This window comes from Pleuronectes platessa, chromosome 10 (genome assembly GCF_947347685.1).
Source record: "Pleuronectes platessa chromosome 10, fPlePla1.1, whole genome shotgun sequence".
NCBI classification, from domain to species: domain Eukaryota; kingdom Metazoa; phylum Chordata; class Actinopteri; order Pleuronectiformes; family Pleuronectidae; genus Pleuronectes; species Pleuronectes platessa.
Window position 1 is genome coordinate 16,284,109 of NC_070635.1, and position 288,358 is coordinate 16,572,466.

The following is a 288,358-nucleotide window of genomic DNA, read 5'->3' on the forward strand; positions in this document are numbered from 1 at the left end:
GTTCAATGCTCGTCAAAGGATAATAAGCATCTTTGCCAAAGATGGAGAAAAGTTTACGCGTGATTTTTCTGTAAATAACAGAATTACACTTTATGATGAGGCTGGCTTATAAAGTGCATTTAAAACATTCAACACACTCAATTCACATCTAGAAGATTTTATACCATGTGTAAACTAAACCAATTGGGCATCGGTGCTGCAATGTAGATGTAAATGTTGAATAATTTAAAAAAGTCAAGTTTATATCCGTTTTCAACCTACTGAATAACACGGGTCAATATTGTGTTTTTGTGGTTATATTTTCATCAACAGCTCATCGCTTCTCCACACCACACGCACACTAAAGTGAGGACTCCTGGTTCAATCCTGTCAGGACCTAACAAGTGGGGCCGTGTTCGGACAAAACCTTAGATATATTCAAGTTTGTGTCGGGTTCGGTCTCATTGGCTCGGCTTTCTACTTGTATGATACAATGCAATGAGGGAAAATATCAAGCTCGGTTGGGTTCGGAGACAAAATCATAGAATGCCTCTTAGGTTTGGATGGAGCTTGGCTAATATTCTATTTGACAGAAAATTGCCTCCGGAGTTACACTGTAATAAATACACAAAGATACACAGCTATGTCATTTCCCATTGGCTGAATAGGGTTACCAAATGTCCTCCTTAAACAGACTCTTGTGTACATCTATAGCTGTATTTCTGTTTATGAATTTCGTTGCATGTAAAACTATTTTTCAACATCAGTAAATACACAAAAATGTTCATGTACCATGGTCAAATTACCAGTCCCTCTTTTGAAATTCAGTTTCTCTCGAGTTGTTTCCTGTATTTATTGGAGGCCCTAACTCACAGCATGACACGTTTGATAAATAACTACGATCCTAACAGGACTTGGTAATGTAGTGGGTAGAAATTTCTATTTTAGATAACCTTCTGGACATCTACAAACCCAAACCCATACACACATGCACACACACACACACACACACACACACAAACACATACCCATGCACACACCCACACCCATACACACACAAACACACACACACTCAATCCGCAAGCCAATTAGATTCATATAATATTAACTGGAGTGGGTGATAATGTTTATTGTTGTAAGTATAAATGCTTGTGTATCATTAAGGGGAAATGCTGTGGGTTAATGTATGGTGCCCTGTGTGAGAGTTAATCCTTCATATCAGTAAGTGCTATTTAACTTGCTGTTCACATGCAACACATTTACAGCTTTAGAAGCATCTGGGATGATTTTGAAGAATTAAACATATTGTGCATTCTTATTTCATAATGAGGTGTGATAAAATGATAGAGAGAAACGTTTATCTTACAGATATACAGTCATTTGTCGACCAAATAAATACAGAATTGTTACAAACTCTATACATGAATCTAAACAAGCCTCCTCTTTACTTGTTATTGTGGCAGCAAAACCGCGACCTTGCATTTCTTTTTGTATTTCCGAGGTTGCATAACAAATTGTTTCAACAGCTATGCAGCCATTACAGAATCCTCTGTCCTGCCCCCGGGCTTCACAGTCAGAGAAAATTGGGTGTAAAATGTGCTTTCGGACCCTCTAACCACATTACTGAATTGTATCATAAGCAAGAGACTGTCTGTGTTACACATTGAAGAACATTTGACAATATTGTTACAGGCCTTGTAATTCAGCCGAGTGAATAATAGAGCTGCTTTTGGCTACGCTGTCCTTTGAAAGCTGATGCAGCTCGGTCTTTGGCACAGGAAGGTATTTAATAGTGCACCACACTGGCTGCCAGTCACACCTGGGACATGCATGCTTCCTTTTGATTCCATGCTACACACATTTCATTACTTGTCAAAAGAGATGCAGCTGAAGCACAATATTGCCTAGGAACCAATGTGGACAGTCACAGGGCTCAGGGTCGGTAAATATTACACAGAATAACACATAATTAAGTGAATTGCAGCAGAGGCTATTGTTACATGTCCTGATATGTTCAGGTGTAAAACCATGAAGTCACCACAACAGATTATTTGGACCATGTTGAAGAGCAGTTTGAGATAAAGGTAAATTTGACATGAATAAATGTTATAATTTTAGGCTCTGTATCATCAGAAGATCAGTCTGTTGCCTGTGTTGAAATGAGGAATATGGAGCATCTTGTTAAGTTATACTTTAGTTTTTACATTTCACAAATAACTGAACACGTCAGCACCACATTATCATAAGTGCAGGACTTGATTGTAATTGATTTTTTAAGAAGCTGAGTCTACTCCGAGTAAAGAATCACACAGAGCTAAAGGAAATAGTCACTTATGTGGATGACGATATGTTTGGTCATAGCTTACTGTGAGGTGGTCGTTGGTTACATCTGTGTGATATGAAAAGGTGTTTCATAGTTTCAAAACCAGATTGGTTTAGGATTTTGGATTCAGAAGGAGTCAAATTAAGATATTTTAAACTACAACATTGTTATTGTAATATTACGGCTTTTTCTTCTCATAATATTCAACTTCATAACGTCACAACCTAATAACTAAACTCTTGTTATTCCTTCACATGGCCCTCATACTCCGTCAGAGCTTTGAGCCATTTTAAATGGTTGTGAGTTTATTTCTGCTTTGGCTGACACGATGGAGAAGATGCTCCAGAGGCAAATCGATGACGTGGCTGAGAACGGATTCCATAAACAAACTCTGCTGCACCTGTTTCTCCTTTTAAAGAAGCAGTTTGAGTTTGGAAGTATTGACAACACACAAACCTGCCAATTTTCTTTCTATTGTTTATCCGGTATAATGTGCATCAGATGACTCTTAATCCAATAGCAAATGCTGGGCGGGCAGATGTTTGGTTGGGGAGACAGTGTGACGTTGATCAGAGTGTTTACTCACTCAAACCTCAGAACCGCATCTAATGGAACCATTCAAATTAGAAAACATCCAGGGAGTGGAAGTAATAGATAAGCCTCTTCATATTTGAGGATCCACTTGTTTATTTGACAACGGCTGCACGGTAGATTGCACTCTACACGCAGTTTGCATGATTGACTCATATTTGGCAAACAACATCGCCCGGTCCTGTAATTCTTTGCATTTAAGAAGCGACTGAGAGACTTCTGTTTTCAGGAGGGTTTTTCCTACATAGATTCCAAATACTTTTTATATAAAAATCATATTTTTCTATTATTTCACATTTCCCAGCTCTTGGTGTGTTTTTAATGTAACTCCCTTTATAAACAGATAAGGCTGCATAGTTGTGTGTGTGTCCCTTAGCCGTCTCCTCTGGGCATTTAAAAGATCACTATCGAGTTAACATATTTGAAAAAATGTCAAATCTTATCTGTTAGGTGCATCAAATATGGCACCTCTACCTTAACCATAACAACCTCTCTGCCGATATAGAAACACCTTGATGTGAACTTAAATGTCAAGTGCTGAAATTATTTGGCTTCCAGCAATCAATAGGTTATGTTTGTCTAAATGTATAACTTTGAATGACAGGAGCAGGGTGCACTCTGTGTGCTCCACTTTAGGCCCTCACTGTAGAAAATGGGATATGGGGGAGGTGCTGGAGATTTTTGCAGAGAGTGATTTCATGTGTATTTTATCTTTGTCTTCATCTCCTCTATGGCTTCACACCTCTCTTCAATTTCTCACCTGCAAAAATCAAAATTCACACAAATTGTATTGATGATTTCCCCCCCCTCATAGAGCGAGGGAGATCTTTTATTTCCCCTTGTTGCTTTAATGTATTATTTTTGCATTTCTTAAAATTCGACTGAACATTGTGGACTTCATTAACCTTTTTTTTTTTGCTAGAAGAACCAGGGCTATTATATGTCCTAAATGACATTCACACACACACACACACACACACTCACACACACACACACACACACACACACACACACACACACACACACACACACACACACACACATACACACACACACACACACGAAAAGACGGGCTCTAAAAACATAGTTGCACTTGATCAGAGCAATAATAACCCAAGGGACCGAGCACAGCAATTAGAAAAGGACGACCAGCAGGGAACACTGCTCCATTTTTTTTTACCAGGAGGATATATATATGAGGAATTTGGGACCTTCCTTAATCTTGCTTTGTTGCTGAATTAATTTACATTCTCTGACCATTCACTGTCACAACCTCAAAAGGGTGTTTTGCTTGATTAAAGCAAGTAAACGAGGACTTTTTTATTTTTTTTACTTCAAAGTGTTTCTGGTTGCAAATTTGTTGAGGACTTGAAGGCTGCGCATATGAAATATATTGTGTCCTGGTAATGCCAAGTATACGCTCGTATATTTACATGAGGGTAGGTGATCAAATTTGATCCCCCTGTCGGAGAAACCTCAAAGCAGTTGTTTTGGAAAATGATATTCATTAAAAGCAGTGGAGAAAAAAAACAGAGTTGCACTTGATCAGAGTAATAATGACCCTGCAGGCAGAGCAGAGCAATTAAAGGAGAGTCCAGGGGAGAGATGAGAACTATTAACAGCCACAGAGGACCTCCTCTCTCTCTCTCTCTCTCTCTCTCTCTCTCTCTCTCTCTCTCTCTCTCTCTCTCTCTCTCTCTCCTCGTCTCACTCTTTTCTCTCCCTCGGCTGCGGCTGGAAAAGCTTTGCACTGATGAAAACATTGCTAGAAATACTGGAAAAGCACTAATTACAGAGAGAGGGGGGCTGGTGGAAGGAGAAAGAGATGAAGATCCCCTGAGCTTCAGAGACATTTCCTGTCCAATTTAATATGTTGCATCAGTTAGTTTTGATCTGCTGTTTCTTGCATAAAATTGTACATTTTTACATCAAGCCACGATTCCACAGGGTCTGAAGACTGAACCCAGGCCAAGTCGCGTAAACTGCAGTGGAGCAGGAAACTTGGCGGCGGACAACCAACAGTGTGGGATGGTCTCTGATTGTCCCTCAGATAGTGACCTTGTGCCTCATGTCTCTGTGAGCTAATGTCTAATTAACAATAATCATCGGGTTTCTTGCTGCTGAGAAGATACTAATTGATTATTTCATCTGGCACGAGTTGATCTTTTCTTATTTTTATGGGAAAAGAGGGACCAAGTTGGGAAACTAAGAAACACAAAACGCGTTTTATAATGGGAAACCTCTTTCTGGTGCAGTTAAAGTAGTCACTGGTGTGACATCATGTTTCGACTGGTTTATTTTAGCTGCTGAAACCAAAGATAAATGTACTGAGACGGCCTGTGAAGTTTCTGTAAAGTCTCTGTAGCATGTTTATGACAGATATGTGACTTTTGTCTTAAAGATAGGGTTGGTGATCCTAGAAGAGTTAGCAGGAGCAGGCTGCACTTTGATGAACTGCAACCGATACATCATTTATTTTAGTCTTGATTAAGACTTATAGCTACAAGTAAAGCAAGAGCGCAGTGTAACTCCAAAAATGTCAACCATGTAAAAATTCAACAACGTGGGACCCCTGAACTCCTCCCAACCAAAGTGTCTCATCACAGCTTATCATATCATATTCCTCCACCGATGTTAAACATCGTTCATATTATATTTAAAGTATGGCACATTATATAGTTCCAGTTCTTAATCAAGGAGAAAAATACAACATGTAAACTGTATCCAGTATATAATTCAAAATCATTAAAAAAATTATGTAAATGTATAAATGTGAACATTTAAGAACATGTTTTTGAAGGTTTTTGGTTTATATTTTTTACCAAGATGAACTGTTTGTGATTTCTTAGACTGAGAAATGTTACTCATAATAATCAAATAATTTATTAACATCCAATTAATGCCAATAAATTGTAGAATTTGTGCCTTTAAATTGGACTTTATTACATGTTAGTTAGATTTTTCAAATTTTAATGAGTGGTGGATATGCTAAGGCTCAGGTCACAATAACATTGATAACCATTATTGCCTACATAAAATAAATCATGTTTTAGAATTTATAAGGAGAGATGACAATGCAAATATAATTAAAAAGTAATGTTGTAATTGCTTTATTATAAATATTAGGGAAACAGCGATGTTTCAAGTTTCTTATAGCTCATAAGTCAGATTCACAGTTCAGATGTTGAAGGGCTAAACCGATCTCCTCGCGTCGGCTCAGCTTGAAGTGAAAGCTGTGACCAGGACGTCTTACAAGTGAAAAACGATTATAACCTCTAACAGACAAAAGTGAGACTTTGGTTCCACAGGTCAGAGCAGTTAGTTCAGAAAGCCACAGAGACTTATTCTAAATTGCCTGTGTGGGAAAGGTTACCTCAACAGGGTCAAGCATCAGCATTATTTAAAATGTCACTGATACAACGTGGACACATTCCCAGTGTGTGTGTGAGCGTTGCTTTATGAGCAACCATGGCAGTGGTGGCGCTATCATGACCTGGCCTTAAAGTCACATTTAATCGCTGTATTCCCTCAAGTAAATAAAAAAAGGTGACATTTTCTCTTTGGTGCCTGGACTGGAATGTTAAAAACCAGTGGGCCGAGGTCCCTGAAATGTCAAGGAGGAATAATTTCCGCCACGCACTCTGCCAGCTTTTGTCCCCTGCCCCTGCTCTGCTCGGGGAGACTCAGAAAGGTCACCTGCGCGTTTGACTTATTTTATGTCAACATTTGGCTGAGAATCGATGGCTGCCTTTTCCGTGATCAAAGATAAGTAGGTCACCGCTCTGTACTTCTGATACCGCCAAACGATGAGAGGCACAGATGTGGACTCGCTGCCTGCTTTTTGCATCATCCACGGTGTTTCTCTCACAAACAGACACACACATACACACATACAGAGAGTGAAAGCCCCCTGGCACAGTAAACAACTTTAAGCACCCTGGAAAACAAACAGATAAAAGCACGCCTTTAACATGAAAACATGACAATTTCCCTCTAAGAGCCTCTCAGAAAAATAAAATCCTGAGAGAGAGAGAGAAAGAAAGGCATTACAGACATGAACAGACATCATCGACAAAAATCCAGGTTATTTATCATCTGGCGTAGCTCTGTGGCCGGCTTTAGGCCAAATACGTTGCGAATTACCTGCTGCAACATCAAAACACTCATGTTACCATTCAGCCATTGTAGACCTCAAAGCATCTCAACAGAAGCAGCATATTTGCCCATTGGCTCGTAATGAAATGATCTCGGGAAAAAAAACAAGACTGGAGCTGTTTCCCACTTCCTCTCTGTATTTCTTTTCTGTCTGTGTGTTTAATGGCACATCAGACAATGCTAATCAAATCCAGACCGATCGTATATGATGCATTCATCGACAAGGATTTGTCAGCGCTGTTTCCTCTGTGAAAGGGACTTAAAATACATAATAGACTAGAAACACCTCTCCTCTTAAACCGCTCCTTGTATTGGGATTTATGACTTATACAATTTTGTAGGCTGAGGCACAAAGTCTTTCTCAACCTTTGATGTTGGCGTTGTGGAGGTTGATAATCTATAGAGGTTGCATTGGTAATAGTGCAGATATGCAGAATGTGCTCGATCCTCAATCCAAATACAAGGGGTGTTCTTTTTATGTGATAAACTCATCAACACAATTTGGACTTCATGTTTAATGCTAAGAGTCGGATTAGAATGTAACTGTCGATGGGAAAATGAGAGGAATAAACCCGAGAAGAAGCTGAAATCCAACACTGGAATAGCAAATGTTCATTTTCAACTCCGAGCTCTGTAATATCATTTGGAGGAGACTTTTAGGAAACAGGCAAAACAAACAACAACCGAAAAAGAAAAAAAAAGATTTGAAAACACAACCAACTCCTGACTGAGTCAAACTCTATCAGTGCTACAGGGCATCGCAAACAAACCAATTAGAGAAGACTCTGCACCAGAGCCTGAAATTTAAAAGCAATAAACAATCAGGCAGATAGACAGCCTGCAAAATTAGACACACACACTAGAGGTCTATTATCTCATCTCCCAGTTAACAAGCAAGTGCTTGATTAACAAACAAGGGGCTTAACAAGCTCTGATTGTTTAACGATGGGTTGCATTAGGGAGATGATTTTTTATACTGATGATTCATTCCAAACTGAAGGAGACGATCTGAATGCCATCAATGGATCACCACTACATTGGCAGTAATGACACTTCTAACAGGTGCATTTGATGCCGCTGCTGTTTTTTTCCTCCAAATTATCAGCAGCAAATATTCAAATATTCTTGATTGAGGTTTTATTCCACAAACATTTTTGACAAGGTTGCATTCATCAGGGTGGAAAAAGTGTGGTCACAGAAATACAAACACAAATGTGTTGTTAGGGTCACTATGTGTGATCAAAATTGTAAAGGTATTTACCCTCCAATTAAAAAATCTAAGGTTATTGTCTTATTGGAGCTTGAGATATGCAGGAGCGTTTAAAGGGGCTTTGGGGGCACCGGGCAAAACGGACCCCACCAAAGAAACACATGATAATAAACCACAACATAACAATATTCAAATGATTATTTTAGCAACAAAATAATAAAAAATGTAAGACATTAGTGTATTGTTGGGGAAAACCAACATTCTTAAGATTGTGAGTTTTATTATGAGAATAAAGTTGTGATATCATAAGAATAAAAAAATAATTTACAAGGGAGTCATAACATATGGGAATGAAATAGTAATTTAAACAGAAAAAAGTAATTATATTGCTAAATAAAGCTGTAATTTGATAAGGAAAATCATTTTTTTGTGTGGAAACAACTAGCAAAGAGAAGTAGTGATGATGTGGTGCAAATTAACCAACAAATTAAGTTTGATGTTATTTATAAAAACAACATAATCATAAATAAGTATAACTCAAAAAGTTGCTCTATATTCCTCATTTTAATGCAGGTTACAGACTGACTGATCTGCTGATATTTGACATGTAGCCTTAAATGATGTCTTAATGATATATTACGACTTTATTCTCATTAAGTTATGACTTTATTATCCATATCTCAGAATTTGTTTACCCTTTAAGTGGCCCTATTTCTTCCTTATAAGGTGCACACTGTGCATAGCAAGCCCCAACACCATTCCAAGCTCAGATTAAATGGGGTCTTGTTAGGGGGGTTTCAACCTTGTTGTCGTTGCAGTCTCTTGTATCTAATAATAGAATCTAAGGAGGTTGACACAAAGTAGTTGTTGCTTTGAACTAATGCATCACCCTTTCTTTGGGTCCCCTCTCAGCTTGGTGCTCCAGGAAATAACCTGCTTTGTCTGACTTGTTGCAACACCCCTGTGGATATGTAGTAAATGGGACAGGTATGTGGTATAATGTTGTGTAGTGCAAGTTAACCGACAAGGAGTTTAGCAGTCATACACACATACACCTCCAGTCTCTGATCATCACAAAGTGTGTTCTCTCCACGAGTGTAAAGGTGTCGGTCAGCGGAGGAGCTTGTGATGAAGTCCAGCTTCTGAAGCTCCTCTTTGCTTTCTTCTTTTGTTCGGCTCTTAACCATCAAACAGGCCAGTCACCAAACAGAAGATCCCTGCAACGGGAGAGCTACAGAGATTGATGCCCTCAGGCACTTCAGCCACTCTCATCTCCTCCATCAATGTCAGCCATGTTGAAAAACACTGCATGTGATGGTTTCAGAGGCCACGAGAACCTGGAAACTCTGCTTGGTTATTTATCCGCTTTATAAAGACAATTAACTGGAAGGTTCTTAATATAGGAGCGCATCTTAAAGGGTGTTTAGGGAGCTCTTAATTAAAATATCCCTTGAAGCACCTATCTATCTATCTATCTATCTATCTATCTATCTATCCATCTATCAATCTGAAGACTTTCATGTAGAAAAGGTGACAACTGGTCGCTTCAAAGGGTTCTGTCCTCCTGAACCGGCTCATTTGCACATGCAGCTGTCACTGAATGAGTTTTATGTGCCTGTGAATCTGACAGAACACGGAATAAAGAATCTGTATTTCCTTTCCACTAGCAAGAGACAGCATGTTATACAACTGTCTAAACAGAGTATCTCTATAATCCAATCATTAATTACTGTTTGCGCGATCACAACTTTGTCTTCCTCTCTGTCAACAACTTGGTCAAAACAACCTGGTGGAGGTGAAGGAAAAAATCAGCAGATTTAGTAATTTCTGAGATGTTATCATGCCAAAGCATCAGATGAGGAGGAAGGGAGAACAAAATGTGACATATTGTGGGATGTAGGAGTTCTGCCTTACTGCTCTGCTGGTACAAATTCATCATGTTTGTGACAAGTGGAGGATGATGTTTTTAATTGCTACAACCTTCAGTGGCACTGAAGCCTGGCCTTGAGGGACCAGGCAGAGAGCACGTGTGTATGTGAGGAACATGTACTGTACGTGTATCAGAACGCATGTATGTGTTTGAACGTGGCCGCAGCTCCAATGCAATCAGCATAATTGCAGAAGAGATGTTTGTGTGTGATGCGAGCATCCGTGCTTCTTATTGGACCAGGATAAAGGAATATTACCACGTTTAATTAGTCGCAATAGATGGGATCGCACGTCTCAAGTCTGACATACAGCGTGCTGCCCCGACCTTTGAGCCCCAAAATGTCAGACGATCAATCCATGACCTCGTGTTAGACAGAAGGACATAACTGAATTTGAAATCGAGTTATTAAAATACAATGCAGATAAAACAGAAATAAACCCACAGAAAGAATGTGCACCTGCACCTACTGGTCTGTCATTTACTGCACAGCTTTCCTCTCCATACACATTAGGGCCCCTCACTAATGAAACTCACCTCTCTCTCTCTCTCTCTCTCTCTCTCTCTCTCACACACATGCACACACACACACACACACACACACACACATATGTGCACACACGCACCGGCCCCCCTTTACTAATGAACCCAACCTCAAACACATTTGCATCTTTCTAAATTAGCTTGATTATTTCGAAGTAATTAGCATAAGCGTATGGAAATTAAATTGGCTATAGTGGTGTGGTGACTTCAAGGTGTTTTTCCATGTGATGTGTGGGTAATGGGCTGCATTTGATGATTACTTGCAAGATATGTATTCCTCTCATGCAGTGTAAAGCCGAGGTGTTTTATTTTATTTTATTTTAGATCCCAAAAGACTAAAAGTGTTTAAAATCTGATCTGAAACTCTGTTGAATTACATTTAAATTCAATTAAAAAGGAAGTTACAATAATAACAGATTGATTAACAGGCAGGTCAAAGGAGAAAAAGTTTGACCGTACCCTCACTGAATGTGAAACAATTAATTTAGTTATAAGAGTGAGGAAGCAGTGTGACATTGCTCTTCATTCTTACCCATGATGCCCTCTGGTTCTACTCATCTGCAGTAATAGGGCCTGAAATCCCACATACACTAATAACCCCGGCCATGGATTATTAATTCATATGTTCAAAGTATTCTCTCTGATTCTAACCCCCACGACCATCGCCACGGCTAATGCGAACCCCGTGAACTTCCATTCTCTAACGTTCACAAAGCCAGCAGCTGATGAAAAGGAAATTACACTGTTTTTGAAATCTCTTTTTCTAAAACGAAGAATTTAGGGTGCTCACTGGCCATGCTAAATGCCGTTGTAATTAGAGGTATGTTTCTGAGATGGTATTTTTATGAGATACATGTTTTAACAGGATGATGCAAATTTAATTACTTTAATGGCGCCATCCCAGAGGTGGGGCACCCAGTGTCTTGCTCAAGGACAAATCAACAAGAATCAGGGTTCAAGATTCCTTTTCTTCCTGTTAAGTGAACTAACGATCGAAAAACACTGCACGAAAAACAAGTTGACTACTATATAAGTAGAAGGAGTTACCGATGGGACCTTTGGACAAAATATAATGGAAAACATGCAGTAAACCAGTAATGGATTAAATGAAATATATTAATAAACCAGACAATTTTTTTTCCCTTACCCTAACTAAAGTGCTTTTATTGCCTTAACCTTACACGGACTGTGGATGTCAACTCTCAGCTGGGACAGTCGTGTGATTTGTAAGCCGCCGTCCACGCCTCTAAATGTAATCAAGTTATGAATTATGTTACCAACACAAGGCCATCGGCCAAAGTTACAAACCTTTTCTACATCCAACCATCACCCTGATCGTTTGTGATGGCAAAACATTGCACGTTTGATACATTCTGTAACTTGTCTGGTTTTAGTAAAAAACTGCAGGGGCTGTTCTAAGACCTGCCTGTTTCGGAATGGTCTGTTTGCTCAGCCTGTGATAACACCAGTTCAAGCTTTACTCTTCAAACTGTAAAAGTGACTATTTATTCAAAGTTTGATGAAGCTTGACTCAGTACAGTACAGAGCTTTGGTCACCTGTTTATACAAACTGTATTAATATTGAATGTTTCACGTGTGTAAATCGCACCAAATTTGACACTGCACTTCCCTGGGCCCTTAATTTTACACATGCAGAGTTTGAAGTTGACAAGATGAACAGTTCTTGAGTATATGAGCCACAGACAGACAGACAGAAAGATTTCTGGAATTAGTCGATAGAGGTTCGCTGTCCTGAACCTGAATGCAACACAAAAACGGCTGAACTGTCACGTGACACAACCATCGTTAAGGGCCTAACCAAACCTGCAGCTAATATTCTTTTGGTCCAAATTTCAATCAGATTTAATGAGCAAGCCATCACACTGATATCATGTTATAATACATGTGTCATCAAGAGAGGGGACCGTGAGCAACTGTGAATTTCGCACTTATTAACACAGAAATCTATATAATTACCAGAATCTCTCTCTCTCTCTCTCTCTCTCTCTCTCTCTCTCTCTCTCTCTCTCTCTCTCTCTCTCTCTCTCTCTCTCTCTCTCTAACACACACAAACACACACAGACACACACACACACACACACACACACACAAACCACAAACACGTATGCCTGCACACAGATATCACTGATATACGATACCGTCTAGTCCTATACATTGGGGGGTAATGATAACATTTATGAGTGTGATACTTTTTCACAGAGGAGCGCTGTAGGTTATTGATGAGTCTCACTGTGTACCATTACTTATGAATGAAAAGAAGGCGAAAGAGAAGAAAGAGGGAGAGATAGAGATGGGAAGAAGGTATGGATGTTATAGCCTCATCTCTTGAACTATATTTCATCAAAGCTCGCCGCAGGAGACTCTGGTTGTCATACACAGGGCTCAAAGGGCTTCCTTAACGCAATGTATACTTCTTTTTTTTTCTTTCAAACCCAAGGTTACTGTCATGAACTCTTTGATTGATTTGAGAGTCTGTAGCTGTGAAAGTCTGGGAAACTTCTGAGCCGGAAGACAATTATATACATAAAAAACATATCTGTTTATGGAATATAATGGAAAAACCTGCAAAGCGCTTACATTCCTTTGGCCACAAATATTTTGTATAACCTCTTGGGATTTCCCAAGGGGTGGCACTCTTGCGCTTGTTAACAAGATGCACGCATGTAAAATCGTAATAAAACCATGTATTAACAGAAAAAATAAAAAAAAGCTTAACAGTCCTGCTGTTTCATCTCAAGGCTTCATAAATCACTGCTGGATAGATAAGTGGAATATATATCTGCACTCAGAAGTCCTGCTCTATCTCGCTTTTGAACCAAGAGAAATGTAATTAACCACAGCAAAGTCAGAGCTAATTGGAAAAAAAAGTGGGAATTATTTTTATGTATTTCATGTCAGTGTGGCTGAATGTTACATATGAAGTTAATCGGACTGCTACTGTTTAATTCACTTTGATGAAAGGACGAGAAGGGGTGGGAAGATAGTCGGGGGAAAATACAGTATATGTGGACAAGATAACCCCGGAACGCGGAGAAAAGAAACAGATCCAGGAACAGGGGGAAGAGAAAAAGAGGGACAAGCAAAATGAAAAAAAAAAAACTAAAAACACTGTAGTAGTCAATGTTGAATTAATTCAATGTAACAAGAAAGAAAGCTGATGTAAATTCTATTTTAACCTGTGATGTCATGTCTGATCACTAAACAATATAGAGCGTAACAGTGACCTCCCACTTTTGGAATGAAAGGGTACATTTCTCATTCATTTCCTGAACATCTATGAGATGAATCGTGACCATAAAACACTTGATTGGGGGCAGACCAATTATTGTACAAACAAAAAGGTACAAGGTACACTTACATTAAGAGTGAAGGAACTACGCATCCCATAAAGCATTGCGAGTGATGACTTTACGACGACTTTCAGCGCACTTCTTGAATGTAACCTTGTTGTTAATATTAGTGTTGCAGTATAATATAGTTTGTATCTTGTATGTACATATACAGAGTTTCATATGGTATATAGTGTAGTAAAATATTGTAGTAACACTGAACAATCTGATAGCCAATTGTAGCCAAACGTAGCTTTTTCTTCACGGTTGTAGGAAACATTTACATGGTAACAGCAAGCTCCCCCAACAAGAGACATCCCTATCACACCAGAGGATTGTGGGTAGTTAAGTATTTCTCCTTAACGTTGCCAATGTATTTCTCTTATTTATTAAAACACAAGACTTGTGGCGTCTGCAGGACCATATAACATTGTTTCACAATCGCGTAACTTGTGGTAAGTCAACCATGGATGGCTAAAATATTAGGGCTGAAATCAAAATCTTTATTTAAGGAACTACACTGTTGAGCTCCATTAATGAACTGTTGAAGAAAATCAACCTTCAAAGTTTTGTGTTTCCTGTTGCAATAAGTGACAGATCTCAGCAGGTCTGTAGACGAGGTTGTCGTACAGCAAGACTGTTCAGAATCTGCTTTTAGTCATAGAAAGTGAAGAGAAACATTGAAAATGCAAATGAACTGTTCATTATGCACCGGGGGGGAGAAAACAACGAAAAACAACACAAACTGTTTTCATTTAACTTGTTGCTGTTGATTGGGATTTTATTTGAACCCAGTTTTGATCAAAACAAGTTAGAAATTGAACATTTCTGGGTCCTAATTACGTCTGATGCTAACCATCTCTAAAGTGGAGGATGACAACATGAGATAGGCCACACTCAAGTGAGAACAGGTGAAAAATAACCTTCGGCCCATAGAAATAACGAGTCGGTACTAAACAGTGAAGTGAGAAAAATACATTTTTACACAAGAACATGTCAAACAAGAAGTAAGACACAAAACAAATCAGACAGACATGAGTGACCTTAGGTTCCCGAAGTTAAAAGAAAAGTAAAGAAATAAATCTAGTGTTGTCACATATTAACTGAGCCTCCTTCTGTCAAATATGAAAGAATAATAAAGTCTGTATTTATATTTATAAAGGATAATTATAAAATAAAAATAACATAACATAACATAACGCAAATTTAATTATTTCCTAAGGTCTAACTTGCTGTGTTGGTTGTATGAATTTATTCAAGTTATCAGTGACATCTGTTGGCAGTAACTTCATGTGTCAGTAATGTGGTACATAATTTTTGAGCAGTGGTATAGAAATAACTTATTGCTACTTTCCTTTCACTGCATTTTTTTATCCAACACGAGAGTTTTATTCCTTTTGACACTCGAACAATGTTGATTTCATTTGTTGTTGACTGTACTCGCTCACTGCGCCCGACTGAAGAGACCTTGCCAATCTCAGCCGTGCTATTGCATCTCATGAAGAACATCAATAAACACTCGTCTCTGAATAGCCAAGGTATTTCATCACTTTTCTTTATCAATGTGGACACATCCCAGGGTTTCTTTAAGCCAGAGGCATTTGGTTTAAAAAAACAAACTCTTCTTACTTCTGACATATACTGTATAGACTGATGGCAATAATAACACTCAGGTTGATTCATTGTAAGAAGATGATTAATTGCATTCTGTTTTTGTTCACTGTGTGAAAATAGAATGATTTAACAAACTATAAAACATAAATTATCAAAAAATAACAATTCCCCTTCCAAACCAATTAACTCTATTAACTCATCTTGCAATTAAAACCAGTTTAAAGCTTCTTTGAGAAATTAAAACAGTCGGGTACTTTTTTGGAAGACGACTAATTCTTAATATCAAAAAGCTTGTAATTGGTCTATATCGTCCCATTGCTAAATCTTCTGCTTGCAACTCGGCTCTCCAGCTAATGGAGGCCGCCAAACATGGACTTCAAACTATACGCCCGGTTTCAAAAGTTCAACAATATGAAAGAGTAAAAAAACATAAGCCCCATCTTAGCCTAATTGCTCTCAGTGGGAAGTAAACAGCTATTAACGTATGGCAAGCAGCAAGCGGGGATTTCAAACTGGGAGGAAGATGGGAGGAGGAAGTTGCAGGAACATGTCAGGAGAGAATGAGATGAGATGAAGGGTGAGAGAAAGGAGGGACTGGAACGGGAGACAAACAGAGAGACAGAGGTGGAGTGTGCGAGGGAAGGCGGGCGTCGCTCCTGAGTGACAAAGCAGCTCGCATTTTAGGATTCTCGGCTCTAAAACAATTCTTTCATGTTCTCCCTCTCCCCCCTGCATTCTTATTTATCTGCCTCTCCTATCCCATGCACCTCCTCCCCTCAGAGAAGTCCCCCCCCCCTCTCCCATCTCAATTCTCTCTCTTTTTCTCTTTCCTTTAATTTTTTTTTCTTCTTTGAATAATTTACTGCAGCAGGGGAGAGTGGAAGTGCGTTTATTTTGAGTGTGTTTGCGCTTTAAACAGAATGCTTAATGATTGCCGATGGGAGAGAGACTGCATTAATCCCATTTATGTAGAGACCTTTTAGATGTACTGACACCCTTGGCAGACATGCAGGGCCCAGGCACTGTGTATCTGTGTGTGTGTGTGTGTGTGTGTGTGTGCGTGAGCGGGGCATGGGGGCTCAATCACCACATGCACACAAATGATCCCCCATCACATTTGCGGGAAGAACCCCCATATCACTCTGTCTGACTGTGTGTGTGTGTGCGTGTGTGTGTGTGTGGAGGATCAAAATGCCAGCTCTGTGCATATACCTCCGCCCTCGATCAAGGCGAGGCCTTTGGGGCATCTCCCACCCCCCCCCCCCCCCCCTTCTCACTACAGTTGATTTGAAAAACCTCCTTATGAAATTCACATTTTTTTTAAGTATATGTATTTCATGTTATTTCTGCTTTTCCAGAAATGTGGAAACAGCTTTGAAAACTGACGCATTTATATTTGTCCAAAGGAGGCACATATCATTGAATATAACAGCGTATTTTTAAAGTGTTTTTCTCGGCGAAGTGTTTTCGCTGCCGGCTCGGGCGAAAGAGAGTCAAAGATGGCTCAAAGGCATTAGCATTTGAAAAAAAATATATACATATATTGCTGCCTTCAAATGTAACTCATGAGTTTATGCTTGCCACGTGGGAAGTTGTGGAGAAAGTATGCTGAGTGTTTAGGTGGTTTAGTCATGAGAACACCGCTCCTAAGCAGTGGCAGGGCATGAGAAGCTAAACACGTCATGTAATGGAGAAAACGCAAATGCATTAATGATTTTTTCAAAAATAACCATTGACAGACAATAACAATGTTGACCAATAAATACTTTCAGTTTAAAAGTGACTAGTGCAGTGCTTGTTCTAAACCTGCTCTGGTGGTCTGGTTAATGCTCCAGAGTTACCTCAGAATTATTCCTAGTCAGAAATGAGTCTTCCTCAAACAGTTCTACAAATTCTGTCACTTTGTATTGCTGGTTTATCTGAAAGGAAGCTTTTATAGTCAATATTTTTTATGAACTGAAATGCCTGTTAAGCAAGTAACACAATCTTAAGTCCCAAGTTCACAGCATTTCAAAATAAAAGCTCTGCAATTCACCTTGATATAAAGCATTGCAGCAACAAAGCAAACATGCATTTAATTTAAAGACAAATAAGCAAACATGGGAGGATTCTATGAATGCTTTTTTTGCCATGATGGAGATCAGCACCCGCTGCACCCATGACTGTGACCTGTGTTTGTCACAGACCGATTTGTGGTGAAACAAAAAAAAACAAGACATAACTATTTATCAAAGGGATCGAGTGGAGATTTTGACCTGTGATTTGACCCAGTTGCCAACCACTGCTGTAGTTTATCAAAAGACGTAGAATAAGAGTCAACTGGGCCAGCAGGCTGACCATTAAGGTTGATGCCACTCCCCTGCTCACACACACACTACTAAAACTGCTAGTGAGCTCTTCTTTATTTAATTTTGTATCAGTATTGCGTGTCCAAAGTGCACCAAACTCAGCAATGCACTTTCCATGACCAGTAAGAATACGCACGTCAGGTGTGAAGTCGATTTCATGAACAGTTCACAATAGACAGAAAAACAGACGGACGTTTGTGGAGCTGGTTTGTGGATGTTGGAACCAGCTCAGCAGGAATTGTCCGCTGTAGGTCTCACAGAGTGCTAACCCCACAGCATGGAGACGAGTTGTAATTTCTGAATAACAAACAGTCAGGAAGCTGCTATAGTCTGAAAAATGCATTAAAAGGTTTTCATTATGAAACTGTAGCGGGTCAGGGGACGTCAGCAGACGGTCCTTAAACATGGGCCCGGACACATTTGCGTTCACACAGGTAAGAGAATGTGGCCGCATGCGTCCCAGTCCACCTCCCAGTGAGCGATCGGATCTCAAATGCATCGCCAATGTGTCTTGAGTGCATTCACATCTGTTAGTACAGAGGCATAAAAAACTCCCAGGAATTATAGGGCATCTTGTTTTGAGACTGAGGGTAAAAAATATTGGTGTTGGTCCCAAAAGTAATCTTAAAGGCCTTGTTATTTTTTATAATTCTTATATATACCTTGACAGTTATATATAAGGCCATACTCATAGTTTATTCTCAGCCATTAATCCTCCCCTGTCCTCCGCAGCACTTTAGGAAAACTTTTTTTTTTTTTACCGCTCCGCAGCTGTGCTCACCAGTAACACTGCCGGTGCAGCGCTGAGGTCTCTGGCAGCGCTCCTTGTATTTACTCAATATGAAGTCTTCATTCAGCGGTTGCCTCTGGTGTTGCTTGGCGAATTTAAAAGCATATGGCACATTCCTATGCAGGTCAGCATATGGCAGCGCAGAATTTAGATTTAGTCTGGATTCAAAAACGAAAGAGAGACACAGAGGAAGAGAGGGAGAAAAAAAACACCCTCGGCTCTCTTCTCCACCAGCACCCCCCCCCCCCCCCCCACCCCCCAACACTCTGCTGCTCTCCCCTCCTCTCCATCCATCTGTCATTTCCCGTAGATGCTCTGAAAGTGAAAACAGAGGGAGAGAAAAAAAAAAAGTGAAACATCTGATGAAGCCCACGATGCTGTGTTGGAGCTGATAGCCCCGCAGTGTGGCCACTTTGTGTGTGCGTGCGTGTGAACATGCGCTTGTGTGCACACTTCTCTTAATGTGAGTCTTTGTGTTTATTGTGAACAGACTTGTGATTCTGCAACAGAGAGCGGCAATGTCTTCATTTCTTTTAACAAAATATGTGGAGCATTATTCTTCACCACAGACTCTTGTGTTGAGGTTTAATGAAACCGGTGTGGCAGTTATTTTCAATAATGTAGGAAAGTTAATGCAAAACTGCTTTTCCCACTAAAATTTGACTTTCATTCAATACACATGCAGATGTATTGCCCTTAGCTGAAAGCTAAACCGTTTTACAGTTTATAACACAATATTAATTTATAATTACATTTTTAGTGTTATCAAGTGTATTATTAACTCCAATGAAAATATTCATCTGCAGCATGTTTTCTGATTAGTGTCATACATTTTATTATATCTCATTGGAATGAATTAAAGAGAGAGGAATGAATATAAACGTATATTGTTAAGATACCACATTTATTGTTAAACCTGAACCAATTCTATAATTCAGTGCAGTATCAAAGTAATAATTAGTGTAGTTGGTGGTTTTTTGAAAAGATCTAATACATAATTCAACTTTAAATTAAAGTGAACACAGACTAAAAGTAGTAGTTGTGAAATAAATAAAACATTTCTGTTTAAAAACTTAAATGTTATCTACATATCAAACTCAAATATAATTCACATTCCTATGTTTATTGTTTATTGTGATATGGTTGGATGTAGGTTTCCACTCCATCAACACTACATGTGTCTAAGTATATAAATGATAGGAGAAAACATTTTAGACTAAATATGATTTTTCTTTCAGCCGTCAGAAGAATTTCTGTGATTGACTTAAGCATCAAATATAATTTATACAGTATTTAGGTTCTTCTGGGAGTTTGTGTGTTTTCTGTTTTAATCCAGTGTGAACACGTCTGGCCTCAGATTCCTGTTTTGGGGACATTTGAAATGACTTTAAGAAAGCTGTTATGCAGATTAACGGAGGCTCATAATGTCATGATTGCAGACAGTACTTTCACATACACTTCATATACTGTATGTTCTTTCTTTTATGGCCTAACACCCTACTCTGATTACTCATAGAGTCTGAACAGTGATTATTTTAAATAGCCCAGATATCTGTGTCTGTGTGTGTGTGTGGGGTGTGTGTGTGTGTGTGTGTGTGTGTGTGTGTGTGTGTGTGTGTGTGTGTGTGTGTACATGCTTTGAAATCAACTTTATGCTAATCCTGTTCCACGCCTTGACAGTCTTAGTGAGGAGAGACATTTGCATAACTAGCTAGTGCCATGAACAACAGGGGGTCTGTGTGCCTCACATACAGTAGGTAGGTGTGTGAGCGCGTGTATGTGTGTGTGTGGGTCGTCGTGTTTAAAGTGTGTACGTGAGAGAAAAGAGCTTTAAAGAGACAGACTGTCAGTCTTCTCCCTCGTTTGCTATTAGTTAGAAGAAAAAGCTCTGTCTCCTGGCTGAGTCTCATTTACACCTACGGAGGTGTGGAACCAGGGAGATTGTCACGCACACACATGCGCACACACACACACACACACAAACATTTCCACAACCACAAAGCATATGGGCTTGGAGAAGGTGCTTGACTTGTGACTCGATCTGACATCAAGTCACAGCAAAAGGTTCCTTCAATCCCCTGTGATTATCTCTTCTCTCCTCCTCCTGTTTTACCTGCACTCGCTCACGTCACAGAGAGGGAAACTAAGCAGATAACATATAGATGGATGTATCGATAGCATAGAAGCAGAAAATATGTATTTCTTATTTTCTTTGTTTTTTTCTCTACCTCTCTCCATTTCTCTCATCTTATATTTGCTTTTGCCTGTTTGTTTATAACATGGAGCCAAACTCCCAGCAGGACACTTGAGGCGGCCAGTGCTAAAACAAACACACACACACAAACAGACACACACGCACACACGCGCACAGACCCCGTAGCTGCTGCTGGCACCATGCCATCCTGTCTGGGTCTGTCTATGTGTAGGGGGCGAGCTGTCTGCCCTCATCAGTGCCAACATGTCGCCTATATGTACACTGCTCCAGGGGGACCTGTGTGTGTCTGTGTGTCTGTGTGTGTGTGTCTGTGTGTGTGTGTGTGTGTGTGTGTGTGTGTGTGTGTGTGTGTGTGTGTGTGTGTGTGTGTGTGTGTGTGTGTGTGTGCGTGTGTGTGTATGTGTGTATGTTCCCGTCTGTTCAGACCTCTACTGATAGTATACCCAGTGACCATGTGGGGACAACAAAACTCATTAAACTGGTGACCCCAATCCTATTGATATGTGTATCCACATTTTATGGCCATCCACAGCAACATACACATACACACACACACACATACTAAAAGCATAGGCACAGAAGCAGGTGGATGATACACATGCTCAGATCCGGATAAACCAAGATGAATAAACATACATATTATGTGCATTGTGCATTCAGAGAAACAGTCGACCTCATTTAAATTGCTCCAGAGACTATGCATATGTTTTGTGGATAATGTTCAGAAGAAAACAATAGTGGACAAAACTTACAAATGAAATCCTAAAAGCGCATCATGTGTTATTAATCGGAGATATTTCAAACAGCATGATATATATTCCTGCTTGAGGCCCGGAGCAATGCACATGTTCATGAATAAACTATTCAAACAGTGCGATTCAAAGGTAAACATCAACTTTAAACTTTGTAAATAAGCTGTAGAAGTCCACATATGGGTTTTTGCAGATTAATCTTATTGTTGCATAAAACCGAACTGGTGCACCACTGACCGCTTTTATCTGTTTCCTAACGTTCCTGTGACCAACTAAGCACAAACAGCTCTGCAGCATTGACCATCGATGGATGTTTGGGTTTTTCTTTTATACTGAGATCAAACCTGACAGAACACTGAAAACTGATTTGTATTGGATGTCCCTGTGGTAAGATACAAATTAAAGGGCCACTCATGTTTCCCTCTGGGGAAATTTAGATCTTAAATATTTGCAGATGAAAGTAAATCTCTCACGAAGTTGGATTCAGATTGGAAGCACATTGGAGACTTTCAGACCTAAATATAGATTTAGTGTGGATGTTGCACTCACATTTACAATCACAGCTGAGAAAGCTCTGTTTCCTGTTCTCCCTATGTGAACCAGCGGCTGTTTGCATTGGTCAGATCAATTCTATTTGTAGTTGGAACTCCAGGAGAATGACAATAATGGTGAAATATCTTATTTTCAATGAAAAGAAACTGAGCAGTAGTGGTGTCTGTTTAACTGAGGATTATGTATCAGTGGTCACATTAGTTTTGATTGTTTTATTTATTTCAATATTTTTCTTTTTCTGGGATTAATAAAAAACATAAATGCTTCTTTTAATATGTTCTCCGAGTCAACGGAAAAGCCAATGAGCTGTCTAACTCCACAGCCCCATAGTGCTAATTGCCCTTCTCCCTTATCTTGACTGGCATTTGCACATAGTACTGACACATTGGTCCTTGCTGGCATTTGCCGACGAGGCAGAAGGGCAGTGTCATACACTCTCATGCACCCGAGCAAAGACGGACACACACACATACACACACATGTTCACAAGCTTGAGTTTGAAGGTGTGCACATTCCCGTGCCCAGGTGCATACAGAGGGGTAGATTGCAGCACACATACATACAGGCTTTATTTGTCATGCTCTCTGTGGCTCCTGTGTCCGGGCGAGTGTGAGAGAGCAGGAGAGGCGGGGTCTTCTTGTCCCTGAGGCAGAAGCATCGGGAAGTATCGGAGTCGACAGTGAGCGCGCTCAGCAGGCCGCATGGGCCATGGAACACTGATCTTTATGTCAGCTCCGAGAAATTGAATCACCCTTTTCTCTGTCAGCCATTGTGTGTGTGTGTGTGCGCGCATGACAAAAGCATTGAGAAGACAAGAAGACCCGGCCTTGCTTTGAACTCTGTCACTTTGTTATAAGTCACTGCTTTATGCTGTCTGTATTCTGCACTCTGTTTGAGCTCTTGCTCCGGCTTCTCACTGTCGTTTTCCCCTTTATCTGTTTCCCTGCTTCCCTCGCTCCGACTGTCTTCCTTCTCTATAAATACATCCCAGGGTTCTTGAAGACAACTGAATAAAACAATACATCCAAAAGGTGCATTTAATATTCTTTAATTACAGCAGCAGACGGCAGGTGCTGGAACAGGCTCAGATACATCTCCCTGAAGGACGACGCGTGTGGTCTTGTTACAACCTGAAGCTCTAATCACCATTAAAAGGGGTTTGATCTCAAAACACATGGGAAGGATCCAAGCCTCGGAGCTCCACTCGTCAGGCGACTCGTCATGAGGCTGAGACTCTGGTGAGGTTGAAACAAAGCCAACATCAATCCATCCTTCTATCCATCCATCCATCCATACATACATCTATGTATCTATTAATCTGTATCATCCATCCATCTATCTGTACCATCCATCCATCCATCGTCTGTCAATCTGTACCATCCATCCTTCTATCCATCCATCCATCCATCCATCCATCTATATTAATCTGTATCATCCATTAATCTACCTCTACCATCCATCCATCATCTATTAATTGGTACCATCCATCCATCTATTTATCTATCAATCTGTACCATCCATCCATCCATCCATCCCTTCATCTTTCTGTACCACACATTCATCCATCTATTCACCCATCCATCCATCCATCCATCCATATATCTATCATTGTGTACCATCCATCCATCTATCTGTACCCTCCATTCATCCATCTGAACCATCCATCCCTTCATCTGTCTGTACCATACATTCATCCATCTATTCAGCCATCCTTCCATTCATCCATCCATTCATCCATCCACCAATCCATCCATCAGCCATCCCCCAATTGATCCCACCCTACCTTACATCCATCCCTTCCTCCCATAAATTCCATCCCACCCATCCCGCCCATCCATCTGATCTACTTACTCTCCAAATAATGAGACTATTTGGCCGGCTACAGCCCATTACCCTTTGGGCATTTGGTGAGAACAGTTTAGTTCTCCTCCAGTGTTTATACTGACAGTTCTCTTTCATTATTCAGCAAAGCGTGCTCTCTTGTCACTAAGGTGAGAACTCTGACTCCATGGACCTGACCTTAAACCCAGCAGCTGCAACACGTGGCCGACATACACAGGCTGTCAATATCCTGCCTCCACAAAGACAGCCGATAATCAACATCCATCCGTTAACAGAACCATTTAAACACAGACTGGGTTGGAATGAGAAGAGCTGGTGTAAAGTTTGATTCAGATTAATGATTTCTTTCTTCTAAATGCTTCTTGTATGACCGACCCTGCTCATTTCCCATATTCTTCAGCTATAGAGTCATTAAGTTCAAGTATATCATAAGGCCATACAATACATACAATAAAATACAGACAATAACTTTTTTCCATTATGTTTCATTATATCCCATTTTATGCTATTGCTGTTTTACTGCTTCTGTTATGTATGTTTTTATTCCTTTTTATCTATTTACCCCCTGTTGTGTCATTTACTGCAGCATTGACCTGATTGGCTCGCCGCAATCAGCGTCGTCTCATCTCATCTCATGTTGCATTTTAACGTGTTAAAGATGTGTTAATAGGAGCACATGTTGGCTCAGCATAAGGTATGTTCCCAGAGTGCCTGTGTGGTGCGGAAAGGGGCAGTAAAATCCATCAGGAGCTTCCGTTCGCCCACAATAAAGTAGAAAATGAAATGCTCCTTTAAAACTGAGCATATAAAGAGATCTTCATTTAGCTGTAAAATAATTTGATGATGCAGGGATAAGATTCATGACTACACAAGGTCTGCAGTTGATTCCATCAAGGATTAAAAGTGGGAATTTTGATTACACTTTTTTGTTATCCCCTGTACTAAAACGTTCATCACAGCCAACATTGTTCACCATCCATAAAAACGGCTTTCTGTCCTTTCCAACACATCCAGAAATGTCAATTAACAGCACTGTCCTTCATTTGAATATTTCTGATTATTATGCAGCTCCTGCTCTTACATATTCAAAACGAGGTTCTCAATCCAATTAAATGGGCAATGTGCTGTAAAGGCGTGGGCAAACATGATTGAAGGCAGAGCTTAGGATGACAAACAAGAGCAATCTGAGGGAGATGGAAAACCGCTCGCTGCGAAGTTAATGGAAGACTGTGTGATGATCACTATGGAGCAATGGGTGGAGGTGTGCGTGGTGACTGTGTGTGTGTGTGTTTGTGTGTGTGTGTGTGTGTGTGTGTGTGTGTGTGTGTCTGTGTGCGTTAGTCTTCGTGTGTGAGGGATACAGGAAAATAAAGAGACTAAATGGGAAGTGTGAGACAAGGAGAAGAGAGCAGTATATAACTCAAGATATAAGTTAAGACGAGAAAATATGTTTGAGATCATGTTCGTGCATTTGCATGCAGAGACACGTCCATGCACCTCTATGTGTGTGCGCTTGTTTGTGTGTCAATCTGCCCTTTGCCTTGTTCAGCTTCCAATGCCGCTGCTCCATGTGTGGGTGAAAGAGACTCATGTGGACCATATTTAATTTGAAATTCAGATACGGAAGCTGCAGAGAGAGGCGGGCAGTAATTAAAGTATAACATTTTATTTAGGACACACTTAACAAACAATTTAAAGTCCGGGACAAAAAAGCAATTATGCTAACAGCGGAGGTACGGCATGTTATGTTATCCAGAACGAATGTTATTTGGAGAGGATGTTTAATTGGCTTGTTTAAAAAGAGCCAAGAGTCAGAGGTGCCCTTTACTCCTCCGGTCAATGCATCATGGCAAGTAGAAGCATATGTTTGCTATGGAAATATATTCAAAATACAAGTATATGCAATGATCTCTGTTGCGTCGACAATCCTGCCCTTCATCCGCCCTTGGTTTGCAAAACTAAATCAGTTTCTTTAAAATCTCTGCTCAGGAGTGGCCCGATGCTCTTCTGTCAAGACTATCTGTCTGATGAACGCCCTGGCGTCCCACCGGTTCGCTAAATATGCGCAGTGAAATGAGCTGAAACACGGGCCTTAATTAAAAAGTGGAGACTCACGAAGATGTGATTAAAGCAACGCTCAGCGGATTATAGTGACTAAAGCGTCTCCGAAGGCGCAGAGAAAGAGAAAGAGAAAGAGAGAAGGGGGGATGAGAGAGAGAGAGAGAGAAGGATGAGTGAGTGATTAAAGTGCCACTCTCTGTTTTTTTTCCTTTCATATTTTCAATGTGTTTATACCACAATGCCTTATACAGAAGAGAGTGCCTCTCACTGACATGCCCAGTTATGGCTTCAGGCTTCATGTGAAGCAACTTTCTGTAATTCTATAAATGAGCTGTTGAAGCTCCATCTCCATCTCACAAAACTCTTCATCTTAATCCTATACACCACATTGATTTTTTTAGCAGCACACGCACTCTGGTGTGAATTCAACTTCTCCGGGTTCACTTTTATGGATTCCTGGCGACAATAAAGAATGGACTCTGTTGCAGGGTGGACACACGGTACACGATCTGCCCGCGGCTGCATGTGAGAGCAGTTCTGTGGTGGTGTGAGCTGTACTGTCGGGTAATTAACAACGTACTCTGTCCTTTTCATTGGAGCCAGCACTCAGACAGTAATGACTCGGGCCCTTTTTATGAACGCTGCATTGTTAAGCAGCCATAATGATGCTGTTATTAATAATGCAAGGTTTATTATGGACAAATTCCTCTCTTCTCTTCCCCTTCTCTTCTCTTCTTTTTGTTCTGTCAAAGTGCAGTGGGTTATTCCACATCGAGAGCCACATAATAGAGACAGAACTGGCTATGGTTCAATCTGTTTTATCTCATTCGCTCAGTATCAAAATACTGTCCTCTTTATGTTACCATGGAAAACCTTTACCAAACAAAAAGGGAATGATGATCCGATAAAAATGCACTTTTTGAGCATCTACATACTAATTCTACAAACTTATGTTTGGAGGTGGAATGCATATCTGTAGATCGTTCATCTTAAGGGCTTCACATGTGTATTGTTAATGGAGTTTATCCGACGTCTGATAATATTACACATTAAGCCAAAAACTAGATGCTCACAGGTTAAAACTGGCCCGCCAGATCATTTTTGCAATTAAATATTTGTTATTTCACCATATATCGGACATAGACAGATATGCATAGTTTTCATCCATTCATCAATCTATCTCTCTCCATCTATCTGTCTAAACCATCCATCCACATATCTATCAATCTGTACCATCCATCCATCCATCCATCCTTCCATCCATCTCTCTGTACCATCCATCCATTCATCCATCCATTCATCAATCTGTACCATCCATTAATCCTTTCCTTCCTTCCTTCCTTCCTTCCTTCCTTCCTTCCATCTATCTATCCATCCATCCATCCAGCCAGCCCCCATTAATTTGTCTATAAAGTAAAAGCACTCACTTTTCCCTTGTTCCTGTGATGCTTCATACTGAGCTTAATTACAGAGTTTATACCTTGAAAAGTTGTTAAGTTAGATCTTAAATAGACAAACAATGTATGATAAAACAGAACAGAAGTTAGGCCAATCATTCCAATCTATAAATAAACCACACATCTGAAGAGTGATAAAGTTTCATTTTCGAAAAAAACTTTGACTGTAAAAATCTAATTGATCATAACTCACTTTCACAGCTTCAGAGAAAAAGCTGCAACCAGCATTACCACAGGCCAAACACAAAAGGTCCACTGCGCTAGTATAAGAAAATGAGTCACAATAGTTCAGTTTCAGACGAAAAAGCTACATATACCCATCTATAACATTCATGTCTCAAAAATAGTCTCTCCTTTGCTTACTCTCTCCATCTGTCTGCTGCTCTTCTTCCTCCTCATCTTCTTGTCTTTCTTCACCCCCCGTTCCCCAGGATGACCTACCATATGTATATGCAAATACCCTCTATATGTTCCTGCATCAGGTTTCTCTGTGCACGGATGTCAGTTCCCATATTAATCAAATCCTTTTGTGCATTATCAGCATCCTAAGTGGGGTATAGAGTTAGATAACACGGCGATAGACAGACACTTCTCTCTGTAGATAATCTCTTTAACATCAGTGCGATTAAAGGCTGCATCTCATATCCATACGATCTGTGATCCAGCAGCTTCTTTATCAAATCCCTCCCGTGTAGGATGAAAAGTAGGAGGAAAGGGTTGTGGGAGACTTACAAGGAGGGAAAGAAGGATTGAATAAATTGTGGATTATTAATAATTCTTTTCTTTCTCTCTTTTTTGAAAAGGGGAAAGAGGAGGAAGATACAGGGGGTCAGAGAGGGGTGTTTGGAGGAATCAAGGAAGGAAGGAAGGAAGGAGTGACAGAGAGAGTGAGCTACGTGGAAAACAAATGAGAAAAGGGTGAATTAAATTGATACTGGCAGCAAGGCAAGAGGAAGAGGAGTTACGCAAACAGGGAAAAAACTGGAAAAGGAACCATGAAGGGATGAGCGAGTGTCTGAAGTAAAGGCTCAAAGCTCATCTTATATTTCTTATTGAGTGAAAGCCATTTAAAACTTTCTTCTCTTAGGAAGCGACACGTCTGCAGGTCTGAACCGAGGCAGGAGAGGCTGTTACATGTTACGGTATGATGATGCAGCGCAGGCTCATCACACACTCCCATCGCATGCACATAAAAAGACGCAGTGTACTTATGTGCTGTCTCTCTGCATCAGCCTTTCTCCTCATCCACTCTCACAGCATTAAGGTTGCCCCCCTCGCCAGCGCTCATTATACCTGCTTCCCAACCCCCACACCTCCCGCCGACACTGGCTGATTAACAGCCTCCGCAGGCCTCCCTCACCCCTTCGCACCACCTCCGCCGCACCCACTCCATCACACTACACCCTGTCCACCTCTTTTTTAATATTTACACATTCAGTTCAGTTGCTCATCTGTGGACGTGTCACCTTTAAACGTACAGGACGGTGACGTTGAGAACTCCAGAGAAAGACACAGGATGACGTGTGACAAAGTCCTGTCACGAGTGCATGCGTTGTTTGCTTGGCATGACACCTTAATACTGGGGATAAGCTGCACGACTGTCATCGTGATAGTGGCTGTAGGTCTGATTGTTTGCACTGAGTGGCTAGAACAGATTATCTTGTACTTGTGTGAGGGTTAAGGACTTAAAACCCAACAAGTGTACAGGTTATGAAAAATGGCCTTTGACGAAATAACTGAATGAAAATCAGCAATCATCGAATTGAGCTCTGCGAGAGACAAAGAAACCTGGAAACTGTATGAAATTGTTTTCCATAAGGTACATGATATGGACCCTTAGCTCTCCAATAATTATCTATGTCATATACTGATAATAATCAGGTTTTACAGTAGAAAGTATAATATTCGCAGCCCTGTTTGTATGTAATTGGTTTTAGTTTTAAAAACTAAAACAATCTTTGTCCACATGAGCACTTTAGCTCTGTATCAGTGATGATCCCCGTCCACACTAACACACCTAAAAATGCATATCACATGACCCTACATGTGCACTGGGCATGTGTGTGCCAGTGTAAACAGGAAGCAGGATTGCTTAGTTGCTGGAAACAAGCGAACAAGGAATAACAAGACTAGGGATTTATTTTCCAAGACTGATGACAAGGTGCAACCGTAACTTGAGTCCTGACTGATTAGAACCAAACAGGAAGCAAATGCAGGTGACTGCCTCATCACTGCAAAACATGTCTGTTTTAACCTTTTAAGACACAGCCCAGAAGTTTCCAAACTAAAATGGGGGCAGCAGTGTTTCCAAACTTCTTAGTCCCGAACAGATTTGTCTGGACGTCAGGCGGAAACATAACAACAACGAAGAATGTAACTTTAGATTACACAAACATAACAACAATTCATGATGCATACCAATGGTTGAGGGTTTGACTCACTTGAAATTGGACAATCCTTCCTTCTGGTAAAACCTGATTTGGGATTACATCCAAAAATCTGCACAATTGCATGGATGTGGAACAGTTGCAGATGAAAAAACACCTTCATAAGTTTTTATACTAACACATTTAAAGGAATTTTGCAGACGCTGCTGTGATTGTTATTTATTATGTTGTTATTTCTCTGAGGAAACGGAAGGGGAGAATGTCCTAAAAAGCCTCCAGGGGTTTGAAAAGGGTTTCCTTCATGCTTATTAGATAATTTGTGTTTTTTATGCATATACATCAATCTTTTGAGCCCCTTTTTCTAACTCACCCTTCATACTACTCCACCACACTAACAGGACGGCAGCATTAATCCACCATACACTCCATAACTGCATTTATCGGTTAATACTGCGCTGTAGTTCACCAACAAAGTGAAACTAATTCATTCGAAATAGTGCTGTACCTTTTTTCTCAGCATGTGATCTTTTGTCTGTCTTCTCCCTCCCTCACTCTCAGAGCTGTAATACTGTAGCCTGCCTTAATAAAGCATCCATTAATTCCCTCATTAGACGGCGTGCTGCTTTGCCTGACGTGTAGCCTGTCTCGTGTTGTCACCTGCATCGCCGCGAGAACATCCAGCGTTGAAAAGGTCAAGGTGCCATAGCTTAAGTGAGACTTTGCAGCTGTAATGCTCAGACGTGAGTGTCGCGGCCTGTCGTGGTCGCTGTCAGCGCGGCACGCACCCTCTACACTCGTGCTCTCGCTGTGGCTGCGGCTGGAAGAGCGCTGTCTTCGCCGCAGATGATCTGATAGAGACAGTGGTTCATCACACTAGCTGTAAAATGATTACGCCATGCACCTTGGCAGATACCAGACAATTAGCTCTCATAAAGTGTGACTGCGTGGTTAACTCTGCCTGACAGACGTGACATATGCAAGCCAGCCTTTTCCTGGCCAAAAATATATTTCCTGTTCACATTTGTCGAATAAAAATAACGAATATAGGTGGTGGTTTTTTCCTGTTCTTCTCTGCCCTCAGACCCCTGATGTTTATTAAGTGTTTTTCTCCCATCGGGAGTTGGCATTTTCCCCAAAGAGATAACAGTAACATAAGTGTCTTGATTCCAATGTAAACACACCACTGCTCGATTAAAGCTGCACGTCTTGAAGACAACTCTTCGTCACGGCGTTTCAGGATTCGCAAAAACATCTGCATTTCACATACGCAGCAGTCCCACAGTCCCAGTTTAATAAACCTTTCCCTGCACATAAAGAACAACTATAACATTTGAAATGCACAACTCAACAATCTGGAGTTTGACTCAGAGCAAAGACGTGTTACCCTATCTCTTTCTTCTCACTTACAGCACATAAACTTCCACTGAGCACGATTCCCTCCTGAAGTCCTGCAGGAGGTAGAAGAATTATGATCATAAAAATGTCAGCACGCGCGAGAGACAGAAAGAGAGAGTGCAGGGCTTTTTGTTCGTCAATTAGCTATTTGTGTACAACACAGTGGAAACGAGAAACAATTAGTATCCATGTAATAAAGTGGCTCGGAGAGGTACAAAAAAGTGTAGTTTTTTTTAAGTGTGCGAGTCACACAAGTCTGAGATGTGTGTGTGTATGTGATTGAGACAGTAGAGGTGGAGCAGCTAAAAATACTTATAGGCAGGAAGTTAGCAGGAGCGTCTGCAGAGAGCGCATTGAGAACACCACAGCGACGTGAATTCACCTGATGAGGTGTCTCACTCCTACACACACACGCACACACACACGCACACACACACAGAGACACACACACACACACACACACACACACACACAAACCCACTGAAACTCTCTAAGTGACTTCTTTCTCTCACAATGGGAGCCTGTTTTCTCTCTTACTGACACTGTGACCTTGTTAAAACACGAGGGAGCAGAGAGGATGATATTATTCTTTTTCAGATGTTGCAAAAATCTGACGTATGAAGAGAAGAAAGAAATTAAACAAAAAAGCTTGCATGGATGCCTGCTTTCTAGTGACGGAAGAGGCTGACATTTATAGATGTCGCTAACAGGATAACACTGCAGAGATGTAGAGAACACTGACTGTTCCCCTGGAGTATAAGATGATTGTGTTCTTATAAACCAGAAAAGATGTTTGTTGAAAAGCTGCCTCCTCTTGATTTGACTCAGGGTTGTTGTTGCTGTAATTTACATTTACAAAGAAATTATAGCGTGAAACTTGATAAAGACACAATAAGCCCCCGAAAAAAGGTTCCTTTACGTACCAAAAGATATTCATCTGCTTCATTCGATGTTAACGTCAATGCCCACATACTTCAATGTGTCCTTTTACGTGGGCGAGGTTGTTAGGCAATACATCAACTAGAGGGCAACGCAGAGTTAAGAGTTTTTGACAAAAACAAACATGGCGACGGTGGAGGAGGTTGGGATCATCTACCTCTGAGGAAAAAGTAAATAGCAGCGGAGTCCTGTGCCTGGTCACATCATACAGATGCTTCTAATTTTTGTTTTAATCAACTCTTAAGTCTCTTTTCAAAATGTTCCGCCATTGTTGAAATTTCTTTCTTGTGTATTTTTATCATTTGGCGTACGAAAGGCTACACTGTTCATCTGGTACTTCTCTTTTTCATCTGTATGTATAGAAATTCAGAATAAGTGAACAAGTACAGATGAAACAAACGCAGAGTGTAGACAGAGGGCTCTGTCCTTTTACATATGTATCTCACATTGAGCATAAATGAGCCTTAATTCACAGTGTTATATAAAGTAATGAATGCTTCTTAACAGTTATGGGGCTGCGAACTCCATCCAACCATCTATACCAGGGGTGTCCAAACTTTTTATCCCGAGGGCCACATATAGAAAAAAATACGAAGGTCTGGGCCACTCACGCCGCCACGCCCCCCTGCCCTGGAGCGGACTGTTGACAGTGGGGGGGCATGGCGGCGTTCTGAGGGACAGCTGCAATACAGTGGGCCATAGTCCATCACATTACATTTCATTTAGCTGACGCTTTTATCCAAAGCGATTTACAATAAGTGCATTCAAGGGTACAAGCCCAGAACAACAAGATTCAAGAAAGTACCATATCCAAAAAATAGAGCAAAAGTGCTATAATTAAGTGTCATTGAAGTGCTACTCAAATTTTTGTTTAAAAAAAAATTCTTTATAAATTTCTTTTAATATTTTTTTTTTAATATAATTTTGTTTGAGGCGGGCCAATTTAAAATGGATGGCGGGCCGCAGATGGCCCGCGGGCCGTTGTTTGGACACCCCTGATCTATACAGTCTTCCTCTCGTATATATAAAAGGCCCTCTACTAGAAGAGGGATGCCAGATATTTTTAACAGCGTGATCAACCTGCAATATTCATAACTGGCTTATGAATTTACACAAAAAGCGGAAAAAATCTGCTGTGCCAAAATTGTACTTTAACACGCATGGAAATGTTTTTTACCTGTGGTGTTGGCATGTGAATTTAACGCTTTAGATACAAACTCTAAGATAAAAACATTAAATAATCATCTGTTGCTTGTTGCTGTGGCCGCAGTCTCTGTGTGCACACTGCTCTGCTGGGACTTGAGATGAAGAAGCGGGGTGAGAGTGTGAAATGACCGGGAGGAGAGCTTCGATTAGAAAGAAGAGGAGGAGAGTTTAGATCCTTCATGAGCACAGTCATACTCCTCTTGCCTTCAAACATCTCCTTCTCCATCTCTCTTATTTCACTCCAGCTGTCCCTCCTACCCTCCTTCATCCTCGCTTATTGCCTGCCTGGCTGGCGGTACTAAAAATAAACTGAGCTAGATGTATGATCAGAAATGAATTTATCTGCCTGATGCGCTCCCTGCGACAATTTCCAGGGCAATATGTAGCTGTTTGAAGTCTGAAGCGGCGCGTGGTGATGGCTAACACAATCTTATCAACCCGGAGAGGGCCGGCCTCCCCAGTCTGCTGGATAATATTCACTCTCATGGCTTCAAGAGGTTTACCAGTGTGACAGACATACTGAGTAACTGAGTAAAGCCCTTTTTCTGCATCTGTCTCTGCCTTTGCACACATTCTCACACCAAAACATAAATACACATGTTTGTATGTCTTGCCCTGTTTAATATATATATGTACATACATATATATGCATTTTTTACGCTTACGTTTATATTAAGCCTCCCACTAGGAGTAGATGGAATAGGACCTGCACAATCAGAGACCTCCTAAAGCCACAGTCACTCACGCACGCACGCACACACGCACACTCTCTCTCTCTCTCTCACACACACATACAAAGACACACACACACACACACACACACACACACGCACACACACACACACACACACACTCTCATTGGATTGGTCCCAGCGTCTGCCATCTGCGTGTGTTTGTATGTTGGCCTATTGTACCAGGGAATGTGTTATATTAATGTGTGAAAGAGAATGAATGGGTGTTGAGATGAGTCTTTTGATATTTGGAAAGTACAGAAGGTCAGGCTGTTACAGGCTGTCAGGCCCAACGCTGTTGCTTTGAAGAAAGTTTAGACCAAAGTTTTTTTACTCAAAGTTCAACTTGGACTCGAATCACTGAAAGTTTCGGAAGCCAAGATGTTTTTATAAGTTTATTTTTGATGTGAGGAATTGCACGTGGTTTGGATCAAAGAGGAGAGGAAGAAAATGCCCCCATACCTGTAGCTTCAGATCATTTCTGTTGTCACACGCTTGAAAAAAGTTGGATCAAAAGTATTGGCAAAGTGAGGCTGAGAAGTCCAGACTTGTTACTTAAACTTTGATTTTCTTCATGGAAGTCCCCCATTGATTGCTAAATGTTCTCATATAAAAACTGAAATTCAATCAACGCTGGAGGCTTTTGGAGTCTCTACAGTAAAAATCAAACCTAAAGGTTTACAGGTTTTAAAGCACTCAGATAAGTGTAACCTCATTTGAATCAAACCTTAAAACCTTTAGCTTTAATTATAAGTGAAAGTATGATGATGTGGTCTGGTGATGACATTTAAAGGTTTAGTGCCATAGTTTGCAAAACCCTCGTTACAATAAAACTGGTGTCTCACTGAAATGAGATAGAACATTTCCTATGATTTCAAGGTGATGAAATACTGTAGAGGTCACGTGGACAAAGCTCTTTAAGTATTACAATGTTATTTTTAGTCAAATATGTTCTCCCTTGAGGAGAGTTTGTGTTTCATATTAAAATACTGCAAACTCATGCTCATGTTGGACAGTCTTAAGTCTGCACCACTGTATTTCCTGTATTTTCTAAGAGCTCATGCAACACTATCCACAATCTGTGCCTTTACAGTATCACCAGTTTAAACTGATTACTTCTTGGTTTATACTTCTACAGGAAGAGTACTTCTTAATTTTCTTTCTTTTAAACCGGAGTACTTTGTTTCAGGGAACATATGTTACAAAGTAGTTTCTGATAGTAAAAGTTACACATTTGTACCTATCAATGGACTTATTTTCACTTCCAGTCAGCAGTGTCATGTTATCATGTGTTGGAAATTTGATGCAAAAAGATTTAAGGGTTCTTTTGTCCAGTTAAAAGTCGTTACTGGGGTCTTGCTAGGGTCTGTGATCTGAAAAATTTCAATTGAAACATTTGTACAAGTTGTTGGGGTTGTTACATTGGTGACTGGCCAATCCATCCGTCCATCAGCTACACAGCCTATTCTTTGAGGGTCACAAGGGGGAAGCCAATCTCCACTGATATTAGGCGAGAGGCGGGGTACACCCTGGACAGGTTGCCAATCCATCACAAGGTTGTCATATTGAGACAAACAACCATTCATATTGACCCCCAAGGAGTAATTCACAGTCTCCAATTAACCTAACCTGCTTTGCTGTATGTAAGGCAGCTGGAAGGCACTCAGGCAACATGCACACTCCACACTGAAAGCTCCGGCTGGCCTTCAGCTTCAAAACCAGAACATTCTTGCTGTGGGGCAACAACACTGAGCACTGTGCCCAAATGGTTGGCCCAGTTTCACATTTCTGCAAACTCAAAATGTCTATCTTAACGGCATAAGAATAGTTGGAAGCGTCACACGAGATTGAAAGTGATAGTGGTTTGGTGAAGGGGAACAGTTATCTGTGACACTGTTTATATTCTCTTTACATGGTAAATATTATTTCTATTATATTCATATTTGTTGTAGTTTCTTGTGTTCATAGTGCTTGTTTACTTATTTATTACCTTTGTTGCTGTCTATTTATTAGTCTGTTGTCTTTGCCGCAGTGAATTTCCCTGTTGTGGGACTAATAAAGGATTATTTTATCTTGTCTTATTTTATCTAATCTAATCTCATCTCATTCTGTCGTGACTTGTCACATCTCATCTCATTTACTCACCGCGTCTCGTCTTATCTTTTTTTTTTTTTTAAACTCTTTATTTATAGGTCATTTTCATCGTTTAGTACAGGGAGGTAAAACAAAAGACAAATACAAAACATTGAACAATTACCCAAATTCAAGGTCCAGGGGTGATCAATAAATCCAAAAGACAAAGTATCAAACCCAGTACGTGCATACAGTCTCACTCATTGGCCAAGTAGGCTTGCCATTTCTGCCATCGTTTTTCACCTAAATCTTTTTGGAGTCTTACTGAATAAGTCATTTGCTCCAGTATATGTAGTTGTTTTACAATATTAACAAAAGAGTCTGTAGTGGGGGCGTTTTTCTGGAGCCAACATTTTGTGATGGCCTTTTTACTTGCAGCCAGCAAGACCCTAAGTAGGTATATATCTTCTTTACTCAAACCATCTGGCATATTCCCAAGATAGAGTATTGTGAATAATACATTAACATTAAAGCAAAGAACCTTTGAAACAATTTTTGCCACCTCTCTCCAGAAAGACTGGATGGAGGGGCAAGACCAAAAAATATAGGCATGATCTCGTCTTATCTTTTAACTCGCAATGTTGCAGAATGAAACGTGTATCACCTGCTTTGGGTGAATTTGGTCACTTGAGACACATGACTTTTGCAGGTGCTATTGGAAATAAAAAAAAAAAAAGAAGCATAATGTTAGTTATGTATTTTGCACTGATGTAGGGACAGTATCAAAGGTGATTTAAATTAGACATAGGTCGTTTAACATCTGATACAAACCACATTTAATACTGTCCCTACAGAATGGATATGAACAACAACCTTTGTTAAAGATAAGGTTGTGGAACATCATTGTTATAAGAATCCTTCACTGACCTCCAGCTTCCTGCCACATACATTTTCACTGAACAATATGCAACCTAACTTCCTCCTTTACTCCCGACCTGTTTACTACAGCTACCAGAGGTCACCTCACAATAAAACTTAAGTATGGGTCATAATAAGCTACTTGCATAGATGAGCCGACTGTCTACATGTACAGAATGTAAAAAGAAAAAATGCTTTCAGCTCTTAAAGGCCGCTTGTGAGACAAAGAAGGAAAAAATGACAAGGTTGAGGCCAAAACCCTTAAATGGTAGTTATATCTTATTTTTCTGTTCTTTCTATGAGAGTGACCTCAGACTACATTTTCATGTTTCAATCATATTGCAAATGAAGCAGAGCCTCGAAAGGCATCTTCCTCTATTCGAAAATGTTTTGTGCAACATTTCTGAACTCGGCTTCTGTAAAAAGACAAATATAGGACCTGGACAAATATACCATTCAGTCATCTGACATATGCTTAATAAAAGAATGGTTTTCCTCTAAAACCCTGATTTCACTTTGACCAAATCTTATTGTGCATTTATTTCCTGCAGGTAAGATAGAAACGGTTTTAGGCCTTTCTGTCAAGGCCTTGTGTTAAAATGTGATTTCAAACATAGAAATCCATACATTTGGTCAAGACAGGACATAACATGTGGAGCAAGAGAAACACACTTTATGGTGTCAACGCTTTTCATCCAGAGAAAAATGATGTGTTTCATCACATCCAATCTTTTAAGACTTTGAACTGATATGTACAAAGGGTTGTTACAATGAATAATTACATCCACATTTGTGGTTTTTATTGACAAAACCCTTCAGAAGGTACATTTCTTAGTTAAGTAAGTATTATTATTATTATTTACATTTAGAGACATTTGAGATTTTTATTTCCAACCTGCTCCCGGCAATACTTGAATAAGGACAGTCAGATCTCTTCTCAAGGGCGCTGAAGTATTGGCTTTTTAAGGGAAAGGTGACGTTGTTTCATTTCATGTTTACATTTTCTAATATCTCACCGGAATTTGAAATAACCTTCATCCCTAAGTCCATTTCAGCGCAGGGATGGCCCTGAAGCACCCGCCATCATCCTGCAAATGACACACATGCAACAACTTGTCACAGCACTCAACACTTTGTGATAAATCTCAGCGAGGTTGCGAGGCTGCGGATACTGATGGTCCGCCCACACGCGGCATCAGGATGTCTTCATTGCTCAGCCACGTATTAGCATCACCCAGATCTGTTGACACAAAAGTCAAATTGTTAGTGTTGTTGTTGATTTGCGTAGTCGTTCTCTGTCTGTCCTGCGTTGCTCTTTTCATTACAGCAAGACAGCAGGCCGCAAACATACAACTAGACATAAACAAGGTTGTTATTCACTTCAACCGATAAACAATATCAGTAAGATTTGTTTGTGCCAAGCTTTATTGCAGCATTTTTGCGTCACAAAACCCCAGATAACTCCTCCCACTAACAATGACCTGTCTTCTGAGTACATTAAACATTGATATATACATTAAAATGCTCATGTTATTGCTTTGATAATGACAAATTCATAAATCCACTTGAAATGTACCTTGATAAACCAGTATATATATATTTATATATATACACACACAGTAATTGCTGCAACATTGGTTCCTATTTTCCTGTATGTATCCCTAGTGATTGCATTTGGAAAGACTGCCTCTCGCTAATCCACTCTGTCCCGGCCAAAACAAGACAGACACACAGACACACACACAAACACACACACACTCACACACACACACACACACACACACACACACACACACACACACACACACACACACACACACACACACACACACAGACACACACAGACAGCTATGTCCACAGACATGCATAATGCACAAGTGCACACAAATATGCAGGCACACATGGACAGCACAAACACACACACACACAAACGCACAAGAGAAGAGGGCTTATTTCAGGTTATTATGGGATATTAGTTTGGCTAGGGAAATGACAGGGCTTTGAGCAGATGTTGCTGTTGCATAGCAACCAAGGTAATTTTCAGCTAGCTAGCACTGCTTCATTTTAGGTGATAGATTTTTTTTATTTTTTTTTCAATAAAATAGAAGAAGTGTAGATATTTTTGTCTGCCAGCCGTGGAGACAAAAAATGGGGAAGTGAAAAGAAAGAAGATATGTATCGATTAGCTTTTACTGAACTATTAACTTGCATATTACCAAATTACTTTATTAAGATATAATACAATTTGATTAATGTTGTAAAAAATATTTCCTGTTATGGGTCCATGTCAGTGTTCATTTTGGCAGCTATTTTTGATTTAGTCTTAGTCTTAGTCTTTTGACGAAAATGCATATTAGTTTTAGTCACATTTAGTCATTTTTATCCTTCTTAGTTTTAGTCTAGTTTTAGTCGACGCAAACTAATTGCATTTTAGTCTAGTTTTAGTCACATTTTGTAGCCACATTAAACTCCTTTTCTTCCCTTATCAGGCCCAGGGACCCTGTGTTGTGTCTAAAACTGCATAATAGTATAGCTTGCTATAGATTAGATATCCCTACCAGCATAAGTCTATAGCAGGGGTCGGCAACCTTTACTTACTTATTTTGCCCCCTCTTCCCCCAAATAAAATGTGTCTGGAGCCGTAAAACATATTTGATATCAAAGCTAATAAAGTTTAATATAAAGTTATACTATACTAAACTATAGTTTGTTGCATTTACGAAATTATAGAACGACAATAAAGAAAACTCTTGACATTTTATTGCTATTTGTACCTGTTACAATAAAGGAAAACACCGAACAGTTATGAAGAGAAGAAAATACACAGGCAAGTGTAGGCCTACTTTGAAATAAATTAAACACAGAACTTTGTAGGGTTATGTGAGTCCTCCCAATATTTGTGGGAAATGTATGAAATAAGAGGAACCCTATTTTGAAATGAATAAAATCATATAGCTGCAGCCTAATAACTTAAAAAAATATATTTATTTTTAAATGTAAAAACAAAAAGTGAAAGCAGGTCAGACTGGAGGCGAACACAGAAACTGAAGCTCTTTAGAAACCAACTGCAGCTTCTGCTCTGATCAAGAAGCTGCTGCGCTGATCTCTGAGAAGCTGAGACCAGAGAAACTCGGTGTTTTCACTGTTTCAATAGTTAAGAAGCAGCCGGTTCACGTGAACGAGCTCTGATCTTGTGTCTCTGAGCGAGTGAGCGGGGCGGGGGGCGGAGCCTCGGGACCGGTGCGCTATCTGGGGCGCACACACACACACAGACACAGACACACACAGACACACTCACTCGCCCGCTCCTGATACTTCATGACGGCCTGACACGATGATGTTTAAAAAACCTATTGTAACTTAGTCAACCACCAATATTTTCGTCTCGTCTCGTTTCGTCAACGAAAGTTAAAATAGATTTAGTCATAGTTTTTATTTTTAAAGATCCGTTTTCGTTACGTCTTCGTCTCGTCTTCGTAATGGAATAAAAGATCGTAAACGAATATTTTTCGTCATAGTTTTCGTCAACGAAATTAACACTGGTCCATGTGGTTGTAGAGCTATACACTTGTGTTGTTTGTGTTGATTGATTGTATCATTGAATAACACAATCACTTCACATTGAATAAACCCAACTTATTTATCATTTTAATTACTTTAACTAAAACCCTGCTAAGTCTCCATTATCTATGCAAAACAAGATTAATTTACCAGAAAACTATATTCAACTATATTTACTTTACAACTATAAAGACTCCTGAATATTGGGGAAATTAGACACAACTATAAGTAATGACATCTTGAGAGCATGATGATAAAAACAAGAGTGGGACTTAGCATTAGCAGAGTTAGCATCCCAAATGTGTTATTTGATATTTACCAGCTATGGATGGAGAGTAAAAAAAAATTCATTAGGAATGATTAAAGAAGTGAGAGGGAAAGAATGAGAGGGAAAGAATGAAAGAGAGAGAGAGAGAGAGAGAGAGAGAGAGAGAGGGAGAGAGAGAGAGAGAGAGAGAGAGAGAGAGAGAGAGAGAGAGACTGTACAACATGGTGCTGTAGTGGCAGATAAGTGTTTTTCTGGTGGGGCAGATTAAAAGACGACAATTTCCCGATGAATATATTAACATTTTATGAGGCGAATCGGGGACTGGCAATCTCTCCCCTTGCATAAATAATGAGCTGGTTTAATATGACTGCCTGGTTGGGAGTCTCCCCTGACATGTGTGAAATTGAATGGGACGTTATGTGTACGTGTATGCATGTGTCTTTGCAGGATGTGTGTAAATTGGAGTAACAATGTGTGTGTTCAGCGGATGGGGTATGAGGGGTGTGGGTTGGGGTGTTGGCTGGTGGTGCATGTGTGTGCATGTGTACGTGTGTTTGTTATCGGCTGTTTGGTGTTTCGGTGTGTGTGTGAGCGTAGGCAGGATGGTAATAACTGAGTCACTGGCAATACACTAGGACATTACACAGATGTACACACTCTTGTACACAGGGGCACACAGGCACCTTGCTGATATGCGCAATTAAAAGCTTTTCAGCTGCAAATTAGACAGTAGAAAGCTTTCCAGATTGAATTTGCATGAATGTTTAAAGGAGTGCAGCACAGCTAACATTCACACTTTCTCATCTCCAGTGGTGCAATACATAGTTATATCCAATCTTTAGGGAAAATGCATTGAAACCAATGATTTGTGACCCAGTTGGTTATATATTCAGGGTGTGTACCTAATCCTTTCTTCCTCAGGCCAAGTAATATCAATAATATTTCAGAAATAATATAACACAAGTGTACAACAGCCTAAAATGGAGAGTCACTGTAGCATCACACATCACTAATTTAAGAAACATTCATTTGGCCAGATTGATTGAAAGTAGTGACATGAAAAACACCAGAAGTATCAAACCAAACTCAAGTTAGATATTATAAATACACTGAATCAACACAGTACTTTGTCTTAAGCTGCAAAAATAAAATGTTGTGCTCAGTTGAATGTCTTACAAAATTATAATTAATAGCATAGAATTTTTGAGAGAAAGTATTATTGGCGAATTTTCATATTGTGATGCGTATTGTATTGTGTTTCTCTTATAGTTTTAGTTCTCTTTTTCCCTTTCTTTTATCTTCTTCTTATATTTCCAGCATCACAAATTGTCACCACCACCCTTAGACCAGACCTGGTACCCTGGCGTGTCGTCTACTATGTATGAAGCGAATGAAAGGCAGGGCTAAGTGGATATGGCATCTGAGGCCGAACAACGTGGCTGGAAAATAATATTCCGCCCTGGTGAGGTTAGCTGCAGAGGTTTTATTGCAACGTCCACCATTATGTTGCTCAAAAAACTATAGAAATCAACAGACAAGCCGTGTGCCAGATCATAACAGAAATATCACGGACTGCAGAATACTGGCTCTGGAACAGGAGGAAAGACCCCAACATGGGCCCCAATGTGTTAGAGACACACACCCATGTCTGATCAGCCTATGATGGGCCGGCCTTAGAACAGAGTTTATTGTGATTAAACAGCAAAAACACCCATTGACACTAAGTTGCAAGACTGATGATATGTCACTAATATCCTCTAAAAATATAGATACAGTATATCTAATATGAGAATACATAGTGTATATTGTTTAGAAAATAACTAGTTCTAGAAAATATAAACTGACAGTAAATGATGAATGGGGATTTCTTAATAACAAATGCAAAATGCACTTATCCTTTATAATCATGGTTTCTGTATGTGTCTTGCTGTGATAAGAGAGAGTTTACTCTATTTCATCGCTCCATCCTTGACATTTTGCTGCTGAGCTAGTTGTTGTATCTACAATACAAGTTTAGTATTTCATGACACTAAAGCACCAATGGATGATCATATACACTGAGTGAAAAGGCAAAAAGGCGGCAACAAAACCAAGACTTAAAACCGACAACATGTGTGAGAAGGATGTTTTTAACTGGAGCCATTGAAAGGAAACTTTCAGTTCAAGGAAAAGCAACAATACGGTGCTCAGGAGGTTACGTACAAGTAGCGCAAAACCAAATAATGTGATGAAGTGGTGAAAAATGTAATCAAAAATAAAAAACTGTCTAAAAGAGCTGAAAAGGAAGAAGAGGTTCCGTGAGTTTTTTTTTCGTGGATACAAATGAGTCGACCACTCAGAAAGACATGCGTGTGTTTGCTTCAGATAAATATGGTGTAGGTCAAAAGGTGAAACCGTGCTGAATCAGATAAAAAATGTCCTTGTGGGGAAGAAAAGATAATGTCTTGACACCGGCCATGAAGAGGAAACCTTATTCATTTGTTCCACTCTTTGTCTATTGACTGACTTCACTTTTCTTGTTACATTTTGTTAAATCAAATTTGAACTTAATAGACGGCAACTTTTCAGTCATTATAAAAGGTGTAAGTGCAGTTCCAGTATTATTAATTTGTTTTATGATGAACATCATTGAAATGTCCAAGGTAGCATTCTAAAAGACGTGATAGAAAGGCTTAGACAAATCTCACTTAACTTCAACTGAAAAAAATTTGTTTCAGTAAAGTAAAATGCCTTTACAGGCCGCCATCATTCCCACTATACTTTTTTGTCTTCCCTCCCCCTTGCTCACCCATATCAGCCGTCCCTCCACATCAATTTATTTAGCTGCTTTCAGACATGCACTGAACTCTAGACTATCCCCTGAAATTATCCGAGTCAGTTGCTGCGGATATTATCTGGAGTTTCACCTGCCTGCCAACTGATAAAAACTCGGAATAATGTCCAAATGAGCCAACGTGAGAATACAAGAGGAGAAATAGGAGACTCAGATGGGATTCCATGCGAGTGAGTGATGATGTTTCTAACACACAACGGATGGAAAAACAGAAAAAACTGACGTCCTGCTTCATTGTTCATAAGTAAAAGGAAACTCCAGTGAAAGTCATGTCTGAAAACGGCTTTAGTTGGATTTATTGCATGAATCAGTTCTGGAGGAAGGGGTTGGAAAAAGGTTCATAGATGATGAAATGAAACGAGTAACCCTCGGAAACACGTTTGTAGCAGAATTTGAGTGGAACCCAGCTGATTTTTTAGAACTGCCGCGGCAAAACCTGGGAAATGTTCTGGTTTAGGTGTGAAAGTACCAAGTTTAAACTCATTTCGATGCGTGAAAGTACAAATATTGGTGTGAACTGCGTCGCTTGTGGTTTGCTGGCTCTGTTGAGGAGGGACTTTCCTGGCACAGGTGCAACCCAGAGAGCCATATAACAAGCTGACCAACAATTCTCAGTGAGAGTACGAACGAATTGGCAACTGCGTTAAATTGTTCAGTTTTTGCCTTTTACAGTGTTCTGTCTGGCTTGTCATATGAATACAAAAAGATCTTGAACTGAGAAGCTCCTGCCCGGCTTGTCAAATGCTACCACACTGCATTAGAGAGAAATTAGATAAAAAAAGAGATATAAGGATAAGAAACGATTCAAGTAGTCAAATCAAAGCAGTAATGCACAAGCAAAATTGATTTATGTATGCTCATGATAAAAACAACGAGGTCTCTTTCACATCGAGACAAGTTGATGAAAAATGGCAGAAGTCTTCCGAAGCGTTTGGCAGCAGTGTGCCATTAGACATGCTACGAGCAGCCATCTCTTATTCCCTTTACGCTCTGTGTTACTTTAGCCCTTAGCTCCCAGACTCTATTAAAGCTTTGCAATTTGACGCTGGGCTTCTCCAGAGGATGAAAGATTAGTGGGATGGGGTCAAGCAAAGTTCACATATAAAGGCCAGTTTGGTGGGGGGGTAGAGGGGGAGGCGGGGGGAGACAGGGGGGAGACATAGAGAGAGCAAAAGCGGGAGAAAAGTCGGAAACACGCGAGCGAGATCTCTCACCTTGCTTCAACATGATGAAATATCCCAAGACATAAGTAACTGATCCAGCATAAAGGTTAGTCTATTATTAGGTTGAGTGTGTGAGTGTGTGTGTGTGTCTGTGTATGTGTGTGCACTCACATCGGCTTGCCTATGTGAATGGGTAAAGTTTTTACCTTGACAGGGAGAGGAAGCTATAACAATACAGAGGGGAGCAGTGTGACTGTGACCTGCTGTGATGAAGTATGACGTCCTCCAGAGAAGTGCGGAGACACTGGGAAGCAGCTCAAAGTAGAACGGGACCTTGGCAGGTCATTAAAAACATGTAACCGTGCAATCATGCTGTGAGCAACTTTGTTGAAGGGTCACTCCATTATGCCGATCGGTGTGAAGAGCCAGGGAGTACGTAGAGTATTTGGAGGTTTGATGAATAATACTGCACTTTACCACTGCCATATATTATAATGTAGATAACAAGTGATTATCAGATACCACCAATAAACCAAATCTCGCAGATGGATGCACCAGTTTCTGGGGTGAAGACCTGTGGTTGCTCAAATAAATCTCTTTCACACCCGATTTTCTCCTTCAACATCCATAAATTATTGTTTGAGAAATCAATAAAAATGTTGATTATGCAACGTTAAAGAGAAAAGAGAAACTGGATCCACTCCCTGACCCAGATCCGCACCAAACTTAATAGATTCTTCCTTGGGTCATGCCCCCCCCCCCTCCACAAAACTTCATGGAAACCAGTTGAGTATTTTTTGTGTAATCCTGCTGACTAGCAAACAAACAAATACACGCAGAAGAAAACAGTCTTGGCAAAGGTAACCAGTCAAGCCTTATAGAATGTTGTCTTTTAATCAGATAAGGTATCACTTTGGGTGATTAGTTGACATTTATAAATACATCAGCAATACTTAATACTAATTTCAGCTTTTTTTTAAATCGCGTTATTGTATTACAATATAAACAGTAGAGTATTTCACATTCAACAAAAGAATATATATGTACAAAGGCCTTACTTGAATTGTTAGCAGTCAGTTAACAGTCAGCTGGAGGTAAGACAGATCTTATACACCACAACAGACAAAGACTACTGAGATATGCAAAGCACAAAATGCACAAGACAAGATGTGCCTTGTCAAGTATGGTAATAAAGTACAACAGAGGGAGCCGGGGTGACAGAGAGAGAGAGAAATCAATCGACACAGCAGGTACAGTGGTGTGTCGCCGGCAATTGCAAAGCAGCAGTGACAGGACGAGTTGTAAAGAACATCTCATTGTCTTCATTGAACACATGTACCTGTTGCATTGAAACAATTATCCACGTCCTCTGCTTTATTATTTGTGAAAGCAATTGCAGCCTCTGTAATTGGCATCTGTGTAAATCACGCTACAGTATCTTGATTGTTTTCCTGAGCAAGTGATGCTGTGTGTTGATACAGCTTTGTTTCAATATTATGAGACACTTGAAGTTCAGATGTGTGTGCGTGTGTATGTGTGTGAGTGGGGGGGCATTTGAAGTTTATTTTCACAGACCGTATCAGTGGAAGATGCTTTCAGACATTGCAATCTAGTGCACAAGTACACAAATATCTCAGGATGTCCAAATGTTAATTGACATTACTGTAAATGCACTTCCTTTATTCAAGGAAGTGTATCAAATAACAAAAAAAGTAAATATTTCTAGCCATGACAGTGTCCTGCTACATTCTTCATATGTGAAAGGTATTAAAATACTTATTAATCTGTACATTTTCCAGGAATCATGTCTGAAAAAAATATTACTTTGGCGGATGGATCTTATGTGTACCAATACAACTGTTGGCTGAAATACTTATTTAAGAAGCTTTTTTCACTGCTGCCTTTTCACTTTTGACATGATAACAATCAGTAAACAAGTGTTTGTAAATACAGTCATTAAGGCTCTGTAAGTAAATAGAGCAGAAACCTTGATGAAGTCATTCACCTGTGTTTACCTGCTGTTTCAGGTCACAATTGCTGTAACAATTGCCGCATCCTTCGGAGGACCCGGTCCACGTAGACTGACATTTAAAAATGGGACTGGCAGGAACACTCATCAACTGACTTGGACTTTTGCATTTTTAGAATATTTCAGGAAAATGCCCAGAATTCAAAAAGGACCCGACATCACTCGTGTGATATGCCGAAACCTGTCTAAGGTTTATTCTCTCTCTTGCCAAATGTCAAATGAAATTGGTTCAAGCCCCCTGTGATGCTCCAATGACAAGTGATATAGAATATGGATGGATTTTTAATAAAATTTAAACAAAGTCCTAGACCCACAGTCACACAGACACACACACTCATCCATCTTGCTGCTCGTCTCCTTTATCGTCTCTTTGCTTTTGTTCTACACTCTTCTCTTTCTTGTCTTCTTCTTTCATATCTTTATCTTCCCCAACTGTCATCTCTCTTGTGTTCTTACTTACATGAGTTGCTGCGCTACCAGGCAGAGATAGACAGGTTTTTAATTATATGTACTTTTGTTTAATTTGTAATTTGCATTTACAAAAGGCATATAACCATATTTATTATTACATATAACCAAATTAACAAGATTAGTTCTTATCAGCTTCCAACTGAGGGCAAGCTAAACTTATCTTAGGGAAAAAACTAATTGATTTAGCATTTGATTATGTTGTATTAGGCACATTTTTAAAGGGTTTCAAGAGGAACAACTGAAATTCTATATATTAAACCGAATTAATGGTGAAAACCTCAACATTTAGCTCATCAAATATAAAACTTTGCATGATCACACTAACAGCTCAGGTGCTTTCTATGTCTGCTCTTTAATGCTTTATTGCTTCAATGCTTTCAGTCATAATCAACTAGCCCACAGTTTCCTGTACATGTTAAAGTAGACCTTTCATACATCATTTAGTTGTACTACTTATCCTTTGAGGGTCGGGCCTGACATCGGATGAGAGGCGGGGTCCACAAATTGTCAGTTTATCAAAGTGCTGACGTGTACAGACAAGCAACCGTCAACTGTCTAAATAATAGGTAATGCAGGTTCTGGATTTAGTTTGTGCTTTTCTCTAAGGAGCATTTGCATCATCTGTTCTGGTTAACCTGGGTTTCCTCCGATGATCCCACAGGCTTAAAATGCCCAAAGGACATAAGAGTACCCCGACCACCTCGGGTGGTTGCAGAACAGTATGTAAAGCATGCTTTTCACTGGTCAAAACCCCCACTAACATCTGGCTTTTGTCTGCAATGGAAATCAGCAAATTTATCGGCAGTAGACCCGGGTTTTAAGCGGCTCCGATTGGCAATGATGGAAACATGACAACTGGTTGAACGCACTAATTTGGCAGACAGTGTGGTGAGAGAGTGACTCCGTTTTCAGTGCAATTGTGTGGTCGAACATAATGCATCAGTGGAAAAAAGTCTCCTCTAATGGCAAATAAGAGGAAAGGAGGTAATCGCCTTTTTAGCGGGTTTACCCACATTTCAAAACTGAAAAGTGACTGTGATGCAGGCCAAGATGTTATTTCAATGAGAAGGTTATTTATTACAATAGATGTAGTTAAAATGGGTATAGCAAAATGTATATTTCTTTGTTAATTAGGATATGAATATAATATATGAACAACTTTCAGTTTCTAAAAAGAACACAAGTAAGCCTAACTCACTCTATTGTTAATCCAGCCTGGAGCATAGTGTCCATGCCCGCCTCCAAGAATGGGTGTGTATCTTGTGGCTGTGTACACATTTTGGTGTGTACATGATAACCTGCACCTGTGTGTGTGTGTGTGTGTGTGTGTGTGTGTGTGTGTGTGTGTGTGTATTCCCAGCTCAGCTCCTGTCCATTGTCAGTGTCAGAGTTGGTCCGTTGGGCCTTTCAGTGCACAGGTGGCGATAGACTGGCCCCTAATGAGTCCATATGGGACTGTCTGGGAGGGGTATGTGCTTGTGTGTGTGTGTATAATCATTAAATTCACTGTGTACTGTATATATTGATGTGCTAATTGTGTGCATGTGTGTTTAAGAGGTAAGCCCTGCTATATGTGAGAGAGAATAACTTGTGTGTGCAGTTAGGATCAAACTTGCCACAGGGGGTGAACTCGACGAACCTGCCAACCACTTGTGTCAATGATTATGTTGTTTTCCAGGCTGTTAGTCTGGTTTTATTTCGTTTGCACTCAACATACAGTGAGTCTCCTCACAGGAATATCCTTTGGGCATGTCTACCTGAGTGTATGCCCACCCTCTGTGTGAATGTGTGTCTATAAGTCCATGCTTTACTGAATGTGTTCTTGCTGTTTTTATGCCGCCTCTCTACCAGCAGCCCAAGGACACTACATGATAGTGTGCAACTACATTCTCACTCATTCTGTTAATAGGAAGACTTCAAACACAGAATTGACATATTTACAGGCAAGCACCCATGCGCACAAACACACGTGTTTGTACATCTGTTTCAGTGAGGACACTCTTTGGCATGATGTATTCCCTAGCCCCTTATTCCAAAACTAGATGCCTAGCCCTTACCTAATTCTAATTCTAACCCTAAAGCCAAGTTTTTACCCTGAAACCACCAATTAAAAGTGGGTCAAAAAGTTAGGGACCCTCACAATGTCCTCACGTTCCCAAAATGTCCTCACTCATTATCACAAAGTCTTTTTTCCATGACTTCTGAGGACTTAATATTTCTTGATTTTATGGAGACTTACTCCAACTTTAAACTAATCTTAACCTTGAACTGATTATATCCCTCCACTCACCCTCCCCTTCCAAACATGAGAGAGAACCTGCGGTAGACTTCAGTTGTCATAAAAACTTAAAAAGTGTTTGGTTTGTCCAGTTTGGGCTACTGTAAAAAAAACATGGCAGCCTCCGTAGAGAGGACCCGCTCCTGGAGTAAATATATGTATTTTTAATATAAAGAGCTCATTTTATGGTAGACAAATTTGAATGAAACCTCATTAGGATTATTTTATATTCAATTTTTGCCAATAGATCCCTTTCACCTAAATCTTAATAAATGGACCTTTAAACTTAATCGAACCTTAGCTAAACATAACCTGAAACTAAAACTAAACCCAAATCTAAACCTAACCCTTACCTTAACCTCAACCTAACCTAAGCATGCCTTCATCTTAAAATGTTATGATTCATGTTATGGGGACTTGCTTCTTACTACATGCTCACATACTGATGTACACACATATTCACTCCTACCCAAACAAACAAGCTTAATTTGCAGTTACTCTGTATAGCACTGTGTATTTAAAAGGATCCACACATAGATTATGTGACCTGAACAGTTCAATTACAGCTGCAATTTGGATGCACTATAAAACACAATACCTGTGTTGCATTGTGTTTGGGTGCAAAACAGTTCAAAAACAATAGCTGATAAGACATAGCTGTGCTTTGGCTTGTAAATGGTGCTTAGAAAAAGGTGGTTCGGAAATTACATTTCCTTTTTTTTCAGATCAGAAACATGAACAACCACCATTTGGTAGTTATTATATAACTAGGCAGATTTCAGTTTAGACATTGCTCTGCAGACGTATGCAGCAGTTACGTCTGTTAAACTGAACTTCAGTGAACAAACAGATCTGTTATGTGTCACACGCAGTTGTTATTTTGCACACCGCACCAAAAACGTGAGGTGTGTGTGTGAGTTTGTGTGAGTGTGTGTGAGTGTGTGTGTGCATGCATATCTTCTTTTCCATCTGAGTTCAACTGCTTTGTCTTTTTATGTATTGACACAACATAATATGTGTGAGTCAGATGGTTGAGTCAGTGGTTTGAAGCTGGTTGGACCTGTCTGATACATGAGACTTGCCTCTTACCTTCTGGAGGAGATAACAAATACAAAGAGCACTTCATGTCTGTGGAATATCAAAACTTTCAAGTGACAGTTTGTATTACTTAAGTCTCAGAGGAGCTTCAGTAAACACTCTTATGTGTCTGTACAATATCAAAACACTATTTCATACAAATCTGCTTCTGTATGCGTAGCACACCCCTTTAACATGTGTTGGATGTTGTATTCGGAATATTGACCACGACAAAAAGGAATGGATATATGTACGAACAACCAAACACCTTAGTCAAGGAACTGTGAAGCTTTCTGCAGTTTTATAAACTGAGTTTTTTGTGAGTACATACTGTTTCGATTCTTGCCTTCGTGTACAGCATAACAACGACAAAAACATCACTGACATCAGCATGTTGTCAAAACACTTTAATCTACTGCATTTTTCACACATCTGGAGACAGATATCTGGTACAGATGTTCTTATTTATTCATCAAAAATGTTACAAATTGATTGAAATCAAATGATAAACAAGATTGCAAATGAATGTGCTTAACTTACAACTTACCTGGTAGATCCTGATCGACTGTTTTCCTCATTGGGTATATTAGTCGTTAAGTGAAGGCACAATGTAATTAAACTTGTCTATTATACCATGCCCTTTGAAGCCATTGAACAAAGAAGATTAAGTGACAGGTGAGTAGTATTATACTAAAATGTGTTTGTTAAATCTTATTGTTGTTGCTGTAACACATTCTCATCTGTTGCACATGTAGTAATGGCTGCTACATCCTGGTAATACTCCATCACAACAATATAAAACAACAGTCCTGCCTTTCACACAGCAGATGTAGATCTTTCACAAATATAACTGTGATCAATTGATTAGGAGATTCCTCCCTTTCTTTCTTTCTCAATAGTTTTAAGAATAAGTCCTCTTGTTTAGTGTGATGAGCCTTACCACTGTTTAACATTTCCCATGATGAAACAATCTCCTGTCACACAGCTGAGTAGAAAGAATGAATTAAGAGGAAAATTTGGTCTATTACAAGCAGATGAGGGAGATGGAAACGACCATGATGAGGATTTAATACAGCACTTGACCACCTACTGAGAATAGAGCCGAATCAAACGCAGGGAGGAAACGCGGCTTAATGTGAAGACGTAACTTATAAAGGGGAAGAAAATTGTTGCTTTATTAGTGTAATGCTCAGCAGTCAGTTCACCATAGACGTGATTCATGGACATTATGATGTCAAAGTTAACTCCCTGGGGTACCACTTATTCCTCTAAACTCAGGCAAAGTGTGACATTATGAATAAGAGACTCATGCCACCATGGAGAATGTTGCGATTAATTTAGCAACTCACCAGACTTTTAAGAGGATGCTTATCCGACCTTTTGTATCCAAGAGTGAAAAAAGTTTTTTAAATAAAATGCAAATTTGACACAGTGCCTCTCAAAGGTCTACTGAAACAGAAATGTGACAGGTTGACCTAACACATGTAGAATACACATTGTTTAAATAAAGTTAATGACATTGAATGACAAAACATTGATGCATTCAGGATTTAATAAGTGCATATACGATTTAATAAGTGCATATACGGTATCTACTAATATACATACCATAGAATAGAACCATTTAAACTAATGGTTTTCGATGCCTGATTGATCCAATAGGCAGCAGGCAGTTTGATATTCCATTTCTGAATACCTCATCTGCTTTTATTTGTTAATAAATACATTTGTTATTGCTAAAAATACACCTTGTAGGTCAGACAACAACAAATAATAGTAAAACATTAAATGCTGTATGTTTGAAGCAAAAAGCCCTTCTTTGATATGAGCATCTGCAAATGTCAGCTTTTCAGAGTAGGACATTTTTTTTAAATTACAGTGTAGAATTTGAAAAGACTGGAAAGAAATGGTAAAAACAACATCCACTTTTCCCTGAGAAAATGTCAAATAGAAAATTGTTTGGTCAGGACGTATGTAGAGCTTTAAGGTGAGCGTAAAGTGTCATTCGACAAAGAAATGCTATTTACTCTAAGTAGCATAAAACAGAGTGCATTCCACATTATCTACAAAGTCGTGCAGAGATACTCCAATTTTGGACAGTAGTTGACAATTTGCATTATTTGCCATGACGTAAACACAATGGCGACAATACCAACCACTGACACTGCCATGTGTAATGTTGGATTAAGTGCAGTTATGACGGTTTCCTTCATATTTGCCAAGATTTCAAATACATTTAAAACCAAGGTCAGGACACACAAGCAGAGTGAGAAGAACAGAGGAAGAATTGTAATCAGGCACAGTAGCTTGGGAATTCGGCCTCACACAGACGGACAGCAAATACCATACACAAATGAATGTGATTCACCATAAGTGGCTCAAAGCATGGGAGCCACTGGGTAGTTGCCATTTACAAATAATAGGCCTGTCATATGATGTGGGAGGACGGCGTGCACGAGAAGCTACTGGTTCATTGGATGCATGTTTATGTAAAGGTCAACCTTATTACGTTGATATAGGAAGAGCACAGTGGCCTAAACAAGCTTGTCAACCGAGACAAGCAAGTATCTGTCAGGGTTACGGCGAGTGGGGGCAGAGTCAGTGATAGTTTAGGCTACCTCGCTGCTACAAAAAGGGGGAGAGAAAAAACAGTCCGTTTATAAACTCACATCATTTCTCGTACGAAGACGTGAGAGCAGAGATGTGGAGGCAGGGCAAAGTGCCGGCTGTACAGGCCACGGAGAGAGGAGAATAAATGCTAGAGTGAAATGGTAAAGGACGTGCGGATGAATATGAAAGTCCCCTTTAAAAAAATCAATTACAACATCAAGAGACCGGGAAATTTCACGAGGAGCTTATACGCATTGTTATTGCTCATAATTAATAGATTCGTGTCTGCCTCTGCTGATTCGCGGATAAATTAAAAGTGAGGCCTCTGTAAAACACTTGATTGTCTATGCACGTATACAGCTGCTTTCAGACATGCACTGAACTACGGATAAAGTCCTGACATTCTCCGACTTAGAGGCTCTCCTACCAGCCCCCAAGTAACAACTCCAGATATTGTCCGAAAGAGCCCATTCGAGAACCCAGCAGGCGAGAGGGCACATTGATGATGTCTCTAACACGCGACAGATGTAAAAATGAAGATCTCAAGACACATTGGTGACAAGAGCCGAAGCCAGTGTTGCAGTTAAAGAGCATGTGATCTCCGCAGCAGTACATGCACTTTACCTCCTTCCTCCTGTTCCATCCCTGACCTGAACGCTCCAGAGGTTTCTGTGTTGTGAACGAGTCTGAGCGGAGAATCTCCTGCTGCATTGATCATCAGAAAGTCTGGACCCAATTCTGTGGAAATTCTCCAGATTTCATGTCCGAAAGCATGTTAGGGTGTTGGTTTTACAGTACTGCAGTGATCGTCTGACACTGGTTTACGTGTTTTCTGGCACTTACAGTAAGTGTACAGGTGTGTGGACAAATTGTGTAGTTAATATATCATTCATTATATTCACTTTAATGCCCCTCAGGTCATGTTTTTAAAAATATGAAAAATGTGAAACGCCCTCACACGATTCATTTCTGTGGGGGGAGCCCAGAACTAGCAAAAAAATTGAAAAAGCAATAATATCCGAGTGATATGGAATCAGCGTCTCTTCGTGAAAGCCCTTCCCCTGAATGCTGCTGAGAGTAGGAAATAAGAGTGCATCACAAACACTTTCCATTTCCCCCTTCTTTTAAGAGTTTAAAGAACTGTAGGATTCTGATGGAGCTTATTCAAGAAGGTGAAAGCACTGTAATTCTGCCTCATGAATAATTCATCCCCATCCCCCCCCTGCACCCTTGATTTTCCCTGACAGGTGCCTGTGTGTCCTCTTCCATTACCCATGTCATTTCCTCTCCTTCAACTGCAATCGCCTCTCATGTCCTTAACACTGATCCCCGAGGACTGACATGCAAGTGGAGGGAAGGAATGGAGTGGGAGGAGGCAGGGGGGGTAGAGGGAGAAATTGTGAGGTGAAAACTATAAAAAGACAAGGTGGAGGAGAAGGGGACGGTTACAGTCGACAATAATATCCTCAATGCTAAGGCTTGTCTGCATGGACTCATGGAGTAGGCTTACAGAAAAGGCAGGCAGGAGGATATAATAAGCCATACCTGAGTCAAAAAGCAAGAATGGTACCTTGAGGTTGGACACAGAATCAACCCAATTCAGCCAGGCAGACAATCACACTTGAATTGACCGCCTTACCGACAGAAAGCTGAGGGAACCAGCTCGTAAGCCGCCATCGTCCAGACAGCTTTCCATCCACGAGGAAGTGTGATGGATTCGAGGCGTGCAGCTCACCAGACAAATAGATAGATGGATAGAGACGCCGCTGCTTTTGGTACCATCCTTCCCCTCCGGTGACGCTCGATTACAGCATGCAGCTAGACAAAGTAATCCACCATAAAAATACTGTAAGAGCCACCCGGAGATAGATAAATGCTGACAGGGGAGGAAGAGGAGGGGAGAGATAAATGTGCGTGCGGACGGGGATGGAGGGGTGGCTGGCCGTCGAGGGACAAGGGGTTAAAGAGTGCGGCGCAGAGAGAGAAAGGCAAGGAGAGGACGAAGAGAGGAGAGGAAGCAGTGGAGGAGATGAGGAGACATATATATTCTACGTGATAGTTTTTGAGACGCAGTCTGGGTTTTACAGCACAGGCAGCTGCATTCCCCCAGACAGCCAAGACAATGGCTGATTAATGGTAGGATGAGAATAAAAGCATGCAAAAGGAGAAAAGGGGGATGCGTGAAAAAGGCAGGATGTACAGATTAAGAAATGAGTGAAATCAGCTTCCTCATTCTCATCTTTCTTTTCCTGCAATCTCATCCTCTTGCTTTCTGCTGCTGCCTCTCTCATCCCCTTCTCTCTCTCTCCCTCCCTCTCCCCTCCTCTCACTCTGTCTTTGACTCCAGACAGTGTAGAATGTAGGTCAGACTGTCTGGAAGCTCCTCTCCCTCTCTCTTTCTCTCTCTCACTCTCTTTCTCGCCATCCATTCCCTCTACACTTCTCTGCCTCTCCTCCTTCCACCGGGGCTGCGATTTCTCCGGGCTTGGTGCCGGTTTGCTGGACATCTCGCCGAGCTGGATACCACAGACCTCGACGGGATTTATATTGCACATGGAGGGTGCCGAATCTGCACAAATCGCAAGGCCCGGCCGCATCTATATCCTGGATTGAGAGTGGGGAGAGATTTGCAACCGCTTTTATCAGCAGCAGCACGAAGGTTGAGTCCGAGAATAGCCAGAGGACAAGGGGTCAGCTGCTGCAAAAAATGTTTTCAAAGCACATCAAGGAGATCCCTTTGACATCGCTCCTACCTTCTCGCTCATCCAAAAAACAACCCGTGGAACACTGCAAAATCCACCACATATACGTCCAGACTTCCTCTCCTTTCTTCCCACTTTTTGCTCGACTCATTTTTTGGGGTGGCAAGTCGAGCTATGCATATTCCTCCTGCAATCATGATCTTCGGGAATCTCTTCGAGACAACTTTCAGCGTGAGGCAAGAAAACAGCAATCCCTGAAACATTTTCTTCTTTTTGCAGCAGCTCTCCATTCAAAAATATGAAAAATGCCAAGCTGTCGAGGTTTCACTCGCTCCTCGTCTCTTGCCTTCCAAAAAATATGGGAGCGGAGCAGAGTGTGTGTGTGAGTGTGTGTCTGCATCCCCTGCCTGCCGCAGTGCAAAGCGACTGGCTTGGAGAAGTGAGGGAGGCAAAACGCAGACTGTTGCTAACTCTGTGGTGGCAGACTGGCAGAAAGTGTTTGTGTGTATGTGCGTGTGTGTAGCTGGCTGGCTGCAGCGTTGCAGCACAGCAATCAGCTGAGGCCATCAATCAACTATCAATCACTGTCAACCGGTCTTTTGTCATAACAAATCGCTGTGTCTATATGTGGGTGTGTAAGTGGGTGTTCACATGACTGTCATCACCTTATAGACCATGTGGACATGCAACACACACACACACACACACACACACACACACACACACACACACACACACACGCACACACACACACACACACACACACACATAAAGAGTAATGTCTGACATGACTAACCTTTATCCTAATCTAACCTTAACATTAACTTACCTATGTCTTCAACTTAAAATGCACTCACTCACAAGCACAGAGACATCTACACACTCTCACACACACACTCACACACATACACACACACACACACACACACATACTTGTCTGCAAAACTGACCTTAATTTACCTGAACAAAATGTTCAGTTTAGAATTCCCACGAACACACACACACACACACACACACACACACACACACACACACAAACACAGACAGACAGACAGACACACACACACACACAATAATGTCTCCACGATTAAACTTAATCCTACTACTTATTATCTACTGTCTCGAAAGTCTGCGTTCATGACTAAAATGAATAATGGATTGTTGCTCTATAGAATCGACCAGGTGTTCCCAGTCTACTTTAGCCATGATCAACAATATCTTAGAAGCAGATGTTACGTTATTGCAACAGATGCTTCTTCACTTGTTTCCACTGGCTGCCGCACTAATTATTCTATGGATGAATGTATTAACATGTGGAGTGAGCGATGGATGTGTCTGAACCTGTCCAGCTGAGAGCAAAGGTACATGTGTGGAACTCTCCACCACCACCTAAACATTGCAGCATTGTGGTTAAGAAACAGATCCCAGACAGATACCGATTGAACATGGAGGACAAGTTTGAATTAGGAGACAACCAAGACAAACATTCAATGCATTGAATTGGTACCAATTATGAATGTGTGGTATTTGTGACCTAAAAAACAGGTGATGATGCTCAGCGGCCTCGGATGAACACTAACATTGCTTCTTTCCTTTTTGTGTGAGATAAAGGAAATTGCTGTGCCCTTGCTTCTACAGTGTCCAGCATGGAAAGATGAACAGAAAGGAAGAGGGTGAAGCAACGCAACTGCCATGGAGTGTATTATTCTCCTCTCACCTCCTTCCTATTCATTTGCCCTCCTCTAACATTCTGTAGGTCTAGAGAACAGAGTGTTCCCCTTGTGTTTAAGCTCAGCTCTGACGGTGGTGGTGTTAGTACAGGCTGTTACATAGCATTGCTTGAGCCCAGTGGGATAGGGATCATTTCTGTACAATGTCAGTGATACCATCTGAAGTATAAAATAGTTATTATCCCATTCAGTCAAATGTACACAATATTTAGTTACCAGAGCGGCTCCAAGACCAGCGACAGCCAGTGGCCGGAGGTATTAGGTTTGTAGCCCCATTCTAGTGAACACGATATCTAAAGAACGCCTTGAGAGGATTTCTTCAAATTTGGTACAACTGACCGTTGGACTCAACGATGACCTCATTGGATTTTGGTGGTAATTAGTCAAAGGTCGCTGTGACCTCACAAAACTAAAATAGTTTTCCTTGTGAATGTGATATCTCAGGAACACCTCAATGGAATCCTTTAAAATTTGGTGCAAATGTTAAGGTGAACTCATAGATGAATGGACTATAATTTGGTGGTCAAAGGTCAAGGTCAAAGTGGTCTCATGAAATGTGTTTTTGGCCTCTTGAACATGATTTCTCAAATCTTCCTTCAGGAAATTTCTTCAGAATTGACCAGTTGTCCATTTGACTCCAAGACTAATTGATTAGATTTCAGTTGTCAAAGATCAAAGGTCACAGTGACCTCATATGAATATGGAAAAAGAAGTACGTAGACAGAAACTGGTTGGCAGAGGGATACAAACATAGCGGCAGTAATTCTAGTTTATTCAACTTCAAAGTCTAGTTGATAAGTAATCTCAAACAAGCTGTACGAATCCAACAAGTCATTTTTCCAAAAATGCAAAACCAGATAATATGACACACCTGAAGTTGGTTTTGCTACATGAAAGGATGCTGACCTTCTTTATCCTTTCCTTCTGTTTCATGAGCCTCCTCTTTTCTTTCTTTTTTTACCTCCTGGGCTTTCCTCCTCCCGGTCTGCTTCACCACCATCTCCTTTCTGAAGCTCTCATCCAGACCATACCATTTGGTTTTTTTGCTGCCTGTCGTTTGGATTAAGCTCTTCTTCCTTTTACGCTCAGTAGGGCCAAGGTCTACAAATGTGCCTTTGTCGAAGCGTCCAGGTTTCAAATGACCTGGATGATCTCTATCTCCTGTTCTCTCACTATCTCACCTCATTTTGCCACCTGTCATGCACTTATTTATCTCAGTGGCCGACTCAACCTTGACCTCTTTTAAGGTCTTTTTCAAAGGCCGCTGTCATCCTGTCACTGTGCTCTTTCCAGGCAGCACTGATCTTGTCATTTTCTTCCATCAGAATGCGGGTGACTGTCCAGAAGGGCCATGATCTGCTTTTCTCTTGTTCCCGTCTTCTTAATCTCTCTGGGAAAATCATTCAAACTAGCTTTTAGACTGACAATCTTTACTTCCTGCAGCGTGTTTGACTTTGTTTGTGTACTGGTTTATTCTTTAAATCCCTTGTCAAACTTGTTCATATCCTGTTTCTCCTTAAACTCTTGTTTTCATTAACCAGTGTTCCTTTCCTCCTCCTTGCTTAGATCCTATCTGGTGAGGTTGTTGTTCTGTCCCTTCAGGCTTGCTTTTACTGAGCCCAGTCTCAGGTTGTCTTCTTTGATCAATCGGAGGCCTTGAGTAAATATGCACATCTGTGGTGGGAGGCACCTCTGAAACTTGGTTCTAATGGCTTCGGCTGCTTTGTACATGACTAAATGTAATGCATTGATTAGCAAATAAGGTTTATTCAGTCCTCTGATATAGAAGGTCATACATAGGAGTGCCTGTTTACACATGGGTTATTCTGTAATGGTTAATGAGCAGGCTACTTAATGCATGTCCACTGCAGGAACATATCAGTCAACGTTCCTGTGTGTTACTATACATGTGTCTGGGCAGAGGATAAGAGGACAGATGGATTTTGCTAAACTGGACTAAACAGACAGTAGTTATTTAATGCATGGCAACTGGAAGTGCATGATTCAGGATTTTAGATGTAAAGCACGTAAAGGTTACATAGGAAAAATTCATTGGCACTGGGTGACCCGATAGTACCACTGTTTTGACTTAAACAATTTTTTGTGGCCCCTTCCTTCCTTTTACAGATTCACAAATGATTAAAGTCGTGCACAGGCGCGCGCTGACGCTTGCATCTTCAAACGCAGCACACATTCACAGGCCCTGCATGGTGGCTAGCAGCTCGTCAGCTCGTTGTTCGCAAGGCCACATGTTGTGCTGTGTGTAGCCACTAGACAATTAGCTGCTTTATTTCTGGTTTAACAGCAGCGGGGTGGACAGGTGACAGGTGTGTTTACAGCATTTGTGCTCTGAAAGACGTCACAGTGTGGATTGGGGCCAAAAATTAAGCGTATTAATCCAGGTGTCATGTTTAAATTGCTGCCAATTGGACTCACATGCACTGACACATGCACTTACATGAGTGTCTGGGTTGGCTACCAAAACACAAAGAACAGAGAAGCTTCACGTTCAGAGCGAGTGTGAAGACGTCCTCTGCTCAGGACACCTATACCCAACTATACATTTACACAGAAAGTAGTCGTTAACTGCTACTTTCACAATAACATCTTGTATATAACCTATAATGAGTTATACACACATTTTATCAATTTGTAAATAGACATTTTGTGATCATGTTTGCATCTTTATGACCATATATTATTTGTGCAGATACAGATTTGATTTTGTCTAATTGTTTGTCTAAGTAGTTTTGTGTTGTTGTTGCAACATCTTGAATATTGAATGTGAACCAGTTACTGGCAGAATGTTTTTGAATTATATTTACCAAAGGTCACCTGCTCACCAGTGAGGGCAAATACTGTCCTTTCCTTTTCTATTTCCTGAGTTTCTGGATATCGTGGTCAATGACCACTGTCACTGCTCATGTTAACTATCGTGCTCCAGCTAATTTCAGTGTTTTATCCAACAGAGTGTATATCTAATCCATCTAATACACTGGAGTGATATATGGGACCGCACTGAATTTATCACGTGTCAACTTCATCTATTGTTTTTTGCAGATACATTATATTATTTATGAACTGACAGGTCGAATTAATTTGAAATATAGTAATGAAAAGCAATGCTGCTTCTATCTGGGAACGAAACGGACAAGATTTCCAGGTAATTACAACAGTACCATGGGTTAGCTGCAGCGGTGTGATATCACCGAGCTGAAGACATGTCATTCACCTGATGAAGACTGAGGGAACGTAAACATGTGTGACAACCACCTATAAAACTTTTCTCCATCACTTAATCTGTCTGGCTCCCATTTTTCTCTCCCTCTCTCCCTCCCTCTTTCTGTGACACACACACACACACACACACTGAAGCGCACTTGTTGTCAGCCACATCCACCGCCTGCCAGGTGTGAAGAGGGAGATGGCAGGCAGTAATTGGTGAGAAAGCACTTTGTCACATTGCTGGATGGAGGATAGATTACATCCAATATGTTTCTAATGTGGAGACGACAGAAAATAGAAATCATATTTGTGTCTCTTACCGAAACCATAGGCAAAAGCCAAAAGTGAAAAACAAAATGTAATAACAATGTTGGACTGATATTTCTAATTTAATGCACTCGAATTTCACAAAAACGCTCATTTTTAAATAATCGCAAATAAGCAAACATATAAGTTGGCATGTCAAACAACCATTATAACAAAATATGAAGAATACTAGATCTAATTCTGAGATCCGCATGACAAATAAATACATTGCCTTTGATACAGTGCATAATATTTACAACATATGCAGGTGCAGATAGGGATAATTATTAAAAACACAACCAAAGGAAACACTGTCACACTATTTACACCCTCTACATCTGGGCCACAATCACCATGTATCACACCATTAGGAATCCTGCACCAAAGGTTCCCAACAAAGTTTCCTGTTCAGAGCGATTCACAGATCTGCTAAGAGCGACATCAACGTTAGTGGTTCAGTGAGAAGTTAAGAGGAACAGAGAGGTCGACAAAGTCAAATTAATTTACTCACAGTGTCAGATTAGATTATGCTGTATTACTTTATTAAATAAAAGGGTTAGGGTTATGAAAATAAATCGTAGTTGATATTTAATAAATGTTAAATTGCAACAAATTAAAACAAATATTTTAAATTATTTAAAGATATTTAAATTAAATAAAGATGAAGTAAATGTCAAATAAAAAATGTATTTAGAATGTAAGAGAATTTAAATCATTGATCAAACAAAAAAAATGGTCAAATGTAATATAATTCAACATAGATTTTTATAGAGCAAGATAAAAAAAAATTGTACCTCCTGAAATTACGACAATGCTGTGGAACTCTAATTTTAAGAATGCACATATGCTTTTCTTGTTCTGTATGTCAGAACCTCAGCCATTAAACTCAACACTCATTAGATAAAAGTAAAGATGCTATTCTTTCTTGCTTTAGCTCCCTTTCTCACTCTTCATTTGACCCTGACCTCAAGACCCTGAAAGAGCAGAGCTCCACTTCCGTTATGTCAAATCCATCTCTGTGTGTGTGTGTGTGTGCATGTGCGGTGTGTGTTTGTCATCCATGCTCTGTCGGAGACAGTGAATCTCTGGAGATGTGAACCACATACACATGCTGCCGCCTCATCACCTGAGGTTCACTCCTGGGATCCTTCCATGTGTGTCATCCATGCAGTCAGCTCGAGGGTTAGGAGAGGTCTCGGGAGAGGTGTGACACACCCACACAGCCACCCACCCATCCACCCACGCACACATGCATGCACACACACACACACATACAGAAACACACGTGGCCTCCCAGGAGTAAAGGTTGGAAGTGACAAGGTGACACCATGTCTCTCTGATACCTGGTTTCTGTCAGAGCTCAACGACAACTGGTCACCTCTGACTGGACACACGCACGCACACACACACAAACACACACCCATATGTATATACACACAGATGCAAAAAACATGCAGACACATTCACATTCAAACATCAAATATAGAGATGAACTCATGTATATGCACATAAATACATGAATGCTGGACGTTCTGATAAAGCGACTCTCCATCACTGCACTGCAGACTGAAGTGGTCTCTGCTGTGACCAAATGTCCACTGCACTGACAGAAAGCACAGTGTCTCGCACCGTGTCACTGTGAAGGTCAGATGGCAAACGTCTGAAGTCCTTTAATACGCCTGTGCTACGTGAGTCTGTTCCCTCTCTGAATGACAGCGAGATTATTATTCCTTTGTCAGGAGTCAGAGCCTTTGAAGCCCAGCTACAGGCTGTTCATTACAGTCCAGTCTCACTCAGTTATTGGATCAAAATGTGTCACTTATGCATGCATTAGATAACATTATATTTCAGTCAGATAAAGTTAAATGCTATTAAAGTTTGATACGTTATCACTACACTCAACTGCAAGACAATGTGAAAAATGTGAAATAAATTGCAAACCTCTTTAAGGCTTTTTCAGTAAAACTACGTCTGAGGATGTCAAAGTACATTTAGGTAATTTCATGTACCATTTTTTGGAGCAGACTATTTATAATGACTGAATATACAAAGGTGTTGACTTAATCCATTGCTTTTCCATCCACGTTCTTTATGTAAAAGCAAAAATGTAGATTGGAGCCAAGTTACACATGCTCCTGGAGCTAACTGTGTTGCTATAGCAACAAATACATATTTTGGGCAAAGACAGGAGGCTGTAAGAAATGAAAACTAATGGACAACTTGTGTGTAATGTACTGACACTCTGATGCTACAACTGTTAAAATAATATGATTAATGAGTTTTCAATTTCTCAGATCAATGAATCAATACCAATTACATCATGAGAGCTCTTAGCCTTTTTTAAATGTTGTGATCTTACACAGGGGTTTGTCACCATTCACCTGCTGATTGTGTGTGTGTGTGTGTTCACCTAATCATGACCATGATAGTTGAGACCTGCCTGTGTTTGCTCTCCCCTACATACACAACCTCAAAATGCAACAGATGTTCAAATTCACCTCTCTGAACTTCACAAATCAAAGCTGCACCACTTATAATGAGCTCTTGTCAGTTGAGAAAGAGGAGGAATTGTGAGGGTAAAATACACGCACACACACACATACACATGCACACACACACACTTACCAAACACACAACACCAATCATTAACACAACTAAGCTAGGGTCATACTTTGCAGCTGCTCTTTTTGGATAAGATAAGACTTTGACTGCTGGGTGTGTGCGTGTATTTACATCTGCATCTTTGTCTGTATCTGTACCTGAAAACACCTGTTCAAACAAAGCATTAGAAATACGACTGAATAAATACATTTCATATATACAGTAACCAGCCATCTGTCAGTTGTAGGGTTGTAAAACACTGTCTGTAGTGAACATAGACTTTGATGACAGTAAAATATAATAAATGAAAGAGCTTAATCGTATGTACTGAAGTTTGGCGATACACGCCGCAGGCGTCATTGTCAAGTGCGTGCTCCGTGTTTTCATGAGGTAGTGTGTTTATTTTTCCTTGCCTGCGCAGCGGCAGGAAAGGAGCAGTACGGGTTATCCAATGGTCCATTGCAATTTTGTTGTCAGTGTTTTCCACCGTCTGCCGCCAGAGTCAGCAGAGTCGTATGCACAGTGCACCTGAGGGTTTTTTCCCTGTTTTTATGTCCACACCTCTGATCGCATACAAGCCATTTTTAAAATAGACTGAAGCTATTTCTCACCAGAATCTTTTATCTACCACAGCCTCCATATATGAAGGCCTTCTGTTCCTGCTGATGATTTTTTCCTTTACAGCCACTGGAGGAGGCAGGCATGTGGTCCATCTGAAGTCTCTATTATGGCAATACACACCACATCCACTGGTGATCTTGACACAAAGGTGATAAAATAACGATGCAGATTTCTGTGTACAATGTTTTGCACATAAATCTTGATAATTTTCACATCCTGCCAGGCGAGTGAATCAGTAGTTTGAGAGTTCATTTAGCTCCATGAAACAGAATGAAACGATTAAAACATTTCTCGCCTCTTTAAATTACCCACGCCCCCTCAGGACGCGGAATCCCATCTCTGTATCCACAACACCAAAACATCTGTTCAGACCTGGTATTTAACATCTGTCCGGAGAGAGCTGATTATAAGTGGTCACATCTGACATTAAAATGCTTCCTGAAGGTATCTCCCTTGACCACCTGTGCTCAGATCTCTTTTCTATATGTATGTCATTCTGTTCCCAAAGAACAAATGATGCAGTTTTTACCAAGTCTTACAATACAAATGTGTTTGTTGTCCACGTTTTTATGTGAGTTTGTGGCGTTGTGTGTGTGTGTGTGTGTTTGTGTTGGCACGAGCAAGTAAGCGGGAGAAAGAGCGGTTGATAGAGAGAGAGAGAGAGGTGACAGGAGGTGCTGAGGGAATCAATGAGCTGTGTATAGCTCAGCTATGAAGAAATGTTTGCCCAATGAAAAATACCAATCATTATGTGTTGGTCAGCGTTGATGTTGCGATAGTGGCAGCAAACAAATCAACATACGGCCATTTGTGAATCTGGAGCGAGTCAGAGGATGTCAGCTGAGTGGCGAATAGTGCAAATAGTGTGTGAGTGATCGGATCTCAGGATGCATTAGTGTTCAGATCTGAACTTAGTGCTGACCACTTGTGATCGGATCCCTCAGACGGATCTTAGGTCTGACCGGGGTCAAGGGGCAACAGCTGTATTTCGCAGTTCTTTACAGGTTCTGCCCGAGGGATCATCCATCACACTTTTAATTGCAAACGAGATAACGGCTGGAGAGCAGAATCCGATTTTTTACTGGATGCTATACTGTGTTGATTTTCTTTAGTTGTCAATTACAATGGCAGAGATTGCCCATTTAAAAACTAAATCATTTCAAGTTTTAACATCTTAAACAGCAGCTGTTAAACTGTATTTCAAACTTAACCTTTCCTGCATCTTTATTTCTAATATATTATTAATGTCTGGAGAGCCAGTTGTCTTCATGTATCATCTTTTAAATGTTGACTTTTCTAGGTCAACATCTTTTGTAATGATTCAAGTAATCAAGATTCAAAGTTCTAGCAGGCTAAACTCTAAGCAGGGTTTGTGACAGCCGGTCAATATACAGCTCCATAAATATTTAATATGGGAAGAATTTAAGTTTTCATGAAACCGACGGGATGTACTCTGAGTGGGTGGCTGGCCATATGGTGTCAGTGTTCTGAATAACAGATGACCTCAGATCAGATTTATCTTGAGAGCGAGATGGGGAGAGGAAAAGAAACAGAGATGGGGGGGATGCTTTGGCAACACTGTTCATCTCACTTTCATGCCAATAAAATAAACTGACCTAAACTGAGCAGAGCAGAGAGAGAGCGAGAGAGAGAGAGAGAGGGGAGAGAGAGAGAGAGAGAGAGAGAGAGAGAGAGTTGAGAGACAGAAAGTTGAGACGGAGGAGTGAGAGACAAATGAGAGGAGAGGTACGATGCTAAGAGAGAACAGAGAAGGAGCAAGACTTCCTGCTACACCGCATATATAAAGATGGGATCAAGTTCTTTACCAAAATACTTTTCAATGCTTTTAGACCAAAACTGAATAAAAATCAATATTTTCTTCAAGTAAAACCCACATTCGAAAAAATTTTTGATTGATTTGTTATAGCTCTCGCCATTAGACCACATTTGATCCTTTTCTGTGTAATTTTTTTTTATTTGTTTAAACCAATTATTTCATCAAGATATCTGGTATAATAATTCAGTTGTACTGTGAATCTACTTGGGTAAGGCACTGAACATTCTTTGACAAATTTTCTTACATTTCGACACTTTCATGGTAAACCTTGTCCAGCACGCTTCAGTAAAAGTGAACTTACTCGTCATTCTCTGTCATTCTAGTAAAGCTAAACTGAATGTGGGTGAGAGAGAGAGTGCAAGAGAAGAAGTTTGTAAAGTTAAGTACATGGGGGAGGAGAATGAGCAGTGCAAGTGAGAGAGAGAGAGAGGGGGAGAGAGAGAGGACAAAGAGAGGGAGGGGGTGGGATAGGGTTGGGTAGAGGGGTGGGTGGTGTGGGGGGGCACCCAAAAGAACACCTGTTGAGATTAGGGCTGGCACGCGACCCACTCCAACTCGCGTGGCAGCTGCACCTCACTGGAACAATGGCAGTAAAAAAAAAGAAGAGAGAGACAGAGAAAGCGAGAGGAAAGTTTGAATGCACTACTTATCCTTTCAGGTCATGTGTGCGTGTGTGTGCGTGTGTGTGTGGCATACTAATGTGTACACAGACAGAAGGAGAGGGAGGGGGAGATGGAGAGAAAGAAAGAGACAGAGAAGTGTGGGCAGCCAAGAAAAAGATGTGTATTCAAGTGAACTAGCAGGCCAAAACTAGGTGAAAGGTCTTATTTATCTTTTGGTCGTAGGATAGAATAGAATAGAACAGAATAGAACAGAACAGAATAGAACAGAATAGCAGACACCTGCTCGTGGTACTGAATAAGGTGTTTGCTTAAAAGGCTGACCAGCTGTCACTTTAGGTGCGCTGAGATTCCGAGAGTTTATCGGAGGAGAAAAAAGTCTGAGGAGAAAGATGAACACTTTCCCACTATTCGGATGCTTTGCTTTACCTTGGTTCAGTATCGCTTATAACCTTAGAATATTATTCAATGAACTTTATTTCGTGAATTCCTCTTTCAAGGTGTCAACACTTCTAGAGCAGAGATATACACACTTTAAGACTTTCCTGCGGTCTCTTATTAAAATGGCATCGAGGAGCTCTGTGAGTTTATGAGTTAACGTTCTTATTTCCATTGCAGTTCTGCTCCATGAACACACAAATTGGAGCCCAATTACCCACTGCTTTACTTGGATGCACTGCAGATATGAGGCCATATTGAATATAATTGTACCCAGTGAATTGCATCCAGTAATGTTGGTGACTCTACTTTCATACTAATTTCCCAGTGGTGATCCAAGTCACCTCTGACTCTCCTTTCATTTAGATACAGAGCATCTGACCATCTCTCTCTCTCTCTCTCTCTCACACTCTCTCACACACACACATACACATACATACACACACATACACACTTATTCTGTCACACACACACACACACACTTTAATTTTCATCTCCGATTCGTTTCATATTTTGATGACATTCTCATGTGCAGAAACGTGTTCTCTTAGAAGCTGGAATTATTACAGAGGTGACTGATTTCAGACTGAACGGATTCTTCCCCACTTTGACATTTATTTATTCTCCATTTATTTCCCTGCCTGATCTACCTTACCTCAGTAAAATATGGCATTCATATTTAACTCTCTCTCTCTCACACACGTATCGCTTGAATGCCTCCCCATCTTACAGAGACATTATGTAATTCACCCCTGGTAAAAATTCTGGATGCTCGGTCTGATCTATGTTACCCTCCCTAAATTATCTGCAACACAGACGAGCAGAGTCCTCACTGGCTCAGCGACGCCATCTAGCGGCCTTCCCACACCCCACTGCAGCCTTCACTTGCAGAGTCTGCTTGTATCCTCATCCCCACCTTACAATTGTTGTACCTCGTGGCTGATTTACGAGCGAAATAAACGATGTAATATCTTATAGAGGAAGTCTGAAGTTATTTTTGAAAGATATTTAAAGATGTTTTAAAGTAAGAAATACAACATAAGAATGTGTATTGGTAATTATTATAACTTTAGCTGAAGATGTTGCGCTTCTACACGCGTCAAAATAAGTGAGGAAAAAATGAAAAGAAAACTCATAGCTAATAGAGATAATGGTTGTGTTATTAATTCCACTCGTCATCTGGTTTTTACACAACTTGCATCTTGTCTTATGGGAAATTTTGCACAGTTTGGTCCGTGCGTAAAAGCAATACCTTGTGCGTAAAAACGCTGTGCCGTGCGTTTTTTCGCTGTCTTGTTTGTGTCTCTCTAGAAGGAAAACTGCACCTGATGTCTATTCGGAGGTGTGCGGTTGTGTACGTGCGAGTGTGTGTGCTCGTACAGGAGGGTGTTCGCACACCCACAACCAACTGATTCTCTGCAGCCTCCCTTCTCTCACCTCTGTCTGGTGTGCCGGAGAAGGGGATGGTTCGATGTGTGTTATGTGACAAAAGACCGCCCAACCCCGCCTCACAGAGAGAGAGAGAGGGGGGAGAGAGGGAGGGAGAGACAGAGAGAGGGGTGAAAGCGCGGAGCGAGTGCAGCTTGGCTCGGAGCCTTATCTCACACCAGCCTAACGATCGTGATGTGTCCAGGAGACGTTCCCCTGTTTGTGACGCGCTCAGTAAGAGAGCATCAACTGTTGAACGCGGTCTAATTTTTGCAGCGTGTCAATGATACATGACCTCGGTCAGCCAGTGACCACCTGCTATCCAAAACAAGCGCCAGTTAAAACAGTTATCAACTTTTGCTATTCAACAAAAGACAAAACCCTAATAACAACCACATAACATATTTCCCTCGGATGTAAAGTGAATTTACTCCAGACTGTGGCTTTGATTCATTGTAAATATTGGGTATTATATAACGACTACTTGTGGCTGTATATATCAGAACTGCATGAGCGCACCATTCATAATGCCAACAATAGGGTAAATATCACAGTGTATATTTCTTTTAATCAGTAAAACACAGAAGTACAAACTCAGTGTTCAAGTTTCCATACGGTACAGTATACTTAAGTTTCCATATAGCTGCATGTTAATGGTCTACACATGGGCTGCTGGTACCAGAGTAGAAAAGGGGGGGGGGGTCCATAACATAAGCCAGTGTCTCTTTAAAAAAATTGAAGTTTCTTGTTGTATTCTGGAATGAGGTCAGACACGAGGCTCCTCATTGCACGCGCTGATTATTATTAGATTCCATTTTTGGCCAATCGCAGCCGAAAGGGGCGTGGGCTTGGGGCAGAGGCAGGGTAGCGACAGCGCGCCATTGGTCGATTTTTATCGCCGTTGTATCTCGGGAAGGGATAAATGCAAGCAAGGGGGGCCGGGTCTGGAGGGCTGCTTGAAACGCACGGTCTGCAGATGGAAGGCGGACAGTGTGGCTCGCTCTAGGTTTTCTATTTTTTTGCTTCCCCAGCATGCATGGCTTTTGTTTCTAGCAGAGGGGACAGAGTTGATGCAGAGAAAAGCACTTACTTTACACACTGCGCGAGGGAGACATTAGGAAGTGCCCGGGCGCGCACTGTGCCACTCAGTCTGCGCTCTGCTGCTCCACAGACTGTGTTCAGCCAGCACACGGCTGAACTGATTTTAGAACCCAGAAGGAAGAGACTGATAACAGGGTGACACACAGAGGAGAGAGGGCTACACTCTCCGAGCTGTTCCACACCTACAGACCCTGGAAATTAAACTTTTTTTTTTTTTTTTAAAGGCAACTTTGGACTGAACTGCCACCGAGTTTACTGCACACCTCAGGAGTGAGTGCTTCTTTTTGCGCTTTTCCCCCCACAACTGCTCCAACTCTGAAGAGGGGGCAAATCAGCTGAGTTTGCGTTAAAGTGCATCGCAGGACCGAGTGGAGAGGGAGAGAAGGAACAAGTACACCGCTCTCCCTCCTTCTAACCGGGCAGCATGGTGCAGAAGATGAGCCACACAGAGAGCACCGCCGAGGCGCTCTCCTTCTTCGCCGGGGACTCGAGCTCCGACTCCGGGGCGTGCATGGATCTGGACCCGGTCGCCTCACCTCTCTCCCCGGGCTCCACGGCGTCTTCCACCGCCGGGGACAAGCTTGGGGAAAACCCGGCGTGGTGCAAAACTCCGAGCGGCCACATCAAGAGACCCATGAACGCGTTCATGGTGTGGTCTCAGATCGAGAGGAGAAAGATCATGGAGCAGTCGCCGGACATGCACAACGCTGAGATCTCCAAGAGGCTGGGGAAGCGCTGGAAGCTGCTCAGAGACTGCGACAAGATCCCGTTCATCAGGGAGGCGGAACGGCTCCGGCTGAAGCACATGGCGGACTACCCCGACTACAAGTACCGGCCGAGGAAGAAGGTAAAGTCGAGCACCTCCAAGCCCGGCAGCAACGGAGACAAGGCGGAGAAAGTCAGCAGTAGCTCACACAACACCAGCACTAAGTCATCCTCATCTTCAAGGAAGAGCGGATCCAAATCGCCCAGCAGCAGCAGACCCCATAAATCACTTTTCGGGAGCAGCAGCGGCAGTAGCACCAAAGCATCACCGTTTGCCTCCGAGCACCCGTCAGAGCACCACCACAACTCCCTCTACAAGTCCAAGTCGGTCTCCGCGGCCAAGCAGATACCGGATGCCAAGAAGCCCAAGCGGGTGTACGTGTTCGGCAGCGGCGCGGCCAACCTGAGCGTGAGCCCCACGTCCTCCGTGGCGGTCCCGGCCAGTCCCACACTGAGCAGCTCGGCGGACTGCAGCGACCCGCTCAGCCTGTACGATGACGCGGCCAGCGGCCGGGAGGACGGAGCGGACTCCCCCGGCAGCAGCAGCCCGGGCGGCACATCGGAGCGCCACGGCGGGCACACATACAGCAGCCGGCGGGCTTCCTCGCCGACCCCCTCCGGTTCCCACTCCTCAGCCTCGTCCCACTCCTCCTCCTCTTCCTCCTCCTCGGAGGATGAGGAGTTAGAGGACGACCTGCGCGACATCAACCCGAGCCCCAGCTTCGACAGCATGTCGCTGGGGAGCTTCGGCTCCTCGGTGCTGGACAGGGACTTGGATTTGAACTTTGAGTCCGGCTCCGGGGGCTCCCACTTCGAGTTCCCCGACTACTGCACGCCCGAAGTCAGCGAGATGATCTCCGGGGACTGGCTGGAGTCCACCATCTCAAACCTGGTGTTCACGTACTGAGCGAGTGAGCCGAGAAACACAAACCCGACACAGGTAGGCTTATGTCCTGCGAGCAAAAAAAAATCCCACCACACTCAAACTGGGGAGCAGTGGGTGCACTTATGGTTCCAGTGTTGCCAGACAAGTCCCACTGAGAGCAGCCCCCTGTCCCTCCTCGTCCCTGGAAGGCTCAACTTTTAGAAAAGGCGAACAACGTGCTTTTAGTCTGGAGGGGACTTTTCCCTCTGGATGCGTTGGGCTGCTTGGGACTTTAAACAGTGGAGGAAGTGCGGGGAAGCACGAGGAGACAGTTTCCTGGTTGTGAGCCGCTTCGTCCTGGGCTGTTTCTGAACTTTAACTGTGATTGATTTGCACGTCAAAACGCGCTCCGCCGTTCACCTAATCAATGTTGTTTCTCAATTTGAAAGGAGAGGGGGAAAAAAGGGACATTTCAAAAAAGACATTCTTGCACCCACCACGAATCGCCAAGTGAACTTCACCACTAAAAAGGTACAGAAACAGGACTGAGTTTTTTTTTTTAATGTGGTGTCAAGGAATTTGTTTTCTTCCTATGAAACCAGGTGGGTTGTTTTTCTTCTGGAAAAGTTGGATAGTTTCTCAAAAAGCAAAAAACATGTAAAGCATGACCGCCTACTTTGTACCTATCTTGTGCTGAGATTTTCTGTAAGACTGTCGAGCAGTTAAAAAAAAAAAAAAAAACTAGTATTAGGATTATTTAAGTGGATAGGTGGCGCTCGCTTCGGTTCTTCTCTTTTTAAGGACGGGGGGGGGGGGGGGGAAATGGACATTGAAATAATCACCAGCTGTTGTAACGTTTCAAACTTCAGGACTCAAACGCAACTTCAAATCTGTGCTGAACTTTATATACCACGATTCAGGACCAAAATTCTGTCATGTTTTTGATTTCAGATGCTTAGTTCTAGAGAAATCCTCACCCATTTTTATTTTGTCTTTCATCCTCTGAGCTTTGTTTTGTACATGTATCCAGATGCCATTTTATATGGGATGTTGTATTTATATACTGGGCCAAGCGTTTTTGACTTGATCATATGTTTTTATTTTATTTCTTGTATACATGATCTGATCTTGTGTTGTTGTTTTTGTTTTCTTACAGTCGTCTGTATGTCTGTCACATTTCCTTCTCGGGCGAAGGGCTAAAGTTTTAAAAACACAACTTTTTTCATTTCTTTTTTTATATTTAAATGTACACACACTTTTTGGACACTTAAAAGAGAGGGAAACAGTTTGATTATTTTCTCAGTGTATTTTTGTACAAATCTATATAGACAAATGGGGGAGTCAACAATCGGTGTGTGTAGCCTACTAATACAGCTGTATTGGATTTCCTCATTTTTAAGACTCCGACAGGCTGGTTTTCATGCTGCCTTCAAGTTCTCATGGCACACAATCTCACGCATGACTTTTGTTGCCTGTTCAAATGCTCTTTTTCGTTTTTTTAAGGAAAGCCAGCAAAACACCTTAAATCACTATGTTGCCTATTGTTTGATTTATAAAAAGGAAAGGCACCATGCTACTTTTTAACTTAAGTGACCGAGGAGATGATGCAAATCAGGTATGCAATTGGTGTTTTAACTCACTAATTCGGCAAAGTTTTCACAATTTTTTACCAGCAAGTGCTGACAGGACCTCTGTGATGTCCAGTCCCTGAGCAACACACTGTCAGCACGGGGCATTAGACCCACTTCTAAGAATGCAGTTGCAACATTTCCGACAGCACTTGAAGGCAGCACCAGTCTTTGTATCAGCCTACCTTCTACGTTTACAGTGCTAGTCTGCAGGCTCCTTAAAGACACAGGAACGCATTATTTCTCGAGGCTATTCCTGTGGACCCTGTGGGTTTGAACAGCTTCACTATCTCGAGCAGCCACTCGTTTTGCTTTTTTCCCCTTCATTTCCTGTCAGATATCTTGCCTACGACAACAAACGAGGAGATTGTAGCTTTAAATTTGACTTGTTTCTTGATGTTTTCATTTACTGATGTCAAATTTGCCAATCAACCACTGGATTGAACCGGCTATCAATATATAGCAAGAAAACAAGGATGACAACATCAAGCATATTCAAATTTCTGACTTGAGTTCCGCAACACCTACTTGTACTGCGTTTCTCATTGTATTTGAATATATAATCTTTTCTACTTGTCGGCTAACATTAGCTAATAATTGTTTTAGTATCTTTATGGCATGGTGAATAGCATTTGTATTTCAGATTCAGGTTATTAGCTGTTGTGTTTTTTCAGAAAAAAAAATGGAGAAAAAATGAGGAAAAAACGATGAAACGTGAAACTCGATCTTTGTATATTTGACTGTATCATAAAGCAAAAAGATTGTGTGTTTATGTATGTTGTTGCTATTGAGGACAGGCACTGTCTCGAACTGCTATCTTTTACACATCCTTACTTACATTGAAGGTGGTCAGTTCAAGACTCTTTTTTTATATATATATAAAAGCATTTTTAAATATATTAACTTTATTTTTCATCCATCCTGTGCAATATGCTGTGTAGAATTATCATTTATTGTCTCTAATCATGCCATAAACAAAGGTCCCTCCCTTTCTTTTCAGAGAAAGTGGGGGGCGACTCATGCCAGCTAAATTGTGTCCATTCACTGCCTGTCAGATTGTTGATATAAACTTGTGTACAGAACTTTTTCAAGGAAGGATAATAAATATCAGCTGGAACTGAAACGCTACAACTCTCTCTTCATTTTCTATGTGATTCTCTGTGACTGCCAGGAGCAAAAAGTGACATTTATGTGTTAATATCAGATAATTAAGTAGGGGAATGACTCAGATTGACTCATCATTATCATTACCAGCTTCTTACCAGCTCATTGTTCTTTTGCTATTGCTCTGATGAAAGATACACAGTGAGAGTAAGGATTAAGATCACACAGGCCTAACAAAAACTACTGATTCTGCTCACCACTGCACCAGCTCAGTCAATATTGGCTTCTTATGACCGATGGGTCATAACAATGTCAACTAATAGCAAACCTCTCCATATGGATTGGCTCATTAAAGTGGGTAACATGGAATAAGCAACAAATATGGACTTTTTTTACAAAACCAATAATCACCTCCATCCGTAAAGGACATAAGATGGTTGTATGTTCGGTAGTGTTAAATGAGCAGAAAATATAATTGACATTGTTTAGTTACAAACAAGTTATTAAAAGGCCTATTAGCAAAAAGTTTTGTCCATGTCTGAGTGCAAATGACCCAACAGGCCTCTGGGAAGCTCATCATCAAGCAATGAAAAATCTAACTGGTTTCCCCCAGTTATAGTACAATTGGCAGAGCTGACTGGGAGAGAGTTTTATAGCAGACTCCCCGTCCTCTAAACACTTGGGAGGGTCCTGAAACGTTAATCCTTTGGGAAGAAGCTCACAACACCGGTGTGGAGTCGGGAAATATATGCATTCATATACAGTGCACTCGATAGGAGTGAATCAATACGATTATTTTAACCCTATAGTGACACATAATTGATGGGTTTTTATGGTAAGCCCCCCCCCCCCTATAAGGATTAAGTCTCATGAATTTAAAATGCACCTTAGTGGGAGAGTGTTGATATGAGCCCTGGTGATTAAATGGCCATATGACATGACCCAGCTCAGAAATAACTGGCTCTATACAGAGCAACAGGGGAGAGATCATTTCAACTGTGTTGCACAAATTTATTCACCTGAAAGCAACGGCATGTACAACTTTATTTAGCCTGTATAAACAGCTATATTCTAATGGATTATGCATACTGCAGAAACATTTAGATACTTTGTGAATACAGCAAATAGTTTAGTGTGACGTGCAGTAAACAGAATACACAGGTTTTAATCCCACTAAAACAGAAGCACTGTAAGTAACCTGTCTCTCAGAATATCTCTACAAATGATGAATCCTTAGATAGCACACGAATCATCATATGTATGAAACAATAATCAACAATGCAGGGAGATGAACAAATGGCTCCACCTCATAATGTACACCATGCATCCCCTGTAAACCCCTGGATGGTCAGTCCTCATCATATTCACGGACTCCTCACAGCCTCATCGGAATCCAAGGGTTCAGCATGAAAAGCTGACCAATGCTAACAATAAGAAAGTTCACAGCAGTAGTCGACTGTTAACGCATATACCCTGGTAACATATTAATTCTATTTCATTCTAAGTATAGAAGCCGTATTAAACGGCCTCTGAAGCATAGGTGAGTAGTGGTACCACCATCACATGACTAATCCCATGTTTGACACACTCGTTACTTATCTTTATGCTGTATATTGATCATTTTGGGGGAAATTAATAAACTTTACAGCAATGTTTCATTACTAATGAGTTGCTATTTTTTCTCAAATGCCTAAAATTCATCCCTGCTGCAGAATCAAACAATTCCCCTTTTACATCATTAGCACAAGCTGTGCATATACATGGACGACTGATGCTATATTCAAAGTGATGCTTTATTCTATTTCTATTCTATTCTAGACCGTTGTGCCGCGTGCCGGCTGTCTGGTGTTCAGACAGTCATGATTTCCCCTCCCCCACTCCCAGACAGACCCTTATTGTGGGGGAAGGGCTGGTTTAGCAGCAGTCAGCCAAGGGCCCTCCAGCATAGCTGACAAGCATGTCTGTCTGTCTATAATGCGTGCATCTCTCTCTGTGTGTGTGTGTGTGTGTGTGTGTGTGTGTGTGTGTGTGTGTGTGTGTGTGTGTGTGTGTGTTGGTCTATGTATGTGGTTGAAATTCTATGCATAAAATTAAACCACATGACATGGGCATGCCCGCAGTAAGATCAGACACTGTTTGTATCTCATACATGAACAAATGTATTTATTTTCATTAATCTTGTTATTCCTTGTCTTCTGTCAGGCTCAATATTATAAAAGGACAAACAATGTCACTGTGTAAAATCTTAAAACCAGTGTCAAATCCTCTAGTTTTAATACTTTAAAGGAATCACCAGTAAAGAGTGCATATTGGTGGGTTCTAAATTCCTTGAAACAGCAGCTTTACACAAATTTATTCTACAGCTTTTTTTAATTGTGTGAAATTACAACAAAGGTGCCGCGACTGTTAATGTAATCAACTATATGGAGCCATTATGTACGATACAAGCACCAGTTAGTCAGTTCAGTTCATAGATCTATGCATCTTTAATGTAGTAATTGGATGCAAAAGTACTTTAAGATAGCAAGACTCAAGTATGTGCTTTTATACAATTGTAATTGTTTCCATTGTGTTATGCAATGCACAGAATGAAGCAAGCATTTCATTATGCGTATCTATCACACACAGTATGGAGCCAAATGCCTCTTTGGTGTTATGTTAATGAGCACTCCTGCTTATGCCAAATTAGTTTCATTGTTTGTCTGTAATGAGTAGGTAAGTAGCAAGGCATTTTGTTTTCTGTAAAAACGTCACGGCGAAGTCAGGTGCACTTTATTCACCACATACAATGTTGTGCACATAAATAAGTCCTGGAGTTATGAGTTCTTTTGCACAGTAAAGGAGATAAAACCAAGGAAAAGACACACAAAGGACGACACACTTGTAATAATCTGTATGTTCTGTGGTACAGTAAATGCTCAAACGTTGTATTTTCTGGTGTAAATGACAAACACCTTGCTTATATGCCAGTACCTTGATTGTAAATTAGTGCAAGTATCCAGAATTGATTTTATGAAGCTGTTATACAGTACCATGTGCTTGCAGTATCACACATAATATGCAGATTTACACGTTTTCTCACAGCTCAATTGTCCGTGTGTAGCTCCTGACATTTAACGTCAGCACAGTCAGCATGTGCGTTCCTTGTAATAGCAGGTCTATATAACCAGATTTCTCATACCATCACAATGATAAATATGTAGCATAATATGCGAGGAGATAATAACTTGTGGTATAATCTTGCAAATTTCCCAACAGTTCTAGCACTTCTGCGTGTGTGTTAAGCTCCACTAAGCTGTATGCAGCCTGTTCAGTGTGCAGTCTCATGCGTGGCTCAGCTGACTCCTCAGCGGGAGACGTGCAGGCAGTGGCCAGGGTGGGGCGGAGCAGAATGACTGCTGGAGTCAGTGGCCCAGTAAAACCACAGCAGGGGGGCAGCTCTTCTGGTGGGGGGCGAGAGAGGTATGAATGTCTCTCTCTATTCTCTCTCTCTCTCTCTCTCTCTCTCTCTCTCTCTCTCTCTCTGTCTTATGCATTTTATTTATTTCTTCTTCTTTTTCTGCATAAACATCATGTGCTTCTGTTGTTTTCACTTCACTCACATTCTCCAATGTGCAGTAGCAAAATTCATTTTCATTACTTATCTCTATCTGCCTGGCAATGCATGGAGGACACATTGGTGGTGGTGGTACCCGTTATCTTATCTATAGTCTATATGTCTCTGAGAAGTGTTTCTGAAAGACAGGTAACTTTGGCTGACAGGTGTATTTCCTCTCCTGGAGGGCTGGAAGATCTATGTGTTAGTCCAGTGGAAGCACACAGCCTAGGTTTTTGTGCTTAAAACTGTGGTTGCACGTGTTTGCATGAGCATCTGTATTGTGTGTGTGGTAGTTTGCTTTCTCTGCTGGGCCTGGGATCATTGCAGAGGTGGACTTACACCTGTTAAGGAGGAGACACAGTTACAGTAGGAGTTCCTCTGTCTCTGCTTGTGTTTCTTAGACTCTACTATCCCCTCCCCCACGTCCCTTCCCAACGCACATGCACGCACAGATGAAATTCCATCAGCGCTGCCACCGCTTGCTTCCACACCGAAATCATTTTGTGTTACTTTCCCTTTTTCGTGTTAGTTTCACATCTTGCCTTTGCTACATAAGTAGAGCGCGTAGATGGCGGTAATGCACCTTGACATGGTTGCCACTCACGAATAAACCGAGCGATTTAGAAGAAGAAGAAGAAGAAGAAGAAGAAGAAGAAGAAGAAGAAGAAGAAGAAAGGTCACGTGCAGTGTTTAAAAAAAACTGTTGGATATGATGAACATTCAGAACGGACAGGTTTTATTTTACTTGTAGAAAAACTCTTCTCTATTTCCCTCAATTGGACCAGTTTCAGGATGTAATATGTTGGCAATTATCAGCATGAGTCATTAATACACTGGAGTGATCATGAAAATATGAATAATGTTCAGTGATGCATTTGGATTTATTCAATGTTGTCATATAATCAAACAGAAATAGATAAAAAGCTGATGGTGTTTATTAGTAAATACTTCACTCCCATGTGAATACATTAAAACGATACAAGCTATGAATCAGTAAGATAAATGAGTTTTTCTCATAATCAAAGGCCTTTATGACTCCAAATGATGTTTTTCATTTAACAAGGTTCCACCTTGCAGCAGCACCAGCTCTCATCTTAGTCATTATCGACATTGACGCGCTTCTCTGTGCATTACGAAACAATGAGACCTTCCTCTTTTGTCTCCTCCTTTGTTCCCCTGCTGCTGCTGCTGTCCAGACACAAAGGTGGTCTCCAGGCACCGGTGCAGCCAGGAAAGTTTCTGTCGGATATGTGCAATTAAATAAAATAAAATCTGAAAAATATTAGAAATGATAAATCAAGGAGTGTTTTTATGTGACAAGTGTTACTTCTGGAGTCCACAGGTTTAGGCAAAGAATCGACAGAGATTGAGATGGATGGATGGATATACAAGATACTGGCAGGTGGCAAACAAAGACACGACTCTGTAAACAAAAAGATGTTAAAATGTTGTAAAATGTTAAAGTAATTAAACAAAAGTACTATATTCAGATGGATATTCTTTTTCATGACAGTTTGGCATAGAGTTCATTTAACGGTTGGAGAAAGCAAATTGCTTGACTGAGTGAATTTGGCGAGTTTAAATATATAAATGCATACACTTGTACTACACAGTGAATCACAATGAGTATTCAGACACACACTCGGCCCGTCTATATTGTTGTGTGCATAGTTGTTTGACTTTGAGAGGGCGGGACTCTTTGGAGAGCGAAATGAACTAGGCGCGGCCAAAAGGAGCCCCATCCATCTATCACACGTGTAGACAAAGGGGGACTCCACAACACAAAGCTGGATGTGCCCTCTCAAAACTTTTTTTTCTCCTCCGCGACGCACGGCGACGCGCGCAGAGCACGCCGCCCCCCAGGTGAGTTGCCTCCGAGCGGGATACTGCCGTTCGCTTCGCGCCCCATGGAGCCGAATCTTGTGGACTCTTATTTTTCCAGTTAAAAGTTGCTGCTGCAGTTGGTGCGTCAGCGCTCAAACTTGAGCACAAAGCAGGAGAGAGAGGGAGAGAGACCTAGAGGAGCACGGGCGGCGGGGCGAGAGAGAGAGAGGAGCGGTCCCCTTTTCCTTTGTCTGACGCGGGGCGCTTTGAGGAGAGAACTTGAGGGGATGCTCAGACACGCATCTTCCATAACGCGCACTAATACGCAACATTTGATACGAGAGAATTTACCTGACACTGACCTCTAATGTAAGTGAGATGGAGTTTGTGTTGCTGCCGTGTTTTTGTCTCTTGGGGATGTTGCGACGCGCAAGACAAAGCAGCCGCCTGTCAGAAGTTTGCGAAGAAAAGGAGCTTTTACGCACGCTGCAGAACAAGACAAAGTGAGCAGGAATAGTTCATCAATAGTTGTAAAATAGTTTATTTGTGTGAGTAGTTTTGTTTCAGGGGATTTCGTGGTCTTAACGAAGTTGCCAGCGCACTGTGGGAATTCAGAACAATGCAATCAGGTGTAAACTCTCCAAGAAACAAAACAGTGGCACAGAATTCAACTTGTTGCACGAATACGCATGAAAGTGTGGGGGTGAAAAGATGCCACGAGGGGAATACAAATTAGATAAGTTATGAAAATCACTAAGAAACTTGTCATAGTTCATTGGAAAGAGAGCAACAGGTATAAGTCGCTGCAGCTTCTTTGTTACAGTAAAAGCTCCTTTGTTCTCTGTCCATACAAAGAAAAGCAGAAGGAGCGCAAATCCACAAGGAAACAACTTTTTCTTAACACTTAAAATGATTTTGACGGAATAGAAAATGTTTAGAATATATTCATTAAATCTGCAAAGTGCTGGATGAGCTTTTAATTCCTTTTTTCCTCTTTTAAATATTTAAAAAATGCCGGATCGTCTCCAGAACAAAAGCTGCTGACTGAAGTTTTCTAAGAGTTTTTTGTATTTTTATTTTAATGTCTAAAATATGACAAATTTAGTTTCATTTTTCATAATTTTAAAACTTTCTTTGTGATGTGAAGGTGTGGCCAAACAACTTGTTTGAATTTGCTGCATTCCATTGTACAGTGGCCCTACCCGTAACTTTAGATTTACTTTGCAGGATGGATTTATTGTATAAAAGAAAATTAGTTGTGAATCCTTTAAATCATTTGGTTGTGGACACATTTGTTTTCCCTCATTTTTTCCAACTCAATCATGCTGTTCATACAAACTTTTATGTATAGGTTTTTACTTATATTTCTACCTAAATACTTAGTTAACATATAATATACTATTTAATTGTCTTTTAAAAAAATGTCATCAGTTCTAGGCCGATTTGTTGCATGAAGTTTTAACTACACTGCTTTTAATCAGATTTTTCTCTGGCATCTGTCTGTAGGTGGATTCAAACTCCAGATTAACCAGCAGAGCGCTTTCTGCCATGGGAGGTACAGGAAATACAAATGTGTGGAAATCAAATGGAAGACGTACGGAGTCACCTATCAAGCAGCCTTTAAAACGAGGAGGAGGAGGAGGATTAAGAGGCTGAACTGTTTTCTTCTGGAGAAGGTGAAGATTCAGGGATTTAAACTCGAGCAGCATCAGTGCCAGGCGGGATGTCTCCTCGGCACACTCGGAAATCGAAAAGTCATGGAGACACTTTGAGGATTATAAAAAAAAGTGCAGTGTGTCTTTCCACAAGACACGTCGCGGGCCGGAATCACTGGAACAGGAGGATATATCATGTCTGATCCCATCGACGGCCCTCAGCCGGGGTAGGTAAGATTACTTTGTGCTGGGATGTGCCACTTGTTCATCCACTTGTTTGTAAGGACTGCCCAAACCCCAACTAACACAACACACACACAAATGATTGCAGGGGCTGTTTGGTTTCTAAGGTCAAACATTTAAACATGGATACAAATTGCAGCTTGTCGTAACTTATGCAGAAGTTGGATTCAGTACAAGCAGGACTCAAGAAAAACTTTATGAAAGTTTCTTTTAGGAAAAATCGAACTAAATGTTTTCTCCTCAATCCTGTGCTTGCTTAACAGACACCACAACATGCAGGGTTTACTCGTCACACTTGTACTTGATTTCACAGTTTACTCGATCACACATGTCCAATTAAAGTACCTGAAGCTCCTCGTGAACATGCATGACTTGTATGTATAATAATAATTAAATAAATTGGACGATTACAGATCATACACATATTTGTTCATAAGTCACACTGGTATATGCTTTTATTTTAATTAATGGCCAAGACCAATTCAAATTCATTGGTGTTGCATGCAATGTTTGTGTTTCTGCAGATTTACACTTTCGTTAGCAGTTTGGCCAAATTCATTTGTCCATCCTCAGTTCTTTTCTCACGTTTGCTTTGGGATGTTCTGTGAAGTCAGTTCTCCGTGAGCGACTGTACTGCAGTGAATTGCCATCGGATCTGTGGTGCAGTTTCTGTTTTCTTTGTGAGCAGCCGTGACATAAAAATATTCCCTGGAACCCTTCTGTTCACTGAGGAGACGGAGTGGGAGGGGGGGGCGCCTCACAATTAAGATGGAGATTTGGTATTCTGCCTTTTTCTGCGGCAGTTCAATTAGACAAACCGGATAGAGCCTGGAAAAAGCCAGCCGCCTTCTTAACCTGCACTTCATAATGTCTGTGTGTGAGGGAGAGGAGGAAAGGTAGACTCACCCCTTTCCCTCTCTTTGCAGCCCCCTCTTTCAGTGATGTCATTGAGAGCCAATGAGAGCGTCAAGTGGTACTTGTCAGCATCCAGGCTCCACCTCCAGCCTCTTTGTGCATGGCAGCCCACATGGTCCTGCAGCATCACATTTTCACCATGCGGTACTCTGCTGCAGAGGAGAGGCAGGGATACAGGGATGTTGCTTGTGGCTGTGTGCTGTGATGTTGAGCCATCGTGTCTGCTCGAAAAAAATAAGCAAATAAAATAAAACTAAAACAACAACGCTTGTTTATCATTGTGAGCAGACGCTTGGAGCAATTTGAAGCGTGAGTAGTAGGTGGTTTGTTGACATAAATGATTCAAATTATAGAAAATAAATGATTGAGATTACCTCGATTCATTCAGTTTAACATCAAGAAAGAACAAAGTGAGCATCGATGTTGATTTAACAACAATTTGCAATCATATGTAAACACCAGCGCTTAAAAGACTGTGAGAAGAAAAAGCATTGACCTGCCTCTTCCTGTTGTTGTGGCACATGCTCAGGTCACAGCCTGGAAATCACTGGATCAGTGGGAATGTGGGTCAGTCAGCACTGTGACACACAGGTGGGGCAGATATAGGTCAGTGGGGGAGCGTGGGTGCTGATGAGTCATGCATCTCCGATAAGCTGGCACAGAGGCTGCGAGAGAGGAGGGAAAAACACAGCGGGTCAGTTACAGAGGGAGAGTGTGTGCAGCGCAGCTCAACCATGCACCAGACTCACATGGATCGTAACCTTAAAGTCACCTGTCGTTCTCGCAATTGTATATGTAGAACCTACCGCTCTGTTAAACACAACATTTATCTTTCTTCATCTGCAAGCATGGTAGCTTTATATAATGATCATTTTCAACGTAGCCTCGATTTTTAAAGGTAGGGTTGGTAATCCTGGAAAAGCCAACAAAAGCAGGCTCCACTTGGAAAAAATGCAACTGATACAGCCCAGCCGCTCCCACCAGCCGTCTTGTCATAGCTATGCTCACTGCCTGACAATTGTTGCAACTGTTAACGGATTTTTCTTTGACTCGTTCTCTAACTTCTATCGTCTCTACTTCAGCTGTGTTTATCTCTCTGGCTTGTAAAGACTCAATCATGCTCAGTGAGAGCACAGGCAGGCTCCAAACAGGCAGGCAGCTCTGTTAGTGACAGCGAGGTACACATTTGGTTGTGTTTGTTAGAGTCCTGTAAGGGCCACAGACTCAGGCTTTCCTTCTTTTTTCCCAAGGACAACATTATGTTCACTTGTTTATAAAAGGTGTTTCAGAAACAAATGTCCCACTCTACCTTAAACCAGTATGTATGCTTTTGCCCATTCAAAATCTGCCTGCTGTGTGTATGGCATTGTTACGGGGGGAAAAAGAAACATACTTCGATTTCATCATTGAGGTTATTAAATGATTGTGTCTTAAAGGGATAGTTCCCAGAAAAATGAAAATTCACTCATTATTTACTCAACACTATGCCAATTGAGGGCTGGGTGAAGTGTTTGTAGTTTTCAGTTGAAGAAACTGGGGGCAGAGTCTTAAAAAAAAATCAAGCCTAAATATCCGCTACCGGAAGTAGCAATGCTACCGCACAACCACGTACCCTTTGGAAAAAGCTTGTGTGCAGTGTGTGCGTGCGAACGTGAACACGCCTCCAGAGGAGGAGATCACAGGACTTAAGTTTTTTTTTCTGTTGTATTTTTAAGAAGGGGTCACCAGATACTTCAATTGTATTGGATTTGGCTGCAACGCTGTTTACCCCTGAAACTCCAAAAGTGTTTTGTGGAATCAAACACTTCACCCACCCTTCCATTGGCATAGTGCTGAGTTGATAATGAGTGACTTAACATTTATCTGTGAACTATCCCTGTAAGCATAGTTACAATGGTAGTATTCAGTGAAATTTTTAATAAATGGAGTGTTAGAGTATCGACAACCGCTCATCTTCAAAAGTTCACAATAGAAAGCTGCCCTTCGTTGGGTTGTCGGAGATATACTGACCATTTGAAGTTGATTGGCTGAGAAGTTGTTGAGAAAATTGACTTATGGACAGACGGACGGATGAAGATCCCTTATTTTGTAGCTAGGATTTGTGAGAAGATCTCTATTGCTCTGCAGAACTAATTCTCGTTATAAGATTTGGAGCGCCCCACCTGTATGCGTCCCTTCTTCCATCTGTGAAACTGTGGGTGACAAGTGTGTAAACTCAATCCCAGAACCCGTTAAGTGAACTTGTGAGTAAAACAGAAACATCAGGTTTAGCAAAACTAATCATTGTGACATGCCCAGCACTGAGCCCTTAATAGGCATGGCCCAGGCATGCTCTCCTCTACAATGCATTCCGCCCCACTGTGTGCCGCCTAATTACATTGCTTATCTGTAATGCTATTATCAAGAACAGTGCAGTTTTCACCACATTGGCCATTTGGTGGACGCCTTATGCGAGCACACTTTTTTTTGTGTTTATAAATGTCCCAGTGGGAGTGGAGCTTCTAAAGCTAATCCACGAGTTACAGGGGACAACATTAGCACGGCAATCTGTGGCATCTTCCAGCTCTCAAGTCTCAATATCCCTCTAAGCTGGCGTGCTCATTAAAATGGGCAATGGCTTCACACCATCTCTTTCTCTGCAGCATATGTGCAACTAAATCTGTGTCACTGTAATCTTCCATCCATCTGTATTTGCTATAACAGTAATATGAAGTACTTTATTCTGTTTCTGATGAAGACAGATGAGGAGGCATTTGGCTCTTCTGGAACATGGCGGCGTGCACCTTAGGCTCAGTGACACCCACTCTGCCGACTGAACCAGGTTTAAATCTGCATCATTCTCATCCATTTTTAATACTGTTATGCACAACACGTCTGTGAGCCGGACTGATGTTATGCAAACTGCGTTAGACCAGAATACAACATTAGTCCTAGAATAACTAATCACTGGCATAAGCCTAATTCTCGTGGACATGCTGTGGTGAGCCTCAGGGATGCTATCAGGTTTAGTTGTACCAATCCTTGCATGTGGCTTGTGGGCACTGCAGCTTGTGGTCCCTCATAGAAATCACTATAATACATACATGTGTTGACTTGTACTAGTTAATGTTAAATTTATGTTTTTATAGCTTTTATTATTTATTTGATACACTAGTGCTGAGATAGCTCTGAACATGACTGGTTGGAATGGGCTGTTTGCATTGATCCTACCTGGTTTATCTGCAATGAAGCGGTTGTCACTCCATTATCAATTGTATTCTGTATTGTTTATTAAATTAATCTGAATTTGCTTTACTGTTCACATGTGTAACTTATACATACGTTCGAACGTTGGCTATATTAGAGGTCTGTTAAGCCATTGCCACAAAGCTCTCTCCTTTTCACATAAAAGCTGTGAGCGTTTACTATAAACCTTTCTAAAGAGGAAGTGATTCTATGCATGTTGCTGCAATGACCGAGATCAGCATCCGTGACACCCAAGAATGCTAGTGTCAGTGCAAAAGTAATGGAATGATGAAAATGACATGGTGAGCCCGATATTATTGCTATCGTTTGTTCAGATTTTGTTTTATTGAAGTTCCAAATCGCACCAAATTCGACACAGCACTTCTTTGGGCTCTTAACAACACACATCCCAAGTGTGAAGCTGATAAAATGAACGCTTCTCGAGATATGTGTTCCACATACAGACAGACAGACAGACATATTTGTGGCATAAGTAGATAGATGAAAGACCCTTGCTCATCTGCTGTGTCTGCGCACACTATGCTTTTAATGAATTCAGACAATTTTTTTCACTCTGAAGTGTAATTTCTGATGCACTGATACAAATGCTGACAGATGGACTAATACATTTTGAGCTGGATCTTAAAAGAGGAACAGCCGCTCAGACAGATTTTTCACATGTCATGTACTGTGTGCCTAAAAAAAAGGGAGAGACTAAATTGGTGAAAATGAGGAAGCACAGTTTTACTAATAAAATGTTTTATTTTCTCTACCAGCTGAATTACTGTGAGTCAGGAGGGTAGAGTACAGTACAATACAGTGCAGTAAAACATTAGGCCCACCATCACTAATCGTGACGACAGTCCTAATTTTCCGAGCTACAGGCATTCTGTGGTCATCCTGTTGCACACTATCAGAGCTTAGCGTTACCATTCGGTGCCTGTAGCCGCAAGATAAGTTAACGTGCTCTGCTGGCATGCTAATACGATACCGGCTCTGCAGGGACAGAATTAATTATTTCTTTATGACTGCGCATGAGGTAAAGTGTTTGAAGGAGGGGAGGGGGGAGACCGAGAGAGGGAACACAGGGAGAGGAGTGATGGGCAGGGACGAAAGGAGGGAGAGAGAGAAACAGATTGAGATGGAAGTTAAAAAGAAAGAGCAAGAAAAAGAGATGAAAAGGAGTGGGAATAAGACAGACAGAGCTGTTATAGGGTTCTTTATATCCACCTGTCTTAAGTGTGTAGTAAATCTCTCACCCTGACAGCGTGGAGTGGAGTTTTATTTCTGGCTGAGGCTGAGTTGATGAAAAAACATGGACTTCCAGAGCTTCATTATTCTTTACAGCAAGTAATATGGTTACCTGAGAGGCTTTTACATTTGTTCACACAAGCTTGGCAACAACACAAGTTTGACTTTTCCTGCTTTGACCTGAAAACGAGTCCTTATCCTAATCCACCATCGTGACCTTTTGCGGGATTGTGGTATAATAAGACATATCCAAATCCTCCAGTGAGAACTTGCAGGTTAAAAAATGATGCAATGAGTGAAATCAATCTAGAGCACATTCACTCTATGATTTCTAGTGTGAAAATGCCCTCATACAGAGGCCATTTTTAAGAGCCGCTGTCCTACGAGGGAGAACCAAGACAGGACTTTGTGATGCAGATTACTATTTAGTTATTTTATGCTTGGGTTTAAATGTCAATTCCTTGTTTTGTGCTACATTGTGTTTTTGTATATATATATTTTTCTGCCTCCTGCACATTTGCCCTCTGGGATTTTAGTGAAGTCGGAACCAAACCGCAGATAATAGCATGACAAATCAATCGGAAAACACATAATAACTGTAAGCGTCAAATCAAAATTCAATGGATGAGAGCTCGCGTGGCGCAGCAGGTCTAAACTGCCCCCGTAGATATAGCTTTTTCCTGCTCCTCCTCCGTCCCGGCCCAGGTATACAGATATAGGGATGCAATTTCCAATAACAGCTTTAGCCAGTTGTCTATCTATTACAGGTCAAACTTATTACCTCCATAAATGCACAGCATGTTGCTGTCTGGGGATGGACTGATAATCCCTCTAAAGACTGGGGTTTTATCAAAGCTAAATCTGCTCCTCTCTCACACTCACACACACTCACAGACACACACACACACACACACACACACACACACACACACACACACACACACACACACAGGGAAAAGCATACATCAGGAATACCCACATGGGAACACACACACACACACACACACACACAGTCACACAGACTATATGCGTAGACACACACGAAGCTGCTAGACAGACAGACCCGGGTGTAAAGACTGGGATTTTATCACAGACAAATCTGTTATTGTCTGGTAGTTAGGAGATTATGAAGCAGTGATTTTACACACACAAACACACACACCCATGTATCATTAGAGGATGATGCTCACTGGCTGAAGGCACAGTGCAGTGAAGTGATATCAGGACCGGGAGCTTTAATACTGTGACTGACTGTGGTTTTAATACGATGATAAAGACTCAGCAAATCACTTTGATGACAGCTTTTATTGTATGGACTTATTTCTTTTTTTTCATTACACTGATATAATACGTGTCCTTTTCACTCAAAGTAGCAGTAGTGCAGACTTCATGGCGTTTATTGCGGCTCAAAATTTGCCTACATAAAAAACTAAAACAAATTGTTGGAGTTGGAGAAACTTCCATAATGAGCACAAGTAAATTAAGCACTTAACAACACATGACACATGAGGTTTTTTTGTGATCATATGATCCACTGAGTTTACGATGTGCTACAGAAAAATTTAAGGGAAGGGCTTTACAAGATCAGCAAAGGTAGTTATCTAATTCTATCATATGTTGTTACTGTGGTGTAACCCAAATGCTCCAGCTTGTTATGCAAGAACGTAACTTATTTTTCCCCCACACCCCCACACCCCCATCACTTTCCATCAGTGATTTCTGAATCTCTGTCAAAGATTTACATAAATGATTCTGCCAAAATAGCAATTTGGTTTGTGTGTGGCAAATGGTCCATAACAGCAATTTAGAAAATTATCATGCAACCCCCCCAGGAGCGTTTTGCTGACCTTGTAAAGCCACGCAAGCTCGGCTTTCATGAGATTTACAACAAAAATGTGTACGAGTATCATCGGAGAATCGATTGACCCGCCTCAGATGAGTGTTGCAGCTGCACAGTCTGTCTCTGTTTCTTTCTGCTATCGATAGTCCTGGGCCAATATGCAGCGGTTTTACCTGAGCGTCTGCCATATTTATCAGTTTGATAATCAAAAGCGAGGGATACTAACCCAGTGAGAGGAGCACCGATCCAGTCGGATGGATGCTGGGCCTGAGTGAAGAAGAGAACTCACAGTCATGCATTGTATTATGCAGCCAATTGCGATGACATCTGTCACGAGCTAATTGAGCCGTAGCGCTGCCAGACCATGGCGAGAGAGGAAAAGCCAGCGCTCCGCACGGGGTTTACAGACAGCACGGTTGCTGATGATGGATACCTTGGAGGAGACTAAGGCCCACATATAAGTGAACGGGCAGACTGTCCTCTCTGCTCGGTGCTCAGTCTTATATGGCTGAACACAACGCTATGTCACTGCTCCTCTCCATACACATTTATCCCGTTGTTACCGAGAGAAAACATGAGGACACAAAGTATTGACGTTTAATTTTCCAGAAGCCAGCTCCTCTTTCATCAAGTAGAAAAGAAAACATAGTAATTTTTTCACATTTTGCTCTGTACAATCGCTCTGACAGCCAGAAAGTAACGTGTCACTGCATTACACCGAATCCTAGTGTGTATACTCAAAGGAGAATTCCACCCTGCAGTTTGTTTGAAACTGCCATCGCCTGATTTCCAGAGAACCTGTAACATTTTGACAGTAATTATTTCAGCATATTTACTTTGCAAAACAAAACAAAAGATCACAGCAAAGTAGCAAATATTTCATGAAGTGATGAAAGCACAACAGAATATCTGATGCCATGAGGGAATGCAATGAATGAGCAAAAACTCCCGTCCTCCTGCCCTGGAAGCGTCACTTTTCTTTCCCTCTTTCTTTAAAAGATACGATACAATCTCTTGTTTTTTCTCTTGACTTATTTAATCATATCATACAAACAGGGTTGCGTTGGATTTTTTTTAATGTAGTCACTCACTGAACACATATTACAAAGCAATTTTTGCAAAGTTTCATATTCCTTTTCATTCCATGTAATCTGAATATTTTTGGATTACAGAAAATGCTGCATGCTGAAATACAAAAAACGAATGCAGCCATGAGTTCCACCCATATTGTGTTTATCCCTTGAAACTTCTCCAAACATTGGCAATGCAATTAATTCCAATAGGTCAAGCCAGGTCAGGCTAAAGCAAACAAAGGGAAATCCCAGGTTAGACCCAGGCCACATTGCCCCCTTCACTTAGCGAGATAAGTGCGTCTTGCATGAGCCGCTCAGAAGTTTATGGATCAGATTTGTGAGAACAGATGTGAATTCACACGGGATACACAGGACGCATTGAGAGCTGACTAACCAGACCACATCTGCTGCGGGCTGGGCCACATATGACCCCATGGTTAATGGAGACGTGTTCTGTGCCAGGTGTGAGCAGAGCGTTTGATCTAGAGTGTTTCTAGATCTGAAGTTGAAGGTTTGCATGTGACAGCAACTTTATATTTTACTTGCAGTGACTTAAAGGTCATATTTATAAAATACATATTAAAGAGCACTGATCACATAATGAATGCCTTTACCTTTTAACAGCTTGTGCTCTATTTAGAGGATTAAAATGCTAAATTAAATAGAAAACAGGTGCTGAAATGTGATATTGTATTGTCCTTGTACTATGCTGCTAATCCACAGTCATCATGCTTTTTCAGAGTTTAGTGCTATTTCCATGGTGATACTGGGAAGAGTTGTAATCTTGTTCAGATACAGGAGCTGTCAGATTAGAGTTGGGTGACATATTAAACAGGAAGTATTTGCACCTGAATATGTGTGTGTGTGTGTGTGTGAGAGAGTTTATGTAAGGCAGTGTATGCAGTTCCTACAGTTGGGCCAGTGATAGTTGAGCAGGCTAATCCAAAATATTATCTCATGTTGTATCTCTTTGCTGCGTCACACTTTGTCAGGACTGTGTACCACTGCTGGATCAGATCTGTTTGGATGGAGATATCTCTGATCCTGGCCGGATATATAAATGCATAAATCTGATTATATCCTGCAACACTGGCTGAGATACAGTAGAGTTTAAACTGCCCCTGTCTCTGCCTTTTGTGGATGTAACACACCAGTTCTTCCCCCTGTAAATGCATGCAAACAACTTTTGTATTCTCAGATTACTGATCTCTGGCTCCTGCAGCTCTGTGCTGTATCAGGCTCATGGAGAGATAACAGATCACATGTAGACAGCTAGTGATAAAAGCCTTACACAACAACATGGCCTCTGGACCAGGATTTATTTGGATATTCATTGTAGTTTAGTTTCTATTTTTCTTCTGGTCCAGTAAAAGCTTTGTTTAGTGAACATACTAGTGTATGCACAGTAGACCTTTGATTTTGTCATGGAAGGTTTATCATTGGCAGCTTCAAAATTATTGAAGTAATATTCAAAAGCTGTGAAAAAAACAACTAAATCACACTGTCTATTTGTGTCAGAATATGTTTTTATACATGCCCATAAGTATCCATCCATCTTCCCTTTATCCTTCCATCCAAATTCATATTACAGACGTAAACATTTCAGACACCTTGTTAAATATAAATCTGTGGGATGACTCAGATTCCGTCAGTGATTGCTTTAACTTTTTTCATGATCTGCATGAGAGATCACTCATGTCCGGGAATCTTTATGTGTGCGTGTTTGTTTATATGTGGAGGGCCATTTGGATCCATGTGATGGTTGATGTAAAAAGTCGGGTTTCCTGGAGGCAGATTATGCCTCCGAGCATGAAAGCCTTCCTGTAACAGTATCTGCACTGACACGATTTTCCAGTCCAGTGCAAGGCATAATCTGAGTGCCTGGAAATGGGATGAATAAGCCCAAGTAAATGCCCCGCTCTAAATAATGTAGCAGCTCCAATGCAAAAAAAAAACAGCGTCTGCCCGGGATACATTTGGATTCTAGCCCAATTTTTTTAAAACATGGAATTGCACACAGCAGTTAAGAAGGAAATTACATTTAATATGAAAGCCTTTTAAAATAATGGGCACACAAATAAATGTGCATATTTAAGCATGGAGCGAGCTACATGAATCTGTTCTTTCACCTGCTGTAATCCCCTCTAATGTGAAAAAAAAAAAAGAATCCCAGATTGCAATCTAAAGCCGAGTCTTTAATGGACAATATAAAAGATCCGGCGAAGAATAAAGGCTGACATATTTCTTTTCAGGTCTTTTCACAAGAGGTCAATGTGTAATCTCTGGTGGAAATGGGGCTGAATAAGGCCAAGTCATGCCCTGCTCTTATTATTATGCATCTAATTATTATGCGTCAGCCGTTAGCTGTTCTGTGCTGTGCTGTGCAGCCAGCGCCAGTTCACAAGGTCAAATTCATGGTACTTGTAAATGTCCTTGCTGAATAAAATTAGACTGTGACTCAAACTGTGTGTACTGTATGTGTGTGTGTGTGTGTGTGAACTGCTGACAGTCATGGGCACAGGAAATATCACACATTTACACACACACACACACACACACACACACACACACACCGATACACGCATACCCTGCTCACACATGGTGTTTGTTGTACAGCCTGTAGCAATGTTCAAAACACCTCGTCATTAAGCATCGTCTCTCAGTAAGACTAACAAAGCAGCACTGAATCACGTTGGACGCAAATTTGCTGCCAGACAAGGTCAAGGCTTCATCTCTGGCCGAGAAACGAGCTGAGTAAGAATGAGTCACGCTTTCAATTATGCATCAGCCTGACGGACAGGCAGGGTTTGCTTTCAGAGAGCTGTCAGGAGAGGCTAGACTTACAGGTGACCCTGTAATCTGCTGCCAATGCTGTCTTTATTTGGAAAAAACAGAAGATGTCGAGAAAACCATCGCAAAACTCAACACTCTCGAATAAACAAACAGTTAGAACTAATCTGAATGAATTAAAACTAATCAATCTGACTTTCCACTACTACTACTTTCCACATCAGTGAAATGTATGTACTTGTTACGGTCATACGTATATACCCACGGTTCCATTCGTACTAAAATGACGGTCTGCGTTGGTCTGGTAATGCCTGATGCGTACCTGATCCCACATTCCATTCCATTCCAGTAGGTGAGGTAATGCACAATAATGTTGTTTGTCAACCTCTGTTTAAATGAGAACTTCTATCAGGAAGTACTCACCCCGACCAAGCGTATAGCTGTGACCTCTCTCCAGGAGTTCACCCCGTGTGCGTGTTCTCTTACTCCTTCATAGACTGGTTGTTCAATCATGGGTATCGGAGGATCTCCTCATGCAGCTTCTTTTTAAAACCAGTGTCCATGTTGTTCATCGTCTTCTATAATTGGCCAACAAACAAACATATGTTGCACTTGGAGCATGCACAGTCAATGCATATGTCAGCGTGGTTAAAAATGTTGGGCTGCACACCGATGTGCGTACCATAGTGGACATGCATGGATGATAACATTTATGTAACGAGGACCATAGCGGACCCTAGTGGACTGACGGATGCGGAAATCACACTGAAAAAAGATTTGTTTACCAACTTGAAATAGGATTTTAATTGATGACACAGAAATTAATACATTTTATTCATATCAAAGTTATAAAGTGTAAAATAACTTGTTAGCATTCATTTGAACCAATTAATTAATTTGTGTGTTACCGATTAAATACATTTTCTAAGTTGGTAAACAATTTTCTTTTTCCAAGATATGAATTTGCCTTTCATGTTCCCATCTCTATCCCTCTGGTGTGACTGCTGTTACCAGAATATGTTACTTTCAGGCTAATATCTTGCTAGCAGGACTAATTTGCTCTCTTTCCAAATTAAAGTGGCCCCATGTAAACACCTTCATTGGCCTTGAGGGATTTAAAGATGTTCACATGCAACCTAATTGTCCATTAATATGACTCATACATACTTTTATTCCAAATTACCTGCCTTCGCAGCACCTCCTCAGGCAGCCTCGAGGAACCTGACTGGCCCAATTCTGGCTTAAATTAAATTCAGATTCATTTGAATATTCCTGCACACACAACGTTAATCCCTGCGTACCGATCAGGCTACATTTCAGTCGGGCCGGGGCGGATAATCCACTTCCATCCTGGACAGAATAGATATGTGTGAGTGTGCGAGTGTTTAACGTGATTCTCTGTTCAATTGTGAGCCTCTTTCTTGCCCTGCTGTTTGTGTTTGTGCCGCTGATGTTTGCACGCAGACAGACAGAGGCGGCTTCACCAGCTACTTAGTAAGCTCTCTGATGTCCTCAGCTGTGTGCGGTAATGAGAGCTACTGACACAGTGAACTGTGGCCGCTCAGACATGCAGATATCCAGAGTGTGTGCGCGCCCCCCCCCTCCGCTCTCTCTCCCCATCTCGCTCTCATTATCTTTTTTGCTCCTCCCTCTAATTTATTCCATTTCTCCTCGCCCCCCTGCCTTCCCTTCCTCCCTGCCTCTTTATCTCTCCCTCCGACTTAAATTTTCTGTCTGATTTTTCTCTCTCTCTCTCTCTATCTCACAGACGCACAGTGAGATGCTGCTGGGCCTCAGTAGACAGTGAGAGCACGGAGCCAGCCCCCTCTTCAGTTCACCGCCAGTTCACGCCGCTCCACGCTGACAGAAATGATGCTGACAGAAATGCAAATTTTTTTTACAGTGACAGCAGCGGTGACAGCCACAAATGTTAACATTACGGCTCAAAACTTCAGGTACCAATTTGGATTCACTTGAAAGTGTGGTTCCAGACTTTTAGACAAGGGACTGTGTTATTCTTGTCTCGGAGGAGTTCGGCGTGTGAGGCTGTTAATGCGCCGCCGCTTTCTGCTGATTCATCTGCTTCTGGAGTTTACCGAACGATCTCAAAGTATCCTGTCAGACCGTGCGAGAGCGCGAAACGCCACATTCGATTTTGATGACAATACCACACTAAGTAGCATCATTACTTTTGTTACAGAAGAAAGTGCATTCTGGGACAAACGTCCTCAGCAGTAGATATGGGCTGTGTCCAAAGTCACACTTATCACTGTGTAGTCAACTATATAATGAGTTCGCCATTTTGTAGTTGGGCGGCAGGAACAGACGGACCTGTCGTACAAATGTTAATAAAAGCAAAGAAGTGTATCACAGCACAAACTGCAGCAAACCCATGTATTTCTAAATTTAAAGGTGGTAAGTCAATGTGCTTTTAACCTAAAAGTATGAATATGAAATGGTAAAATAAATATTTAGAATAATGATGTTGTTGTACGTCGTAATCCTGTGAAAAATACGAAATTACCGGCACAGAAGAAAATGTGCATAGTAGCCTCCGAAAGCGTGTTTCTCTTTTGCAAATCAGCTCATTATATATTCCTCTTAATTGAAGTTAGTGGATAAGTGGGCGATTTTGTACACAGCCACAGAGATAATATAATAATAATGTCCTTGTACAAAAATAAACTTTATTAATCCAACAATGTTGCTGCACTCATCTTTTACAGCGTGCATGGCTGGTAGACTGGTTGGCTGACAGGCCGGTTTACAGCCTGATTCACAGGCTTTAGAGAGGGTGGTGGAAAAGACGAGCTGTCCTTGTCATGTGTGGAATTTGTTTTTTATTTTTTGGACTGTGCCCCTTAGGACGCGCATGTTCGATTCCCTGCCGAGTTCCTCACTCCATCAGTCTTTGTGTTTGTCCATCTCATCATCTCCGGCTCTCACTCGAACACCCCACTGGTGCTACCTTCTCTGTCACTTCTCCCTCTCCCCTCCAGTTACACTTTGACTTTTTTTCCCCCCTTCCTTCCCTCTCGCCTCTCTCTCTCTCTCTCTCTCTCTGTTTCATGCTGATATGCATCGCTGTCTTTCAGTATTTGCACTTTAAGTTTCCTTTCGCCAATGCGGTTCGCCTGTCACAGTCGGGAAGCCTGTCTGTCTTTTCCTCTCTTCCTCACTACTTCTCTCGATCTCAGGCTGCCTCTCTGGCTGCCTGCCTGTCTGTTTTTATTTCTCTCCCTTTGCATGTTTCTGCCAGTATCTCTTTGTCTGCCCCTTCCACCCACTCTCCACCTCTGCATTAGAGCCTCTGAGCGTTAATGGGCTCAAATATCTCCTTACCAAGAGATGTATTTTTCTCAAGAGCCTCTAACACTCCCTAATTTCCACTTCCTCCTGTGATCCGCTGCAGTTTTCAACATCTATAATAGTTTGTTGATCAGGCCTTCTTAGTCCTTTGGCTGCTCTGTGCTGCCTCTGTCTCTCTCACTGACTAAGTCACTGTCTTTCTGAGTGACGCGATCATCTGATCTCTGTGAGAGTTTCCTGCTTCGGAAGGTTTCACTCCTCCGATTACCTCTGCCTTGCATTGGGTGGATGATGAATTATAACTTTTTCTGCGGGGTTTGGATTACTTCGCTCGGTCCTCAGGTTGCCGTGCTTGTTTAACTTCAACACTTATGCCCGAGGACGATTAAGCCGAGATTCCAGAGTTGGGAAGGGTACTTTAATTGTCATGTAGTCAGTTGCACGTTGTAATTTTAAACACATAACTTGCAACGGTGCAGTTTGCTGACTTTGACCTTCAGCGGCACAAGAAATAGTCCTGCTGTAATTTAAACACTGTTGGGAACAAAATCTGCTTATTGTGTTTAACATGTAGAGATCTTTTCTGGTCGTTTCAGTTTCTCAGACAGACCACACCTGATCAGTTCATGTTAGGGCTGACGGGACCTGATGTTTTGTTAGTAGTAAATGTTGAGGAAAGATCAATGATGTTCAGGTTCAGACCTGGCTGTGCTGCATGATGTTATCACAAGAGGTCAGAGCTATGTTCAGGTCTGAACGCACCCAAATGTGGGATGGTCTGGGGCCATGATGCCACATTCTTTTCACTGTTACCGCAAATGCATATTGGGCCAGATATACAGAACTGCACACTCAGCTGACATCGTCTGACCCCCGACGGTTTAAACACATTTTTACACTTCTCAGGCTCCATATGTTGATTTATTTGTCGCCACCGCCACAATAACAACACTTATCCGCCGCATAAAGAATGATGCTTTTCTTATATGAGAACAATTTCAATGCATAGGGGCACACATTCATTCTTTCGGTCCCTTCCAGACTCTCTTTCTCTTTCTCTCGCGCCGACACACATACACACAATGTCACCAGACACATCCGTAAACTCAGACTGGATAAACACACAATGTGGTCTTTTAGAACAGAAATGATTTACGCGATTATGTGCACATAGAGCGGGGAAGTGGGATCACAAGTGGTCACAGGAGACACATAAAGGATGCATTTTAATACCAGGTGTGAACACATGTAGCTAACACTGACCACTTGTGAACGGATCTCAGAGGACAGAGGTTAACATCAGGTCTGAACATGAACATAGTGTGATTTTACTTTATCTTTACCAGCTTGTGTCCCTGGGTGTTCACTGTATCTGCTTGTGTACGTCTGCTTATGTACATGTCTGTGTTTTTCTGGATTCATCCGTGTGTGTGTGTGTGTGTGTGTGTGTGTGTACGTACAAATGATGTACTGTGTTTACACAGCGTGCACAATTTCACCCATATACTGGCCTTCTGAGTGCGTCTGTTAATATTAGACAAACCATCGACCCAGTCAACCCGCACAAGACTACGTCTCCTGTCGTTGACATGGGATTTCTTTTTCTACGATCCTCATGGAGCCATTGTCTCAAACTAAGGACCCGTAAAACTCAATTTCCTATGTAGGAGAAAGACGAGGAAGAGGAGGAGAATGAGGAGAAGGAGGAGAAGGAGGAGGAGGAGAAGGGTGGGGGTAGGAGGGGGATGGTGGCATATGGAAGTCCAAATGTTCTTATCTCATGCACTATTAAGTGAAGCAGTGAGTTGTGTGGCTAACATAGTTTAGAGTCCGTCTGTCACAGCCTCGGGGTATGTTGCTCCGAGTGCCCACACACAAACACACACACACACACATCAACAATGCGCACATGCAAACACACAGATGTGCAGATGTACGAAAGTATTCATATGCATAAACAGACTCTAAAAACAGACGTGGCTACACACACACACACACACACACACACACACACCTCTGCCGCCTCAGGGCTCCATATCTCCAGTCCTATACGGCCTTGGTGCAGGTCAGAGGGGTCGACTGAGACTCTCGCTTCATTAATCACAGCTGGGAATCCAGCAGCTTTTTATGTACATTTTTCCATATGTATTTACCCTTTCGTCAACTTTGACATGAAGGTAGCGTATTGAGCCAAAGCTGTCTTTTATTTTTTTATTTTCTAAGTTATTGACATGCATCTAAACATTTGGTATCTAATATGTGACTGTAGTTAGTGTTGCATTTATAGTTCACTCAGAATCTGTGTACCGTTTGGGATGTTTATTTGTTCTGTCTACCTTGTGCACAATTCAGCCTCCTCATCCAGTCTCTACCATCCCCTTACGATGGCAGTTCACTGTCAATATATGGTTGTCACAGAGATTAATCACATGTAGCAACATAAAAAAACAAGCATGCACTAGAAGTTTAAGCACACACAGGCATAAGCACTAACACATAAACTCACATGACACGAGGAATGGCGGTAGCTCCCCCACCAGAGTAGTTAAAAGTGAGGGATTGCAAACATTGCACCCGGTTGTTGATGTGATAATCACGACAAAGAGCAACTGGATCTTTTTGTCGCACTATATGTGGCTGTGTTGGAGGCAGAGAGTGACACGAGTCAGTCAGTTCATCTTTGTGTACGTGTCTGTGTGTGTGTGTGTGTTTGTCGTGCTCATTGGTTATTAAAAAGATACACAAAAAAAACAAGTCAGCAGATGCTTAATTCTTACAGCGACTCATTTTGGGGAAATATTTTTGACTTTTCAATGTGCAAATTTCCATGAAAGCCCGTAAGCACTTAATCTCGGGTCTAAGCTGCCCACATGGGGATTTGTGTTTTCAGCCATTTTTCACTGTGTATATTAAATATACATAAACAACAACAATTGACAGCTTAAAATTGACTTATTTTGTTTTGTTTTCACAAATAATGACCCTGATTTAAAAAAAATGTCACGGTTCAATCATCATCTTTCAAATTATACCATCATGTTTATAGTAAAAGGCCTAAATAAGTGAAAAAAGAAAAAAATAATTCTCCATCACAACTTAGATGATGCTTATCTGGTCTTCACAACTATAATTTATAGAGATGCAATCACAGATCAAATCGGATTAGCCTCTGGGGGGCAACAGGCTATATTTTGGGGCATTCAGTGTAGAAAGCGGACATCTGGGCCAAGACTCCATCTTCTACCAACGTGAGAAGCCAGAATAGAGTTGGAGTTAAGTGATGATATCTACGATCAGATTTTTTCATAACTAGCATCATTGTGGCTTTGGCCTATTCCCGTCTTTTTGTAAGTTAATGGAGATAAACGATAAAAGGCGATAGCTGATTGCTCTCCACACAAACTGGTCTCCTGCACGCCACTAAAGCCTGCTCAAATGGAAACCAGAAAGCTTTGGGCCTCAAAATCTTGTCAGGAGCCTCCAGACTCTGCAAATTCACATATACAATCTGTTTATAGATATGAATACACATGTAACACAGTGGGTTAGCTATTTATTTTGCCTCAAATCAGAGAACATTCATTCACTAGCAGGAATCTCGCTTATTGTGATCAGATTATAGGAATGAATGTTGTAAAAGTATTAGCAGTGTGTCAATAGTGACTGCACTAACAAACACACACCCATTGTCATCACCCACATGAAGCCTGAGAGAGAGAGGGGCAGTACCGAGCAGTGTGAGGTGTTATCACTGGTGTCACACTGAGTATTGTGTCAGTATGTTTGTGTGTGTGTGTTTTGCCCTTGACTGCTCGCAGTCCTGCAAGCTCAATGAAACGATAGAGTGTGAGAGAGAGAGAATGGATCATCGGTTAGGCATTTTGCCCAATTATACACTCACTCGTTCTCACGCTTTCTCTGGCTTTCACGCACGCACGCACAGACACGCACACACCCAAACACAAACACACGTTTGTACTTCTATTTTAGTGAGGACACCGATTGACACAATACATTCCCTAGCCCTTTACCCTAACCTTATCCATCCAAACTAAATGCCTGACCCTGAACCTAATTCTAACCCTAACCTTAAAACGAAACAGCCCATTGAAAATCTGAGGACCGGTCAAAATGTCATTACTTTCCAAAAATGCCCTGACCCTGTCGGGACTATGCTTGAAATGGTCCTTACAAAGACAGAAGTACAGGAACACACCCACACACACACACACCCACACACACACACACACACACACACACACACACACACACACACACACACACACAACACACTGCATGATGTACTGCAGGCACCACAAACTAACACCTCTCAGTAGTCGTCTGTAGATGGCCAACATCAGGTGTTTCTCTCATATGGAAAGTGTGTGTGTATGGGTGGGGGGTGCACAGGTGACAGAGAGGGAGGTAGTGTTTGTGTCTCTTTGTGTGCATGCCAGAAGAAGTGATGTTTGATCTATGTGTGCATATGTGAGGGTGACAGTGGGTGAGGGGTGTGTTTGTGTCAACACAATCAACATGGAGGAAGAGGAGAGAGGAAGTAAAGGATGTCTGAGCATATGTGAGCGTGTTGTCTTTGTGTGTGTGTGTGCCTCAGCGTTTCTCTTTTTCCACATGGACAGTTTTTTGTTTAAAAGAAAGGGGGAAAATCCAGACACTACCTGTTAGCTGCAGATAAGGCGATAAAAAGGTGTTCACATTGTATTAGCGGCCCCCTTGTGGCTAACTCTACACAACACTTTATCCACTTATGGAGTGAATATGCGCAGCTGAAGTGTTGTGTTACCTGCGGGGTTTATTTATCAGTTATCAAGCGGCCTCTTAATGTGATTCTCTCTCCCGGTGGCTTCAGGCTGAGCTCATTCAAAAACGCTGCGCTCCCACCAACTAATCCTCAAAACTTCAGAATCGGTTTTTCCGCATTTTTTTGGACTCACACCCACTTCATGCTTTTGCTGAGTGAGTAACACCGAGCACGACAGACTGTGTGTGAAGTGCTAAGTGAGCAGGAGACTCAGCGACAGCCTCTCTCTGCCCCATCGCAGCGCTCGCCAAACAGCATGCTGCCTTGGCACAAGAACTGTCCTTTTTTTTGCACAGCTAGTGGTACCACTGATCAAACGTGTTTTTGTGCGACTGAGTCTGAGATCTGATATCAGCGTGTCATTCAAAATCGCACTCAAACTAATTCGTACGCACCAACAACGTGAATATGCTTTGCTCAAATAGAACGACGGGGTAAGCCAGAACTTTTGATGACCCGGTTAACCCGAATGTGGGTTTATCAACGACTTACTTTTGCAGCAAAGAGGAGGAAGAGGAAGAAGGGGAGGAAGAGGAGAGCAGAGAGACAAAGAGTTGAAAGTGGCAATGTGGTGTTCTCGTGTTGAAAGTTTACCTGAGATAAATCTTCAGATCACCTCCCAGCCAGCTGGCACTCAGTTGACCTAAAAACTAAAGGAAAACGTAAACACACGGATATCAGACGTGGGGGTTCAGAGAGAGGTTGGAGCTCTGAAGTGATGAGTCGGAGCAACTTTATCTCTGACTTAATGTTTGTACCCCTCGTCTCCTGTGTATTTCTGTCAACCTTTGTCATACTGTAAACTTTGCAGAAAAGCAGCACTGACAAAACAGTGACCGCAAATGAAAAAAATCCCTTTCAATTCAGAATTTTAGTCATCACCTTTTGTTTTGTCAAACTTTTCCATCATGCAAACTGAGAGAATAAGCACATTTGTGTTTCATCCAATACTTCACTTCACTGACTAAATCTAAGAGACACAAATGCTTTGAATATCGACCTTGTTCAGAATAATACATTCTTTTCATTATAGTGTTTATTTGAGTTGCTAGTAGAATTTTCATCATACTCCCTTTTGCATGATACAGACCATAACCAGATTTCGACTCACAGCATTACCTCCAATGTTATTCCCGCCAATTTCAATACCCCTACCCTTCCTCCAAATTTTGCAGAAGCTACAATTTTGTAATGTTTTGTCTAGTTAACAACCAGGACACGAGTCATCAGCAAATGGTAACTGCCATACGTCGATGTCGCAAAATGCTTTGAAACTCCAATAAGATGTTGTAACGCGTTTATGACGTGTCCATGTATGGATATTGCGACTTAGGTTGAAATGCTCCTCATCTTTATTTGATTACTGCTTATTCCTGGTGAACCCTTATTTTGGTGAAGGTGATCAGAAAGGCTTTTTACATGACAGATTTATGGCTTAATTATTGGAATATTTGTGTCACCAAACATAGTCATTGTCAGAAAGGTGGGACAAGAAACCGAGATTGCTGCCTGTATCTGAATATGCATCATGCGAGTTATGCTCAGCTCTTTCAGAGGCTTTAATTAACCACATCTCAGCCACATCATAATTTTTCTAACTTTATCTGTCCTACGCTATTTTGGTATGACCCAACAAGCCTGACTGTTCAATTAATTAATCCTGAAAGTTGCCATCACAGCCAAAATTTCCAGTGAAGGGACGTCCCGAGGCTGCTTATATCATGGAAATGTTTCACCACAGCCTTCTAAATCTGGACGGGCAGCCCTAATTAGAAGTTGCATTTGGTTGCAAAGCCTTTTTGGCTGCACCACTGAGTTTGTATCCAACCTTAAAGCACACCAGAGGGCTGTCTCTGTGTCTCAGCAGAATTAAATGCATTCCATCATAAGTGTTGATGCTGATTACAGCCTTGAATGTTTTTTTTTTATCCTGCTGCTCTTTATTTCATGCTACCAGAATATTTTTAATGCGTTTGAAAAGAGCAGGGCAAAGTGGAAATAAAAGGTACAGATGTTACACAACAATGTTGTACATAGTTTGAGTAAAATGTGCTTTAATGACTTTATAAGTGCTTAATTTGGGGTTAGAAAGAGCCAAGGTACAAGGCTGTACATCAATTTAAGAGTAAAGGATCAATGCATCCCAGAAACCATTGCCAATGAACCCAGTGTGCCTCTTCTTGAATTGAACCTTGTTGTTAATATAGTGTTGGTATATGTCGTAGTTTGAGTCTTGCATATATATACGTATATAACATTTCATAAAGCCTATCATATTTAGATTCTTCTACAGGAGCACAACGTGGCTTCACAGCCTTGTAGCGTGTGGTAAGTCTACCGTGGATGGTTAAAATATTATGGCTGATGATCAAATTCTCTTTTAAGGAAATTTTTACTTTCAGGAACCATCCTACAGAGCTTTATAGGTTAACAATGACGATAGATCTTTAGACAGAGAAGATGCTAAATAACTAAATCCATCCGTGACAAAACAGACCAATAAAACACCATAACTATCCTTTCTATGCGTCTTTTAACCTTCAACATGTGAATTATTGGTCTCATGCGATATTGCTTTGCGCTTACAACGTATCTACATTGCCAAAAGCAAAGTTCAAAGTGAAGTTCAGCCCATTAAATGGATCCAAGTTATCCTCAGGCCGCCTCTCAGGGTTTTATGAGGGTATATTTCACTGACTCACTGGCACAGCTGAGCAGGGAAATCCTTCTCTTCACGGTCTAGTTGGGATGACTGATGCAAATATGCTGCTGCTGAGTCCAGACACTGACACCATCATCACACTGACCCACTTAGAGAGTGAGAGAGAGAGAGCGAGAGAGAGAGAGTCAGTCATTTAGTGTCATTGAGAGTAGCATGAGATGTAGCATGAGAGAGAGAGAGAGAGAGAGACAGAGAGAGAGAGAGAGAGAGAGAGAGAGAGAGAGAGAGAGAGAGTCAGTCATTGAGTGCCATTGAGAGTAGCATGAGATGTAGCATGAGACAGAGAGAGAGAGAGAGAGAGAGAGAGAGAGAGAGAGAGAGAGACATAAGTCACTTGCGACTTACATTTATTTTTGTGACTTTGCACTTTTTACGGTAGTTTCCAAGACCATTAAGCTTTTAAGGAGGCAACTCCTTGATGTGGGAAGTAGGATGTGGTATATATTTCAGGTCATTTAGGATATATGACGTCAATGATTAGACATTTTTCTGGATATGCAAGGAACAAAGAAAGAAGCTATAGATCGTTGATGTATATTTTATATTCTATGTGCAACCACATAGCTTTCCCCTTCGCTGTACTTTCCTATGACACAAGATCTTTGCTTTGCATGGAAGCTCTGTGCCGGCCTTCTTCTAAAGCAACTGTTGGGATTGGGATCTTATTTTATTTTCCCTGTCAGGATAACCAGGCTGTCATTGCCTTCTAAAACAACCCATGTAACTGGTCCGCCACCAGGTTTGTTTAAGTTTTAGCAGCTAAAGCTGCTTCGTCCAGATTAGGGAAAGAAATCACAGCTGACTGTTTGTAGAAAACAGAATTAGCATTTAGTCTTTCGTGCCAAAGTTAGGACAGTCTTTTATGCCAAGCTATCCACCCTGACGGCTTTTGTGGTATTTCAAAGAAAAAGTTAATATCCCCCGAAAATCCTGTTTTTGCTGACCTCCAGTTGTACTCCGGGATCCCCGGGACGTCACTGTTGGGTGCGGTTACAGGAGCAACAAAGCACAAGTCCGACCACGTCCGACCTCAGCCACCAGAGATGCAGGGTGTGGTATGTGGAGAAACTGGCTCAAGACTTTAAACAACAAAATAAGGGTTTTTAAAACCTCTTAAATTACGTCACATGTCACTAGGTTTTGCCTCAGGGCGTCATTATTCACATGGCCACAACGGGGGACATTAAAGACAAGAAATTGATAGTCCAGAGAGAGAGACAGGAAGCAAGGGCTTCTCTTAACCATTAACTCCTCCTGTTGTCACTTAATAATATCATGTGTATTTTGTGGTTATTGTAATTACCTGAACACCTTTAAAAGGTATCAGAGTCATGTGACCATCTCCCTCACCTGTGTAGGCGTAGGCCTCTACTGCTCCTGTTTGCATTCCATGTGAGCGATGAAGGCCTTCCTGCTCGTTAACCTTTCCTAATACGACCTGCATGTATTAATAATGCTCAGCGGGAAAGGTCAATCGATGTATGTGTGTGTGCATGTGTGTGTGTGTGTGTGTGTGTTCGTGTAATTGTTTGCCACGGGAATGCTTGTGCAGCCTATAAGTGGTTCTGTATAGGAGGTATATGGGCTTGTCAGTGAACTGGTGAGGGCAAATTGAATTTGCTCTTAATAATTAACCAGGACTAATGGTTTGATGTTACAGTGCATTTGTTTGTCCTGGGCTGCAGGCTAATGATAATATGCAATCAAATGCATTGCGTGTCATGATGTGTGTCCGTTGCTGTGGAGTCGCTGCTGGATTAGCGTAACCCCCTGCACTGCTAGTTGAATTTATGTGGAGCTAGTGGCCACATACAATATAGATTTTTACTCTTAAATTAAGTTATGATAAAAAAAAAAACACCTTTGCACAGAATCAGCTTGGTCATGGCTTTAATTGCTGTACAGAGATAAATTATGTAATTCAATTCAGTTTGACCTTTAAGGGTTATTATAATGATTGTAAATGTATATGCCTGACCCGAGTGACCAGGTTCGGGGGGTTTGAATCGATTGTCTCAATGAGATGTTGCATGCTGAGTCCACACTGACCTTTTTAGTGCTCAGAAATGTGGCTCTGAAAGAACAGAAAAAAACTGATGGCACCTTTGTTTCTTTTGTGCATGTGGAATACATCCTGCAGAGAGACACCAGATAAAAGCACATAATGAGATGATGGCCACAAAGTGGACTCAAACTCAAAAATTTGATTATGGCCCCACTAAATATGTTGTTTGTAAATATTGTTTTTCCATTTTTTACACTGGGTGCAGCATTGTTGCTCCATAATGGTCCTTATTTATTATAGGGCCCATTCACCATCTTAAAATGGTGGTTTCATGGGGGAGTTACATGCATGTGGCCATTCGCACTGTGACCTCCTGCCCTTCGGTTGTTACTGTTAGTTTTCCAGGCCCAACATGTGAAGAAGTTTCAAGAATCAAACATAAAACAGTTTCAGCACATAAACCCACCGACACCCCCGAATTATCCATTTTACATTTTTGTTTGCGTAAAAAACTAAACACCACAGTGATTTTTAGAGGTTTCAACAATAAAACTTAACTATGGGTTGTAATAAGAGGACGACCCACTGGCTCGATGTACCGGAGACGGTCTCGACATGATGGTGGTATTTATCTTCTCATCTACGTCTTGGCAGGAAAGTAAACAAGTATTTCACACACAAGCAAAATATTTTATGAGGACATTGGGATACAGTTTAAAAAATGAGCCCATCCCTTAGAACAACAACACAATTTCTCAAAACTCTTTGTGTAAAGAACTAATATCCGGACTTATAAACATGACAAGAACTCACAAGTGGCTTGTTTTTTGGTAACCTGTCATCTCTGGTGAGAGACTGGCAGCGCAGAGAGACGTAACACACCTGATGGCAGTCCTTGTAAAACCAGTGAAGGGTGAACTGTCTGACGTGAAAAACCCCAGAGGGCGAACGACAAAAGAGCACAGTTGGTTACGCGATAACAAATAGCATCATGTCGGTGTCAGGTAGAGCCGCAGCTTGTAGTTTGAAATATTCACACTCGCCCCCGGTGCACCGAAATAAGTAAACAAGCGAAAGGTCAAAAGTGGAGTGAACACCTTTTTGTGTTTGTGTAAGAATGGTGCGCTGGTTAAAGACAGTCAACAGAGCCGGTGTTGAAGACGGGGCACAGACAGTGTATTTGTGTCAGCATGTACGTGGTCGTCTGCCAGGTGAACGTGAATGATTCACTCATCTGCTGCCTCACCCTCCAGGCAGCAGTTCCACCCAGAAACTCCCTCCGTCTCTCTCTCTCTCTCTCTCTCTCAGGTTCAGATTTACCTTCTGTGAACCAGCCTGTGTGTGTTGTGCAGATCGCTGTCTCCTGGCGTGTCAGAGCCGAGCAACGCTCATGCAAAGTTCAGCCTTCCTTTAATTGCGTGCCACCAGAGAACCCAATTTCAGCTCCCGACCCATGTTTTAGCAAAACAGCCGACGCAACCCAACGCAGATGAACATTTCACGTTTTGTCGGTGTGTGATTTCCAATCTGACTGGGGCCCGATAAAGCCGACGTCGCGGCTGCTCATTCCCTCAGATCCCCTGCCTCCGTCTCTCCTAATCAGATTTCTCTGGTTGGGTTATTTATCATCGCCGGCTCTGACTGTGAGTGATGCTTGGCTAATGGGTTTAGCATTCAAATCTGCTGGCTTGATGCGACAGAATCCCAACAAGGGTTGTCAGTCCTGTGGCGGCGGTGGCGGCTTTGCAGTGGTGTAAATAAGACGGAAATGACATTGTTGAAATATGCATTCGCCGCACGCTTGTTTTTACATATTCGTTCGATTTGTATTGATTTTAAAGGTGTTGGAATGGAGAGAGGAAGGAGAGGGAGACAGTGAGGGTAGGAAGGAGGGGTGATTAGGAAAAAAGAAAAAAGAAACATGAAATGTGATAAAATAGACAATCTGTGCGTTCATCGATTCATGCATCCAAAAAGAACTATTCATTCTCTTTCTTTTCAGGGGTGGCAGGACGGGGGGAGGAGCATGACTCACCACACGTGAAATAAACAAAGAAAAGCAACAAAACAAAGTGCAGCACGGAGACGCTGTGTGACGGTGCGGTGAGCACACGCACACCAAGGAGACTGTGCGGTTATGAATGACAGTTATGGTTATGACAATAATTATAAGTCATAAAGCGACAGCTGTGAGAAGCTCTGTCCTCCGTCTTTCCTTTTTTTTTTTCACGGTCGCGCCGCGTGGTGACATCCCGCTGCATGTGGCCGTCACACCGGTTTCCATGTGTTTTTTTTTGTTTTGTATAATCTGCAGCGATGACAGAACTGTAAATTACAAGACAGCTGTTCGTCAGTCCTCATCCATCTCTGTTCTTTAGTTCTGTGATATGTGGAGTGCGGGGTGTATCATTTTGTAATGTTTGATCTGAGACCATGAATTAACTGAGGCAGAGATAATGAGACAGTGTGTGTGTATGTGTGTGTGTGTGTGTGTGTGTGGGGGTGTTTGTCAGACTCTTCAGTCTTCACTGACCTGCCACCTGTTCTGTGTAAATAGAGCCATATGTGTGGATGAAAAGCTTTATGTGGCTCAGGGGTAACATTCTGGACACCCAATGTCCCCTCATCCTCCAATGCTGACATCACCTCTAACAATCTGAGGAAGGAAAGAGGGAAGGAAGGAGAAAAGGGCATTTGGTTTTGTATGCATCTCTCCTTTTATGTTAGACACTGAGTTTTGGTCATGAATGTTGTAAACACTGTTTCTGTCCTGCCTGGGAGAGGGGTCCCTCACTTAGGACTCTCTCTGAAAAGTGTTCTTTCTCTGTTCTCACTCTAATCGAGGATTTAGGTAGATAGGATCGAAGGAAGGTTTAAAATACAATTTGATGCGGCTGAAATTTAGACTTTTTCGCTTTAACCATCAAGTTAGGACATGTAAACCTAATCTGATGTGGTGCAGGTGTGTTTTTTTTTTGTCTGTTTGATTTTGTATCACCAGTGACGTCAAAGAATCACAGCTCATCTGTATGATCTGATATGACGGCAAAGTTGCGCAAGATTTTGACAAGGTGTGAAGCACTTCCAGAGCAGCGATAGCCTCACTGTACATGTGGATAGGTTTGGGTGTGTGTGTTGTGTCTGATCTGGGCATGTCTCAGCTGATGTTATACTCTGTACTGACAAACCAACAGGATGTGCGTGCCTCTTACTGGTTAGGAGGTAAAAAATCACCTAACTGCGTTTCACAATCCATTTAATGTTCCAGTTACACAACATCTTTAATCACAGATTAAATCGCAGATTATAAGAGACACGCATATTCTTTTACGAACTCTCTTACCTTTGCAATCTCTGACTCTTTGAATTTCTTTGTTAGTCCTTTCACTCGTGTGTCTGTCATCTTACTTTCTCTAGATCTGATTATTTTCCGTCTCTTTAATCTTTGAATACATCCCCAGCCTTATTTAATATCGGTGAATTCTAATTACAATAAATTATTAATAGTAATCCTTCCTCTTTCTTTTAATCATGATGTTCCTTGTATCCCTCTGACTACTCAACAATATCTTTCAATATAGAAACAGTTTGCATCATTCAATAAAAGCTTATATGACGTTTAATTGTCACAGCGGGTCCATATTTTGAGCTGTCATGTGGGTTGATGGGTCGACAAAGCCTCCGCGTTCACGTATCACTTTGAGTTAGTGGCAGAGCGTGCGTCTCAGCATGACTTCAAGTCCCCCATTTAGCTTTGTAATTACCTTTTTCCAGCTATGACTATTACTTGGGAGTGCGGGGAAATCACTGCAGTACGCTAACTCACTCACTTACACACGCAGACCCACAAACTACACAGGCACAATCGAACTGTCGCGGCTCTGTCGCCTTTTAAATTAAATTAAAGCTCCACAGTGAGATTTATCTGTATTTATCTGTTATGATTTGTCATTTATTAATCGCTGGAACTCATCCATCTCGCACGTTGTAAACTATAGAGGAAAAGGAGGTGCCGCCTTGACAGCATGTCTGGTCTGTTGTTGCAGGGATGTGCAAATGCATTAAGAAATCTCATCGTTCATCCAGCTGCACGGGGGGGGATGCTAAATGACTGTGAGGAAATATTTAATTGAATGCAGAGAATTGTTGTCTTGTTACATTTCTAAGTGGAAATGAGTTTTAAGGAGACAAACATTTGATGTGATGTAATAACTTTTTATGGCTTGAAAAATGACTCATCGCTCTCAGTCTCACTAGAGCATGATAATGTCCATGAGAGCTTTTAAACAGCAATTAAGTATTTTAATTTAGTAAAATTCTAGAAATATTATCCATTATATAATTGACGCAACTTAGAGTCTGAGTCATTGAGGTTAATGTGTGTACCTTTAGTCACGTATAAAGATAATCAGCGTACATAAATGCACACCTGGAAACACATGACCAGTCACTGGCACTGGTCATGTGCATGCTGTAGTATTATTAAAATGCAGCTAAAAAAAAAACTGCGAGAGAGAGAGAGAGAGATGGAGAGAGAGGGAGAGAGAGAGAGAGAGAGAGAGAGAGAGAGAGAGAGAGAGAGATGGCAGAAAAGCCTCAGTTTCTGTCCATCCAGATTTAAATGCAACCCCAGAGTTTTAAAACTGGAAGGCGTGGGCCTGTAGCGTTTCCAGAAGTCTCTGTAGTAGGGGCTTGACAACTCAGTTGTGTGGATTCCAGTTGTAAACAAGGGATGAGTTTTAAAACTAAAATGTAATAGTGTGGATGCAGCCTTTATTTCTGATTCTTTTACAAGCCAGAGTGTAAAACATACTTTGTTTACTTTATATAAGGGCTTTCAGGACACACACACACACACACACACACACACACAAAAACACACAAAGACAGACACAGACACGCACACACACACACACACAGACACACATACACACACACACACACACACACACACACACACACACACACACACACACACACACAGAACTTGTACAATCCCAGCCGAGTGTTTGTTTCACGGGTTAGTTATACATCCAAGTGTAAATGAAACAGGAGAAGCAGACAGTTCGGCAAATAGAGGTGAATTGAATAAAAGCGTCTTTCTCTTTGTAATGCATCCGCAAATCCAAGTGTCTGCCCCGAGTCACCTCTGCAGCTCACTCTGGGGCTTCCTCTCCTCCCTCGGTCTGTCGAGCTTTCTTCTTCTCGGACTTCACTTCTCCCTCTGCGACTGTTCTCCTCTCTCGACACGTCCGCCACAGTTTACAGCTTTTAATCTTGAAACACATTCAAGAAGTGAATATTGCACACGTGTGGAGTGATCATTCCTGTGATCCATCAGCAGCACAATGTCTCTAAGCTGAGATTTATTTATATCAAAATGTCACAAGCTCTTACTTTAATATAGATTTTTTGACAGACTCAAAGACGAATGCTCATCCACTCATTTCACACAAGAGACAGAGTGACGGGAGGAGAGGGAGGGAGAAGAGTGGGGAGACAGAACGAGGAACTGACAAAAGTCATGAAACTCAATTTTGTTCCATTAAGAGTGTCAGAGAATCTCATTTTGTGCATTTTCCGACAGAACAAATCTCATATGCATGACGGAGAAAAAACAAAGCAAAGACAGTCTATCAAAACAGACATTCATTTATAGGAATCGCCACTGATTATTACTCCCAGCATGTGTTTTGGTTTGGTCAACCAGTTCCTCTGGTGAACCCATGTTCTTTCATTTACATCTGTCTCTCTTTGCCTCTCTGTCTGCTGGTCTCTGTGCGACGTCAGGGATGTGTGTGTGTGTGGGAGAGAGAGAGAGAGAGAGACAGAGAGAGAGAGAGAGAGAGGGGGGAAATACACAAAGACAGAATGTGCACTTGTGTCCATGGTTGAGTCCATTCCTTGTGTGTGTGTGTGTGTGTGTGTGTGTGTGTGTGTGTGTGTGTGTGTGTGTCTGTGTCTGTGTGTGTAATTTTGTGACAAGAAAGCCACAGATTATTGCACATGAAATGTTATTCATACAAAGCAGCTCTAGCGTGACTATCCCCCTGCTACAGCACTCAACAGCCTATTGGAGAAACACAAGAGAACAAATCTCGGTGAAAATAACTGCAAATCTCAAGCGGGATATTGTCTCTCACCTCTCTTCATTTCTGCTTTTACTTATTTTGTCTGTCCTCTAAGGGGGGGGGGGGGGGGGGGGGGCTAGATTGTAGGTGACAATGGAAGTGTTTCTTTTAATTAACAGGAAGGTTCTACGTGTGTTTATGTGTGATGGCCTACTGTAGCGTAAGATAGAGGTTGATGTGTTACTAGAAATCCTTACATGGAAAGAAGACATGTGATGAAACGAGTGTCAAAAGTACGAGGTTTGGTTCAGTTCCGTCTTACAGTGGAGTGATGAAAGACCGAATAATGAAGAGCTGAGAATGAATACAGTCCTATAATTAGCTCGAAAGTAAAAGACATATAATCAGTGGTAGTGTTATTCTGCAGATCATGAAGGCTTCTCTCACTTCTTAGTGAACTTTTGTACCTACTTTGTTTTGACCCAACCAAAGTAGCAGGTGTGAAAGGCGTCTAGAACCAAGGTCTGGACAAGAAGACCCAAATTTGGTCCAACAGAAAGAGGTGATCTTGGTCCTGGTGGAACTGAACCAGGGTTCGGTTTGTTTGCCGTCTGACAACCTTGTGTCTTTTGATAGTTTTGACTTTCGGACCAATTGCAAGAAGAGGAGAGAATAGAAGAAGAAAAAGAAGCTGAGGCCTTAAAGGTCTCTGGAGAAACAGCGGTGCCCAGGCTCGCAAGATTACTTAAAGTGTGTGCCTTTGTCGAATATAATGTTTGAACAATGAGGGTGTACATTTAGGGCATTGACTACGACTGAACTTGTTGATGCTGGTTGTAAGACCATCATTATATCACAGTAACAACAGTAACTGACTAGTTCATTTTCTACCTTTAAACAGAAACATTTGTACCAACTCAATTGGTTTTCTGGAGTTTCAAGGGTAAACTTTGTTGCAGCAGAATCCAATATAATTCAAGTCATTGGTCATTCTACAGATGAAATAAAACAACACAAAAACACAACATGCCTCCATAATGCTAGTGTGGTGTCATGCAAATGACCGCAAGCCCCGACATTCATATTAGAATTGAAAACAGGTCAATTACACCATGTTTAAAGCCTCAATATCCACAGGAAGTGGTTAAGCTATCGGCCATAGCCACACAATGGTGTGTCAGAGGGTCTGTGAAGGCACCTCATAGGAAGAAATCAGAGGACATTTAGTCTTAAAGGGGACATATTATGCCCATTTTTACCACAGTTGATATGGTTCCTTGGGGTCTTAATGAAATGTCTGTAACATATTTTGGTCAAAATACCACAAGGATCATTTAAAACAGCACCCTTTTTACCATGTCTAAAACAGACCTCCTCAGATTGACCTGTTTTGAGTGCCCCGACCCCCTCACCCCCAGTGTGCCTGGCTGCGAGATCCCCAGCTCCCCAGCGCAGCCCCGCAGTGGGAGCAGTGGGAGCCGTGGGAGCCGTGGGAGCCGTGGGAGCCGTGGGAGCTTGAGCTGGCACAGCAGCAGCATCCTTCCACACTGTTGAGACAACGTTTAGAGGTGTCCCGGGGGCCCCTTGTTTATGCGGCCACTTAAATGTCTGACGGGTAGCACCATGGGTAGCAGCAGCGAGCTAACGCTAGCCGGGCTCCACCGGCGAGCTAACCGGGCCGGTGGAGCCCTGTTAGAGTTAGCTCGCTCGTCCAAGGCCATGTAGCGAGACTCCCTACATGGGCATGGTGTGACTATGACATTTATTTTCGGTCGTAATCCCATTCGACGCACTTTAGCTTATCGTTTCTGAAATAGAGGAACCACAACAAATCGCAGGAGTTGTTTTTCTCCAGAGTTTTTGTAACGGTAGACATGCCAGATGCCCAAATTAACGTGTAGAAGCACTACATAAGTGGAATTTTCATAATACGTTCCCTTTAAAACACAGAGTGGAAGGTGCCGTTTCGAATTTGAATGTCGGGGCTTGGGGACACTTGGATGGCGCCACAGGAGCAGAATGGAGTCATGGAATGTTTATTCTGTTCTTTTATTACGTCTGAAGAAGGACTCACCGTTGACTTCAATTGTATTGGACTCTGCTGCAGCAAAGTATACCCCTTAAACTCCAAAAGTATCTGGTGGACTCAAACACTTCACCCACCCCTCCATCGGCATAGTGGTGGGTAGATAATGAGCGAATATTCAGTGAACTATCCCTTTAAGCGAGATGATCATAAGTAAGCAGGAAATCCCAACAACTGCGGAACTTTGTAAGCTGAGACTTTGTCAGAGGAGCCTATGTAATGTTAGTTCACCCACGCACAGGGACAAACAGCAGATCTTGCCTCTTTCTTATGAGGCACATCATCGCAACCCCCGTCGACATGTTTGTTATTGTCACCAACTTTTGACTCTGCTCTGCCCTCTAGTGGATCTACTGCTTAACCACCATTCCAACATGAGGGACGTATGTGGCTGCTGATACATGGTTGGAAATGGAAGTATTTTTATTTGTAGATAAAGGCAGCATAAATGAACCTTTAGTGAAGTCAAACTGTATCGACAAACAGATGAACACACACGGACACTGAGTTTACAGACCCATCTCCCCACTGAATCACACAGCCGTTGACAGGACAATTATCTTCCTACTCCCTTTACATCTCTCACATGTCTTCAACTTAACTCCAGAGTGGGACCACATGCAAGTCACAATCTGCCCTGTGCTGCTTTCAAACAAGGACGCAGCTGATATTTGATGTCTGTCTCTGCTGCACAGGCGATCCCGTTCTCCGGCAAATGTCTTTCAAGTGCCACACAGACATCAAACAACATTTGGAGCTGACTTGGCTCATTGCACGCGGCACACTTGTCATGAATCACTAAAGCGGTCTCCTACAAACGCCTTCCGAAGTGGATATTTTCAAAACCTCCAGGTTCTGTGGACATATTAAGGTTTGGGGAAACAATGACAGCACAGCTTACCTTGCAGATGCCCACTTTTGCTTTGTGTGATGAGCATGAGGCAGAAACGACAATGGCGGCTATATAGTGGTTTCTCTAGGGTTGGTTAGCATGACTAGGACGAATTACGTTTGCATCTAAATTTGGCATTACTGAATTAATTAGCATTAGCATTCTTCTCTGGTACTTGACTAATCGCTGATGAAAACTTTATCTCCACTTGCTGGGCTCAATATGCTGATGTGGCGCCACAGCAATCAAATTCTGCTCAATACAATTATTAGCCTGATTAACAAAAGCTTCAATATAATCAAGTTAAAAAACCATAATAAACAGGACTTGATTATTTTAAACCAGTGTTTCTTGTCTGTTGGTACATATTCTCAAAGTGCAGGGACGATTGGAGAGATGAACGGCTGTAATTTCATTGCAGTGAGGAAGCGCACATAAACAAGCAGTCCTCATTCTTACTTCATCACACTCCACTTCTGTTTCCCCCCCCGCTCGTGAATTGTTTCCCTTATTTATCTGGGCTCTCCCCCTCTCAGCGTGTCGCTTGCATCTCCTTCTCCCCGTGTCAGTTACATCCTCTCATCACAGCTCCTGTTTATTTTCTCCTTCGATCCTCTCGTCTATTTCTAAGCTGGATCTTGTTATTTTTTTTCCCCCCTCACTTTGTTTTTTCCCAGCTTCTCATCTTTTCTTATTTTCTTCCTGGTCGCTCACTGTGATTTCTTTCCCTCAGCTGTTCTGGGTTTGCCTGTGAAATCTCTGTGATCTCTGTGCGAGTTGTTTATAACTCCTAAATGTGCCACTTCCCTATCATGACTCATTTTCCCCGAGTAACAGCGCAGAGAGGAGCGCACTCGTTTTCATGGTTCTCTGGCACACCTTTTTATTTCACCCTAGATTATTTTTATGGCAGTTCAGTTTTGTCAGATGTTATATAGCGAGAAGTGATAGGTAAGAGGGGAAAAGCTTTTCTCTGTATTTTTCCCGTGGTAATGGTTTTAAGCTGTGGTTACATATCTTTTACTTCTTTTTCTCACCCTTTGATTTGTGCTGCCATTGTGAAAATGTTCCTGGATATCACATTCAAGGAAAGGAAACCTCTTTTTTTGTGATTAAGTAAATTTAATACGTATATTATTGGGTGTTAGCTCCTTGTGTCATAACAACAGCTCTCATGCTCCAAAAAAAAAAGCACAACCACAGCTCATTGCTTGGATAAAACTGTGGTAATATATTGATGCAATAACAAAAGGAAAAACTGTTTTGTGGTAACGTTCGGGTTGGTGTGTTGATGCTAATGTTGTTATATCTGTGTATCGGTACATTTTAACCTGCATCACTCAGTCAGAACTTCAGGCAACAAGCTGATTCATAGCAGTGATTATTTCCATACACATTTTCTTGAGGTAGTAGCTTAGTTTTGTTAAAATGAACAAAGGGGTAAAGCATTACAACACATTGGAACAATGAAGGCCCATCTTTGCAAGGGTGAATATTAAAAGGATTTTTCAAATTTGGTTTTCCTTCAGAAGTACTGCTTGGTGGCTGTCGCCCATCGCTCAGCTCGTACAAGAGAAACATCTTCACTGTGTAGAAAGGAACCATACGTCAGTCTAACACTATAGCCTTGTATCTGAAAAGAGAGGACAGAACAGACAGCTGAAAGAATGGCCTCTGTATTCTGCCTTTGACGCTTATGATGCCTGCGACTTTTTAACCCCAGATTTCATTGGACGAGGGGGTTCCCCCTCTGCGTCCGTCTCCTCTTCCTCATTCGCTCACTCCTACGTCTATCACACACTTACGGCGGGCCCCCCCCTTCCCACTTCTCGTTCTCTGTCTCATTACCTTTCCCTACCTCTCGCACAATATCGTTCCCTTTCTTCCTCAGTTACCTGCGGTCATTTGCAGTTGGTGAATGTGCTGGCTCTGTAGCGTGTGTGCGTGTGTGTGCTTACGTTGTGTGTGTGTGTTTGGAGCAGGGATGGCAAAGAAAGCCAAGATCCTGTACGGAGGACGAAGCAATAGAGAGAAACAGGAGTAGAGTTGAAAAGGAGAAAGCAGAGATGGGGAAATGTACAGCTAGATGTTGATTCTGCCCCACTGACCTCCTACCCTCCTGGTTCTTACTTATATTCCTTCCTGTCTCTTTTCTTTTGAACTCTGTATTAGCCTCTTTACAGTGTCATGCTCCATTTAGCCCTGTTGCCTAACGACCCCTTAAGTCCACATAATTTGCAGCAAAAGAATGCACGCTGAGTTTGGCAAATATATAACTTTTTTGGATCCTCTCTCTTTGTTTCTGTGGGTCTCTGTAAACATTCCATCTCTCTGTACCTCAGCTGTCTAGAATGACCGCCTCCCTCTCCTCCAGCATGTAATTCAAGAGGGAACAGTGAAAAAAAAATCCCCCGGTAGTGTGACCCACCGTTGAACTTTTGCTAGCTTTGACAGATCGCTGCAACACAGGCCTTTCATTTCATCTGCGAAAAAAGGGTCTCCCTCTCCCTACCCCCGCTTTTAAATTTTTTTTTTTATGTGTCGTGTCTTTCACCGCAAATGGACGCCAGTAAAAAGATCAAGTCCAGCGCCATTAACGTGTTTGATATGTGAGCTTTGTGCGTGTTTGTCCACCTCGGTCCCCCATTGATGTATATGATGATTGTGTGTGTCTGCATGAGGTCCATTTATGAGATAAGAGCAGCTACGGCGGAGATAAGGGGGTGCGCAGAGAGGCTTTGTTTTGGTCAGACGTGGCGAGAGGTGTCACAGACTGTTATAATGATTCATTTGGTCACACTTTAAACACCTCTTACTGTGAAAGTGCACCCTGAAACAGCCCATGAGATCCCTGCGAGTCTATGTATTCCTACACTTGCAAGTGAAACAATCCTTAGCATTGAAAAAAGAGAACCAAGGGGAATATGATCATATAAGAAAGATGCCTCAAGCAACTTAATCTTCATTGAATTACTAATGTACACGTTGTTTTTTTCTTAAATCGAAAGTAAAGAAACAGTAGTTTTGTTTGTATTTTTGTTTCCTGACATTTTTAGATGACCCTCAGTCCCTAATAGACACAGATATTTACAACAAGACCATTTGGGTGTAAGACCTTGTTTATACTGTTCGTCGCTTTTATGTAATGACATTCAGAGATGTTCTGATACTGAACCAGGATCGGAAAGGCCCCTGATAGACGCAAATCTGTGTACGGATACCAATATCTCATCTTTAAAGTATATTATTTTCAGTCGGACCAAATATTACTACAATCTTCTTTTCCGGCAAATCTAATCTTGCACTGCGACTGGAAAGAACAGTTTCTAGAGTAGTGTGAGCCAGAGCTATCTAAAAAGTTATTGTAAAATGGCAACTTGTACAGTAAGCAAGATTTAAGTCACTACTCAAAAGGTATTTTTTAAGGAAATTGTTTGTCTAAAAAATAAATGGTATTCATTTTCTGTATGTATTTGTTTTTCAAAGGGTTTTACCTGAACACCATACAACAATGTTAGAAATCATTACTTCAATGCAGAGTAAGTATCCTACAGCTGTTGTGTGTAGTATAAGCTGATATTTAGACCGATATTTAAAGTCCAGGTATCAGAACATCTCTAGTGATACTACCCTGTATCCTTGTACATTCCAAATTTCATGTTCTGCCATAAATTAGTTTTTAAAGTAAATTTCATCTCTGCATAGAAAAAACTATTTAAGATCAGGTATAACTGAGAGCTATACGAGAACTTAACAAACACCTACTCTGACACACACTGGAATACTGACACACACCTACAACAACAACATTGCTTATATTCTATTGCACCTTATATATAGGCATATGATTGTATTGTATTCATTTATTTACGTTAATTAAACTCTTGCCCTTTGTTTCTACTTTTTTTATTATTATTATGTGGATTGTGACTACGTCTTGAGTTAAGTTTACTTTGGGAAAATGTCTGTGAACACACATTTATTTTACTTTAGGGAACAGAAGATTTCTTATTATTAATTGTTCCAATATCTAGAAATGCACTTTTGAATTATGCACTGTTGTTTCATGGTGGATTAAGGAGCTGCTAAATGAAATGAAATAAATACAAAATAAATCTACAACCGGCCTGAAACCGCACTTAAATCTACCAGTTGTCCACCTCAAGTACTTATATCATATACAGCCGTGAATGACCTGGTTTTCAAAGATGTTTTTAATCATAATTATTATCACTATGAAATACAGTGCAGGGGTATAGTGAAGCATTTCCATTATTTGTAATGGTGAGTTCCATTATAAATCCTTGTCAGGCCAGTATGAACATAACGGTCCCTTTGTTGTGGACAAAATGAAAGGTTATGGGGATGGAGAGGGAAAATAAAGGTTATAAATGAAATTGAGTATTTCCTGCATGAGGACATTTAGGAGATTGAGATTGTAATCATTAAGGTTGTGGCTGACAAAGAGTAAAATGGGCACGGGGGTCTATTGTCTACCCTAAATGAAAAAGTAAGGACTTGACATTGCAAAGGTTAGAGTTATGGTAAGAGTGAAGCAAGGAAAGAAAGGAGGGGTGTGGATAGAGATAGATGGATGGGAGGAACGAAGGTGGAGGGGGAGGAGATGATGGAGAAATGGAGAAGGAAATAAGGGAGGAAGTAGAGGGAGGGCAGAGTAAGGGCGAGCTGGAGGTTGGGAGCTGACAGTGAGAAAGACCTGGTCAGGTTGCTCTGAGAGGTCTCAGGAAGGTCAGTCATTTGATACAGTGAACTGAACTGTCCGCAGGGTCTCTCTCTATCTCTCTATGCAAAGTAGGCTCTCAAGATGAAACGCTGGCAAGACGCCTCACTCCTTTACCTCCCCCAAAATTCTCCCTCCCACCCTGTCCTCTCCTGCTCTCTCCTGTCATCTTTCCTTCACCCCCCGCCTAACCTCTTACTGACTCCCTCCCACGGTTCCTATTTTCCACACAGTGTTGCACTGAGCAAACTACACATTGCAAAGAATACATTGAGGAACGTTTTCCATGATGACTCTTCTGGCTTGTCTGCCTGTACATCTGTCCGTCTGTCCCATTCTTGTGAACACGATATCTCAACAACGCCTTGAAGGAATTTCTTCATATTAAGTTCAAACATTCAGCTGGACTCAAGTATTAACAGATTCGATTTTGGTTTTCAAATGTCAAGATCGTCGTGACTTCACAAATATTTTTTTTTTTGCGTTGTGATCACAATATCTCCAGAAACGCTTTGAAGGAATTTCTTCAAATTTGGTACAAACATTCACTAGAGCTTGCTGATTTGATTATGGTGGTCAAAGGTCACTGTGCCTTCACTGAGCACATTCTTCGCCTTGTGAACAGGATATGTCACAAACACCTTGAGGAAATTTCTTTAACTCTAGAACAAACGTTTACTTGTATTTCCCAATGAATTGATTAGAAGTTGGTGTCAAAGGTCAACATCATGTTTTTGATCTTGTGAACGCAACATCTCAAGAACTCTTTGCGCAAAATGTTCATTTGGACTCAAAGATAAACTGAATAATGTTTGGTGGTCAAATGTCAAGTTCACGGTAACCTTATAAAACCTTTTAAGCCTCGTGAATGTGTTACTTTAATAATACCTTGAGAGGAATACCTTGATGAACTCAGGTGACATCTCAAGTATGCCTTCAGGGGATTTCTTCAAAAGTTGACCAGTTGTCAACTGGACTTAAAGATGAATTGAATAGATTTCAGTGGTCAATGGTCAAAGGTCATGACCTCAAATAGACGGGAAAAATAAATATATGTAGACTGAAACTGCAATGGATTGCAAAGGCATAAAACCACAGGGCAGAAGGTCTATTTATTTACATTCGTTATTATAATATGAAAATAGGGTCTTCTGTTTATTTTGTAATGAGTCCACCACTCAATTTAGTTCTGTGGAAGCAGTATGTAGTCCGTCTGTGTTGTCTGTCTTCACTTTAGTGTGACTCTCAGGGTTTTACGCCTGTCACCAAACAGCCTTGTAATGTTAGGAGTTGGGTTACTGGTTTTTATGTGGTAATAACAGATGATGGATGAAATGCTGCAGTGACATCTGACAGAATTGTCTTTGGCGTGTTTTGTTTGAGATGGTTCATTTTATGCCAAAACACATTTCAAAATAGCTGACTGAGGTTTTTCAAAATGTGCACAAGAGTTTTATTGAAAATGCTTTTTTAAAAACTTTAGGATATTTAGCTTCCCGCTTTGGTTGTGTGTTGGGGAAATCTAGCAAGTTCCGATAATTTATGTTTATGGTTGTTTGAAGTTTGCTGGCTGGATTTCTCTGGTCTCCATGTCATTGATTACAGGTGTTTCACATTTAAAGAGGGCTGTTAGAGAAGGAACAGGGTGTACTTGAAGGAACGGGAGGAAATGAGAAGAACAGAAAGTGGAAGAAGAAGAGATCGGACTGGAATAGGGGAACAGGCGACATGGAAGGGAAAAGAGGAATCAGAACAATAGTTGAGGGAAAGTAGCACGCAAAAAGAGAAAGAAGACGGTGGTGAACAATATTGTACATGAACTGCAGAAACGTCTTCCAGTCACAAGAGAGTTTTTCCATGTACTTGTTGGGAGATTTATTGCGGAGAAGAGGAAGAAGACTAAAAATACAGTGGACAGGAAATGAATGTTGGTTACAACAGATGGATATAATAATCCTATGGTAGAGTACACAGTGGTCATGTCTGTTAAACTTTGAGGTTTCATGACACTATTTGTGTATGTGTGTGCGTTTGTTACCTCTGTACGACCTTTTCTAGCATAAACAGAGACTTTGTCAGGACCATTTGACCTCACAGGGACCCAAACTTAATTTCTGAGTCCTGGTTTAGGTTAGTGAGTTAGTGGTAAGATGTGAATTGTGGGTAGGTTAAGGTTTGGGTAGGGCATCCATTGGTAATGGTTAAGGTTTTGGTTAGGCTGTTCACAATGAATGCAAGTAAAAGCTAAATCTTAAGGATAACTGAGCAACTTTTCATCTCAATTGTTTGAGGTAATTTCCAGTGAGGGTTAGTGTGTGTGCGTGTGCGTGTGCATGTGTTTGTTAGTGTGTGTGTGTGTGCATGCATTATGTGTGTGTATGTGGTCTATTATTACTTTTGTAAGGCCCTATATCTTTGTAGTCACATAATGAGGACTTCTCTTCCTTGTGGAGACAAAGATCAAGTTCCCACTACGAAAATAATTATTTTTTAAGGTAAAGACAGGTTATAGTTGGTTTTAGGTTAAGGTTAGAGTAAGGGTTATGGTTGGCAAGTAGTAATTATGATTAGGGTTATAACAGTGTAAGTCTCAAGGAAATAAATGTAAGTCAACATTATGCCCTCTGAGTCATGGAGACACAACTGTGTGTCAGTGTGTGTGTGTGTGTTAACGTTGCACATTTGACATGCACTGAACCCTTAACCTCTTGCTGTGCAAACCCTTGGCTGAAGATCTGCATTGCTTGGCAGGACACTCAGGAAACAGCAAGTGTTTGTGTATGCGTGATTGCCTGTGTGTTTGTGTGTGTGTCTTCCTGTGTGTGTGTGTGTGAGTGTAATTTCTAGGTGGAAGAGGTGAATGTGTGTGGTTGGTTGAGTGGAGTTTCTTTGCCTTTCAAAAAATTGAAAACTCTTGCAGCAGAGCGAGGCCACGATAAGATATTGATAAATAAAATACTAAAAGATCAACATGTAAACTATTCACCAACTTGTTTCTTGTTTTGAGGCTTTCACTCAAAGGGGAGAGACGGCTTCAGAGACTTGATGCTTCTGTGGACCGTTGATTTTTTATCCTAATACAAACTGATGCAATCCCTGCTCTACATGTGCATCACTTCTGTTCCCCTCATCCTGGCCCTGTCAGTGCTCTTCAAGTGGAGAATCACTTCATTTCATGAGTGGGCTCATTTCGTGGTCTACTCCCATAGTTTGTGTCTGTTTATCTTCAAAGTTGCAAAGTAGCTCCAAAGAAATGCCTCCCTGATTACAGGTTTTTGAGAAGGTAATCTGCTATCTGTAGATTACATTCCAAAAAGTCCCCCCCCCCCCATGCCTGTTCACACTACAAATGCTTTTATAGAGCCTCAGGGATTGTACATTATGAGTCTTTCATCTATAAGGCTTTCAGCTGTGTTAGCGCTGCCAATAAGACATGCTGTTTAAGACTTGGCAGCTCGTCTGCAGCCTCCACACTAAATGGTTTGCAGCTGACTTCTTTTTTTTTACGCACAGTGGCTTTTAAACTTTTCTAAATGATTTTTGTTGCAGCCAAAAATGAATTAGTGGTGAAAGGTCTCTGACCTGTAATCCTACAATGTGTGCCAGTCACCCTGCTCTGTGTCTACGACTTCAGACGTTGGGCAAGCTCTGCTGGAGTCACCCTGCATGATACTGTTTTTTTTTACAAAGTAATTATTGTTGCCATTTTTTGCCTCAAATGTCACCTTTAAAAAAATGATACAGTCTTTTAAAGTTTTAGCAGGAGTCTTGGACCAGGAGCCAACTTTTTAAAGGCTAAAGCAAGAGAATTTGGTCTGCTTGAGAGATCAAACATAATAAAGTAGTTATATGGATGTCTTTTACTTTCAAAAACTGAGCTGTAACTTTTTCAAACATTTGTGAGTTTATTGAGAGATAAATAAAAATAAAAACTTGCAGATTTGTCTAATTATTGTTCGAGAGAATGATTAGTGTGTAACAGCCTGTGAGTGTTTTTACCGGTACTTGTAGAACCTGCTATGGGAGACATTCCTTTCTACCTGACATACAGTAGCTCAGTCACATGCATACACACACACACACACACACACACACAAGCATGCAAGCACATGCACGCACTTTGAGTTTTAACAAGATTGGCCTGCTGAGCTTGTTCCCTGTAAAATCGACTACTAATATATATCAGGAAGGGAAGTTATAATAAAGATAATCGAGGTCAGTGTGTATGTGGGTGTGTGCCCTCAGAGAGAGAGAGAGAGAGAGAGAGAGAGAGAGAGAGAGAGAGAGAGAGGGGAGGGCTGCAGTTTAATTATTTACAGCTGAACCCCCCTCTCTCAGTCTACCCTATAATCCAGAGTTAGGTTATAAACACAGTTAAAGTTTCCATCTCTCTCTCTCTCTCTCTCTCTCTCTCTCTCTCTCTCTCTCTCTCTCTCTCTCTCTCTCTCTCTCTCTCTCTCTCTCTCTCTCGTCCTGGGTGGCCACACAGAGTGCGCTTATGCGTGTCTGTCTGTGTGTGTGTTGGTTTTTTTGTTTGTCTGTTACCGTGGATGACTGTCTGTGAGAGTGTGTATTTTCGCGGCTACGCTGGGAACCCTCGCGACCATGATTGTGCTCGTTTTTAGCTCAGGGTGGCCGCACGTTTCGAACTAAACAGAAACAAATTACATCACTGCATGATACTTGGAGAAATGTCAAGACTGCCCTCGCTGGCTCGTCCCTCTGCGGTGCCAAGTAGTTTAGGTGTGTTTGGCAGATGCAGTGCTGATGCAGCAGTTTTAGCTCAGCAGCTTTGATAGAAGACAGACACGTTAGTGGAACTTGCAGGGAGAATAAAATCTATAAGTCTAATGGAACAGCATACAAGGAAAGGATGCAAGGGAAAACACATTAGCGGGTGATGGATCCGTGATCTTTATGTCACATCTTTATCAAAGCCTTTGAATAAAGGAGAAAGTTGGTCAACCCCTAAAATCATCAGAGCCGCATTGATCAGCAATCTATTCAACTTTCAAGTCTCATGTTTAAAAGCATTGTAGAAGTCAAAATATGGCTTTGATTTGATCCTTGTGTGGACATGTAATGATTTTTATTGAGGTCAGAGGTCAATCTTAGCTACAGAATAACACCACAGCAGCAGGGGCAAGAAGAGGATGGCACCATATAACCCTTCATTGCCTTCTGCTGTTCACCATTATCTCTGCACGGCTAATAAACAATTGGGATTGAGTTTTGATTTTGCTCTCCTGCTGTGACCACAAGTATGGTGTTATTTATACAAGTCTATGATTAAAACCACTCGCCATAATTGAGATGCGGCAACCTTGCCCCATTTCCAGGAATAACAAGGCCCCAGACATGGGATTTCGGCAAAGTCACTGAGTTAAAAAAACTAATCTTTTCCAGATCTCTTAGTTTGCATCCTGTTGTTTAAACTTCTACGGTGATGTGATAGTAGCCATGTGTCCCAATTCAGGGGCCTAATTCTCCGTATCACTTTGGTTCGGGTCTGCGTGGTCCGTGAAGACCAACTCCTCCGTGGGTCGTTTAGACCGTGTTGGCTGAAGAGGGCGGTCTTTGCTGGCCGACTAGACAGGGAAGGCTGAACCAAAATTTAACAATCTAGTCTACAGATATTTTCCCGTGATCTACAGAGATTTTTCTGTTAGCTATTCAGCTGAGTTGAAGTGTGATACTTCAGCATTCAGAGTCTCATCACTGTTTTATCTCTGGTTTGTCACCGTAGCCAAATTAACCCCAAGGAGCCTTCAGAATGGGACAGCCTAGTCGAGCTGCTGTAACACAACCAGTCTCTGAAGGATGCCCCCCCCCCCTAAATTGACTCCCAGCTTGGGAGTCTTTGATAACAGTTGTGAAACACACACTTTTGTCTGTTGAAGTGACAGCGCTTTCACTATTGAACAACAGTAAGTTGACTTAGCAGTTTCAGCCGGGCCTCTGTGAGCAAAGTCGTTCAGTAGTGGCAGTCAAAAGCTTTGATACTTGTGCAAACCAGAGCTCAGCAGAAACAGTGGGGTGGGGGAGTTTTATGGCGTCTCTGGGTTGTCAACTCCGTTCAGTTTGAATAAAAACAGTTCAGCGAGTCTGTGTGTCTGTGTGGTTTGGTGCATGCAAATAGCGGGTGTGCCGTGTCCCCTCACTCTTCCCCCCTCCCTTTCTTTATATGCTATGCCCACTTTGTCCAGGAATTCTTGGTTGAAATTGGTCACAGGTGGAGGCTCTCTGTACTGTAAAACTGAAGTCTGCCATTTAGGTTAAGGAATAGAGGAAATAAAAAAAAGAGAGAGCTCAGATATAAATATTTTTAAAAGCTGCGCTGCACACCCCGTGCAGTGGTTTGTGCGTAGGCGGTTTCGTTGTGTTTCATTAATAACTATGTAATGAGAACATGAGCTAAAGTAATGAAAACTCTTAAGGTCAGGGTGCAGACAGGGTGAAGGGAGGAGAAAAAAGGAGGAGAGAGCGGCAGCGGGATGGGATGAGAAGCTGCTGACACCACCCTTTAGTATATAGAGGGGTCTCTATATGATCGGTGGGTGGCCTAAAACCTTTTTGCAAGAGACGGGAGGGTAGTTTGGGCTTGATCTGTGGAATGTAAAATCAGCCAATCCTCTCAAGTCTTAAATCAACGTCAGAATGTTATTGACGTGCTGTATTTTTTAAAGGTGAGAGCTTTGAGAGACACACACACTCGCTCTGTATCTATTCCTCTCTTACACTCTTTCTCTCTCTGTGTGTGTTTATGCTTTGAGCGCTCGTCTCACTGCACAACTATGTGAAAAAATAAGCTGGCCAGGCTAACTCTCCCCCAAAGTTAATGATTTAAAAGAGGTGCTGGCAGACTAAATTATCACCTTCTGAAAGGACCCATTGAAATCCCATATGTGAGCCGCACATATCTGCCACAGAGGCCGAACAGCCAAGAATGATTTAGCCGAGCCTCGCCCCAATTCCCCCCCAAAAAATTATATCCAAAACTGTAATGAACTTTGGCTGAGGAAACCCAAGAGTCGTAAGCTGTTTTGTCAAGAGGAACAGATTACATTTGATCAAATAATAAAAAATGATAAAAGCTCGAGTAATGCAAACACGGAGGGGTGAGAAGCTGAAAGACTCTTTTAAGGTGTTACCTCCTGAGGCGCTCTTATTTCCCAGTGAGGGTGGATTCAGGTGTGTGCAGGTTAACCAATGCGAACCTTATATCACTTAACCGATGAATTAGATGCTTCGACTTCTGAGGCTTATACCCCCACGTGCACCTCTTTTGCCAATCCTGTCGTATGAACATCATGAGATGAAAAAAATAAATCCATCAGATGAAAGAGCTGAGAGTGAGCCCAGTGTAATATGACAACTAAATTGACGGCATCGGGCCGACTGAGCCGACTCCTCTGAAGGTCCTATGAAAGGTTTCTTTGAGAGGCCGTGTCAGCAGGTGAATGGAGGTGAAATATGTAGGATCCCTCCCTCCCTCCATCCCTCCACCTGTCTTCTGCTCCCCTCTCTCTTTCTCCTCTGAAAAGAAAGCCTGTCTCTGCTTTGGTAGCCACAGGTATTATTGGCTTCGCTGGTGGTCAGAGACCTTAACCCCACACTAACCCAAACCCTAATGATAATCATACCTATCTTCCCATTAAGGGTGTAAATCGGCAGCTTAATCACTATACAAAATAATATCAATTCTTTGGACAACATTGTTTGCCGATATCACAAAATCCGTCACAATATGATTTAAGTAGATTCTGTGGGCTGCGATCGAGATGAAATAAGATGAAATGCCCACATTACAACCAGGACTTTAGGATTTGACTTACGTCTTGACTTTAACAGAATTGAAATAAAAAAACAGAGAAGCAGGTTCAGTTTTTTCAGTCCTTGCTGAGGCAATAGTGATGTCCACCGGCAGATTGAGTACTACCCGAATTTTGTAAGCTGGCGTGCACCGTATCTCTACTAACACATGTATGATCCATCATTAATGCTTTTAATTAAGGAGCGTAGAGATCCTCAGATGGTTCCTGGATGGAGATTACAGAGCAGGACAGTTGGAAGCCTTTCAGGGCACAGAAGTGCGGACAAGCCCAAAGCGTTATTCCCGGAAGAAACACACCACAGCTTGTTATGTTTTTGTTTGCCTTTTTCTGGCAGTATGTGTCTCAGTAGTGACAATGGACGGGACTTCACCGAGTGCTAGCAACTTTAGTGCGAGGGAGGCGGTAACGATCGAGGACGCACAGACGTTTAAAAAATAAGGGCACAGCGACAATTTAGAAGTCTGATCAACCCTTTTTCCCCCCTTTTGCATCGATCTGTATTAATGAATCGTTACACCCTATCTATCTTTCAATGTGTGTGTGTGTGTGTGTGTGCGTGTGTACACTAACAGAGGGAGTTATTCCACCGCAGCTACCAGCTACCTTTGATGGTCCTCCTTGATTTATAGCAACATTAAAAGGCTGTTGCCGGCGTTTGCATTTTTATTTTATGTTTCCTCTTCCATGCATGAAGAGACTCCGTGACTTATTAGTGCGACAGATTCTGCAGAGGACAGGGTTTTGATGTGTGCGGAGGGGCAGGTGGGTGTGTAGGGGGGCGGGCCAGCAAGGCCGCTGTGCAACACGCATTTCAATGATTAGATTGGAAATCTTACATCATACTTTTCCTCGAAAGTTCTCTGCTTTCGAGAATAAAGGGAAACAGTTTGTGCTTGAGCGAATATGAACCATGATTCTTTAATTAAATAGCAAAAACGACTATAATTAATTTAAGTGTATTTTGGTGCTAGGGGCACTGAAATGAACTGACCTGGATGCTCATTAATGACAGCAGCTGTGTTTACTCTAAATCTATCCTGAACGGGAAGTGAACCTATGAAACTCCTCACCGGCTTGAATGACAATTCTGTTTGACATCGTGTAAAAACAGGTAATAAATCAAATTACATTCATGTTCAATGACAGGCGTGTTAACATTATATATATATATTAATTCATTTTGGTGCAGATGAAGTGAAGCAAAAGACAAAAATGGAATCTGACACCACCTTGCATCAGGCCCCTGAGCAAGTGAGAGACAATATGTTGTTCTAATATGCTAATGTTGCATTAAAGATTCAGTGAAAATGAGTGTGTGAGATGATCACACCATTAAAAGTTAGCATTAGCGATGTAGTATGTTAATCAGGCCAGATGGGACCATTCTGTTTTGCGTAAATCAACTCCCTCTACCTCTTTGTCGTGGAGACCTGGAGAGATAATCCTTGACAGGCCTTTGAAAAGGTTTTCATTATAAACAGTGTTTGTGTGAAAGATATTGGCTCAAACATTAATACAGAATGACACAACTTAAAAAAGAAAGCTTTAGATATATACCCTTAGATACACCCTCGCATTTCGAACATTAGCCTGTGATGTGCAGCACATTCCAGGGTTTATTACATGATTAAGTGCAGTAATTAATTTTTCAGCTGATCCACTTCCCTGAACCTTCCTTGCTTGTGCGTGGCCTTAAGAATGTACTGTTTACTGCCGGTCCCCACAGTGGCCATTACTGTAATGAAATCTTATAAACCTAATGCCCAAAAGGTACTTGCTCACACTATTTCCTACCGTCTCCTGTAAAACATGCTACGCTACAGCCAAAAGTACGTGTAAACGCTTACGAGCACCTCCTCATTAAGGCAGTTTAAAATATAAATAATGACAATAAAACAGATATAAACTAAGGAAACAGCTGTCCGCACCATAAACTAACTAACAGCAAAGCCCCCTCCTGTGAAAATCTATTATTTTTATCCCCTGACTGCTGTCATTATCCCAACAACACCGAACAAGCTGTCCCTTTAAAAAAAAAAAACTGTATCCCACTTCAGCCAAAATCAGTATTAGTTTTCCACCACTGTCCCCGGGCATGTTCTGGCTCTCTGGTTCCAGAATTCAGGGCATATTCTGAGATCTTTAACCCAGAAACAAGCTTTGTTTTGGGCTTTGGTCCAGCTCTGCTCTTGGGAGGTCCAACAGCTCCTCCAAACCCCCTCTAGTTATATATTTTTTTGTTTTCTGCTGTGAAGGGTTTTTATTTTCAATCATGCTGTCCCAATCCCCAGGACAATTAGAGGTCGTACCAGAGCAGTTTATAGAAAGTGCACAGCAACAGAATGTTGTTTTGGAAAAGTTGCGCTAGTCCCTTGTGTGAATTGAATAGGCTCGGACAAAAAAAATTTCTTTGTATAATGCAGAAGCAAAAATAGGTTGCTTATCTTTTAATCATTTTTACTCAGCATAAATTGTTGTTTATCCAAAACCTGCAGGAGTTGAGGTGGACCAGGGACATTACATGTTCTCCACAGACAATCATTGAAATTCCTCATCAGATCTTATTCAAAAAACTGAAATGTGAATAGAATATGCAGCATGTTCATCTTTCCATTGCCTGAGCTCATTATGCCGATTTGATCCACAAGTAACATCAGAGATCTGAGGCTGTGACACATGTAGGCTGCTCAGTATCACGCTGTGCTAATAAATCTGTACCACCTGTTGCATGTAAGCTAAATTTACTTTCCTGCTTTATAATCCATCATCATGTAAGTGTGGGCTTCAAACTACACAGCGTGAAATTTGTAATAGCAGCAAAATTCCTCACATTCTTTCTGTGTGGCCGGCCGTTATTATCACACTGAATATTTGTCTGACCTTAAATCATGAGAAAACCCAACCCTGTCAAATTACAACCAGCCATTGTTGCTCTGCAGTTATGTAGCAAACCTATTAAGCTCCAGACTTTGAAGTTTAAAATAACCACTGTGCGATTGTTCACCTTTTTTATCTGAGGCCCTGACTCCTGCGGCCAAAGCAAACACTGCTCTCTCTGTCTCCCTCTCTCCTTCGCCCTCAGCCATTATCTTGTCAGCATGAGCTCATTGTCTGATCCGGGCCTGGTGATGTCATTTCCTTCATAAACAAGTCGAGCTTCCTCTGGAGGGTCCATATCAGCTGAGCTTATCCTGTGAATGCCCCAGTGGGATTTAGGTTCATTAGACCTACCCCCATATTCGCGCTGCTCTCCTAGCGAGTCGGGCCACATCGATTTGCTCTGCTCTTCAAAATAAAATAGACAGAGAAAATTGTCTTTACCACCTTTTCTGTTGCAGTTTCAAAGTAAAAGCTTTCTTGTGTTTCTCTTTGACTGAATCCATTCGTTAGTTTTTTATCGTAATCACAGGGCCGGAGTTTCACAGCGTACAGTCCTGGCATTTAGTTGATTACATAAGCCGTCCCAGCAGCGCCGCCATCACGCCATCACGCCCTGTACACGCACCCAGTGTGGTCTGACATACCTGTCACTGAGTCTACCCAACCTACCTGCCTGTGCGCACCTGCCCGTGCTCTCACTGCACATGTGTTTACAAGCAAGTCAACGATAGAGTCATTCAGTTCCCCGACAGTGCGTGTTCATGGGTTTTGGGGGCGTAGCTTTGTAGAGAAGGCTGATGGGAGGGGGTCGGATGTATTGGTTTCACTTTTTCAAAGTGTAGCCGGCTCTTGCTATTCCAGGATTACCAACCCCAACTTTAATTTAAAAAAAAGGTTACTGGTGTACTGCAGCACCACAAAGCCCTGTTTGGTGAGTCAGATGTTGCTTTAACCCACTCTAGCTTCTCTGACTCACACCACAGACAAACAGTTTTCACTTTTCACGTTTCACTGTAGGATTTAAATGAAGTAGGCTTTTATTTTTACAGTAAAGTGGATCAAGTTTGCAACCACAACGCAGATTTAAGTAAAAAAAACTAAAAACCTCTGCTCTACTAGATGTGTTATTCACCTCTTCACTGTCTGTGACCATTTTAAAAGAGCATGAACTCCCGTACATTTATTCAAGTCAGGTTTTTATTCCAGCTAAACAGAAAGGTGAAGGGAATGACTACACTGTAAGACTATTTTTTTAATGAAAAGAGGCACAGGTGTAGCCTGGCTGCGTCAACACAGGCCGGGTCACCCTGTTCAGCCAAGGTAATCACAATCTCGATGAGCAATAAAGCTGCTGCATGCTGGGGGAAAAGGGGGCCCTGTTTTCTTTTGCCAAACCCCTTCCTCGCTCTGTTTCTCAGCGAGGGTTGATATGGGTTAGGAGTTTAAAACTCACACACGCCCATGTGTTTTAATAGCTCTCCACCACATGTGTTATCAGCTGAGCCATGAATGTGGGAAAGCCCCGCAGGCATGGATGACATCATGCCCTGTGTAAAACTAGATATGGTTTTAACACACAGGGGTGTAACTGGGGGAAAATGTAGGAAATGGGAGAGATTGTTGAAAACAACTGAAACCAGTGGAAAGAAACACAGATAAAAGATGCCCACTAACTGTTAGAGTGGGAGTGTTAGCTCCGGATTTTCCAGGGCACTATTTGGAACGGGTCAAAACTACCACTTTGTTGGTTTGATCTGTTAGAGACCAAAGCTGGGGGGATAACTCCAATATCTGAACTTGACTGTGGGCTTGGATTTGAATTCCAGCAAGAGCTGTGAACTTCTCACACTAGCAACAGCAGCAACCTTTCCAGTATGAAAGTAATGTTGACATTATGGCCTATATTGATGTGTTTTACTAGGAGATGGCTTAAAAAATTGATTTTCAGCTTCAGATTGATTTTCACATGTGCTAGCCCTTTAAAAGCTCTTCTATAGTCAACCATACAGCATTGGATCGTTTGACTTCAACTCCTCTGCATGTGTTATCAGTTTAGTCGTAATGAGCAAGAAGCCCAGTGGCAGAGTGACTGTAATTTATGGTTTTGAAACGAGCACACTGGGGTGGAACTGGAAAATGGCAGAAGAATCTCTCGAATAAGTGAACATTTAACAAGATTGACAACAATGGAAATAATGACGGCCACATTTTTTCCGGAGCAGGCGATGATGATATACTGTAATTGACTCGCATTACGAATTTCAGCATGTTGAAGTAAATGCTTTTGACGAGAAAACCAACAGTGAGCGCAGTGTGTCGGGCAATAGACGATGGGCCGCTCCAGAAGAGGAGTCGACACAGTTTAGACTTTACTGGAGGATGGCCTCCATTCAAACTGATAACAGAATAATAGCAACTCCTTGTCACAAGAGGGAAGCTTTAGTTATTGCAGGGCTTCCATGTGGCTTTAAATAAGTAGTAATATGATTTCTTCTTAAATATGTTAAAGTAAGTCTTGATTATAACGACATTCATTTAAAATACTTCCATCAAACATGAAAAATTATTTTTTCATTGTTTAGGAGGCATTTATAGTTTCTTTCTCAACGAAAGATACCGTCTGTCACTGCCTATAATCTGCAAGACGATGTAGTGTTATGGGTAAGTAATCCCGGGACCCTGATATTCCTTTATTATCTTTGCCACTTGACATAGGATTTACATCTAATCCAATGTGGTCTTAAAAAGTCCCAAGTTTAACTTGTAATGGTGTAAAAACGGCTGTAAAATTACAAAAAATTCAAAATGTAGCCTAACATCATTAAAGTGGGTCTATAATTTGTAATCTGACACCTACAGATAACTTGTGTTATCACAATATTACTGTATTTACAGTGACAGACCAAATATGTGAAGAGGAAAATTAAAGCTAGGGCAGTTGACAATGTGACATTTGTTATACGATCAACTTCCAAATTATTTCACCCATTCAGATTCTATGACAATTTATTATAATATCAGGGTGTTTCAAAACGTCCAGAAACATAATAGAAGGGTATGATTTTTCTGGTGAACACTGAAAGAGCGAGATATCAAGTAATAACTCAAAGCAAACTTAATTTCCCCTTCAATTTACAGTACATGAAGATATTAATATTAATAGGCACATTAATGAAGACGCTGCCATCATGTCAACATCGGTTCTTCCTCCGCAGCTCTAACAAAAGAGAATGGGTAAACCAATGCTGCTGTTAAACCAAAAGTGAAAAGACTTGTGGGAAAATTAGTACATCACTGTCATCACCACTCTGACCGCTGCGCTGACCAGCGCCATCATCATCATCATCATCATCATCATCTCTCAGAGCTCAGCACACTAAATGAAAACTCTGTTGGAAACATGACATCATCCAATCCCCCCCCCACCTTCCTCTCTCTAACTCTCCGGCGTGCGACTGACGAGCCGAAGAGCAGGGAAGCAGTTTTGTAAATGATGTGATGTGTTGGCATCTTTGCTGAAATTGTCAGCTGTGTCGCCTACATCTCTCAGAAAAAGGGCCCCGTAGGAAAGTTGACATCATTCCCATGCTGCAGAACAATAATTGGCATCCCTTATCCTCTGACATAAAATTGACATATGTGTGGAAGGAAGAGGGGGGGCGGACTCACTGGCCCTTCTGTGGGAATCGTCAGCTGTTTGGCGTTCTGGAAATAAATGGAGGGGGGACTGAAGTGTTTTAGCAGTAGAGCAGCATGACTTGCCAGAGACACGGTCCATGAACTGTGACTGTAGGGGTTCAGACCTTCCTGGTGAAATGCTGTCACACAACTCTTTGCAATGTTCCAAGTCTATATCTAAACTGTGATGTCTAAAGTCATTTAATAACCCTCTCGGGTTTGACTTCAGTCTGCTCCTCTGGCTAAATGACATAATTCCCAGACATTGGCAGCGCAGTGCTGGAAACTGATATAAAAATGGGGGAACAGAAAGGTGGAAAGCATTGGAAAAGTCATGTTGGAGAGCTCAAGGTTATAAAAGGAAAACCCAACATGTTTTGATCGAGAGTCTTAAGCCTCCTCCACACTCGAAAGATTATGAATAAATTAGAAGTTAAGTCAGATGCATGGGTTCATCTGCGGTAAGTGCTTGAGGGAATGATTCAGCCGAGTTCAACTAAAACCAAACCCGCAGAATGAATTCAATTCTGACCGGGTAACTGCAACCTGACTTATATAGCCATGTGCAGACCTGCTCTGGTGAATATGCAACATGAAAGTGACATCATGGTGGCAAATGATGACCACAGCGCTAGAAACGTGTGTGTGCTCGCTCACTGTCAGCGGTTTCCTAAGGAGAAAGTGTGTGCGTGTACTTGTGGTAGATGATGCACTGCAGGAAAAAAAGCCAAATGCCACAGACACATTTGTGTGTGCACTGACATACACACACACGACTACTGAACAGCACTGGGGTGTGTGTTCACGTGGAGCTGACAGTGAGGTGATGTCATCAAGCTCCAGCCATATGCATTAGTTAATATGTCAGCATGTGGTGTGTGTGTGTGTGTGTGAGAACTGTGTACACACTGCCACAGCGACTGTATGTTAAGGAGACCTAAATTAATGACCCTGCACACAGGAAAGATAACTCCTGTGCATGGATGGATTTTAAGAAAAAGTTGTGGGAATATCCACTTCATAGGGTTTGACCAGATTATATAACAAATTATTATTGATCGATTAAAAGTCAAGGTCAACAAAATATTGTAAAGAGAACACATTTTCCCCAAAAAGCAGGTTTATAGAGAAAATGTTTCTCCATTATATGATATCATACGAAAAGTGACATAGAAAATTTACCTTACAAATTTTTGTATGTGTATGTGTATATGTAGTTTTCTATAAATGGGAAAACTTTTTTTTTATCAAGTGATAGGGATGACATCATCATGATTGAAAATGACGTCATATGGTGGAGTAATGCATTGTAACCAATACAATTGGAGACATGGTAAATTAACCAATCATTCATCATCATATAGTGACATCATGATGACATCATTATGTTCTGGTATTATTATTATACAGTACATGAAAGACATTTACACAAACAGTTGTGCATAGGTGTATGTGGAGGGAGGGGGGGGGGTTGGATGGAAATATAGGAGATAGAGGAGAGAGAATGTTTAAAAGGAACGAAAATGTTATTAGCTTTATTACAATATAAAAACGTATAGCATTCCCTGACTTGGGTATATACAGAATACACAGGTTATGTATCGTCCTTCTAATGCTTTTCATTTTATCCTGAAAGTACAAAACTAACTTCCACTTAAATAACATACACAAACTTCAGCATACTCAACGTGTTAGTGTCAGTGTGTGAGTTTGTCTTGTTTGTGTATTAGTGTATCGGAGCCGTTCACACCCACTCTCACAAACTGTATCAGGCTAATTGCTCATTTCACTCTCTTCCGCGCCTCCTCCTAATGACCATTAGACGCCGAGTGGAAGCAAATCGTCAGTCTCCTGAAGGAGCTCTGCTTCTGCCTCGATATGCAAAGTCACATCAAATTGTCTCCCTGGCTAATTATATTTCCTCTAATGTTGGTGGAGCTTTGAAAGAAATATATAGTAATATAAAAAAAGACATTAAAGCCGAAAGAGAGGTTTGGTTGCAAGCTTGATTGACGAGGAGTCTCAGCCTATTACTGGCAGCTGCGCTCTTCCAATCACCCACCCTCCCCTTTTTTCAGCACTTTTTATGATGTTATTTATGCTGCTAAAAAGCTAACGACTTTCTTTGGGATGTCACTGGCTTTCTTTCCAATACACCATTTCTAAGTACAACATTACAATATTTGCTATTGAGATCCTCTGCCTTTTTGTGTCAAGCACATATACCCAACCCCAAAACGGAATTCATTTCAAACAAAAGGCCATAAAGGCTCAGGATGTAGTATCGTAGTTAAGCGGTGTCATCTGGGGTTCTCACACAATCGGGAAAGGAAGGATGAGTAACTCCTTTCATTGGTGGGACCTCAGGACTTGGGTAACTCCATATAAAGGCCTGTGGGTATTAACAATCTGAATCACTGATATAAAATGAATCACAAACCATAGTAATGAGAACAGAGCTTGGCATCCACACACCAGCAGGATAAAGCGTGAGGTTGACTCAGTCCTCTGTGGGGTGATGGCATCACTGTCTGAATAATAAAAATGTGAAGCCTGGAGTGCTGTGTATACCTTACACTCTCTTCAGATGTGTCCCTCTGGCACAATGCGGCCCGGCTTCTGACTCACGTGAGTCACGCTGATGTCTATAGAGGAAACACTGGGTATTGTGTGTAAATCAGTGAAGGAAGAAGTTTGCCAGATGAATCATGATACAAAACCACGTGATTCATTTGCCACAAAGCGAGTCCTGTGTGTCTGATTCTGAAGAACAATCCGACAGTCAGATCTAATAGACGAGAGACTTATGTAAATACTCAGTAAATGAGTTTGTCCCTAAACAGTAAGTGAATGTCTGAGGGTGAGCATGTCTGGTGCTTTGAGCTGCAGCACTTCCATAGGGATGTGAGGGTATTACATGACAAAGTTTTAGCTGAGTGCTGCTAAGATGCTGCAAATCCAGTGAGTTGGTTGAATAGCCACAGACCTTCGTGGCTATTGATTTGGCTCACCTGTCCATCTTTGCGGCAACACACACGTGCTTGCACACGCACACGCACATGCTGTCACCCGTCTTCCTTCCTGTACCATGCCAACGCGTCCTTGTTTATCCAGTTACCATAAAAACACAATCAGCCACAAGTCAACACCGAGTGACTCCAAACAAGCCGGATTATTGCTCTAATTAAGCTTTAATAAGCCCTTATTAAACGGCCACAGGCCTCGTTAGGCAGTTCATTAAGTCATTTCATCCTTTTATTCCTTCATTAAGTCTCTTTACTTCTCTCCCTTCTTCTCAGGGAGTGCGGGAGCAGTGAGGTCTGGGAGATCACGACCTTAATTCTCTCTAAGACAGACAGTTTAATTAACACTGGAATCCTCACCGGCTCCAGACCTCGGCGATGGGAATGTTCGGGGGAATTGGATTGCCAAGGTAAGGCGCTAAGCTAATGTGTTTCCTACTGGCTATATACACTAATAACATGTTAAATTACAGCTACTGTGTGCCGTTGTATTAATGATGTAATTAGATGGTAATACTGAATGCATAAAAACATACACAAATTACTAATATACATGTAATTTTGCCGTGCTTTAGAGAAATGGCTGATAATGAAAAACACTGGTTTCATTTAATGTTAGTGCATCTTTTACAGCTGTTTCTTTCTTTTTTTATCAGACTCCACCAGGAGCAAAGGTGAAGAGCTACTGAATATACTGGAAAGGAAGATATGAAACTGTTAAATGTGAAGGGAAATTGCAACAGTGAGTTGCCTCTGCAGACACGTCATTATGCATTTGACCCTGTGCGGTTTTCAGACACTCATATTTTGTCTGAAAGTTCAAAATGGTTCTATCACATCATTAGTGTACATTGTTTGCAGAATGAAAAAAAAGTAGTGTCATTAATTGAATAATCAATGTGTGAGTATGATATAGCTGAGCACAGTTTGAGACTCTCACTCACTCTGAATTGTCAGCATGTTTGACAAATAATCATTCATAAGCTCATGCAACATTACAGTGTTGGAAGTCTTTGACATTTCTAAAGGGTTTAAGTTTTGAACACAGTTTCTCTATCTGCTTCATTAATCAACACTTTCAAATAAACTTTTTGTTTGTGTCACTGCCTTCACCTCAAAACCAAAAGTATGTCAGTGTGAGGTTGGACATAGTTCAAAAATACAAGTGTTTTGGATCACGTGTTGTACATTTTTCTGAAAAAGTATTCGGAGAAAGGTTGAATTTAAGGTGATTGAACAGAAAGAAACTGCAACACAGCAAATAGTAGATAGCAATATATGCAAGAATCAAAGGGGCGAACACACACACACACACACACACACACACACACACACAAACCTTCCCTTTGAACAGTGCAGTGCTCGCCCTAAAGCTCAAACGCTAGATTACAGTTTGTAGCACCTGCATGTTTTAGTGAGTCTGCTGTCGGGGGGGATTTCCAACTCTGCATGTGAATATTCAGAGGTGAGCCTTACCGGCACAGACCTTCCTCTCTTGTCATGTGCCAATAACAAGCACCTGATTGACTGTTTGCTCTCAGCACAGAAGAAAGTTTTACTTTGCGTGCCTCAGTTCTTTCAACAGAAAACAGCTTCTTACTGCATGAGGATCAACAGGACTTAAATGTTATTATATGACACAAACCAAATGTGCAAGTCTTAGCAATGCTGGTTAGGTGCAGGTGTGTATGCAGACTGACAGGGATAAGTTACTGCAACAGTAACACATCAAGATGAGGCCAGATTTAGCCATGTGTTTTGAAGAAGATGTTTTCGTGTGTGTGTATGTGTCTGTATGTGTGTGTGTGTGCATGTGTATTAGTAGTTTGGACCCTGCTGAGGTGACAGATGTTCATGGCAGAGGTGGGCATGGATGAGACGCGATGTCCAAATTAATCCACTGGTGTGTGAGGAGGAGTACTCTCCTCGATGGAAGTCAGACAAGCTGCCCTTCAACTGTCTGTGCTGTCTTCACGACATTGTGTATGTGTGTGTGCGTGTGTGTGTGTGTGTGTGTGTGTGTGTGTGTGTGTGTGTATATGTGTGTGTGTGTGTGTGTGTATGTGCTGCCATGATTAAGTGCTGGCAGGAAAGACTTCCACCTTCAGCCATGAAGTGATTTGAGTTTCCCAAGGCTTCAGCAGATGTCCAAACCCCAGAATTCAGCCTTTGCATCCTTGTGTCTTTTTGTGTCACATATCTATGAGCTCCTATTGCACTGCTATATTCTTCCTTTCCTCCTTTCTGCACTCATTTTCAAACTGAAGCAGCGGCTCATTTATTCTAACTGACTTTGCAACAATTTGCAGGAGAACACACCTAATCAAAACCGTATCACTAATCTGAACAAGAACCTCAGAAGAATTTCCCAAAGAGGCAGCAAAACCACACACATGCCTGAACACACACCCACACACACACCACAGACTGTTGATGTTTACTAAGTACGGTGCAGATAAACATGCGTGTACCTTTGCACACTCTGAAGGACAAGGAAGTGTTGGTTAGCACGATATGCAAAATCTAACCTTTTAGGATGATGGAAGAGAAACACACACACGGTTTCTCACGGTTACATGTCAGCTGCTTACTTACAGAATTATTACCATTAAAAAGCAGAAGCACTAACTGCTCCTTTTCTTATGTAAAGGGAGAAATGAAACTTGTGAAATCTGTTGTTTAGAAGAAGACATTATTTTAAAGTTTGTAAACATTTGGGATGATCAGCCAAAAATGTTGCCATGATTTTAATTTGAATCAGGAATGCTTAATCTCAAAAACTGTACATTTGTGACACTTTAAATGAATGTTGTAATGTCTGTGCACCATTGATAATGATGATTATTATAAAAATAAGTATTTGATTAGATAAAGAATCTGAGTTTAACACAACTCAGATAAGTTAAAATAAGGGAAATAGGGGCTGAGCTGTAGGACTAATGCTGAACCCACATGAACACGGTATTCAACTTTGTCTGCTGAGCAAGTCAGGCCTCGGCTGCGTGTTTTAATGAGCTGTAAGTGTTTCTGTAGTCTGCTCAATGAAAGCAATCAAAGGCAAGCAATTACAAGATCTTGGTCACCAGCCCTGGGGGCTCAACTTCAGACTGGGAAACGCTCGCGCACACATGCACTGACAAACACACAAACTAACGCAGACGCACATTATATACAGACAGTCACCCACACATTTCCTGTGTGTTTCATGTAAGACGGGCTTTTCTTGTTTCTCTTGTGTTTGGAGAGGAAGTGCGGGTCTAATGACTTTTCCTATGCGTCACGTACACCCCACACGCGGGAGGCAGACAGCGGCTCTGCACGTGTGTGCATGTGAGAACCTTTATGCATATATGTATGAGCCTGTGGAGGGCTCCACACATGCAGGTTTTGTTATGCACTTGTTGGACGCTTCATTTGTATTTACGAGTTTTTGCTTTTGAGACGCTTCACACTGTGTTTGTTTTTGGTGAGAGAAAGTTATGCATGTTTTTTTGTGTCTTCATAGAAAATGTTTACACTAAGTCACCGTTGAGTATTTTTTTAACGGGAACAATACGTTTGTCTCAGAGGGATTTAGCACATTTGCTTGTTGTTCCAGTTTCTGCCTTTGATGTGACCATCTGTGCTTGTGAGACACTTCTGTATGTGCTTGTACCGAAGTGAGACCGCACACTACTGTATGTGGTGCACTGTTTGTTGTTGCAAGTTCTTCTCGCTCGCTTCTCGTAAACACCACTACCACTGAGACCTTATGCAGTTTGTAAACTTTTTTACATTTTTTTGGACCACTCACAACTCCTCTGTATCGATCGTAGTCAATATTTCATTCCTTCTGAGAATTTGTGTCTACCAAGCTAAAATTCGAGTTATAATTTGTTGCAGTAATGTATCATATATTTATGACACTTGGTTTTTTCCAGCATTGTCCCATAGCATGATTTCAAGCTTGGAAAGAGAATTATTTCCAAAACCATCAATGAGCTCTCAAAGTATGTTGTTCTTTATTCTGAAAAATAAAAATTTCATGAGCATTTTCAAGGTTTGAATATGTATCTCATGTGGATACAAGTGATGTAAATAAAATACCATACTGTACCCTGTCTCCATCCCTCCTCCCTATATCCACAGTGCTGGTACTAACCGTGGATTTCAATAACAACTGAAATCAAACACACAAACACACACACACATGGGCACACACACAAACACACAGTTGTGTCTTCACGACTTCAGAGAACATTACATTGATTTCTTGCAGACTTCCTGTAACCTTAACAAAAGTTACGACTTTCCTAACTCTAGCACTTACCCTAACCTTAACATCATCTATATCTAACATCTTCCAAACCTTATCTGAAAAGCACGCCTTCCCTGTAACATTTAACGATTTATGATATATATCCCATAACATCAACTTGTATTTTGCACCTTAGTAAAGACATTCATTGGCATAACCGATTCCCTTGTCCCTAACATTAACCTTAACCATCACCAGAAAGTGAGGTCCGGCTAAAATGTCTGGGCTCAAAATGATGGTCTGGTCCTCACAAAGACAACTGTACAAGTACACGCACGCACACACACACACACACACACCATGACATGTATTGCGTAATTTGTCAGATCAGCACACCTGTAGTAGTTATGGTTAAAGATTATTGTCCCTACAACAACACAAATTCTCTTAGCTTTTTCCAGTTTAAAGATCATATCAGTCATTTCATAAATAATTTGACTTTTTTCCATTCATGCAATCAGACCCAGTTCTGCTCAGTCACCTTTGGGGTTAAAATATCTCAGGCAATCTTAAACAATCAGGTTTTTCTGCTCTAAACTACATCTCGGAAAAGACAGAATAATTCGTCATGCGGTTGCCAGAGCGAACCAAGGTTAGCTAATCCCACAAAGCTCGGCTGCCCAAGCTGCAGCTGCACTGAGCTCAAGCAGTTCGTCCGAGGCCACGGAGAAGTGTGTTGCTCCAAACGAGTCCCCATTCAAAGACCAAGGTTAGTGCTCGGCTATGAGGAAGTGACTATTGAAACATTATTTAAGGTGAAATGAAAAACATAATCAAAAACAGTCTTTTGATTGGATCCAAGGCCTTTGCTGAACTCTTCCTCCAAACTCATCACTCCCTTCCTCTACCTTTAATCCCTGGTGCCAGCTCCATCATTTCCCTCACTGCATCTTTGACTTATGAACACCCACTCTCCTTTTCTTCTTTCCTTATCTTCTCCCCTCTCTTTCATTTTCCCCTTCCTGTTCTTCCCTCTTTTCATTCTCTACTCCCCACTCCCATAAGCAACAATGGATCTCAACTCAATGTTTCCATTTTCTTGCATGCATTTCTCTTGTATTGCCTTTTCTGTGTCTCTCAGTCTGTTTTATCTGAAAGGCTCCACATTTTACATCTTTCCTGGGATTTAATTTGAGGAATTGATAACCCTGAGAAGATATATCAGTGGTTTAAAGTCGAAAAAAATACTGCAATGTGTATTTCCATGTCCTCTCTTCTGTCTCTCTCTGGAGCTGCAGACAGAACGGGCTGTTTTCGCCCGGCCTCTTGAGCCCCTCCTCTCATTGGCTGACTGCACTTTGTGACATGCGACCAGGTCTATCACCTGGCACATTTGACGACCCCTGGCTGTAAACACATTGTTACGTTTGGATACATCTATAGAAGATCAGCCACATATCTACACTCGGTTACAACAGGATTTTTCTGAACGGTAAGTTACACCGTCCTCATGTTTGTTCAAGTTTTAGCAGGACAGTTGGCAAATGATGGAGTAACGTCCTGAGTTACAATATGGAGTTTGTGGTGGTGGAGGTGACGGGGAGCGGGGGTAGTGGGTTCGGAGAATGGATTGGTCCCGGTTGGGTGGGACTGAGAGACGAGTGCAAACCCATATGACTCATTCGAGGGAGGAAGTAAGAAAAACAATGTTTCAATAAGACATTTCTTAGAATGAACTGCGTGAAAAAGTCTGCGGAGTGACTGTTTTCATACTTTGAGGGTCACTACTAAAGCCCAGAAAATGTATTTTACACAATATGGGCCCTTTAAGATATATTTTGATTTTTAGAAATAGTTTTATTATGGTTTTTCCTGGTGGGTGCAAAAAACTTGCCGACTGACATAACCACAGACAATATCAGTACACCCAACAAAAAGCAGACCTCAAAAATATAACTGAACAATGCCAACTGCTACCAAGCAATTAAATGTCCCTGGAACGAAGAACAACCACTAAATGTTATATTATATTATATTATATTACAAGAGTGAGTGAGTGTTGGATTTAAAAATGTTTAATCTTTCTCGACTTATTAGTTCCTCTCATATGGATGATGTTTGACTTTTGGTTTTGGTTACAAAAAGACTAGAATGTTGGTTCCTCTTTGACAGAGAGAAGAGTTGGCAAAAAAAATGAACAAAAAACAAGATTGATTAAAATTAAAAACAATCTAGACTCACGAATACTAGATCTAACAACAGATAGTGCATCCAGATGTGGAGAAGTTATGATGTTTGTCGTTTGTCCATCTGTTAGTAATACGGCCAGATGTGTTTTTCCAAGTCTGCTTGTTGATAGTAATAATAATAATATTTTTAGCATCTGCCCTGCTCCTGGAGTCAAGTGGCTGGAGTTCCTGTCGCCGCCAGCGTCAAGTGACACACTTGACTAGTACCAATGAGTCACTCCAGAGCTGCCGGTTCTACCTCTGAACATTCTAAGGGATTAAAAAGGTGTCTTTTTTGTTAATTGATTAAAATGCTTTGTTTTCTTACTTTGCAACAGCCTGGGGTTTGAAACTCGACAAAACTTGGTCCTGCGTTGGATTGTGTCAGACACACTCACATGAGGAGGTTGTCTAACCCCTGAAGATGAGCAGCTGAGTGGTAGAACTTAGTAAAACATCCCATGAAACTGAGTGAGACGAGCTGTTGGACAACAGTAAAAGTTTAATGGGACACCTCTGGCCGAAGGAACACAACTCATGGTGATTGACGGAGTACAAGAAAGACAAGACAGGAGTTCTATAACAGAAATAAAACCAAGTAGAAACATTTAATTGTCTGTGTACTGTAGTTCTCATCTCTCACATTATGAAAAAACAAGGTGAATATGCTTTAAATAATACACTTTAGGAACTGTAAATATACAAATAAGATTTAAATTCTTCTTTAAATGAATAGATATCTTCAGATTTAAGTCCACGAAGATGGTTATGTTTTCACCAGTCCATTTGTTTGTCTGCAAAATTAGACAAAACAACTGTAAAGATTTCCATGAAACTCTGTGGAAGGATGCGAGAGGAGTCAGAGATGAACCCATTCAATTTTGGTGCGGATCCAGATAAGGGGGGTAGATTTTTTTTTCAACATTTTCACCAGTTTCCCAGGAAATAATTCATGGATCTTGGAGAAAAAATCTAAATCAGGCACATTTGAGGAACGGATATCTGAGTATGTGAACTTTGGTGCAGCTTGATTGAATTTACGGGGACTGTTTGGACTTGGCAGTTGTTAGTTAACCTAGTTAGTGTATTCAAATGAGAAGTTTTTATTGTATTGTGTTCCAGTAAGCATATTATTGCAGTTAAAGAGTAACTAAGTTACAATGTGTCTGTTTCACCCATAATTTAGTTAATACATTTCGCCAGTATGCATTTTCAATCAAGTATTCTCTGGAACTTCATTTTTACATCATGCTGAATATGAGGCAGATGAAACGCACATGGTTTTTACTGGGTTTTGAATATTAAATCAGCCCAGTAATTTAATGGGGCAGCAATTTGATGCAAGGGATGACTTGGGCTTTGCTTCTTTGCCAGGAACATGTAAAGTTCTCTCGTTGCTCTCCCTCCCTCTGGTCTCCTCCCTCCACCGCTCTCTTCAGCTTCAAACCCCCTCTCTCCCAGCTCCACATCATCAGCATGGAGTCGACTGTTGCAGCTGAGCTGAGTTCAGTTGAGGTCAGACAGACAGTGTGTGCTGCCCCGGGGAGATACACACTGGCTACCGACCAGATAAGCTGGAAGGACATGTCCCGTCTTGCTCTCAGTTTTTTTGAGAGCCTGCTGCCTCCGCCGAGCTTCGGAGGCTTAGAAGAGCTCACGGGAAACCAGATCCGACCATTAGAGCAAATAATAATAACAGTAATAATAACAATACATGAAATACTGTGTCTCATTTCTTTCCAGCCCTCCTCATCTTCTCTGCATCTCATCTCCCACGCACACACACAGACCCAGGTTTGAATGATTTATTTATGTCAGCATAAATTACAGCAATAATCTGCGGTGAGAATCAGGTACTGATTCAGTTCTAGCACCGATGTGCTGTGGTGCCTTGATGCCAGCTAATTTTGATCGCTGTGTGTCTGTTTGTGCGTGTGTGTGTTTTTTTGATTCACTTGGTTTTCCCTGACAAGCTTGATCTGGGTAAACAAGGAGTCAGCCAAATAACTGTGAAGTCAGAGGGAGGGGGGGGGGGGGGTCAGAAACTGTATGAACCAGTGAGAAAGGCAGAGGCAAATGCTCGGGCTAAACCCTGAAGACATGGGCAGGAAGCTGATATTTTCCCAGACTCACTTAACTTTTTTGGGAGGGGGGAGGGGGGGGGTCTGATCCGACAATTGGAGCTTCCTCTGAGGGCCTAATAATACAACACAGCCATTGTGCAATGTGGCGTTTCCCGTCGCCTTATTTAGCAAGAGATGCATGCAATCTCTCCCCTCCCAGTGTGGTTGGGTGAAGTTTTCACTGCCATCAGATTGGATTGTAACACCACGTTGCAGCAATGCGCTATTGTAGTCTGTCTCAGATGAACATCAATACACAGAGAGCAGAGTTCTAGCCAGTGGCCATAATAAAGTTCTTCATTTCTTGTGGCCATTTTGCTCTGGTGCTGTAGTTTTCATATTTTGTTTTCTTTTTAGATGGTGCTGTTGTGTGAAAATATATCACAGCAGCAGTGTTGTGTGAAATATGAAAGACTGTGAAGCCGTTACACACACGCAAGTACACTGAGACTATTCTGATGTTTAGTACATATGCAAACTAGCAATCATTTTTAAAACTATTCTATTGTTATGGATGCATTTGCAGACACACAGCCATAAATAGACACAATGGATGAATACACTTGAAGACATGGTCCAATTTAAGTGGTTTGAGAAGAACGCACAACACTTCATTACACAGAGTAAGGGAAATTTGACTTTTTGTCTTTAACAGCCACTCTATCAACTGTACACAGACATTTGCTTTATGTTAGTAACCCTGTGAATGCAAAGGTGTAAGTCATACTCCGACTTACATCTGTGAGTCAAATAATTCCAGAAACCTCTATCTGTCCTTATCTCTCACACCTGGCATGTGAATTGTTACGGGCCAAAGGAAGTGCAGTCAAGTTTCACTGAACTTTGAATAAACAGGTGAACAGCTCTTCATGCAGCCGCGGCGGTGAAGCAGCCGGTCTTCACTCGCCACGGCTCAATTACTGCAAATCCCTTCTAGAGGTTCAGAAAGAAAACTGCAACCGGCATCAACCCAGGCCAAGCAAACAGCCCATTCCGGACAGGCACGGTTAGATTGGGCACCGCGTTAGTTATTACAATAATGAATTGAACTAATAATGCATTGTTTTCCACAAATGTTACAATCCCAAAGCTGATTCGCTCACTGCTGGTTTAATTAAAAAAAAATAACAGTAAACCTAAATCTGATATTCTAACATCTGGGTTGATTCTATCGCTAATGCAAAGCACATACACGCTATCGAATAAACGAGGACAGGATGCATAATCATTTTTATGGGCCTCTGATAGATCTTCAAAACATTGGTCAGTAAACAGCTGAGATGCTGTAATTGCATTTTTGGGGGATTAAAAAGATCCATAAGGGCAATATGTGTCTTATATGTCCTGTGGGACGGGGCTGAGTTTTATTAGATCTTGAGATGCAGGCAGGCAGGCACACCACTGGATACAGTCCCACACAGACCTCTGACAAAGGCTGAGTGTGAGATGAAATTTCTTGTAAAGATGGATGGTTTTAGTAGTGTAGTTGACACCGCCTTATAAAAAATATAAATGATCTTGCAAATGAAATATTAACCCCAGCACTGCCTCACTACGCTTTCCCTATATTGCATCAAAGGTGTTGACTTTTATATAGTGTGTGTTTCGCTGAATTTTTAAACACACAAACCTTCTGTTATTATTCACCCGTCCTGGACACCCACATGATCAATGGTGGCCTGGGAGATGAGATGATAATATAGAATCGCAAGCAGAGCATTACTCTTACATGAGTTGGGCTGATTTCTATGACCCAGGTAGGACAACATTAATGAGACGGATCACTGTGTGTCCGGGCTTATCAGTTGGTCATCCCCACAGGCAAGGCAATACTCGACCTGTTCCATCAGGTTTACCAGTTTGTCTCTGCGTGCCGCTGTCGCCTTGCACGCATCCGTATGTGTTCATCTGGCTCTCTGAGCTGTCCCGCCATTTGTCTTCATGTTTGGCTAACCATGCATCTTTCACTTTATCAGTATGAATATCAATTGACGTGTGTGTGTGTGTTTGTTTGTGTGTGTGTGTGTGTGTGTGTGTCCATGGGTGAAATGACCACTGGGTTTCCTGCTGTGTTGACCACATGCTCCACTCGGTTCTTTTTGTCCTCCGCTCCTCCTTTTAGCCCCAGCTGGCTGCTCTACCTTGACCACCCATGTTGTTCAGTCTGGCTTTTGTATTTCACCGAATGCTCCCATTATTTAGGGGCTTGAGGGCCTCATGTGAGGTCCCTGCAGGTAAAAGCTCTACTCCATGAAATGAAAACCTACTGAGAAAAATAAACAAATGCAAAGAGGCCTACAAGACAAACATGTTTTGTGCCAGGTAATTCCTTTCTAGAATCTCTGTCAGCAGATGCAGATCTGGGAACCATCACATAAGCCCCAGATATTCAACATCACTGGTAAAGGACACCACCTAAAGAGAGTCCAATGACAGACTCCAACTGAAAAGAAAGGAGGCATGGCACAGTACAACCACCAGAGTGACAATGAAATCCTTATCCTTGAGTGTCGGGTTTTTATATTTGGATGTGAATGATATGCTGAGGAGGGGCCACTGGTTTTACCCCCATCACTATCAGACACATCCACATCTACTGCTTATACTTTGAGGTTATTAAAGGAAGGGGATAATCCCATTGGCCAGTGGGCAAGAGGCGCGGTCCACTCTGGACCTGTCGCCAACCTACAGAGACAAACAAACATTCATGCTCACGTTCACACATAAAGAAGTGTTTCCAATTAATCCTAAATGATCCATGATGATTTCAATGTGTTCTTATTTATCTGAAACTATTTTCTTTGCTCTTCATATAATACACGAGATATCGAACTAAGTGTGAGCAGTGCTATTACTACATATTTGCACTATAATTAATAATTCTGTTACTCTCCAGGCAGACAGTAAGACCTCATAGTATCAGCTGCAGTTGTGTCATGCAATTCAGTTATTTCTTTCTTTTGCGAACTTATCTTTCAATTGTTAGTCGGTGTACCTGTCACTCAGAATCTATTGCACCAGAAAGTCACCTTCATGAGCGTGCACGTGCACCCCTGTTACCGCAATAGATTCAATTATTTTTGGACAGGTAGAGTCTTCCATTAACCCCAATCTGCATGTCTTTGGCCTGTGAGAGGAAGCCAGCGTACCCAGAGAAGACCCAGGCAGACAATGGGAGAACATGCCAACTCCACACAGAAAGACACTGGCCCAATTGGGATTCAAACCAGGAACCTTGCTGTGAGGCGCCACTGCTAACCACTGCACGACCCCGTTGCCCCGTCCTCTCTCCGCCTGACCTCAACTTTGTTCCCTCTCCTTTCATGGTCACATTCCCCAGGAGTCAAAGACAATAAACAAATGATTTGATTTGGCTGGAGCTTGTTGCTGCAAATACCCGACCTGCTGGCCATACGGTGGGTGAGAGTCTAGAGGAAGTGGCTGTCGGTGTGTATGACCTTACCTGTCTGAATGTCCGACATTGTTTGTGTTTGTGAACTTGTGCAGCTCGTGTGATTGAATGTGCAGCAATACCCATTTGTCTTTTGAGTATGAGCGTGTATTTCTGTCCAGGTCTCCTCGACCCTGTCCTCTCATCAAGGCTTTAATTACCTGTGCGTGGACTTAAAAGGTCGGGGGGGCTTTTTTTCATCCAGTGCAGTGACAGGAGGAGAATCGGCGTGTGTAGACTGATGTGGATGATTAGAAGCTGTGCCACAGTGGCATGGAGCGAAAAACAGAGCATTTGGCACAAGGGGTGTTTTTGTTTCACCTGCTTCCTCCCTCTGTTTTAACAGTTTACAATGGATTCCAGAAAACGAGGGCCAAGGTTATATGGCAAAATATCAAAAGAAAAAAAGGCTTGTAGTTCGTGTGATGCACTTACACTGCGACATCTTTAACGGAACCTTTAGGAAGACTGCATTACTGTTATTCCTTTAAAATGTGCCAATGAATTCTTGGTTGCATGTTACTGATTACGCGCACTCGGAACAATTTACTGATTAAGTTCATTCAGAACAATTGAAATAAGTGCTTGCACCTCTTTGCCCTGCAGTAAACATTCACTTGTGCCCTCTTTAAACTTTCTTCCAGGCTCTATTTAAAGGGCAGACGCTAGTAAAGCTGCCCAGCTGTCTGCTCTCCCTCTCTTTCTCTGTAAACTTAGCCAGCTGTCTGCCCTCCACTTTTGACCTTGTTTTGATGAACACCGTTGTATGAGTGTGTGTGTGTGTGAGTGCACGCATGCATGTGTGTGCATACATGTCAGTGGGCTTTCAGCGTGACCTTTGACCTTTCGGGACTGACAGGCTAAATCTAGCCACCCTGCCCCTCGCGCTCTCCCGCTCTTGTCTCCTTTTCTCCCCTCTGTTTCCTGACTGATAGCCTGTCAGTGGGACAAGTTTTCAGGCGAGCACAATATATGTGTGTGTGTGTGTGTGTGTGTGTGACGATGGGTGGGGGAGTATGTGAGCACCCTGAGACAGACGGGGAATGGGAGTACTTTCAAGTGTGTGTGTGTGTTTGTGTGTGTGTGTGTGTGTGTGTGTGTGTGTGTGTGTGTTTGTGTGTGTGTGTGTTTGTGAAGGTGTGTGCACAAGCTTAGGGGGTCACAGAGGAAGACAGAGTCCAGACATCTCAGAAATAACAACCCATATAGTCGTGAAGCTGTGTGCTTGATTTTATGTGTGTGTCTGTGTGTGTGTGTGCGAGTGTGTGTGTGTGTCATCGGAAAGAGTATCTGGTAATTATTTAGTCAGGCTCTGACCTCTGACCCCGTCCCCTGACCTCCCACATCCTGTGCAACCTGGGAGAAGATGGACACACATTCATGCATATGCACACCCATCCACCCTCACACACACAGATGCACTCGGTCACACACACTCTGGGTTTAGGGGATTTATGTTTGTGTGGGCTGGAAGTAAATTCGGGGTTTAGTGATTTTTCAGTAACGTGAGTAGTTTAGGGCAGAAAAACACCAGTGGACTATCAAGGAATGTGCGCGGAATTGATCTAGCATGTTTCAGGGATAATCACACACACATTAAGGAGATAGAGCTGATGTTTGGCTTTATTACAATAGCTTCAGCATTTGTCTGCATTTATTTTATACCTTTTTAACAATAAGCAGACAATAGCCAGACAATAGAAGGAAAAACGGACGATGTGACAAATCGAGAATGAAGTCAACTTATTATCGAAAGCTTTCTGATGGTTAATATTGTCATTGCTATTTATTCCTCCTGCGTAAACTGGCCAAGTCCATTTCCCGCCAGTAAATTAAAGGAGAAGGAAAAACAGTCGCTCTGGGCTCTTTCCCGGCTGGGTTACATTACTTTGTTCTTGTGATAACATCTACTAAGAACCTCAAATTAGCCTTCATAATGTCCCTCTTGGCTCTGGGCAGTCACATGTGTCCAGGTTTATTGGGTATTTGGGTTCAAACATAGCATATAGAGTCTGTCATGTTGTGTATGCATGTGCTCTTATGTCCATTTGCAGTGTGTAAAATATATGTGTGTCAGAAGATACAAGTTTTTTTTTTTTTTATTGCACATCAGTGACTGTCAATTAGCTTTTATCTCATCTCTGGGTCACATTCTTTCCAGTGTGATCACCGACTCCTTGACCCCTGACTGTGCAGTCACAGCCACTGATGATAGTCTAGTTGAGGTACAGCACGAATCTTCACGGTTATGAGTGAATCCTTGGTTAACCAGGTTAATGTCACGGCTTTGCTCTGGCTGGATTTTGATGTCTTCATAAGCCTCATGGCTGCATCCATATCCTATAATTGCAAAATATCCATCATCACAAGATGCCTCAAAGTAAAACACAAGGAAAAGGAATGTATTGGCCCGTGATGACATTTATATCCCCTAGTCCTCCCGAGTTATCAAACACTTCACACAATAAAACAGAATGCAGCAGCATAGAAAACAAAATAAAAAAAACAATACAGCACTGAAGTGGAATTCAATAAAATCACTTGAAAGGGCAGACTCAATTATGGTCAGGCCTGGGTTTAGCTGCAGGGGGAAAACTTTGTTTTTAACTGCTGAGGCTGGGTGAATGGGTTGACTTGGTGCTTGGGCGAGATGTTTGTTTGGGCCGCGTGTGTCGCAGTGAGGGTGCGGGTGTGTTTGTGTGCGGATGTCTGAGCCCCTATCCTGATTCCAGGATGAACTTGGACTTCCTCCCTTTTCAAGTTGTCTGTACAGCCCAGACTGAACCAAGACATTGTTAAATTAGTCACCTCTAAGCCAGCTCGGCTTTCCTGTGAAGTTTATTGTTCTTATAACATGACTCTTCATATTAAGAAGCCAATGCAGCAACTGCAGTTTAATGTATTTCACAGATGGTTTGAACATGGATTCAAGCAGTGGTGGGAGGTAACAAAGTACATTTACTTTAATAGATCTAATTTCAGGTTCTTTTAACGTTTACTCCGCTACATATACCAGCAAATATCTGTACTATCCACTTCACTGCATTTTTACAATACAATGCTTTACATTTTCACATTATTTTTACATGTTTAAACGTAATAAATTACAACGGGTGATCCAATCAGAGTGGGCAAGCAGACTAGGCCCCGCCTCCTGCAGCAGCAGCATCAATGGTGAAGAAAAACTGAAATGGATTTGAAAGAGACCACTGCTAACACTCATAATGTAGCAGACTGTTGGATTAGGGGATAGGCTACACTCAGCAAGTACATTTAATACTAAAACTATATATGTAAGAAAGTACTTACATTTACTCATGTAGAAAATGTAATGCAGCAGTTTTACTTTTACTTGAGTATATTTCTTTCTTTATATGACATATGAAGAGCTGGAATAAGACACCAGTATGTACCGAACTACAGATTCAAAGCATCTTTGATGTTTGAGAGGAGGGGTTTGGACATATAGTATAAATTGCATCCTGTCACAGGATTTGCTGAAGTCAGAAATGTTAAACACTAACACTAAGGGGCATTCAATTCATCTTGGCCACGTTCTTTCATGATTTTACTATGTTATTCTTTAGTTTTTATGTTACTTTTTCTTTGAGTTACCACTTCTGCATCACAATATGTTCCCATGTCAGTTTAGCCATCAGCGTATAATCTGGTATGGATTTGTATTGATTACGCTGAATGCCGGCCACTTGGGATGTTCTCCAAGTTCCCAGAGGTGTTCGTTGTCCAGGCTGCAGATGTGTACTTGTTCAATGTCACCTCACAGCAAACCTGACCCGGGTGACTTTTCCCCTTTTGGAGGGTGAACTTTGACCCGTGGAGGAATGACCCTTGATCTTAACAGGTCCTAATGGCGCAGAGAGGGACTGGTGGTGACGGGAGACAGATGAAAAAACACATACATGTAAAGGCTGACACACACGTGTGCTGGTGCGCAGACACTGGGACACACTAATAGTGTGGAAAGTGTTGGTCTGCAGGCCTAAGGAGTGACAGGAGAACCATGAACACACACACACACACACACATACGCAGAGAGCTCAGCTTACACAGGAAACTGCTGAGACGTGCAGGTCATGTCTGTTTCCATGTTTATGGACCCGGCAGACTTACAAAGGCAGGAGAGCAGACACACACGCAATATGTGTAAGCAATTTTCTTTTCTATGTGCTCTGTCGGACAAAGTTGTGGCGAGGACAACACTGTTTGACAAAGTAGTGGCTGGTTTTATTGGCCCAAAACTTCAGGTCAACTTGACTTTGTTTTATTACTGCATGTGCACAAGACCCCAAACAACATCCATGATTAGTGCGCATGCAAACACCTTATCTACTGTAATTGAGTTTTCTGAAGGTTAAACTGGACACAAACTAATTGGTTTAGGCCTCAGAGGGCTTCATCCTCCTAAAATAATGAGCCTGGTAGTTTACCCTTTACTAAAGCTCCCCAGTAGACCACAGATGGCCTTTCAATTACCAAGCTAAAACATGCAGAATGGCAATGCATGGCATTATCAATGAACATGCTAGTGGGACCACCACATTCTCAGCTCCTCATGAGTAAGCAGGCCACCAGTGCGCGCAGACACACAACCATTTGCAGACACACTCAGGCACATATGCAGACAAACACACAAGCATATGGCGTATATGCACACACTCGCACGCACATATGAGCACACATATGTGCGCGCACACACAGGCACAGATTACTTTGCTTATTTGCTTAGCAAGCAATCTTTGCCGGGGTCACCACGACTCACCCCTGCACTGCACCAATCTATAAAGCCAGTCCTGCGGGACCCACTCAAGCCAAGGTATTTGTAGTGTTTGGTTCTGTGTGGCTGCTGACTTGGACACAAAAAATAAAAGATGAATGCAGTATGCAGCGAAAAGCGACTGTCAGGTCTTTGATGGTGAAACTATCAACTCATACATCGGGCCATTTTCTTCTCTGATTTTGCCTTAATGACTCCTCTTGCTTTGTTAGCTGATAGAGGAAACTAGCAAAATTCAAACTAAGAAAACTGACATTTTAATAATTATGATTTGCCAATGGAGAGTGAAAAGTTTTAAAGTTTGCTTTCGAAGTAAACTATAGTGTTACTGAATGTAAAAACAAGGTTGTATTACGGAAATTTTCACAGCTCTTTTTACGCTATGATGTAATTAAGGATCATACATATTTTTCTTTTAGTAGCACAGAAATATGCAGTGCAGAAGATAGAGGCATGAGCGTGACACTTTGTCACTGCAATGAGGAACAAACTAAACCATCATAGTTGCTGAATTGTTCAACATTGAATCCTAAACTATTTCTTCTAGTTCTTTACCCAACATTTTCTGCACATAATGTTAGGTATGTATTATACTGCAAGTTTACATGGTGCTTTTTTCAAACAGCTTTCGTTGGGCCATTCATACACACTGCAAACACACAAAGAAGCTACTTTGCAAGGCGCTGGACTGACCATCAGATCAGTGTATCCAGTTTCAATAGCCCAGGGACACTGAGACACATGGACAAGAATTGAACCGTCGACCCTGTGATTAGTGACCCACGCTACCATCTGAGCCTCAGGCTCCCCCATGTCCAACAGAAGTTTCATGTGTCCATTCAAGTGTTGGAAAGTTCCTATGCTCACTCCTGTAAGATTCTTTATCTAAAACTGCTACAACTTCTATCCCCAGTCAGTCATTGAATATGGTTTGTGCAAAAGTCTGGGCGTAGAAAACTGGACCATTTCATTGTGTCTGAGTTTCCATCATTTGTTAGTGGAGTTGACAAACAAATGTCCAAATGTCAACAAGTTTGGTGGATTGCTTTATCAAAAATTACAATGTACATGGCCATGGAATGACAACGTTTTACATGTAATTCTTTTTTTTGGCAAACTGATCTATAAAATATGTTAATGAAAGAACAAAACAACTCATGATGGTGAACCTCTGTGATGTTATTATCAGGGGGATGATTTAAAGTTACTTTTGATGCTTTACGTGTGAAATGTTTACCTAAACTTGTCTTCTTCCAAACAGGGTTATCCCTGTGACATGCTGGGACGAGGAAGTTGTGAAACGCTGTATGGTAGTCCTACTGTTTAGGAATATATAATTCTCTATTGATATGCTAAGAAGACATTTGGGATCGGGGTTTTAAAGCCAGCTATCCACCAGGGAGTTGTGGGCTTGCTGAGGGTAGCTGCATAATCAGCTCCACCATCAGCTAACTGATGTTCTGCATAATAGTGATGGGATTTCTGGGTCAGTGTGTGTGTGCATGTGTGTGGCTGTTATGGTGGGGGTTTGTCCTTTTATCTGCATAGATGTGTTTATGTCTGCATGTGTATGCATGTGTGCAGACTATGTCTGTATGTTTATCTCTGCATGTGTAAATGTGTGTGTGTGCATGTGTGTCAGGGGCAGTGACCTCTTTCCCCACAGGAGGACAGTCCCTGTCTCATTAGGTATGAGAGATTGAGAGTGAGACAGACAGACAGGAAGGGAGAGAAAGAACAAAACAAAAAATAAATAGTTGATGGAGAGAAAGAAAGACAGAGAGCAGCCGAGGAAGGCAGGCACAGAATGTAGTAAGGGGTCAAAGGTCACACATCCATTACCACAATGAGCAGGAAGGGCCATGGCAAAGGAGGTCATGACGTTTTCCGATTCACAGAAAAAAGACACACACACACACACACACACACACACACACACACACACACACACACGTGCACACACACTCCTCCCACTTCATGGGGTATATGTCACAATCCAGACCTGACTCTGCTTTAATTGAATCAAGACACAGTGTGTGGGTGTTTGAGGTTTAGGAAGCAGGGGAAGACCGGATCTATGGGAGGACGATGGAAGATTGTGTTTGTGTGCACATGTGTATGCATGTGTGCGCTTATATAGACAGAAAATCCGATTGTCAGACTTTGTATGTGTGTAGGTGCACCCGTGGCTTCATCTGTATTTGTGTGCGAGTGGCATTGCGTGTATTTGTGTAGAAACGTATGGGTGTAATATACATTTGAGTTTGAGATTACTCAGACCTCTCTAGTCGTGCTCCAGCCATCGTGCCTGGCGACACAGAAGGCAAGTTATTTCTTTTTTGATCGGGTATAGGTCTTTTTTCCTCCCAGAAAAAGCAAGGGGTTATATAAGAGCAAAGAGAAAAAAGAAGAGAGGAGGGAGAAGAAACTACAAAAGCACGTATACGCGAATCAAAGGATAAACTGTAGCTTGGGTTAATGTACATGTTATATCTTATTCATTAAAGGATATTGAAGTTACACTTTGTAGGAGAGTGTAAAAAAAATAACAATTGGGGGTGAGAGAGAAAGACAGACTCTGAGTGATGGAGAAATGGTGAATGAATGTCATGATAATCCCACAGAAAAAAAAAAAGGAACAGCACTGAAGTACAAAGCAACCACAACAGAAGCCCTAAACCTCAACAAAGTCCACCACCTTGTGATCACAGAACGGAGCAGTTCAGGCTCCTATACTTATTACAGTGATAATCTAAACTCCTCCTGTGTTCATGTTACAGCACTTAGGTCTACACATGCCCCAAAGATCAGGTTCTTACTTGTGGAATCAATCTGCGCCTTTTTCCTGACACTAATACTTTCATAGTGTCCCAGTGGCTCAGCGTTTTAATTCTCTCACAGAGCTTTCAAAGGTCCTCTCTTCTTTCCTTGTCAGAGCTCAGATTGCTGAGTTTACACTGCTTCTTTCTAGGGTTCCAGTCAGATGTGTTGTCATATCACTGCAAATGTTATTCATGGTTTGTGTATTAGAAAATGAGAGGTGACTGGGTTCAAGATGAGAGAAGGATCGATGGATGTAGGGGAGAGGAAAATGCGGAGAAACAGCCGAAGGGAACCGGAGCGTCGGACCGCGAAACAGACAGACACCGCGGGCAGAGATAGAGTGAGAGTCATAGAGAGAAGGAGTAGAGAGGGGGAGAATTCAAGAAACCACAACAGAAGCCATAAGCCCACTAAGTCCCCTTCTCCTTACGATGGTGGGGTGTGGTGTGGTGGGAGACCTGGCACAACTTCGGAGAGTGCAGCCCTTTTCTAAACATCCCATCTATACACCCAGTCAGGGACAAAGTCACAGCTAACCACATCACAGAGTCAGTGCATGTGTGTGTGTGCATGTGTGTGTGTGGGGGGTTAGCTCCCAGGCTCACAGAAGGCATACGCTGCCTGAGCGTGTCGGAGCTGTCTCTTGATCTCATCTGTCTTTTTATTGCCTAATCCCTGTCTCTCCACTCGTTCCTCTCCTCCTCCCTGCGCACACCCCTGTTTCTGCCCTTCATCTTCTCTCGTCCATAGATGGGTTTCAGATAGAAGCCAACCCACCATATGGGCCACTCATGCACTATCCTGATAGGTTGCGAGCGAGACCATGGCTCGCTCATGAATGTTTCATTCTGGTTTACATAACAGTGGCTCAGCTCTTTGGTAGCGCACGCTGAATGTATGATTATAAAATGCTGTCTGTTCCACTCAGCTTACTCTTCCTCTGTCTGTCTGTCAGTCTCTCTCTCATTCTCTGCCCCTTTAAATTTGCCTCTAGTTTGCTTTCTGTCACATTTCATGAAAATAACATCATGCAATCGAGACATATCTCCATCACACCGAACCCTCTACCCCCTTTTTTTCCCCCTCTTGCCTCTAACTTGCTTCCTGGTCCGGACATGTTTCATTACTTCTGACAAGGAGGTTATCCTTTAATTGCATTTGTTTGTTGTTAGCAGAATTATCCAACAACTGCTGGGCAGATTATGGGTTGAAAAAGAGCCCATTCAATTTCGGTGCAGATCTGGATGAGGGGCTGATCCACCGCAAAGTAGGTTTTTTTCAATGTTTTTGTTGATTTGGCCGACAATAATTAATGGATCTTGATGATGAAAAACAGGCATGTTTAGGGCATGAAATCCGGAATCTGGAATACTGAGTTTGAATGTGGCTTCATAAGGGGGCGTCTGGGCCTTGGTTGAGGTATGAGTGAGTCCCCTTCTAACGTTTTTAACAGTTTGTTAGCACAATTACTCAAAAACTACTTAACACATGTTCATGAAATTCTGTGGAGGGGATGAACATGATTCAGGAAAGAACCTATCCGATTTTGGAGCAGAAGTAGATAAATGGACAAACAGAGTTTTTTCCACTTTCTTTGACATGGCCAGATAGGCTGTTAAATCACAGAGTAAATTGGTGATATTCAGAATGACGGTTTATAAATCTGCATCAGAGCAAACGCACAATGAAGAAAAGCTGAAACCCTAGAAAGATATCCTCTTTATTTCACCTTGAAGTATCAATCTATACCGTATATAGCAGTGAGGCAGTGAGTGCAAGTGCAGTGATGATCCGTCTTCTGTCTGTCTTGCCTAGAGGCAGCAGGAGACAAACTATCTTGCCATACTTCTGTTTTCCCTGAACAGAAAGAGGAAGCCTTTTTATTTTCTGGCAAGGTTGCGAGGCTTCTAGTAACTTTTTCAAAACTTTAGTCATATTTTATTCGCAATGTTTTTGGGATGCCCATAGAGATGGTGTATCCGTGTTTTATTTTGTCCCCCTCTGTGATATTGTTTCCCAAGTAGAACTCACAGACTGCTGTGTCAACCTTTCTAATCCTGCTGTTGTGCTATATGTTTCTGCAGTAATATGAGATGAGACGTGACTTTTATGTCACCCTGTTATGAATTTGTCTACAGTTACTGCAGAAGGTATTAATTTGGTCCTCCCTCAGGGCAGCTCTAGTCGCTCCCTGGTGTCAGAGTGTCTGACTTTTAATTAACATCCTGATCAACTTACTGGGTTCAGAGTTTCAACTCTTCTGCCTCAAACAGCTTCCTGCCATTAATGAAATAAACTACATCAGTCTTTTGACTCCAAGGGCCAGATTTACATAAGAGAAGGCACGGCTCAAATTCCAGTCAATTTGCTCGTACAATCTGCCTGTAATTAGGGTCTGATTTACTGAGGCAACGGATAATTAGACAATCTGTGACTGGGACTGCTTTCTAGGTGGATTCTCTGGGAGAAGGAGGATCAGCTTTTCTGCTGTGTCGTCTCCAGCGACAGTTCACACTGAGAAACTGAAGTTTTGTGAGACCCCTCTAGAAGACACTGCATGTGAGATACGTACCCCGGTTGGATGAAGAGGCCTTGGACTATGGGCAGAAAAGGTCTCTGGTTCGTCTCTGGTTCGACTCCACGGAGACACAACAAAAAAACGAACCTGGATTGATCTGTCCAAAAATCCAAGAGGATTCTCCCTACCCTGTCTAGTGCCCCTGAGCAAGGCACCTTACTCCCCCAACATCTGCTCCCCGGGCGCTGTACATGGTCACTCACTGCTCTGTGTGTCCTGCACCAGATGGGTCAAAAGCAGAGGTTCAATTTCCCTACCTGCATGAGTGTGCCTGTGCATGTCTGTGCATCTGTTTGGGACAAATAAATGCATCTTAAGCTCAATCTTAATCTTAATATCTGATCATAAACATCATATGATGGAATTATTACATTCATACAACTCCTATAATGCTCTTTATTGACAGACTTTGATTCAAACACCATCTGTATTTGACTGTATGCAAAGATGGACGACATTACAGCTCCTCAAAAGTGAAGCCAAAGTAACATGATCACCACTTGGTAGCAGGCTGCAGTATAGGTCATACATGCCACCTTTCCAATGTTAGTGGACGGGATGTTGACCAAACTAAAGAGTCATAATCACCACTGCAGCGTACGTATCTGGCAATACTATGGCTTCATTTCTGGTTAGTGGGAGGAAGTGGAGCATGTCCTCCATCTATACACTCGGATATTTATTGTAAAGACTTTAGATGGGGCGGTTGAAATGCTTCTGCGGTGCTAAGTGAAGTCCTACTGATGACTACGTGCTGTACGAGTCAGAGTCCCTCTCGCCAGCCATAAATGTGAAAAAAGTTAATGTGTTTCCATGTCGGTCATGTGCTATTTCTGCACCAGTTGTGGCCCTAACCTCATCTTCTTCAAACACCGCCTTCAATGCAGTGCATGAGTCAGGTTCTTCTATAAACACGGTGCTGAGCAGACAGTCACCCACAGACGTCTGCCTACGTCTCCACACATTGGCTGATATCCTGCAGCAGGGGTTCAAAACCTCTCTTTAACCTACGAAGCCTGGAAGCAGTTTGACTCTTTCCGTGACACCAGGTCATTAAAAGATATTAGGAGCTGTATGAGAAGAGTTATGATAATAATCTCCTTTATATTCCTTCTTGTTAATGCCATCTCATATCTCACCCCACTCTCTCATCACTTATTTGGTCAGCGTCTAAGACACACACTCTGTCTAGGCGTTTGCAGTGGTGATAACTGTGCATGAGTCAGGCCTTCCTGGATGCTTTGTTGAGATTTTCTCCCTTTCTCTCTCTCCTGCTCCGTGTCAGGTCCTCTCAGGCCGTTTAGTAGACTGTGAAGCTGACAGACGATGCCCATGAATGATGAATGATGACTGGAGGTCTGTCTGGTGCCAACAGAATGCATAATACAGCATGGATACAGCGATTGCAGCTCTTCCCAGCAGAAACATAGCACGGTTACCGCATCACCGGCAGATCTACCACTCAGCCGAAAAGGGTGTTTGACACAGCATGCAGGTATGTTGTCTCTTTTCCTGGATTTCCTAAACCATTCAGTCATAGCAGTAGATCAAATATCTCTGTGAGGCAGCTTTAAAAAGACTGAGCTGGGGATACGTCAATTACACTGTAAAGAAACAGATGATGTAACTTTCTCTAAAACATGAAATAATGTCACCATGTGGAGCCCATGCCAAACTTGGCTATTTCTTGACATTTAATATCTTATGATGTGAACGATACCTTTGAATAAATGAAAATTCCTGATTTGAACCTGTTGACTTGTAAAGTTTTGAGCTCTCACAAACTTATAAAAGTTGATTCTACCCGTAATCCAGTCTACTTAAAGAACCAAGCTGCTATATAGTGTACCTCTGACTCTATACTTCACCAGCATCCATCATTTCGTACTTTTACATAAATTATGAGTGTTTGTTCTTGTTTTTGTGTTACAATAACATTTCTGACCTTCTCAAGAAGAAGTGGGAGTTTATCTTTTTCCGCACACACTATAGCTGTGTATGTTCATGGAGTGGGCGGACACAGACATGTATACAGACATATAGACGGGGGTTACATGTCTGCATCTCTGTGCGTTTCTGCTTCTGACTGTGTGGGCACAGCTATACCCAGGGTGCACAGGCATGTTTCTGTGCACGTGTCTTGTATGGCAGGCATGCACTGCAGATGCCTGTAAGCACCGTACATGTCTGTGTGCCAGTGCCAAAGCATGTGCAGTTATAATGCATGTGTGTGTGTGTTCGTGTGTGTCTGTGTGTTCCTAGTATGTAGGTCACCAATATATTCCTGATGAGGTCTAGTCCTCTGGAGAACTCTACAGATATGAGGGTCTAAATTAGACACTATTATCTGTGTGTGTGTGAGCGAGCGAGTGAGCATGAGTGTGTGTGTGTGTCTGTGTGTGTGTGCATTCAATGAGAGAGAGACAGAGACAAATAGACACCATGATTAGACAAGGGCCTCATAGGCATGCATGCTCAATTTTGAGCACATGCTTCTTTTTACATGTTTGGAGCAGTATCGCAGGTTTGTGTGCGGGTGTGTAAGTGTTAAATTGCATGCTATTTCCAGCATAATCTATGTGTGTGTGTGTGTGTGTGTGTGGTTGTGTGCATGGGTGTGTGTGCATGTGTGTGTACAAAACGACACACCAGTATCATCTGACAGGCTTGTTGCCTGTTACCACTGACCTCGGACTGTAAACCTCAACCCTCAATTTTAACGACTGTTGGCTCAGAAGGCCTGTCCATATTGCTGTTCGCGAGCCAAACTGCTGATAAGCCTCGAGCACCACTCCAAGAAAACTATGTGGCCAATTGCACAGCAGTGTCCACGTGTCAAGGTGCTACAATATGTAGAATACACATGCAATATCCATAAGAGGTGTGTTTGTAGCATGAAAGAGGAGAAAAAAAGCTGCATTTAATGCACCGCAAATTATAGATTAGGTTTCTTGAGATGAGTTTTTCAGGGCAGCTGGATGTTTTAACGAGACATGTTTTTGGTCAATCAAACGCGCTGACAAATAATTCCAAGCTTAGCAGTTATGCTTCGATTAAGCACTTTCATATGGGTGCCATTAAAGCACCAAGGACAAAGATAATGAGGTTTCTCTTTGGCATACAGACTAACGCATCTTAATGTCACTTCCTCGATCAAAAATGGTGGCGTTCTGCATAGCCGCTGATCTCGGATGGTTTTGTGAAACATTACATGTAATCCCCCTTCATTTCAGGATGTCTACATTTCCAGCCAGCCTCCTGTCGGTAAGTCACCGGGACAATACCACATGCAGTCAATCTGTCAAAGCAATTCAGAATTTTGCTCGAGCTCAGCCCCAAAAAGTTACAGTCAAACCCGGGAGAGATGAATGGGAGTGAGAATGTCTACCTTTGAAAAGCTTCATGCTTTGACCAAATCATATGCTGTCACTTCTAAGCTTTAGAAGGCCTGCACTTTTCATCAAAGCCCTTGATGGCTACCTTTCACAGTACTGTCGAATACACCCTCAAAAGCTTCCCTCCCTCCTTTCCTCCCATCCCCTCCCAAATCTCTTTCTTCTCCCCTCCGATGTCGACTGCCCCTCTTCCCTGCCTTTTCCTCCCCCCCTTTCTCAATCCTCCCATTCCCCTTGTCCTTAATCCCTCCCTCCCTCCCTCCTTCCCTTCCCTCCTCAATCAAACCCTCAAATCCCTTCACGTTTTTTTTATCCTCTCTCCGTGCATGTGTGACTTCAGTGCTGTCAAGGTAGATGAAACAAGAGAAATTCAGATTCATCACAGCCATAACCTGCCATGATAATAATCCGCGACTATTCTTCCCATGTGGCAGTAGGCCAGTGTTCCTGGCCTTTTTGGGGTTTATTTGCATATTTGTTTCCCCTTTGTTTCTTTTGATGAATTATTTACCACAGAGTGAAATGACAGCGGAGATCAGTGATGATTGCTGTCATGGGTGGATGGGTGCCTTTCCTCCTCTTTGTAATTATTCCCTGTTTTCCTGATTTTCAATCAAGTTTTTCCACTCATGTTCCCCCCGGTGACAAGAGACGAGAAAAAGAAAAACACACATCCATTTTAGCATTGCCAGTGGAACCTTTGCACTGTCTAGCGGGAACTCGGCTGCCTTTGTTGTCGTAATGATTTCGGAGCAGGAGAGAGCTGGAAAAGAGAGGAGCGAAGGGAAAGAGAGTGAGAGATCAAATGGAAAAAATACTGTAAAACACAAATGTGCTGGGAGGGCACCCCCCCCCCACACACAGGAGAGCAGCGCGAGAACACACACATCCTGCTTTTCATCATTCAGCCAATCAAGAGACGTGATAAGCTATAATTAATCGGCTCAGTTTTTCATCCCTTTGAGTTGAGATTGAAAGTCAAAGTCAAAATGAACTTCCAGGTGCTTCAGGTTCAGACCACAGATGTAGTTGCACACAAAGCGATGCTGTAATCGCAGTGAGTTGTGCCCACACAGGGGCCTTGATTGTAAGCCTCACAAACTGTACTCGGTGTGTGCCAGGGATCTGCCACATGCACACACTCATGCACACATGCAAGATACTGCCACTCTGTCCCTGCGTTGCCCTATCCAGGAATAACAATGCATAATTCATGTCCCGGAGTCTCGTCTGCAGACAAAAGTCAGCGTTTGCATTTATTATTTATTGAAAACAGTTCACATGATGAATCCTTTAACAAACAGGATCTTCCAGTAAGCACTGCACCTACTTCTTCGTCTCTTGTTGTTTGTGTTTTGGCATACATTTAAGTGGGCTCATTAGCCAAGTTGAGGATGTAAGGAGAGGAGAGGAATGGCAGCGGAGAGAGAGAGAAGGGGGAGTGAGGGTAAGGAAATGAGGCTAAAGGATAAAGGGAGGGTTTTTGTGAAGGTATGAATTAATGAAGGACGTGTGCATCACCAGCTAATTAATTTCACAATGAAATGCTTAAAGGAAAAGTTTTTAGGACTTTTTTACAATGATACAGTAAATGTTTGCTATCTCTGCCCAGTGGGTATTGACTTAATTGCAATGCAAAACCTGGAGGTAATGGATTTGTGTCAATGTATATTATTATAATCTTTTTATGCTTGTTGCAGTACAATTCACACACACACACACACACACACACTCACACCACTGTCACACTGTTACACTTGTTGTGTGGTTCACCGTGAGGATGGGAGGCAATTTATTGTAGAGCGAAGGGAGCGTTTGCGATCCTATGCTAATGCAGTTATCATTTATTCTGGAGCACATGCCTTTTTATTCCCCTTCTACGCCACCCCTTCACCATCCATCACTCATCTAAGGCATGATGTATTATCTTTGCGGAACGTTTCATATTCAGTCTCCCCCCTTAGATGGGTGGACACACACACGCACTTATTTTTGTTAAATCAAAAAAATCAAATCTGCTCCAGCAAAGGTTGAATAATTGATGGGTTATGTTAAAAAAAAAAGGAATGAAATAATCATAGTCTGTTGGATGTTGGAGGAACATCAAACCCAGAGTCGGAGTTTGGCAGACTGGGCTGAGCAGGGTAAGGGCCTTATGTATTTGGGACGGCTGCCCTGTGAAATAATAATGAGTAGCAAAGAGTTAGGGGATTAGGAGATTTTTGTTCTGCACTGTACCTGACACTCTGTGCGTGCTAACTCAAAGAACAACCGCAGCCCATCTATCCGGCATTAATACAGCAATATTTTCATAAGAAAAAGAGTAATTGGTCGGTGGGCTTCATGAGGCCTGCAGTAGAAAATGACACCTGATATAATGGGACAATCATAGTAGAAGAAGAAGCTGCAGTTTAAAAAGTGAGTGAGCCCTATAAAGCAAAAACTTATTTAATTTAGATTATTTTAATGGTAGGGTTGGCCATTTTTTTTTAAACACTTTTTTTTAATCTAATTTGAAAAGTTCTTCGAGGCCAGATAGCCATCAATAAATAATATTTAAAATGATTGGCGGGCATAACGGTCCTTCACAAGCTGACCGTGCCTGAGCTCTCGCTGCACATGACCAAGCCTGTGAGACACACACTGCTGAAGCAGAGACGACAGCCAGAAGTTAGAGTCAGTCATGGAAAAGTCGGATTCTAACAGTTGTCAGTCAGTGCACGTGGATGGGATTTGGGGGGGGGCCGAGCTTTGCATTAGGGCAGATGGGATGTATCGGTTGTGGTCTTTCAAAGTGCCTGCTCTTGCTAGCTTTGACGGGATTACCAACCCTACCTTTAACTCTGTTTCTCAGACAACAAGTAGTCAAAGAGCTAGAGAACATTATCTATTAATAACAACCACCACCGGCAAAATGAAGTGTGCACAGCCTTAAGTTGTGAACATACATACATGGCACATTATTTGTCATTTTACTATGCTATGAGCTCATGGTGATGGTAAAACGTAATAATATGTGCTGTGTTGCCACTGTGGACTAGTGAGGCTTGTTTTCATGGCTATAAAAGTCATCCATGAATATATACATGCTGTATCTCTCCACACATGCATGCACATGCGCACACACACACACAAACACAAACACACACACACACACACCATGCATCATTGCTTCAAATGAAGATAAACTGTTTTTATGTTGAGGACCACCTTTTAAGATTGTCCCCATTTGGGATGCAACAACAGTGCGTGATGAATACATTCATTTCAAGCTCCGGTGAGAGCTGTGCAGCCGTGCATCTCTCTGACCAATATCTTTTCATGATTGTGTGAAGCCTGTACAGTATAGATTTTCCCATACAGCAGCAGCAGAGGGATAAAAGCATTTTTTATATTATTATTATTATTGCTTCTCAATTTCCCATTCACCATCTCTGTTTTTTGTTTAGCCCACAAGTTCCGATTTGGGTTTCGCAAATGATCCCAGGGAATGAGATGCAGAAGGGTCAAGAGGTGCATTAGCTCTCTCTTTCGCTATCAGGGTTGGAATTAGGGTTTTATAGATACTTAGAGATAATATACATACAAATAAGGGACACAGAGTTAGCAATGAGATGTGTTGCCTGAGAGGATGAGGAGGGAGGGAGATTAACAAAAAGGGTCCTGTAACTTTGATTCATTTGAAAGGAAATTGCTGATTTTAAGTCAGAGTTGTTGCTTAGAAAATGATCATTTTGCAAAGAAGCTTATTTAAGGTGCAGACCCCCAATTAGGCCTCTGATTGAGTGAGGGCACGGGGAACACACTGGCTCTTCAACTCAGTAAAGGATAAAGTATGAAATCAGCATGCATCAAGGTTCACTTAATACTGAATTCTGTCTTCCTCATTTCTGCTTTTCGCATCCAAACTCTTCCTCCCATGCCATTTCTGAGGCCTCAGCCTAGCGAGAGTCTTCAACTCAGGGGGCTTATTTTATTAATTCACTGTTTCCTCTGTTAAAGGCCCCCTTCTTTGTAGTCCACATTGCAAGAAGACCACCTCATAGGGATTTTCCCCTTCACCAGGTAACCACAAAGGAAGAAAAGAAGCACATTATCCACATGTACAACATACCCTCGAACACACGCACACACACACACACACACACACACACACACACAGACACACACAGACACGCTTTCTGGCCTATACAAAGCTGACCACCAGCACAGCAGGAAACACACACGCATGCACACACACGGCATATTATCTTTATGAGGTGTTATACACCAGTGACCACCGACACAGGGTCTCACTGTTCTCTAATCCACACTCAAGCTGAAAAGACTGCTCCATGCAATGGAGGGATTACACTGTTGGATTAATAGGAGTTTTAATTTGAGTCACTGTAAGAGCCCTTGATAATAAGAATATGTGCAGGAAAGAATAGGACCGCTTCTATATGATATAGTTAAATGTGCTACAACTGCACATTTCAGCTCCTTCAATCACTGTGACTCTCTGCGTGTGTGTGTGTGTGTGTCCTATTTTTGTGTAAGTGAAGATGAGCGTTCAGCTTTGTAAGACGGTAAAACCATCTACAGTACAGCTGCATTATCTAGTAGCAAATATTACTACAATTTAACTAACTTTACTGTAATGTTTGGAAAATGTTGTCGTGTAAAATCAGCCTACTTGTTGGCTGCAGGTTAACTGTGCTCTACTTTGTAGGGAACACATACTTGTTATTAAAAGCTCTAGTCTGAATATATTATAAATTATCCCTCATGAACATTGCTAGTCCAAGTAAACAAGTTCGGCAAGAGGAGTTCCTCGAATACCCAACATCCATTATGTCATGATGTTCATTCTCATGCCGTTATGATTATATTACTGCCGCTATAATTTTTACAACCATAATCATAGTTTTATTTTCTTCGCAGTCATCAGAATGAAGACTTAAAGCAATTTGGATAAAACCAGCAGGCAAGGAGCCAAATTACATAGAACTGTATTTGCTACATGCATTTATGGTTTAGTGCATGTGCGCTGACACACAAGTGTACACACACACAAGGGGATACAAGTGGCCGCTATACAGTCAGGCAAAAGCAGAGAAAAAAGAGAACAAAGGAGGAGAAGAAGCCAACAGACAGTCAGAAAAACACAGTCTGGCCCAAAGATCATTTTCAGCAAGGTGAGGAAAGCTTGATGAATAGATGGATGACTGGATAGAAGGAGGGAGTGGAAATGGGAGCTGCTTACCGCTCCTAAAGGCAACAATAAAACCATGGATTTAATCATAAACAAGTGTAAACAAAGGCAGGCTTAGACAATAACACTGCACTTTTCCTTGAGTCCTTCTCCTCTTGTCTTCTTCCTCTCTGTCTTTATCCTACCAGAAACCTGACAGCTGTTCTCATCACATCCGCCTCTTTGTGTGAGAAAGTACAGCAGGAGCCATATAAGCACAGAACAAAAATAAAGTGAAAAGTTGTGCGTTAATTTAATCAAGTTGGATTAATCACATTTTGCACAAGGCCAGTGTGGTGCATTATGATTTCATCTCAATGGGAAAGAGAATAGAACAAAGAAACACTAAAATCTCGGTGGTCGTTGATCCATTCGATTCAATAAAACCTTATTAAAACGTTGCCCTTCAAAACTGGAATAGCTTTCTGAAAGTGCTGCTGGAATTATAATCAATCCCTTGCATTAAAAAATAAAATTGAAAACTCTGCAGATGTCTCAAACAGCAGAGGAGGATCTGAATGTTGATCATTTCCCGCGTCGGTATCCAATGCAGAGGCTGGTAAACGATTTGAATTCCTTAAGTGACATAAAATAACAACGCCTGTGTCATTGTGCCTTCATTCTGCTTCACTCTGGTCTCATTTAGTTCAAATAGACAATCACTGCTGAATCCTTTCAAGCTCTCTTTGACTCTGTGATGCTTAACAAATATGAATGAATGTGAATCAAAATATTTGATGGGGCCATGCATACCCTGCGAGCATGTTTGTGCCGTAATAGTATATATACATTACTGTATATACTATATAATATATCTGTCCTGCCATAGTTTCGTAATTACACAGGTTTCTTTACACATCATAAAATATCTTTGCAGATCTGCAGTACTCTTTGCCGCACTGTCCCTCACTCTCTGTTTCCTTGTCTCTCACAAACCCGATGACATATTGGCCATTGGTCACAGTCTGACTGACCATCAGCACCGGTGCAAATCCAGCACCGGTGCTTTCAGTAGAAACATCCATTAAATCACCATAAAGGTTTTTATCATCCTCTGCAGGTAGGATGCAGAATAAACTTTTTTTAATAAACAGGATCACACAACGTTCAACCGGTTCTCAGCAGACAGACAGACCTTGGCCTAACAGCGGACCTGGCGCGGAAGAATGCACTGTGTGTTGCCTCCATCTGTTGGATCAGCTCCAAAAGTTAACACACACACACAGACACACACACACACACACACACACACACACACACACACACACACACACACACACATACACACACACACACACACACACACACACACACACACAGACACACACAGGTGAAACAATACCCTGCTCATGACACTAACAATCATGTAAAGAGAGCAGTACAAAATTAACTTTGTGGAATTGAAAATGGTAATTTTGAACCCCTCACTTGTTGAGCACCAGCTTCACAGAAAGCAATAAGCAAACCCACATTGAAATAACTGTTTGAAAGCTCTAGCTGCATGCATCACCTCCTTGGGTTCCATGGAAGGTGCTATATAAATGCAAGCCATCATTATTATTATTATCATTCTTTTTGATATAATTGTTAAACAAGATATAACTACATGGATTCATCAGGCAGGGATAACGGTTACAAAGTATAACATTTAGCACCAGAGAGGGAGAAATGTCTTAATATATTAAAAGGATTGGATTCTCATTTGATAAACATTGTATATTTTCAGTTAGTCAGGTTAAGATTGTAACAAAATTAAAGTTTTTGAAATCGTCCCCTTAATCTTTTTAGATGTAAGTTGTCGATGATATTTCTGTTCTCATACATAAAAGCAAACAAAGCTGAAAACAACCACTTGTAAATTCAGTGTACATAACAGACATATTGATCACATGCTCCTTGAATCCTCTGCCTGAGCAAATAACACTTAAGTTGCAACTTTGATAGAAAACAAATGGACAAGTTCATCGATAATCCAGTGGATTTCTCAGCTCGACACCTGTCGAGCCTTGTCCTACCACAAATAATAAGCCACAGATATGTTTTATCATACCAGGATATCGTTGCTGGGGGGATATTTATGTAAAGCTTATTTTGATTTTTCAAGGTGAAAAACACAAGAGCTGCATAAAAACCTAAGTGGCAAAATGCACCAGGGTAGCCGTCCCCCATGTGGAGACATACATTTGAATATAGCTGCTAACGCTGTGATGTTTTAAGCACTAAATTGGGATGTGCTTCAAGATCGGCAAATTGGGACATCCTCGTTGATATGGAGATGCTTTTGGCGAGGAAAATGGCACGCCTCATGTATTATGCGCAAAAATACACATTTGGAAGTGGAGTCTGATGCTGTGAGCAGGAAATTGGGGTAAATTGGCACATTCTTCCAGCTTTACATGAATTGTGCTGGAGCTATTGTCAGGGCGTTACAGGGTGACAGACACACGGGCGAGGCCTGACACATGTTTTCTGAGCAGTTCAAAAATTCAAATGCTCCTCATGTGTGAATACAGACACCTGGGGTAATCAACTGGCTGTGTGTGTGGTGTGAGTGGCATGCAAGGCTGTGTTTACCCATAAGCCCCTCTGTCCCTGCCTGTCTGGTTGTCTCCCTGGCTATCCGGTGTCAGGCACTGTCATGTGTGCTGACTTATTACGAATTATGCTGGTAGAAAAAAAAAAAAACACTGTTTGCTGCAATTCCTATAAAAAAAAGGGCTGAAATTACAGGGGCGAGGTATTTATTTCATTTTTGTGCACGTGGAATGGCTGATTTCAGAGCTATTAAACTATTCATTCATTGGTAATACCCTCCCACTCGTCCTTCTCCAGCTCCCTCACCCAGCAGCACACTCATTTTCTCAATGGTATCTCTGTGTCTTTGTGCCAGTTCACTTCATTTCATTGGCATGGGGTGTGATTCACTGTCTCTATCTCTCTTTGTTCAGTTTGTCTCTCCTTTCATTCCATGCCTCCATCCCTCTCTCGCTCTCCCTCTTCAAAATAATACAAATAAAAATCTGGCATGAAATCGAGACAGGAGAGAGCCCGCTGTTGTTTTTTTTTCCTGACACACTCTTCCTCTCTCAAATCAGATCCAACAAAGGCGAAATCAGGTTATTACCTTTGCTGTGTTTCTTCTCCCTCCCTCTCACCCAGTCTTCCATTCAAGGTCTGTGAAATTCTGCGCTTTGAAAAGAAACAGAGGGCAGCCGGTCAGTCAGAGGAACGGGTGTGAGTTGGATTTGAGAGGGGATTGCTGCATAAATAAAGGAGGAAAAAAATAAATGCATTCTGAAGTATGAGATGGGCATCCAACAGGGTTTGTGTCTGTTGGTGTGCATGTGCTGGCCTCTCTCTCTCTCACACACACACACACACACACACACACACACACACACACACACACACACACACACACACACACACACACACACGCAGTACCAGCGTGTGGGGTGGTGTCGACTGCCTGGTTTGTTTTGGTCAGATATTTGTGATTATTTTTTTCTTCTTCCATTGCCTTTCATGCCAGTGAGCATCTACAGCAACATTTGTCTGTACGTGATCTTAGAAACATCAAGTCTGCGAGTGAAACAACTCTTGTACCACGGCGGGCTAGAGAGGGAATACATGGCAGAAAACTCACAAACAAACCTCAAATAACTTCAGAAAACTTATCAGAGGGAGAGAGAGAGAGAGAGAGGAGGTGAGGAAAGAGGTAGCGACAAATAGGACTTGACTTTCAGTAAAGGTGAGAGCTGGATGGAGGGACGGAAAGAAAGAGAAAGTGGTGATTTTTATACATGACTTACTTCAAAAACTGTGATGGATCGATGGATGGAAGGGAAAGGATGAATTAAGATATATTATATAGGAAAGGCTAAAAGTTGAAGGTGGGTAGCCCGAAAATGCAAGGACGGTCAGTAAGCAGCGCGGCAAAGAGTCAAGCACTCACGTAAACAGCCACGGCTAAAGATGGATGATAAAGACGGAGGAACGACCGTATAAGTGATGGATGATGAGCGGTGGTGATGGATGAGTGAGTGATTGGAGGAGAAAAGAGGGCGGGAGAGTTGTAAACAAGTCTGAATAACCTCACAAGAGAGGCAAAACCACTGGAGGAGGGGTGGATGGTCGTTATGCAAAAGAGAGAGGGAAGTAAAGGAAAAAGTAACCTCCTTCAGTGACCTTGGGGAGAGATGAAGAGGAAATGAATGAAAGAGTGAGTAAGAAAAACGACTACAATCCTCAGCAAGTTATTGAAATGGATTCAAGAGAGTGGAAGGAAGGATGGAGGTCAAAGAGGTGAAGTTTGAGAAATGCAAGATTAAAGAGAATCGTTTCAATGAGGCCCTTGTTTGTTGAGACCATGTTAGTTATGTCTTTCTTTGTCAGTCATTGCTGTCTCATACACCTTTGACTCCAACATTAGAAGAACCTGCTAAAAAGGCAATTGATTCCTTTCCCATAGAGATGTTTGCCTTTCTGCTTTTCATTCCCCCGTGAGTCATATTCAACATCATGGACGCGCTGGAACCTAACTCATCAGAAGGGGAATCACAGCACCCAGCAGAAGAAAGCACCATGGAGACCAGTGACAATATCACGGTAGTTAGACCTTTATGTCTTCTACTGCAGTCCCTCTTTCAAACTCAATGGTGACTGAGTGCTTCTAGATCACTTGCAACTTACAACATATGAAGAAAAATAAAAAATCCCTTTTGCATTTCGTTCCACAGATGTATAAAACAATAAGTACATCAACGTTCATGGTTTCTTTTAGTGCCAGAATCCAGAAAATCAATGTACATTAGAAAATTCCAGCATCAGTATCTAGACTGCCAAACAAAAGAAAAAGATATAAGCGCGTTCACCCGGGTGTCATGTTTCCATCACTGCCGATCAGAGCCGGAGTTGATAAAAACTCATGCCTACTGCAGAGTCATTCCACCCGGGTGTGAGAGTCGATTGTATTCCATTCTCACTGCAGACAAAAGCCAGATGTTTGTGGGCTTTTTGTCAGCTGGAAGAGAGGCTAGAGTAAGTAAAGGAATGATTGAGAAGATGAGAGGGATGTCAGTGTTTACACGTGATGAGGAGTCACATGGGCCCTGTAGTGACACTCTTCAGTATCTCTGCCCTGCCAGAGACAGCTCCACAACAACGTCACAAGACTCGCAGCCGACATAACAGACCCGATGAACACACTCGGCCACTTGTCCAGAGGAGAAGCAGTAAAATGAGGCAGGCTAGTGCAGATGTTAGATGGAAATAGGCTCATTTAAAACCTAAACCTAAGCAAAAGGAGGGTCTTTTTTAAAGTGCGCATGTGATTTATATCTCTTGAAGTAAATCAAGAGCCCAGCCTCGCCTGCTATGCGGAAGTTCCTTTCCAGTCCAATTCACCTGATATGTTTTTTCAACTGGAGGAAAGCGACCTGATTCAAAGCTAAACAAACATATGTTAAAAAAAGGGCATGTGAAAAGAAAATACACTTTATTTAAAAAATTCCCTGACGATGCCAACCTCTGAGCAGCTGAGCCACTTCAAGTGTTTCACTTGTGAAACCAGGTGGGAGTAGTGTTAACTGCGTAGGTGTGGTGTTTTTCCTCGAGTTTGTTATTGTAAAGTCACTTCTAGCACTTCTAAGACCATGTTAGATTCAACTCCTGTGTGCATGTATGTATTAGTGTGTGTGTGTGTGTGTGTGTGTGTGTGTGTGTGTGTGTGTACACTGTACGGTGTGTTTATAACTTATTTATTTAGGTTAATTATAATTAAATACAGATATCACACTATTTAATCGCCGTTCCAAGGCTGATGTTGCAGGGCCACTCCTACTTTGAAATAACACTATTTGACTATTTCTAAAACTCGTTAAAAAAAAATATTTGTTCTACATATGTGTTCTAAAGCCTGAACAAATCTTAGTCTGGGATTGATGAATGAAATGAATTCATGACTTCTCCAAATGACCTCCATTCCTTCGCGGTGAGCACCTCACAAGGCTGCGCTGTGTTCATCCCATGCAGCAGCCCATCCTCTCACCTGTGCAAATTACTGTGTGTAAACAGACTGGATCGCTGCAGCTTCATGTGGTTAGCCACTTCCCTCGCCGGGACAGGGCCTACTCAGGAGAAATAAGCCATTTCCTGTTCGCCGAGGGAACGATATGCTCCAACTGTGACTTACTGTAACACGTTCCAGGTGCTGGGTGGATTTTGATCTAGCTGGAGAATGTACAGTATTCAACAGGAAGCACGGTCATCAAGTTTGAGTTAAACACTTGCTTTCATTGGTTGAATTTCTTAAAAAATGTATACTATCTTTTACTATAACATAATAACATATGTATTGTGTAAAGGAAACATCCTGGTTTGCGGATTCAAATATTTCCAATTGGGTCAAGATGAAACAGAGGATTTGGTGATTACATGTAAAACATTCATGGACATAATTCAACTTTTATTGATACAATATGGCAGCTTTAGGGTCATGTAATTAACGACATATGACACTCAGCGTAACGTCAACTTGACTGGAGCCTTTTCATTTCCTATGCACCTGTTCTGTGGACCTGTGTGACAAGGAGTGAGAGCTGAACACGAAGCTGAACACAAACAAGCTCTATTTTAGCACTTTTCTGGTTTCCCTCAGATAAAACACCTCTCATATATCTACACCCATGCAGCCACTTCTTCAGATCATCTGGAGATCTGGCTGCTGGTTGCGAACACAGCACAGAAGCTGGTTCACTTGAAGCTATGAAGCGTTCCTCAGCCACAGATGTAAGTGAATACTTGTTTATCAGACCGATCATCTCGGAGATCATGCGAGGAAAGACACTGTTCCTAATTGGTTTATATCATATCTCTTAAAAAACGTATAGTTCCCTGTCACTTTGTCACATAGTTTGATGTCTTTTTAATGAACCATATTCCAAACTCGGGCAGAATCCCGAAGGCTGCTGATGACATCTTAGTTGGCAAGCTGACTCCCCCTGATCTTCTACAGTGATATGCATGTTGCACACGCAGCATAAATGATCTATCAAGTCAAAAATACACAGAGAGGGAGGTTTAAAAATATATGCTCAAGTTTCCTTTTTACGATGATGCAGTAAGTGTCGGATTAATTATACAGAAATAATCAAACATTTATCCCACGTTCAAATAAAAAAATAAATACATCAACATTTAAAGTGTATGAGTTAGTGAGATCATAAATACACCATGTGTTTGAGCATGGAGAATCTCTTATGTGATATGGGTTAGTGCTGTAGATAGATCATTTATACTTAGTATAAACTTTTTAACCAGTTTGTAGAAGTGGCCTACCAAGGTCATGTCAAACACTGCTCTAATTTCCAAGCCTGACCTTTTGTGTGTGTGTGTGTGTGTGTGTGTGTACAGTAAGTCTGTGTTTGTGTGATAAAGAAGCATTCCTGCCAGAGTGGAGGCATGTCCTGGCTAATCCACAGGCCAAAGCACACAGGCGGTTAAGTTTCCATGACCTCAACTCCATGCTGTCAAAACACGCATACACTTACACACATACAGATACACACACGCACTTGAACACACGCACACACACACACTGTCGTCTTTCATGTCTCTCTCTCACAGCTGCCTCCTCGCTCTGAATTGCAACATTTTGTCAATTACCATTCAGTTCATTGTTAACCCACAGAGGAACAGCGTACTGCGTTCTGTCGTGCCACAGGAGTTCTGTCATCTTCAGAGCAATTACGTCAATTAGCTCAAATTTAAATGGTTTCCAGTGAGGAGCACCTTGGCTAATAACAGTCCAATGAAGGGACAACGAACCAATTAATTTCACTCCTAATTGCTCAGTAGGTACAGTCAGTCAGTTTTAATCTCCTTCAGCACACGTTCCGCACTCAGTGGCCTCAGTCACCGTCTGTCAATCAAATATAAACTCGCCATTCCACCCCCTGAGAGATGGAGGGGCATTCCAGTGTGTTGACATCATGTCCATGCTGCGAGTCAGCACATTTGGCTTCCAACATAACACTGTCAAAAAAACAAAAACATTGTTGACTGGAAAAACACCTCATGGAGAGAGAGAGAGAGAGAGAGAGAGAGAGAGAGAGAGAGAGAGAGAGAGAGAGAGAGAGAGAGGTAAAAGTGACAATATGAGAATTGGACAAAATCATCACACAAAACTTTTTTCAGTTGTGTAATTCAATTCAATTAGGTGCTAACAGCATCAAATCATAGTTAAAACTGAGTCTACATCCATATTATGATCTCTGTCCACATAGGCTTTTTGGGTCCTTATCAGTTTTAATCCCCGTCCATACTAACATGCCTGAAAACCACTTAACTTCTCCTGCACATGTAAACAGATGTATCATTGTGAAATGCACAGTCTGACTGCACAAGACAGAAATGCACAAAAAAGTCAGCAATGCTTGGAATTGAGCATCCATGTTGAGTTCTACACAGTTTTAGCGGCTCTAAAAACTCTTAAACTACTGGATGTAGCCTAACTCTAACATTGATGAATTAACACATTAACTCACTGTTAAAGTCTGTTTTCTGTAGCGTGATACTGGATTGAATGAACCAGTCTGCCACATCTTAGAGCCTGTCTTTGCACAGTTTCACAAGATCTAATGTTGTGATTGTGTCACGTGAGATTTACACCCTGTGCAGCTTTCTGTTCCTCGCAGTGAACTCTTGCACACATTTACAGAGAAACACATGGTATAGAGTGAGGCACAGGGCTGAGCAGTGAGATACTATTGTAGCATCTTGCTCAAATCAATCCTGTGCACATCCAAAAACCATTTGACCTGCAACAGCAGTGATGTGATCTGTAATTACATTTCCATTACTTTAGAAGTTCAACATTCTCCTTGAGTTGACACATGCAGCAGTTTCATGAGCTTTAGAGTCTCCTTAGTCATAGTTGATGGAGACCACAAAAGTAAAACGTTCGATTAACAGAATGAAGATGTTTTTCAGTGATAGAGAACAGCTTATGGAGAAATAACTGGCAAAGAAATATGCAAGTCTGGGTTGTATCTCACAGTCGGAGAAGCTTCTCTGCACTCAGAGAAAGTAGGGTATCATAGACAGAGCACAGACGCGCTGTCAAAAGAGTTTCCCTGCGAGTGATGTTAGTCTTTGAGGCTCAGAGGGCGAATCTTAAAGTGCAACCAGAAGAATGTATTGTTTGTATTTGGGCTTTCATTTTACCAGAAGAAATGTACATTTATTAAGCTGCAAATTGAAGCCCACAGGGAAAATGTCTATGCTACAATTACTCAATTCAGGAAGTTAGGGAAGGGAAATAATTGCACTCCATGTACGGAATGTGAAGTAGTTTAAAAGTAATGTTAAGGTTACGTCATAAGAGTGTGAAAGTTGAGACATACATAGGTTAAACTAAATGTATTAAAATCAACCGTAATGTGGATTAACTGAATGAAAAGGGAAATGTGAATCGATAGTGGTCCAAATGTGGACCAGTAAATTAGCAGTTAACAGTAGTGGGAATAGATTCTGGAATTTATAAAAAAATGTAATCTTCAGCAGAAAGAGGAATTGTATATCTGGATGGCCAGAGGAAGGAAGAACCTCCTGTGGTGTTCAGTAGAGCACTTAGTCATCCAGAGTCTCTGGCTGAACTTGCTCCTCTGGTCAGACATAACAGTTTGTTAAGGATGGCAGAAATGTTCCATACTGGGGAAGACTACAAGTCCAGCTCCCCAGGACTGACTCAGCCTTCTGAATCAGGTTCTTGGGTCCGGTGGTTTTCGCCATCCTCAAGCTTCTGCCAAAGCAAACCATAGAGTACAAAATGGACATTGAAGGACAGGAGACTCCACGGGAAAAAGAGCAAACTCTAGCCCTTATGGTGCAGTTCAATGTGCTGTCCGTGGACAACTATGTGTTCTTTCTTCTGTACAATCTCCACACTATCTCTTATGTTGCAACCCTAATGACAAAAGGAGGCCTCTTCTCTTCACCTTTAACCCACCCCACCCTGCCCCTCTAGGGCTTATAGGCTGTCGGCCCTGGGTGAGCCTTCTTCAGAACAGGAAACAGACAGGGGGCCTTCCACACCTCAATGTTCTTCTTCAGATGTATCTGAGGTTAAAAGGGTGCTGGAGTGTGACACACAAATTTGGCCACAGGCCTTTAGAACTCTTCTCTTGAGCCTATGCTGTCAAGACCATAACCTTTGTCAGGTGGAGTCTACCTGGTCAGAGGAGAGGGACGAGGGAGCTGATGTTGCTGGGTGGCTGTTGATCAGATTGATCAATGTGAGGCTGCATTCAAACTCTATTCAGCTTAATGGCTCTATCAATGATGTCATCTATTGTCTGACTGCTGAGTATTTAACCAGTGAGGCTCCCCATGCCTCTTAGCAAAAGTGCAACGTGAACAAAGAACCAACTGACAACAATTCCATTTGACATCACGGCATGCAAACAATATATATTGCATGGTCTCATATTATTATTTTATTCTACATTATGTTTTCAGCACATTGGAGTTTTTAGACTGAAACGTCCACATCGCAGTGCACACCACAAACATGTGTTAGCGATCTACTTCCAGCTCTAGCAGTAATTCAGATATGTGTCTTTATTTACTCATTAAACAATGTGTTTTCAACGGGACATTCCATTTAAAGTGGTCGACGGCATTCCCTTCTTGGTGCAAAGCCAGTCAATAAAAAAATGCCAAATAGAGCTTTTTGTTCACACATCCCTACTTATTTTGTTGTTAACATTTGTGTCCTATAAACTTCCTCTAGACACTTGTATGGAAAAACAAAGCTGTTTTTCAGTTGACGCCATTCCTTGACATACATGCGATATCGCTATAGCGTTTGGGGGCATATGAATCAAGAGGTAGAACGGCCGAGTGATCAAAAGGTTCCTGATTTGATCTGTTGCTCTTCCAAATTGTCTCGGAGCAAGATGTGGAACCCCCAGCTGCTCCCGATGCTGTGTCATCTGTGCTTGTGACATATTGCCAGTCATTTGTTGAAATCTACAGCATCATGATTACATGCTGTGTGCCTCGTGTGGCACCATAACACCCCACGATGTGAAATATTGTTTGAAAATATTGTTTCCCCTCAGCGAGGCTTAATTGTTCCTCCACCAATCTGTTTGTTCCCTTTTTTTCTTTCATTCTGGTTCCCACCACTAATTAGGAATTGGGTTTTAACTGCAGATGACTTTAGCGCGGGATCAGAACACACCCAGCCATTATAAAAAACCCAGGGACCCATAATGTGGTGCGGGCTTGGCCACCAGAGCCATGGGGTGGAGAGACGGGAGGGGTGGGGTGGGGGTGCTTGTGACTGTTGCTCTCGGGTGCTCTTTGAATGGTTGGCTGTGGCCTTTTTCTCGCCTTTGGCCTGTCATGAGAGGTTTCTCTCTCTCTCTTTTTTTTGAAATTGTTTTCCATTTTGTTGTCTCTGCTCTCCGGCTCTTTTTCTCAAAGTCACTCTGTTTCTTTCTTGTCCCCCCAGTCGCACCTCTTTCTTTGCCCTCCGTCCGTCCGCTCTCACGCGCTCGTTCTCTCTCTCGCCACAATAAGACCTAATATGAACCCTTGACAGGAGCTGGGATCTTTGCTTTATTGCCTGTGTCACTGAGAATGTCCTCATAAATCTAATGCCCTAATGCCTTTGAATTTTCCTTCTAGACATTGCGATCAAGCGCACACACACACACACACACACACACACACACACACACACAGATGTGACGTGTGAGAATGAGGGCTTTGAGGTTGTTTGTGCTCACATCAGACACAGCAGCTCCAGTGTTTGTTTGCAATTTCCACTGGCTCCGGTCCACTCCGCCAAAACCCCATGGGAATTTGTGGATCAGCATCTTCTCAAAAAGCTCCTGGGCGTCGGAGAGAGTGCAACTGCGCACAGAGAGAGAGAGAGAGAGTGCGGCGGGTGCAGAGAGGTCGTTATTTTTTATGTGGTATTTTCTGATGTATTCTCCGTAACATATTTTATAGCAGTGGGCGACGGGGAAAGAGGGGAAGACAAGAGATGACATAATTTAAGAGGCAGTCCGACACTAAATAACCATCATCATGTTGGAAGGAAAAAAAACTTTTTCAGAATGTATTAAATTATGTCTGTGGAATGGCATTTTATGAATCACTCATCATCTCACTGAATTCATTATACATGCATATCATGCATATTTATTTTGTTTGCTTTTATTTTCATTTCATCACTCGCACGCAGGCCTCTAGAGTTTCTTACTACACATTTAATCAACATAAACGCTAAAATAAAACTCCACTCAAACTGGGTGTACTTCCTGTTGTATATGGAATATGTTGGCTGTTGGGTTTTGAACTCTGCATTAGTTCAACTCTGGTGTTAAGATTCAGAACACTGCCTGCAGGGATGCTTGTAATCAGCACATGAAGCTAAAGCACACACAGTGAATACCTTATTAATGCTCTTTCTTTGGCTCACTTTGTTTTGCAACGTGCAGAAGTCCTAATGTCTAGCTGTCATTCATGGCCTGGGGAAATCTGAAGTGCACGGGGAGAAGGAGGCACGTATGTAAACAGGGTTATTCTATCTCTCAGGTGTGCCACCGGGAATGATCGGGTCGCGTCTAGACAGGACTGTTGGGGTAAGTGTTACACTCTCTCTTTGTTGTCTGTTACAGTGCACAATACCTGAGTGTCTCCGCACTTCTCTCCCTCCGTTTCTGTCAGTCTCTCTTTCTTTTGCGGCCCCGATTTGTTCTCTCTTGTTGTCTGTGTCTTCATCTCCCTCTGTCGTGCTACAGCTGATTACATGAATAATTTACAGCATGTAAATCCTCAGCAGCTGCTCTCTGTTTGCCGCGTCGCCCTCCTTGCTCCGCTCGCTCTTTTCTCTTTCAGGTTAACACGGGATGATTTTTCTCAACCTTGTCCCTCTGGTTGCCCCTCTCTCTCTCTCTTGCTCTCTCTCTTTCTTTTTGTTTCTCTGCCTGGGGTTATGCTCTTTCTCTCTAATTACACAGATCTCAGCTGCAGCCCTGTGTCTTCCCATGGGTTTGTCTTTCCTTATGTAAGAACTGGCTGAATTACATTTCTCTGCCTGTAATGATGGGAATTTGAACTCCGACGTCCACACTTGCTTGTTTGAGTGTTTGTGTGGGGACGTAAATCTCTCTGTGTGTATGTGTAAGAGGCTCCAATCCACTTTAAAATCCTATCTATCAAGTCAGTTATGTCGTTGTAATTACACTTATTTTGCAGCTATGACTTATTTATAACTGGGAAGTTATTTTCTTTTTACTGTCAGTCCAAGCTGTAATGATTCAAAAAAGGGATCTCAAACTGTGCCGTCAAATTATTACTCCTTTCTTTTCTTCTGTGGACCCTTCAATCAAGTCGCTGGGTCCCACTCCAAGCATATTTTTTTCATGTGCATGTAATTTTATTTCAAACGATAGAAAAAATTAGTGGTTCCACACAAGGAAATTTATCAAAGAAATAGCATGAGGCTAATTCAAAGACGAACAAAGCGTTACCTTTGGCTCTGTTAAATAATTTCCTTTTTGCCCATTCAGTTTCCATTGTTGGAAGCCGGGGCCGATCTCGCCAATACTGCTACTAATCTAACTTCAAGTGGTTGCAGTCATGTTAAAGCACTTTTTAATTGTGATAAGGAATATGCTTTCATGCTTAAACCCTACTCCTCTGTTCATTTGGACAGAACCCATAAATATTGAGGCCTTTCCTCATTGGCAATTAAAATTAGAATTGGTCACATTTTTCACTGTCAGCCATTTCCTTTGCGCACAAAGACACATATGGCCCGACACACACACACACGCACGCACGCACACACACAAACACGCACAAAAACAAATATGCAGAGCCAGTCACTGCCACATGTACACACGGATATACAGTTAGCACAAATACTGAACACAGTACGCAGAGTGCCAGCTAGGAACACTTAACACAAAAGCTTTGCATGATGTCCTTTGAGCAACAAAACCTCTGCGAAACTAGAACAGCTCAAAGGCTTTTCCAGTTTTGCTCGTCTGGCAGAGTTGATGATTCACCGCAGGCTTCCCTGTTGTTCCAGTGACACATGAGATGCAGGCAGCGCCGTACTGTCCGGAGATAACACAAAAAGATGATTCTTGAGTGAATCACTTGTACTCTTGCGCTTTTGACACGGAACATCCTTGAGACTTTGATGTGTCCTCAATATTGTGAGGCGGTGAAGCAGAAATATGCAATTCTGTTGTGACAAAGTCTATTTGGATAAGAGTGCATGGTATGGAACGAGAGTGGCAAGTAAATGTAGTATTGCTTGCAGTTGTTGGGTAAATTGGCAATTTTTTCAAAGTGATCCTCTTAAGCTGTGCTACAGGCCGAGACTCTTAGCTTTAACATTTTTTTAAAACAATGAAAGATGAATAAGGGAACACGATTGATAAAATGAGTTGTTGTGTTTCTCCAGAATCCATAAATCACTTTAAAATATTTGTTATGGTATCATCTCCATTGCACTGATATAACCAGGGTGGATTTACCCTTTCATATACTTCAAAGAGGAGCTCAATCAATGACATACATTTTCTATTACTTTCTAAAAACTCTTATTTACACATTGAGTTCAGTTTGATCGGTTCCCAGGTCTGGAGAACTAACTGATCCTGCCACTGCATGCAGAGGCAAGCAGCTTTGCACAAATTGCTCCTTCTTTACAAGATCATCAGAGGCATCAATCATTGATTAAAACTGTCATGAGTGACATGTGCAGAAGGCAAGATTGATCAGTGAAACAGCCGTTAAATGGCTCACCAGTTCGACAGAGGGAAAAACTCCACCAGTGACATGAAGTGTTAGTAACACTGCAGTTAGACTGACAGCTCTACACTTCACTGCAGTCGCTCCCCGGCACTTCACCACAGCACAACTTTGCACTGCAGTCAGTCAGCATCTTTAGACGTGCTGCAAATTGTTCAAACCCAGTTTCTCACTGACAACAGTCGGAGTGGGATTTGTTTCCAAGTTTGGAGAATAAACTATTAGTTATGGTGGAGGAACAGAAGAAGCCTGACTTCGGTTCGTTCCCCCTCACCTCAACTCAGTCTGGGTATTGAGTTTTGGCTGACATACTGTAGCTGGGCTGGCTCGGTGCTTGTTTAGCAGTCTGAGCCAAGCATCCAGTGTGCATTTGTGTGTGTGTGTGTGTTTGTGTGTGTGGGTGGGTGTGTTTATGTGCATGCATTGCCTGTCGGAGCTTGTCTTTCTCCAGGATTATGTGCAAGTGTGTGAATACGTGTCTATATGTGCTCGTACGAGAGGGTATGACCTGTTTGAGTGTCGACAGTATATATCCCCACGGAGTGAGGCTGTGAACCTTGGTTGGGTTTATTTTTTATTTTTTTGTGGTTGTTGTGCACTGTGGCCTCATTACCCAGGTGTTTACCCCCAACCACAGGAAGCGCTTGTCAGTGACGACTGTCTGCCGGCAAAAATCGCCAGAGGGAAAGAAAGACAGGGAGGGGGGGAAACAGATGAAGGGGGAGTCACAGAAATGCAGCTTGAAAATGCTGAGTGGCTATCTTTCCATCTATCTGTCTGTCTGTCTATGTATGCACAGGTTTGTGTGTGTGTTTATGAGTTTGGCTGTGCCAGTCAACGTCTCCCTAGGTCAATGGGTTCCTGCACTCCTTCACCAGTGGAGGGAGAGAGGAGAGAGGAAAGGAGAGAAGAGGCGAGGAAAGGAGACATACAAGCTGTTGACACAAATTTATGAGCCGATAGTGTCAGACTGCAAGCACAACAACAACCTCCCTGTCTCTGCCTGTCTGCTCATGGGGAGGGAGAGAGAGAGAGACAGAGAGAGACAGAGACTGACACAATGAATGGAGGGAGGGGGGGGGGGGGGACTGACGAGAAAGTGAGGCAGCAGAATGAGCTGAAAATTAAAGAGCAGAACAAGGGAGAGGAAAACCGGAGGCAGAGGAAGACAAGAGTGAGAAGGGGTAGACAGGAAAGGGATGTAATTTAATTTCGTTAGGGTTTTTTCTACATTTTTCTCCCTAATACAATGCTTCTTTTTTTCCATCCAACCTTCTGCCCTCCCCTCCCTCAACATCATCTTTGTGTGAGCTGATCGGCGACCATTTTTGTTTTGGCTTGTTTGGTCTCATGTGAGTGAGAAACCACGTGTTCATGTTTTCAATATAAAGAAAAGAAAAAGCTATTTTCGGACCTTGCGTGACCATCGGGAAGATGACAAGGACTGTACAGAGATGACCATGCACGCAAATTCTTGAAAATAACATTTCCTCCATCATATTGTTGTGTCACATTAGCATCTCAGAGAAGGCGGAGGATTATACATTCGGTGAGATAAGGCTATAACAATGTAGTGTGGATGATTGTCCATTTGTGTCCTTCTTAGTTGGAAGCATAGTGTTGTTTTCGCCCATTTGTGTGTTTAGGCGAACAAAACAGCTCAATAACACATGTGCAGATTTCCTCCAAACTTGGTGGGATTAGTACTGTAGATGTGTAACTTTCAGAGCTGATCGGGTAAAGGCCAAGGTAATTAAATGGCCACATATACACATTTCCCTAGATATCTCAACCGATAATAGGACTTTCTACATCTATCAGGAAATTATTAGCTATCAAATGATGTCATATGATAAGCGACTTCATAAAGGAGAGGCAGCCGGAAAATGACATCATGCATAATTCAATAAATGACAATTCCATCGTGTCTCTGCATTGTGTGAGATTATACACACAATCTAAAGCTTATGCAGTTAAAAAAGTAGATTAAAAAAACCATAGTTTATGATAGGTGGGAATGACATCTTAATGACATCACTATGAAGTCAGGATATGATGTCATGCAGTGTAGTGAAAGCAACAAGATTAGAATAAAAGGCTACAGTTTATCAACCAATCACGTGGCATCATAATGTATTAAGGATGGCATGATGACATCATTATAAAGTGAAACATTATTACAAAATAAAAATGTAATGTTAGCACTACCTGATATATAATGTGTGTGTGTCTGACCCACTTTTCAATGTGCTGTTTCAGAGTGAAGGCTAGGTTTTAGGGTTAGGGTTACAATTAGGTGTAGGTCAGGGTTAGGAATTTGTTTTGATTGTTCAGGTGAGTGTAAGGGGCTAGGTAATGCATTATGCCAATGAGTGTCTTCATTAAGATGTACAACCGTGTGTGTGTGTGTGTGTGTGTGTGTGTGTGTGTGTGTGTGTGCGCAGATTTGTCACGATGAGTCACAACTGAGATGATCCTCAGATGACACACAGATATAGTTGGACCGTCTGAATGTTTGACATATGAGCGATACAGACAGTCTGGGTAATTTTATCTATCTGCTGTTCTAAGCAAAATCCATAATAACCATCATATCCTCATTTACAAGTCCATTTGTTCATTGGCTTGTTTTAGCTTCAGCTGTGGTTTAATATGTTCTCCTCACTTGGCTAATACAGTTTTTAGATACAAGTCCATTCATTGATTGTATAACCACCTTGTTACACTTGCACTTGTGCCTTGTATGTTCTCAGATATAAGAACACACTGTCCATATAGACATTAGGCCTCTCTTGAAAACACAGTGACTTGCAATTTAGGATATTATATAATGGTGCCTGAAATATGATACCCTGCTAAATATTATGTTTGCCATAATGATAGTCATCCGGATGTGAAGTCTGCCAGACGGACATGATGGGAGACAGACAGCCAGACAGTGCTAAACATATATATATATATATACCCCCTTGGGATAATATATACTGCTCAAGATTTATGTGTCAGTTCCTGTTTAATGATATAGTATTTTAAAGACTGGTGATTTGTGAGGCCCTTTTTTCACATGGACAGACTTTAGAGATGATTTAGAGTAAGGCCTCAGTTTATTCTACCCCAAATGCTGAGGGACGAGCCCATGTTGGGTTCCTGACAAGAGTGAACCTCGTGTCATGAGGTAATGCGGCCTCTAAACGTCTGTTATGATAAGCTGCTATATGAATAACAGTGAGTTGAATGTCTATAGATAATGGTCAAAAGAAATTGGCTCAAATGGGTATTCATACAGTGAAGGTGACACGATGGACACGGGACAGACACCATGTTATCAAAATCCCAACAGGCCAAGTGGTCCTGTTGAAGGTCAAGACCCTATGTTAAGTTTTTAGGTCTAATTAAACTGTAATATATTTGATAGACTATGAAGACGTGGTCATTTGTACATATTGTAACATTGACTGCAACTGAGACTACAATAGCACTCAGTGGTACTCATACTTCTGCCAAGGATCAGTAGTGAAAAGTCCACACACTCAAAGATATCAGTCTCTAAATATGGCTTTTTTTTTTTTAATCGAAGTCCATAAATTATAACCTGTGAAATTCATGAAAAACTCAAACAGTGCATTATTAAAATAAAGATCTTGGATCAGCTTCCTGATTCCGAACTGCACCAAACAAAATGGGCTCTTATCAAAACCACATCCGTCCACCATGTTTCATGCAAATTCATCCAGAAGTGTTTGTGTTAACTTTCCAACAACCAACAAACAAACTAACACCTTGGCAGATGCATGAAACACAACATATGAGACATTGCAATAGAATTAACAAAGAAGAAAGCTTGAGTTCACTATGAACAATTCCTTTATGCATAGTCTAATTCTGCTAGAACAGGTTATACTTTACCTTTATATACTTATGTTTCTGTATGCTCTTTAAAAAAAAAGTCTGCTTATATTAATACACCTTATTTGTGTGTGTAATGCAGATTTGGAAAGTGGCCTGTATGGAAATGGTGAAGAAAGCAACGACCTGGTGTAAAAAAGAAAAGGGAAGTTAGAACATTTGCCTCTTGCTTCTTATGTGGAAGTGTTTTATCATGTATATGTGTCACTTAAAGAAACTAATGGCTGTCATCTGCGTTGTCACCTCCTTCCTCTGCAGCTTAAGTGTTTTATTTTCAGTGTACAGCAACATCTGGTGGCTTTGGAGGAGGAGTGATACGTTTAAAATGTGCAACAACAAGTGTTACTTTTCACAGGATGTCGACAAGAAGTTGTCAAGAAATTACACAATCATTATGCACGGATATAAATAAAATCATGACAGCTATTGACGCAAAGTTTGATCATGTTTTTCAAAGTGATGTGAGTTTTATGTAATTCTGTAATTTGTATTAATTGAATAGTCAGGATTGTCTAAATAGTGTTTCCTAGATTTTCCTGTTTCCTGATTATTCACAGTCTATATTTGATTATGCATTATAATAATTGCTCTTCTTTACAGGACACTATTCCTCAGTGTCTTCCTAATGCCTTCCATACATGAAAACATGTGGTCAGAACATTGCATGTCTCTGAGGAGCTGTACTGATACAAGAGCTTTGACAAACCCTGTATCTGCTCCAGTTGTATGTGCATGGTATCTGTGAGGAAATAATGATGGTCACAGGGGAGCAAAGACAACATTAAGGACATGTACTCATACAATATGTAAAGCTCCGTGGAGGAACATGCCCAGACTGCGGGGTCCTCATGTGAAAGCACATGTTAGGCGTTTCACTTTTATCATTGCAACATAGATTATTCATGAATATTGTAAAGAAACTTGTAAATGTAATGCTGAGTTGTAATGTTGCACTTCCAAAGCACTGCATGACGGATGAAATAAAGCCTCCTTTCACGATATGTTTGTGATTTACTTACATCATTCATATCATTTAATAATGATGTTTTATTTTGTTTGAGAATCTCATTTATGGCTTTAACTGTTTGGATTAGTCATAAATAATTTGTTAATGACAAAAATAAATATATTACACTACTTTCTTTATGTGAGAAAAACATTTCAGCAAGTGTTAGACATCCATATTACTATGAATTAGTTAGGTTAGCGCTATCACACTGCTGGGATCAGTTCTGTATATCTGCCTCCTTCCATCTTTGTCTCTGGCTGCTAACCCCAGCTAAAGTGGTCAGACAGGGGCCCCTATGTTTTCCATGGACTAATTATCACATTTCCTTTGCCTGGGCCCCCAGTCAGTCTACCAGACAGGAAAATCAACGACATTGGGACATACCCTTAAAGGGAAGGTTTCATGTCTGTTCAATGTGCCGATGATATAACTGACAAGTTTCACAAATAAATACAAACCAGAGGCTAAGTTTTCCTATAACGGGCCTCACAAGGGAACATGTCTGCAGTACACACTGTACTGTTGGAAGTGAGTGAGAATAGAATTTACTTGAGTGTATTTGCATTTTATTTGATTGCGATTTAACTTCAATCGCTTGATGATCATTTGTGATCTAGTTGATTTGTCATTGTGTAGTATACATGTGAATTGAATAGAATTTTTCTTTTTTATTTCTTGGCCATACTTTGGGTGTGACACGGAGAAACTGGTTTCATATGATGTAATAAATTCAACACAACTACCTCTGCCTTCGGCTCTCTCCAACAACTGGCCTTACTTACGCAAGCTGCTACATAATCCATCTCCAAAAAGAGTTTATGTAACATAGCATCAGGTTTAAGAAAAAAAGTCGGACCATCATTATTTGTGAATGAATAGAGAGCAGATATTTACATAACATGCATACTGAGATATGACTGCAGATCCCCTTGCTCCCCTGTTCCTGACTTATTAATGATTTCAAGTAGTACATGTAAGACGTAATACTTCATTCAAAGTAGGACAAACTATAAGTTGCAGAATAGTGTATTAACACAATATATTTTCAATAACTTTTTCTCTGGTTTAAAAGAAACACCACTACTTCCTGTCTTTCGTTCTTGGTAAAACATAATCCTCATCATATATAAATATAACACCACTACTTCATTCACTTTCATTTCCCCTGCTTTTACACTAAACCGGCTATTTACTGTGCAAAACAACATATAACAATAGACTAATTTGACACGGGGCTGAGGCCTCTCAAGCCATTAGACAGTGCAAGCAAAATAAGGCTTTTTTAGGTTCCTAGTTTTCAACTTTCTGGGGTAAGTCATTTGATTAATGACCAATTTTGGGCCTCGAAAAACCTACCTCAAAATGCACAAATATTCTGCTCCACGAGTTCACTTCATGAGATTATAAATGCTTGAATGTAAGGTTAAATAAAAACTTTCAACCAGAAAATATTATGTTATTTGCTGTTACTGTGCTCAGCTAAGGCTTAGGAGTATACTGTATTTAGATGTGACAGATTCTGAGTGAGAACTAAATACATTTTTAGCATCATATTTGTTTATATTGACACATCTAACATATATATGTAAGTAATTGCATTTTCAAGGGAAATACATGATGAAATGTCAGTTTACAGATATTATATTCTATTTGCTACCTCCCATGACAGCAATGGTTGCTATTTTGTTTTCCCTGCTATTTGCACCTCAGCTAGAGTGTGCATGAGCCTGCCAGCCGTTAACCCCACAGAGGAAGTGTGCAGGAAATGAGATCAGCCTTAAAGAGAGGTAACGCCTGAGCCTTAGCCACTGACACCAGACCAATAACTGTCACTCACTGCACCTGATACTAAAAATGCAGCAGATAGCATGAAGGTCAGAACGGAATAGGAAAGAAACAGACAAATGCGGTACAACGGGGAGCACAAAAAAAGAAGAAGAACATGGCAGAGCACATCAGGGTGAAATGGAATACAAACTAAAAATCTAAAATAGACAACGCAGAGATATAATACACAAGTGGAACACAACACAACACAACGTACCGCCACAACTGTTACCATCATGGCTGAGACAGTTTGTTTACGAAAAATCAGAGAATTAAAAATATCCACAAAGGGGTGGAGGTTGAATTGTGGCACTGGATATGTAACTATAGCAATGTGAGGTACATACTTTCCTTTATGCTGCTGTAGAATAGAATAGAATAGAATAGTATCTTGATCAAAACATTGCAAACAAGAGCAGACTTGGGCAAATCCCTCAGTACAATATGTGCAACTAAATTTAAGACAATACGAAAACAGCACCACCCGAACTATCAGACAAATTATGTAAAAAAAAAATCTTATTCCATAGCTAAAAATACCATTAGGCCTCGAGTTTATGTAGTGGCTGTGTTTGGGAAACTGTCTCTATGCCCTGCACCCATTCTCTTTACTGTGATCAAAGACAAAGTTGGTAAATTCACTGCCGAAACCAGACCTGACAGCAGTGTGTGCACATCTGGATGTTTGTGCATGTTGCTAATGTGTCACAGTATGCACACAAGCAGCAGATTTTTTTCGCTTCCTGAATTTTTTTTAAAAGAACAATCTTTTTTTTATGTTTTGAGAAAAAAGAGGCAGGAAGAATGATGAAACATCTACAATGTCAGTTATCACCTACGCCCAAGCATGAGAACGTTGATGACTTACAGAGACACAAACAAAAACACTTACAATACATGACTGCAGTAGACAAAAAAAAACTTTTCCTGTGTTTTATTTGCTTTGTGTTGTAGTATTTGGTTTAGTATATTTCAGCCCTCAGGATGTATACAGAATAATGTACACAGAATGCTGCAGTCCTCTGTCACTGCTCCAGAGAGTTAATATATCGTGAATATTGCAGTTGTCAATCACATTTTCATTTACTCTGCTGCTGGGTCACTTGAACCGCTCACTCATGATGTGGCTGCTTGACAAGTTGGTGAAACAAGAACCCATCGGTTACGCTGTCGCAGCCTCTGATGCCTTTACACACCTGAATAAAAGATGTCAGACGGCCAGTATGCACGGACCTCCCTTGTGTTTACTCATGTTTCCATCTGCAAACACATTGCTTATGCTACAACACCATTAAAATGACAGAGTCAAATTTCTAAATGTTTCTCTCTGTCTGCAGATCTGACCTTTTGTCATCAGGGAAAGAGAGAGAGACAGACAAGATCCCTCGTGCTATTGGTTGTGCACTGACAAACAAACCTGTTGTGACATATGAAGAATGAAAATATAACATACAAACAAATGTCATAACATAAACTGTTGAGTTATTATGCCTGAACGATATAATTAATGTATGAAGGTGTTACAGAGTTTGTATCACATTATGTGATTCAGTGAATGACTGATGAAATGTGTAAATATATGAACAAATAAATGAATAAGTAATGAAATGATTAATCATTTAATTAGTTAGACAAACCAAGTGAATGTCAGAGACTGACAGTGCTCCGAGGCCTCATCACCATATCTGCATAATCAGACTGTTTTCTGAAGGATTCCATCTCACTTTTAAACAATCCAAGCGTGTGTTTTCATCAGAATGAAGTTTTCCATACTCCCTGACACGATCACAAATCACTACTAAATTAATAAAGAATATTTATTTTCGGATGGAAGATACTTTTTTGGGGGGCAATCTAAATGTATGTATGCATTAATGTGGATTCTTGACGAAATCAATTAAATGTCTGCTGATGGTTCTGAAATGTGTATTTTATTAATGTAAGAAATTAACCTGTTACTGGAGAAATCAATTAAAAAAGTAAAAAAACAACCACAAAGTGACTCAATGAACATGCCATAAAATTCTCATCTAAACATAAAGGAATTTGTCCAAGCTGTACCGTGCATAGTTATTGTCATAAAGAAGCAGTTTTTAATCAAAAGCCGAAAATGTGGTGAGCAACATATGAAGTAAACTCTGTTATACAAAAAATAAACAATGTGTCCTTTAAGGCACACTGTGATGAATGTGCTCTAATTCTACCTTAACAATCTATTACTCAATTTGAATATATATATATGCAGGTCTTGTATGGTATGCTCTGATGTTATGACAAATATAACAGACAAACAAGAGTGAGTGGGAATGTTTCATTTGAAATGTGTGATCTAAGTTCCATTTACACTGCACACTCTGGTATTGCATTTGTTCTAGGAAACAAGGGCATCTAATTTAGCAAAAACACAGTTGGCTGGCTGATGCAACACACTGAAATTTGAGGCGCATTCATGCACAATAAAGCACTTCTGTCAGACCACCTATTGAGCTGTGTGTGCACGAGTCTCTGCGCATGTGTATAAATCAATGTCAGTATTTTTGTGCACTGTACACGTGTGGGTGTTCGTGTACCTGCCACTGATGTAGATACAGAATAGATCCTCTCTTCTGTTGTTCACTCCAACAGCGCAGCCCGAAGGCAATTTCCATCACTGCCTCTGTGTTGCACATGTCCATTGTGCCTTGTTCCTGCCATAATGCAGAAATTTGGGCTTAGAGAGTCAAGATCCTGTAAATCACTCCACTTAGCTGAAGTCGTGAAATTCAAAGTCAAGCCAAAAATCGGCCTCTGCAGTTAGTGCCACCGCTGGTGCTCGGATTTCACTGTTAACAATGAAAACCATTAGATGATTGCACTGCTTTTTGGGGGATTTTGGCCCATTGGTCACCCAGTGTGTGACAAGAAGATTGGCATCAAAATCCCCTCTCTGCCTCCAGGGGAGTACTTTGTCCAAAGTGCACAGTAACGAGAACAGTGAATAAAATGGCAATTTTATCAGCACAGTTGAAATGGGGTGTTCTGTCGGTATCCATCTGTCTCACTCCCGAATGTAACGGAACTAAAAACTGAAGAACGAGCAGTCGATATAAGGAAGGTACAAGGTAAAACACTGGTACATGATTCACACCTGCTTAAACCATATGTCCAAATGTACTTCCTTACTTACTTTATGCAAATCAGCTGCCAAATTATTGTAATTAGATGTAAATGTTGTTATATGAAATGAAATGAACATGTCTCTGTTTGGTGCCAAATGGATTTAGAGCCTGAAGGCAAAAAGCATAACATTTTAAAAGGTTCTTGTCCGGGACACCACCTTTCCACCTTTGGCCATCAGCTTGTTGACCTTTGACCCCATAATGTTTGCTAACTTCTGAACCGCCTCCAGCTCAGGATGCACCTCCCTGAACCTGCACACATACATGTCTGCCGGCTCCTCATGAAATAACGACACGTCTAAGGTGTTTTGGAGTTTTTGTTGTTGTGTAGTTTTACAATCGCTAGAGTTCATTTGGTATCTGCAGTCAACAGCCAATCTGATCAGTCAGATTCATAGCTGATTATGCAGAGAAATATTGATAATGACATTCATAAATACGATTGGGTCATTTGATATGCCTCTGCGCTGGCCAGAGGGTTTTTCATGGTGTTCATCCATCTTACTCTTGGGAACATAATATCTCAATAGCCCCTCGGGAAAATGTCTCCCAATTTGCTATAAATGTTAATTCCGGTGTTCAACTGACAAGATTTTGGTGGTCGAATGTAAAAGGTCAAGTCACTTGACCCCACCAAACTCTTTTTTGCATGGTGAACCGTTTATCTTAAGAACGATCAAGGTCACGGTGGTCTCACAAAACATGTCGTACACGATACTGCAAGTTTGCTGTTTTGCAAGTGACCAGTTGTCACTTGGACTCAAAAACTAACTGACTAGATTTCAGTTGTCAAAGATAAAGCTCAAGTTGATCTTATAAAAATCTGGAAAATTTACTAAACAGTGAATATTCATTTGGATCGGTAGAAATCGGTAGCCTTTTAGAAAAGTAAGAAATAACATATAACTTCCCTCTATTGGAAAGTGCATTAATATGTATGATACCTTGAGCTATTGGTTGCAGTCTTTTGGGCTCTGGCTCCTCTGAACCGCTCCGAGCTGTTCCTGGACATGTCTGAGCTGTTCCTGGCCCTTCACAGCCTGGTGATTGGCTCTGTTCACGTTGAAGCTCCGTCTCATTCACTTCTCCCGCTGTCTCCTTCTTGATCAGAACAGCAACCTTCCCTCTTCTCTCCACAGAGTTCAGGATGCTCTGCATGGAGTCAATCACCCTTTGGCTATTCCTCTTGATTTTTTCCATCCTCCATCCTCCTTATCGTTCTCTGCCAACTTCCTGTCAGACTCACTCTTGACCTCCACGCTCAGCTCAAGCGCAACACCAAGGATTTGTGACTCCTCTTGCTCCTCATTAAGGAACTTTAAATAGCACAAAGCAATTCGATAAGTTGATCGGATGAAATGCATTAGGGAGGTGTTATCACAGCGTACATGCAGTTCAAATGTTATTATTCTCTGCATTTTTATATGTTGTCTCAATTCAAAGAAACAAAGTTATTTTGGATGGTAAATTGCAGAACAGCTTGGTTTGGCTTCTAGGAACTCAGTGCACTTTGCCTCTTTAGTCTTCTGGACTTTTTAAGGACTTGCTTCAATCAAGTCTGATATTTTCACTTCAGAAGAAAACTCAGGAAACTCACAAGCCTTTAGTTTGGTTTCAACACAGTGATATACTGTATGTTCACATATGCTTTCTGCTCTACATCGATGTACAAGTTTGTTGACTAGTGCATTAGCATTTCTGAAATTAGCCATGACATTTGAATGAAACAGAATTTAGCTATGTTACTATTTGCTATTATTAATTTAACAAAAATGAAGATGACGTTGGGTGAAATATTAGTACTGTACTTATTAAATGTATTTGATATTTGCAATAGTACAATAAATGTTAAAGTTACTGTAAAGTCACTATATGCCCATTTATCCCATAAGAAGTTCTGGGAGACCCGATGTGATGATACCTCTTAAAGTGTTTTCTTTCGACATATTGTTTTGCTCAAACACATGAACTGAATGACAAGAATATACAATTCATTTTTCAAGGGCAGTCTTTTTATTCTCTTTCTGTCCTGCGTGGCTGCTCTCCAAATAATAGAAAGGAAACTATAATTTGTTGGGTTACTGATAGAGGGTAAAATAACCATTTTCATGCAGTCATGCTTTAATAAAGCATATACATGTTATTAACATTTCACAGCAGAGAGACTCAATTAATACAAACATTTTTGTCCAAAAGATGATAAACCCCCAATTCCCAGATTCATAATCCTGCCGCTTAATGACTACATAATTATTTCTCTATATATTGATCTCACTTGATATTATTCGTTAACCAACAGAGAATACATGTAGTTTCTTTGACAACTTACACGGAGTCAGTTTAGTTAGAGGGTGATGGCAGGAATTGAATTCAAGTGTGTTGCAATTGCAGTTGTGTGTTAACCTCTGGAACAACATGCTTGATGTACCCGTCTTCTTCTGCTCCCTTCTCAATGTCTCTAATTGACCTACAGTCTTCTCATAAGAGTTCTTCATTTTCAACAGATCCAGCCTCCGTCTGGGCTGCCTCCAGCTCCGCTTGGCCCTCTTCATATGTGTGTTTCCAATCTGCTAGAACGTGGTGTTATAAATATACCAGTGAGAAGTGAGTAATGACAGGACAGCTCTTGCAAAGAGTGGAGAAGAAGCTGGAGGCCAAGAGTGAAGATTGCACAGAGTATTTAATCGGCTGAACAATCAGCTGCTGCTTAGTGACAGTATTGTAGTAAAGTTAGAGAGAGCAATTTGTGTTGTTCTATTCTAATTAAAGTTGAATTCAAATACGTTATAATAAAACCTAAATGTGATATTGTAATAATATTATGACATTTCTCAAAGTAGAATAAAGTAGAAGAAACAATGTACAACAGCAATGAAAAAGCCAGAAATGAGCCTTTTTCAACTTGAAATTTGATTCCTGATCAAATTATTGATTTTACTAGTGTGATCACTGGAGAAATTTGTCTGTATTTCCAGTAAAGGTGCATGCCACCAAAGCACAGGGTCATTTGTGATCCAGCAGTTTTTTTTAAGGCTAAGTGACGAAAACATTTGAAGAAGAGAAATATGTATTCCCAAAATGGTTCAAGAGGTCAAAAACATGTTCTGTGAGACCACCATGACCTTAACATTCGACCACCCAAATCAAATCAGTCCAAGTGAACATGTGTGCCTAATTTACAAGGATTCTTTCGAGCCGTTCTTAAGGTAGCCCTATATGTCAGGATTTTGCAGGGCTATACTTCATTCTTTATTTCTCTCTTTTTCTATCGTCGTCTTCAATTCGCACACCTAATTTCATCCTTTGATGAGCCAATTATCTTGTTAATGTTCCACTGATTCTTGTCAAGGTAAGCTGCCTTCCTTCAGATCAACATGACATGTCATGTAATACCATGTCACATCATATCATGCAAGATCACTGGAAGTGGTGCCTGTGCTGGGTTTTCTTCAAAGGCCTTTGAAATGATGTAATAATGACTTGACCGCTACTTACACTTTGTGCCGTAATGCATCACAGCCTCAGTCAACATGTCACCAGTTCAGAATGTGAATGGGACTCTGAATTTCACAGGGAAAAAAAGCCATTTACTATTGAAGCTCATTCTTTAGTGCATTCTCTGTGATTCTCTGTATTCTGAGTATGTGGACAGTGACACATTGTTCAATGTTTGAATTACCCTGAATATGAAATGACAGTAGTTATTTAATTGTGCAATCCTTATGACTTAATATAACCTTTAATTAAAGCTGCCAGTCTCTTACCTCATAATTAATAAGTCATTTCATAGTCAGTAAAGTAATAACAGCAGGGAGTCAAAATATCCAACAACGTGTCACAGCCTAGAAACTGTCTTGAGCTCGGCAATTTACTGCCCATTGACTTACATCCGGGATAGTGAACTCTTCAGTGTCATGAATATGCCTGACAGTTTTACCCAGGGTGATCATTGGATTGTTATAAAGGTTAGAAAGATGTTTGGAGGGGAACTATGTAGAAATAGGGAAGCATTTGTAAGGAAGTCAAAGGAAAAATTGAATATGCATAAAGCCTACATGTAAACACTTGTATGCATCGATACATGAAAATTACATTAAAGTCAGATCTTTAAGTGGTTTTTGAAGCACTTTTTTTATATTATTTGTCAAAATACTTTTCACGTCGTGGTCCATAAATTAAGTTGTCTGAAACAAAAAAGTCGATGTGTCTGTGGCCCTTTGGGACTGAAATAAACCAAACCAATCATTTCACTTAGTCCAAATAAAACTGCTGTGCTGAGAGGGCCGATGGGAATGAATGGGATTATCAGTTGCAGTGTTTTTAGCCTCATCTTGCTTTTCCAGGATTACCAACCCTAGCTTTAAGGAACATCAATGTTTTTGGCTCCTTTATATATTTATTATAGCCTTGAAAAATGGAAATGCTCAAATATGGAAAACCCAGGATGTGATATATTTATACACAAAGTAATAATATTAATATGTGGCATGTTTGACAGGAGTGTTGCATTTATGCAATTTAAACAATCTTTGTTTTAAACTTGTCAGCATATAGTTTAATTGTGACACAGTAACACAGGAAGCCAGTCATGCTTCAAAGTTCCCTTGCTGTTTGTTGTCAGGAATGTCTAAGTCCAGGTAGACTTCACTGATGTGAAGCAGGGTCATCTTAACCTGAAAAGATCCAAAGATATAAATAGCTTATAGCTCCCACACAGGCATTAGAAGCAGCTCATTATTTCTTATTAGCCCCATGCACCTTCCCAGTCCCTGGCTGCTCTCTCCTACCAGCAGCCACAGCTCTGTGTCAACAACTGTGCTGCTCATAACATCTAAGACCGCTGTCAAAGCAGAGGCCGCCCTGTTAATACCTTGTCAACATGGTGATACACTGAGGGAGCGTTCCAAATTAAGGAAGCTAATTTTGTGTACAAGTGCATATCGCGTGTAGCTATTAACACGTCTTTTTTTAAAGGTTGCAGAGCACAGTTAGATCCTGGAGGTGGTTTTAGGCCATGATCACATCATAAACCTTTCTGACAGTGGGCCTCTAGGGTTGAGGTCGTTACAGCCTTTGCTAAGGAGGGGACGGTTTCATCCATGTTTGTTTACTTGCTTGTAAATGAGCATTATTGCACAAAATCTATTCCACTCAACTGATTACCATGGCATTTTGTGAAGGGGTGGGCCATAACCCAAGGTAGAACCATGAGTAGAACCCATTAAATGTGGGTGCGGTAAAGTATCAGTGGGGGATTCTAGCATTTTTTGACCCCACTTTCTTTAACATTTCGGGATTTTTCAAGATTTCTGTTGATTTTTTTAAAGTTGATTTTCTGAGTCTGTGCAGATGCAAAGACAAATACAGGGCAAGTGCATTTCAATATGGTTTCATGAGAGGAATGTTGAGCCTCGATGGAGGTAATATTAACTCTTACATTCATCTTGCAGGTGGTGACTGTCACCTTCTTGTTCTATTGTGTCAAAGCAATCAGTTACACGCTGTTGACAGCCGCTCCAGCATCACTCACTGTTCGTGACAATCAGAGCTCAGCAGTTGTTCCAAAACCTGTGGCCTGTTGTAACAAGCAGGTGTACAGAGATATCCCATAACTTTTCTAAATATAATTGTTAACCCCCTCACATCTGGAATATGGATGGCTGTGGAAAGCTCTTTTCCTGCATTTACTCAATAAAGTACCAGACAACTCAGTAAACTCTGTTTCTTGGAACACGTCCCTGATGGCAGCCAATAAAAAAAGAATCCACTGACCAGACTAGCTTGACCTGAAAGGACCTGGTTGATCCACTGCCAACAGGCACTTTGCTGGGGAATTCCTAATTAATTTAAAGGCCAATTCCGAATATATATATGTATATATATATATATATATTTGCTTCAGTGCAATTGCTCCTGTTGTAAATTTCTGGGCTTCACTTCAATATTTGTCATCATAATCCATTAGCTGAAATCAAACACATATAAAAGGTCAGTTTTTCTTCTTCTTCAGGGACCTTAAAAATAGAGTTTATATATTTGTGTTGATGTCATATTGGCACTTGCAGCATCATATTATACTAAAAAAAGGGATGTTTTAAAGTAGGTTAAGTGGCCATATGGGTACCTTTATAAATCGAGGCCTATATGGTTAAAATGAATGGCAACACAATTAGCAAAGATTAGATTATTGAAGCACAGAGTAAAGTCGCCACATTTGGCTCAGACTTCACATCACATGAATGTGATACAGAGATAAATAGGTTCAAAGTTGTGTAGATCTCCTTTGGTAGAACATAGGCCAAATATCCAATAGATAATAAAAATAAAAACAATTGCGAAGAAATACTGTCGGATACACAAGCATTTCCTGTTTGTTATCTAAGGGAACCAAGACGAATATGTGGAAAAATACACAGGACAAATGCCACCACACACACGCACACTTGCTTTCATGTTCACACACACAGGGTGGCAGGAAATAATCGAACCCTGAATAATTCTGTAATTTTTTGTTGCTGTCTCAGATACTCTCTCTCTCTCTGTCTCTCATAATAAAACCCTGCTTGACAGGCCAGTGCAGTGTCTGTGCGACACAGGAGGGAGTCTTGTATTGCTGAAATTGTATTACTGAAGGCTGCACCCAGCACAGTGCCTCCTTATTCCTCCCCCTGTGTCTGCCCTTATATTAGAAATGTTTTCAGTCGCCAATGAAAGCATAATGCGGCCTTATACATGCTGCATTTGCAAGTGAATTGCTGTGCCCCATATCGCCTATGATGGTAATCAGGAAAACATCGTGCTATGAGAGAGAGAATAGCCAGTCCAATATCCAGTGTGATTGTGCTGAATGATATCTGATGGAGATGTTGGAAATGGAAGCGCACTGGATGTAAACTGAATGCCATGGTGCTCGGCCATATGGGTACCAATAAGACTCTGGCATATGAAACAGCAAGAACAAATTATTCTTAAATTATAGTCACAGCACTGCTCGCATGTGCCACCGTAAGTAAATGGGACAAGCATATGGTGCGGAATAACTGAAGAGCATGTTATATGGGAGATACAGTTAAATTGTTTATGAAGGAATGTGTGTGGCATCCTTTGTGTTGTCAGTGAACAGCATATCACTTCTCTTCCTCTCTGTCTCATTTGTGTCATTTCATTTTTATCCCAATCAAGCCTCTGTTTCACATTTCATTCTTATCTCTGCGCTGCCTCAACCTATTATTATTTCCCCTGTTTGTATGTCTCAGCATCTCCCGCTCTCTTCATATTTTACTCTTGATCTCTCTCCGTGTGATTTCTCTCCCTTTTCCCTACATGAATCTCTCTGATTTGTCTGCTGTTGTTCTTTCACCCACTACCCATACAGTAAATTGTGAATGTTAATAAAAAAATAATAAATAGGAGAATGCTGGGTAATGCACCTCAAATAACTACTGTGCACATTTATTCCTCTTAAATAAGAAATAAAAAAATATAAAAAGAAATTGCTTACTCTCCAGACGTTCCTGGGATCTTTTTAGCTCGTCCCTGAGATCTCAGACGCTGACAGTAAGGTGACAGGTGTGTTATGCTTGCTGCTGGCTGACTGAAATAACAGCAAACATAGAACAGTGGAAGATTGAAGGGGCACAGCTAGAAGAAAGGAGACGGGGTGGGAAAACAAAGATGCAAAAATAGGGAGGGAAATGAGAGGAAAGAGAAAATGCAGCCGAATGAGGTGCCGAGGAGGAAAGTAATAAGGTCAAAGGGGAAGTATGGAAAAAAAATACTGTCAAATCTTTTTTGACAACCTCATTATTCCCCACAGTAATCAATATAAATGTAAGAAAACTCACACCATGCAAAACCTGTTCTGCAAGGACAACTAATATGATAAACTAACCTGATAAATGTATATCTGTTCATGTTGTTTGGTTTCAATTCGTCATCTGATGTGAAATCTTGTGCACCTGAAGCTCCATCCCCCGACTGCTAATGTGCAGACACATTTCTCCAAATGAACAAGAGGGCAGCGTTCATATATCCCAGGGTTTCTTGGCTTCACTTCTGAAGAGTGGGAAGAGACACGTTCTTCATCTTTATATACTTACGCTATATGTGTGTGTGTAAAGCTACTTCCAGCATTCACCTGGCTTAGTTTAGCATAAAGACTGGAACCATCGCAGTCCAGGAGTGTGAACCTGCTGTTTCATGGGAAGCAGATCTGTACTCACTGATCCAACATGTCGGTTCATAAGAGACTGCCACACAACCAGCTCAACTCTGCTCTCCCACAGCAAATGTCTTTCTTTCTTTCTCTCTCTTCCTACACCTCCTGCTGTTTTCCCATGCTGTCATGTCCACAGCTGCAGTAAACCTGGCAGCTCCATCCCCTCTCTCTCATCCTGCCCCTGTCCTGGCCTCCAGTGGGAGGGTCTGGGTTCAGTTGCTGTTGTGTTTTCTGCCGTGTGACACAGTAATACACACTAACTGCAAAACCGTTTCCATTCATAATGGTCTGCTTAATCAGTTTATAGTCTGCAATTTTCCACTTCACCATTCCAGATGAATACAATATTCTCCTTCTGGATTTCTTCAAATGCAGCTCGTGTATCTTTGACATAACAGCCTCTGCTCTGTCTGTCCTCATCTTCGTCCATACTGCACATATTCTTACTTTCCATGTGACTTAAATGAAAAACACAGCTTTTATCTCAGCAAAAACTGCTTTGCAAGCAACTTTTTGACCTGGCAATAATACTTAATTCTTAATACCTCTGGCATTATTTCAAAGCCTCATACAGAACAGTAATAGCCTCTGCTGCAGGACTCTTTTATGGGTTTGTTTTTAGTTCAGATGCTATCTTTCTTTATTTTCCTGTACTTTTCAGCAGTTAAACTGTGGCACAACAGAACTGATCTGAATCTGCTAAATGAGGCTTGCAGCTCCAGCTGCTGACGAGTCCAGACACGCAGAGAGAGGCTGTAGCTCCAGGACAACAGGGACTGGACATCGTCGCCACATCATCATTAAAGCACAGATCTAAGACTATGATATTCCGATTCATATTCTGTGGCATGACTGACCCCGACCTGAATGATAAATGACTCCTCCAGATTATTAGACGTTACCTTTTAAGCAGCTGATGTCATGGGAAACGTGGACGGTGTGGTTAGTGCATTATGTCAGGTTTGAAGATTGATTACTCAAACTGAAGATTAGCATGTTGCTTGTACATAACAAATCATTTCAATGAAGAGATGTTTTTTCCTGATGTTCCAGGACAACGTCTTGCTGATGATTTTCTTAACTTTTTAATTGATTCTCTGAAGCACATGTGGACCTATGTAAGGTTAAACTGCTGCTCATGACTATACACTGATGCCCATATCTGTGACAAAATGATCAACCGCTTGGGTAGATCCGCCAAATGACTTCAGGAATGCTCACGTATTTCGAATTCCTTTTCTATCCCGTCTACCCATGTGCGTCATCGAAAAAAACCTGCTTCCACGGCCTTGCTCCTCTCACGGCCACATCTGATGCAATCACAGGCCCATAGAAGTCTTCGCCTCCAGACGATGAATGATAACATTCATAATCTGACATTAGCACTTTCCTTTCTCTGATACACAACCTCTGTGACAGAATACCTCAACACACTTGAAACAAACCTGTAAACAGTAGTCGAATGTAGTTTGCATCGTCTCGCTGTCGACTTTACAAAGGATGGTGAGTGTTGCTAATGGCCAGTAAATGTACCGAAGCTTCTGTTCCCCCGCTGACCTCTGAAGAGGCCCATTTGTCTTCTGACAGGGAGATAGAGGACGAGAGGGGAAAAATAGGGGGGAAAACGCTAAACCATGGCAAAGGAGATTGATCGATGAGAATTTGAATGAGCGGACAGATGCTCTGATGCAAATAGGTTCGTTCTAAATATGATTACAGAGAATATTCAGTTTGTAAGATGAAGCACACGTCCACCCTGCTCATGCCTCTGTGTGATTTTCTGATATGAGAGATGACTGGTGGTGTTAATTGCATTTTAACACAGCAGGGTTTATCATGCTGTTAATTATTCACATCCTGTCTGGGGTTGTGTCACACACACAGCCTCACACTCACAACTAAAGAGAAAGCTGACCTGGCCTGACCTAACCAGAACTTGTTATGGTTAAAAATAATATATATATATGTATATGTATAATCAGCAAGTGGGATACCATTCAATCTACAACATTCCAACAGTTGGAAAACAAATTACATGGGATTCATTTCTGTTAAACTAGGTAACAAACACACACACACACACTCACACACACAAACTCATTGCCTTTTCCAAACCACATTAAAGGGTAGTTGGGTGTGTGTGTCTGTGTTGTATCGTGCAGCTACATTTTGCCACATGATGTCTGTCTCGGCCAAAGTCTTAAATTTAGACGTCCTGTCTTTTATTATATTGACATTAATTATCAAAATGATAGGGATCTGAGTGTGAGTGTGTGTGTGTGTGCCTCCCTAATCTTGCTTAGAAAGAAGTTAGAAATGCTAATTATACAGTGACTCTACAGTTATCGTGGGATTAGCTTCATACATCAGCCTGGGTGATGTGTGAGATCCTCTGGCAGGAAACGTCTTGCTTTCATAGTTTACTGATCTATGCATGTGTCTGCGTGTTTTTTGTTTTGGGCTTGGTTTTCATTTTTGGTTTGGCACACTATCTCAGTGGGTTGTACAGGTGTCACTAAAACTTTAAAGTCAAAAAGTTAGACTTGAAGGGATCCTTTACATGTTCTATCCCCACTGACTCGACCTCTACTCGAGTAGGCCTATGGTTCAATGGGGCCAAATGTGTGTCTTACAATGTTATATGATCTACACCAAGAAACAGAGCAGGAATGAGAGAAGCATCCTTGCATGACCTTTTGTCTACAGCAACATTTTAATCTCCAAAGCGTGTATGTATGTGTCTGGAAAATGGCACGTTGATTAGTTTGTGCCTATTATTATTTCTAATCATTGCTCGCACAGCATCGCTTAATATCTTTCACCTCACTGGCGGCGACTCGTTCGCAGCTCTCACCGACTTGTCCCTCACTTTCTCTCCCCGCTCGTCTCTTTTCACTTCCTTTTTACTCTTTATCCCCATCACTTCTACATGTAATTGTTCAGAGACAGAACTCCAAGGGAAAGACCATGGTCCCGCACACACACACACACACACACACACACAAACACACATCCTTACAGGGAGCTCCGCTGTGTGTTACTTTTTCTAGACTAGAGGGGGTTCTGTGAGCAAAAAATAATGAGCTCATCAGTTCAAACTGGAGGTGGTGTTGGCAACACACACACACACACACACACACACACACACACACTTTTTATTTTTATTTCCCTCTATCCCATACACAGACATAGAGGCAATTACCACGATCCATGCTCTGTAGGATATTCCATCTCTCAACAGCCGGCTTCACCGTGACTCACTGTAAAGACTCTGAGCTGCTGAAGAGATTGCTCCCATGCCCACCCCACCAGACACACACCAAAAAATACACAAACACATACACACTATTGCCTCTTCCCTTTCTTGTTGTATGGCGTTTAAAAAAAAAGAAAAAAGGAGTGCTTGCAAGCGTATGTGTCATAGTGTGTGTTTTGGCACTGTGGCTGTTTGTTAGGATACACACATGTGTCCGTCAGGCCGCGTGCTAGGATCTGCTATTGTGTGACACATATATGGAGATTTGCACTTGTGCATTCATTTAAGTTTCTGGGTGGAAGGGATATTGTAAATGTGCATGTCTGAAAGAATACATGAGAGGGAAGATGGTGATGATGATGAAAAGCAAGAGGCTGGTGATGGAATGTTTTCAAGCAACCGTGGCTTGTTTGTTTGAAGTGAGGATTATCATCTGAATGAACTGCCTGAACCCAGAGTGAAAACATGGCAGTTTTAGAAACAGAGGTCATAACCTAGTAGATTGCCTTGCCTGTTTTTTTCTTCTCTGGTCACTGCAAAGTAAAACATCAAGTGGGTTCTCTTAATCCATACAAATTGAGATTAAAAATGATACATGCAGAATCTATAAATGTCCTTATTAAAACATTTATTCCAAGTGAGGCTTAATGAAATATGATAATTAGTTTGGGAAAGCAAGTATAGAAAACAAGTCAAATTAGCATGCATTGCCAAGGATTTGGGTTATTATTCAATTTGACAAAGTGTCAAATTCATCCCCCTTTGAATTCTACAATATAGTACATTCTAGGTGGGTTAAACTTAGGACTCCAGTGATTCTCAAACCTTTGCTTGTCAAGGCCAACATACCAATATATACCACAGACCACCCATTTGATTTTTACTTTTTGATATTTATCACAGGGGTACCCCCTCAAGGACGCTTGGGGGACGTCGGCAACCACTTTGAGAACCCGTGGTCTACACTACTACAGATTTGTTTTTGAACTGATATTTCTCCCCTGTTTTAAATCTTTGTCAACACAATCTACATTTACACAATATAGCCGTCCAGACAAATACACAACACTGAATGTGTGGCAATAGACAACACCACTGGGGTCTCAACAATAAAATACTGGAGAATAATATTGTGGTCCAAGTAATAGTGGGTGCGGCGGACACCTGTGAACACCAGTCAAATTGTGCAGTGATGCAAACTTTTGTGGCCAACTTGAAATTATCACTAGCAGTGCTAACCAACCGCAGAGAAACCAGTACACAGTCGCCAATGTAGTTTATTTGGGCGCATGCTAATCAAACAAAGCAACAGTGTGTATGCACCAAGTATAATCTGTGACATCATCATTTCCCAGACACTATATAAAGAAAGCAGAGATAAAAAAAATCTTGGAATGTAAAGGGCGTTCGAAAGGAGTTTATCTTTTGCCTTAACTTGAGTAAATCCCACTTGAAGATAAGTTTTGGTTCAACTCAGTATGTTAGTCTTTTTTGACAAATGATTATTTGCTGTATAAAAGTGCTGCTTCAGCTCATTCCAGTACTGAATAGTCATGTAAATCACCACTTTACTTATAAAAGACAATTCATTTTAAACTCAACAGTCGATCCAAGGGTAACAAGCTTGTGGTGGTTTGTGATAACTAATGAATCAGTCTCAGCTTGGGTCCTTTTGCTTGATGCCGATTCCCCTCATTTAATTTAATTGATATTTCTCAGCTGCTGGAAAAAACAAAGACAGCAGATCTTTATTGATTTCATTGTCCCGTCTGTTTTTTCTAGTGTCTGTGCTAATCTCCAACTCGTTCTGCTTCCTCTTCATGTAGCTACAGACTCTTCTCTTCTCTTCATCCTCAATTCTTCCTGCCTCCTTCCACCGCAGCCTTCTCCCTCGCGCCATCCCTCAGTTGCTAGGTGTTTCCTTGGTGTAATGACAGCCTGCTATGCTCTCGCAGCTCTGGGTTATTAGATCCAATATCATTTCTGAAGTAATAAACGGGAGACAGTACTCGTGTGTATTTTATTCTTTGTCTTTATTTTTTTCATTACTCCCGGAACGTATTAACAAGCTTACTTTTTATCCTTACAGGCTCAGGCTTAATTACATTCAGGGAGACGTCACCATCAGCCATGGAGCAGAATAAGTAAAGACGGCTTTTTTTAATTTAAGACCAAAGTTTGTGTTTTGGGTTCCATTTTTTATTAGCTTATATCTGGATTTCTCTGTGACATCCTCCATGTCTGCAAGCTGAAATGTATTTCTTAATAACCTCATATTCATATGGAAGGTTAAGCTCTCCAAATCCAGGATGGTGAATATTTGGCAAGCAAAATGTCACATAGGAATATGGCATTAACCTATTGATATTGAAGTACTCATTATGCAAGTTATATACAACAACTTTTTTTTTTTCCCACTTGAGCCTCTATATGTATGTGTGTATGTCTGTGTCTAATCTTTCCTTACATCTTTTTCTCAACATGTGAGAACATGCAACAAAACAATAGAAACAACACAACTAAGCTCTGACATGATAAATTGAAGATCAAATATTTCATAAATTCTATCTGACCATAACAATGGACCTTCCTGCTTAGTTATATGTAATTTACATGTGGTCGTTACAGGGGGCATCTGTTCAATTAATCAAGATAAACATATAGAGATGCAGCCAATAGTAGAGGTTTGAGCAATCCCATGTCATTTTAAGTTGGGTGTAGGGTGACAGGGGCCAGGTAGGCAATCATCAGTTCTACATGAGAGGTAATAAACACCAGCCAACCTCCCAATCCACAGTTAAAAGATGCTTATAGAGAATAAATGCAAATGTCTATCATTTCTATGTCGGGGTACTTTGGATTGTCACAGTTCCAGAACACAGCAGGCTGTTTACTTGGAGATGCATGATTCAAAAGCTTCACACCATGTCACCAACTCCAGTTCTAGTTCTTGATGTACTCTTACTTTGGTCCAGGTTTCCTTTGACCGTCCTTTTTTAGGTTCGGCTCCGAAACTTCCTTTATTTATTTTTATACCCACCACTTTTCACACATCCACAGAGCAACATAGAGTGTAATATTAAAATTATTTTTAGCTTTGTTTTGGTCTCCTCCAAATCATGAGGTGAAATCTTTAGCTCTTTAGCTGCTGAATGCTCATCTATATCCACCAGTTAGTTGTTTACTTCATTTATCTGCCATTTTGTGCCCTGCAGAATTCGGGGCGCATGATAAATGGTCACACTGGGCGTGCACCACTTCTCCACCACAGGCCACGCCACCTGAGAATGTGACACTGCGTGCATCATTCTGCATAGAGAAGAATGAAATATTTGTGATTAACAAAGTCAGAGGCAAATTTTTGAAATAAGTAAACATACCAACTATAAACAGCTGTAAAAGTGGAAAAAGTAAATATTAATGAAAAGGTTTAGTGATGGCACAAGAGACAAAAATTATCAATAAATGGAAAAAATATTTATATTCTTACGATTTTGACTTTCTTTTCTTTTTTATTATACGAAATGCCAATGGACACCCTGATATTGTGCCAAGTGACATGTCATTCCACACATTGCCGCTCAACTATTGTTCAGTTTTGAGCGTGGGGCTGGTTTATTGGTGCAGTTGTGGCAATGTGGAGACAAGGAAATTGTTAACTAAAATTAGATAATATATGGTTTACCAGTATGATTCAGCAGCCTACTGAAATGTTTTTACAGACATGGTTTTCCTGGCTAGGACTAAAGCACCCCATTGGAGCAAATGCAACTGCTCTGATTCCAACCAAGACTGTTGTCACCGTGAAGGGGAAAACTGCAAACCTTTTAGAACCACTTTTTAAACAACAGGCAGTGAGTTGCTGATTTTTCAAAATATAGATTAACAGTTAAGAATTGTTTTAATTTTCAATTTGTCACGTACCTTGGAAAAATAAGGTCTGCTAGAAGAAAAGTCTAACTTGGCCATGTGCGGTAAATCTATCATCACTCACTTAGAAGGAATTCTGTGCTTTCTTACCGTTCCAGTTTAAGATGTGTGATTAAACTGAGTTAATATCTTTGAAACCACCTCTTAAGGATGGGAGGTAATTGAAGCAAATTAATTAAAGCAAAAACACCCTCACATAACAGCACCCTATGTAAAGATAATGGATAAATTAGTTCATGGTAAATCTAGTTAAAATCTGGTTTAGATTTCAGATATCGCAGGTACAGTGTGCGTATCACATATGTAGATCATCTACAGACAGGCCTGGTCCATATTAACACTTTGTTAGCTATCATTACGTCAACAGCTGGCCAAGTACAATAAAACATTCTCTGTATAATGGAGAGAAAGTGAGTGAAGCAGAGGAAGAAGTGAGAGGAGAAAGTGTGACAGGCGAAAGGTTGAACTCGACGCAGACCCAGGGAAAGAGACTTTAAAATTCAAACATCGACGATGGATAATTGAATCAGAGTTATAATCAAATAGTAATTGGTCTACAGAGGTTCCTTGTAATGTTGTTGCTCATCTATATCTTACTGATGCAACTGAAATGCCAAACAGGTGCGTAAGTGGTTCATGTTCCACAATTTCTTTTGCTTCATCGTAAATGTTTTATCGACAAGACGTCAAAGACAGAAGTGTATTAAAAATGAACATCATCCTGGTTAATGGTCTCAATGTTTTGCAGAAGACAATAAGCCTGTGTGCTAATATAGATGTATGGCTGTTAGCAGGCTGTTACCTATCAAGAATCTCTGTGTAGAGGTAACACTTTTAATATTAATATTATCTTTGTATAATACACCATTACTGACCTGACTGAGGGAGGGCAGAGGTTTAGGTGATCATAGCCTTAATGCTTTGCATAGCGTAACCCCTTTAAGCCTATATTATACATGAACTTATATGTCTGATGAATGCATGTGTTCTAATTGATTCAAGATGAAGTAAATATATCCATATAAAATCACAGGTCTGTGAACCCTCAGCTATTCAGTAAATACATAAATGGACAAAAAGGTTAATTTACTCACCCATCAACCACCCTTACCCTTCACAATTCTGTCGGAAGATTTTGCTTCGTTCTTGACTCATAAAACTTAATTAAACTGAACATTGGACAAGAAATTACAAGAACTGAGATACAAGGTTTTATGGAATAAAACTGGCAATGGAAAAAAAAAGAGAAAAATACCACAACCCATTCTGAAGCTTACTTTTCTTTTCATGAATACTGATGTGAACTAGAATCCATTTGCAGCCGCACGTTTGCTCAGTCTGCAATTTATGATTCAAGCTGTAACTACCTCATTTGATCCCATCCTTGTTATGCTAATTTCCTCTCACAATGGTAGCAAATCAGTTTGATTTAACTGTGCAAACTGTGTGAGTGGAGGACTGACTGTGAGTGGGTGTGTGTGTGTGTGTGTGTCTGTGGCGTTTGGAAGGAGTGGCTGCTAACACAGTTGTGTCATTGTATGAGTGAGCTTTCATGCATGTGTGTGTACATACGTGTGTGTTTGTGTGTGGTACACCATAAAGTTGTCAGAGAAGGGAGAGGTGTGCTTGTGCCAAAGCCAAAGCTCCCAATCTGCATTTTGATGTCATTAGCTTGCCACATCAAGCTGCTTCAGTGGCACTTTAAATCCAGATTTTGTTTTCAAGAGCACTACACCGAATACGGGATGAAAGGCTTAAAAAACACAAAAAAACATAATGAAATCATAAATTACATTAGATATTGGTTGTTTAGTATTCTAAATTTTGGTGATAACTGTTTTTCTAAAATGAGCACGGTGAGAGATTGAAAAAGCTAATATTGTCTTATTTGCTGTTATGGGTAATCGCAGTCCTCTGTGTTTAAAGAAGATAAAGCCTTTTCGGCTACCCATCCTTCATCAGTGTCAGACCGAAAACAGTTTGTCTTTGTGTATTTGTCAAAGGAAAAAAGTGACTTTCTTTTAGCTGTCACACTCTTTCAGACTTTTCCCTCATCTAAACGTCTTTTCATATTTTATTGGAGGATTATACAGCTAAGTGCCACCATTAGTCACTTAGAGGGATATCCAGCCATTCATCGAAAGTGAGCTGGTGCCCTTTTTGCTCAAGTCAAGTCACCTGGTTTGCACTTGGATTCAGCCCTGCACAGTTTGCACAAAGTCACATCCAGGGGAATATAACCGAGCTCAATTGGTGTTGTACCTGTGACATTTCACAGTGATATTAACATTCATTTGACAGTAATATGTTAAGTTAATTACCTCTACAATTAACATCTCCAAAGGAAGGACACTCTTCATAGAGTCTATTATTGTAGAACACAAAAACCATAACCGTAAGTAGCAACTGATGACTCCTTGAGTCCACAAGGAATGAGGCCTAGGTATGCCCTCAGTTAGAGAACAAGAGAATAGAACACACACGCACACACACTCAACCACTCATTAGCATCTAAGTAGCTACAGGCTGGTAGTCCACAGTTACCTCCGAACTCTAGTCTTTGGTTTTATAAGCTAACCCTTAGGGCACTAATTTCAATTTCGATTTCTAGGGATCTATTGACAGAAATGGGTTATAAATCAGGAACTGATGTGATTCTTAATAATTTACTATTAGTATGAATACACCTGAAACCATAGTTTGTGGACGACAGGACTGATCCCAAAAAGTGAAGCCAAAGCATAATGATTGACCCCATGACCGCCCTGGCACGTCAAATAAATAATTATAATAATAATAATTTTAGGTTGTCCCTCTTTTAAAGCAGTTAATATTCATGCATTTATTTTTGCGGTAAGTTTGGTTTTAATTGGTTATTTAATGCTGAAAAAACAGGTCGAACATCATGATTGGATGCTGACACTGACTCACGATTGGTTGAATGCAAGTGTTGGTTGGACAAGATGGCAGCATTCATTTCTACAATGGGACCAGGTTGCTCTTTCATAGAACCGCCATGTTGCACTGCTTTGTTTCAAAGTAGTCCAGAGTAGACAAACCAACCACTGGCTCTGGATGGGGCCTTTTGTATGTTTTTGTTACCTGAAGGCCACCATACATTCAGCTACAGAGAGGTGTTCAGTGTGTTGCAATCATCAGCCTGACCTCTAGATGCCACTAAATCCTACAAGCTGGTCCGTTAAAGCTGTGAAAGACGTGTCCTCAATTCTGTTCTGAGAAATGTAGGAGTAAGTGAGATAGCGAAAGAAAAAGAAAATGGCAAGTACAGGTGAATCCATCTTATCTGTCTGACATCTTTTTTTTTTTTGTATTCCTTGGATTCCTGCTGGAATCTCCGGAGGATGAGTTCGAGGGAAAACAAACCAGAAAGACAGACAGTGATTGAGTTACCGGCCAAGTGATAGTTTCTCTGTGTCGGTCTGAGCGCTGGAGGCACGGAGCTGACTCAGTGTACAGTATATCACTGTGAATTGTTTTGAGCCAATGTTGTGTCATATTTTGAGGCGATGTGGACTGACAGTTTTGACAAAGTAGACATTTTTAACTTACTCGGTTTTACACAGACTGTGCCCTTCACTGTAACACAGAGAAATCAACTTTGTCTTTCGTCTTTGCATCAGACTATTCGACAAAGGAGAGATTGCTTTTAAGAGGCAGCAGCGAGTCTGCTCACAATTCTCTTTTCTTCTGTGCCAATAACAGCAACATAATCATCCATCACTTAGTCAGACTTCCTGCTATTCTTGCGCATCCTACAACGGAAATGTCAGACGCCATCTGTCAGTGCTCGGTGTTCATTTTGTCCATTTTTGTTCGCATCTTCTGAAAGACTACGGATAGAAATGAAAACGATGAATTAAAGCATTATCACCAGAAATTGTGGGAGGCAGTCTAGCCAATAGTTCAAGCAAGACAAAAGTAGGGCGCAGGGAATAAATGTCAACGATTGCGGAACATTTGAATTAGAGAATTTGCGAGGCTGAGGAAATTACAGGAATCGATACGAGGTTACTTCACCTGTTCACAGCGACAGTTTATAACACGTCTTAAGAGGTACGCTACATTATGACAACCTCCTCCACCATCGCCATGTGACATGTTCTTTGTTGTAAGAAACTCAAAATCCGCTGCTCTCATGTGGATGTATTGTTAACTAAGGTAAAGAACACATGGGAGTATGTGTGATAGTAGCGGTTTCATCATTTGACAAGGACAAATCTCTTTTCGTACATCAAGGCAGCATAAATGAGCGTTTAGTCTTTCTGTAGTGCACCAACTAATGCGATTGTCATCAAGACACAAAAGCAATGCACATAGTGATGAGAGTGAGCAAGAACCAGGCAGTCACTTGCTCATGCTCGGCCCTGCTTGGGGTATACTGCTCACAACTTCAGATAATCAATAGACCATAAAACCGCTCTTTGTCTTTCTTATTGAACAAGTGTTACATACCTCTGCAAATGTTAGGGCCTTTTAAACTCAAGTATACCATCTCTGGTTTCACAGCCTTCACTAACCTGACAACACTGCTTGTTCACTTTATGCAGCTTGTCCAGTATAGGAAGGAATAATGACAATGGGACGAGTTGGCTTTCCATTGGAATGGTTCTTTAAAGCCCCTACATAGAGTTTTTCACTGGTTATGAAACTGTCTCATTTTAATATTGTTACCTCTTCATGACCTACAACAGCAAATGAGACAAGGATTTTTCTATAAACTATTCTCAATGTCTGTGGTCAGGAGAGATTACCTGCCATTTCAGAGCAACGATTTACAGCAGTCAGGCTGGAAAAGCCAATGTTAAGGGAGAGGAAACTGAAGCGGGGGGAGAAAGGAGCCAGGCTACGTGCTACACTAAAGGCTAGCCCGTACAGACCAGCTCTCCAGGTTCAGTTCCTATCCATGTCCACGTCTCTCACAAGCAAGATGGATGAGATCAGAATGAGAATTACGATACATCAAGTCATCACCATGCATCCAAACAGCTGTTTGCTATTATGTGGTTTAATATTCCAGCAAACCTTAAGCCGCTATAGACTAAGTGACTTGGTATTATCTAAGATGGGATGTTCCATTTGCCCACAATAAGAGGAGCAGGGAAGTATGGATTTCTTGTAGTTGTATAAATGTATTTAATACTCAATGATTAGGTTAAGGCAGATCTAATATTGTTGGAATATTGATTTTACTGACATATGGATTATACTTCTATGTATCTTTATTTTCATATGACTATGTTCACTTTAGATTTTTTGAGTTATTATAACTCTGTACTAACCAAGGAAACCAATGGGATCCGGGAGCCTGGCAACGGCTAAAAATAGGTAATGTTCAAAAAAAACGAGCCGTCAAACTATCACACAAGAAGCAAATATTAAATTTACCCAAAGGTTGCCCACGAGTTATCCTAACTGTCAGTTGTGCACATCCATCATTGTTCACAGACCGACAGACCTGGTTCAACTTTGACCTTAGAAGTAGTAGGTCTGGCTCAACCCTCAGCATGTTTACAGCCTGTATGATGGTTTGACTGCCCGTGCTTCCTGCCCCATTGGGCCTATTCCAGGAGATGTTTCTGTCATGCAAGATCTCAGCATTTATTGTGTTGGGTAAACTGATTTATGACCCGTGAACACAGATATGAAAAATAAAAGCCAAGTTTTAATAAATCATTATTTTCCTCCAAGCCCTGTCTGTCAATCAAAGAGTTCTCCTGAATGCCCCTCTTGTAGGATCGATCTATGCATATATCAATCTGCAGACAGCTTGCATGCATGTAAAACAATACAAGGCACAAATAAGAAAACAGTTAAAAGCAAATCATATAACAGTGACAGGTATTAGAAATGAAAAGAAGTCAGTATACAGCTCTGCATCCGACAGTTTTTGTTCCCTGTGGTAGTTATGGGAAAAGGCTGTGTGTTCACACACTGAAGTACCTCTGTGCAGCACTTATTTGGGTTCTAAATCAGGCCCACTAAGCCAGGTCACCTCACTCTGAACACTTTACTCTACACTGAGAAATGTGTTCTCTCATCCTGAAACTCAGGTTTAAAGTATTTGTCTCACATGGGGGCTCAAGCACATGAGCACATCCCTGCTGTTACCTGCAGACACCCTTTCAGGTCCATATGTGTCACCTTAAAACACAAAAATATATATGAAATATAAATGTACCTATACATTTGATGTAGAATTTTGCATTAAATGATCATTTGGGTCTGTGTGCTGCTTTGTTGAGTTGATTTACCATAAATCACTGAGGACATGGGCTGGTAATGCTGCATCAAGCAAAGCTGTGAAATTAAGTTCTGGAATTCAAGGTTGAAATTAACACAAGTGAAGCATTGAGATGGAAAGAACAGCAACACATATTAATCCTTAAACCCTTAAAATCCTCACGAATGAAAATATGATTTACAAGGGGCCAAATTACTTTAACAAGGTTTCACTTGAGCTGGGTATACATGTGCTTATCCAAAAATCTATTGCACTCTCTCAGTATCTGTCTGTTTCCTACACCCTAAATCTAGCGCATTTCCTCTCCTCCCCTCCCCTACTTCTCTTTCTCTCCCACAATATAAATCAATTTTGGGCTTGAGGCTGCTGTGCCTTGCAGGCATCTCTCTCTTTGATAGTGTTCCCATCGCATCTCTGAGTGTATGTGTGTGCGATAGCACCCACCACAGCTGAGCGGAGGAGCCAAGCCAGACTTCAAACTTCTTTGTAAGATTTGGTTCAAACTCAGCAGTGCTGTAGCCAAAACGGCAACTTAACGACTCAGATAGACAAACACACACACACACAACTCTACATCTCTATGCGCGCATGGCTTTGAACAAAGGGGTTGTGAAATTAGGAGTTTTGTTCTCCCGCTACACAAGTGTAGGCTTAGCATTTAGATAGAGAGAGACAGTCAGAAGAAAGAAGAAAAAGAGAGGCAGTGCTTTGAAGGCAGATGTACCTAAAGGCGATGTCCTTCAAAGAGTTTGTTGCTCAAAGAATCTTGATGAAAAAGTGTTTACAGACAGAAGGGAAGAGAGAAAATGATGTATAAACATCAGCAATGAGCCGATTCCCACATGTTGTAGTTACGTACAAAATCATACATGCACCCAAAACCTTTCCCATGTGGCTTTGTCAATAAAGAAAAGTTGGGATGAGTCCAAGCTTAAACAGCATCTGTCAAATTAATTAAAGAGTGATTCGGAAAATCACAATTTGACAGTGCAAGATCATCTTTTAAAAGGAAATGGTCGTATGGTCGTATTTTCCTGTTATTTGTTGGAAGTTCTGATTAGAGGGACATCTGTGTGGGTAACCTGCTGACACCAGAGCAGCTTCAAATAATTGTGGCTTCCTCAGTTCCATGCACCGAGCCAGAGGATAGTCACACTGTATGTCTGAACGCCTACACTTTAACTCTGACCATTTCTCTTATTTACACTGCTTGTCATCCCTGCACTCTGCCCAGCGGTGTAGCTGAAAAACACAAAACATATATTTTGTCAGAAAGCATCTGTCTCCTTCTGTCTTTCCATCTGACTTGAACATAACTCACACCCTGAGCATATTTTCCACAGAGTTGTCACTCAAATCCTGGTCCTCCTCACAGACAACTGGCTCCAGCAGATTGTGTGTTCATAGGGAAACTGCTCACAAAGCTGTGTACTAAACCCTCTGTGCTATTCTAAACTGCTGTAAACAAACATATGGAAAACTCTCGACCATAACTGAGCACGGAATGTAGCACGTGCGCTGGCATCTTGGCCACCTGTCTTGCAGAGTGATCCCACACTTTGAACTCACATTAACAGACTGCAGTCAAGACCTCACAGTGGGTCACGCTTGGTTGACTGTCTATGGTCGATCTTGTGTGGAATAGCTCCACCTGTTGACTGACGGCTGCATAGCTGTTGAGCCACAGAAATATACTCCAAGTGTAATGTGTGGTAAAGCACACAGGGACAAGGATTCTGCTGTTTAGATCACTTTGCTTTAAATATATCATCAAAGGTAAAATCATCTGAGGAGACTTCACCCTCTCCCTCAAAAGGATTAATCTTCTACACCACTGTGATGTGACAGACACAGTATGGGATTAAACTGGGTCTAATTGTGATAAACACACAAGACATTTGACACATTTAAAGAAGGTTTTAAAACAATTATATCCTGCCTTATGATAAACCTAAAGTCAGACCTGTGAGTTTAATTATGCTCAGAATACATACTTTTGGTAGAACAATAAACTACTGATTACTAGGGATTACTACAAATGTAAACCTACACTGTGGATTACATAAATGTTCCCCCTACAATACCCCAAACCTACACCTTATACATTTTCTGTCCAATACTAAATAAGGAGAATCATAGGTCTAAACTATGTTATGTTTTCCTTTACCCTGACACAGGTTTCCCTGCAGAAATATGTCTTGCATTATTTAAAGCTGGCACAAAACAGAAGGAACCATGTGCCTCTGACGATTCTCTTCTAAAATTATGAAATGTGAACTTTGAAGCCGCTACCATGAGTCTAAGTGTGACATCATGACATGCTCTGGCAGCCGTTGATGTCAGACTTTTCTGCCACGTTCTTTAAAGGCGGCGAGCCCCAGCGGGTGGAAGTGATTTCATAAGGTTGCCTGAAAATAATGAGCTGATACATCTCAGAGGAGATATATTTTCCGGAAAATATTATTCCAATGATAGTTCTTTTTTTTTTGCCTTCTTCATACAGTAGACAGAAAGGCATATCTAGGAAGTATACAGAGATGAAAAGGATAAATAGTGGGTGATTTATATGGAAATGCTGCACCACAGTGTGGCATTAATTGATAAACTAATGGGATCTTCTTAAAACACCTCTCTGCCAGAGCTTGACCTTGCAAGGCTGCATAACATCACCAATAAACCTTATGATCTTTGAGAAAACTCCCTAACAAGGACCTCCCAGACAAGTGGTAGGTACGGAAATCCACCATGTGTTAAGAGCTCATCTGTTTCACCGTCTCATTAGACCTGCTGCTTTGTTAACGTTAAATACTCACAGATGAGTCTTATAAAAATCCTTTTAGCTACTTGTACTGCAGATATAAGGAAGCTACTTCACGTTTTAACACTTTAATGCTACACTAATTAGCAGAGGCTTCATGCTCAAATTCTTGTTTACTTGATCATAACATGTTTCGAGTAAACTGAGACCGTTTATCATCAACAGTCCTGCACTTTTTAAAGGATATAAATCAAAATGAAGACAAAATAATTTAGGTCCTGCATTATCAGAAAAAGATGTAAGGGCTTATAAACAAAACTTTGCTTTTGTGTGAAAACATGTCAAAGGTTTCCATGGAAAACATTCAAGGATGCAAAGAGCACTGATTTCCCATCTTCCCTCACTGACTCATTAGGTCCCTGCTGCTTTATTGAACCTAAATACTCACAGCTGAGTGCAAAAAGAGTTTTAAACTGAACCATACACTTGTGTGTTCTGTGTGTGGGAAGGTGGAAAAATGGTGCTAGGGGGCAAGCAATATTTACAGTAAAAAGGAACAGCACCCTGGGCAGGCCACTAGCGTATCACAGGGCACAAATTTGCACAAACAACCATTCACACTACAATTCACATCTACATTCATTTTTAGATTTTTAGAGGCTTAACTTAACCAGACCCTCATCTGCATGTCTTTGAACTTGGGGCAGGAACCCAGTGCACCTGGAGAAATCCACACAGACACTGGGAGAACACGTACACGCCACACAGAAAGACACCTGGTGAACCTGGACCCGACAGTGCTAACCACTTCACCAACGTGTCCATCCATGGGTTATACTGCTTATCCTTTGAGGGTCGAGGGGTTGTTTTCAAAAATAGGGGCCACAACAGCAGGGGCACAATCAGGATCAGGACCTCATCTGGGTGGAAGATGGCTGCCATGAGGGCTGGATATTACACGCTGTTCAAAAATATTTCTAGAACCTGTGTCCTCCACTCAAGTTGCAGACCTGATTTAACACTGAAGAAACTCGTGGATACAGAGTTGTCTTGAGGGCACGATCAAAGTTATCAGTCCTGTCCCTTCATCAGACCACCGCAGGATTTCATAAGGTCGTATCTGAAATCTTAAAAGGCTGCAGCAGAACTCTTTATGATTCAGCTCCAAGCCTGTGGCTCTCAGCGAGACACAGAGGGGTCAGAGACGATCAGTGGTCCGCTGTAACTCATTGTGGCTCATTCTACATGTCTGTGTCTCAGGCTCACTCACCCCAGACTTTCTTTTCTTTCTGGCTTTCTGCTTAGGTGCTGTCCTCTTTATCTGACATGAAAGAGGAATCCAAAACTATTTATTTGTATTTAATGCTATGAGGGTTATATGTATAATGTGAATTACTCCATTTCTCATCAGCATTCTCCTAAGATCAATAGCTTTTGTAGGTCTCAAACATGTATACAATTATACACGCCATATATGACTTAGAGGTGCTGGTGTAGATCAGAAATAACTGCTCTAGCACTTTGAACAGACGATTTTGTTTAAGAGGGTCAAATGTTTATCCCAAACTGAAATTTGCCTAGTGATGTGAAGTACTACGACAATGAAGGAAGTTTTTAGCGAATCAAAATTTAAGAGTGAGAACGAGAAAAAGCAACTGACGTTAGAAAGAGAGGTTAAGTCTACGACCTGGACCAGGTTTCTCAAATTTCAAAAGAAACTTCACGATAATAAAACTATAAATTTCCTATTTATTTGCATGACTCGAGGTCTCCTTCCTCCTCTCACACACGTTCTCCCGTATGTAGACGCAGGTATGTTTGGGAGTGTTTGAGTTCTCCAGATGTGGTGCAGTGTGCAACACAAGGTCTAATGGGACAGAAAGGAATGTACAGTTGGCTTTGGACATACAGTGGGGCCTCTGTGCTGCTCCACTCTCCCCGACTCTGCAGTGTGTAGATGGAAATATCTGTCTAAGTGTGAGTGTGTGAATTATATCTGCATGTGTGAGATTGCACTCACACTCGCACACACACAATCCCACTCACACACACAATCCCTCCCTTTCATGTATACAAAAACACAGACGTGACCCACAGTGACCTGTGAAGGGATTAGACCACAGCAGGGTTCTATGGCTGTCAACCTGTCCTCAGGCCCTAATATGCACATGTGTCTTTTGCGCACACAAGTATAGTGCAAGGTAACACACACACGCACACGCGCACACACACACACACACACACACACACACACACACACACACACACACACACACACACACACACACACACACACACACACACACACACACACACACACACACACACACACACACACAGCGAATGTGGTCGTCATCCTGTCCTCCATCATTGTAACCTCTTCCACAGGCATGCAGATGTTTCCTGCAGGACACAGTCTGTGGGAACTAAAGTGCTAAAGTAAGAATTCCACCTTGTTGTCAGATTCTTACTGTCCTCTTCCCTGTCTCTTGCACTCCATTGTTTTTTGGAGGTTCTCAATTGTGTTAAAACTCATTCTCTCCGATCCCCGTTTTGTGACGTAAAGTGATAAAGCAACACATTTTACCCGAATAGAGGCAAGAGACACAATCCTCTCTTAGTCACACACATTGGCTGTCTGCATCTTTACACCATGATCGAATGATTACTGCTGTGATTCTGCATCACAGTCATTCAACTGCACACATGATGATGGTGCCACCTAGAGGTACATTTGCATGTTCTTGATGAATGAGCCTGGACAGGTTTCAGCATGTGTTCTACCTATGCAGTGGTCACTCGTTACATCACAGGCTTGAAGGGAAAAAATACTTTTTTACAAATACAGGAAATGTATTGTATACCTTTTATTGTGGAAAACATCCACATAGACAGAGATGGATAAAATGGATATTGACACATGCTGTTAAATTATTAAATGATGTGTGTCATGCTTCTCCCAGTACAGTAAATACAGTACATAACACACACTGTGAAAACAAGTATAACTGTTGTCAGTCCTAATTTACCTTTCATGCAGTTAGCTATTCAAATCTCTCTCTGTCTCTGATTTACACACACACACACACACACACACACACACACACACACACACACACACGCACACATCCTTTTTCACTGTGTCTCTGTGCTCCAGAGGATGACCCTCCTGGTGTGTAACAATGTGTGTTGCCACTAACAGCACCTCCGGGGTAATGGAGAGGTAGCGGTTGTGTGCCTGTGTGTGTGTTGTATGAAAGAATATATTGAGTGTGTGTGTGTGTGTGTGTGTTTTCATGCATCTCTTGGGGTACCCCAGCTGAAGCCAGCTGTATATCACAGCAGTCTCCCATGTGTAACTTCAAAGTCGCAGCTTGCTCGGTTCAGGCTATTTATGACTCAGTCACAGGAAGGACACACGTGTTTATGCTGGGCTTTGTGTAACAAAACCTGGACATATATAAAAATACTGCTCACCTTCCTACTGTCTCCATATTCTTCCTTCAAGGATATCATGTCAGCGAGACGTTTATTTTTTTTTCTCAGGGATTTCTGGATGTAGGAGGACTGCAGAGACGTCTCTCTGGCTCGACACAGCAGAATCATACAAGCATGCCATGTGTCCTTCACACAACTTAAAACTAAAATATCCATGCTCTGAAAACAGCCTGGCCACGGAGAGTTCGACTCTCTGATCTGTGTTCTGACTGTGTTTTCAGTTCTGCCTGAAAACTTCTGGACTGCCGTGACTAGGAAGTGGATGTGAAATGAGGGGAAAAAAAGAGGACAAAGGAAAATGGAATAAAAAACATATGGGGCAAGAAATGAAAAAGGAGGAATCTGTAAATAAACATACAGCAAAAAGTGCTTTTACTTCTCCACAGAATACATTTCCACAAAAACACATGAACTGTTGGGTTCCCAACGGGCAGTAACACCACCTCTTCTGCTTATTTCATTTGTCCTGTGTGTGTTGTTTACATTGGTCACACTGGGTTTCTGCCAGACTCCCATGTGCTGATTCTTCCTGTCTTTCTTCTCTTTCCTTTTCTTTTTTAACAATTGTGGCAGTCCATCATGAAGTGTTGCCTTGAGATGTGTATCTACATAGAAGTGTTAGCCAGCCAGCTCAGGCCTTGTCTCAATGTTCTTTTGAATATACAGTAATTGATGTCAGAGCCAAGTGCTGGTTAAAGAGCGTGGAGAGAGGCTACTCAGTCATGGGCCAGAGAATAATGTGGAATACGTCAAGGAAAGTTCTGATTTTCTCGAAAAAAGAGACAGGTCAGGTTGCTGGGTTTGGGATCTACAGCCCAGCTTCCACAAAATAGTAACCCATGGTTAATGAATGCATTTCATTTATAAAGCTGACTAGGCATTTCCTTTGCTTGGATTTAAATGTCTGTCCGAGCTTTTAAAGTCTTATAAACTATTATATTTGTATGTTGAGTAAGTCCATCTATTTATAAATGACACAAACGTTCGTTTGTTAAAGCGGCTCATTAGCTTATGACATATAGGTTGAGAGACATTTTATGAAGATACCTCTTTTGGTGTTGTGAGCCAAAATGAAATGTTGATTTTGTTAAAGTGACACAGGAAAAGTTAGGGTGATGTTTTTATTAGGGCTGTGAAATGATTAAAATTTTTAATCAAATTAATCACAGGTTTCTATGGATTAATCATGATTAATCACATTACCGATTTTTTCGGAATATTTTTGTGAAAACAAGATTTATGACATTTAACTTTTCTTTTGTGCTGCAACTCAGCAGTTCTTCAGCAGTTATCATTGCTTTTCCATATGGAACATTAATATAATCTTCATCCTAAACAGAATTCGGGTTCCTTAGCCATTGTGTGGTTGAATAAAACTTTTTTTTTTAAATTAAACAGAAATTATTTGAGCTTCTTTTGAACATTTTTTATATTTTTTGTCACACAACCATTAACCACACCATGATACAATCTAATGCCTCTAAAGGCCCTCTTAGCTACTCGGTCTTTAGCCAGTTGGTGAGGCAAACTAACTTGTTCAAATTCTCTGACAGTAAAGCTGACCGCTTCTTTTGCACAATGTGTCCGGCGAGTGAGTCTGGTTTGGCGCATTCCACTTGAACGCCCCTCGCCGACCAACACATGCTTCGCGTTGCGGTGGTTATTGCTACGGTGAAACGATAACGTCTTCTCGCAGAGTGTGCATATCACCTTGGTTTTACTGAATGTTCGATCTTTGTTTTTTTGGAACACGATCTTCCCGTCCAGAAGGTCCTCAGGTCCATCAGAATTATCCATGTTGTTTGTTTGTTTGAATGGCAGCTGCTGTCTGACTGCATTAGAGCGGCGACTAGTGCAGAGGCGGCGGAATTGGAAGGTCTTTCTGCGCATGCGTTAAATGCGTTAAAAAAAAAAACCGAATTAATCCTGTAATTTAATCATAACGCGTTAACGCGTTATTTTTCACAGCTCTAGTTTTTATGGAATGAAAAACAGGTCGACATTGAACTTTAACACTGGATACTAATGTTCATTTTCAATTTCAAACTGACATCCTATCCTTGGCATATCTCCTGATGCCACTCTAATTCTTACGTGTTGTAAAAGAGGTTTCGGGACAAACGACCGATGACTTCTTATCAGTTTCAGAACTTGGTTTGGAAGAGTTGGTTGAATGCTGAAAAGTTCAATGCACAAGATCGTGGGTGAGGAATTCCATTTCAATAACATTTTTAGTAACATAAACCATATGCAAAACTCAGGATGGCTCAGGAGTCTAGTGTCCGCTGTCTGAGTCCTCAGATTTGACTCTTTCCACGACCACTTCACCCTACAAAGTCTGTGTGGTAGAAAAAGGAGATAATTGACTACAATCCCAATCCAGGCAAAGATTGTGTTCCCCTCAAAATATTTGGCAAAAAGGAGTTAGAAATAAATAAACGTAGATTGTTAGAGCCAGGGTTGTGGAATGGTTAGTTCCCAAAGGCAGCTTGTGTAATCGGTGACATGGAAGAGGGATGTAACTTTGGTACTCGCTGGAAACAAAGTGTCTGTACAAAGTGCAGTATTTAGAAGAGGAACATATCTATCGACTGTGGATCCGATCAAAAACAAACTTGTCAAGAAAAGGCCACAATTTGAGTTAAATATTTCTTATGATATGAAATGTTCCCCTCAGACATGTTTCTTACAAGCTGCAAAACCCTGATTATTATTTCAACATGTGCAAACTCTAAAATGTAACACACTACTGTCAAGCTCTCACATTCTCTCCCCCTCCCACCCTCTGTCTGTTCTTGTGTGACAGAGTCAGTAACACCACAGCAGGAGGTGAAAGAAGAACTGGAGGCAGGAAGGAGGGAGGTGAAGGGAGGGAGAAGGTGCAAAAGTGCAGCGCGGCATCGCGCTCGACAGTAGAACGGAGCAATTCAGAAACGCGTGACACCGCAAAAAAGGAGACAAAGAGGGGCAAAATTGTGTCTGTGTGTGTGACAGAGTGTCGAATGTATGTGTGTGCGCGCGTCATTGTGCGAATATATGTATCCGTGCTTATTAATGTGTGGTTGTGTGTACACACTGAGCGGGGTGCCAGGCAGCAGCTGGGAAGGCCTTCCTCTGTTCTCCTGTCATCAATAAATGATCAGAGTGGGCCATCTGGAAAGAGGGAACCACCAACCACCAAGACCTGGCACTGAACGAAAGACAGAGCGAGCCATACAGAAAGAGAGGGGGAGAATGTGAGAAGATGAAGAAGAGGGAGATGGGACAGAGACAGAAAGAAGGGGGAGAAGAGAGTAAAATAAAGGGGACAGAAAGTCACAGAAAGGGAAAGATGGGTAGAGTGGAGGTGAGAGAGAGCAAACCAGAGATTCTAGGTTTTCTAATCCATATTAATTGAGATATAGTGAAAAAATCCATACTAACGTAGCAATCCTGTACAACATGGATGCTTCCTCCTATAGGACAACAAAGAAAACGGTTTGGGGCAGTTTGAATTAAAAGACAACAATAGGGCAGATGTGTGAATACAGCAAAAAGAGGAGAGGAAGACAGGATATGCAGAGAAGAAGACAAGAGAGGATGTTGTGAGATGTCAGGAAGCGCTAAGGGCACCCTCCTGATGTTAAACCTAAAGGCAAACACACACACACACACACGCACACAAACAATAGAATTATTTCGATTTGTCCTTGTTACATAGTTTACAGTGCTATCGCTTGAACAACCAATAGCATAATTTACCAGTTTGTTTTAAAACCCAAAGAGATCTGTGTAGGTTTTATTTTTCATTTATCTCAATCATTTACTTTAATAATACATCACAAGAGATTTTCTTGCTCAAAGCCCGACATGCTAATATAAACTAGAAAAGTGCATACCCAGCCCAACAGCCCCCTCATGAAACCACATGTATAATGTCAGATTACTTTTATAAAGATCCATGACTTATTCACTGAGAATTATAATTGTTGAAAAAGTTCGAGTCCCACAATGCTAGAGAAAGTTTTAAAAATACATCCTGAATTTTGAAAAATTAAGTGGAAGACAGTTTCTGGAACTAGCTGACCCAACAACAACAAAGAAAAAAATGACATTCTCGCATATACCAAATAGTGCTTATGGAGATCTAGAAAATCGACTTGACCTTATAGGTTTCATTCCCAAATATTATAAATCCATTCCTAACTTTTTCCACATTTGCTTATTCCTATTCAGTAGGGTCAGTACTGTTCCAGAATACAAGGAGGAGATGGCAGGGAAACCATTTGATCTACATTCACACCTATGGATAATTTACAACCTTCTATTCATCCGACCTGCTCCTCTGTAAATATTGGAGGACACCCCTGTATTTGGGCCACCAAAAATAATAAGCTCCACAACAGTCTCCCTGTAACTTCATCATTGTCTATAGCAGAGAAGCACATGACTGCACTCTCTTGTGACATCCAGGGATCATACCAACTGATTTTGAGTGTTTCACATAATACATAGTCTGCATTGCAATGAAGAATCTGGTTGTGGCAAGTAAAGACATTTTTTTACAATGTGGACTTCATGTTCATACATAAAAAATGTATCTCATCCTATCCAGCCTAACCCATCCCAGTCTTAAGTAAGATCACACAGAATGTCTGCAGGCACCATTAACATTTTGCATGACTACTTCTATAACTCTAGTTTGCAATGCATGTTTTTTGTTAATGTACAATCCTCAGAATTTAAGCAAAAACACATCAATGAATATGGAACCTCAATGATAGGAGGATGATAGAGAGAAAATCATTAATCAAGGAACAAAAGAAAGTGTTTATATCCAACTTTATGTTTTATTATAATACTCATACTTTAATGTGTCTAATGCAGTTACACCCAGTGGAATGCCATCCAGTGGAATGTTTTGACATGTACCAGAGCCTGCACTCTCCCTTAGCAGAAAAGCTTCATCAAATTTTCATAACAACTGAGCCGAGTATGTCAGTGGCCTTACATTTTTTGGGGATCTGTAATTCAGTGTATTCAAGAAGAAGATGACACATATTCAACACAGGACAACTTGTACAGTAGAATAAAGTCCTTTTCAACATTTTTCCAAAGGACAAAACTGAATATTCATATGATATTGGCATCTTCAACTATAATTACTGGTGGTAAACCTCGGTCAGAATTATTATTTTCCATTATTATGAATTAGCAAGTCAAACAAATGTTATTTTGATGGACTGAGTCATAAAGCAAAGCAAAAATTAAACCCAAGCTATTCTCAAATTGCTCAATATGAAAATAAATATTTGAGAAATTGGAGTTTTTACATGTGTAAAAAAACACAAACATGCTTTAGCATTAAAGCTCTCTTTTATAGCAACATTAACACCTAATTTGTTGATCACATTTCACAACATGAACATATGTGGCCATTTAATTTGCGAAGCCTTCGCTGGAAGATGTATTAAGCTTCATTTAACAAATTATTGAAGTCATAAATCAACATTTATTTTACATTAATACCATATTGTGCATATTGGAATATTTTATTACCCATTAATGTGCTATATTATCTTTTTCATATGCACATAATTTTTTTTAAAAACCACATAAACACACTTGGCTGGGCAAATTATTATGCTTTAATGGTGAAATGTGGATATTTGTTCCCTACGTCATCGTCATCTTAACATAATGATTTTACAGTGGGCTTACCCTGGGGTTAAAACGCTAAATTAGGAATTCATATTAAACAACCCCCAGCTATACTATGTGTGTTGTATATGTACATGTGTGCCTAAATACAGCACTAATTTGAATATGCATGGTCATTTCAGGTTTAATTTGCCTCACCGTGAGACTAATTTTTGCTCCAATAAGTAGCATATGCCCCAGGATATCTAACCTAGCAATCCTTACTTTCTAAATAAGCGTTTATCATTCTCGGATGCTACAGATGATTGCAATGATTAGCTGTTTTAATTAAATTAATCTATTAAAGGTCAGTATGATGAGCCAGGAATAGGTGAGTCACACAGCGTGTATCAAGCCCTTACTGCAGGATTATGAGATGGAAATGGGAAAGAGTCTGGTAATCCTGTATTTTTTGGAATCTTTATAATCCAGGAAGTAAAGGTGTCATGGAGAGAGTTGAAAGTGGCCACTTTCAACTATTTCCTTATTCCTTTAAGGGAGGCCTGTATGTCCCTTAAGAACAGTGAGTACGTTTTGGTAAACTGGTGAAAAGTGAGAAATGTTGTTACAAGTTGCTTTAGTACTCAAACAGATCTTGTACATGCAGCACTTTTCTCTCACTCAAACGTCGATGGTACTTCAGCCACAATTTCGGGAATTTGGCACCTTCAGGTTCCGTGCCTTGTCACAAGGACACTTCCATATGCAGACTGGAGGAGGCAGGGATTAAAGCACCTACATTCCAATTACGTGAACAACTGGGTGCTTAGCAAGGGGTTTGACCGAGAATAGTCAATTCAGAAATGTTGCTTTTGATTAAAATAGAAACATGTGACGATAATTGCAGATGTAAAGAAGAGTTGAGGAAGGTTCAACTCATCTTCTTCATTTGCACGACTCAGTGAAATCCAGTTTGAACAGTGGAACATAGATCTATTTTTAGATCTATGTTCTAAGTCTATTTTTTCCGCTTGACGCGAGCGTATCGCGACAGGAAACACACTGAAAAATGATTTTAAACGATATAGATGACATATTTTATATGATATAAATGATCAAATATGCATCCCATACTTTGTATTCACGTTCTGTTGTCTTGGAGTTTTAATTTTACCACTTTTACCAACCACATTATTACATGTCCCCCTCTGCCCATCCACTACAGCCACACAAGCAGTCATAAAGATAAAAAAGAGAGAGGGGGGGGGGCTACGTATTCTCCACATAGGCTTGAGTGGAGAATACGTAATTTACCCTCGACACCCGACATTTACCGGAGCTAACAGCGGAGAAGTTCTTCAACATGGATGACATTAAATAAATCATTGAAGTGGAGAAGTAACTTGAGTTGTTGATTCTCAGCATATGTTGTATAAAGACAACACCAAAAAAGACACATGTTGGGATGCTGTTGCAGTTAATGTTGGAGCAACAAGTAAGTATATGCTTGAAAAAAATGATTAAATGCCGATTTTACTACAGGCTGATAACAGCAGAAGTATGTGATATTATTAGTAATGCGCGGCGCTTCGGTCGTCGCCACCGCGTCCGGTGTGACCAGCCAAGCGCCGGCGCGCCAGGGATTAGCGCTTACGCCACGCTTCGGCGTCCGGTGTGAACCCGGCGTTAGAGCGGCGACTAGTGCAGAGGCGGCGTAATTGGAAGGTCCTTCTGCGCATGCGTTAAATGCATTAAAAAAAAAAAACGAATTAATCCTGTAATTTAATCATAACGCGTTAACGCGTTATTTTTCACAGCTCTAATATATATATATATCATAAAAAAACATTTAAGGTTGTGATGGTGATTTTATACATCAACACATCCCAGTATAATCTTCTTTCTATTAATCATTAATCCCACATGCACACTCACATGCACACACTCTGACACTTATCCTATGTACTGGGAAGAACATGATGAATTGTCTTCATGTCTTCATCCCTTAGTCTCCAGAATGTGTAATACAAAGACAGACGTCGATCCACTGGGGATGAGCTTCATATAATTTAATCCTCTGTGGCTACTTAACCTGTCATTGCTGCTCTGTCTCGTGTGGGTGGAACATTGTGAAGCCCTCTAACCTTGTACTCAGGTATGGGAGTCCATCAGAGAGAGATGTCTTGTAAAATATGATGTCATAATCATGGTGGCCTCAAAGGACAAAGTATATACGAGAAAAAACGAGAGCTTAAGCATTAAGGGAAAGATGTTGCGAATACAAAAACGAATATCGGAGTAATGAGAAACGAATGCACCAATTCCAAATCAAAGAATGCATCAAGATCAGCTACAGGACAGCAGAATAAGTTAATTATCAAATCAGAAATCTGATTAAGTGATCTCTGTGTCTTATTATGTTATTTCTGTTCCTAGTATAATACTGCTGATCTCCTGGGACTTTCACACACAGGGGGAACAAAACGTCCAACTAGCAGCAGTTGTGTGCACAGAAGTGTCTCGCTGATGAGAGAGGTCAGGAGAGCAGGTGAATGGCCAGACAGGTTTGAGCTCATAACAGGCTACAGATACCTCTGTGCAAGCGCAGTGAGCCGAGAGGCATCTCAGAAAGAACATAAGGATGAACCTCAAGGTAGATGGTGTGGATCAGGTCAGGTTTTACTCCTGTCTGCCAGAAACAGCAATCTAGACATGTGAAGACTAGGAAACGTAGCCTGGTCTGATGAATCTGGATGTCTGCTGAGATTACAGATGGAAAATACGAATTTGGCATCAACAGCATGAATCCATGGACCCGACCTGTCATGTGTCAGTTGTCCACATTAGTGCTGGTATAATGGTTTATGGAATTACCATTATTATTTTCAAAGCACACTTTGGGCCCCTAAATACCAAACCATTATGATCTCAATTACATAGACTATCCAAACATTTTTGACTGTGTCCATCCCTGATTCCATGAATCCAGCAGAACAACTGTGGGAATTGATAGAACAGCTGATTGGCAGCTTGCACATTCATGCTGCGACCAGGTTATGATGGAGCAGAATCTCATGTTTCCAAAAAGTTGGCTCACAAAAAACTGTTTCAAAAGCCAAGTAGGCCCTATACAGTATTTATATATTGTTCCTAACAAAGTGCTTATTAAATGTATATGTTTTTATTGGAATGTGGTGATTTATTGAACACTTAAGAACCCCAAAGTCCACGGCGGCAGTGTGGTTCAATGAAACATATATTTATTATATTTTCAGAAACACTGGCAGCAACAGAAATTCTAATTCTTTGATCGAACTTTATCTTGCAAAGAGAATTATGTCAACTATTAAACTGTCAAAGACAGCAGAGGCAGAGAGAGCACGCTGACCGGTCATCTCAGGAGTAGAACTCAAGAAAAATCTCAAGAGGCATTTTTGGGATAAACTAGCCACCTATTTCAAATCAAAAGGCTCAGTTTGTTGCCTTGAGAAATATCACAAAGAAAACTCAGTAATACAAGATGAGGCTAGATTAAGTCCATAAAATCTGATTGGAAGAATACCTTTATGTTTGTGCCTTTACTCTTTTCAATGACTATATTGGTTGCTTGTCCTTAACATTGGGTAAAACCCACAAGAGTGTACCAGCAGCAGGTGTATTGAACCTTTGTCATACTGGAAACGCAGTTGAGGATGTGGAACAGTCATAAACAAAGACAGATCGTAGACAGTTTCACATTTGTCAACCCATGCATCCTCCAGATGGGAACTGTGTTGCTCCATATACTATATCACCAAACTATGGGTCATAATAACCTGCTTGCACGAATGATATATATATGATTCTTTTTAGAGGGGGAACAGTCTCTGTGTCCTTTCATCTTTATGGTTTGATTTCACATCTGCTATGTCTTTCACAACAACAACAAAAATCACACTATAAATTCCACATAATGTGATTTACAGAGTTCCAAGCTTGGCTTTTTATATGGGAAAACTATATAGCCTGTTATCATGAAAGGGACAGATTTTGTATCAACGAAACAATGACATGTAAACATCAACATAATGTGAAGTGTGCGTTCATATGAAAGCGCCGGAAAACCTAAATTATGTCATGGCTTATCGTGGTTGTGTTTTATGTGATGTTTATGCTACAATTTCTTACCCTGTGCCACTGCCTGATGTTTAAAGAAAAGCATTGTTGTTCTTATTGTTCGCACTATTCATCTCCCTCATCATCCAGACCTCCCCTCATCCATCTCCCTCTGCATTCATCTCCCCGTCCTCCTCCGCTGTCTTTCTCTCACAAACACACATCAGAAGCGAGCCATATGCACCGGCAGATGCTGCTGCCACGGTGTATGCAGTCGTAAATCTCCTCACAGCAGGAGGGCCAACTCTACTGTATGTTTATTAGTGAGCGCATATCACCTCGATAATAAATTAATTATTTACTTAAAGCCAGTACCTTCCAAACTGTTTGTCAGCTCCTGCAGCAGTGCCACTTGTAAGGTTTTAAGAAACTCTTTGAACAGTGTTGTGGTGAAGGTATCATGTTTTTATTATCATGGTTTTCCTTCTTATACTATTTCTTCTTTTCCAGTTTTTTTTTTTTTTTTTCATTTTCTCACCTTGCCGGGTGAGAATCACTGACAGAAAGTGTCACATTTTTGGGCATTCACTGGTAATGGATACCACCTGCAGAGAGACAGCAGCGCCTCTCTCTCTCTCTCACACACACACTCTCACTCACTCACTCACTCACACACTCACACACACACACACACACACACACACACACACACACACACACACACTTAGACAATCTCTGATGTAACCTCTATCCCTCCTTGTCAAGTGAAGCTATTTTATATAAATGTTTATGCAGGATGGATAGGTTCCCGCCACCTCCTGTTTTTCACTTTCCCTTTCAACAGAAAACTAAATCCAGGACATTTAGAGGAAATCAAACTGCTTCAGTTTGCTTCAGATGTTTATTTCCGTCCTCTGTGCTCTCAGGGGGATTCAGAAGACTTTAACAATTCAGTCTTTGATTAAGTTTGTTTTGAAACATCCTGTGTAAATGACAATGTGTGCAGATCAGCAGATTAACTTGTTAATAAAGTAACCTACTTACTCTGCTTTATTCAGAGCAAACTGTGTCTCAACAACGGGTTGTGTTCCTATCAACGTCTATGGGATAGGCCTGCTTGGCTGAGAGCAGTTAGTTAGCATGACTAGTTTATTAGCATATTCATTCCATGATATTTGTAGCCTGTGTCCACATTCAGGGATCTCTACCTCCTTCGGAAGACGTGAACCACATAGGCCGACCGAAATGTTCGGGATTTGCATCACCAGCCTGTCACAGCACCTTGTCCCACTGCTGTGACACAATTGAAATGTCTTCAAATGCAGCCTCCAAATCATGTGAACCTGAATTGAGATACAGCCATACTATTTCTGCTTTAACAGCAATGTGACGAAGGTGTGTTTATATTATTTGTTGAAAAATGCCCCTAACTTCTCAATGTCAAGGACGGTGATAAATCAATCGATCTGATCCTTAAAGTTGCAGTGTGTAGAATTTAGTGACATCTAGTGGTGAAGTTGCATGTTGCAGCTGAACACCCCTCACCGCACCCTCCCCTTCCAAACATGAAAGAGAACCTGTGGAAGCCTTCAGTTGTCATAAAAACTCAAAGGGTGTTCAGTTTGTCCAGTCCGGACTACTACAAGAAAAATGGCGGCCTCCATAGAGCGGACCAACCCCCCCGATGTAAATATAAAGTATTTCAATATAAAGTGCCATTCTAGGGTAAAGAAAACAACAATATTTATAATTTTGATGAAACACAATCGTGAAAACATCCCTAGGAATTTTTTGTATTACCTTTCTTACACACTGGACCTCTAAACGTGATGTCTCATTCATCTACAAAGGTGGTGCCTATCAATATTTTGTATCAGTAATACTGATACAAAGACAAATCAGCAAACAGACATGGGTGAAGGGAAATCCATCCTGCCAGAGGATATCAGGGGTTTACCGCACTAACTTGTGTCACACTTGTCCATCAAGGCAAGCTTAAACTGACACAATGTCACGAGCTGACAGTTGCCTACATTGCAGTTCTCTCAACCCAATAACCAGAGCGGTACCTGCAGGCTTCACGTGGAGCTTTTTCTGATAAATGTTCATGACTAGGAGATTCCTAAGATGCCTGCTTTATCTCCCTGCTGGAGAAACTCTGTGGACACTTCGAACTATCCCAGTTTGATCATGCAAAGCAACTGGAGGCCGCCGATGCAGCCTTCAACCTCCAATGCAGGGTGGAAAAGGGAGTTTGGGAAGATTTCTTTCTTCTGGATCTCTAGGATCATCACATAATGTTAAGAATGATTGGCAGCGGAGTAGTTTTACATAAATCAACCCTCAGGGAGGCAGACGCCGCTACACAAGTCACAAAGACCGGCGCGCAGCATGTATCTCTGGAGCAGTTGTCGTCTCCCTTTGTTGCACATAGTCCACGTATTTGGGAACACTGAGCGCAGGAGGTGGCCATCTCTCCAGCGGGAATCTGCCAGACAGAGAATAAAATCTGAACGTGCAAGTCATCACTGCCATCATCTCTGCATTATTGTAGTCACAATGCACTGTTCTTCTTTCGGAGTGGATCTGCTGACACTGGGGGCAGGTAGAGAAAATGCAAACTCAGAGATTTTTCACTTTAATATCAGACGCACAGATAAAATCCACTTGATAGAATATTCCACAACCAGTCATTCTTTCAGTATCGATCTTGAATACACTATCTTTTCCACATTTGGTAACTTTGCATGGTCTGTGACCAAATGGACATGTCTCAGCACAGAATTATATATATATTGATTCCAGAACGGGAAAATAAAGATTTCAGTCCTTTTGTGACAGTGAGACAGTGTTGACACTGCAGGCCTGATCCAGAGAGTGACACAGCTCATCTATTGCAGTCCCTCATGAAGATCAGAGACCTTATTATGTCAGCAGGGAACCCTCATTGAGATGTGGATTGAGTAGTCCACGTTATGTTGTGTGTGATGTCCTCATCCAACACATTCACAGGAATTAATTCTTATTTCCAAAAATATATAACAGTGGTACTTTACTGGAACCGTGAATCCAAATTAGTCTCATCATTTGGTGTTCAACCTCATCCCAGCAAATACCATAACGTCATCTTTGGATATAATTCATTCAAATGTGTTTGTTGCTGTGAATTTACTCGATAAGCCTTTCTTTGTATTACAACCACAACGGCAGGATTCAGTGCAGCATGTAGTATATTGCAAGCCATTGAAATGCCATATTATTTTCAACAGAAAGTAATTGTTAAATAATTGCAGCCTGTGATGTGAATGAAGCAGATATATAAATAAATAATACAAAATCTGCCTTTGCTGTGGACACATTTTTAATAAGCTATCCTTGATTGTGTACATTAAGCGTCTTTCATTTTCTTGACATTTAGCCGACCATCTCAAGCTCGATGGGGCATGAAGACAGAGTAACAAGCACAATAATTTCCCTATTTTTTTTATCCCCACCCACCCTCCCTCTCTGCCTGCTTCCTCTTTCTTCCCCATTCTTTATTTGCCACGTACATTTTCACTGTTAAATGGAATTATGATCAAAGTGTTTGTGGCTGCGTATTGTGTGTCCTAACGTTAGTCACACATCAGTGAGTTGAATTTTGATCTGCCTGGAGCGCCGCAGACTAAAAAGCAAGGCAGACGGAGGGAGCAGTGAGGAAGTGGAGGAGGAAGAGGGGGTAAGAAGAGCGAAAAATAGGAAACATGGCAAAGAGCGAAAACGATGTACTCTGGTGCCAGGATCTTAATTTTTTTTGGTATAACACTGCCGCTCTCTACCTCCTCTCTCTCTCTCTCTCTCGTGCCATCTCTTTATCTCTCTGTCTCCCTTGAAGCTTCTCAGTTTGAGCCTTGGCTGCCACCAAGGGAATTGGAGGATAGAGGGTGTGTGTTGAGGTGTGGAGGAAGGGTAGCAGACGGAGAAAGTGAGATGAAGAGAATAGAAGGAGGGAGAGGTAGAGAGTGACAGAGAGAGAGGTAGTGAGGAAGAGTCATGGTTGGATTGAATAATGAGGTAATGTAATAATGTTTGAATGTTTGTCTTTTCTTTGTGATGAGACTACTGAAACATAACTCCACACATATGCTAAAATGTGCAAATTCCCCTGTCACATGTTCAAATGTTGCTGGAAAATGCCATTTGGCCAACCCTAAAGACATCCATGAATCAATACAGTATAATACAGTGTGCAGTTTCTATGCAGCATTAAAAAAAATTGTTTTACTCAAACGTAAATCCCTGGACCACAGACTAATGAAGATGTACGCCATCATCTTTCACACTGAAGTCTGCGCAGTAGTGATTGGGGATGGAACCACAGAATCAAGGTTCCACCGAAATACCCACTTGACCAATTGTCAGTTGCAGCTGTCAATCATAACATCTCACCCCAATTTTGCTCAAACCTGGATTTGATGGAAACTGTATCTGAGAAAAATATATTTGATGTATAATTACATTTATTTGTTTGTCCCATAAACTAACATGGAGTAGACTGGGTTTATGAACATATGCAGCAGACCATACAGAATTATTCATCACGTATATTGAAGTTGTCTTCCTGACGTGACAGCTGGAATTACTTTTCTTTGTTGAGGTGTCTGATGTCAGATGGTGATGATGAAGGTACTACTCACAGCTGGTTTCAGTTGAAAAAAACTTGCTAGAATAAATCCTCACCTTTGGTAGTGCCATGAGTACCTCACAATTCCTTCAAAGTATACACAAATGTCTAAATGGGAGTTATTTTGTTTGATCTGTTTCGTTGCAGGCCTGAGAGAGAAAACTGGATATTTCATTTAATTTGATAAATTTGTGTAATTAACAGCTAAATGACTGTAAATGAGCCCGAGTTCGCTCAAACGCCCTCTTTGTTTTTTTTTTATATATTTCCCAATACCAGCTCTGTGACGGCTCTTTGAGACAAACTGACAATTTGGAGTAATGTCACTCTGTCCAGGTGGTAGCAGCTCTGCAGTGGCATCGGGGCTCCTCCACAAACTCTCCTAAGCAACCAGCTCGCTCACCACAAGAACTGCCTGAGGAACATTGTGCAAAACTGAAATTTCTGAATCCAAGTGCAGATGGATGAGGATGTAAGATTCTTGACTAATACTGACGATATTCAAATCAACAGTTTCTGTGTGTGTTGCATCAAATACCCCGCAGCATGCTTGGCCAAGTTACACATTTAGTTGAGTCATAAATGATGCCATCACTGGCCCCTTTTGCCCTCTAGACTGATTATTATTAGCCTTGCCTCTGGTTTGGAAGTGTCCTTGCTGTTGCTCTGGGATCTGTTTGCAAAGTGAGCAAGAGGTTGATATAATGTATTCACTAAACTGTCCTGTGTTAGTGTTGTACTGAATCACAAATTGTTTTTGTGCAGGTAGCCTTTTTTGATAAATATGGCGGTTTACTGATTTGCTTCTCCTGGCTTTATTCTTGACAACTTGCCTTGCTCACTGACACAGCAGATACTTGTAAGTGCTCAGTTCAGCTCGAGCTCTTGTATTTTGAAGGATTCGAGGGGCTGATATGTCACATCAGGAAACCCGAGCTGTCAGAGAGATAGTGTTTATACAATATAGGCTGGCTAAAGAAAAAGTTCTTAGCAGAGGACGTGATGAATAACATGGACCACTTGTTTTCCTATCAGACTACTGTAACCAATTCACTTAACGTGCAAAAAAGTATGCTAGTGCGCACACACACGCACGCACGCACACTATTTCACCCCTGCATAAGTTGTCCTCCAGTCCCCAGAGATTTTAATTTGAACCCCTCGTGAACTCATTATTTTGCAAATGCCTGTACAGTAGGCTTGTGTTTGTGCATATATTTACATGCGTGTGTGTATTTGGACTTACAACTGTCTGTGGGCATTCCACAGGCAGATATAACACTGGCTGGCGATGAACAGATACTGAATTTGAGGGATGCGAATGATGATGGGCTGTGTGTGCTGGTTTGTGTGTGTGCCGTTTTTTTTTTTTTGCGACTACATTTATTTTGCTCTCGCTCATACATCTTGCAAAGACCATGACCCTCCCCAGGACCACTCCTCCATATCTCTCCGGCAGAGGGTCCGGGGGACCCTGCCTGGGGAAGATAATTGGGAACCATAACACAGGCAGGCTGAGACAGAAATGCCATGGCAGCAGTTTATCACAGCTCACAAGGGCTACATCACACACTCGAAGCCAACCTGGAACCAGAGAAACCTAAAACCATGGATGAGTTAAATCCTGTGGTAATCGACATCATTAAAATGTCAAAAGAAATTAGCTAACATTATGAACACCGCAGTAATTATGCTTTCCTCTTCCCAATGGTGCAGAACAGCTGTGTGCACTTGTCTCTCAATATTCAAAGATGACCCACGGCAGAAAGAGTTGGGAATCGGCCCAACTTCACTCGACACTACATCTGTTCACTCAAATACTCTGAACTCAGATATGCCCTGCCTTAGTGAAGCAATGCTGGCCGTACCAACCTTCAATGACACAACTACAGCACACATGGGATCATCAAGTCCGTCCTGGAAGAAGGGAGTTCAGGGGTCCTGGCTTGGGGAAAAATAATTGGGCAGCAGACAGACAGGCGCTACTCAAGCTGGGGCCAAATTTATACAAGCAACAGACAGACAGACATAAACTAGGCAGTTAGAGAGTCCAGTGAGGCCAGAGCAGCACTGACCGGGCCAACCAGTGTGTTGACATGTTCTCACATCCACAACACACCAGGGGATCTACAGGGTCTGCTGTGAGATGGATGTGTGAACCTGCTCTTAAAGCGGGGGAGGGTGACGTTTCCTCTTGTACCAATACGTGAAAAACATACGGTTTTAATAAAAAGGTGCTGCTTTATTTAATAGTTTAAAATAACAATTTGGGATGAGGGACAAAATGCAGTTTCTCAATGAAGAACAGTATTCTAGCTCCCGGTTCTGTTAAATAACTCAACAGGCATGGCAAAAAGAAAATAAATCATGCTCTCCTTCCCTGAGCAGACTGAAGGGTATCATTTGGAAGAAAATAAATTTTCAATAAATTTTGTGAGGGCAATTTTAAAACACCCAGACACTGGCCAGAAGACTGATTGACAACATGATCATGGAAAAAAGTGCCGTATTATTTATGAATAGCTTCAAGAAACCCAATAAATCTGGAATGTTTCATGCAGCCTAACATTTTTATTTCTGTAGTCTTTATTTCATGTCATGAACACTTGAACCATTTTTTTTTACTGCTCTTTCAATGCAAAGGAAATAAAAGAGTTGTAAAAGTGCAACATTTAAAAAGTCAACCACTAGAGGATTAATGAAAGTCATTAAAAATCACCTTATTCAGATTCTGTGGCCGAAAGCCAGTGTGCACGCGCCCTGGCCAAATCAAGAGTAGCTGGCCGAGCCAGCCTGCCGGATGACATACCCTCACCATGCCTTCATATCCACAACACACTGGGGCTCCGTGGGGACAGCTGGGGCAGACAGGGTGAGAACCTCTGTTCTCGATGCTGAGAGAGATACAGTAATTGGCCAACGGGCAGAGACAGACTGCATACCTTTGCCCGACACAGATTTCAACTAGGGTTAGTCTACTGTATCTGTCAAAGAGGTCCCTCGCCTTATATCTGTAGCACAGAATAAACAATTTCCCTCACCCTGGGAATCTATTAAATTGAGAGGAAGGTGTGGTCAAAACTAATTCAGTTTAGCAATCAGTTAGGAATTTTTCTGCTAAGGGTTAGGGTTAGGGTTAGAGTGCTTAAACTTGCAAATTTGACATTGCGATTTATATTAATGTGGCTCTGGCAGTTGACCACTTCATTCCAGACTGATTTATCTCAACAGCAGTTGGATGGTTCTTCTTGGTGTCCACAAGATGTATTTTAAAGACTTTTCCAATGCAGATTTTTATTTATAGCTTTAACTGCAAGATAATTAATTGAACTATCGAGAAAGTCTTTGTGATTTTTTTATTTCAACCTCTTGCTCTGTTTTCACAACACTTTGCTCGATCCATTGCATGTGTTTCTTCCTTATGTCATTTTGAAGAACACACCCAAATATAGAGTAACTAAGACGATTTTGACCAGGTCTGAATGTGTGAGTGTGAGTGTGTGTGTGTTGGTCATGTGTGTTGTTGGCTCCAGGGAGCCCGGCTCAGACCAAATTACCTGTCAGGGGTTGACATCACCTACCCCCAAGCCAACCATACACAGAGGACAACTGGGCCCTGCTCCAAGGCTCCTGTGATCTGTCAGCTCAACTAGCTTCTCCTTCTTTCTCTCTCCATCTATCTGAAACTATGCTCTCTTTCTCTCTTTCTGTTTCTTCAGTCAGTCTTGACAAAAAAGGAGCCCAATGTCTCCCTCTGGTACGAGTTACTACTGCAGTCTGCTGACCGCACACGGACACACACACGCACGCATAAATGCTGGTGTCTCTTTCGGACACAGTCACCTGAAGGCAGTTGTGTCAGGGGTCTTTGTGTCCTCGGGTCCAAAGGCCCTCGGCTGTCCCTCATCATGCCACTATCATCGGTTGTGAATGGATGCCCTCAACACACAGATACTCATTCAGGCACAGCGATGCACCCAGGGTGCTCCGAAACATGCCAACACACACATAACTGGAAATAAATGTCACCTACGGTATAACCCATAATACCGACAGTTTCCCAAATACATCTTTCTCTCTCTTACACGCGCACACACACGCACACACACACACACACACACACACACACACACACACACACACACACACACACACACACTCTATGACCCCCTCCTAGTCTGATTGGACTGTACTTGTCAAAACAGCATAGAAGGCATGGGATGAGGCTGAATGTTTTCAAGACTGTTCTCTGAAGGTCACAGATTTTTTAACTAGACTTCCTACAGGGAAAAGACTGAACTGCCTGCAGATATAATATATAATATGTATAATGTATTTTAAAAGCCAGATACAGCTTGTTGCTTGCAGCGAGTGCAAAAATGTGGATGCAACCCTGTTTCCCAGGGACGGTCAAGAGACCTTTTTTTAACCCAACCTTTGGCAACAACTTTCCCAAACTACTCAAAGTAAATCATGAAACTCTTAAGAGAATAATGCAATTACCACATTTCTGTTTGAAGAAATAATAAAATATTGCAGAGATTCGCTGCATTCAATAGCAAAAGGACCCTTGTCCACCAGTTTATTACTCCAATTACTAAATAAATGGTTTGGGATAAAATCAAATATGGTTGAGTCATATTATTACTGTTCAGCGTAAAACCAAAGCAAAATCTTAGAAAAATATACTGTAAATAATTATCGAAAAAAGAAGTGCTTAAATTGCATGTTATATATAAGCGGTGGAGCAAATTTAACGGTTATAATAAATCTAAAACGCTTTTAGCAGGTTGCAAGAAATAATAGTAAACTAAACAGTAAAAATATGATATAAAAAGTAAAATTTTCCAATACTTGATTTGCATATAATGAAGTGGTGAGTTATACACATACATTTAATGACAGACGGAAAGATTATTATTATCTATGGGCCATTAGACAAACTCAGTGTAGAAAAATAGAGATCTTATGGAGCATCTGAGGAGCCTCCGAAATGATGGGGACATGGACTGCCGGCTGCAGCAGGTCAGCGGGGTAGCCACTAGACAAGCGAGGTGAGGCAAAAGGTCAGTCTACTCATTTCTGCTTATCATATGATTGCTGGTCGTGCCTCTGGGAATTGTAGTGGTGCCCACCCCTGACTGATCGTACCCTTCTTTGTTGAAGAACCTGGCAGGGACCCGGTGAAATAAATTCTGGAAGGTGTTGCTCGGTAGTGGTCTCTGCCATCTCACTTTATAATTGTGGTGAGGGCCAACAGGTTCACAGTGAGGGACCCACATGCACGGACATGCATGCACAGCTGGACCTGCAAACAGAACAAAGAAGCTCGGATTATAACACTCATATGCTCTACTTGGGAGGGTCAGTTCTCCACTATAGTATATTGTGTTTGGCTACTTTAATAATAGTTACAATTTTGTAAAAAAATATCTCTAAATTAAATTCTACAATCGTGTAAAAACCAACATTTAAAATATAATACAAGTAAAAAGGCAAATATGAGCATAAACCACCGGTTCTGATTGGCTCAATGGTTCTTCCTCTTGCTACATGACTATTTTTGAGTAATCCAAATATTAAGCAATACCTTCGTAGATCATATATACTAATATGCTAATAATACTCATAATTATATTCATTTTTATAAATTATAATATTGTTTAAGATTTATATTAAACGTGTAAAACATTTTTATAGGAATCCAAAAGAGAGGCACAGACTTTTTCAAGGCACTAGACCAGAGGATAACAAACACCTAAGCTTAATAGGGGATTTTTTGCAACACCACTGATATTGCCTGATAAATCAACTCCTGCATGCACACAGAAATGCATCATCTGATTTATCCAAGCACCGTGAAAGACTGAAATTGCTTTTTTTTCTTCCTCCCTGTGTGACAACACTCCTGCTACATGCTGCGGGGCTTCTTTTAAGACCTAGGAGCTTCAGACAGGTTTTCGATGTGTCAGGATTTCTATTCATTTGGAGTCCAGGCATGTAAAAACCCCACAGGCTCACCCTCATGTAAATGCTCTCAGTACAAGTCAACATAAACCCATTTCCAGTCTGGGACAGCTGGACTTAAAGTTATTTAGTGATGCTGTCAGGCGATTTATTCCGACTTGGTTCAATTTACATGGAGCTTTCTCCGTCCTGAGCTGCGCGGCTTCCTTGTTGAGATTGAATGTGTATGGGGAAGATCTGTCATTTAAAGCAGACCGGAGTTTCAGAATAGAGTCTAAGATTGACTAGCTGTCACCAGATATTGATTTCCTCTCGCCTACTTAGTTCATAGCAATAAGCCAAGGGTAAATCCCAGGGTACCACACGGGTCCTGCGCAGACAGGAAGCTGCAATTCACTAATGCAGTGTTTTGGTCTTATTTTGATACTGTAATGTAAAATCTATTTCACACTAAGTAACTCTGAAACGTCATCCATGCAGTCGTAACAGCAATGACAGAATCATTCGATTTCATATCCCAATGCATTCTGTTAAACTTTTCAGGAAGTTATCTGGATAAAACTGAGTCAGAAAAGAATGCTTGTGTGTTAACGTGAGCCCAGAGACATAAACAAGTTTTATCGTCCAACGCAGGTAGTACGTGATCAATTAAAGTTTTATTATTAAAATGTCATCGAGACAAACGAGGCTTACAAGCTCCTGAATTATGATGTTGTGGAATTCATCGGCTGATTAGTGATCGTGATCGTTACGATCTCAGTAGTTAATCGGCCCTCTAAAAGAATAATGAGGGGATGCTTGTTAGCAAGCCAAACACCTGCAAGGGCAGACACTCCGTCTCTCCGTCTGTGCACGTGTGAGTGTGTGTGTGTAGGTGGGATGTGTGTATGGCTGGACGTGATCCAAGTGGAGTACTATTACCTGCACTTGTTGCCACTCTAATAAGAGAATCTGGCACAACTCCATTCATCACCCACAGCAGAGCACATGGTACAATATCCTTACTCAGCTGCATTTGTTGCTTCTATATCAAACACTGCAGCGCATTTTCTAACTTTTTCTTATATTCCAATTTGTTTATCATTCATTTTCCCAATATTCACTCTGCTCACGTTCTCTCACTTTTCTAAAGGTTCTTCGCAAAACCATGAAAATCGAACCTAAAAGTGCAAAGAAAGACAGAACACATTAAATCTATGTAACAGATCCATTCCCACTGTGAATGAAGCTTTTTCTTCATTAGGAAAATATAACCTCTGCGACACTCACCCTATTGAGCTTTTTACTGAGAATTTATCGGAAAGATGTTGTTTCAATTGCGATGAATATAAAGTGATGGATTCAATTGTCATGTAGTTTGTGCTGCTGTATATTGGAAGGTGATTCTTGTATTCTACATTAACATAAACGAGGCTGAAGCTTTCAGCAACACAAGCTCTCCAACGGAGCAGGATCACATGCTGCAGGAAGAGGAAGATAGATGCAGTAGATGGAGAAAAAGATTGCAAACAGTGTTTTCACTGTTGTGGCAGCTCAGCAGGAGAGCAATATTTCCCCCTGCTAGTGTGAGCCTAGATAACTAATAAATGTTACATACAGCCTGTGTGTGTGCGCTCGTGTGTGTGTGTGTGTGTGCAGTATGGGGTGGGGGAGGGGGTGATTCGTGTGTGTGTTTGGTGGGGATAATAATATATGCAGGACCACTAAGTCAGATCAAATAGAAGTCTAGCATCCTCCAGATCTTCTCGGCATCTAAGCGGCCTCTATCTGAGGAGACCAGCAGAGGCCTATATGCATTGCCCAAGGAGAGACACAAAAGTCCCTATTCACTTGCAATTACATCTCGCAACCCGGGTTTCCCCCAGATTTGATGCTACACACAGTCCAAGCCGGTTAACCTTTCATTTTCCCCATCCTCAAATTGTCCACACAGGCAGCACAAATACATTAAATACCATTAACAACCATTTTGCAAAAATGGAAAACTAAGCAAATATTAAATCTTATCCATTGAGCGTTCCAGTGATTTAGTTTAAAAAATGCTGTCAGGAAAGATGGAATAAAATAAAAAAATGTTCCGTGATCCTAATGTATCAAGATTATTTCTTGAAAAAATCTGCCCGAATAAATAAGTCACAATATAAAGACCGCACACCTCGAATTTTCACACTTGCGATGTTTTTCAGTGTCTCGCTGGCTTGGAGCATTGTTGGCACATAGTTTCCTAAGGAAAGCTCCTTTCCTGCATTGTTTTCCAGCGAATGTCAATTGAGATTAGGGCCAATGCAGAGGTACAGTGGAGGGTGAAGGGGTGCGTTTGACGTGCATCATGGGTCGAGGCAGGCGGACCCCCTGCCTGGTGGCCTCGGCTGTCGTAACCTTTAATTACAGCTACATTGACAGGGTTGCAGATGGTCCAGCTGAAGTGGGATTAAAGACACAGGATAGAACACATCCTCTGTGGCTCTACCGCTATCTGTTTACTCTGTGCTTTAGCTTTTTATTTATGTTGCACTGACTCATCTCCCTTAAGATCTAGGAAAGCTTGATCATCTGACTTTCAATTTCATGAATATCATTTTAAATGGCCAGTAGGAGAAAGATCTTTCTTTAGAAAAGAAACGTTATCTTGAAGTGATTTGTAGACCTTATGTAACCTAAATTCTGCATTGTAAAATGTAGTGTGATGTTCATATAATGAATTAACAACTGACTAGATCAAAACCTAATATGCTGTATGTCTGGACTGTGTGGGGTTGATGTGTGAAATTGAGGATGTATCTTAAGCCCTTTGTGTCACTGCTGTAACCAACTTCTTTTAATGGAGAGTAGCTAAAGCCTCCTCACATAAGCCCCTTTTCCACCGGTCAAAAAAAAACACTTACACTCGCTAACATCGCGCTTTTGTCTGCAATCGGTATTCACACTCGGGTCAAACGACTCTGCAGTAGACGAAGCTCCGGCTCCGATTGACAGTTATAAAAACCTGGGTGTTACCTGGGCAGACATGCCAATTTCCATTTTTTTGTATTTTAAATGGTTTGTATTTATATAGTGTTTTACTAGTCTTGATGACCACTCAAAGCGCTTTACAGTACAGGGGTTTAGTATCCTGCCCAAGGACACTTCGGCCTGTATATGACTTCTTTATTGTTTTTTTAAATCTTTGGAACAACGTGGAAAAGGTCTTTCTTCGTATTGGGCAAGATGCAAGACAGCAAAGTGAAATAGCCTCTCAGTTTTCTACAGGCAATTGGGAAGGAGTCAATAACCCGCGACTTTACCTGCGTTAAAAAAAAACTGCACATACCCGCTAATTTAATAGTGTGTGATGTAAAAGAGGTAACAGTGCAGTGTGTCCGTTGAGGGAAAGCCCGACCAACCTCACACTCGTATACTACTCCCGACTCCTTTCCAAACTAATTAGCAAAGGTTTGTCCACAAAGTTGAAGGATTTGTTGCAATAGCTGCTGTTTTTGAAAAAGGAAAAACAATGTAGTTAGGGTGATCTTAAACGTCAAACAACAAAAACACTGAATTGGCAATGCTGCCCATTGTTTATAACTTGTATAACAATAATTATCATTATATGAGTTATTTGCCTTCAGTACAATTATGGTCAATAATTTGATCATCAAAGTGTCACTTATTCATGGTCATGTGACATGATCGTTCTGAACCACATTTCGGATTTGTGTCTCAAACTTTTCAAAATGTCGGTATTGAGTGCCTCATCGCTACTCTGGTCGCATATGATCATTTTAGGCTTCAGGTACGATACTTCACAATTCCCCATCTGGCAACGTTGATGTCGCCTGTTTCGAAACAGCAACCTACGACAGGGAAACCCCCAAACCTGACCAAACAATAATCAATAGGTCATATTCATGTTTCTACAGCTGGCCTCACTATTCCAGCAGTCCCGCTTGTCGATGCTTTCAACACTGCCTTTATAAATATAAATATTGAAATGCAACACCAATAGGAGTTTATACCAATCCACCCCATACACACATGATTCTAAAACGACTTATCCACCTGGTAAAATGAAATGCATGCCTTGAATAAGGTTAAAGGGAAAACTTAACTTAAAAAATAAAATGAAAAGGTGTTTCTTTCTATTCTCCATTGCTTTTTTTCCCTCTGCGTGTATTAATACAAAACCAATTCATGCTCCTGAAAGCCCCTCATGCCTCATTCATACAAACATTAGTTGTGCTTTTACTTCTGTGGGTGTTCTAAGGAAAAGCTTTCAGTAATTGATGTCATTACCATGCATCACCTGTCATCGCCTTGCTAAATGCACAGCGACAGAGATTCACCTAAATGGCAGCAAGGAGCAGTCGTGCTCGGAGGAGGTGGAACTGCACAATGAAGTGCCCTCGGATAATTGTATGCATTTGTGCCGTTGAGTCACATACAGATGTGAGTAAGGACAGGGAGAGAGTGAAGTAAAGAAGAAGAAGAAAAAAAAAAAAGAGGACAAAGACGAGGGAAATAGAGAGGAAACACTAATGAGAGAGAAGAGAGCAATCATTTCTTCAAGTGATTGCATGGATGAGGGATAATTTATTATGAATGTGTGCCTAGCTTCCTTTGACTTAGATGCATTAGCTTTGCCCCACAACTGTTTCTCAAGAGATCGCTGGAATCGCAATTTAGTCCCCCAGTATTATGCAAATAGAAACGCTGGCCAGCTCCTAATTCATAGATTGCACTCAGTGGCCCCTCGCCAAACCATTGTCCCATAATTAATGACTCTTTCCCAGGTCTTTCCTGCGCTAAGGTTATTGGTATTTACAGCATATAAATCGAGGGGGAGAAGGAGCGAAGACAAACCCAAAGTGGATTTACAAGATCAATACTACGGGGATTTAAAACTTTTCAACATGCAACATGAAACATTACATTAATAACATGTAGATGATACTGAGTGCTACATGCAATTTTACAGATTGTCGCGGCAGTTAGTGTCGGGACAACGCCACCTATCAAGCGCACATGACAGCCCAGTGTAATAACGACCGTTTTTAATTCAACACAAATGAATTAACTGTTTATGAAATGACGCGTCTAAGCAGATAGATTTGTACCATCTGGGGTTTATGTGGTTTTTATGCTCTGGGGACAGTTTAGTCTGCTTTTGATGTGTAGCCATTGTGGTTGCAGTATATGCATATTGCTTTACATCTATCCATTCAAACACATTAACACAAACTCTTATATGACTTTATGAAATGCATGAATCATTTAGGAATATGTTTTCATCTATTTTACCAACATGTGAACACAAAGTGCAAGTTTAGCAATACTTTTAGTGCAGGCCCACAGAAGGGTTGGGCTGTTGGGCCAAGCATTTGTCTACTGAAAGTGTCCCATGCAGATTCAAATTCTTTCTCTCTCTTCAACACAAGCTTTTACTCCCCCCCCCCCCAAATAGACCTGCTGTGCTGTACGTGCATCATCTGGCCTGTGCCAAGAGCCATGCTGCCTCACATGTTTTCAGAAATGTTGAGGAACAATGTGGAGCCCACAGTATGAAATGGTCCAAGCAGAAATCAGATCTGCCCCTCTGAATAAATATCATCTGCTGTCTGAGGCACATCGCTCCAAGATAACCTGTCTGCTGAACACAGCTGCTTGACACACATACACACGAGCGCGCACATAAAAACAATAGTTGTTGCCTGTATATATTTGTGCACGCTTGCGTACACATATACACACACACACACACACGCTCGCGTGCACGAATGGACCCAGGGTGAAAAATCAGCCTTGGACATGACATGAATGCAGACAGACAGCCATGTGTAAAAATGCCTATCCATCCATCCATTCACCCATCCACTTATCCAACCATCCATTTGTTCATCCGTCCATCTGTCTGCCAATTCGACTATCGGTCCATCAATCGCCACATCCATCTGTCTGCTCATCCATCCATCAAACTTTTGAATCAGGGTCTGAGATATCAGCTCCAACCTGGAGGCCGGGATGATACGGACGGTTCGTGAAAGGATTGAAGCGATCTGAAAGAGGTGAGAGTATTGAGACGATTTTCCTTAACCCCACACTGAGCGTACTGGGCGTAATAGCATTTAGCAAAGTTAGGGGAGGGAGGGAAAGGTGAATATGTTTCTGATAAGGGGGCAGAGCAAAGTTCATGCATGTAAGAGCAATATGGAGGAAAACTGCCACTCCAGGTCAGGATTAACATTAGAGTTCATAAATAAATGTTATCGGTTGTAGTGTCGCACTTTTTTTTTGTTTTACCTGTTTATGCTGTTTCCTCTTGTTGTTGTCTTCTATTTTTCGAGTTATACTATTCACCTTAAGGATTGCTGCTAAATGTTGTTGTAAACTGTGCAATGACAATAAAATTAATCTATTCTACTATATCAAGTAAGTATTTCATTGCATCTTAAACACTATATGAGCAGCATGGACTGGGGGTGAACCAATGTGAGTTTTTTTGGGGGTGTTTTGGTACAGTTTGTCAAATTGTTCCAATGCAATGTCAAGTAGATTTTAGGCTTGTTTTTACTTTTGCAATCTGTATTATTTTGCCACAAAAACCAACTGAGAGTACGGATGTAACAAGATGTGTGCTAGACGACCAGATTTCAAGTGTGTTTCTCAGATTTCCTCTGAATCCACAGCTCCGTCTCATTCATGACCAGTACCTCACAACATGGGTTTGCTCAACCTGACACTTTTCAACCTGATCGGGCAGTTCTCTTTTTGCACCAGTCTGTAGGAACTGCACCAATTGTTCTCTTCTGTTTACATGTGAAGACACTGATTCGACTCCAGCCACTGAAATCATCAATATTTCAAGTTCACACACTCTCACACTGTTTAAGCCACTATAGCAGGTGAGAAACTGATGTTACCTTGAACATTTTTTTAGGTTATTATATGATTTAGATTACAGTCATCATGTTTTATTGATAAGGGGAATAGGAATAAATACAATATATCTTTGATTTCTCATCGGAACCGCAAACCAAAAGCTGCAAACTGCAAACCCACGGTAAAGTTACAGCAGCTGTGCAGATTTTGGTGCCTGACAGGCAGCTTCACGAGACCACATTCTGACAGACAATGTTATGCAGGCAAGTTTTGCGGCGAGTGAGCTAAATCGCTTAGAGGCTGAAACCTCATTCCAAAGGAGAAATTGTGAAGGAGTGACTTACTGCAGCTGCGGGGCTTCTAGTAACTACGCCGCAAAACCCCCCCAGGCATTTGGTGAGAGGTTTCACCACATGAAAAGTAGACAAACGGATGATGATGTGCCCGACAACTCACAGTGTGAGATCATTGTGCTGTGAAGCTCAAAACTAGGTCCCATAACCTATCTCCACTCCGGCTCTTTTCAGTCAGGAGGATTTCCCCCATTCTGCAGGGACACGCAGTGAACGTTTACATCTCTGTTTGGGACGACCTGGTGCTGAGAGCAGTTCTAAACAAAACTGACTGATCCAAGACCTGTTAATCTGAGGATGAGGTCCAGTTATTGAATTAGAGAGTACAGAGTGATACTGTATGTACTCAAGGCAGAAGTGGCCGAAGTGACCTCAACCTAATTTCATGGTATTTTTTCACTTTTTGGAAAGTGAAGGTATTATATCACGGTATCACTCTATCCTCCCTGATCCTGAATCAGTGGCACTAAAAATGAACAACAGATACTTTGTGGTTTAAAACCGAGTAAACAACGCTTCCTCTCTTGTGGCTGCCTTGTTGTCCTCGACTGGATGTGACACTCCACCAATCTCTAAGTTTCTTTGGCTACTTTTGACACTTTATACCACAAACCTTCCAATAGCCCCGCGACTGATACAGCAATTTAGTTTTAATCTTAAAACTAGTCTGTTGATTATAACGATTACGGTAGAAGCCATGGTGCACTACGCCACTGGTGATAGCTTTGACACCGTTATACTTCTTACTGATAGTAAAAAAGTTCCCAACACCTAGAGGTAAGCAACCAAGTATTAGTAAGCACATAGCTGAGACCTGGTGTAGTTACTGCCAGAACTGAATGTACTCATTCAAATATTTTTTTGAAAACTATATATAAAAAGGCTTTTAAAAATTGACTACTCAGCACATTGTAAACTTTTTTTTCCTTATTCTTAGTTTCCAGTGACTCACGTACTTATCCGTTATAAAAAAACAAGAAAATCCATTTGCAGGTCACATGTTTAGATTAACGCACATATTATTATATTAGCTGCATGGAAGCAGTGTGGAATATGGTAAATTACATGAATTCTTGTTTATGGTCTAATATGCAATTGAGCAGGAAAAACATTTGTTTTATAGCAACTATTTCGGCCAGTCCCCATGGCAACCAACAGCGATTTTCTGTGTTACGTGTTATTGATTACAGTTTCTTTTTGTGTAATAGCCTGTTTGTAACCAGTCATTTTTTTTTAATGTGGCCTCCCCAACTCAGTGTGCAGAATGTTGACAGGTTGAAAGACTGCATTTACCCTGAGATTAACTACCTGCGCCTGTCGTGCCTGCACCATTCACAGGTAGACCAGCATTAGCACCGATGACAGGAGCTATTAAGATCAGACAGGTTCAGCCGCGGCCCACCTACACACACACACACACGCACAAATACAAATCTGCACACATGGAATATGTTCACAATTAGTGTGTGTGTGTATATATATGCCTGCAATAAAATATTGGCAGACTTGAACAGCTTGTATACTCATGCACATCTCACACACACACACAACCACATGAACTAACCTGCCCACAGCCAAGGTCAGAGGGCTGCAATATAGATGAGCATATTAGATCAAACTAGGAGAGGTTATGCAAATAGGATCCCTGCAATTAAACCAAATTCATGCATAATACATCAAGCCTCTGCACCGGTCTGGTCTGGTTGTGTGTGTGTGTGTGTGTGTGTGTGTGTGTGTGTGTGTGTGTGTGTGTGTGTGTGCAAATATCAGCCCGTCTGCAGCTGTATATCCTTGGGACAAAAAGGGGTGTGTCTACTTTTCATTTCTCCAAGAGTGGTATCAACACGATAGATGAATCACTTGGAAACCAAATGCCAGCAAAGTCAATGGAGCCTGACATCCACCTCTCACATGCACTAACAAAGTGTGTGAATATGTGAGGATGTCACGTCACCTCATCTGAGGAAGTAGAAGCAGACAATGCTTCCATTGTAGTTGGTGTCAAGATGATCAAGTCGACAGAAATTAATAATAAAAATATGATTTGTATTTTCATGCTTTCCGAATAATGTATACACACATCAATTTTCTTTATTTAAGTATATTTAAATTTTATGTCAAATTTAATAATATTGTTTTTCACCTAAATGCAAGTGCAAAAAAACATTCTGATGGAAAATGGTTGATTTCTGAATAAAATAGATTGATTCCAAAAAGAATGACATGACTGTAAAGAAAATACTCTATGTTTCTTTTGTTTATTGTTCGTGGACAAATCAATAAAAATTACCTGGAAGAAAACATGATAACATACGTTTTCTCATTGTGGAACCGGTGGGCTTGTTTATAGTTTTTAAGGTCTCAACATTAAGATGTAAAGTGCCTTGAGATAATGTTTATAATGATTACAAAGAAAATGTAATTGATAGTGGTATAGTGCTGCCTCTAGTGTCCAGCATGAGTATTACAACAACATACAAGGGAAACAACATAAATTGTTTCTATACACTGTGCACGTGAATGTATTAGATCACTAATGTGTACTTTGCTTGGAAAAGGAGGCAGGAGAAAAGCCTGCCTATATTGTGTCTTTCTACAGCGGATTCCCAACAGATTAAATCAACAAAATGCTTATTTTGCTCAGTCAAAATTTGTCTACAAATAATGAATTCATATGCATATGTTCAAAAACAAAAGCTTCAGAATATAATCTATGGTGGGTGAGTGCTCAGGAGGCCATATGCTGTGCCTAATCATGTGAAAATCTATTTCACTACACTGAATACATGCCAAGTCAAGATGAAAAGACGTCCTAGCTCTGTTAGCTCTTTTGTGTGGTTCACTTCTGAGCAGGCCGCTCAGATAAAAGCATAAATCATGAGCATTCATGTCGTTAAGTGACTCTGCAGTGCGGTGTGGCTGGAAAAACAAGCAGCCTGATCTGCAAGTGTGCATGCACAAATAGAAAGTTACTGATATTCATGAGTGGAAACAGGACTAATGCCCTCTAGATATGTAGATGTGTATAGTATATTTATATATGAAGATATGTAAAAGTACTTTTCTAACGATATGTCGTTTCCTCCTTTATTGCTGATATTTGCTGATACAAATAAGTTGTTAAGATGATATGTGGGAAACTACATGTAGCATTGGTGTATTGCATTATCATAACATCCTCTATGGCATAAACTGTTTTTCAAAGGGTATAAAACATATTTCAGCCGATAAATTGTAAGCAGACTGTACAGCACATATCTCTCTGCCTGGGACAGTTGCTTACAGACTTCACCATTCCCCGACTGTCTTTCTATCACACTGTAATTATGCTTATCCTCTTTTGGGGTGACCCCCACCCTCTCAGCCCCATTTGCCCCTGAAATCTTTATGGCTCCTGATCCGGTTGTCATGGAAACAAGAAGTACGCCAGGCACATGGTCCCCCCCCCCTTGAAAACAATTAATATGCAGCCTGATTTATCCGTCTTTCTTCGGATGGGATGTGGGGAGGGGTAGTTTGGTGGAGGGGGGGTGAGGGAGGGTCTGGTAATTGGGCTAAGAAGAAGAGAAAAAGGAGTGGGGAAATGAAATTAGCAAGGGCTTTTTCAAATTCATCCAAATTTTGGGGTGTGATGGTGTCGGGATGTGAGGAGGACGGTTGCATGGATGGATTGATGGGTGGGGATAAAATAGGATAAGGGAGAAGAATAAGGTGGCTTTAAATCAATCTTTAGCTCCCAGTTTTTTTCCCCCTTTCGCTATGGAATTGTGACAGTTGTGACAATGTAGGGATGGGTGGGTCGATGGAAGGGTGTGAGGATGGTGAAATGACTGTAACTGAAAGAGGAGCGATGTGTGTTGTCACCAATCTGTGTAGCAGCTTTAAAATGTGACTTTTAAACCAAAATTTCAAATTGGAAATATGAAGCCTAAGAACTAACTGAACTCTAGCTGGCAGAAAGCTCCCGTCGCAGTCAGGTGGACACAAATAAACAAAGAGAGAAAACCAGACTCATCTCTGGAACATTCCTGGTGTTTTATCTAAGTGAAAACTGTCTCTATATTTATATTTGTATTTTTGTCATTCTGTTCTTTGATTTTCTGTCCATCTACTCTGTCTCCTTTCCATCAACCACAGCTGCACACATTACCCTCCCTCATTAGACACAACGTGAGAGTCCTCCAGCTGCAGCACAGGGCTTGATCTTACAAGGGGGCCACGACACAGAGAGAGCACAGAGGGGTGGGTGGTGGGGGGGAAGAGACGGAACATAAGGAGGAGTGTGAATGAGCAAAAAGGCGAGATGGGGGGGGGGGCTAAAAGAAAGAGAGATGAGAGAGAGTGAGTGAGAGAAAGAGAGAGAGAAAAGCGAGAGCAAGAGCCAGGTGACAGCCACACAGAGGCAGTCGGGCGGAAAGAGCCAAATGCTGGAGCCAATTAATTCCCTCTACATGTTTTGAGACAAAAGCCCGTGCACTTGACCCTCCTGCGAGCCGAGGGAAGAGAGGGATGGGGAGCAGGCATCGAGAGGAGTGAAGGTGACAAACTGTGGACTGCGGGAGGAGTAAAAGGATCAAGGGGCTTGAAGAGAGGGATAGAAGAGGGAGACAAATAGAGGAGAGAGCAGGGGGGAAAAAGAGGGTGTGAGTGGGGGTAGTGAGCGAGCTGATGTGAGAGAAGGTAAGGGATAAAGGGAGAATACGTGAGCATGGAGGGAGGTGGAGATATAGAGGGAAAGAAAACAGGAAATAGGGCGAGAGATAGAAAAGGACAGCAGGAAAAACAGGGGCCAGATTTAGGGGTCAGGGATTTCTCTTGTAAAATGTGTACGCTTGATGCAGCGTTTAGGATGGGATGTCCTATTAGGACAATGTGCAACACACAACAGCAGCACACGGCAACGTGGCACTGAGACACTGATTGTGTTGTTTTTCTGTCTGCAGGACACTGGGCAGCTCCACCTCAGCCAGCCTTCAGACGGAAAACACAGACTCATCAGGATGTTTTAATAGAGAGTAAATATAGAAATCCCATAGAGGGGACTGAGGCCATGCTCATACTGGTAATCATTGCAGTTGGAGAGGTAATGGGCCCCATTGGAATGGACATGATGCTACATGGCACAGTAGATAGAGCGTCCCTTTAAGCAGTGGTGTATTTCAACCTCCTCCTCCTCGTCAGCTGACTTTAAACAGACTACATGAATTTTGTAGTAAATCTGAAATGTAATGTAATACTACTGTAAGGAACTTCAACCAGCACTTACCAATTTTACACACTACAATTTAGATGGAAACATTCAGTCCATATTTATCTGACAGCTTTAGATGCTGTCGTCTGTATAGTTAACTTTTTTACACAGAGCCGAACTAAGCACTCTAAAGGCTCATTTATGCTCAATGTTATATACATATACAGAAACGTATGGAGCCTTTTGACTATACTTAAAGTAAATTTTGTCTGTATTTGTTCTTCTGTCTTCTTAAAGCTTACAGATATGGATAGAACAGCCAAAATGGAGCAGTACCACCGGATATCCCAGGGGGCAATGTAGTCAATAGTTTGAGAGAGACTACAGGCATTTCTATGATACTACTTCACACAGAAAAAGGGACAGACAACTGATTTTGCCTCTTTCTCAAGAGTTATCAGAACCTCCTCCACCATTGCTATGTTTGTGTTGTTCGAAACTCAACTTTGCGCTGCCCTCTAGTGGATGTATTTCTTAACGTGATGGTCGAATCGTTTGAAAGTGACGCATCTCTTTTTCTACATAAAGGAGACACAGTATATACAATAATTTAAAAAGCTCCACCTCAATGAACTATGTCAGGAAAATGTTGCCACAACTTTAAACCATTGGTAGTAATATAAAATGCCACTCGTGTTCTCAGTGCACAACTTTTTACTTATATAGTTTTCTATTTTATCTCTGCTGTGAGTTTCTTCTTCTGAATACTTCCCCCAACATTTAACACACAATCCCACATCTGCCAGTGTCATGTTGTTACCTAACATTATGTTCACGGCAGCTTCCGGAGCTCCGTCGCCCTGCAGGCTGTTGAAATATTAGGTGTAATCTTTACCAGATGTTCTTTTCTTCTCGACAAGTTTAAAAGTGCATGGCTGTGTGGCTTTCCGCACTTGACTGAACCATGGACTGACCAATACAAATGGACATGAGGAACATCTCTCCACTTCCCACCACCATCCAGAAATTGAATCCTAAATATCCTGGTTACAAATGTTGTCATCTTGCACATCTGGAGACAGATTCTGCACAGTGCCCAGCAGGGAGCGACTGTAGCGATGTCCCGGCGGTACACTCGCTTGACGATCGCGAGTCAGTTTCAGCGGTCAATGATGACATTTCACTTAGTTGTTATCCGTCAAAAAAACTATTAAATTAAACTTCAGGCATACATCAATGTAATAAGTACCACCTATCGTGACAGGAGCCATCTTTGAGAAAAATGCATTTAATGTGTTCTTTAAGTTTTTCATTTAGCCAATGTCTCCTCCACTCACATGGAGGAGGCAGGGTTTGTGACAGCAAGCAAAAAGGTGGTGATCAAGATGATTTGACTTCACTTTTGTGGGGCAGTCATACAGACCATCTCTTTATACAGTCCATGGTCTGAACCAGGAAGCTTATTGAACTAAGGGGGTTGTGAAGTAAGTTGCCTGAATCTTTTGCTTTACCTTAAAGGCTAAAGTCAGGGAACTAAAGTCTCTTAGTAAAAAAAACTGAATCAGAAAAAATGTAATGGTTCTGCAGTACAGCAGCACATTGAATTACAGTTTGAACTTGTGTCAGCTGCTGTTAAAGCTGTGTTAGGTGTGTAGGAATCATATTAGAGAAGTGGTACTTCAAGGACTTTTGGTGATAAAATGGCATTAAATCAACATTTAAAAAAGATTAAATACATTGCACATGATATTATAAGATCTGCAAACGGATTGGCTTATATTCTCCCCACCTGGAAGCACTCTGGTAATAAGAGTAATGCACTTGCTATTCTACTGTGTAATTTTAAAGGCACATGGAAAGAGAGGACATTAGAGTGGTGATACACATGACTGGTTGCTGCCACCAGGCTTGCGTGTGTGGAACAGCAGCTGGAGTGCAGAGGGAAGTGAGGGAGAGAAAGACACAGAGAGAGAAGGTGAAGAGGGAGAAGTCTTATCTTGGAGATGAGCAGTGTGGCTTTACTCTGTCAATGAATAACCTCAAATCAACAATTTAATATCACTTATCATTAGGTGATACAACACAGAGGAGTAGAGGGTTTTTCATGAGTCAATAGGAAATAAATAATAAAAAAAACAATACCCTTCAGGCAGACTTGAGTTTACCTCATTTCCCGTCTCTCCTCCTCTCCATCCACTCATTTTGTGGTGGCTTGTGCCTGCGATGCCACGAGTGGGAACAGAGCACGTCTGCCGCTACAGGTTCTGGAGAAGGCATTGCCGACAGGAAATCAAACTTCATTCAGAGTTTTTTGAGTCAGCCGGAGCAGCAGCTGAAAGTGCTAGTTACTGACATATTAACAGGCGTCGCTTTTCACTGCGTCCTCAGAGAAGAGGGAGAAGAAACTACACTCCGGCGCGGGATCGCCCTCGTGCAATTTTTTTGTGAGGGAGCTAAAGGTTTGGATTGAGAAAAAAATTCTGCTCACTTGAAGGTAGACTTCTTTTTTAACTTCTGCTTTTTTAAAGTTCTTTTTAAGGTATTTTAAAGCCATGTGATACAGATACAATGTATTTTTCATTTGCTCAACCACCAGGATATGCTGGTTTCTGGATAAAGGGAAGTGAAGCACTGGTAATAAGATTTGGGTAAAGAAGAAATTAAAGACTGGATCAAGATTACTCATCAAAAAAGGAAAAGAAAAAAAGATAGGTATGGACATGATTCGGAAAAGAGACAAATGGAAAGTGCCTGTTTCCTTTCTTTTTATTTTAAATCTCCATCCTTTCCATTGTTGCACGGGAGGAAAAAGAGACCAGCTATCAAAAAAGTGATTGGAAGAGAAAATCCTATCATTTGATTGTCTGACAGACTGGGTCCCCCCCACCACCACCTCCACATGTTCAGCACCCCATGTTAGGAACAAAACTCTCTGGGACAATAGACTGAAACAAGTAGTCTAGTGGGAGATGCAATCTGAAGCTGGAGACGTCATTAGCGGGGACCTAAGAGCAAGCGATTGAGCAGAGAGTGCTTCCCCGGAGTGACGGTAAAGTCTGTTCTTTCACTGAGATTTCCCCTCAACACCCCTCTTCAACCTTTCTTTCTGGCTTGCTTCTATCAAATCTGTGATGTCTGTCCGCGTTAATGCATTAAAACTATAAGAGTGTATCTGTTTTAAAAATGTATCTCTTTCACTGGAGAGAAAAAAACAATTTTCTGCACTACTGTGACTCAGAAAGTTCTGTTGTATAAACTTGTGTAATAAACAGACTGCTCATGACTGATATGTGTTGTCTAAATCTTTTTAAAACACAATCACGTACATCAGGTACAAAAAAATACTGCTCCGTCAGCAACAGAAATTTCAGTTGCACTAAGTCCAACATGAAGACTGCTGCATAAAATGCGATTTTTTGTGGTTATGGTTACATTTTGTGACTTCCGCCAATAGGGGTCTCTCAATCAAAACATCGTGAGCAGCGTGGGGAGTTGGGACTTGTTGTCTTCACCGCCATTTCCAATAAAAGTCAACCTGACACAAACCATGTTCGTCGATGAGGTAATGTATTAGAGTTTTAATCACATTACGCAGCAAACGCTAGAGACTAATCTTGATGCATTAAAAGTGACCGATAGAAACACTGGAAGGACAGAACACACATTAGGAGAATTGGCTAGCAGTGTAGTTTTCCTTTGTCATACATTGTTCGCCCTGAGAGAATTGCAGAGACGGGCAAAGCAATAGGTAAAGCAGACATGATGCAATTACAAGGCGACAAACATGAACAGTCCTGTTAGAGTCATTGTTCAAAACCAGAGAATTACTAATTGTCAGAAGAACTTTGGATACATTTAGTACACAAGTCAACAAAATATATGATATTGCTAATTGTTTTAGGACATTTTACACCAATAATTTCACTGTTGAGATTCTGTTCTGTACATCCCCATGAACCTTCCTTTCAGATAAAATGAAATAGACTCCACCTCGCAATCACATCGTTGGACAAAGTTTAAAACACATGTCCAAGTATATACATCAACACCAATGTCCAATGCCATATGATGATTCCTCTGTAATAACATTTCCAAATGATAGCTGAGCCCATGTCCAGGGACCAGATGGTGTGTACATTAACCATATCACACACTATTTTATTACTGATTACTATCCCCCGCTCTAACAAGAGGTTAACTACTTAGAGAGAGCAGGGCTCTGGAGCGTGTCCCTCATGGCAGACTGTCAGAGAGTCTGTGGCCAGAAATATGTCTGGCTGATCTGCCTGCTCTCCAGCCACGTAATATGTCAATGTGTCACTTCGAAATTGAGATTATTATGGCTATTCTAAGGCTGGGGAAATGCTCATGATATGAACTGGAATACATGCGACCAACTGTACGCAGAGAGCGGAATTCATTCGGTGGCGGGCAAACACAATTAGAGACAGAACAAACAAAAAAAAGACCAATTTACAGAAACCGATGCAAGCATGAACACACACTCATCAGACAGCTAGGCAAGTCAGGTCAGCAGACCGTGGTGTTATTAGAAATGCAGGCCTGACCTAGTTTAAATTCCCTTTATAGTGAGGATGTGCCTGTCACATGCAAACACACCAATAGACACACACACAGGAACAGACAGATTACAGATAGTGTAATGCAATGAAGAGACTTAAAGTTAGGGTAAAATGGGAAAGCGGGTAAAGCAAAGATAAAGAGGAAGAAAAGAAAATATGTGAGAGGAAAGCACGTATACATGAGAGATTTGGAGAGAGGGAACAAGAGGTGAAAGAGAAGCTTGTAGAGAGACGGATGGGACAGAGGAGGTCACACAGGAGGTTGTGAAAGGATAGGCAGCAATTGGCAGGAGAAGGGAGTTGGAGATGGATGAGCAGAGCTAAACTGTAAATGAAAAGCCAAGGGGAAGAATGAAGGACATGCACACAAGAGAAAGAATGGAAAACAACTTGGTCAAACTGAGGCTCAGATGGCTATTGCAGAGAGCCAAGGTTTAGGGCGTTATCAGTAGTTATTGTGGCACTTTAAAAGGTTAATGTAAAAACCTTTTCTACTATAGATTGTATGTAAAGATAGACGACATGGCAGCATCCCAGAAGTGATGACAAAACACCTCGATGGCAGCCTGGTAGTTTGGTTCATTATTGGATGCTATGAAAACAGGGTGGAATGTCATGATAGACAGCAGACAGTGACTCATGATAGGTCAAGCGTGTGTATCACAGGGAGCTCCATACTGCGGCTCCACTCCATCAGCACAGCGTGATCACGGAGTACACTGTGCCCATGTACTGATGCGAGCCCAATTTAAGTGCATTAAAACGCAAAAGAAAATAGAAAGTGCGCTTCTGGCTTACTTCTTGTTTGTCAATCTAACACTCTGAGCCTGACAGTGTCTAATGACAAGGCAATGGCATGTGTTGATCCAAATTTCAGCCACTTGGGGCTCATTAAGAGCTACTTCATGCATGAGTAAGACCAGACGACCCAACCTCAATTTGGTGACAGAAATGTTGATAAGTTGGCCACCATGAAGGAGAGGAGAGCGGAGTTTCAAAATGGCACCGTGATTGTTTTGTTAACCAGATTTCATTTTTAATAGAGGACGGTGGAATAAACTCAACTACTGGACTAGACCAAACAGGCTAGGGACAAAGAGCAGTTGGTAAGTGACATATTCATAATCATTCTTCATTGGGTGTGTAAGGTTCTAAATTTTGATTTATAAAGAAATCAGTGATAATTTCAGATTAATCTCTTGTTAGACTCTATGAGGACTGTATTTTGGACTTGTCTCTTTCACTACCTATGGTGTAGTCGACTGTCCACTGTCTACTGTTACCTTGGGTGAAACATTTGAATGCAATTGGCAACCAGTTTTTTGGCAATTATTGTGATTATGGATAGGACACAATAGGATATGATGGGATATGATACAACAGAGTAGGACAGGATAAGATAAAACACGATACAATGAGATTGAATGGGATACGATACGATGGGATAGGATAGGTCAGGATAGGTCAGGATAGGATGGGATGGGATACGATGGGATGGGATAGGATAGGATAGGATAGGTCAGGATAGGTCAGGATCGGTCAGAATAGGATGGGATAGGATGGGGTAAGGTAAGGAAGCAGAGATTGTGTGAAATTATAACAGATGAGGATGCTTTTCACCCAGATTCAATTTTGCACAACACACGTGAAGACACAAACACTTAAACCTTGCATATTAAGGGCTCTTTTCCCCCTGAAAAACAGGCTGCAGACACAAACCCAATCAAATTGAGGAAGCGCAAACATCAACCTGCGTGACCAGCAATTGTTTTGGAGTTTTCTGTGACCACAGGCGCTGTCACAATCCAGGTGCAATCACGCTCAGCTGGGTGTAATGTGGAAGAGGGGCTGCATACATTATTAATAGGAGGAATACAGAATCAGCGGGTGGACTTGGGGAGAGGACCAGTAATGACTAATCACATGAGTTCCTCTCATACGAGCAGGACGGGAGGGAAACAGACTGAGGTCACTTGGGGGAAAAAAATACTAAAAAATAGAGAAACCAACAACACCCCGAATATTCCGTCATAGTGAAATAAACCGACAGCCGGTAATTGTTGTCCAGCAGCTGCTGGAATATCAGCAAGACAGGTTCCTATGCAAACAGGTTACAGGCCAATTAATCTAAATTAAAAAAAAAACAACACAGAGACAAGATAATTGTGGGGTACGGACATTTTCTAGTTAGTGTTTAGAAAATGCACAAGGTCAGTTCACATTAAATCCTTGATGATGTAAATATTTAATGAAAGTATCTAAACTGTGTCAGCAGAGGCTAAAGTCAGCAGGATTGTGGAGAGGTGTGAATCAGCGCTTGTGCCTTTTACCTGGCTCTGAGCAGAAAAACAATGAACATTAAACACTGCAATTAAGGAGAATGTTTCTACCTCTGCATTAATTGCTACATGTTTTATTCATTATTTATTGCCTTGACTATCAAGTACATATTTGAGCTTAGATCTAGTTGAGTCTGGATATTTGCAGCTGACAGATCAGTTCATGTTAAGGTTTGAAAACTGCATGATTCGGCTCCAGAGATGAAAACGACAAAATGTCAGAACTTGTTTGACATGAGACATATTGTGGGTATTTTCTTTTTTCTTCCCATGTTATATAGGTTTCCGTTCATAATCTATCTCACAGGAAAACACTGATCCTAAAATGCTGACACGTCTGCATCACCGTGATATCACAACACACAGACATTTGCATAATGCATGCATTGCAGCTAGTACCCACCCTTACAAAGCCAGGTAACGCTGAGGAAGACGCCGGCCATTTAATTGAATTAAAAAGAACTTTAATTGTCCAATATTAACTATTCTGAATCTCCTACACCACATGATGGAAGTGGACCACCATCACAACAGAGTTGGCCAGCTGGCCAATCAGAGCTGACTGGAGGTTTTTGGCAGGAGGCCCTAAAAAGACAGGAGCTCAAACCGATACAGTAGACATGATTATTTTTGTCCGTGCTACAACTGCAAATATTTAACAACATGGACACAAGTGGTAAAGGTCACTGTAACAATTTTGCTGACTTTGTTTTCATCACATTAATGTCCTCTAAGGACAGATGCATTGGTGATTGATGGTTCTTCTGTTAAAACGAGTTTTGCTCAAAACCGATTTACTTCAGTAATACAGCTTATTTAAGGTACGTCTGGAGGTTTGACTTGACATATTTATTGTATTGCATTACAGTTTCTAAAAGATAAATCTCTTCGCATATGCCTTGCGAAGGAACTCAAGTGATTTACGTAGTTGTATATTCTCTTTATTACCTGTCACAAACTTTGACCAGATACATTTATTTAGTAGATTCGAGGTTTGGCCCGAGCCCAGGGTGATTTCTTAGGCGGACATTATTACATTACCTAGATAATTGTGTCCCCATTTTGGTTTTCGTCATATCAATCAACCACCAATGATCCCCTTTTTCATGACTTTCTCTCTTTTGTCTGTCACTCCCTCTCAATGTCTAATTGAACCACTGTACTGTAGCACATCCATATTTCTGATCTATTCTCTGGGTATGTCTACCATCAGATGTGACACATCATCCATCAGCCGCACAGGCAGCTTTACTTCCAAGATGGACACTCTATCACTAGGCCATCGTCAAGGGGGGGTCGGTAATAGTGCACCCCCAACCCCCTATTTCTCACACACACACACACACACACACACACACACACACACACACACACACACACACACACACACACACACACACACACACACACACACACACACACACACACACACACACACACACACACACACACACACCTTTTCCCCGCAAAGATGTCTTTCTTTCTTGGCTTTGACAACTTGCTGTGGAAACGTTTCCTCAGCATAGATCAAGGCGTCATTGGGGCCAACTAAATCATCCAGTCAATGCAGGGTATGAAAGATGGGCTGACAACCCTTCATCCACGACAAGCTGCTACTTTAAAAAGTTAGAGGAGGAGGCTTGAGAACAAAATAAAGTGCAAGAGGGTTTTGTACCTCAAATTTAGGTGGACAAGTGTCAAATTCAAACAACAGCGATTGTTCAACATGCACACACTACAACATTTATAAAAGAAATTATAACTTTTTTTAAAATATTAATTAGAGTTTAGTGAAAATTACAGCGCACAATTGCACTCAATACCTTGAATGTGCTGTGTGTAAGTACGGCAATTCATACGTTGAATTGGCACAAATTATGAACTTTGTGCTGCACTCTTTTCACTTCTCATTTCTGTATTGTATGGTACTTTCTTTTTTGTCCCTTTCATCTGTCCAGTATTTGTTGTTAATGTTGTATTCATGGTTTGAATGTACATTATTTGACGTCTGGCTGCAACCAAATTTCCCTCAGATGGGATAATAAATGTCACTTGCCTTGACTTGAATCATTTTTTTATTTATCACTTATTCCAGTCTAGTTTATTTACTTTCCTACCTAATATGGCTTTGTTGGACACACTCAACATGCCATAAGTCAACATTAAAATCAGTTAAGCCATTTAAATCAACAGCTGATATATAATTGTGTATTAAGATAATATACCTGGCTTTTTAGATTTATAAAATCGCTTCCAACAATATATTTTGTGCTACTTTGTGGAGAGAGGACCAACTGACCCAAGTTGTAGGGATGTACCTGCAAACTCCTTTTAAAAAAGAACAAAGCAGCTGCAATTTTTAAGCTAAACAATTTTTTCCTGGTGTTAATATTACCGGTTATTTTGCTTAGTGAAGGACAGTGGTTCATTTAAAAAAAATTATTATGGCCAGATGTAACAGATTACGCAAATATGAGGAAGAATTGCGTTAATATTACCAATACCGATCAATTGAAAAATGCATTGATCACTGCTGGAGACATCAATGTCCTCTATCCCCTTTGCTGTCAAAATACATTTCTGTCATCAGTGTGTAAACAGGCCAATGCTTACATTTTTATCATGTATGGTATTCCCTTTTTTCTCCTCCTCTTTCTTATATTTTTCAGTTTCCTGAGGAAATTGATAAAATAAAACATGATAAAACTTGTCAATATTCTAATTAGAAGAAACTGCCTATCAAATCCTCATCAAGAGAGGGGTTGTGTCAGTGCTGTCCTTGATTTGAACTTCACCTTCAGAAGGAACGTCTTCTCAACCTCTTTACGAGTCTACATCGAAGCTCTGTGAATCCAGCTGTTTTCTTTCTCGTGACAATCACAATGTCAGTGGGCCACTGACATTGTGATTGCCAAGGCAGTCCTCATTGTGTGAGGAGTAGTGCCAGATTTTGTATACTTCTTTTTATATATGCCAAATTTATGTACTGGACATTCAATCACAGTTAAATGGGGATAAAATGGGAGATAAATTAATGAAGTCTCGCACTTTTGGGGCAGGGGCTGAGTGGAAAGTGAGTAAGTGAGTGAGCTACTGCTTTAGGACATTTTCCAGTATAAAAACTGGCCTTTTTAGAACCTAATTGGGACCAAAGCCTGGTCCCAATGACGCAAACACATCAACTCCGAGGTCCTGGTTAGGAATAAGATGTGAATTGTGGTTGGGCAAAGGTTAAGGTTGGGGATAAATTGGTTATGGTTAAGGTCAGAGATAAGGTTTAGGTTAGGCTGTCCACAATGAATGGAAGTCAATTCAAAGTCCTAAATAAGAATAGCTAGGCAAACCTGAGTGTGTGTGTGTGCCTGAGTGTGCGAGAGTGTGTGTGTGTGTGGTGAGCTGACTGGGGGTGAGTATATTGTTGTGTATGTGACCTCAGGACAACAACTAGCGAAATGAAAGATGGCTGATAGCCAAGTTCTACAAACTTTTTTTCTTGTCTCGGACAAATTCACTGAACGATCAAAATCAGTCCAACGTGCAACACGCTGCCAAAACAATGTTGTGTTGTTTGAGTAATACAGTGTCTTGGTGCTCACCTCGAACTTTGCATCTTTTCAGACCACTTTTTTACACTTTTCGCCTCTGCTTTGTCTTCAGAGGCTGCCTGTGCATATACACATGTGCTTAGAGTATCTTCTTCTTTAGTTCTGTCTGAAATCTATCAATTGGCAAATAATTTAGTAATCGATTAGTCGGGTCTCCTGAGGTTAGGGCAGTAAATCCGCCAATCTTCTACCTTCTTATTCTTCTTCTGGTTTGCTGACAGATCGTAAATGACTTCAAGGTTTATACCACATTTATGTTGTAATGCTGTGTCATGTGATATCAGCGGTTTTTAGAGGCTTTAACATAAAATGTTTACACATTTTTAAAGGCTGTTAATTCTCCGACAACGAGGAGAGAGAGAGAGAGAGAGAGAGAGAGAGAGAGAGAGAGAGAGAGAGAGAGAGAGAGAGAGAGAGAGAGAGAGAGAGAGCAGTGGTGGTCGAGAGACCTTAAGGCTGAACGAAGAGAGGGAGTGAACGCAAAGCAGTGAAACACAATCTGTAATTTTCTGATGGTTTCACCACGGTTATGTTCTAAAGCACAAAAACAACCTGGTGAAAGATGTAGCACTGCTCAGTTTAGTTTAAACACAGACATTTTGTATTCTAGTTATACTTTACCTTTTGCCTTATGTGTAGTACTTATTGTGTTTTTATGTTAATTGTATGCACCGATATACCATAGAATTTGTCATTGTGGTTGTTCATTATACATATGTATTACTACAATACAGTAGAACTTGTATATTATATTATATAATATAATAATTTACCAATTTCAGATATCTATAATTTAGACCTAATTCAAGTTCAGGATATCTTCACCACCATACTAACTAACTCAGACTTAATTCAAGCTATCTTGAACTAAAGTCAATTTAAGACACATATTGAACTTGGATTATCTCAGTCAGAATTAAATTGTAGATATCTGAATCTGGAATTATCATCATAATTAAATGGCAGATGTCTGTCAAACATACAGGAAGAGCCTTGTACAACTTGATGAAGTTGCTTATCGAGTACTATGCTGGAATTGGAAGCTTTTGTCCTTTTATCTGATTAATAATTGATTAAACTGAAAAAGTGCATCCATCCATCCGGGTGTCACAGGGGAGTGGAGCCAATCCCAGCTGACACTGAGCGAGAGCATGGCGACACCCTTAACACATCTATCACAGGGCTGACACAGAGATAAACAACCATTCACACTCGCACTCACACCTACAGGTAATTCAGAGTCAGCAGTTAACCTAACCTCTATGTCTTTGGACTGTCGGAGGAAACCAGTGAGAACATTCAACCTCCGTACTGAGGGGGCCCCGTCCACCCAGTCCATACCTGCCCCTAAACATCCACAATGTTTCAGAAATCACCGCCATTTATTGGTTGTACGCAAGATCTCCACCAAGGACATTAATTCATTACAAGTCCATTAGGTAATTACAGCCATCCTTAGTTACTAGTTACACCAGCTCTTGTGCCCTCTGCTGCCAATGCTTATTTTCTTGATGCTGCTTCTCCTTTCTGGAGTCATCCCTGTCCTCCATTTGCTTTGTAGTTGACCAAGAGGGAGCAGACCTGCTTACCGTAACCTTCAGTAAACAATAAAAAAGGAGATACTGTACATTTAAACAAATGTGGAGTGCATATATCTCATAACTTTCACATTTGGATTAGGGCCAGGTGAAGAAGGACTTTGTTCGACTACTCAAAAATACTTTGCACAAACGATATCTAATATGAAGGTTTGGCTGCCCTTTTAAGTAAATTAAATGCATTTAAACACAAGCTTACTTCTTTGTGGTTTGTCATTGAACAAGTCCACATACTGGCTGTGTCTCCTCACACCCTCCCGTGTACGAGGTCGTGGCCCGACTAGCACTGTATTCAGTACATGTTACATAGTTTTTGGTTGATGTAACTTTCCATCACTTGTCTCTTTTTTGATCCATGGAGTGAGGGGATGAGGTACCAGGGGAAATCTCCCATCTAACCATTAGTGCTTTGTGCTCCATCTAGCATTCAATCACTCTTTGGAAGACTGGACAGCAAAAAAGTACATGTTCATTCTGTGCATGCCTCTGTGGCTGTGCGTGTTGATGCATGGCTTTCTTGGATATTTGAACTTAAACTGTTTCGCTCATTTTTAAGTGCATAAAGTGCATGCCTGTTTTTGTTTAAGGATTAGATATTCAACATTTCACATTCCTTGCTCATGTTTGCGGATGCCAGTGAGTTGCCTGTGCAATAAATAGTGTGTAGTGATCCCTACTGATCACCTTAGACTTTTACAGGATAGAAAGAATGGAACTAATCATTTTGGGCAGTTTGTGTGTGGTCCATTAATTTGGGTCCAAACTAACGTTACTGTCTTTGTTACGTTGTTTACATTGGATCCGGTTAGATTTGGTTTCGCGCTGTTATTCAGGGAGTCCACAAAAGACAAAATTACATATGTATGTCCTGTTGTCACCATTTACGTGAACTACGTCTACCTATACCTTATACTGAATTCCATTTTAATTGAGAAAACCAACATATCATTATCATGCATTCCTACCACCATCAATACCTTTAGGCGCAATTATCACCAATAGTTTGAATGCCCAAAATTAACTTTCCTTATCATTCAAACATTATATCGTCGAAGCCGATAACTTTGAGGGCCAAGACTGCAAGCAATCCTGTGAGCGACTTGTATTTTTTCTCCTCTTCTTTTGTTTAATACTGTCTCAACTCTCTCCAGCTATCCAAAAATGTGTTTTCACACTGCAAGCAAACTGAACGAAAGGTCAAGAAGTTGATCCAGATAAAGTCTCCCTAGTTTGGTTGGAATTCTTTTGGTCTGTTGGCTCGGACCTTGGTCCAAGGCACCTTTCACACCTGGTAATTTGGTGTGGACTAAACTGAAAAATCGAAAGGTCTGGAACAAAAAGGTTTGTGTGTAAACACGTTAATAAGGCCAGTATAAAAAATAATAAAACTACAGTCAAACACATGTTCGGTAAGCAATCACAAGAATTAAACTTAATTAGCATACAGATAAAGATAGATTAACCTCTTCTTAAGATTACTACTTTATTAGTCAGACACTAGTGGTACCAAATACTCATGCTTGTAAGAATTTACACTAGACAGTATAAACATCTTAAGCCTTCCTGTTGACACACACACTCACTAATAGATTTTCCACACAAACTGAATGCATTGAGGAAACGTGCACACTCTCACACATGCACGCAAGCCCGCATACATCCACAAAGCCATCAGAGCAAGGTCAAGCCTGACAGCAGGCAGATGAAGAGCCACTTAAGAGACCTGCCTCTTGTCTTTATCCTGTGTCTCCCCTTTGAGAGCTCTACGCTCAAAGTGCCTATTGATAGGGAATAAACGATGAAGTCATACTTACTCGCAATGTCAGAAGGAAGAGAAATGAATAGAATAAGTGTTAAGGTAGCATGGAAAAGTAGAACATAATGGTGTAAAATTACAATTAATCAATGAATTAGTGTTGAATGAATCATGTCGGGTGTCTTTAGGAGATGCTGCCTAATCAAAGTGCCATATAAAGCAGCCATTAAGAGAAACGCAAGGATGAGGACATAGTCAAAGAATAGAAAATGGAGCATTAAGGAGGAAATAACTAAAGATAATGCAATTAATTGCATTCCCTGCACAAAATACAGCAAAACAGAGTAAAGGTATCCAATTCAAGTCTGATTTAAAGAGGGATGAAAAAGAATAAATATTGTTTGACCGCTACATGAAACCCAAAACCAAGCCTCCATCCCACTCGAGGCACACAATGTCAGAAAAAACTAAAGTTTGGAAATGAATGCTTTATATCATCAGAGCTTAGAGGAGGGATTGGAGATTCAGTGTGAGTTCGATATTGTTGATTCTGCTCCACAGAGCAGGCCTATCACCTCTGAAAACACTGGAGACCCACTGGTTCAGCGCGGATTATAAATATGCATGGGAATCAATATATATTTGGCAGTGGGGGAAAGAAAAATTGAGAAAAACACAGGAAGAGAGCAGAGGCCCTGCAATGTTCATCTTCATTTATTACACTCATTTATTCTCTTTCTCTCCGTCCCTCTGCAGCACATGTGCACATATACTCACTTCCCCACCCATACACATGCACACATAAACACACGTTCGCACACACACAGAGTCAGGCACAGACGCACATATGCATGCACAGCAAGAGAGAGGGAGAGCAAGAATATGTCCAGATCAGCAAATTAACCATTCTTTTCTCTCCGACCGTCCCTGTAGGGCCGTGCAGTGTGTAATAGCAAGTGCACTCCTCTGACGATTAACTGTATATTTGTCATTCCTGGTCCATGAGGGACGCAGGGGAATAGTCTGAGACACAGGTTCATTCATCCATTGACTTCTATCATAGGGGTTATAGGCAAATTCCACAAGTCAACACAATTCAAATAATTTATTATGTCAAAAATTGTGAAATTATAAAAGAAAATCTTCCAAAAAAATAAAAGTTTTACTTGCAACGTGTCATCTTCAGCTATAGTCTAACTGTTTGGATTTTCAATCAATGCTCTCACATTATTTAATGTATGTATATTTATTTACATTAAGTACAACCTGCTGTCTCCAGTGTATGAACAGCTACTGTGAGCTGCACTGTTTTGGAACCAGGAAGACTTAAAGTAGACCACAAGGTGAAATATCATGGTAGTTGCCTTGGCCCAAAAGGATACATCTTAGCTTCTTACTCCTGGTTTATGACTAATAATGATGGTCCTGCTCGTCTTGCTCCGGCACCTCTCCCCCATTCATTCAGCGCACAATTTGCTCCATTTCCGTCCATCAAACGCTACAATAGCGACTCAAAGTGTGCCCAAATGACCTCTATGCAACATTAACATTTGACAACAGACAGTATGAATGCACATTTGTGATATTACAACTTATCTTTGTTTAGTAATTGGTGACACTGGGTGGTTTTAATATAGCCCAGGGGGTCATTTGATACTGTAATGATAGCAGGTTGTCATAGAGGCTGGATCCGTGTCACACCTCCCTATCAGTCATGTCCTAATAGTGCGGAGCAAAGTCTCTTCTTTCATGGTCGGGTAAATGGAACTTCAGTCCACATGTTCTTGGTGGATTGGATATTGAATTTATGTTGTTGTTTTCTTTCTATCAGAATAAACTAATAATGAAATGTGGCTAAAGATGCAGAAAAACAACTAGAGATATAACTGGGAATATTATGTTATGCAGGATATTGCTTCCAGTGAATGTACATTATTAACTGTTGCATTTCAAAGCTGCGTTAGTTAAGATTTACAGATGCTCTTCTCAAGTGATTAGACCAGTCACTAGTTTTATATCCCGTGAAATATATATATATATATATATATACCTAAACTACCTAATGAGGGAAATGTTGTTTTTGTGTCTGTGTGGCTGTAACGTCTTCTTGTCAATATGGGAGATAAATGTGATTATGCTTCTTTCTTCTCTATATTGTGAACCCTGCTCTGTAATGGATTTATAGTAAACCCAACACAATGGTCTTTGTGATGATAATAATATATGCACTTTAGCTTGTGTAGCGGCTTATTTTACTGTACTTTCTAGGAGCACTTGGGTATATTCTCCCGTCTACCATCCAGTTTTCCCACCCGCTGCCTTCTCCTCTTGCTTTCCTTCTCTTGCCCTTTCACGATTTTTTGAATCTTCTTTCATTTTCTCTCCTCATCCACTTATTTCTCTCCTCTTTTTGATTTCCATCTCCCACAAGCCACCTCTCATACTCTCCATCCCTGGCTCCATAATAAGCTCTAATGCATGCGAGCCATTGGCTTTTAACATGTACTCCATATAGACTAAACAGGTGCATCATTAATCTAAGCCCTTTACGGTGCTGGCTGTGTGTAATGGTAACTGAATAACACATTGTTTCCTGTGTGAGCCGGGGCATCCATATTATCTGCCATCACTCCCGTAATAAATTACACCTGGAGATGTGGCATTCTGTCTCCATGAGCATTGTGTTGCCGGACTTCCCCAGCGGATGAATGAATATAATACAAGTGTGTTCTCTAATTACCGCTTCATCTCTCAGGTCTTCATGTGGTTACACGTGTGGAACAGACTTGATTTAAAAAATTGACCTGAATATCATAGAAAATATTGTAGCACTCTTTAGAGAGAGAGAATTGTTGAGCAAAGTGGTCAGCATCTTCAAACGTGATTTGTGTATATAAAGGAAAAGTTTTATTCAGTTTGTATTCCTGTTACAGTTTATCACAAGAAACAACACAGCGCCAGATACTTGGACATTTAGGGACATGCATCCTCAATCATCATTTATCATCATATCTAGAGAGAAAATCGATGGAATTGGTTCAGATCAGCATATTGCACTTTAACTGTTTATTTTAATTTAATCACAGCAGAATTTCTCACTTTTAGGTTAAACTTCAGAATTCAATATCTGTTCCTGATTTTCCATCAATGGTCCCGTAAAAAACGTGCACGTGCATGCGCCTGAATGTTGTTCTTGTGAAACTGATTCTGGGTGAAAGGAACACACACTAAAGAGTGAAATACAAAAAGGGATAAATGCATTCCATGCCTCTTGTGAGTACGCCAAAGCTTTGACTATGATGTCTGACTGTCTATGTGGACAGTAACAACTTTATGGACGATTGGTATAAGTAAGCATGCGACAAATAGTGCTTCACACAGCTATACACCACCAGAATATAACTAAGTTTTTTTTTTTTTTTTAAATTAAAACATTGACACACACATTTCAACAAGTCTTAAATTGAACTTAGAAGTTGTATCGTGAACGAACAGCTTTTCAGTTATTGAAAGGCACCTTTGAAGGACGATGGAGATGTGTGACACTTTTTGCAGTCTTTCCAATAAGCCAGGCTAAACACGTCTTGGACGACCTGTCTATCTAATGTAGACACAGTGATGAAATCGATATTGATCTCATTCAACTCTCGGTAAGACGGCAAATCTATTTCTCCAAATGAAAATTCCTCGAAAAGGCATGGGGAAGGGCGTGATGTTAAAACCTGCAGTACTAGCTGTGATCCAAGCAGATTGTGTAATAGACATTTTAACCTTGCAGTCTTTACAGCGTTTCATTTGTCCCAGGGCACATCACAGAAATATTCTCATCAGCCATGTCATCTAACCACATCGCTCCCCAGAAATAAATAAAAATTCATCAAACACCATCTGGAAGATTTTGGTTTTCAAAGTGACCCCAGTGAAATGGGAGAAACAACTTTTAACTTCTATTTGTCTGCCTCTTTCTCTCTTTCTTTCTTTCACAAAAATTCGGATTGGTGATTACTGTCACTGAATGGCACCCTGTGGCTTTATTTATGTGGGGCTTGATAAAATATAGGGTCTACATTCCCATGGTAGCACCAAGGTGTGGTTGCCACCTATTAATCACTGTCAAATGCACAGTTAGACGTCTGAGGCACATGCACATACACTGGAACATTCATGCATACTTACTGCATGCATACTAGATGTGGGCACACACACCTAAGTAGCACAAACCAGTGTATCACTGGGATCCAGTTGTGAAAACAGAGAACATAGATTAAGGGCTTGAAGTCTGAAGGCGTTGGCCATTGTGACCTAATTTAGAACTTTGCCCAAACACTTCAGATGTAAACCTGACAAGCCCCCAGTATTTGTAACCATGTCCGTAGACAACGGGAACATGTGAACATCACATGATGAGCTCTGAGCTGAAAAATCTGTTCATAAATCAGATATTGTGGCGTATTGCAACCCAAAACACATGAGGCTACAGCAAAACCTCAGCAATATAATGATCAAATTAAGTGTTGCTTTATATTTTACTTAATTAAGTTAATCAAAATCCATTAATTTAAATTGTTGCATGTTAACTTTCTGTGGTTCACCTGATTGATCGCCAAGTTAGTGATCCACCAGCAAGCCACAGCTATTTCCCTACACACACATGCACAGCCTGAAGTCAGCCGCATCTAGTCTATTCTATCCAGTTATTATACCTCACAAACCCACTGCAGTCCGTCTGTCTCTGCAGCCCATCAACACAACACACACAGACAAGCAGGCACACATTGGCACACACACATCACAGTGATACAATTTGCTGTACTAAAGCCAAGTCCAGGCATAGCCTGAGGACAGGGAACAGTTGGCTGCCACATTTGGCTGGTTCCAGACTGTTAGTCAGATATGAGCTCAAGAGTACGGTGGGAATAGTCTTTTAAATGATACCTACCCCACTGCCTGCGTCTGTGGGCTCACATGTTTATACAATGTAGTACAATGTGTAAGACATACATATACTGTACATATTTATAAATGTGCATCTGTGTACGCAAATGATTGTGTGTTAGCCAGTGTGTGTGTGTGAATGAGTTTGTGTCTGCGTGCACTTGCATTAGCTCGTCTCATTATGTGACAAGTTTTTCCTGAACATAAGCAAGCTGTCCTGTCCAACTGGTCCATTACGCCTGCTAGTGAAAATGCGTGTGTGTACTCATGCAGACTTAATTTCCTGATTTTCACATCCCCTTTCAGTGCATCTTTTTTTTTTTTTTTTGTAATAGATCTGTTCGGCATCTCAAAGAAAATGAATATGTGTGTTAATGTTCACTGCTTTGCAACGACCACTATCATTAGTGAACTCTCTAATGTGTTGTTAAAACATTCTTAGGCCCACAGCCCACACACATCGCCACATTATTACCTTACCTTCATTTGAATATGTTGTTGCCATGCAGTGATTTCTTTTGTTTTGGTGATTTTCTTTGCTTTCATGATCCGTTGTAAGAACTTCTTACTCATTTCCATCTGGTCAATGGCTCATTTTACTGTTAAAATTTCAATAAATTGTAGATTTGAGGTCACTTCAGAGGTTATGTATTATTTCATTTCAAATCAAATTAAAAGCGTTAAAATCATGAGATATCAGCTTGACCACAAACTTTGTAATTTCCTCAAACTAAATTGGGAGAAACCTTTGTACAAACACTTTTAAAGTCCTCACATATAAATATATTATAATATATAACAAGTTAATATTTTACTTAGTGAATGAAATGTTTATAATATCTCTCCAAGTGTAGAAATCTATCCATTGTCTTTGTTAGGCTGTGTTATGCGCTTTATTGCACAAAACTGTAAGAGGAAGGCACTTAATTGTCCCATTTAGAAAGCTTGACCTTGCTGGAATCTAATTAATTAGTGTGGTATGAAGGTTAATTAGTAACGAAGGATGTCCATGCATCATAAAGCCCCTTGTCTTAACCCGCGGTGGCAGTCGGGCAGAAAAAACACTCATCCGTCATCGCCTGCCTCAGTGAGGGAAAATATCTGAAGTGATACTCGCAAGTTTACATTGGAGTTCATTTCTGCCAAGCTCTGACCCCCGTCTGCCACTGAGAGGCAAAGAGTCCACCAGGTGGGATTCTGTATTTAAATAATCAATAGCTTAATGGGATGCCCCATTGTATTTGATGGATGAGGATTGTGATGCACAAGGGGAAAGTTGCAGCCATTTTCACTGAATAAAGCAAGACACACAATGTCCAGAGTAGCAGTAGAAGGTTTTTAGATGGTCACATCATCTGAGAAAAACATATTAAACTAAAACTGAATGTATTGGGAATATTGGGGAACAATATTTTGTGCAAGGGTTTCTTAAACAAACGTAACACCTAATCAGATGTCACTGTTATAGACCCTTTTTTTTAGGTGAATTGGACAGTTTCTTGTCCGGGATCAGTTTTAATTTACTGAAATCTCTGCTGATTTTTAGTCACTTTCACTTTCAAATGTGTCAAACATCAGAGAAGTTAAAGAATGTAAATTACTTTGATTGAATACTGTAGTTGTCATCCCTTGTAACACATGCTCATAGGCTGGGGTAGCTTATGGGTAGCATTGTACCAGTGTAACCTCTGGAAATCAAACTATTTTTACATTCAGATCCCCAACCAACCAGAGTGGTACATCAGTAACATTTTGTGTCCCGTCATGATGTGTAAATAAGCTTCACAACTGGATGGTTACGACTAGAGTATGACTAGAGGGGGTGGGGGTTTCATGACGAGCTACCCTAAAATCCTAAGTGAACTTCATGGGTGGTGGTGGCAGTGGTGGTAATGGAGGCCTCTACTGATGGATGCTAACCACACAGGGCTATTCATGAAGCCATAATTGATTGTCAGGTAATAAGGGAACAACGTTCTGGGGCCGGGCTCCAACCCCTTCTCATGGAATCCATGTCAATAGGTTAAAATATGCAGACCCAATAATAAAATGTAAATATGGGTAAACGAAACAATAGCAAATGGACGTGGTAATCAATCCTCATGAAAGTTAGTGTTTTGGACAGTGATCGAGAAAATGCTGGAATCAAACCACATTTTACAGGAATGTGGGAAATACATATGTTTTTATGTTATACAAATGGTAGCAGGCGGGGCCACCCTGATAGAGTAAAGGCTAAAGATGCAACACACAAGTCTAAACTGAATGAATGTCAAATCAATGTGGAGCGCACTGACCACTGTTGACCATGAGGCTAGTGAAGAAGCAAACCTCCAGCAGTCAAACAGTGATAACAAATAAATCATGTATGGAAATAAAATTGTTTGATGCATTGATAATCGTTTTACCATAGAATCATAGCCCTCTAAATCGGACTCCAGTTGAATCGTGAGGTGCCAAGAGATTCCCTCCTCTAAACAGGAATATTAGATTTTTTTTTCTGGTTTTCAATCTAGCACATTTCATGTAGTAGCCTAGTTTAGGAATACTGACAATATCTTCAAGTGTTAACAAAGCCAATACCATTTTACTTTTATTACAAATAATTGTTGATCATAACCATGTATTTCCTGTTTGGAAATATCTAATAAACCCAATAGTCTTTACAACCAGATTTATTCATTAATTCCTTCTTGTGTTAATTCCTTCTAACTAAAGTGCAGTTTATTAATCCTGTGGGTTTGGCAACAGAGAAGCAGAGTCATGAGATAAAACTGAGCCCTAAGGAATCACACTCTCTTCATTAAAGCTTCTTTACTTAAGGAAAACTCATTTGAATGAGACGCACGTATTGTTTTTATCATCTAAATGGTTCTTTTCATTTAAAAAAAAATGTGCTGGGGAAATTCAATTTTTAGTTTTTACAATATAACTGCATTTCCTTCTTTTTCTCATCTCTAGTCAGGCTCTCCCAGGGCTTCTCCAACTCCAGGGCCTTGTTATGTTCAGTTAGGACTTATAGGCAGCCGTTTGTATGCCCTCACATCCCACGGGGGAAGCATCCTCAAAAGCCACTATACCTCAAGCTCTTCCTATGATTTTGCAATCAAAACCTTGTGAGCCGCTCGAGTCGGGGTGGCTCTGAAGCTGCTGAGATGTGCAGTTTTACATCTATCTGTGGTGCGGTAATTGACAGGAAAGGTAGGTGAGAGGAAAGCGGAAGGAAAGGAGCCTTTTATAACTGTCACAGGTGTAGGGTTGCACGCCTGTCGCTGAGTCTGCATAGTGGGTCTGTGATTGCGGCAACTCAGCCCAGGGAATTGGAGATTCCAGGGCATGTGGATGGATTGCCTGTCCGTCATGGCGTCTGTACTGTACCTAGTGGAGCTTTGATTGGGGAATTTCAAATAACAACTAAAGGATTTAGAGAGGTGTGACAAAGACAATATATCAAGTCGCACAACTGGCTTTACATTCGGGGCTCTTTGTGTGTATTGTCAATTTTTCTCTCATCTTTTTTGTGTTTTTGACAGAAGCTGAAAGACAGAACATTATCTTTGCAATCTTTTATGCTGTATATCAACAACCCACGACAAATCGCGTGTTTATACCTGGACTTGTGTGCCTCGAAACGTGAATTTAAACACTCCTCACTATTCATATTTTGCGCAATGTTATTTAGCTGATGAGGATTTGATGCTTCTTCTACCAAGGATGTCTAGAACAGTTTGAAGGACCGCTGCATCAGCTGCCACCAGATCAGAGTTTTTTCTTGAGTCTTTAATTTAAGGAGGGGCCCGTTTTTTGTAAACGGCCTCATTTGGCTCATTCATGTTGTGACAGAAGTTGGGTCCACTGTTGCTTGATCCTAACTTAAAATGGGCTGCAAAATAACTGTTTAGAGACAAAAATTACTGTGTCTGAAGACAAGTGCATTAACTAAATCACCAATTAAACTTTATATCACCAGGATAGAAGAGACAGTTGTTGTTTTTTCCACTACTGCTGCTTCTAAATGTGATGTTGGCAACAAAACACATCCTGATTGGTTAGACGTGTACATGTTTGCGGTAATAGGCTCGAATATGATCTACCTTGGTCAGAAAAAATATGAGCCGCAACATTGTCAGAAAAATCCTGCTGATTTGAAAGCTTGCATTGACGACATGTTTGAAAATATTAATAACAAAAGAATTAATCACATGAAAGAAAAGTGCAAAAGCTTCAGGAATCAATGCAACTTAGGAGTCTATTATGTGTAACCAAATCACTGAGCATGACATGGGGCATCGCTGGCCAATACTTATCATTATCTAAGCATGGAAATCAATTTCCACATTCTTATTGAATAATTAAATTAGATGAAGCTTAGGAAAAGATTGGATGCTTCTTTTTTTTTTCTAATGATGCCACATCCCCCAGTATACCTCTTATGTTCCCCTTGATAGCATTAACCCTGCACTTGTTGACACTGCATATTTAGTTTCCAAAACACTCGTCTCCACCTCCTCTAAAAATATTATCGTCCTCTCCTCTGTGTGAAATAGCAGTCAAGGGAGAATGACTGTAATAAAAAACTTTAAGGGCACCAAATTAACTATTCATAAAAGACTAATAACAAGAAGAATTAATAACTTTAAAAAAAAAAGTCAGATCCCATTTTATGCTGTATCATCCTTTTTTAGGTGTTAAAAGTCAGACAAAGATAATTAACTTTGGAAGCAATTTATGTGGGTGCTTTATTCATTAGGATCAAAAATAATAATCCCAATAAAAAGTATATTTCCAACCCCAAGATTTCATATTAAGTAAATATAGAGCACATCTAGTAGTCTAGAGCCGAAGCAAACTCTAGTATATGTGCAGCACTTATGGCTGGAATTCCCATACCACAGAGTAATCATGCAAAATCATTTAGCTGATGATGAACACAAACAAGGATTCGTTTTTTGTTTGTGTTGATGAATTGCAATGGCTGTACTTTCCAGCTTAATGTTATCCAGTAGAATGATGAGGACGTGTTTTTGTAATAAATACTACACAAGCTAGACTACACAGCTACACTGTTGAAGTGAACATATGATGCAGGCAGTACATACACCATGTGTTATTTCTGTTCCATACCTTGAAGTGGGGTTCTTTATCAGTTTGCTGTGCAATGAACAAACTGTGGGATGTTCATTAAAAGAGATGTGAACTATTTAATTCTCACTTTTCATCTATGAACTGTGATTTTTAGTAAATAACCGTCACTACCAAACACTTGGTAGTCTATTATTTTGTCTTGACTGACCTACAATAAGGTTTCTAGTGGATAAACTATGCTCCTTATATTTAGTTAATTATAACTCAAATTAATCAAAAGACAAAAATCCTTAAAAAGATAAAGCAAGTTTAAAATTACTTTAACTGGGTCAAATAATTTTCCTTGAAAAGCACTAAATCAATTTATATTAAAAACAAGACTAGTTCTTTTTTATATATTTGTTTATTTAAATATAGGTTTATTATACTTGCTTAGGTCTGCAGTTTTCACAGTGTGTATATATTACACAGCTATGTCAACTCTGAATTCGATATTTTAGGGCATACTAAGGGTAAGTATTTGTATGGATGTTAAAACTTATAATAAGAGTAACACATTCCAAAACCTTTACAGAAAAATAGGGAATGAAATAGTTATTACAGTAATAAATCCAAATCTAGGAATATTATATGAAGTTTACAGTGCTCTTTTGGTCCATTAAGTAAATCCAGTAATAGAGTACCCTTTCTTCACATCCTGTCAGAAAAATATAACAGTTTTACATGTGTTAGAGTGTAAACCCTTATAAACATAGAACCATGCTTTGTAGAAAACTCTGACAGTCCAACAGTGTCTTTACCCCTTAAAAACTTTATGACCATTTAAATGTCAACACTAATTGTTGCTTTAAAAGTAACAGTAATGTTTGTTTAAACTCAACTAGAAAAGTAAAAAGATCCTCCATAAAGTAACTGAAGCTGTAGGCCAGCTTTATGAACTCTATATTCTGCTTACGTTGTTAATTCTTATGTGACATGAGCCGAACAAAGCCTTGGATAGTTACAGTTTAATTAGTGCACAGTATCCATATCAGTCAGTATGTTCTTCATAGTGCACTTAAAGGTGCATACTTGGCATATCAAGTGTCAGGTCCAAACAGTGTATGTGCAAGCATGTATGTGCAGTTAGCTCTATCTTTGTTCTCTGCCTGCCGCCTAGCGTACCTGTTCATGTGTTAGTGCTTGCACGTGTATGTGTGTGTGTGTGTGTTCGGAATAGAGAGAGGGAGAGAAAGAGCGAAAGTGTGTGGAGATAGAAAGCAGAGGTAAGCCGAGAAATTGCAGAGGACTTGCAAGTCCTGCATGGCAATGAGAAAAGGGACACTAATTTTTTCATTTGATGTTCTGTAATTATGGTGTCCATGGCCTAGTCTGGCACACTATCCAGATTTATGTTCTCCTTTGCTGTGTGTGTCTCTGTGTGTGTGTGTGTGTGTGTATGACAGTGGAAAAAAGAGAAAGAGGAGATAAAGCAAGACAGAGAGCAGAGAACGGAGAGGTAACAGGGAGCGGGAGGAAGGGGCGGGGGCAGGGGGGAGTGAGCAAGAGCAAGAAATTTAAAGAGTGTTATAAAACAGTCTCCTGTCTTAAATCACAGACCTTGCCCCAGTGGAGTTAGGCTGTGATTACTATGATATAAGGTGTTGGCTGAATACATTTACATGTTCTCAATGACAAATTCACCTTGTTGGGGCCAAAGCCATCGCGATTTTAGTGTTATGAGGAAAATGTACGAACTCTACATCTGTTTTCATTGTTGTCCTTCTGTGCGCCCCTGGAACAACGCTTTTGGTTGCACTGTGGAGAATATCCGATATACTGACAGGTTCACTTTTAATGACTAACAGACTTTATTCAGTTATATAACAACATTCATGTAAGTCCTTTGTATAGATCTCTGAGGGTGGAACATATTTTCCTCTTAGATGTTCTTTGTCCGGACTTTGAGGGCCATCAGCAAATCATTGGTAAACCACACAGGAGCTTGAACCACTAACGTCACTTTGCTAATAGCATTTAGCTGTATTGATTTTCTATAAAAACATGATATATCAGTTTGACAAAGGTATTGACCATCTTTTCCTTATTGACAAAATCAGTAGGTTTCTAATGGATTCTACAGTACCTATGGCTTTTCTCTTTTTTTTTTTTACTGTTAAATGGTAAAGTTCTTGGAACCTGTGGCTATGATATTGGCATTTATACAGAGATACAATATTCGATTCTTGATAGGACAAGAAGAAAATAGACTACGAGAGAATAAAGAGAATAATAAATGCATACAAAAATGAAAGACTGCATCCCCTTTTGGCCATGGCCCAAGTTACCCTAATGTAGCTGTTGTCCCCAACTGTTGTTTGGAGGATGCAGTCAATGGGTCAGCCTAATGCAGTGACCTGTGAAGGTGTCTCTTCACACATAGTTCCCCGAACACTAAGGGCAGCAGCTTTCAGGGTCTCTGCTGAGCAACATCTTACATGCTCAGCTAACTCCAGGTGCATGGCCTACTCGCCTCTTGTTTTTCCCAGCATGCACTGGTGGGAGTTGACTCGAGGGAATGAAGGAGCAGCCCTCCAGCACAATGTCCATCATCTTGATAGATATTCCATCAAACCGTTGTCATTGTTTTCCTGTGTAAACTCTCATCAGACTCTTTTCAGTAAAGTTCACTGTGAAAAAAGATTGACAATGCATCGCCACTTTCTCCCATTGTGCTAAAATATCCCAGATATGGGGGCTACCATCTTGAAATTTGGACATTATTTGGAGCTACAATCTATGCCCAGCAATCATGGTGTAAAGCTGTGGTATTGAGGTCCCGTCGATACTTTCTGTCGACCAATAGCGAGCCAGTCTTTTTATGGCATTAAATAACTACTTAAAATTATAAAAACCCGAAACATGGAGGAGCCAGGGTCAATAACCTATACTGCAGCATTTCACCAGGGGTAGATCAATATGATCTGGCGTCATTTCACAAGAGCCTTCATTTCGTCCATCTTTACAGTCAATGTTAACAGTGTTCTCTAACTCCATTTGTATGGGAGTTCTTTTTTTCATTAAAGGACCACCGCAGGAGTTCAAACGCATACTAAATTATGCAAGAAATGCTTTTCACAGATATTGACACAAAAGCCCATTTCTTCTCTGAACTTTGGCCACTTGTATTTTGCACTGACTCAATTAATAACCCTTCAAAAATACATCACTTTGAAGTTTCCATTCTGTGGTTATTCAGTTTCCTCGACATCCATTAAGCTCACTTGCTTGTTACTATGAAGAAACATAACAATCGTAAAAGCTGTCCTCTGATGTCCTTAATGACTGAGGGGATATTACAGCCTGTTTGTTGATATTGTAACCTACCTCCCAGGTGACCTGTGGGACTTTTAACCCTTTTAAAGATGATTTATTGCAAATGCGCATTCTTTTTAATTATTTCTGCAGCTAGGTGTCCGACAGATTTGTAAAGCCATTACTGAAAATCAATACTTGGCTTTTAGGTGATGAATTAATTAATGAAGTGTGAAGTTTACCCCGAGTGAGAGCTCATTGATGAAGAGAGTAAGAGACACAGAGGAGGAGAGGGAGAAAGAAAGAAGGAGATGTAGTTGCGGTGACTCCTAATGATTCCATATCAGTTGGTTTGGAGCATTTTAGCACTCCGCTAATTGCACTTAATTTGTATTTTGATTGAAATAATTTGAGGGCAGGGCTGGGTAACAAACATTTCTCTGCTGGAGACGGGTGAGTAATTTCCCCCTCATGCCTTTGGCAGCCAATCTCCCAGACTGGCTAAATGGATCATTATCCTAGGACCAATTCAACTGAAAGAATTTAGTCTTTGAAGCGCGACTGATTTTTTTCTTTCTCCACCCTTTGTTTTCTTCATTTTGATCTACGTGCTTTGCTTGTGCTCCTTCTCTAAACCACAAGCCTGAGTGTTCGCGGGCTCCCTGACAATCTGGTAATGAATACCACCTTTTTTTGCACACTCTTTAACTATCGTGACCTCAATTTAGCATTTGAGTCATGGTTGCTGAGCTTTAACTATGGTCTGTGATTTATTCATGCACACATCTTAGCCACTGTAGGGTGATATAGAAAACCCAACAGTTAACTTGGTAACTGGTTTAAAAGATTGACTCTGTGTGTCTTGTTATAACAAATAGCGCCATTACTTTGCATTGTGAAATGAATGCAGGTTTGGAAAGTGCAACAGGATGAGAGCAAATTAAATTTGGGCTGCTCCTTTGGGAAAGCTATATGTTTGTGACCTTTTCTACATATGTAGCTTTATTACGTAATTTCTCACATATGCAAAACATTTTACAAAATGTCTCATTCCATCCAATGTCCAAATTAAAACAGCCCTGCGGCCGAAATGACTACTTTTCTCAGAATGCACCCCATTGCAACTAATAGTCCCCATTATTCATGGCCCTACAGCAGAGGTCACTGCCATGGGACTTACTTTTTTTTTTACCCCTCTAAATTGGAAGTCAAGAGAAAATGAATCGAGACACCCACACATGGAATGAGCTATAGGTTTGACTTTGAGTTGTCCTCAAACGGCAAAGTGAAAAAATAGTTTCATATATGTCATGTGGACTGTTGGAGATTGTGCTGGAGGTCAGCGTGGCTGCTGATGTCACAAGGAGTTTGAAATATTGGGATGTGGTCATTTAATCTTTCCTTATTTCTGTCTCACGTTTAACACCTGGTTTTAGTCCTGAAAAAGAGAATTTAACATTATAAATGTAATTTTGATTCAAACAACCATCCATAGTGAAGAAAAGACATTAAATGATAGATGGGATTTTTTTTTTATTAGAGTCAGAGTGTTCAACACAAATGAAACTGGAATATGCTACTTTGTGAATCTGTGCCCTCTAGTATCTGATCAGGTGGGATAAGTTTAACACATCAAGGTACATTTGAAAATATACTGACCATTGTTAAAGAATCAGTGCAAATCTATTTGAATACAGATATTCAGAATTTCTCCACCATGGAATTAACAGTTTGGACTCTATTACCATTTAAGTGAATGTAGGAATCATTATCTATTTTTTTAGAAAGATATTTTAAAAAGCTAGTGTAAATGTGATGTTGAAACAGCAGCATTTTGACCATATATTAAATACAAAATTTGAAGTTTCTTAATAGTCCATTGCTCTCAAACTGTAGCGATGATCAGCCGATAAGGTGTTTTTTCTGCAGCAACAGCTTTCACTTTGTCTTCAAATCTGATATTTTCGATGTCGCCCAGAGAAGCTTTATGAAGAAATTATTCACCTCAAGCCACAGACTGACCCCACAATCCAGCACAAGACTTCAATTTTCCAGTTGCCAAGAGCAGGTTATTTCTGATAACACATACATCTGATAAATTGGTGATTTTAACAACCGGCAGTTGAATTAAGGTGATGGGTTGAAGCCTGGAACTGTTTGTCACCTTGCAAGTTCAAGGTCTGGCTTTGGAAAATCGAGACATTTTGCCATAAGATTGAAAAATCCTCTTTAGCTGATACACACTTTGTTGAGCTTGACCTTTTCATCTTCCAGGCAGGGATATTATGTTCTTACCGGGAAGGACAGAGGCAGTTTGCAGACCCTCTGTGAAATGAAAATACAACCGGAAAATGAGGGTTTTCATGAACAAGTGCAGGTACGTTTCTGTTTGACAACTTATTTATATATATATTAATATATATATATTTATGAAAAAAAGAAAAAGAAACATGATTTATATATGTTTGTTAGATTTGCGTCAACCCTGCAACCTTTCTGAAGAATTGCCTGCAGCTCGTGAATTGCACACAGATACCACAAACCCAGCATTATAGGGGCCTTATATTCATCCTTAACATACAGAGACAGAGATTCAACGATGCACAAACCACAAACATACATAAACATGCCATGCCTTCATATAAAAAAGAAAAACGGATACCTTCAGCTGCAAAATGCATTGCTCATCACAAACTATCTACCATCAATTAGATGCCCATCCACATTTCCTGCCCTCAATATTATGCACATTTTCCCATTTCATTATTTTTTCTAATTACAGGCAAATGGTGGAGTCTGATAGGATTTTATGTCTTTCACTGGCTCTATTGTCTGTCAGCCAAGATGGATTCCCCCATGGGTTGAGCTATATATCAGTGTTGCGTGTCCATATATTGTCTTAAGCATGAGGTAATGTAGCACTGATCCATCCCGATACTCTGTAATATCCGCATGTTAATTTATGGGGCCATTCAGGAATTTCAACAAGGTATTTCCTGTTTATGGGCCTCTCAGTCCACTCAGTGTTTTATGTTATGCCTCTTTTGTATATTAAGTGAATTAAGGTTCAGGGTTTACTGAATTGAGATGACTATACTAGAAACAGATTTGTGGCCGTGGGTGCCTCAGGATTTTTACAAGCAAGATAAACATTACACATATAAAACATAATTTGACCTTCTAAATGTGATCAGCTTCAATTCACAGACAAGGAGGTTCCATTTTTGCAGCGATAAGACATAATGTAAACAACCCCTTTATTGAGATAGGATTAAGACAATATTTGAAAATGAGGTGCATGTAGAAATGTATTTTTCCCCCTTGCAGAGCAATAGGCCAGAGTGTGAAAACACCTTTTTTTTAAGGTTCAACTACATTTCACGCTTATATACTTCTTTTCACAGCACCTTGATTTGACAATATCCTGGCACTGCTCAGCAGAGGGATTTAAAGACTTGAATGAATAAGTTAAGGGAGCGAATGTGCTCTCGAATAAAATCTGTCACAAATCAAATAAGAAAGATTAATGCTGAGAGGTGTGAAGTGTACCATAAAATGTCAGAGAGTGAAAGACCATTTAAAGTGGGATGTCTTTTGATGGAATACATCTTTTCAGGAATTTGTGGAGATATACTGTAATTTCAAGGTACTGTAAGTCACCAGAGGCGAGGAGGCTATTAAAGTTCATGAAGCAAACGTTCACTGACAATGGTTCAGTTTCAAAACAGCAAAATCGTAAGAATTCCTTCCTAAAATGAATGCAGAATGCAATTAAATAGTTTTTATTTTCTCTTACATTGTATTGTATGGTATTGTCTGAGGAGTGAGGAAGAGCCAATTTATATCAATCCCCATAGGTCTAGTAATCTCAACTTCTTACACTGTATGGAAAACATACAACTGAAATGTAACATAAATTAACGAATATGTGTGGTTCGTCAGAGGAAGTATAAACTGAATAAACTGGTCACTTTCATTTGACAACCCAATCAAACAGAAATCGATACAAGAAGTTCACTGCAAAAAGCAACTATGTCTCTAATCTGCAACACCAGATATGCTTATGTATTTGAAATTAACCTTATTTACACAAACCATTCAACAAAGTGTGAATTGTACAGTAGGATATTATATTTTGACAAAAAAATTATTTACTTGAACATTTAACTCATTTTGCTTTGTATAATCAAACATCGTTTCAAACTTTTTCTGCCAAGGGCACAAAAAAGCCAAAATCGCAAGACACTCCTGTATTCTTATTTATGCAAACCCCTATCATCCATGAGTACCCCTTTACTTCTCTCTTTTTGTGTTAGGGTTGTTGGAGGTGCTCTCCTTCAAACTGGCGGTCAATCAAGGTCTTCAATGTGTCACACACTAATACTTCCCACCATCCAACAATTGCGCCAAAAACCCCCAAAGTAAACGTCCTTATAACTTGTGATGAGTGTCTGTGTTTATTGTTAAAGTGTAGAGTTAATGCAGGTCATCAGGAGAGTGGACACTAACTCTGACATGGTACAAACCAACCGCTGCTTCTGCTCTGAATGTGAATCAGTGGCACTAATAATTTCACAGCGTTGGTCCGTAGTGGAAACTCTGTATTCACACTTTTTGTTTCCACTGCTCCACAGACATCGCCTCGTTCACCTCCTCTTCTCCCTCGTGTCTGCTCGACGTGTGTCAGTGTTTGTGTTTGAGTGTGTGTGTGTGTGTGTGTGGGGGGGGGGGGGGGGGGGGGGGTGTCTGAATGTAAACCCTACAGAGGAGATGAGATGAGGAAGCGACACATCTCTGTGTAAAATTCAAATAAGAGATCGAACTGGAAAAGTGTTTTTTGGTGTGAAAACCAAAAGACCAGACAGGCTTTCTGTAATGTTAAAGTGAATAACAGCAGAGGCTCAAAGGTGATTAGAAGATATAAAGGGATAGAAACCAGAGGATCTGTTACCTCTGTAATGACAACCGTCTGAGAGATCATGGGAATGTAATGAATTACACAGAAAGGTATCTGCCAAAGTTTTATCCGAGCAGCCCATCTATGTTTAAATTAATGTTATTACAATCAGACACACGCTATGTGTACACTGGTGCTTTCTTTGAAGAACGTCCTTCCTTTAGTAACATTTGTTTGGCCATTGTTTAATTTTTGTATTTTTCTGTTTGTGTTTCACACCATGTGATCATGCTCTTGAGTCACATGAAATAAGTAAGTGAAAATGAAATTAACTCCTGATCCACAGACACAACATTTGTCTCCCAACAGTAGCACTACTTTGACACACATTATACAATGATGAGCTATAAAACACTTACTTTTCAAATTTAAAACAAACCAGGATTGCTTGAGGTACCATGCACTATTTGTCATATACTGTATGTTAGAAGTACTGCAATAGATTTCACTAGAATTTACTTATTTATTTAGATTCAGCAAGAGCTCCCTCACCTGGTATACATTGTCAATATTCTCCCTTATATTTGTTTTGTTTTCATATTCTCATTGTCCTCTTATTATTCCCACCACTCATATAAAAATGATGTTGATGGATGGAGGGATGGATGGACAGGCATAGGCAAAAACCCAAGGAAATGAACGAGGAAGAGGAGAGGAGGATGAGGAAGGATGAAACAAGATCAAACTGACCAAGTGAGATCATTCCCTGGGTTATTCCCTGGTTTAATATCAGCTCTGATTCTAATATATATTTATGAAGCTCTCCTCTGCACACTGACATCCTAGTTACCGCAGCAGCAGGTGTTCGGTCGATGTAGTATGCAGCCTGGGCCTCAGACAAACACACACACACACACACACACACAATGGAACACAGGGATAAAGCCTGGCATATTACCTCAGGACACACACACACACACACACACACACCTGTTTCTCAAGCAGGCATTTCCTGCAGGTTGACGAGCTGCACTTCTGGGGCTTCCAAGGTCAAAAAGAACTCAGTGTCTCATTACGATCCACAGGTGCTCGTGGAATTCCAGTGTGAGTGTGTGTTTGAGTGTGCATGTTTGTTGTTGATCGCAGTACGTGAGTAAGTTTTGAGTTGTATGTGCTTGTGTGTGTCTGTTGGAATGGAAATAAGCCCTCGGAGTATGGCTAAAGGGCTCTCACCATCTCTCAAAAGATAGATAGGATCTTAACAAGCATGAGAGCAAAATGGATGAGTGTGTGTGTGTGTGTGTGTGTGTGTTTGTGTGTGTGTGTTTGTCCTCTGGCTACAACATTTTTCCGACTTTTGTTGCATCAAATCACAAAGGTGATTCCCTTGATTTTCCGACTTGTAGCATGGCTGGTGGTGAGCGGAGAAAGCGGTTCGATCAAATATTTACCAGTATATATCCCGGCTCCCATCACAGAGACTGGAATCTATGTTCTTGGCAGAAGCACCACCGTTGTTTTTATTGAAATTTTTATTTTTTTTATACATTTTAAATAAATACAACAACTGGAGTACACTGAAATAATTCCTCCCAAATTTGTCAGTGCAAAGTGTATAGATTTAAACGACTCATCCATTAGAGCTCCACTTCATTCAAATCCTATTAAAATCACATAAAAAAGCAATACCATTGCATCACAATTTCATTCTGACATTGGCACTGGATTGTTTTGGCCACAGAAACTTATCCACAATGCTCTCGGCTGGATAATGAGTTTTCCTGGACAACTTACGTACATAAAAAGCCTGAATGGATCTGAGCTAAAAATTGGTACAACTGTGCCACCTGTTTAATGAGAGATGTTTTACCGACTCAATACAAAAACACATACCGTAAAATGTAAAGACTGACTTTAAAGTTGCTTTCCGCTCAAAACCACAGATATGGTGCTCAAAAATAAAATGATCAGCTAAACATGTTTTACTGTGGTTAGTTAGCTTAGCTTTAGCTGCTAGTTAGCATTAACTGGATCTCTATGGTGATCTACAGTTAAACATCCTACTTATTTGCAGACCAGACTTTACCGGAGTCAAACAGCAATGTTTGATGAATATTAGAGCATTATGTGCTGTTACATACAAATACAGTATCCTATACACTCAAGAGCAACATTCAAATGATTTACTAAATAGCTATTCTATACCCAGATGTGCCATTCACCAGAGGCGGAAATGCATTTTATTGATTATAATTTTACCAATCATTATGGTAGCGTAAGTCAATTGTACGAAAGTGTTATTGATCCTTGTTGTTAAATATAATGACAAGGTTTTCTCATATATTCCTCTAATTTATAACACTGTCAAAAAAAACTGTAAAAGACTAAACATGTAAAAGAAAATAGTAATGTTCACAAAGCACCACTTAGAGAAATGACTGAGGTTCAGCCAAAGGGAATCACCCTGGCATAGTCCAATTAATACAGTAATTTGACTTCAGGCGAATGTGGTGACTCACAAGCTCGTGCAGTTCTATAACTCAATGTCTTTGATATTGGAAGGAGTTAAATGAGAAATTGCATGGAAGCAGAAACACCACGCAGTCTTGTTTCAAACAACACACAACAGGATACTTTGAGCCTCTGCCACACTGCGGCTTCAACTAATTTAGTATTATCTATTTTACAACCTATTTAGTTTGCTCATGGTTTGGTTTGGATAATTATGCATGCATAGTGTACGTGTTGCAAGCTTTGGATTTCATCGCATAAAATACAGACATATGGTGTGTGGCATTTACTTCATGCAACTTAACAGGACAACATCAATCAGGGGGTTGATGGTACAATTAAGAGGTATAACACAAGAGATTCTGGCATACATAACATTTCCGATCCTC

The 288,358-nt window shown here is 41.0% G+C and overlaps 1 protein-coding gene and 1 long non-coding RNA gene across 4 annotated transcripts; both read left to right on the top strand.

Annotated features, from left to right (window-relative positions):
- Positions 1-70,078: 70,078 nt before the first annotated feature.
- Positions 70,079-74,638, top strand: sox4b (SRY-box transcription factor 4b). The gene has a single exon (XM_053432602.1). It carries the CDS (start codon positions 70,682-70,684, stop codon positions 71,927-71,929), a length of 1,248 nt encoding a protein of 415 aa, XP_053288577.1. The 5' UTR covers positions 70,079-70,681; the 3' UTR covers positions 71,930-74,638.
- A 5,319-nt stretch (positions 74,639-79,957) lies between these two features.
- On the top strand, positions 79,958-187,708 carry LOC128449823 (uncharacterized). Of its 3 annotated transcripts, XR_008339917.1 has the most exons (6): positions 79,958-80,080; positions 81,548-81,923; positions 137,374-137,507; positions 160,618-160,827; positions 180,570-180,616; positions 186,790-187,708. It is a non-coding gene; the product is annotated as an uncharacterized LOC128449823 (long non-coding RNA). The 3 variants fall into 3 exon arrangements; XR_008339916.1 differs by lacking the exons at positions 160,618-160,827; positions 180,570-180,616; positions 186,790-187,708 and adding an exon at positions 137,754-141,146 and having other exon boundaries at positions 81,548-81,927; XR_008339915.1 differs by lacking the exons at positions 160,618-160,827; positions 180,570-180,616; positions 186,790-187,708 and adding an exon at positions 137,754-141,146.
- Positions 187,709-288,358: the final 100,650 nt, after the last annotated feature.

Coding starts and splice junctions, on each gene's coding strand:
- sox4b (XM_053432602.1), top strand. CDS start 70,682: ATGGTGCAGAAGATGAGCCACACAGAGAGCACCGCCGAGGCGCTCTCC.